At 36.8% G+C, this 253571-nt stretch overlaps 2 protein-coding genes and 1 pseudogene across 3 annotated transcripts; 1 reads left to right on the top strand and 2 right to left on the bottom strand.

The window, feature by feature from the left end:
• The first annotated feature begins 40463 nt into the window (after positions 1–40463).
• On the top strand, positions 40464–208451 carry ABCB7 (ATP binding cassette subfamily B member 7). 2 transcript variants are annotated; one of them, XM_004000654.5, is made up of 16 exons: positions 40464–40665; positions 128710–128787; positions 130948–131034; positions 151422–151541; positions 169775–169907; positions 171031–171299; positions 171940–172028; positions 172121–172208; positions 173064–173238; positions 174213–174370; positions 174937–175100; positions 175256–175385; positions 178442–178613; positions 182184–182287; positions 186061–186168; positions 205850–208451. In XM_004000654.5, the coding sequence occupies exons 1-16, from the start codon at positions 40498–40500 to the stop codon at positions 206063–206065; spliced, it is 2259 nt and encodes a 752-aa protein (XP_004000703.1). In that variant the 5' UTR covers positions 40464–40497; the 3' UTR covers positions 206066–208451. The 2 variants fall into 2 exon arrangements, with proteins under 2 accessions (XP_004000703.1, XP_019679550.1); XM_019823991.3 differs by lacking the exon at positions 186061–186168.
• On the bottom strand, positions 52007–55731 carry LOC111558772 (pinin-like). The gene is given in 3 exon segments (XM_023249444.2): positions 52007–54616; positions 54875–55126; positions 55129–55731. Coding segments are annotated over 3 exon segments (2325 nt in total). The 5' UTR covers positions 55679–55731; the 3' UTR covers positions 52007–53093.
• A 3471-nt stretch (positions 208452–211922) lies between the features above and the next one.
• Positions 211923–213088, bottom strand: LOC101082550 (annotated as a pseudogene).
• Positions 213089–253571: the final 40483 nt, after the last annotated feature.

The raw sequence follows: 253571 nt of genomic DNA, 5'->3' as shown, positions 1-253571 counted from the left end.
ATTTCTTTCGTTTCATCATTTTGGGTAGTCCCTGGGGTGGCACCAAACTGCAGGGCACTTCCCCTGTGCTGTCTGGAGTAACTTGTTTTGGTGGGTGGGGCCGCAGTCAGACCCTATATCTGTCCCCAGCCCACCGCTGGGGCCACAGTCAGACTGGTGTGTACCTTATCTTCCCCTCTCCCAGGGGAAAGACTCACTGTGGACTGGTGTGGCCCCTGTCTGGGCTACTTGCACACTGCCAGGCTTGTGGTGCTGCTTTGATGGGATCTGGCGTATTAGCCAGGGTGGATCTGCAAGGTGCACAGAGGCAGGAGGGGCAGGCTCAGCTCGCTTTGCCATTGGTGGTCTGCTGCAGGAGGGGCCCTGCACCACCAGAGGGAGGCCGACCCATCAGAGGGATGGATCCACAGAAGCACAGTGTTGGGTGTTTGTGTGGTGCAAATCAGTTCGGTGACAGAAACTGGTTCCCTTTGGAATTTTCAGCTGGGTGATGGGAGGAGATGGCACTGGCCAGTGCCTTTGTTCCCCGCCGAGCTGAGCTGTCTTCCAGGGCTCAACACCTCTCCCTCCTGGTGTCCCTTCTCCCTCCTGCTTTCTGAGTGGAGCTGTTGGCTTATAGCATTCCAGATGTTAAGTCCCGCTTGCTGTCAGAACTCACTCAGTCCAGCCCCTCTGCTTTTGCAAGCCAGACTCAGGGATTCCGACTTGCCAGGCAGACTGCCGCTCTACCACCCTGGCTCCCTCCTGCCAGTCCATGTAGCATGCACCACCTCTCTGCCCTTCCTACCCTCTTCCTTGGGCCTCTTGTCTATGCTTGACTCTGGAGAGTCTGTTCTGCTATTCTTCTGGTGGTTTTTTGGGGTTATTTAGGCAGATATAGGTGGAATCTAAATGATCAGCAGGACGAGGGGAGCCCAGGGTCCTCCTATGCCACCATCTTCCTCTAAAATTTCCTATGTGCAGGTTTTTATGTGGACATATGTTTTTAACTCATTTGGGTAAATATCAAGGAGCACAACTGCTGGATCATGTAGTAACAGTATGTTTAGCTTTGTTAAACTGATGAACTGTATTCCAGAGGCTGTACTATTTTGCATTCCCACCAGCAATGAATGAGAGATTATGTTGCTTCACATCCTTGCCAGCATGTGAGTTAGTGCTTGGAAGTTTAGCCTTTCTAAAAGGTGTGTGGTGTTATCTTAATGTTTTTTACTTTGAAATTCCCTAATTAAATATGTGCTGAGCATCTTCTCATATGCTTATTTATCGTCTGTATATCTTTTTTGGTGAAGTATCTGTTCAAATCTTTTGCCCATTTTTTAATTGGGTTTTTTGTTTTGTTATTGCTGAATTTGGGAGTTCTTTATATATTTTGGATAACAGTCCTTCATCAAACCTCTGTTTTGCAAATATTTTCTCCTAGTCTGTGGTTAGTTTTCTCATTCTCTCCACAGGGTCTTTCACAGAGCAGATTTTTTTTATTTTAATGAAGTCCATCATATTATTTCTTTCTTTTATGGATTGTGCCTTGCTTGTTGTTTATAAAAAGTCATTGTCATCCCAAGTTCATTTAGGTTTTCTCTCATGTTGTCTTCTAGGAATTTTATAGATTTGCATTTTACATTTAGGTCTGCGATCTATTTTGAGTTAATTTTGTGAAAGATTTAAAGTCTGTGTCTACACATGAAAAGATGCTCAACGTCACTCCTCTTTGGGGAAGTACAAATCAAAACTATACTGAGATATCACCTCACACCAGTCAGAGTGGCTAAAATGAACAAATCAGGAGACTATAGATGCTGGAGAGGATGTGCAGAAATGGGAACCCTCTTGCACTCTTCATGGGAATGCAAACTGGTGCAGCCACTCTGGAAAACAGTGTGGAGGTTCCTCAAAAAATTAAAAATAGATCTACCCTATGAGCCAGCAATAGCACTGCTAGGAATTTACTCAAGGGATACAGGAGTGCTGATGCATAGGGGCACTTGTACCCCAATGTTTATAGCAGCACTTTCAACAATAGCCAAATTATGGAAAGAACCTAAATGTCCACCAACTTATGAATGGATAAAGAAATTGTGTTTATATACACAATGGAATATGACTTGGCAATGAGAAAGAATGAAATATAGGTTTTTGTAGCAACGTGGATGGAACTGGAGAGTGTTATGCTAAGTGAAATAATTCATAGAGAGAAAGACAGATACCATATGTTTCACTCTTATGTGAATTCTGAGAAACTTAACAGAAGACCATGGGGGAGGGGAAGGGAAAAAAAAGCTACAGAGAGGGAGGGAGGCAACCCATAAGAGACACTTGAAAACTGAGAACAAACTAAGGGTTGATGGCGGGTGGGGGAGAGGGGAAAGTGGGTGATGGGCATTGAGGAGGGCACCTGTTGGGAAGAACACTGGGTGTTGTATGGAAAAAAAATTTGACAATACATTATATTTAATGTAAAAAATTAGAAAAAGTCTGTATCTACAAAGAACTGGAAAAGCATTTCATGCTCATGGATTGGAAGAAAAATGTTGTTAAAAAGTCAGTACTACCCAAAGCAACCTACACATTCAATGCAATCCCTATCAAAATAACACCAGCATTCTTCAATAATTGTAATTATTTTTCAAATAATTGAAAATAATTATTATTCATTATAATTCTTCATTATTCTTCAAATAATCCTAAAATTTGAATGGAACCAGAAAAGACTCCGAAGAGCCAAAGAAATGTTGGAAAAGAAAATGAAAGATGGAGGCATCACAATTCCGGACTTTAAGCTGTATTACAAAGCTGTAATCAAGACAGTATGGTGCTGTCACAAAAACAGGCACATAGATCAGTGGAACAGAATAGAGAACCCAGAAATAGACCCACAAATGTATGCCCAACTAATCTTAAGCCAAGCAGAAAAGAGTATCCAATGGAAAAAATACCATTTCTTCAGCAAATGGAGCTGGGACAACTAGACAGCAATATGCAGAAGAATGAACCTGGACCACTTTCTTACAGCATACACAAAAATAAGTTCAAAATGGATGAAAGACCTAAATGTGAGACAGGAAACCATCCAAATCCTACAGGACAAAACAGGCAGCAACCTCTTTGACCTAGGCTGCAGCAACTTCTTACTAGACATTTCTCTGGAGGCAAGGGAAATAAAAGCAAAAATGAACTATTGGGACCTCATCAAGATAAAAAAAACTATACAGCAAAGGAAAAAAATCAACAAAACTAAAAGGCAACTGATGGAATTGGAGAATATATTTGCAAATGACATATTGAATAAAGGGTTAATATTCAAAATCTATAAAGAATTTATCAAACTCAACCCCCCCAAAAAACAAATAATCAAGTTAAGAAATGGGCAAAAGACATGAATAAACATTTTCCAAAGAAGACATCCAGATGTTGAACACACACATGAAAAGATGTCAACATCACTCATCATCAGGGAAATACAAATCACAACCACAATGAGATATCACCTCACACCTGTCAGAATGGTTAAAATTAACAACTCAGGCAACAGCAGATATTGGTGAGGATGTGAAGTAAGGTGAACACTTTTGTACTGTTGGTAGGAATGGAAACTGGTGCAGCCACTCTGGAAAACAGTATGGAGGTTCCTCAAAATATTAAAAATAGAACTACCCTACCTAGCAATTGCAATGGTAGGTATTTGTCTAAATGATACAAAAATACTGATTTGAAGGGACACATGCATCCCAGTATTTATAGCAGTGCTATGAACATTAGCCAATGTATGTAAAGAGCCCAAATGTTCATCAACTGATGAATGGATAAAGAAGATGTGGCATACATATATATATATGTATATACACATACATATATACATATATATATATGTATATACACATACATATATATATATACATACATACATACAATGGAATACTGTTTGGCAATCAAAAAGAATGAAATCTTGCCATTTGCAACAACATGGCTGGAACTAGAGTATTATGCTAAGAGAAATCAGTCAGTCAGAGAAAGACAAATATCATATGATTTCACTCATATGTGGAATTTAAGAAACACAACAAATGAACATAGGGGAAGGGAAGGAAAAATAAGGTAAAAACAGAGAGGGAAGCAAACCATAAGAAACTCTCAAGTACAGAGAATAACTTGTGGGTTGCTAGAGCAGAGGTGGGTGGGGGGATGAGCTAAATGGATGATGGACGTTAAGGAGGGCACTTGTTGGGATGAGCACTGGGTGTTATATGTAAGTGATGAATCACTGGGCTCTACTCCTGAAACCAATGCTACACTGTATGTTAACTAACTTGAATTTAAATAAATAAGTTAAAAAAAATAAAGTCTGTGTCTAGATTCTTTTTTTTCTTTTATTTATTTTTTTTGACATGTTGATGTCCAGTTACTCCAGCACCATTTGTAGAATAAGACTATCTTTATTCCATTGCTCCTTTGTCAAAAATCAGTTGACTATATTTATGTGGGTTTATTTCTGGGTTTTCTTTATGTTCCATTGATCTATTTGTTCTTTTGACATACCATACTGTCTTAAATACAGTAGGTTTATAGTAGGCCTTGAAGTTGAGTAGTGTCAGTCCTCCAAATTTGTTCTTCTTTAATAGTGTATTGGCTATTCTGGATCTTGCCTCTTCATATACATTTTGGAACCAGTTTGCTGATACTCACAAAATTACTTGGTGAAATTTTGATTTGAATTGCACTGAATCTATAGACCACATTGGGAAGAACTAACATCCTTTTTATATTTATTATTGAAGCATAGTTGACATACAATGTTATATTAGTTTCAGGTGTACAACACAGTGATTCAATAAATGTAGTCATCATACAACATTATTATAATATTATTGACTATATTCCCTATGCTGTACTTTTCATCTCCATGACATTTTTTTAACTGGGAGTTTGTACCTCTTAATCCCCTTCACCTATTTTACTCATCTCCTCACCTCCCTCCCTTCTGGCAACAATCAGTTTGTTTTCTGTATTTATGAGTCTGTTTCCGTTTTTGTTTGTTTGTTGTTGTTTTTAGTTTTTATTTAAATTCCAATTAGTTAACATACAGTGTAGTATTAGTTTCAGGTGTACAATACAGTAGTAATTCAATGCTTCCATACAACACCCAGTGCTCATCAGGACAAGTGCACTCCTTAATCCCCAACATCTATTCAACCAACCCCCCACCTACCTCCCTTCTGGTAATCATCAGTTTGTTATCCTTAGTTAAGAGTCTGGTTTTTTTTGGGGGGGGGCGCCTGGGTGACTCAGTCGGTTAAGCAGCCGACTTTGGCTCAGGTCATGATCTCACGGTCCGTGAGTTCAAGCCCCGCGTTGGGCTCTGTGCTGACAGCTCAGAGCCTGGAGCCTGTTTCAGATTCTGTCTCCCTCTCTCTGACCCTTCCCTGTTCATGCTCTGTCTCTCCCTGTCTCAAAAATAAATAAAATGTTAAAAAAATTTTTTTTAAAAAAAGAGTCTGTTTTTTTTTAATTTACTTTTAATCTATATGTGTCTTTATACTTAAAGTTGGTTTTCTGTACACAATATATAGTTGTGTATAATTTTTTGGTTCATTCTTTCAACTTCTTTTAATTGGTGTATTTACACCATTAATGTTTCAAGTGACTATTGATGTGATAGGGTCAATATTTTCCACATATTACTGTTTTCTATTTGTTCCCCTTGTTCTTTGTTCCTGTTTTTGTCTTCCAATTTTGTTCTGAAATTTTTTGGTTTAATTGAACATTTTATATGATCTATATTCTGTCCTTTTTTAGCAAATCAGTTTTATTAATCCTTTTTACATTTTTTCATATTTGCCCTACAGTTTGCAATATACATTTACAACTAACCCAACTTCACTTTCAAATTAACAACACACTACGTTATGGGTAGTGTAAGTCCCTTCTAATAACAAAATAATCCTAATTACTCCCTCACATCCTATATTTGATTGCTGTTATTCATTTCACTTATACATAAATGTATGGTATATAATTCATCATACATAGGGAATACTATTTTTGCTATTGTTATTTTAAGCAAATTGTTATCTGTTAAATCAATTAAGAATAGGAAAAATAAAAGTTTCTATTTTACCTTCACTTATTCCTTCACGGTGCTCTCCATTCCTTTATATACATCTGAGTTTGTGACCTATATTCTTTTCCTTATTTCTGAAGAATTTCTTTTTAACATTTCTTGCATGGCAAATCTAATGCAAACAAGGCCCCTCAATTTTGATTGTTTAAGAAAGTCTTTATTTCCTCTTCACTTTTGAAGGATAATTTCACCAAGCACAGAATTATAGAATAGTGGGTTTTTTTTCTCTCAACATTTTAAATATTTTACTCCACTCTTTATTGTTTGCAGGTTCTAAGGAGACATTGAATACAGTTCTTATCTTCACTCTTATATAATTAAGGTGCTTTAAAAAATTTTTGTTTAATGTTTTTATTTATTTTTGAGATAGAGAGAGACAGAGCATGAGCAGGGGAGGAGCAGAGAGAGAGAGGGAGACACAGAATCTGAAGCAGGCTCCAGGCTCTGAGTGGTCAGCATAGAGCCCCACGAGGGGCTTGAACTCACCGCGAGATCCTGACCTGAGATGAAGTCGGGCGCTCAACTGACTGAGCCACCCAGGCGCCCCAGGTGCTTTTTTACTCTGGTATCTTTCAAGATCTTTTTCCTTTATCTTTGGTTTTCTGCAATTTTAATAAGACATGCCTGGAAGTAATTCTTTTGTCATTTATCCTGCTTAGAGTGCTCTCATCTTCCTGTATCTGTGGTTTGATGTCTGATATTAATTTGGGGAAATTCTCAGTTATGGTTTCAAACATTTCTTCCATTCCTTTCTCTCTTTCTTTTTCTTCTGGTATTCCCATTATGTGATGTTACACCTTTCTTGGTTTTCCCACAATTCTTGGGTATTCTGTTAAACTTTTTTGTTTTGTTTGTTTGTTTGTTTGTTTTGTTGCTTTTTAGTTTTGACAGTCTCTAATGACATATCCTCAAACTCAGAAATTCTTTACTTAGCCACATTCAGTCTAGTGATGTAGCCATCAAAGGCATTCTTCTTTCTATTACAATGTTTGGTTTTTTTTTTTTTTTTTTTTTTTTACTTCTAGCGTTTCTTTTTGGTTCTTTCATACAACATCCAACTTTTTGCTTACATTGCCACGTTCTTGCATACTGTCTACTTCATCCATTAAAGCTCTTTGAATACCAATCAGTTCTTTTAAATTTCTGGTGTGGTAATTCCAACATCCCTACCATATCTGATTCTGGTTTTGAAAATTTGCTCTGTCCCTTCAAATTTTGTTTTCTGCCTTTTAGTATGCCTTGTAATTTTTTTCTTGATAGCCAGACATGATATAGTGAGTAAAAGGAACTGCAATACATAAAAATTTAGTAGCGTGGTGTGAGGTGTGGGGAAAAGAGAAGCATTTATACTCCTATAATTATGTTTCAGTCTTTTAGCAAGCCTGCACCTCTGGACTGTGAACTTCACAAAATTTTCTCACTCCACTTTCTTTTGGTGGAACATGGCAGCTAAGTGGGCTGGAATTGTGCATTTCCCTTCCCCCACCTGCAAGGCCAGAGAGGATTAAGTCTGGATATTTCCTCTTCTTCAGGTCAGATAGTCTCTGAAAAAGACTTAATAGTTTAGGATCTGGTATTGGTTTTCATTTCCCTGATGATTAGTCATGTTGAACATCTAAGATGTGTCTGTTGGCCATCTGTATGTTTTCTTTGGGGAAATGTCTATTCAAGTCCTCTGCCCATTTTTTTCTATTTTAATTTTTTTTATAATTTACATCCAAATTAGTTAGCATATAGTGCAACAATGATTTCAGGAGATTCCTTAGTGCTCCTTACCCATTTAGCCCATCCCCCCTCACACAACCCCTCCAGTAACCCTCAGTTTGTTCTTCATGTTTATGAGTCTCTTCTGTTTTGTCCCCCTCCCTATTTTTATATTATTTTCGTTTCCCTTTCCCTTATGTTCATCTCTTTTGTCTCTTAAAGTCCTCATATGAGTGAAGTAATATGATATTTGTCTTTCTCTGACTAATTTCACTTAGCATAATACCCTCCAATTCCATCCACATACTTGCAAATGGCAAGATTTCATTCTTTTTGATTGCTGAGTAATACTCCATTGTATATATATATATACCACATCTTCTTTATCCATTCATCCATAGATGGACATTTGGGCTCTTTCCATACTTTGACTATTGTTGATAGTGCTGCTATAAACATTGGGTGCATGTGTCTCTTCAAAACAGCATACCTGTATCCCTTGGATAAATACCTAGTAGTGCAATTGCTGGGTTGTAGGGTAATTCTATGTTTAGTTTTTTGAGGAACCTCCATACTGTTTTCCAGAATGGCTGCACCAACTTGCATTCCCACCAACAATGCAAAAGAGATCCTGTGGAAATTGGATTATTTGTTTCTTTTGGTTTTTGAGTTGTATATGTTTTTATGTATTTTAAATAATAACCTCTTATCTTTCTTTTGGTTTTTGAGTTGTATATGTTTTTATGTATTTTAAATATTAACCTCTTATCAGATATATCATTTGCAAATACAATCTCCCATTCAGTATATTACCTTGTTATTTGTTGATGGTTTTATTTGCTGTGCAAAAGCTTTTTATTTTGGTGTAGTCCCGATAGTTTATTTTTGCTTTTGTTTCCCTTGCCTGAGGAGACACAGCTTGAAAAATGTTTCTATGGCTGATGTCAAAGAAACTACTACTTGTTTTCTTCTAGAAATTTTAAGATTTCAGATCTCACATTTAGGTATTTAATCCATTTTGTATTTATTTTTGTGTGTGGTGAAGTAAATTGGTCCAATTTCATTATTTTGCATGTAGCTGTCAAGTTTTCCCAGTACTATTTGTTGAATAGACTGTCTTTTACCCTATTGTATCTTATTGCCTTCTTTGTCAAAGATTGACCATATAAGTATGGAGTTTGTATCTGGACTGTCTATTCTGTTCCATTGATATATGTGTCTATATTTGTGCCATTACCATACTGTTTGGATTACTACTGCTTTGTAGTATATCTTGATATCTGGGATTGTGATACCTCCAGCTTTATTTTTTGTTTTCAATATTGCCTTGACTCTTAGAGTCTTTTGTGGTTCCATGCAAATTTTAGGATTATTTGTTATAGTTCTGTGAAAAATGTTGTTGGTATTTTGATAGGAATTGCATTAAATCTGTATATTGCTTTGGGTAGTTATGGACAGTTTAACAATATTAATTCTTCCAATCCATGGGCATGGGATATCTTTCCATTTGTCTGTTTTGTCTTCAATTTCTTTCATTAGTGTTTTATGGTTTTCAGAGTACAGGTCTTTCACCTCCATGGATAAGTTTATTCCTAGGTATTTTATTCTTTTTGTTGTAATTGTAAATGGGGTTATTTTCTTAATTCCTCTGTCTGCTTTTTATTAGTGCATTATTAGTGCATAGCAATACATTTCTGTATAATAATGTTGTATTCTATGACTTTGCGGAATCCACTTTTAGTTCTAGAAGTTTTAGGATGGAATCTTTCAGGTTTTCATGTCATCTACAGATAGTGACAGTTTTGCTTCTTCCTTACCAATTTGGATGCCTTTTACTTCCTTTTGTTGTCTGATTGCTTTTGCTTGTACTTCCAGTACTATGTTGAATGAAAATGGTGTGAGTGTACATTCTTGTCTCATTCCTGACCTTAGAGGAAAAGCTCTCAGTTTTGCACCATTGAGTAGAATGTTAGATGTGGGTTTTTCATATATGGCCTTTATCATGTTGTGATATGTTTCCTCTAAACTTACTTTGTTGAGAGTTTTTATCATGACTAGATGTTGTATTTTGTCAAATGCTTTTTATTCATCTATGGGGATAGATATCCACCTTATACATATCATATGGCTAAAATAAAAGAGACAAGAAAATAACAAGTGTTGGTGAGGATGTGGAGAAAAAGGAACACTTATGCATTCCTGATGGGAATGCAAATTGGTGCAGCCACTGTGGAAAACAATATGGAAGTTCCTCCAAAATTTAAATAGCAGAATTACTATATGATCTAGTAATTCCACCACTAGGTATTTACCCAAAGAAAATGAAAACAGTAATTTGAAAAGATATATGCACCCCTATGATTATTGCAGCATTATTTACAATAGCCAAATTATGGAAGCAACCCATGTATCCATCCATAGATGAATGGATAAAGAGGATGTGGTGTATATATGTGTATGTATTTTCTTAATTCCTCTGTCTGCTACTTCATAATTAGTGCATATCAATGCAACACATTTCTGTATTTTGTATTCTGTGACTTCATTAAATTATATATATGACTCAGTCATAAAAAGAATAAAATCTTGCCATTTGCAACACCATGGATGATCTAGAGAAAATAATGCTAAGAGAAATAAGTCAGTCAAAGACAAATACCACATGATGTCACTTATATGTGAAATTCGAGAAACAAAACAAATGAACGAAGAAAAGAGACAAGGCAAATAACAGACTCTTAAATATAAAGAATAAAGAGATGGTAACCAGAGGGGAGGTGGGTGGGAGGATGGGTGAAATGGATGATGGGGTTAAAGTGTACACTTATCATAATGAGCACTGAGTAATGTATAGAATTGTTGAATCACTGTATTGTACACCTGTAATGAATATAACACTGTATGCTAACTCTGCTGGAATTTTAAAATTTTACCCCAAAACTCAAATTTAAACACAAAAGTGATGTTCTTTGTTGGAATATCTTCCCCCTTTTCTCTTTTTATCCAAACCTGCTTCTACCTGAATTTCTTTAGCACCTAGAACATATGCCACAAATCAAGCACTTAACGATTTTTACCCAACGTGTTCAATAAGGATTTGTTGAGCACCTACTATTTTGCTGGGCTTATCATCATTGTCACAGTCTACACAACATCACAGCATAAAAGTACTTTAGGTTGACTGAGTCCAAGTTATTCCTTTTACAGACTTTTCATGTTGGCTCCCCCCAACCCTGTGTGCTATGTCTGGTTGTTTTTCTCATCTTTTATTCTTTTTTAAATCCATGTTTTACTACTGTGGGAGAGGATAACTATAAAGAGCTTTAATTAAGTCATAGTTACAAAAATATTTTCTTCTACTCCACTTTATGCTTTTGTTATTGTTGATCTTTAAAAATTAAATGATCTTGGGAGGGGCACCTGGGTGGCTCAGTTAAACATCTGACATTGGCTGAGGTCATGATCTCACAGTTTATGATTTCAAGCCCTGCGTCAGGCTTGGTGCTGACAGTGCGGATTCTGTGTCTCCCTCTCTCTCTGCCCCTCCCTCACTCATGCTCACTAGCTCTCTTTCTCTCTCTCTCTCGCTCTCTCTCTCAAAAACAAACTTGTAAAAAATTTAAATTAAATGATCTTTGATAATAGATCTATTGCTTTTTTTTTTTTTTTTTAAATTTTTTTTAACGTTTATTTATTTTTGGGACAGAGAGAGACACAGCATGAACGGGGGAGGGGCAGAGAGAGAGGGAGACACAGAATCGGAAACAGGCTCCAGGCTCCGAGCCATCAGCCCAGAGCCCGACGCGGGGCTCGAACTCACGGACCGCGAGATCGTGACCTGGCTGAAGTCGGACGCTTAACCGACTGCGCCACCCAGGCGCCCCTCTATTGCTTTATTAAGACGAAATAGTCCTCCATGGCATTCTTCATTTTTTCCTTTTATGAAATTCTTATCTTTAATTAAAATTGTTACAAACATTTAAAAAAATTATAGATTAGATTACAGATAAAAAAAAGATTTTTTTAGGGGCGCCTGGGTGGCTCAGCCGGTAAGCGTCCGACTTCAGCTCAGGTCACGATCTCGAGGTACGTGAGTTCGAGCCCCACATCAGGCTCTGTGCTGACTGCTCAGAACCTGGAGCCTGTTTCAGATTCTGTGTCTCCCTCTCTCTCTGCCCCTCCCCCGTTCATGCTCTGTCTCTCTCTGTCTCAAAAGTAAATAAACCTTAAAAAAATTTTAAAAAAGATTTTTTTTAAAAAAGATTACATATTAGAGGAACTAAGCTCAGAGGAAGAAAGCAATTTATTGAAAAAATATTTTATAGCAAGCTACAAGCAGAATAATGATTAGAGTCCACATTTCCTGACACTTGAGTCAATGTTAATCCCACAGTTTGTGGTGGTTTTTCTGATTCTTCTTATATAGTCCATAAGTTAACCCAAGAACCTTTGTGAGAAGAGCAAAACAACCTAAAATTAGTCTCCAACAGCAGGCTGGGTGCCCAGGGCAATGTACTGCTGATGGTAAGATTTCGACAGATGGTTTTTTCAATTCCTTTCCAAATTCCAGCTAGATGGTAAATGAATCATGTCTTTCTCACTACTCTGACGGGATTGCTGCTGTTTCCACTGGCCTCCCTGTGCTCAGTCTAGGTTTATTAGTGGAAGGAAAAAGGAACACTTAGCGATTTGGGCCTGGGACTTGGCTTCTTAACTTGTTTCCAGGTCAGAGGAAAACAGAACACATTCTAGTTAAGAAGAGCTCTCTTATATACAGGTTTCTTTATAAACAAATCATATCCTAAGCCTGTAGTTGTGAGAAAAGGCAAGGAAGGAAAAACTCTGGTCAATTCAATTTAATTCAATTTAATTCCGTTCAAAATAGTCTCTTCAATGTTCCAGGCACTGTGATATTTCCTGGGACACAGCAATCAATGAAGACACTGTTTCTGTCTTCAAGAAACTTACAGCTTAGTAAAGTTCACTGCCACGAACACAAATTAGTATGATGCAAAGAAGTTTGAAACAGTGCTATAAAAAAAAAAAACCAAGTAGTGCTTTGTGACAGTAGAAAAGGAAAAACAGTTACTTTCCAGTGAGACACGCAAGATTAGCTTCATAAAAAGAATTATATTTGAGTTAGGCTATGAAGGTTAGGAATTCAATGACTAGAGGACAAGTGCAAAAGCAGGGGACAAAGGCCAGGAGGTATGAAATGTACTGACTTGGCTCCAAGCAAAAATTATAGGATTGGAGGATGAGTAGAGGGATCTTATAGAAGATGACTCAGAAGGCCAGATTGTGGAAAACTTGAAAAGCCATGTTGAGTGTTTAGTCTTAAATATGTAGGCATATTTTTGAGAAAAAGAATGATGTGAATCAAACCATTTCAAAAGAATAATTCTGACAACAGTGTGGAGCTTATAGCAAAAGGTAACAATACTAGAAACAGGGAGATGTTATTGCAATAGCTCAGATAAGAGATGGTGATGGTTTTCACTAGGACAATGGCAAAGGAGATAGAAGAAATAAGCTAGATCAAAAAGATACTCTGGAAGTGGAATAAATGGAATAGGCAAATTAGTGTTACTAATGAGGCAGAAGAAGGAGCAACGGAATTTCATTTATATGACTACAGCGATGATTATTTAAAGTAGGAAATAAGGAAACAATAAATAAATAAATAAAGTAGGAAATAAAGAGGAGAAACAGTTTTGAAAGGTGAGGAGGTGACAGAAATTTTAAATTTGAGGTACCTATGGTATATCCAGGTGGAAATCATTTGGTTAGCTGCTGGATATATAAGTCTGAAGCTCAGAAGTGAAACCTACAATGGAAGTCAAGATTTGAGAATCATTAAAACATGGCAGCTGAAGTCATTTTATGACACCAGCTATAAAAAGAGGATACAGTGAGAAAAGAAGAGAACCAACAGTGAAATCTTCAGTAGTTCCCTAATTGTCTAAAATTAGAATCTGGACTCATCTATTATATGCAGAAATATGTGTAAATTAATGTGAGTAAAGATTTAATTTGGGAATTTTATTTCTTCCTTTCCACAGTTCTTTACTCCCAAAACATTTTGTCACAAGCATTACTTACTCTTAAAAAGAAAAAAAAAAAGAAAGAAAGAAAAAAGAATTATATTGAAGAAATACACCATAAAATTCTTACAAAGAAAAAATATTGTATATCGCCATTAGTATAACAAATCTATTTTTATTTCTCAATGTTTCCTTCCAGTCTCTATTCACATATTTATAAAAACATGCTTACTCGGTGTACCTGGGTGTCTCAGTCAGTTACGTGTCCAACTTTGGCTCACGTCATGATCTTTCGGTTCATGGGTTTGAACGCTGCATCGGGCTCTGGGCTGATGGCTCGGAGCCTCAAGCCTGTTTCGATTTCTGTGTCTTCCTCTCTCTGCCCCTGCCCCGCTCGCACTCTGCCTGTTCCTCTCTCTCTCTCTCTCTCTCTCTCTCTCTCTCTCTCTCGGCTCGAACTCACAGACCAGGAGATCATGATCTGAGCCGAAGTCGGACGCTCAACTGACTGAGCCACCCAGGAGCCCCTGTTCTTTATTTAAATGTAGTTTTCCATTTTATTTATTTAAAGTTTTTATTTTAATTCTAGTTAGTTAACATACAGTGTTATATGAATTTCAGGTGTACAATACAGTGATTCAACATTTCCATACATCACGCTGTGCTCATCACTACAAGTGCACTCTTTAATCCTCATCACCTATTTAACCATTCCCCTCACCCACCTCCCCTCTGGTAGCCATCAGTTTGTTCTCTGTAGTTAACAGTCTCTCTCTCTTTTTTTTTTTTTTTTTTTTGCTTTGTCTCTTTTTTTTTCTCTTTGTTCATTTGTTTTGTTTCTTAAATTTCACATATGGATGAAATCATATGGCATTTGTCTTTATCTGATTTTGCTTAGCATCATACTGTCTACCTTCATCTATGTCATTGCAAATGGCAAGATTTCATTATTTTTATGGCTGAATAATATTCCATTGTGTGTGTGTGTGTGTGTGTGTGTGTGTGTATACCATCTCTTTTTTATCCATTCATCAGTGGATGGACACATGGGCTGCTTCCATAATTTGGCTATTGTAGATAATGCTGCTATAAACATAGGGGTGCATGTACCCCTTTGAATTAGTGTTTTTGTATTATTTGGGTAAATACCCAATAATGCAATTCCTGGATCATAGAGTAGTTCTGTTTTTAACTGCTTAAGGAAACTCCATCCTGTTTTCCATAGTGGCTGTACCAGTTTGCATTCCCACCAGCAGTGCAAGAGGGTTCCTTTTTCTCCACAACTTTGCCAACACCTGTTGTTTCTTTCGTTGTTCATTTTAGCTATTCTGACAGGTGTGACATGGTATCTTATTGTAGTTTTGATTTGCATTAACCTGATGATAAGTGACAGTGACAATGAGTATCTTTTCATTTGTGTGTTGGCCACTTGTATATCTTCTCCGGAGAAATGTTTGTTCATGTCTTCTGCCCATTTTTTAATTGGATTATTTGGCTTTGGGGTGCTGAATTTTATAATTTCCTTATATAATTTGGATACTAATCCTTTATCAGATACATCATTTGCAAATATCTTCTCTCTCCCTTCCATACGTTTGTCTTTTTCACCTTGACCTTATTAATAATCTGTCTCCAGAATCACACTATGGAATGATTTATTTCAGGAATTTTCCATAATATTTTAATATTTTCTTATTTTTATATGTACTATATTTATTAGCAAAAAATAGAAAACAATATTTGAGAAATATTACACTTTTAATAATAAACTATTTAAAAAATTGACCAATCAGCTGTTTCTAATTTTTCAATTTTTCTCCACATAAATATATTGTATCTACTATTTTTTTGATTTAGCCTGTCCCTTTAGTAATATACTGCAAGCATTTCAACATATCATTGACATGTCTGTGAACCTTTTCCTTTGTGATTTCATCTGTTACTTCAAACCCTAGAGAATTGTAATCTCTGTTGATTCTTTTTAGTTTCAATCAAATAAAATGTCTCTTCCAGTTTCTGATCTCTTATCTACTCCTTGACCCTTGCTTTAAACATTGCTTGTTGTAGATAAACCTCAAGGCAGATCTTACTTTTAAACCTGTAGCCCATGTTTATCTCCTACATATAAAAGGATTAGTGAGGGGAAATAACATTTAATTTATGAGGATTTATAAGTGAAGATTATAGAAATTGAAACTAAATTAGCTTTTTGGGTGAGAAGTTTGAGGAATTTAAAATAAAAGATTTCAGACAGATGAAAGGAAACATAGGATTGAGCAATTGTTTTCCATTTCTTTTGAGAGTGAAAAGAAATGTATATACTGAGACAAGGAGGAATTAGGTTTGGAAATATAGATTCATATCCAGCTATCAGAATAAATGTATAGAGTGCTATTATGAAGAGAGACTGAAAAAATTAAGTTGATCTTGACTTAATTGCAAAATTACAGACTACATTAATAACGGTTTAAAATGTGGATAGCAGTTTGCAGTTTACAAACCAATTCCCCATAATTATTTCATTTGATCCTCACAGAAGCCTTGTGAAGTGGCATTACATGCACTTAAAGATGAGGAAATTGATTTGGGGCACCTAGGTGGCTCAGTCGGTTGGGAGTCTGACTTGGGCTCAGGTCACGATCTTGCAGTCTGTGAGTTCAAGCTCCATGTCGGGCTCTGTGCTGACAGCTCAGATCCTGGACCCTGCTTCAGATGCTGTCTCCCTCTCTCTCTGCCCCTCCCCCACTTGCACTCTGTCTCTCTCTCTCTCAAAAATAAAATAAAAACATAAAAAAATTTTTAAAGAAAGATGATGAAATTGAGTTTGAGTTCCTGAATTTCAGAGAAGTTACCAAATACTACAACTCAATCTTTTAACAGCTCTATTGAGATATAATTCACATACTATACAATTAACATATTAAAGGTATAAAATTCAATGGTTTTTAGTTTATCTATAGAGTTGTGCAACCACAATCAATTTTAGAACATTTTATCACCCCAGTAAGAAAACCCTATTCCCATGAACATCCACTACACCATTTGCCTCTAAACTTCAGTTTTATGCAAAAACTAATCTACATTCTGTCTCTATGAATGTGCTTATTTTGAGTTTTTGATATAAGCAGAACAATATAACATATGTTCCTTTGAATTTTTTTCACTTAGCATAATGTTTTCATTATGGTTCATCCATATAATGGCATGGTCATTAAGGTCCATCCATATTATGGCATGTATCAATACTTCATCCCTTTTTATGGCCAAATAATATTCCATTGTATGGATATACAGCTTTTGTTTATCTAGTCATCAGTTCATGGACATTTGAGTGGTTTCACTTTCTTGACTATTAAGAATAATGCTACTATGTACATTCATGTACATGTTTTTGTGTAGACATGTTTTCATTCACAACTTGGTCTTGAACCCATTTTTGATCATAGGCAAAATTCTAAGATAGCCCCCAAGATTCCTGTCCCCTACTTTACAGGCCTTACATAATCCCTTACCCTTGAATGTGGACAGAATTTGTGAATATAATGGGATATCACTCTCTTGATTTAGACATATTATATGGCAAAGGTGAAGGAAATTACAAATGTATTAAGGTATTTAATCATTCATTTTTTGTAAATTTTCTTAACATTTATTCATTTTTGAGAGACAGAGAGAGACAGAGAGCAAGCAAGGGTGGGGAAGAGAGAGAGGGATACACAGAATCTGAAGCAGGCTCCAGGCTCTGAGCTGTCATCACAGAACCTGATGCAGGAATTGAACCCATGAACCATCAGATCATGACCTGAGCCAAAGTCTGAGGCTTAACCAACTGAGCCACCTAAGTGCCCCTTCAATCAGTTTAAGTTAATCAAAAGGGGAATTATTCAGAGCAGGCCACACATAATTAGGAAAGCCCTATATAAGAGGACCCAGGCTTTTCCCAAAAGAAAGATTCAAAGTAAAAGAATAAGCAAGGGTAAAAGCCCTGCAATAAATATTAAAGAGGACTTTTTGATTGGAAAGGAAAGACCAAAAGTGACAAAGACAAAGGAACAGATAAAATCTCCAGAAACAACAAAACAAGTAATAAAATAGCACTAAATACATATGTATCAATAATCACTCTGAATGTAAAGGACTAAATGCTCCAATCAAAAGACATAGGATGTCAGAATGCATAAGAAAACAGCACCCATCTATATGGTGCCAACAAGAGACTTGTTTTATTCTTTTTATTTATTTTTATTTTTTAATGATTATTTTTCAGAGAAGGAGAGAGACAGAGCATGAGTGGGGGAGGAGCAGAGAGAGGGAGACACAGAATCCAAAACAGCCCCAGGCTCTGAACTATCAGCACAGAGCCCGATGTGGGGCTTGAACCCACAAAACATGAGATTACAACCTGAGCCAAAGTCGGACACTCAACAAACTGAGCTACCAAGCCGCCCCACGAGAGACTCATTTTAGGCCTAAGGCACCTGCAGATTGAAAGTGAGGGGTGGAAAAATACTTACCATGCAATTATATAGCAAAAGAAAGCTGGAGTAGCAATACTTATATCAGACAAACCAGATTTTAAACCAAAGACTATAACAAGAGATGAAGAAAGGCACAGTATCATAATAAAGGGGTCTATCCAACAAGAACATCTAACAATTGTAAATATTTATGGCCCAACATGGAAACATACAAATACATAAAATATTTAGTAACAAAGATAAAGTAGCTCCTGGATAATAATACAGTAATGGTAGGGGCCTTTAACACCCCACTTACATCAATGAATAGGTCATCTAAGCAGAAAATCAATAAGGATACAATGGCTTTGAATGACACATTGGACCAGATGGGCTTAACAGATATATTCAGAATATTTCATCTAAAAGGAGCAGAATACACATTTTTTTTTCAAGTGCACATAGGAAATTCTCTGGAAGAGACCACATACAAGGTCAGAAATCAGGCAACAAGTACAAAAAGACTGAGATCATACCATGCATCTTTTCCAACCACAACACTATGAAACTTGAAGTCAACCACAAGAAAAAATTTGGAAAAACCACAAATACATGGAGGTTAAACAACATGCTACTAAGGAATGAATGGGTCAACCAGGATATCAAAGAGGAAATTAAAAATTACATGGAAACAAATGAAAATGATAACATGATAGTCTAAAATCTTTGGGATGCCTGAAAAGCAGTCATAAGAGGGAAGTATTTAGCAATACATGCCTACCTCAAGAAACAAGGAAAATCTCAAATAAAAAACCTAACCTTACACCTAAAGGAGTTAGCAAAAGAACAATAAATGAAGCCTAAAGCCAGCAGAAGAGGGGAAATAATAAAATTTAGAGCAGAAACAAATGATATGGAAAGTAAAAACAAAACAAAACAAAACAATAGAACAGATGAATAAAGCCATGGGGGTGGTTATTTGAAAACATTAATAAAATTGATAAACCCGTAGCCAGGTTGATCAAAAAGAAAAGTGAAAGGACCCAAATAAATAAAATGACAAGTGAGAGAGGAGGAAGAACTACCAACAACACAGGAATCCAAATAATTATAAGAGAATATTATGAAAAATTACATGCCAACAAACTGGATGACCTGGAAAAAAATGAATAAATTCATAGAAACATATAAACTACAAAAACTAAAACAGCAAGAAGTAGAAAACTTGAAGAGACCACTAACCAGCAAAGAAATTGAATAAGTAATCAAAGAAATCTCCCAACAAACAAAAGTCCAGGGAAGATGGCTTCACAGGGGAATTTTACCAAACCTTTAAAGAAGAGTTAATACCTATTCTTCTTAAACTGTCCTAAAAAATAGAAAATAAAGCAAAACTTCCAAACTCATTCTATGAGGCCAGCATTACCCTGATTCCAAAATCAAAGACTCCACTAAAAAAAGAGAACTATAGGCAGGTATCTCTAATGAACATGGGTGCAAAAATTCTCAATAAAATACTAGCAAATCAAATACAATCATACATTAATAGAATCATTAAACATGATCAGGTGGGATTTATTTCTGGGGTGTAAGGGTGGTTATGTATTCATAAACAAGTCAGCATGATACACTAATAGTAGAAAGTATAAGAACCATATTATCCTCTCCATAGATGCAAAAATAAGCATTTGATAAAGTACAACATCCATTCATGATAAAACCTTCAATAAAGTAGGGTTAGAGGGAACATACCTCGACATCATGATAGCCATATAGCAAAAACACACAGGTAATATCATCTTCAATGGGGGAAAGGTGAGAGCTTTTCCTCTATGGTGAGGAACAAAGCAGGGATGACCACTCTTACCACTGCCATTTACCATAGTACTGGAAGTCCCAGCCTCAGCAATCAGACAATAAAAAGAAATAAAAGGCATCCAAATCAGCAAGGAAGAGGTCAATCTCTCACGATTTGCAAGTGATTTGGTACTCTATATAGGAAATCCAAAGGACTCCACCAAACAATTGCTAGAACTGATACATGAATTCAGTATTGTCACAGGGTACAAAATCAATGTACAGAAATCTGTTGCATTTCTATACGTCAATAATGAAGCAGCAGAAAGAGAAATCAAGCAATAAATCCCATTTACAACTGCACCAAAACCATAAGGTACCTAAGAATAAACCTAACCAAAGAGGTAAAAGATCTGTACTCTGAAAAGTATGGAACACTTTTGAAAGTTATTGAAGAAGACACAAAGAAATGGAAAAACATTCTATGCTTATGGCTTTGAGAACAAATATTGTTAAAATGTCTATATCACCCAAATCAATCTACACATTTAATGTAATCCCTATCAAAATACCAGGAGCATTTTTCACAGAGCTAGAACAAACAATCCTAAAATTTGTATAGAACCAGAAAAGACCCCGAATAGCCAAAGCAATCTTGAAGAAGAAAAACCAAGGTGGAGGCATCATAATTCCGGACTGCAAACTATATTACAAAGCTGTAGTGATCAAGACAGTTGGTCTATCACATAAACAGACACATGGATCAGTAGAACAGAATAGAAAACCAAGAAAGGAACCCACAACTAATCTTTTTCAACTAATCTTTGACAAAGCAGGAAAAATATCCAACAGATAAAAGACAGTCTCTTCACCTAATGGTGTTGGAAAAAGTGGACAGTAACATGCAGAAGAATGAAGCTGTACCACTTTCTTATACCATACACAAAAAATAAATTCAAAATGAATGGAAGACCTAAATGTGAGACAGAAAACCATCAAAATCTGAGAGGAGGACACAGTTAGTAACCTCTTTGACATCAGCAGTAGCAAGTTCTTACTAGATAAGTCTCATGAGGCAAGGGAAATAAAAGCAAAAATGAACTATTGGGACTTCATCAAAAAAAAAAAAAAAAGGCTTGTCTGCAGAGCGAAGAGAACCATCAACAAAAGTAAAAGGCAACCTATAGAATGGTACAAGATATTTGCAAATGACATATCTGATAAAGGGCCAGTGCCCAAAATATACAAAGAACTCATAAAACTCAACACCCCAAAAAACAAATAATCCAGTTACAAAATGGGCAGAAGATATGAATAGACATTTTTCCAAAGAAAACATATAGATGGCTAACAGACACATGAAAAAATGTTCAACATTACTCATCATCAGGGAACTACAATGAGATATCACCTCACACCAGTCAGAATGTTTAAAATTAACAACACAGGAAACAACAGGTATTGGCGAGGATGTGAAGAAAGGGGGACACAGTTGGTGGGAATGCAAACTGGTGCAGCAGGTCTGGAAAACAGTATGGAGCTTCCGCAAAAATTTAAAAATAGAACTACCCTATGATCTAGCAATTGCACTGCTAGGTATTTACCTAAATATCACAAAAATACTGACTCGAAGGGATTTACACCCTGTGATGTTTATTACAGCGTTATCAACAATAGCCAAATTATAGAAAGAGCCCAAATGTCCATCAACTGGTGATTGGATGAAAAGTAATGACATATATATATGATATATATCATATATATATAACATATATATATCATGTATCATAACAATAGATCATATATATAACAACATACATATATATAATATACATATATAATGAAACATTATACATATATAATGGAATATTACTCAACCATTAAATGAAATCATGCCATTTACAATGATGTGGATGGAGCTAGAGAGTATTATATTATGCAAAATCCATCAGTCAGAGTAAGACAAATACTATATGACTTCACTCATATGTGGAAATTAAAAAATAAAAGAAATGAACATAGGGGGAAAAATAGAGGCAAACCAGGAAAAATACTTTTTTTTTGAGAGGTGACATCTTTTATTTTTTTTAATTTATTTATTTTTTAATTTACACACAAGTTTGTTAGCATGTAATGCAACAATAATTTCAGGAGGAAATTCCTTAATGCCCCTTACCCATTTAGCCCATACCCCCTCACACAACCCCTCCAGTAACCCTCACTTTGTTCTCCATATTTATGAGTCTCTTCTATTTTGTCCCTCTCCCTGTTTTTATATTATTTTTGCTTCCCTTCCATTATGTTCATCTGTTTTGTATCTTAAAGCCCTCATATGTATGAGTGAAGTCATATATTTGTCTTTCTCTGACTAATTTCACTTAGCATAATACCCTTCAATTCCATCCACGTACTTGCAAATGGCAAGATTTCATTCTTTTTGATTGCCAAGAATTAGTCCATTGTATATATACCACATCTTCTTTATCCATTCATCCATTGATGGACACTTGGGCTCTCTCCATACTTTGGCTATTGTCAATAGCGCTGCTATAAACATTGGGGTTCACATGTCCCTTGAAAACAGAACACCTGTATCCCTTGGGTAAATACCAAGTAGTGCAATTGCTGGGTCATAGGGTAGTTCTATTTTTAGTTTTTTGAGGAACCTCCATACTGTTTTCCAGAGTGGCTGCACCAGCTTGCATTCCCACCAACAATGCAAAAGAGATCCTCTTTCTCCGCATCCTCGCCAACATCTGTTGTTGCCTGAGTTGTTAATGTTAGCCATTCTGACAGGTGTAAGGTGGTATCTCTTTGTGGTTTTGATTTGTATTTTCCTGATAATGAGTGAAGTTGAGCAGTTTTTCATGTGTCGGTTGGCCATCTGGGTGTCTTTGGAGACGTGTCTATTCATGTCTTTTGCCCATTTCTTCACTGGATTATTAGTTTTTTGGGTGTTGAGGTTGATAAGTTCTTTATAGATTTTGGATACTAACCCTTTATCTGATATGTCATTTGCAAATATCTTCTCCCATTCTGTCGGTTGCCTTTTAGTTTTGCTGATTGTTTCCTTCACTGTGCAGAAGCTTGTTATTTTGATGAGGTCCCAATAGTTCATTTTTGCTTTTGTTTCCCTTGCCTCCACAGACGTGTTGAGTAAGAAGTTGCTGCGGCCAAGATCAAAGAGGTTTTTGCCTGCTTTCTCCTCGAGGATTTTGATGGCTTCCTGTCTTACATTAAGGTCTTTCATCCATTTTAAGTTTATTTTTGTGTATGGTGTAAGAAAAGTGGTCCAGGTTCATTTTTCTGCATGTCGCTGTCCAGCATTCCCAGCACCATTTGCTGAAGAGACTGTCTTTATTCCATTGGATATTCTTCCCTGCTTTGTCAAAGATTAGTAGGCAATACATTTGTGGGTCCATTTCTGGGTTCTCTATTCTGTTCCATTGATCTATGTGTCTGGTTTTGGCCCAGTACCATACTGTCTTGATGATTACAGCTTTGTAATATGTCTTGAAGTCTGGGATTGTGATGCCCCCTGCTTTGGTTTCCTTTTTCAAGATTACTTTGGCTGTTCAGGATCTTTTCTGGTTCCACACAAATTTTAGGATTGTTTATCCTAGCTCTGTGAAGAATGCTGGTGTTATTTTGATAGGGATTGCATTGAATGTGTAGATTGCTTTGGGTAGTATCGACATTTTAACAATATTTGTTTTTCCTATCCAGGAGCATGGAATATTTTTCCATTTTTCTGTGTCTTCTTCAATTTCTTTCATAAGCTTTCTATAGTTTTCAGTGTATAGGTTTTTCACCTCTTTGGTTAGATTTATTTCTAGGTATTTTATGGTTTTTGGTGCAGTTGTAAATGGGATCGATTCCTTGATTTCTCTTTCTGTTGCTTCCTCTATTGGTGTATAGGAATGCAACCAATTTCTGTGCATTGATTTTATATCCTGTGAAATTGCTGAATACATGGATCAGTTTTAGCAGGTTTTGGTGGAATCTTTTGGGTTTTCCATATAGAGTATCATAATATCTGAAAAGAGTGAAAGTTTGACTTCCTCCTGGCCTATTTGGATGCCTTTTATTCCTTTGTGTTGTCTGATTGCTGAGACTAAGACTCAGGAAATATACTCTTAACCATAGAAAACAAACTGATGCTTACTGGAGTGAGGTAGGTGTGGAGATGGGTTCAATAAGTGATGCGGATTAAAGAGGGCACTTTTGATGAGCACCAGGTGTTGTATGTAAGTGATGATGAATCACTAAATTCTACACTGAAACGAATATAGCACTATGTTGCAGGGAGTATGGCCAAAGTCACAAAAGATGAGTCCGGAAACAAAGTGCAGTTAAGTGATGGTCCTCATACTCCAGTTGGAATGAGGCCCTGACTCCAGAATGAAGCTTCTTTTTATTAGGATAATTGCTAAAGACTATGTGCATAAAGTCAGCTAAGCAAGTGTGTTAATCAATCTAATGGTTTAGCTTTTCAAGGTTGAATTTTGAATTAATTGGTTTCTATATCACTAAGAAGGGTCAGGTGTGAAGGAGGATTCAGTCCTGGACAATGTTAATGGCTCTAGGCATTCCTTAGGAGCTGCAGCAGTGTTCAGCTGTGTAAACATGTCCTAAGGCCTCGCACCTTCTCCAGCCCTTCCCTTTTGAAGTCTTTTCCTTTGATGCTTCTCTCCTGCATCTCCCCACAGCACTATGTTAGCTAACTGGAATTAAATTAAAAACTTGAAGAAAAAACATAACTGAAAATTTACATGAAGTAAGAAAAATTTTAAAAAGTGTTTACTTATTTTGAGAGAGTGCACATACAAGTGGGGGAGGGGCAGAGAGAGAAGGAGAGAATCTTAAGTAGATTCTGTGCTATCAGCAAAGAGCCCAGTGAAGGGCTTCATCTCATGAACTGTGAGATCATGACCTGAGCTGAAATGAAGACTAGGACGCATAACTGACTGAGCCACCCAGGTGTCCCAAGAAAAATTTTAAATAAGCAACTATAATTTAAACACTGTACAGTATAGTAATAAGGAGCATGGGCTCATGAGTCAGACACTTTGGATTTGGGTATCATCTCTACCACTTACAAACTATGTGTCCTTGGGAAATGCCTAGGGAAAAACTTCCTTTTTTTCATTTGAAAAGTGAGGGTTATATTAGAACCTACTCTACATGGGCTTTTCAGAGTATAAAATTAGATGATACGAGTTAAAGTACCCAGTTCAATGCTTAGAAAAAAAATAAATGTTCAACAAATATTCCCCCAAAAGGGGAAAATGTTGATAAACATAACTTTATAATGTCAACTATTTATTTTATACTGTGTTCTTTTGAAATCCTAATAGTAATAAATGTGGATATGTGTGTATATATACATACATACACTTACATACACATATATCTATGATATGTATATACATATGTGATATATATGTGTGTTCTGCTTTACTGAACATTATTTCATATATATTCTTCCACATACCAACACAAATCCATATACTTTTCATGTAATTGTTGTTGAAGTTTTTCACTGAAATGCTTTTTTGAAGATTTGGGATTGTTTTTCAAAAGTTGCTAATAACACTGATATACATATCTTTAGGCAATTTACCTTACATACTCCAAACACGTACACAAGTTGTTTTTAGTTTTAAAAACTAGTTTTGAAATTAGTTTAAATTAGTCCCCACCCAGTTTTAAAAATTACATAAGTGAGTTTGGAAGCAAACAAAGAAACTCTGTAGGGGTCATAAATAAAGAGGAAACTCAAAGCCAGAACAGTAAATAGTGCTGAAGCCTCACAACCCATAAAGGAATCAGATATGGATGTAAGACAAAATCTGGGGTATTTTTTCCTTTCTTTTAAAAATTAAGATATAAAATAAAATCATCCTTTTGGTGTAGAGTTCTTCAACTTTTAGTACATGTATATAATATTGTAATAACCATGACAATTAACATAAGAAACAATACTATCATCCCCCAAATTCTTTCATGTTCCTCTGTAGTCAAACCCTTCCTCCACCTCCATATGGCTGGAGTTTTAACACCCTGCTGAAATGGGTGGGAAGCTGCAGACCCAGTTTGTGTTGTAAACTGGAATTAGGCTTCTTGAAATAAGTAGTACTACAAAAACCCTGACTATTGGCCTACAAATGTGGGCTTGTAAACAGAAAATCCGTTCTCAGCTACGGGTTCTCCATGAAAAAACTTCACTGGAAAAGAAAACCGATAAAGTCTAAGGGACTCTGCAGAAGCAAACACAAAACTGTGCCACAGTGACACCATTACAACCTAGTGTATATGCACAACTCATGGGTAGGACAACTCTCTCTAAAGAAGGTACCATAACAAAAAATTACAAAGCAAACCGGAACTCTTACCACCAAAACCAAAATAAATAAAAACAAAACAACCCAGAATATGTAATAACAGGAAAATTTTGGTGTAAAGGAAATCTAACTGAATAATCTATCTACTTAGAACTTGAAGTATTATACAAAAATTACAGTGAAATAAAAATATTTTCAGATATCCCAAGTCTCAAATTTACTATTTACCAAACTTCAGTTAATGGATTACTAAAGGATGCATTCCAGCAAGACTGAAATTGAAACCAGGTAAGGAGTGTGATGTAATTAAGCAATGTTGAGTAAAGAAATCAGTAAATATTGTTGAAAATTTCAAGTAAATATTGACTGTAAAAGTATCATAATAATTAATTGAGAAAGTTTATAAAATGAAAATCTAAACTACTATAACATGGAATATAGAAAGAGAAAGTTGAGAGTTCTAAGATTCTTGTCACTTTGGGAAGAAGGCTAGAAGTATTAACTTTAGACTGCTGGAAAAATGTACAGTAATATGTATCTTTAAAATTGTTAAGTGTGATCACTGAAAGAATGTAAATAACACCCATAACTTTCAAACCAGTAGGGGGAAAAGCTCAATCAATTTATCTGAAGGCAGAAAAGAAGGGAAAAATAAGTAAACAAAAATTTTGGCAAACATGAAATATAAAAGAATATAATAGAAATAAGCCCAAATACATTTATAATTAATATATAAATGTAAATCAATCATAGGTGTATATTAAAAGAGGCTTTCAGATTGAATATAAAAACAAAATACACATGTATGTTGCTTACAGAAGACACACCTAAAAGAGAATGACAAAAGGATAGCAATAAGGGGGTAGAAAAAGATACACTAGGCAAAGATATGGCAATATTAGTATCATACAAAAGAGAATTCCTGGTGAAAATTATTAATATAAATAACAAGGAAATGATTTAATCTTTTATAAGCCACCAAGAAAGTATAACAATCATGAACCTATATGTACTCATAATATCAGCTTAATACATAAAACAATAGTTGGGCAAATTACAAGAAGAGATAGACAAATCCACATGCATAATGGGACATTTTAACACTCTTAGAACAAATCACACAAGTAGTAAAAGTGCAGAAAATCTTGACATGTTAAAAAAATGTATATCCTCTACAAGGTACTAATAGTTTGAGTTGACCTTATACGTAACAACCTTATATAACTCTCTTATTGTTTTAGTTTATATATAGATCTTTTTTTAATCTGGAAAATGTTATAATCTACAAATTTCTACTATTTTCTCTCTTTCAATCCTTACACTTTTTGTTTTTATTTCTTATCTCCTTGCATTGTCCATTACTTCCATCCAATATGATGTCAAATAGTAGTTGGGTAAGTGGGCATCCTTGACATATTCCCATATTTAAGGAGGAAACTACTAAATTGTCATCATTAAGTAAAGCATTTGATGGAGTTTTTTTGTGTGATGAGAGATACGCTTTACCAGTTTAGAGAAGATTTTTTCTATTCCTAGTTAACTAGGAGTTTCAATAGCCAAATAGTAGAAGCAGCCCAAATGTCCATTGACTGATGAATGGATAAAAAAGTGGTATATATATTCAATGGAATATTACTCAGCCATAAACAGAATGAAATCTTGCCATTTGCACAACATGGATGGAGCTTGAATGTGTAATGCTAAGCAAAGGAAGTCAGAGAAAGACAAATAGCATATGATGTCACTCATATGTGGAATTTAAGAAACAAAACAAATAAGCAAAGGAAAAAAATGAGAGATAAATACAAACCAAGAAACAGACTCTTAACTATAGAGAACAAACTGGTATTTACCAGAGGGGAGGTGGGTGGGAGTATGGTGAAATAGGGGATGGGGATTAAGGAGTGCACTTGTGATGAGCATTAGGTTTTATATGTAAGTGTTGAAGCACTATATTGTACACCTGAACAAATATAACACTGTATATTAATAATACTGGAACTAAAATAAAATCTTCTAAAAAATAGGGCCTCTAATACTTTGGACACAATGAAAACCTTATATAAATATGTAACCTTAAAGCATTTAATTAAAATTGCCCTAGAATTAACTAGGCACAGGGTTGTAAGAAGAGTTTAATGAAATGGAAACACATGAGTGATGATCAAGAAAGTGAGAAGGCAAAACTGTGACTCCATAACTAGTGGCCTGCAGTGGATCTGGAGGGGGAAAAAGGTTATCAGACACTGCAGGATATCTAAGACCAGTTTTTGCCATTTCTCCTTAAATTCTAAAAGTCATTGAAATATGTGATGTTTTGTGGGGGGCAGAGTGAACACAAGAAACATACTAAGAGGCTTTAATTCAAATTGAATTTGAAGCTAATAAATATGAAAGTCATAAAGAAAACCGAGTGGGTTGGGAACTCTTTAAAAGTAGACTATTTAGCATTTAGCAATAATCCCAATTGTCCTGTTGTGAAAGAGGCACAATGGTGGGGCACATATGCTGAACTTTGAGAAATGTTTCTGTGGTGCAACCATTCATAGTCTATGGAGAATCTGAAGAAAAACATCTGGGATTGAAGGTCATGGTCCCTCTTGAGATTGGGGTATGGCTGTTTGAAATATCCAAAGGAGAAAATCTGACAGAATCATGAAATAAACAAGGAAATTGTTTGGCCTTAGTGAAAAATGTCAACAGACCCTCTGTGATTATTGTTAGATAAAGCAGATTAAATTTATTAAGGATTCAAAAATTTTAACAATACAGTGAACAAACTTGACCAGATAAACCTATATTGAACCTAAGCTTTACATATGAAACAACTGAAACAAACTAATCTCAAAGAACGTTTCAACAAATATGAAATATTTTATTTTTTAATGTGTTGCCAATATATACTCTGACAACTAATTATTTATTTTTTTAAATTTTTTAACGTTTATTTATTTTGAGAGACAGACACAAAGTGTGAGAGGGGGTGGGGCAGAAAGAGAGAAGGACACAGAATCTGAAGCAGGCTCCAGGCTCCGAGCTGTCAGCACAGAGCCTGACCCAGGGCTGGAACTCATGAACCTCGAGATCATGACCTGAGCGGAAGTCAGCCGCTTAACCGACTGAGCCACCCAGGTGTCCCAACTAGTTAGTTTTTTTTTTTTTAACGTTTATTTATTTTTGTGAGAGAGAGACAGAGAGAGAGCATTAGAGGGGGAGGGACAGAGAGAGAGAGAGAGAGAGAGAGAGAGAGAGAGAGACAGAGAATCCCAATCAAGCTCCATACCATCAGCACAGAGCCCTATGCAGGGCTTGAACTCATGATTTGTGAGATCATGACCTGAGCCAAAACCGAGAGTCGGATGATTTAACCAACTGAAATACCCAGGAGCCCCAATGGACTCAATGTTCTAATCAAAATATATAGGGCTACTGTCTGGATAAAAAAAAAATACCCCTCTAAATGTTGCCTACAAAAGGCTCAGTTCAGATTTAAAAATACACATAGACTGAAAGTGAAGAGATGCAGAGAGATATTTCAAGTAAACAAGTAAAAAGAAAAAAAAAAAGCCAGAGTAGCAATACTTGTATCAGGGAAAATAGACATAAAACAAAGGCTGTAATAAGAGAAACAGAAGAGCATTCCATAATGATAAGGAGAGCAATCTAACAAGAAGATGCAATGTTTATAAATATTTGTGCACACAATATAGGAACACCTAAATTCATAAAGCAAATATTAACAGACCTAATGGGAGAAATTGACAGTAATACCATAATAGTAAGGGCCTTATTTTATTTTATTATTTAAAAAATTTTTTTTTCTTTAATGTTTATTTATTTTTGAGAGAGAGAGTGTGAGCGGGTGAGGGTTAGAGAGAGAGACACACACAGAATCCGAAGCAGGCTCCAGGCTCCAAGCTGTCAGCACCGGAGCCCAATGCGGGACTCCAACTCACAAACTGTGAGATCATGACCTGAGCAAAGTTGGACGCCCAACTAACTGAGCCACCCAGGCGCCCCTATTTTATTTTTTTAAAGTGTTGCCAATATGTACTCTGACAACTAGTTATTTATTTATTTATTTGTTTGTTTGTTTATTTTACATTTATTTATTTTTGATAGAGACAGAGCATAAGTGGGGGAGGGGCAGAGAGGGAAGGAGACACAGAATCCAAAGCAGGCTCCAGGCTCCCAGCTGTCAACACAGAGCCTGATGCGGGGCTCGAACTCACAAACCGTGAGATCATTACCTGAGCCGAAATCGCATGCTTAACCGACTGAGCCACCCAGGCACCCCACTAGTTATTTTATTAAAAAATTTTAAGTGTTTATTTATTTTTGAGAGAGAGAGCGCGCGTGCGCGCGCGCATGAGTGGGGGAGGGGCAGAGAGAGAAGGAGACACAGAAACCAGAGCAGGCCCCAGGCTCTGAGCTGTCATCAGAGTCTTAAGCGGGGGCCTGACCTCATGAACCAAGAGATCATGACCCAAGCTGAGGTCTGATGCTTAGCCGGCTGAGTCACCCAGGCGCCCTGCAAATACAAAATACTTCAACCAAAGGGATTAACTCTGTTGCCCCTTAAGTAATAATACTTTTGACACAGTACATTAAATAATTTTAAATATTAAACAGTGGGCAATACTTTTAACAAATAATTAGAATTTTTTGGACTAAGGGGAAATGAGATAGCTGCAAATTTGCATACTAGAGTAGAAGATGCCTGACATCTTCTGTGTGCTAGATGTCAAACTCTGGAATTTAAACAACAAAGATTTGAGCAATTCAGGTAATATATAATAATAATGTATAATATTTGTAATAAATTTTAGAACTGATATTACGTATAACAAAAAATGAATAAAATTAATAATAAAATAGGGTTAGTGCAATGTTGAGAAAAATGTGAAAAGATACTTAAACAATATTAAGAATAAACAGTATAAACTAAACTGAAATTTGAATGAGTGTTGAATTTTATTGAATACATTTTCTGAATTATGTGCTTCTTCTATATATATTGTTTAAAATTTGCCTATCATACAGACAATTAACAACTTTGATATAAGGGATATATAGGTAAATTACTCCCAAAAGCTAAAGAATACATGTTAGTATATGTATATATATTCAGCCATCTTTGCATTTCTGGGATAAAGCCTACTTGGTTTTGATGCATTTTTTTATACATCAGTGCTGGATTGAGTTCACTATTTTATTTTTCTAGTTTTTCATTTATGCTCATAAGTAAGATTGACTTGTAATTTTCTATTTTTTATAATTTTTTTAATTAAATTTTTTTTATAATTTACACCCAAATTAGCATATAGTGCTACAATAATTTTTTTCTTAAATTATCTTTTAATGTTTTTGTTTATTTTTGAGATAGGGGCAGAGCATGAGCAGGGGAGGGGCAAAGAGAGAGGAAGACACAGAATCTGAAGCAGGCTCCAGGCTCTGAGCTGTCAGCACAGAGCCTGCGTGGGGCTCGAACTCATGGAGTGCGAGATCATGACCTGAGCTGAAGTCCGACACTCAACCCACTGAATCACCCAGGCGCCCCTAGTGCTACAATGATTTCAGGAATAGATTCCTTAGTGCTCCTTACCCATTTAGCCCATCCCCCCTCACACAACCCCTACAGTAACCCTCACTTTGTTCTCCATATTTATGAGTCTCTTCTATTTTGTCCCCCTCGCTGTTTTTATATTATTTTTGTTACCCTTCCCTTACATTCATCTCTTTTGTCTCTTAAAGTCCTCATATGAATGAAGTCATATGATATTTGTCTTTCTCTAATTTCACTTAGCATAATACCCTTCAATTCCATCCACGTACTTGCAAATGGCAAGATTTCATTCTTTTTGATTGCCAAGTAATACTCCATTGTATATATATACCACTTCTTCTTCTTTTTTTTTTTTATGAAATTTATTGACAAATTGGTTTCCATACAACACCCAGTGCTCATCCCAAAAGGTGCCCTCCTCAATACCCATCACCCATCCTCTCCTCCCTCCCACCCCCCATCAACCCTCAGTTTGTTCTCAGTTTTTAAGAGTCTCTTATGCTTTGGCTCTCTCCCACTCTAACCTGTTTTTTTTCTTTCCTTCCCCTCCCCCATGGGTTCCTGTTAAGTTTCTCAGGGTCCACATAAGAGTGAAACCATATGGTATCTGTCTTTCTCTGTATGGCTTATTTCACTTAGTATCACACTCTCCAGTTCCATCCACGTTGCTACAAAAGGCCATATTTCATTTTTTCTCATTGCCACGTAATATTCCATTGTGTATATAAACCACAATTTCTTTATCCATTCATCAGTTGATGGACATTTAGGCTCTTTCCATAATTTGGCTATTGTTGAGAGTGCTGCTATGAACATTGGGGTACAAGTGGCCCTATGCATCAGTACTCCTGTATCCCTTGGATAAATTCCTAGCAGTGCTATTGCTGGGTCATAGGGTAGGTCTATTTTTAATTTTCTGAGGAACCTCCACACTGCTTTCCAGAGCGGCTGCACCAGTTTGCATTCCCACCAACAGTGCAAGAGGGTTCCCGTTTCTCCACATCCTCTCCAGCATCTATAGTCTCCTGATTTGTTCATTTTGGCCACTCTGACTGGCGTGAGGTGATACCTGAGTGTGGTTTTGATTTGTATTTCCCTGATGAGGAGCGACGCTGAACATCTTTTCATGTGCCTGTTGGCCATCCGGATGTCTTCTTTAGAGAAGTGTCTATTCATGTTTTCTGCCCATTTCTTCACTGGGTTATTTGTTTTTCCGGTGTGGAGTTTGGTGAGCTCTTTATAGATTTTGGATACTAGCCCTTTGTCCGATATGTCATTTGCAAATATCTTTTCCCATTCCTTTGGTTGCCTTTTAGTTTTGTTGGTTGTTTCCTTTGCTGTGCAGAAGCTTTTTATCTTCATAAGGTCCCAGTAATTCACTTTTGCTTTTAATTCCCTTGCCTTTGGGGCTGTGTCGAGTAAGAGATTGCTACGGCTGAGGTCAGAGAGGTCTTTTCCTGCTTTCTCCTCTAAGGTTTTGATGGTTTCCTGTCTCACATTTAGGTCCTTTATCCATTTTGAGTTTATTTTTGTGAACGGTGTGAGAAAGTGGTCTAGTTTCAACCTTCTGCATGTTGCTGTCCAGTTCTCCCAGCACCATTTGTTAAAGAGGCTGTCTTTTTTCCATTGGATGTTCTTTCCTGCTTTGTCAAAGATGAGTTGGCCATACGTTTGTGGGTCTAGTTCTGGGGTTTCTATTCTATTCCATTGGTCTATGTGTCTGTTTTTGTGCCAATACCATGCTGTCTTGATGATGACAGCTTTGTAGTAGAGGCTAAAGTCTGGGATTGTGATGCCTCGTGCTTTGGTCTTCTTCTTCAAAATTCCTTTGGCTACCACTTCTCATTTATCCATTCATCCATTGAGGGACATTTGGACTCTTTCCATACTTTGGCTATTGTTGATAGTGCTGCTATAAACATTGGGTGCATTTGTCCCTTCAAAACAGCACAACTGTATCCCATGGGTAAATACCTAGTAGTGCAATTGCTGGGTCATAGGGTAGTTCTATTTTTAGTTTTTTGAGGAACCTCCATACTGTTTTCCAGAGTGGCTGCACCAGCTTGCATTCCCACCAACAATGCAAAAGAGATCCTCTTTCTCCGCATCCTCGCCAACATCTGTTGTTGCCTGAGTTGTTAATGTTAGCCATTCTGACAGGTGTAAGGTGGTATCTCTTTGTGGTTTTGATTTGTATTTTCCTGATGATGAGTGAAGCTGAGCAGTTTTTCATGTGTCGGTTGGCCATCTGGATGTCTTCTCTGGAGAAGGGTCTATTCATGTCTTTTGCCCATTTCTTCACTGGATTATTAGTTTTTTGGGTGTTGAGGTTGATAAGTTCTTTATAGATTTTGGATACTAACCCTTTATATGTCGTTTGCAAATATCTTCTCCCAATCTGTAGGTTGCCTTTTGGTTTTGCTGATTGTTTCCTTCGCTGTGCAGAAGCTTTTTATTTTGATGAGGTCCCAATAGTTCATTTTTGCTTTTGTTTCCCTTGCCTCCAGTGACGTGTTGAATAAGAAGTTGCTGCGGCTAAGATCAAAGAGGTTTTTGCCTTTCTCCTCAAGGATTTTGATGGCTTCCTGTCTTACATTAAGGTCTTTCATCCATTTTGAGTTTATTTTTATGTATGGTGTAAGAAAGTGGTCCAGGTTCATTCTTCGGCATGTCGCTGTCCAGTTTTCCCAGCACCACTTGTTGAAGAGACTTTCTTTATTCCATGGGCTATTCTTTTCTGCTTTGTCAAAGATTAGTTGGCTATACATTTGTGGGTCCATTTCTGAGTTCTCTATTCTGTTCCACTGATCTGAGTGTCTGTTCTTGTGCCAGTACCATACTGTCTGGATGATTACAGCCTTGTAGTATAGCTTGAAGTCCGGGATTGTGATGCCTCCTACTTTGGTTTTCTTTTTCAAGATTGCTTTGGCTATTCAGGGTCTTTTCTGGTTCCATAAAATTTTAGGAATATTTGTTCTAGCTCTGTGAAGAATGCTGGTGTTACTTTGATAGGGATTACATTGAATGTGTAGATTGCTTTGGGTAGTAGTGACATTTTAAGAATATTTGTTCTTCCTATCCAGGAGCATGGAATCTTTCCATTTTTTTGTGTCTTCTTCAATTTCTTTCATAAGTTTTCTATAGTTTTCAGTGTATAGATTTTTCACCTCTTTGGTTAGATTTATTCCTAGGTATTTTATGGGTCTTGGTGCCATCGTAAATGGGATCGATTCCTTGATTTCTCTTTATGTTGACATGTAATTTTCTTATATAATCCTTGTCCATGTTTGGTGTTTATACTAGCCTCATAAAATATGTAGGACATACAGATTATTGCAGTGGATTAAGTTTAATTATCCCCTCTTCTTTCTAAATTCCATCAAAATAACATAAAGAATAAAACAGGAATACACCTACATGGACAAAGAATCTAAGATTAGAGAGGAGCAACACAGGAGTCTTTGCTAAATTATTATTTTTAAGATCTAAAGCAAATATAATAAAATGTTATGATATGACTAAGCTGGGTTGCAGGTATATGGGTGTCCATTGTCTTTTCTTTCTTAATTTTTAGTAATGATGAAATATTTCTTAATGTTAAAAATAGACAAATAAGTTAGTTTCAGAGAGTTATATGTGCTTTAAAAGTGCTTCTCAAATTTTAATGTGCATATGACTAGCTTAGGGAACTCTTATTAAAATGCAGATACTGAATCATTAGGTCTGGAGTGGGGCTTGAGATTCTCCATTTCTTTTTTTGAATTTTTTTTAACCTTTATTTATTATTGAGAGACAGAGCAAGAGCATGGGAGGGGAAGAGAGAGGGGGGAGACACAGAACCTGAAGGAGGCTCCAGGCTCCGAGCTGCCAGCACAGAGCCCCATGCAGGGCTCAAACTCACTAACCACAAGATCATGACCTAAGCCGCAGTCGGACACCTAACCAACTGAGCCACCCAGACGCCCCAAGATTCTTTATTTCTTAGAAGCCCCCAAGTGATGTCAATGCTAGTGGTCCATGGACCACCATTCGAGTAGCAAGATTTTAAGGGAAATGAAATAAGGCAATGTGACAGAGAGAGGCAGGGACAGGAAGTAGCTTCTTTAGATAAGGTGTCTTGAAAAACTTCTCTAAATAGTGATATTTGAATCATTAAAATTCTTCAGGAATGATGTTCTAAGTAGAGAAAAAAGCAAGTGCAAAGGCACTCAGGTAGGAATAGGTTCTGGCATTTTATAGAAATAGAAAAGGCCACTGTGGCCTTAAAGTATTTAAGTGTTTCTTCCACATTCCAGGTGTAATTAAGTGCAAAGATCACTGTATTTGGAGTCATAAAACCTAGGTTTGGTCTTCATCCCATTAGCTCTGTGACCCCTGTCAAGCCACAACCTGTTTCCTCATAAATATATGAATATTAATGAATAATATCTATTCTCCAATGTTGATGTGAGGATAAAATAAGGTATTAAAAAGCACTTTGTAAATTGCAAAATACTATACACATATAATTATTGCATAAGTAAAGTGCTATCATCTGATCTGAGTTTGAAATAGCCAAATACAGTGGCTTTTACTGTGTGCTATCTCTAATTATTTCAGACACTTATGTGTCAAGTTGCTGCAGGCCAAGTTGGTTTGTCTGTTGCTGTAGTTCTCCAGCAGTGCACAACTCTCACAATGCTTCATGTTCTATTTTTGGGAGCACTGGAAATTTTCTTTGACTCTTTTGGCTCATGTTTGATCCACTTTAGCTCATCATAGAGTAACTACTTGTGTATTCCAATGTGATTCACATTTCTTTTTCTTTTTCTTTTTCTTTTTCTTTTTCTTTTTCTTTTAAAGAAGGGTTGCCCAGGATGTGACATCCCCATGAGGAACGTTCCCTTTTTTTTCTTTTAAATTTATTTATTTTTGATAGAGACAGAGTGTGAGCAGGAGAGGGGCAGAAAGAGACAGAGAGACACAGAATCTGAAGCAGGCTCCAGGCTCTAAGCTGCCAGCAAATTGTCCAACGCGGGGCTCGAACCCACAAACCGTGAGATTATGACCTGAGCCAAAGTCGGACGCTTAAGCGATTGAGCCACCCAGGCACTCTGTTTTGTGATTCACATTTCTTAATAAGAAGAGTTGACTTACAATGAACAAACAGTACTTCAGCAAAAATAAGTTGACTCCATTCAAAGACTGCACAACTATTGTTCCATGCCAATAATGCCTTTAGACATTAATGAAACTTATCAAGAATCCTGAGAAATCATCTGTAGGGTCAGGTGTTTTAGAATTCTGTGGTCTTTCCTAATTTAAAATCTTTTGATTGTATACATACTTTAGAGACTTTTAATTAAATCTTGTCTTTGAATATAGGCAACATCTTTAGTGTACAGAGCAATGGAATAGCAGCCAGACTACCCCTGGTCTAGTTCTAACTCTAACTCTAAAACCAGAAGGCCCTGGTCTTCTTTATCTATTAGGAACAAGGAATACCCTCCAAAATCTATTTTTAAGATCCAGCAAAATAATGTGTGTTTCTGGAAGTATAAAAATTCAAAATATTCTTTTGTCACATTACATTGTAGCAGGATTCTCACACAGAGAGTCATGAGACTGAAACTTTTCTTTCCAGGAAGCAACTTTATTCCTGCCAGCACCACTCAGCTGGGTTCATACCCAAAGAACTGAGCCCCGAATGCCATGTGGTGTAGTTTTTACATTTTTTTAATTTCTTTGTCTCTCAAAAAGGTAACATACAAACCTATAGTCTGATTAAGTGGTCTCATGTTATAAGGTAGTGAAGGATGTTGTCAAGTAAGCAAATAGGAAGGTTGCCTTGAGGTCTTTTTTTTTTTTTTTCTTTGCTTAGGGAGGGAACCCTACCACAATATCTAATTTCTCACAAAATATATGGTATATAGATTCCCATTAAAATTTTTTTTAATGTTTATTTATTTTTGAGACAGAGAGAGACAGAGCATGAACGAGGGAGGGTCAGAGAGAGAGGGAGACACAGAATCCGAAGCAGGCTCCAGGCTCTGAGCTGCTGTGGGACCCAAGGAATTTTGCAAAAATCCCCTACCCCTGGACAAGCAGAGCAAGACTAACTCCATTTTGTGCTACACCCACCATCTCATGTATAACCCCCACATGACCCACTTATTGCTTAAGACACTCCCCTACCCTAGTCAAGCCGCTGAGCACACCCTTACTGGAAACAGGCTCAAATAGGAATGCGGAACCCCTAACTGCCCAAGAATGCAAACCCCACCTTTTGCCTGCCAAACTTGCGCGCCAATTCTGACCAGAGTGATAGGCTAGTTCAAACAGTTACTATAGGGTAAATTGTAATTCAATTGGCCACCTGCGTGTGGACTGACATGAATGTGCAACTTTCTGTGTGTGTTACAATCTCACTGGCCCCTGGTCCCTATAAAACTGCTACGCCTCTTAACCTAGGGGTTCAAGTCCCTGCTCTGCTGTGTCAGGTATACTTGGGCCCAAGCTCGAGCTTGCAAATAAACCCTCGTGTGTTTGCATTGGTATCGGTTCCTTGGTGGTCTCTTGGATTCGAAATCGGGGGCATTACACTTTCAGCACAGAGCCTGATGCGGGGCTCGAACTCATGGACTGTGAGATCATGACCTGAGCCGAAGTCGGACGCTTAACTGACTGAGCCACCCAGGCGCCCTGATTCCTATATATATATATATATATATATATATATATATATATATTTTTTTTTTTTTTTTTTTTTTTTTTTTAAATAGAGCATTATTGGACAATGCTTTACCTGGGTAGAAAGATTCAGTGGCAATATTCAGCCCTAAAAGAAATTGCTGGAAGAGTCTAGGGTTTCTCTATTGTAGAGTGTTGCTCTCTAACCCAGAATCTATGCTGAATAAATATTTACTGATGATGACATAGGCATGAATAAAAGAGACCATTACTAATCTGTTAACAAGATAATAATAAGCCAGAAACATACAATTAGTAAGTCCTGTCAATGCTATCTCATAATATCTCTAGAACTGATCTATTTCCACTGCTACTGCCATGTTCAGGCCTTTATTTTATAACTGAACTATTGCACTAACTTCATGACTCCAATCTGAACTCCCTTCAGTCCGACCTTTCCACTTAATCCAGAATGGTATAATGTAAATACAAATCTGATCATGTTACTCTCCTGATTAAAACTCTCCACTGGCTATAGTATCAAGCACTAACTTCTAAGAATGAAATATGAGGTCCTTCCCCATCAGGCCTCTGCTTATCCGAGCTTCTCTCCTGCTACTCTATCATATGCTCCCTAGAATCTCGAACATGGAAATGTTTTCTTATACCTTCTTGTTTTTAAACATGACATTTCTTTTACATGGAACTCCGTTCAGCCTCTTCAGTTGGAAATTTTATTCTTTAAATAACTCTGCTCAAGCATCCTCTTCTCTGGAAACCTGAGTGTAGGATGAATCTTGAAACAAAGTAACTACATGGGCCATGCATTTCTTTTGTCTTCATCAGACTTAACAGTCCATCATGCCTCTATATAAGGAGTTCATAATTATTTACCTGTCTCGTGTAAAAACTTTGAGAACGCAGTAATGTATATAAAATTGCAACTGCTTCACTGTCTACAGGGTTTTAGGCAACGCTGACATTTGGAAATGCAGTTTTCTGGAAAACTGTAACATTTATTTCGGTATCATTTTGCTTGATGATAGTGGTAAAAAAAAGAATATAAACCTGTTTTTAAAAATGGACTTTTCCTCCATACATTTTCACTTTACCATCCATTAGCCAATCTAGCTGTTTTGCAGTAATTAGGGATGCTGCAGAAACCAAATGGAAAAGCTAGAAAGAGATGCAAATTAGCAGAGTAAATATGTGTGTGTGTGTGTCCCAAGAGCAACAGACCAAAGGAAAACTGCCCCAAGGATTGCGCGAAAGCGAATAAGCCCGAAACCCAGTGAATCTCAAGGTTCCTGAAGTCTCCACCCTGGGGAAATTAGTATCTGTAAATTTAATCTAAGCGTTAGTGCACAAGAGAGTGAAGAGAAAAATATGCAGAGGGAAAACGGAGTGAAGCGTTGCACTGAGTTGAAGGCTGTAAGAGAAAAGTGGAATGACTGGACAAGATAGGGGTTGGCGGATTTAGCAAATGCGGTATTTGAGACATACTAAAAAATGACTCGTTTATCCCAAGTTAAAATTTAATTGTGCATCCTGTATTTTATGTGGCAAATCTAAAAAAAGAGAGAAAGACGTTATTCTACAATTCCCGGTTGTGTAAAGCACTCAAAGGCCCTAGAAAATATAGCTGTTAAGCCCAAGTACCTGACTCCTTGCAGAGAAGCTATTTCCGGTCTCGGGCCCTGAGAAAATGAGGGGGAGGGGAGAGAAGATTAAGGTAGCTGAGTGGAGTCCGCCAGCGTCCCACAATTCTCTGCTCTAGATTCCTCTTTCCTCGCTCAAGATGGCGCTGCTCGTGATACATTCTTCACGCTGGGCAGCCGCAGCGACTGCCTTTGAAAAGCGTCGGCACGTGGCAATTCTGATTCGGTCTCTAGTCTCTGTCCGTGGTGCAGGTCCTCAGCGGAGATCACGTCAGCTCGGCGCCTCGGGAGCTGCTCGAATTTCCCAGGTGAGATGACATTCACGTGGAAGAGTAGGGTGAAGGACAAAGGGACCTATGGAAAAGTTTGCTCTCATGTCCTCGGGTCAGAGAGAAAGCCAAGAAGAAAGGTTGTCAGGGCTAACTCGGAACATCAGTAAGTGAAGGAAATTAGGGGTGGTAATTTGAGGAAAGGGGGAAGAAAACCTTTGTGGTACGGCAAGGGAATGGAACGGAAGGTTCCGGGCAGAGGGCACCTGGAGCACTAGTTAGTCTCAAAGGATTTACGTGTTTGTTTCCCTCCCCCCGCCCTTCGTAGTTTAAAAGATGGGCTAGACGGGATCCCCAGATTGCTTACCTTTCTAAATGCAAGGAAAACTGGCAACTTTTCCAAAGTTAGTAATGGAATTTGGGACTAATATGGCCATGGTTCAGATTTTACTCTCTTGAAAGTAGTATTTGGGGAGCATTGTAACATGACAGCACAACTACCTGTAAACAAGAGGCTGAGTTGGCACAGTTAACTCTCTGCTGACAGTGCTTCCTGATAGGCCAAAAACCATACCTATCTTTCTCTCCAAAACATAGACCGCCCTAAATTCGTATGTAAACACGATTGTCTTTTGATCTGAAAATAGTGTTCTTCTGTGTACACAGGTCGCTTTGGAAGCCATAAGGCTGCTTATCTTTAATTAATGAATGTAGTTTTTGTTATAGTGTCTCTTAATTTGTGTCCATAATTCTCTCGTAGCAGTTACAAAAAATATTCATATTTGTACTTTGGTATATCTTTTTATTTCCTATAGATTGGCAAAACGTTTAATTGCCACCACTTGTTCATCAGTATCGCTGAAGCATTGTCAGTTTTGTTTGGGAAGCACCCTCATAAATTTTGATTCCACGTGAACAGATGTTTAATGTCTACATTGTACATAGCACTATGCTAGATAATGAGGGTACCAAGAGAAACATACATTAATGCCTTCAAGATTGATCAGTTTAGTTAAGGAGTTTGTATTTATGTATTACAAGAATAACTAAACAATGTAAGTAGGTTAAATATCAAATGAATAGTATAAACAATAAGGGCAGTAAGCATCTAGAGGAAATAGGGATAATTAAGGACCAGATTACAGAGAGGATCTCATGCTGGTGATAGAACTGAGGAGAACATTTTAAGCAGGGAGAATAGGGAATGACACTAGGCATGTGGAATGCCGGAGAAATTATATGCATTCGTTCATCCAGTGATTATTGAACACCTTTACAGCAGTAGAGGTTACAGCAGAATAAAATACAGGCCCTGTCCTTGAAGAGTCTAAAATCTAGTAAGGGAAAAAGGTAAGTAAACAGGCAATTATAATACAGTAGTGCAATGATGGGAAGGGTACAGAGTACTAAAAGAGTGTACTTGAAGGGCATCTAATCTAATTTTGAGGTGGGAAAATGTCTTGAATAACTGATATCTACTAAGCCAAGGCCTTAAAAAATTAAGAGAAATTAGCTAAAGAGGGAATAGTGTGTGCAAAGGCCCACAGGTAAGAGAGAGCATGGACCTTTTGTAGAACTGCATGTAGTTTAGGCTACTGAAGAGTTCAGGATAGAAGCAGCAGATCAGGCTAGATCTAGAAACAGATCCAGATCATTTTATTAAAGGTTTTAAAACACTAATATGGCTAATATGACTAATGTATTTTGTTCAACTAATATAGTTGAAAGTTTGTAACACATGACCTCTTGGGAACCATTCTTATTCTGTACTCCTCTAATAAGCCTCATGAAGTTAAAATAATATTTGTAGGACTTTGTCAGGCTGGGGGGATGGGGGGAAGGAGAAGTTACTGGGAGTTTCAGAGGAAGTGATGGAAATAAATTTCTCTCTTTTCATGAACACTGTCCCCACAACTTTCTTCTTCCACTGTCTTCTGTACATCCTACCATTCCCTGTGGTTACCATTTCCAAAGTGTGAAAAAAGAAAGATGTTACTTTTGTTTTCTGCTTCTTAAAGGCATGCAACTCTTGCCATAATTTGAAAAAATGTAGATTTAACTGGGAGATGAAGGAATGGTTATAAGGCTTTCATACTTTTAGGACAATCATTAGTATATAGCATAATATTTTAGAGCTGAAAGGAACCTTAGTGCAGTGTTATGAAACATGTTAATAAGTTGGATCAGTCTTTTTTTATATGAAATTCAGTAGAATAAGAAAGAAAATGTCAGTGCTTTATATATATTAAGGGAAGTATTGTTTTATGTACTGTTTTATGTGTATATGTACTTTGCCACATGTATGCGATTACTGGGATGCATTGTAAAATGTGTTTTTCACACAGGATTATTTACTGGATTATTTACTGTGCAATATGGTAGTCACCAGCTTCATGTGGCTGTTTAAATTAAATTAACATTTTAATTCCTTGGTTGCATTAGCCACATTCCAAGGGCTAAAAAGGTACATAGATATGGAACATTTCCATCATTGCAGAAAGTTCTGTCCAACAGTGCTGCTTTAGAGAAGATCATGTCCAGCCTTCTAATTTTGCAGATGAGGTAACTAAATCCTAGTATAGATAAATGGCAGCCTTTAAGGCCATTCATTCATTTATTGCCTTCTCTGTCAGGTATTCATATAAAGGTAAATAAGACTCTTGCAGGCATTAAACATACAATAAATGTTGAATTGTAAAGATTCTTACACTAGAGCACTGTTAATAGAGGGAAACACCTTAAACATAAAAGTTTTTTTATTAAAATTGTAAGTGTTGTAAGATTTAAATTGTAATGATTTAAAGTATGATGATTTAAATTGTAATGATTTATTATACAGTTGCCTCTCTACTACATTAGTTAATATTAAAAAGACGTGAGTTTTGGGGCGCCTGATGAGTACCTGAGTTGGTTGAGCATTTGACTCATTTTGGCCTAGGTCATGATCTCAGGATTGTGGGATTGAGCCCAGCATCGGGCTCTGTGCTGAACTCCCTCTGCCCCTCTCCCCCACTTGTGCTCATTCTCTCTCTCCCTAAAATAAAAAGACATGAATTATGAGTGATAGAACTTTTTTCAACAGTACTTATATGGTATGTGGTTAGACCACAATGCTTTTTATCTAAGTTTAAAGAGTTAATTCTTGATCCTGATCCTGATCATATACTTTTCTTCATTTGTTTAAAAAAAAATCTTTTTTGAGATTTATTCACATACCATATAATTCACCTATTTAAAGTGTGCAATTCAGTGGTTTTTATTTATTTTTTTATTTTTGTAAAATCAATCAGCACACTTGTAATTAACAATGATTAACTTAATTTTTTTAATTTTAGAGCACGAGTAGGGGAGAGGGGTAAAGGGAGAGAGAGAGAATCTTAAGCAGGCTCCAAGCTCAGCATGGATCAAGAGTAGGATGCTCAAACAACTGAGCCACACAGATGCCCTGAAATTCAATGGATTTTAGTATATGTAATGATACGTATCACTGTCACCATAGCCAATTTTACATCTTTATTACCTTAAAAACAAACTTGCTACCCTTTGCCTATCACCCTCCCCCCCCCCCCGCCCACATTTTCCTCCCTCACCAGCCCTAAGAAACCACTAATCTATGTTCAGTTTCTATAGTTTGTCCATTTTGGACATTTCACATAAATGGAATCATATAATAATATGTGGTCTTTTAAGACTGGCTTCTTTCACTTAGTAGTATTGTGTTTTTAAGGTGCATCTGTGTTATGGCATATATTAAGTACCTCATTTTTTTTTTAATATTTATTCTGAGAGAGAGAGAGAGAGAAAGAGAAAGAGAGAGAGAGCATGAGCAGGGAAGGGGCAGAGAGAGGAGACACAGAATCTGAAGCAGGCTCCAGGCTCTGAGCTGTCAGCACAGAGCTGGATGTGGGCCTCGATTTCATGAACCGTGAGATCATGACCTGAGCCAAAGTCAGACGCTTAACTGACTGAGCTACCTAGGCGCCTCAGTACTTCATTTGTTTTTATAGCCAAATAATATTCAGTGTGGTTATGCAATATTGCCTTTATGCATTCATTGGTTGGTGGGCATAGGTTTTTTTCCCCTATCTTTTGGCTGTTATGAATAATGCTGCTATAAGCATCCATGTACAAGTTTTCATTTCTCTTGAGTGGATACCTAGGAGTAGAATTGCTGGATCATATGATAACTCTATGTTTAATTCTTTTAGGAACTGTTAGACTGGTTTTCAAGGGACTACACCATTTTACACCACCCTCAGAAGTACAGGAGGGTTCCAGTCTCTCCACATCCTCGACAATGCCAATAGTTCTTGTTATCCTACTTTTTTAGTCTAGCTATCCTAGTAGGTGTGAAGTGTTATCTCATTGTGGTTTTGATTTGTATTTCCCTAATGACAAAAGACGCTGAGCATCTATCCATGTGCTTATTAGCCATTTGCATATCTTTTTTTGAGGAATGTGTATTCAGGTCTTTTGCCCATTTTTTAATTGGGTTATTGGTCTTTTTATTATTGAGATATGAGAATTCTTTATATATTCTACATTCAGGTCCTTTATCAGATATATGATTTGCAAATATTTTCTCCCATTCTGTGGGTTATCTTTTTACTTTCTTGATAATGTCCTTTGAAGCACAAAAGCTTTTCATTTACATAAAGTAAAATTTATCTATTTTTTTCTTTTGTCATACTTTTTGTGTTATACCTAAGAATCCATTGCCAAATTTGAGTTCATGAAGAATTACCATGTTTTCTTCTAAGAATTTTAAAATGTAATTCTAGTGATATATAGAAACAACTCTTGTATAGTTATAGTTTCCTTTCCCCACTTTGTTGTTTTATTTTAATATATATCTGTAAATGTTGCAATCCTAACAATATATTGTCATAATTATTGTTTTATATAATTTATGACTTTTAAAGAAGCTGAGAGAAGACAGGAAGGCAAGTAAATATTTATTTTGTTAGACTAGCCTTTGTTTTTTGTTTTTTTTTTTTAACATTTATTTATTTTTGAGAGAGAGAGAGAAAGAGAGAAAGAGTGTATGAGCACGAGCAGGGGAGGGTCAGAGAGACTGAGACACAGAATCCGAAGCAAGGTCTAGGCTCTGAGCTATTAGCACAGAACCTGACACGGGGCTCAAACTCATGGACTGCGAGATTATGACCTGAGCCCAAGTTGTACGCTTAACCGACTGACCCACCCAGGCGCCCCTGTTATACTAGCCTTTGTATTTATCATTTATGTTTCTCTTCATATCTTCTCTTGTGTTTGATTTAGCATCTGGAATCATTTCCTTATGCCAGTATAGCTGTGCTCCCATCCATCTCCTTCGTGGTGTTATTGGCAAATATATTGCATCGCTACAGGTCATAAGCTCAACAATTAATTTTTATCCATATTATTTTATACAGTTGCTTTTAATTTTTTATTTATTTAAAAGTATTTATTTTTGAGAGAGAGCGCACAAGTTTTTTATATAGTTTCTTTTTAAAATCAGTTCAAAGAAGAAGGTTAAAAAGTGTGCATTTATACATTCTGGTGCTGTGTGTGTGTGTGTGTGTGTGTTTCAATTGCAGTCTGAGGTCATTTGTTTTCAGCCTAAAGAACTTCCTTTAGTATTTCTTGTAGGGTAGTTCTGTTAGTAACAAATTTTCCTAGTTTTTATTTATCTGGGAATGTCTTTATTTTGCCTTCATTTTTGAAAAGTAAGTTTTCAGTATATAGTATTCTTGCTTGACAGGTTTTTTTTCTTTGAGTGCTTTGAATGTTATCCTACTGCCTTCCAGCCAATGCATTGTTTTTGCTAAGAAATCAGTTGTTAATCTTATTGGGTCCCCTTGTTAGTGAGGAGTTTTTTTTTTTTTTCTCTTGCTACTTTCAAGAAGTTCCCTTTGTTTTGGCTTTTAATGTTTTTACTATAAAGTATGTGTGGCTCTCTTTGCATATTTCCTCCTTGGAGTTTGTTGTATTTCCTGGGTGATAAATTATATTTTAATAAGTTCTTTTTAATAAGCTTTGGAAGGTTACAGCCATTATTTCATCAAATAGTTTTTCTTCCCCTTTATCATTCTTCTTTCTTTCTTTCTTTCTTTCTGGTACACTCATTATGCATATGTTGGTGTGATTATTAATGTTCTACATTTCTCCGAGGCTCTGTTCATTTTTCTTCACTCTCTTTTATCTCTGTTCTTCATATTGCATAGTCTCTATTCTGTCTTCAAGTTCACTAATTCTGCTGCCAATTTACATCTGCTGTCAATCCCCTTTAGTAAAGTTTTCATTTTAGTTATTGTATTTTTTTAACTCTAGAATTTCCATTTAGTTCTTTTTAAATAATTCCTGTTTGTTGATATTCTTCATGTAACGTTATATCATCATCACATCTTCCTTTATTTCCTTTTTAAACATTTTTTTAATGTTTATTTATTTTTGAGAGAGACAGAGACAGAATGTGAGTGGGTTAGGGGCAGAGAGAAAGGGAGACACAGAATCTGAAGCAGGCTCCAGGCTCTGAGCTGTCAGCACAGAGCTCAACGTGGGGCTTGAATTCATGAGCTGTGAGATCATGATCTGAGCTGAAGTCGGATGCTCAACCTACTGAGCCACCCAGGCGCCCCACACCTTCCTTTATTTCTTTAACGTGGTTTCTTTTAGTCTTTGGACATATTTATAATGACTACTTTGAAGCCTTTACTTTTCAATGTGACATTTGGTCAAAACCACAGGCAGTTTCTCTTGCCTGCTTTTTTCTCAGTGTATAGGTTATACTTTCCTGTTTCTTTGTATGTCTTGCAATTTTTTGGAAACTGGACATTTAAAGTTTTTTTTTTACGTTTATTTATTATTGAGAGAGAGAGCGAAACAGAGCATGAGCATGGGAGGGGCAGAGAGAGAAGGAGACACAGAATTTGAATGAGGCTTCAGTCTCTGAGCTGTCAGAACAGAGCCCAACACGGGGCTCGAACCCACCAACTGCGAGATCATGACCTGAGCCGAAGTCGGATGCCCAACCGACTGAGCCACCCAGGCACCCCAGGAAACTGGACATTTTAGATAATGTAACTCTGGGTACTAGTCCCCTCCTTCTCAGGGCTTCTTGTTATTTACTTGCTTGTTTATTTGGTTAAATACTGGATGGATTATTTTAGTGCTGTTTCTCTCCACCCACCTCCCTGCTTCCCACTTCACAGTATTTAATGCTTCTTATGTTGCTCCTTAAAGGGCATGTCCACAGTTACCCTGGAATGACAGTGGTTTTGGTGAGGCTTTCTTTGCCTCTTTCCCAGTTATGTTCCATTAGTTGCTGGCAGATTGCACTGTTGAAATCAATCAATTTCTTGAGGCAGAAATTGTTGCACAGACTGAAGCAGTCAAATTGGGGTTCCTTTGAAGTGAAAGCTCTGAGGTCGACTTTGGAGATTTGTTCTGACCACAGGCAGGCTCCTCCCATCTGTCTCCCTTCTTGGTTTTCTGGTTCTCTGGGACATACCAGCTGACCTATGGTTTAGCTTCTGTGTCCAATGATTCCATTAGTGTTCTACTACTTAGCTTTCACCAGAACCTCCACTGTTTTTGAGAGCAACCTGAGGCTTGAACTTCCTCACATCAAGTTGTAAGTGAAGACAATTCCTCTGGGAAGAGATGAGGAGCTATTTGTTTTAGTGCCTTCTTCTTTTTCCAGACAAAAATCTATCAGCCGCAGCTCTGAAGCTGGGGCTGGGGACAATGGTCATTTGTCTCTTAGTTAAACCTCCCCTTTAGGAGTTGAGTGCTAGGTAGAGTAAGCGGAGTTTTTTTTTTGACTGCCTCTCCTGGTATGGAACCAGCCTCTTAGGAATCATGGTCAGGGTGATTGGGCCTTTAGCAATCAAGTATTCTCAGTGGCACCATACCCAAGGTAGAGCCTTTGTCCCTCCCATGGAGCTGTGTGGAACAATGGAGCCCCTCCTTCTTGACCACGTTATCCCAGCATGTAGTTTCAGCAATAGGTTTCTGGGGGAAAGACGAAAAATGCTGATATCCTGCCTTTCCCAGGATAGTCTTCTGATTAGGAACTTATGAAGGAGAGAGGGGGGTAATGTACTGTGCTTTTGGCTGCACCAGTCTCAAGGGGAGTTTCCATATTGCCAAACTGGGAGTGGGGAGGCAGGGAGTATGTCCTGGTTCAGACGCTACAGACTTGCTATTCTTACTGAACTATAGTTGCTTTTCTTGAGTAAATGTTACTTCATTTGCTATATGCCCCCAGTCCCATTTCTAGGGACTTTAAATGGTTGTCCTTTTATAACTTTTACCAGTTTTTCTGGGGAGTGGGTCTAAGGAGATCCTTATGTTGTCATGCCAGAAGTGGAACTCTCTTCATTTGTTTTTGACTGTCTCATGTCATTTGGCTTACTGCATGCAGCAAGGTGGTCTGTCCTTTTTCTTTGGTTTGTAGAAGATAATTTCCATTTAGATCTGGCACACCTTTTGTTTTAGTGTACTTACCTTGTATGCTCTATTTAGTAGTTCTTTTGGATAGGTACTGTTTTGTTTTCATTTGCTGGTTCATATTTCATTTGTTTACATCATGGGCAAGGAATGAGAACTTTAATATCTCCCTGTAGAAAATTCCCTCTTCCTGTACTCCCACTGCTGACTGGCTGCTACTAAGAGACTTTACTTCTGGACATCCTATTAACTGAAGTGGAATATAATAACACTAATGAAATTATTCTGCTTTGTTTTTTAGAGATCCTAGTTTTAAGATATAAGTTTTACATTATAAGATGCATATCAAGAGATGGCAGTGATTACTGAGAAGATATTAAATGTAATAAGAAAATTATAAACAACAGGAAAAAATTAAGGGTGTTTTTAAGTAAATTTTGCATGGAACTTAAGAGGGTGAGAGGTGATTCAGTGAAATTTAAAGTACCTGAAAGACAATTTTTTTAAATTAATTAATTAGTTAAATAATTTAAAAAAATTTTTTTAACATTTATTTATTTTTGAGAGAGAGAGACACAGCATGAGCAGGGGAGGGGCAGAGAGTGAGGGGGAGACACAGAATCTGAAGCAGGCTCCGTGCTCCAAGCTGTCAGCACAGAGCCCGATGTGGGGCTTGAACTCACCCACTGTGAGATCATGACCTGAGCTGAAGTCGGACGCTCAACCGACTGAGCCACCCAGGCGCCCCAAGGACAATTTTTTTAAATTAAAAGCTATCATTCTAATAATTCAGTGATACCTGAACTTACCTGGAACATTAGTTCATTAGGAACATAGACTTCAGTTGCAGGAAGAGGGATTTAATATACATATAAAAATAATTTCTTAAATTAATATTCTTTTTATTGGGAGAGCAATAATGACTTTTTAAATGACCTAAGTGGCAGAACAAATAACCATTGATTATAATTTAAATAGATATCTTAATGATAGAACTGGTTTATATTATTCAGCATCACAACTCACTTTAAAAGGGGTGATTTGGCAGAAAGAACATTGGTAAACGGTCAGAAGAGTTGGATTCTAGTCTTGGCTTTGGTGTTAGGAGACAAGTGAACAATCATTAAATAGTAATTTGCAATCATTAGACAAATATAAGTTATGAAGAAGCAGTGGCTTGGTTTTGAAAAGAGCAGGACCAAACCAATTCAGTTCTTCATATGAGAGAGAGTGACAGGGTACTTACTTAGAAGTGTAGTCTATGTTGATTTCAGTAAAGCTTTCAATCTTGTCCCCTGTATCATTCTCACCCAACAAGCCAGGAAGAAATGGTATTGCAAACTGTTCAGGGGTCTTGAGGTAGTAGTGTAGTAGTAAGAAAATCTTACCAGAGAAAATACAGATAATTTGAAAGAGTTTGATTTATAAATATTAAAGGGGATAAACAACTGGTGTACAAAGGACATAGCATGGTGTAATGGAATGAATATTGTCACTAGGACATCTGAATACTTGAGCTCTGTTTCTACTCTTAATTATCTTGGACAGATCGTTTAGTCCTTTGGACTTCAGTTTCTGTAAGGGTTCAACTACTTGATCTCTAAAGTTTCTTCCAATTCTGTAGTTTCCTGACTCTGATCTGCAGGGACTTTGTATAAATAGAATCTCTACTTTGTGATCCTAGTTTATTACTGGTAGTAAGTAGGTTTCTAGTAGCAACATAGGCTACATTTAAATTCACGTAAGTTTTTAATGGGGGCAAATTTATATTGTTCTGCCTCTTATAGTACTTGTTGATCTAAGAAGAGGAATAGAAAAAACGAGATTGATGATGAGTTTAGTATTTGCTTAGTGTTGGGGAGATGAAATGAGAGTGGGGAAAGAGAAAGCTAGCTTCTAAAATAATCTATGAAGGTAGAAATAGGTTCCAAATAGATGGTGGAGAGTAGCAGCAGTGCTTGTAAAAGTTGTAAATAAAGATGAAGCTTACCTGGCCTATAAATGATAAAGAAAAGAAATATAAAGGTCTTAGTCTGAAAGTGGCTTTGGGGATTGAGAAGAGGAATTCAGAAGACCCCTTATTGGAAATAGTCAAATAAATAACATTATTTAAGCCATTGATATAGTTTATTGGTTATTAAAATTAACATGAGGGGGAAGAAAAGTTCATAATATTATTTCTAAGTTTTCTTTTAGAGTACTAGGCCCTTCAAGAATCTGATAAAAGCCATGAACCTTCTCCCTGGAAAAACGGGCATACATGCTTCATTTTTCACACCATTTTTTGGCGGGGGGGGGGGGAGATCAGAGATCCCTGATAAATATAATAATGAAGACTGGGGGGCATTTCTAATGGAGTTCCTGAGTAGCCAGTGGCAGAATAAAGGGCACTTATCACTGGGCAGTGGGGGATAGAAGTGGAATGGAAACTTATTTTGCTTGTATCAAAACTTTGATTAAATGAAAAATACAGTAATGTTGATTCTCAGTGTTGACCTGAAAGTTAGGCTTCTCAAAAAGGAGTATGTTCCTTCCATGTTGTAAGATAGAATTTAAAATAGAGGTGAAATTGCCTGTTCTGTATATGATCCTTATTGTCTTCTCTTTTTATTTATTTATATATTTTCCCTTTTTAATTGTACAAAACTGCATGTAATAAAAATGTGAGAAAAGTAACCCACAGTCTTACCTCTTAAGTAATTTTCCATTTTCCCCTTGAATTCTAGTTGTTATATGTACATAAATTTTACAATTCTAAGATAACTTTAAATTGTTTCTTTTTACTTATAAGCATTATTTTTCTTGGTGCTCAGTCTTTACCAAAATTAGGTCTTTTAATTAATTAATATTTTAGTAATTTTAATAGATGTATATTTAACTGTCTACAAAAGGTGACATTTTCTTTGTTTTGGTTTTTTTTTTTTTTTTTTTTTTTTTTTAGCAGTCACACAAGTCTAAGCCACATTTATTTGCACATGTATAGTAATGGCAACAGATACTCCAAATTCATACAAATTGATAAAACAACAAAGTTAATCACTTGGTACACTTGTGTGTTATCTTGCTTACAGATTCAAGTGTAGATGAACTTCCTTCATTCTGTAAACTTTCATACAATACTTAAACAAAAACTCTTGAAAACACATATTGGCATGTTTCAGTTAGAGCCAACACAAAAGTTAAGACAAGACCATAAACTCAAAAACCAAGTTTAGAGTATACTTTTCTACCTCCCTCCCCTACAAAGTGATTATTTTCTTCAATAGATGTATATGCTATATCACACAAGTAGCCATGGAGACAAAAGAATGATGCTCCCATAATCATGAAGAAAATGCCAACCAAATTATACTGTTTTAAGTTATCTACCAAATATATGATTTATATATGAGAAACAGGGGGAAATACTTAGATTAAAATAACAAGGGAGTTTAGAAAAAGATAGTAAATGACTTTGAGAACTATGTTCCCCCTGAAAACTGCAAAGATCTGACTTTGACAACTCAAAATAATCATCTAAGGCAAGTAAAAGTGAAGAAACCTTCAAAGACATTCTAATCACGTTCAGTATCTAGTGATAAAAGCTGAAAATGATATCAAGAGGGTATTTATTATACAAGTGTCAACGAGGACATCCCAAAACTAATGAAAGAAATGCACATTTATTTCTACAAAAGCAAAGTATGGTACAGAATTAGAAGGGAACAGACTTAAAGATTTACCTATTGAAATATACAGATTCTTACTGAAGAGTATAGGATTATTTAAAAAAGATGACAAGGGATGTTAATCTTTTTTTATTATTATTATTTTTACATATTTTGGAACCTCACATAATTTTGATAAATAACTCTTACAAAATTATGCAAAAAGTACAAGAATGTCTGGTAAACAAACAGTCTGTATTTTCCAAAAAGATTTTTACAACATGCAATTCTTAAGGCAGCATCCTTCTTACAAGGAAAGGTAATCCTTTTACTCATCAAGAAATCTGCTGCTGCAAAGAATAGGCTAAGAAAGCCTGGCTTCTTCCATTAACGCCTTTTGTCTTTCCTGTCTGATTTTCGGTCTCTTTCACTTCTTGAAGATCTTTTGCCTGATCGACTACTCTCTGATATAGACCTCTTTCTGTCGGACCGAGAATTCTTATCCTTTGATCCTTTTGTATCTCTACTACTACCACCTTTCGAAGATTTGTGATTTCTTTCTAGTCCTGATGTATCCCTTCGCTTCCGATCCACGCTCCTTCTGTGCTTTCTATCTCTATTATGTCCCCGGCCCCTACTCCGACTTCTACTCTCACTACTACTAGTAGTGCTGCTGCTACTGTCTCTGCTGCTGCTGCCGCTGGTGTTGGAGCTGCTACTGGAACTACTTCGACTGCTACTGCTGCCACTGCTGGAACTGCTTCCACTGCTGCTACTGGTTGAGCTGCTACTGGAACTACTACTGCTACTGCTGCGACTTCTACTCTTGCTGGTTTTATTTCTAGCTCGACCTCTACTTCTGCTCCTAGTTTTGGTTTTGCTCTTGCTCTCTGGATGTACTGTTAAGACTGACTCTACCGTCACCTCAGTGAGTTTTACAGATTCCACAGGAAACTCCTTCCTTTCAGGTAGTAAATGCCCTTGCTCCTGAATAACCTGAATTGGTGGCTGTAAAACAGCTAATGGCAAAGTCTCAGGATGAGAAAGAGGCTGAGGTTGGAGTACTGCTTGGGGCTGGGGCTGGGGCTGGGGCTGGGGCTGGGACTGGGACTGGGACTGGGGCTGGGGCTGGGGCTGGGACTGGGGCTGGGGCTGGGGCTGGGGCTGGGACTGGGGCTGGGACTGGGGTTGGGGCTGAGGCTGGGGCTGGGGTTGGGGCTGGGGCTGGGGCTCAGGCTGAAGCTGAGGCTCAGGCTGGGGCTGGGGCTGAGGCTGAGGCAGGGGCTGGAGGTGAGCTACAGGCTCAGGCTGAGGCTCAGATTCTTTCTCTTCTTTTTCCTCAGGCTCATTTTCCATTTCTAGAGCACAGGCATTCTCTTTCATGGGAGAAAGAGATTTACATTCTTTATCTGGCTCAACTTCAAATTCCATTTCTGGCTCCAGTTCTTTGCTAGTTTCATTTTCTGAAGGTTCTACACTTTCAACTTGATTGATTTCCATTACCTCCTGCTCAGTAATTACATTTTTGACACTCTCAACCATCTCTAGCACATCCATAACTTCGTCAGGTTGACTATCCTGCTGCTTCTCACTTTCCCTTATCTCAGTTTCCTCCTCCATCTTGACCTCCATTTCCTGTTTTTGTTCCTCCTCCTCCTGTTCTTTCTCTGCATTACTATGTACTATACCTATTTCCTTTTCCTCTTCCTCTCCTGCTTCCTCTATTTCTACATCATTGTGCTGATTACCTGTCTCCTCCAACTCTTCCTCTCGCTGAGCCACCTTACCCTCTTCTTGTTCCGCCTTCTGTTCTTCATTACGCACCACCTGATGCTCTTTTTCCTTCATTGATTGTCTTCTAGGCCTAGCCTCCATTTTATTTATTTGTTCTGCAAATTCGATGCGTCTACCTTCTTTTTTTTTTTTTTTTTTTTTTTTTTAAAATTTTTTTTTTTCAACGTTTATTTATTTTTGGGACAGAGAGAGACACAGCATGAATGGGGGAGGGTCAGAGAGAGGGAGACACAGAATCGGAAACAGGCTCCAGGCTCTGAGCCATCAGCCCAGAGCCTGACGCGGGGCTCGAACTCACGGACCGCGAGATCGTGACCTGGCTGAAATCGGACGCTTAACCGACTGCGCCACCCAGGCGCCCCCGATGCGTCTACCTTCAAATAAAGCATTCATTTTTCTCTGTGACTCTTCTATTAATTTTTGGGTAGCTGGACACATTCTTCCAGGAATATAGAACAAATGGGGCTTTGTCTTAGTTCTTATATATTTAATTATCTTGGCATTATGCTCATTCCATTCCTCTTGCAGCTGCGCAAGCTCAACCTTCTGTTCTAAAAGCCGCAGTTCTGTCTGTTTAGCACGCCTCTCTTCAAACAGTTCTCTCCTCTCATTTTCAACTTGTTTCTTTCTTCTTCTGCCTGCACTTCAAGTTTTTGTTCAATTTCCTGGCGCCTCTTTTGCCTTTCAGTAGCAACAGTGGATTCTTGTTTAAATTTCTGAAGAGTGCCCATCAACAAGCCAAATATTCGTCGGTTCCTTTGCTTTCCCTTTTCATCCATATTTTGATCCTGGATAAGGTCTCTACGTGTGCGTTCTTTGGAGGTAGCTACAACTGAAGACTGCAAAGCTGGCTTTTTAACATCATCATCCTCTGGGTCGCTTTCTTGGCGTGATTCTCTTCTTGTCCGACGCTCCCCGCCCAGCCTAGTGACTGCCCCTTCAAGGTCTCTCTGTTTGGCTGGGGGTCCTCCTCCACTATCTGAGAATCCACGCCTCAGCAATAAACTACCATGTCCTCTACCTCCACCAGGACCAGAAAGGGCCAGCAATCTGGCTTGGATAGGCCTCACGTCATTCGGATCCCGTCCAGTGAGCTTGCGAATATTCTCATCCACGTTCTTTAGGCTCTCTTTGGCCTTTTCTAGCTGCTCCTGCAAAGTTCTCACCGCGACCGCCATCTTCTCTCTGCAGCAGGCTTCCAGACTGCTCTGTTTTGTTTTTTTACCTCCTTTTCTAAAATTTGTCTTCCTAAAGTTTTGCTAGAGACACGGTTCAGTCCATAACTGTGTGTGTGTGCAAATACGTAGAAACCTGGAAGTATATACTTAAACGTAGCTCTGAAGAGGGGATGGTTTGTGAAACTAAAGGACAGTAAGGGACCTTTAACTTGTTATTAAAGATACTTTATCATTTTATAAGAAAAATTTCATGTCTAAGCCTTTCAGTTGGTGGTCTGACCTTTTTAATAGGTTGTATTAACTTGTTCATTTGTTCAACTCTAGTTTTGTGTACATCCTTGTATATGACTCAGTGGTTATTTTGTGTAATGTAAAAAGATCTTTAACATTTATTTATTTCTAGTTTTTTTATGTTTATTTATTTTTGAGAGAGAGAGGCAGAGACAGAGTGCAAGGAGAGGGAGGGGCGGAGGGAGAGGGAGACACAGAATCCGAAGCTGTCAGCACAGAGCCTGATGTGGGGGCTTGAACTCACAAACCTTGAGATCATGACCTGAGCCCTCATTGGAGGCTTAACCAACTGAGCCACCCAGGCGCCCCAAAGATCTTTAAAATTTTAAAGAAACTTCCCTGAAAGTATTCTATAATTTTTCAATTTAGCTAATTTTTGATTATCAGTTTGCTAGGGAATTGGGGAATACTTTTAAGATTGAGTCTCAGCATTTCCTCTTCATCTCACTGGTTTCTTCAATTAGTATGTAACATAGGTATTTTGCATGTTTGGTGCTGCCTAATAGGGAACTGTACTCATGTTTTTTTTTATCAAAATTAAGCTCTTGTATTTTAAAAAATTACCAAAACAGTACTGAAAGATTAGGAAATATAGGGAAAACAAAGAAGAAAGAGTAAGAAAAAAGAAAAAAGCAGCTATTCTCTAACACTTTGGTATAAACCTATACTTAGAATTTTAGTGTTCATAGTTTACAAAATGCTTTAACATTTCATTTTTTCCTGTTCCTATTTAATTCATTGGTTTTCACCAGGATCCAAAAAATAAAGACTTCTTGTTGCTTAGAGCTGTACTGCCCAGTACAGTAGACATTACCCACATGTGGCTATTTCAAATTCCATTAAAATTAATTAAAATTAAAGAAGATAAAAAACTAGCAGCTTAGTCATACTAGACACATTTCAAGTGCTCAATAGCCACATGTGACTAAGTGGCTATTGTATTTGACCACACAGATATAGAACATTTCTGTTATCACTGAAAGTTCTGCTGGATATGGCTGGCCTAGTAGATAATTTTAAATAGGGAATGATATTATCAGATATGTTTTTGGAATATTATTCTGGCTGCAGTTTGAAAGATAGGTTGAAAATAGGGATTGGAGATAGGATTTAGGATATTGAAGTAATATAGGAGAGAAGTGATAAAAAAAACCTGCACTGCCTGTCCTGACAAAGCATTGTCAGGGATTTGCCACCAAGCATTCTTGTATCATGACATGATTTTGAAATGCTTTGAAAGATCTTGAAAGGTTTTGAAACAGGAGAGTATCACTTTGTCTTAGCTACTTAACTTAGTAGTCTCAGTGTTTTTATAAAATGGGCATTTGACAAAGACTTAACCTTATTTATTTCCCACAGTTCTGGGGAGGATCAAGTGCAACAATAGATTGTGAAAGCAGTTTGTGAGTTGTAAAGTGGTTTGAATTTTGCCATTACAGTTTTAGCTTATGGTTCTGTAATAAAACATAATCTTTTGTAATCGATTTTGTGGGGACTGCCTATAGAACTCATGTTGGTAGGCTACCCTCACTTATGTTTTTTAAGGTTTTTTTTTTTGTTATTTATTTTTGAGAGAGAGAGAGCGAACAGGGGAGAGGTAGAGAGAGAAGGGGACACAGAATCTAAAGCAGGCTCCAGGCTCTGAGCTATCAGCACATAGGCCAATGCAGGGCTCCAACTCACTATCCGAGAGATCATAACCTGGGCCGAAGTCCGACACTTAAACAACTGCGCCACCCAGGTTCCTCCTCACATCTGTTTTTGAATGCTTATCCAGCAGTCCAGTTACACTCTAGCTAATTAGTGACAGAACTGACATGACAACCCAAGGCTTTTCATTCATCTCTTTCTCCTTCATCTCACTAGCTCTGCTTTTCACAACTTGAACAGATGAATTTTACTTATTTAGGACTTTTTGTGCAACTATACTCTATTGCATTGATGAATAGCTAGAGTAAATCTATTTAAATAAAACTGTTAGACTTTTAAATAATTTAAATTTAAATAAATTTAAAAATTAAAAAAAATTTAATTAAAACTATTAGAAAACTGTCTTTTAAATGAATTCTTATATATTATGTATTACATATTACATATTACAGTATTGTAATACATACAGAAGTAGTAAAATCATACTACACTAATGTCTTTAGAGTTTACCACCACCTAACACAACTCTACATTTACAAAAAGAATATGCCACTATCATCCTCAGCAGTCTTTTAGCAAATGTTTATTGGGTACCTGCCATTTGGCAGACATTGTATAGGGCACTGAGGCTACAACCATGAGCAAGGCATAGTCTTTGCCCTCCAGGAAATTGCAATTTAAAGGAAAAAACAGGTAACCAACTATTCACATAAGGTGTGATGAATGCTCTCATAGGGGTATATGCAGAATTATATGGAAGCCCAGAGGTGAAGAACCACCCTCAATCTAGTGAGGTTAGGGAACACTTTCCAAAGAATTTATAGATGAATATTGAAGGATTTGTAGGTAGAAGTTGGCTTGGTGGGTGAGTGAAAGGTTATTTTAGGACAAAAGATATTAAATGCCTTGTCTTCTTTAGAAAAGCTGTAGTTTGGAGGTGGATTGGGAGTGGACAAGATTGGAAGTAGGGAGACATTTGGTTTGGATGGAACATTAGAGGGTTTAATGGTAATATTGGAGACAAGGGATGATAACCTCAACTAAGGCTATGACAGTGATTATAGAGCTATTTAAGAGGTAAAGTTGACAGGAGTTATGAGTGGTTTGATGCACAGGATAAGAAGAAATAAAGAGGAAAGAAAGTTCCCAGGTATCTGGTTTAGGCATCTGAGTAGTGATACTATTAACTAAGATGGGAGGAGTGAGTTTGAGGGGTTGGAGAAGATAGAGAAAATGCTGAGTTCACCATGGGATATGTGGGGTTTAAGCTATCTGTGAGACATGATGAAAATGTCTAATGAGGGGCGCCTGGGTGGCTCAGTCGGTTAAGCGGCCGACTTCGGCTCAGGTCACGATCTCGTGGTACGTGAGTTCGAGCCCCGCGTCGGGCTCTGTGCTGACAGCTCAGAGCCTGGAGCCTGCTTCAGATTCTGTGTCTCTCTCTCTCTGACCCTCCCCTGTTCATGCTCTGTCTCTCCCTGTCTCAAAAATAAATAAAAACGTTAAAAAAATTAAAAAAAAAGAAAATGTCTAATGAACACTTGTATATATGGGGTAGATACTTGTCAAAGAGATCTGGGCTTGAGAAAAAGTTTGAGAGTAATTGTGGAGGTAATTTTTTTATAGTGGCTATGGATACCTTTGGGAGACTGTATAAAATGAGAACAAAATAGAGGGCTAAAGAAGAAACTCTTGAGTTTTCCAGTATTTAAATCAAACAATAGTTGAAGAAGATTTCACAGTGGCCAGGGAGGTTAAAGGAATGGGGGTAGACTGATTCTAGAAGTCAAGAGAGGAGACAGTTCCAGAAAGAAAGGAATGGTCAGTAGTGTTATGCAACAGAGAGGGTATGTAAAATGAATATGCAAAATGTTATTGAATTTAGCAATTAGTATTTCTGATAAAAAAACAGTTTCAGTAGTGATTGGGGGTAGAAGCCATATTACAGTGTTTTAAGCAGTGAGACATTAGTGGTGTGTCCTTCTCAGTGCATCATTTTGGGGGTACATGGTGTTGTTAACATCTTATTTCTGGTGAAGTTAACCTTCATTGCTTGGTTAAGGTGGTGTCTACCAGGTTTCTCCAATGAAAAATACTATTTTCTCTTTTGTAATTAAAAAATACCTTGAGGGAAATTCTTTGAGAGTATGCAAACAATCATGTTTCTCTTAAAACTTTCGCTAGCTAGTAACATGCATCAGTGGATCTTGTCTACAGTTACTACTGTGATGTTTGCCTAATTATGTTTTTCTGTTTCCCTCATTCCTTCTACATTTGTTAATTGGAATTCTTCTGTAAGGAAGAGCTGTCACTTCTCCCTAATTTAATTTATTTATTTATATCAGGATGAACTCATAGATGTTAATAAACTATATTCTATGAATTATAACCCAGTACTCTCAAGTTTTATTTTGTTGCTCTAGTTGTCCCAGCTCTAAGCCACTGGAAGCTCCAGTCTCCAGCTCCTCTGTCCTTTGGACATGTGCCTATCTGTTTTCAAGCACTTCCTTACTTTTAGGCAACACACGATTTTCCAGGTTCATCTTATATTTTCCCTGCCCTGGCCCTGAGATCAGCTCTTTCTACAAAGAACCCTGTACCTTCCATTGGAAAATGGCATTTGTTTGTTTGTTTATTTACTTATTTTTCTTTTCAAATTTTTATTTAAATTTTAGTTAACATGTAGTACAATATTGGTTTCAGGAGTAGGATTCAGTGATTTACTACTTACATATAACACCCGGTACTCATCATAACAAGTGCCCTCCTTAATACCCAGCACCCATCTAGCCCATCCCCTATCCATGCTTTAGCCCTCTATTTGTTCTCTATCTTTAAGAATCTCTCATGGTATGCTTCCCTGTCTCTTTTTTTTATTTCCCCCTCTCATAATGTTCATCTGTTGTGTTTTCTAAATTCCACATACGAGTGAAATCATCTGGTATTTGTCTTTCTCTGACAGACTTATTTGGCTTAGCATAATACACCCTAGCTCCATCCGTGTCATCACAAATGGCAAGATACCATTCTTTTTGATGGCTGAGTAATATTGCATTGTGTATCTATACCACCCACATCTTTTTTTAAAAATTTTTTTAACATTTATTTATTTTTGAGACAGAGACAGAGCATGAACAGGGGAGGGTCAGAGAAAGGGAGACACCGAATCTGAAACAGGCTCCAGGCTCTGAGCTGTCAGCACAGAACCCAACGCACGGCTCGAACTCACAGACTGCGAGATCATGACCTGAGCCTAAGTTGGCCACTTAACCAACTGAGCCACCCAGGCGCCCCTATACCACATCTTCTTTATCCATTCATGGACATTTGGGCTCTCTCTATAGTTTGGCTATTGTTGAAAATGCTGCTTATCAACATTGGGGTGCATGTGTCCCTTTGAATCTGTATTTTTGTATCATTTCGGTAAATGCCTAGGTGCAATTCCTGGATCGTAGGGTAGTTCTATTTTTAACTTTTTGAGGGAGCTGTATACTGTTTTCCAGAGGTTTTGCACCAGTTTGCATTCCCACCAACAGTGCAAGAGTGTTTCCCTTTCTCCACATCCTCACCAACATCTGTTGTTGCCTGAGTTGTTTATTTTAGCCATTGTGACAGATGTAAGGTAGTATCTCATCGTGGTTATGATTTGTATTTCCCTGATGATGAGTGATGTTGAGCATCTTTTCATGTGTCTGTTTGCCATCTGGATGTCTTCTTTGTAAAGTGTCTATTCATGTTTTTTGCCCATTTCTTAACTGGATTGTTTTTTGAGGGTGTTGAGTTTTATAAGTTCTTTATAGATTTTGGATACTAACCCTTTATCAGATATCATTTGCAAGTATCTTGTCCCATTCCATAAGCTGCCTTTTAGTTTTGTTGATTGTTTCCTTACCTGTTCAGAAGCTTTTTATCTTGATGAGTTCCCAATAGTTGATGTTTGCTTTTATTTCCCTTGCCTCAGGCGACATGTCTAGTAAGAAGTTGATGCAGTCAAGGTCAAGGAGGTTGCTGCCTGTTTTGTCCTGTAGGATTTTGATGGTTTTCTGTCTCACATTTAGGTATTTCATCCATTTTGAATTTATTTTTGTGTATGGTGTCAGAAAGTGGTCCTGTTTCCTTCTTCTGCATGTTGCTGTCCAGTTTTCCCAAAAGCATTTGTTGAAGAGACTGTCTTTTTTCCATTGGATGTTCTTTCCTGCTTTGTCAAAGATAATTTGACCATATAGTTGTGGCTCCATTTCTGGGTTTTCTGTTGTGTTCTGTTGTCTGTTTTTATGCCAGTGCCATACCGTCTTGATGACTACAGCTTATAATATAGCTTGAAATTCGGAATCGTGATGCTTCCAGTTCTGTTTTTCTTTTTTAACGTTACTCTGGCTATTCCGGGCCTTTTCTGGTTCCATTCAAATTTTAGGATTATTTGTTCTAGCTCAGTGAAAAATGCTGGTGGTATTTTGATAGGGATTATATTAAATGTGTAGATTTCTTTGGGTAGTATAGACATTTTAACAGTGTTTGTTCTTCCAATCCATTAGAATGGAATTATGGAGAATGGCATTTAAAAATGAAGATCTGAATACTAGATGATGATACATTTTTAAAGCATAATAAGTTCTTAAGTTCTCGAGATTGCCCAATATCCATAAATTTATTTACTGGCCTCACTAATAAAATAAATAAGCTTTCTACTAGGAATGTTAACTAATTTCACATAAGACTTGTGAGAACATTTATGGGGCACCTGGGTGGCTCAGTCGGTTGAGCGGCCGACTTCGGCTCAGGTCACGATCTTGCGGTCTGTGAGTTCGAGCCCCGCGTCGGGCTCTGTGCTGACTGCTCAGAACCTGGAGCCTGTTTCAGATTCTGTGTCTCCCTCTCTCTCTGACCCTCCCCCGTTCATGCTCTGTCTCTCTCTGTCTCAAAAATAAATAAACGTTAAAAAAATTAAAAAAAAAAAAGACTTGTGAGAACATTTAATCAATGAGAGCATTACCTTTTTGGTAAATAGTCTTGGGAACAATGTGATTATTATTTTAATTGATAAACTTTGTGTGTTCAGAGAAGTGTGTTTAACTTTTCATTTGTTACTTTTGAGTAAATCCTCTTGATAGATAGGATACTGTCATAGATTACTCTTTAAAAAATTGCTAGGTGAAAATTACATAATATGGAATTAATCATTTTAAAGTGAATAATGTAGTGCATATACAATGTAGTACAACCACCAACTCTGTCTAATTCCACAACATTTCCATTACTCCAAAGTAAAAGTCCTTACCCATTAAGCAGTTTCTTCCCATTTTTTCCCTTACCCTAGCAACCATTAATCTGGGTTTATCTATTCTAGATATTCCATATAAATGGCATCATACAATATGTAATGTTTTGTGTCTTGCTTCTTTCACTTAGCATAATATTTCAGGGCTTTCTCCACATTGTAGCATGTATTGGTACTTCATCCCTTTTTTATGGTTGGATATAAAATTTCTTTTTTTTTTAATAATTTTAAAAAATATTTATTTTTGAGAGAGAGCGAGAGAGAGAGAGAGAGAGAGAGAGAGAATATGAGTGGGGGAGGGTCAGAGAGAGGAAGCAGGCTTCAGGCTCTGAGCTGTCAGCACAGAGCCTGATGCAGGGCCTGAACCCACAAGCCATGAGATTATGACCTGAGCTGAAGTTAGATGCTTAACCAACTGAGCCACCAGGCACCCCCAGATAATATTTCTTCATATATGTGTATATACCACAGTTTTTAAATCCATTCATCTGTGGAGGACACTTGGGCTGTTTATACCTATTGGCTGTTGTGAACAGCGCTATTATAAATACACATGTGCATGTACTTGTTTGAGTACCTGTTTTCACTTCTCTTGTTTTCTCTTTATTCTGGTTTCATTGAGATATAATTTACATATAATATTGTATAAGTTTAAGGTGTTGTACAGTATAATTATTTGATGCATGTATATATTGTGAAATGATTACCACAGTAAGTTTAGTGAACATCCATCATCTCTCATAGTTTTTTTTTCTTGTGATGAGAACTTTCAAGATCTACTCAGTAACTTTCAAATATACAATACAGAATTATTAACTATAGTCACCATGCTGTATTTCGTATTTCTTATTGATCAGGTTTAGTAGGTTGTATGTTTCTAGGAACTTATCTATTATTCTAGGTTGTCCAATTTGTTGGCATATAGTTGTCCATAGTAGTCTCTTATGATCTTCCGTATTTTTGTGGTATCAGTTGTAATGTCTCTTCTTTAATTTATTTTATTTATTTGGTCCTCTTTTTTTCTTGGTTAGTTCACCTAAAGGTTTGTTAATTTTATCTTTTCAATAGACCAGTTCTTAGTTTGTTAATCTTTTCTGTTGTTTTCCTGTTCTCTGTTTCATTTATTTCTGCTCTACTCTGTATTAATTCCTTCTTTCTGCTAATTTTGGGCTAAGTTTGTTCTTTTTCTTCTTACCTGAGATGTAAAATTAGGTTGTGTATTTCAGATTTTTCTTTTTTTTTTTTTTGATGTACGTGCATATTGCTGTAAATGAAGAACTACTCTTAGAAGTACTTTTGCTGTGGCTCATAAATTTTAGTATATTGCATTTTCACTTTTGTTTGTCTCCAGATATTTTTAAATTTCCCTTTTGATTTTTCTTTTTGCTCCATTTGTTGTTCAGGAATGTGTTGTTTAATTTCCATGTATTTGTTATTTTTCCACCTTTTCTCCTATTATTGATTAGTACTTTTACAACATTGTAGTCAGAAAAGATATTTGGTGGGGTGCCTGGGTGGCTCAGTTGGTTAAGTGTCCGACTTCAGCTCAGGTCATGATCTCACCGTTCCTGAGTTTGAGCCCTGTATTCAGCTTTGTGCTGACAGTTCAGAGCCTTGAGCCTGTTTCAGATTCTGTGTCTCCCTCTCTCTCTCTGCCCCTCCCCTGCTCGTGCTCTGTCTCTTTTTCAAAAAGAAATAAACATTTTAAAAAGTTTAAAAAACAAAGAAAAGATATTTGGTATGATTTCAGTCTTTTTAAATCTGCTAAGGCTAGTTTTGTGGTCCAACATATGAGCTATCCTAGAAGATGTTTTGCATCCATTTGTGAAGAATGTGTGTTCTGCTGCCTTTGGATGGAATGGTCTGTTAGGTCCATTGGTCTATAAGTGTTGTTCATATCTGCTGTTTCCTTGTTAATTCTCTGTCTGGATGATCTGTTTTTGAGAGTGATGTATTAATGTCCCCAGCTATTATTATATTGCTGTTTATTTCTCCTTTTAGTTCTGTTTTGTATTTGCTCTATCTATTTAGGTGCCCTTGTTTTCAGTTCTTTAGATTACATAACTTGGAGTGGAATTATGGGGTCATTTGGTAATTCTGTGTTTAATTGCAAAACTGTTTTCCACAGCATCTGAACCATTTTGTATTCCTACACACCTACACACCAGTAATGTGTGTAGGTTCCAATTTCTTCATATCCCTTCCAAAATGTCTTATTTTCTGGTCTTGTTTGTTTGTTTGTTTGTTTTTTGTAATTTTAGTATAGCCATCCTAGTGAATGTGAAGAGGTACTTTATGGTGGTTTTGATATGCATTTCCCTTAATGACTAATGATGTTGAGAATATCTTCATGTGTTTGTTGGCCATTTGTATATCCATTGCTAAATTTGAGGTAATGAGAATTTCCTCCCTATGTTTTCTTTTAAGAGTTTTATGGTTATAACTCTTCTGTTTAGGTCATTGGTCCAATTTGGGGTTAACTTTCTGTATGTGATTTGAGGTGGGGGTCCAACTTTATTCTTTTGCATGTGCATATCCAGTTGTCCCAGTACCATTTGTTGAGGAAACTATTCTTTTCCCATTGGATGGACTTGGCACCCTTGTAAAAAAAAAAATCAATTGCCATAGTTTTATAGGTTTATTTCTGAACTCTAAATACTATTCTACTAGTCTATATGTCTATCCTTAAGTCATCACCACACTTTCAATTATTGTATCTTTGTAGTAGGCTTTGAAATCAGGAAGTGTGTGTCCTCCAACTCCCTAATCCTTCTTTTTCTTGCCTAATTGCTCTGGCTAGAACTTTCAGTACAATATTGAGTAGCAGTAGTGGAAAACTGTTGTCCATGTCTTGTTCTGAGCTTACGGGGAGCACTGAGTTTTTCACCAGTGAGTATGATGTTGGCTATGGTTTTTACATGTTTTATCATGTTGAAGAAATTTCTTTCTATTCCCAGTTCTGAGTGTTTTTTTTTTTTTAATTTTTTTTTCAACGTTTATTTATTTTTGGGACAGAGAGAGACAGAGCATGAACGGGGAAGAGGCAGAGAGAGAGGGAGACACAGAACCAGAAACAGGCTCCAGACTCTGAGCCATCAGCCCAGAGCCCGACGTGGGGCTCGAACTCACGGACCGTGAGATCGTGACCTGGCCGAAGTCGGACGCTTAACCGACTGCGCCACCCAGGCGCCCCATGAGTGTTTTTATCACAAAAGGATGTTGAGTTTGTCAAGTGCTTTTTCTTCACCGATTGAGATGATAGTATGATTTTTATTTAAAAAAATTTTTTTTAACTTTTAACATGGTTGATTGGGATTTGAAATTTTTTAATTACAGTATAGTTAACATACACTGTGATATTAGTTTCACGTGTACAATAGAGTGATTCAACAATTCTGTATGTCACCTAGTCTTCTAGAAGAATGTGTTTTAAGTAATCACTTTCATTAAGTGGCTAAAGAAACATCTTTTCTTTTCAAAAAATAAAGCAGTTAATTGGAAACTGGTCTCTTCTCCCTCATTACTCCCTGCTTAAAAAGTAACAAACAACTTCACAGTGTTCAAAGTCCAAGTCAAAGCTACTGACATGGCTCTAAGAGCCTTGCATCAGATGCCCCTCTCCAGCTTCCTCCTTAGCCTCTCCCATGTGTTAGCCCTGAGGACTTGCCAACCTGTATCCTGCCTTGGATTATTAATCAAAGCTCTCTTGCTGCCTGAACCTCAATATATTCTCCATCATAGCATCTTATTCATGACCTTTTTTTCACTTTCCACAGTCTTCAGTAACATTTATGAGTATCAATTTATTTACTTGTATATTGTCTGTTTTCCTTTGCCAGACTAAAATTCCATGAGGGCAGGGCTATTTCTTTTTCATTCACCACTATGTGCCTCACATCTGTATACTGCTTAGCAGGTAGTTGGTATGGTGTTTATTCATGCAAATGCACAGTGAATAAAAGAATGAATCAGTAAATCAAAGAGTATTGGGGAATACTCAGATATTGCATCTGATGATTCTTTATGCAACACATATACCAGGGGTTCCAAAACTACACATTAGAATCATCTGGGTAGCTTTAAAAAAATCTCAATATACATTTCAATCTTATTATATCATGATAGTTGAAGTTGAGAGAGCCAAACATTAGCCCTTTTAAGTTTTGAATTTTGTACACTTTAAGTTTTTATTTTAATTTCAGTTAAATTACAGTGTTATGTTAATTTCAGGTGTACAATATAGTAGTTACACACTTCCATATAATACTTGGTGCTCATCAAAACAAGTGCAGTCTTTAATCTCTATCACCTATTTAACCCATCCCCCAACCTCCTCCCCTCTAGTAACCATCAGACTGTTCTTTGTAATTAAGAGTCTGTTTCTTGCTTTGTCTTCCTCTCTCTTTTATTCCCTTGGCTTGTTTTGTTTCTTAAATGTCACACATGAGTGAAATCATATGGTATTTGTCTTTGTCTGAGTTATTTTGCTTTTCATTATACTCCCTAGTTCCATTCATGTCTTTGCAAATGGCAGGATTTCATTTTTTATGGTTGTGTGTGTGTGTGTGTATAATACCGTATACATATCGATACATACCATATTGTCTTTATCCATTCATCAGTTGATGGACTCGTGGGCTGCTTCCATATCTTGGCTATTGTAAATAATGCTACTATAAACACCGGGGTGCATGTATCCCTTTTAACTACTGTTCTTGTATTCTTTGGGTACATGCTCAGTAATGCTATCATAGGATCATAAGGTCGGACCATTTTTAACTTTTTGAGGAATCTCCATACTGTTTTGCACAGTGGCCACACCAGTTTGCCTTCTCACCGCTAGTACGAGAGCATTCCCCTTTGTCCACATCCTCACCAACACCTGTTGTTTCTTGTATTGTTGATTTTAGCCATTCTAACAGGTGTGAGGTGATATCTTATTGTAGTTTTGATAGGAAATTTCCTGATGATGACTGCTGATGAGCATTTTTTCATGTGTCTGTTGGCTATCTAAATGTCTTCTTTGGAGAAATGCCTGTACATGTCTTCTGCCCGGTTTTTAATTGGATTATTTGGCTTTTGGGTGTTGAGTTTTATAAATTCTTTATATAATGTGGGTACTGGCTGTTTATCAGATATGTCATTTGCAGATATCTTCTCCCATTTTGTAGGTTGCCTTTTAGTTTAATTGATTGTTTCCTTTGTTACACAGAAACTTTTTTTTTTTATGTAGTCCCAGTAGTTTATTTTTGTTTCCCTTGCTTCAGGAGACAATCTAGAAAGAAGTTACTGAGGCCAGTGTCAAAGAAGTTACTGCCTGTGTTATCTTCTAGGATTTTTATGATTTCAGGAGTCCATTTTGAATTTATTATTGTGTATGGTGTATGTGTATTGTGTATAGTGTAAGAAAGTAGTCCAGTTTCATTGTTTTGTATGTTGCTGTCCACTTTTTTGCCAACATCATTTGTTGAAGAGACTGTGTTTTTACCATTGGGCATTCTTTCCTGCTTTGTCGAAGACTAACTGACCGTATACTTGTGGTTTTATTTCTGGATTTTGTATTCTATTTCAATGATCTGTGTGTCTATTTTTGTTACAGTACCATACTGTTTTGATCACTGCTGCTTTGTAATATAACTTGAAGTGTGGAATTGTGATGCCTCCAGCTTTGCTTTTCTTCTTCCAAGTTGCTTTGGCTATTCTTGGTCTTTCAGGGTTCCCTTTTAGGGATTTTTTTTAGGATTGTTTGTTCTAATTCTGTGAAAAAGGCTGTTGGTATTTTGATAGATATTGCATTAAGTATGTGGATAGCTTTGGGCAGAATAGACATTTTAAAAATATTTGTTCTTCTAATCCATGAGCATGGAGTATCTTTCCATTCCTTTGTGTCATCTTGAGTTTCTTTCATAAATGTTTTATAGTTTTCAGAGTACAGGTCTGTCACCACTTTGGTTAGATTTATTCCTAGGTATCTTATTATTTTGGGTGCAGTTGTAAGTGGGATTGATTTCATAATGTCTGTATTTGCTGCTTCATACTGATATGTAAGAATGCAACAGATTTCTGTACATTTGATTTTGTATGCTGCAATTTACTGAATTCATTTATCAGTTCTAGCAGCTTTTTAGTGGAGTCTTCTGGGTTTTCTATATATGGAATTATGTCATCTGCAAATAGTGAAAGTTTTACTTCTTCCTTACCAATTTGGCTCCTTTTATTTCTTTTTGTTGTCTTATCTCTGTGGCTAGGACTTCCAAGTACTATGTTGAAGAAAAGTGGTCAGAGTGGACATCCTTGTCTTGTTTGCCTAAGCGAAAAGTTCTCAATTTTTCCCCATTGAGGATGATGTTGGTTGTTGGTGTTTTGTATATGACCTTTATGATGTTTGAGGTATGTTCCCTCTAATCCTACTTTGTTGAGGGTTTTTTTTTTAAATCATGAATGGATGTTGTGCTTTGTCAAATGCTTTTTCTGCATCTGTTGAATGGTCATATGGTCCTTATCCTTTCTCTTATTGAAGTGGTATATCACATTGATTTGCGAATGTTGAACTACCCATGCAACCCAGGAATAAATCCCACTTGACTGTTGTGAATGATGTTTTTAATGTATTGTTGAATTGGCTTTGCTAGTATTTTGTTGAGAATTTTTGCATCTGTGTTCATCAGAGACACTGGCCTAAAGTTCTCTTTTTCAGTGGAGTCTTTATCTGGTTTTGGTATTAGGGTAATGCTATCCTCATAAAATGAATTTGAAGTTTTTCTTCCATTTCTATTTTTGAAATGGTTTGAGAAAAATACGTATTAACTCTTCTTTAAATGTTTGGTAGAATTTGCCTGTGAAGCCAGTCTGGTCCTGGAGTTTTATTTGTTGGCAAGTTTTTGATTATTAACTCAGTTTCTTTGCTGGTTATTGGTTTGTTCAAATTTTCTATTTCGTTCTGTTTGACTTTTGGTAGTTCTTATGTTTCTAGGAATTTATCAATTTCTTTTAGTTTGTCCAGTTTGTTGGCATGTAGTTTTTTATAATATTTTCTTATGATTGAATTTCTGTGGTGGTGGTTGTTATCCTCTCTCATTTGTGATTTTATTTTTTTTAAGTTTATTATTTTAAGAGAGAGAGCACGAGCACATGCACAGGGGAGGGGCAGAGAGAGAGAGAGAATTCCAAGCAGGCTCTGTGCTCTGAGCCTGCAGGGCTTGAGCCCAGAAACCGTGAGATCATGACTGAACCGAAATCAAGAGTTGGCCACTTAACTGAGCCACCTAGGTGTCCCTTTACTTTCACTTTTGGTCTCTCCTTTCCACTCAAAGACTCCCTTTTAGTATTTCTTGCAGATGTAATTTAGTGGTCACAAGCTACTTCAGTGTTTGGGAAACTCTTTATCTCCCCTTCTATTCAGAATGATAGATTTACTGGATAGAGTATTCTTGGCTGCAGATTTTTCCCATTCAGCAGTTTAAATATATTGTGATACTCTTTTCTGACTTGCAGTGGTTCTGTTCAAAAATACCCTGCTAGCCTTATGGGTTTTCCCTTGTAAGTTACTGACATTTTTTTGTCTTGTTGCTTTGAAGATTTTTTCTTTATCACTCTGTTTGCCAATTCAGTTACAGTATGTCTTGGTGTGGGTCTGCTTTTGTTGATTTTGTTGAGGTTTCTCTGCCTCCTGGATCTGGATATCTATTTCCTTCCCATATTAGGTAGGAGGTTTTCAACTATTATTTCTTCAAACACATTTTCTTCCGCATTTTTTTTCTCTTTTCTTCTTCAGGGTCTCTTATAAAATGAATATTAGTATGTTTTATAGAGTCGCTGAGTCCCAAATTCTATTCTCATTTTGTCTAATTCTTTCTTTCTCTTTTGTTCTGTTTGATTACTTTCCATTAGTCTGTCTTCTAGGTCACTAATTTGTTCCTATGATTCTTTCATCCTGCTCTGCATTACATCAAGCGCATTTCTCATTTCATTTATTGTGCCCTTTATCTCTGCTATATTATTCCTGATCTCTGTAAAGGGTCTCACGCATGTCTTCCACTGTTTTCTCAAGTCTGGTGAGCATCCTTACGATCATTGCTTTAAATTCTCTGTTAGGCATGTTACTTATATCTGTTTTGCTTGGTTCTTTGATGGTCCGTTGTCCTGTTGTTTCATTTTGGGTAAATTTCTCTGTCTCCTCACTTTGTCTGCTTCTCTGTGTCTTTTTCTGTGTGTTAAGAAAGTCAGTTGTCTTTTGCTCTTGAAAGTAATGATTTTATGAAGAAGAGGTCTTGGCATCCCCTGCAGTGCCATGTCCCTTGTTCACCAGAACCTGGTACTTCTGGAGAATATCCTATGTGTCTTACTTATGCCCTACGTTGTGTCTGTGTCACTTGTACATTCATTGCTGTTATGTGTACTGACTCTGCCTTTTGTGTCTGTGCTTGCTTTCTGAGGTATTGGTGGGATCCAGACAGGCCTGCTCTGAGGGTGTATGCCTGCTGGGTAACTTGGGAGTGGGGCAGTGATGTTAGCAAATTTGCTCTGGACACTAGTCCTTTCCCAGATGCCCCAACGTGCCGAGGCATATTGGGCCTGTGGTTTGGGGCAGCTGGGGGCATGAAGCTGGGCATGGGGCATGATGGTAGCTGGGGACACACACTTGGGCATGGTGGGGAGGATGGGCGCTTAACAAGTGCTGTGCACCTGGTCCCTAGGCTTTAACAAAATTTGCTCTGAGCCCAGAGTGGAGGTTAGCAGGCTTGGAGTGGGCAAGTAGTCAGAACTTGTGGGAAGGGCTCACTGCCAGCAGGTTAGGTAGCAAGTGTCTCTGGAGCCTTGAGCGCCCATAGGTGTCTATGTGTTTATGCTGGGGGGTGGAGGAGGAAAATGGCACCTGCCAACTCCCTCATTTTAAGAGAAGTCACCCAACACACTCTGAAATCAGTATGCACAGATCTGTCTCCTGTTTGCCCACTGCATTGTCTAAACTGCCCTTTTTATTTTGCTTCTCCTCCCAGACTGCTGTCTCTTTTAGGGTGATGATCCAGCTATCACTTGCCTTCTTGGTTTGTCCAGTGCTGAATCAGCTGACCTAAAGCTCCAGGTTTTAAGACCCATAGTTCTACAAACTCAGGGAATTCAGCCCCTCTGGTTTTTAAAGCCAAACACAATGGGGATTAGTCTTTCCTAGTGTGAGTTCCCTGATGCAGGGGTCTATTTCTGTGTATTCTCTGTGTGCACAGCTCCCTCTTCTGCCTTTCTAACTTTGCTAACATTTCAGATGCAGCTTCTTCTCTATATTTAGTTGTGGAGTTTGTTCTGCCCATGTTCGGATCACTCTGGTTTATTGACTTGGATGTGAATGAGATCTAGTTGAAACTGTGAGAGAGAGTAAGCTCAGAGTCCTCCTATGCTGTCATCTTCTCAAGCCCCTCCCCAGCTGATAGTATGAGTTTTTTATATTGATTTATTTTCTTATGTTGAACCACCCTATCTTTCCTGTGATTAATCCCACCTGGTCATGATGTATAATCCTTTTAACATACTTCTTTTTTTAATGTTTATTTTTGAGAGAGACAGAGCAAGAGAGAGGAGGGAAGGGGCAGAGAGAGAGGGAGACAGAGAATCCCAAGTGGGACTTGAACTCACGAGTTGTGAATCATGACCTGAATTGAAACCAGGAGTTGGGCATTTAAGTGACTAAGCTACCCAGGCACCCCCGCTTAACATACTTCTTAATTCAGTTTGATAGTAGTTTGTTAAGGCCTCTACATCTATAATCAGGGATATTGGTGTATAGCTTTTTTCTAATGTCTTTATCTGGCTTTGTTATCCAGGTAAATGCTAGCTTCATGGAATGAGATAGAAAGTATTCACTCCCTTTCAGTTTTTTATAGAAGAGTTTGAGAAACAATTTATTTTTTTTCCTTAAATGCTTGTAGAAATCAACAGTGAAGCTATATGATATCTGGGATTTCTTTATTGGGAATTTTTCATTACTGATTGATTGTCTTTATTTGTTATGGGTCTGTTCAGATTTTCTACTTCCTCTTGAAATAACTTGTGTTCGGTAATTTTTATTATAGGAATTTGTTGTTATCATCTAAGTTATCTTATTTGTTTTTATACAGTTGTTATTTCTGTAAGGTCAGTAGTAATGTTCCTTTCATTTCTGATTTTAATTGTGTCGTTTGTTCTTTCTTTCATTGACATTTTAACTAAAAGTTTGTCAATTTTGTTGTTTTCAAAGAATGAACTTTTGCTTTCATGGATTCTTTTGTCTTTTTTCCTTTGTTTCATTTATCTCCACTCATATTTGTATTATTTCCTTTCTTCTGATAGCTTTGACTTTACTCTTCTTTTTCTGGTAACTTAATATGTAAAGTTAGATTTATTATACATATATTGTAGATTTATTGAAGATATGTCTTTGTGTTTAATGTAGGCAGTTAGTGCTATAACTTTCCCTCTGAGCACTGCTTTCCTTACATCCCATATGTTTTGATATGTTGGTTTGTTTTCAAAATTTGGGTGTAATTTTATTATGCTTAAATATATATACCATAACATTTTGCACTTCCATTACTTTGAAGTGTACAGCTCTGTGGCATTAAGTATATTCACTTTGTTGTGCAACAATCAGTACTGTCCATCTCCATATTTTCATCTTCCCCAATTGATACTTTGTACCTATTAAATACTAATTAACTCTCTATTCCTTCCTTTTTCCTGCATGTGGAAACCACCATTCTACTTTCTGTCCCTATAAATTTGATTATTCTAGGTATTTCATGTAAGTGGAATCATAAAATATTTGTATTGTCTTTTTGTGACTGGTATTTTTTCACTTAGTGTAATGTCATCAAGGTTTATCCATGTTGTAGCTTGTGTCAGAGTTTCCTTCCTTTTTAAGGTTGAATAGTATTCTATTTTATGCATGTACTGTTGTTTGTTTATCCATTCATCCAATAGTGGATACTTGAGTTGCTTCCACCTTTTGGCTATAATGCTATGAATGTGGGTGTACAAACGTCTGAGTACCTGCTTTGAATTATTTTGGTTATATACCCAAAAGTGGAACAGCTAGATCATATGGTAATCCCTATTTTTAATTTTCTGAGGACCTGCCATTGTGTTTTCCACAGTGACTACACTATTCACATTCTCACCAGCAAAACACAAGGGTTCCAGTTCTTTTTTTCTTTTTTTAAAAAAAGTTTAAGTTCAAGTTAGTTAACATACAGTGCAGTATTGGTTTTAAGAGTAGAACCCAGTGATTCACCACTTCCATAAAACACCCACTGGTCATCCCAACAAGCACCCTCCTTAATGCCCATCACCCATTTAGCGCATGCCCCCACCTTTCCTCCCCTCTAGCAACCCTGTTTGTTCTGTCTTTGTGTCTCTTATGGTTTGCCTCCCTCTCTGTTTCTGTCTTATTTTTCCTTCCCTTCCCATATGTTCATCTGTTGTGTTTCTTAAATTCAACATATGAGTGAAACCATATGATATTTGTCTTTCTCTGACTTATTTCACTTAGCATAATACACTTTAGTTCCATCCATGTTGTTGCAAATGGCAATTTCATTCTTTTTGATTGCCCAATGGTATTTCATTATGTGTATGTATGTGTGTGTGTGTATATATATATGTGTATATACATATTCACACACACCAAATCTTTTTTTTATTAAAAATTTTTTTAAAATGTTTATTCATTTTTGAGAGACAGAGATAGAGTGCAAGCAGGGGAGGGGCAGAGAGAGAGGGAGACACAGAATCTGAAGCAGGCTCCAGGCTCTGAGCTGTCAGCACAGATCCCGATGTGGGGCTCGAACCCATGGACTGTGAGATCATGACCCAAGCTGAAGTCAGATGCTCAACCAACTGAGCCACCAAGGTGCCCCCCAAATCTTCTTTATCCATTCATCAGTTGATGGACATTTGGGCTCTTTCCATAATCTGGCTATCATTGATAGTGCTGCTATAAACATTGGGGTTCATGTGTCCCTTTGAAACAGCACACCTGTATCCTGTGGATAAATACCTAGTAGTGCAATTGCTGGGTTGTAGGGTAGTTCTATTTTTAATTTTTTGAGGAACCTCCATACTGTTTTCCAGAATGGCTACACCAGCTTGCATTCCTACCAACAGTGCAAAAGAGATTCTCTTTCTCCGCATCCTTGCCAACATCTGTTGTTGCCTGAGTTGTTAATGTTAGCCATTCTGACCGGTATGAGGTGGTAACTCATTGTGGTTTTGATTTGTATTTCCCTGATGATGAGTGATGTTGAGCATTTTTTCATGTGTTGGTTGACCATCTGGATGTCTTCTTTGGAGAAGCATCTATTCATGTCTTTTGCCCATTTCTTCACTGGATTATTTGCTTTGTGGGTGTTAAGCTTGATAAGCTCTTTATAGATTTTGGATACTAATCCTTTATCTGATATATCATTTGCACATTTCTTCTCCCATTCTGTCAGTTGCGTTTTAGTTTTGTTGATTATTTCCTTTGCTTTGCAGAAGCTTTTTATCTTGAAGTCCCAATAGTTCATTTTTGCTTTTATTTCCCTTTCCTCTGAAGGCGTGTCTAGGAAGAAGTTATTGTGGCTGAGGTCCAAGGGGTTGCTGCCTGTTTTCTCTTGTAGGATTTTGATAGTTTCCAGTCTCACATTTAGGTGTTTCATCCATTTTGAATTTACTTTTCTGTATTGTGTAAGAAAGTGGTCCAGTTTCAATCTTCCATGTTGCTGTCCGGTTTTTCCAGCACCATTTGCTGAAGAAATCATCTTTTTTCCGTTGGATGCTCTTCCCTGCTGTGTCGAAGATTAGTTGGTCATAGGTTTGTGGGTCCATTTCTGGGTTCTCTCTTCTGTTGCATTGATCTATGTGTCTGTTTTTGTGACAGTTTCATGGTGTCTTGATGATTACAGCTTTGTAATACAGTTTGAGGTCCGGAATTGTGATGCCTCCAGCTTTGGTTTTCTTTTTCAACGTTTCTTTAACTATTTGGGGTCTTTTCTGGTTCCATTCAAATTTCAGGATTGTTTGTTCTAGCTGTGTGAAGAATACTAGTGTTATTTTAATAGGCATTGCATTGGATATGTAGATTGCTTTGGGGAGTATAGACATTTTAACAATATTTGTTCTTCCAGTCCATCAGCATGGAATGTTTTTTCATTTCTTTGTGTCTTCTTCAATTTCTTTCACAAGCATTCTATGGTTTTCAGCATACAGGTATTTTACCTCTTTAGTTAGGTTTATTCCTAAGTATCTTATGGTTTTTGGTGCAATTGTAAATGGTATAAATTCCTTGATTTATCTTTTTAATGCATCATTAAAAATTTTTTTCGATGCTTTTATTTATTTTTGAGGCAGAGAGAGACAGAGACAGAGACAGAGAGACAGAGCACAAGTGGAGGAGGGGCAGAGAGAGAGAGACAGACAGACAGGCACAGACAGACAGAATCCGAAGCAGGCTCCAGGCTCTGAGCTGTCAGTACAGAGCCTGACGCGGGGCTCAAACTCATGAACTGTGAGATCATAACCTGAGCTGAAGTTGGATGCTTAACTGACTAAGCCACCCAGGAGCCCCTTTCATGCATCATTATTGGTGTATAGAAATACAGTGTTGTACATTGATTTTATATTCTGCAACTTTGCTGAATTTATGTGTCAGTTCTAGCAGTTTTTTGGTTGAGTCTTTTGGGTTTTCCGTGTAGACTTTCATGTCATCTGCAAGGAGTGAAAGTTTGACTACTTCTTTGCCAATTTGAATGCCTTTTATTTCTTATTGTTGTCTAATTGCTGAGGCTAGGACTTCTAGTACTATGTTGAACAGCGTCAGAGTGGACATGCCTGTCGTGTTCCTGACCTGGGGGGGGAAAGCTCTCAGTTTCTCAGCTTATTTTGTATATGGCTGTTATGATGTTGAGGTATGTTCCTTCTATCCCTACTTTATTGAGATTTTTATTTTTATTTTTAAAAAATTTTTTTCAACGTTTTTTATTTATTTTTGGGACAGAGAGAGACAGAGCATGAACAGGGGAGGGGCAGAGAGAGAGGGAGACACAGAATCAGAAACAGGCTCCAGGCTCCGAGCCATCAGCCCAGAGCCCGACGCGGGGCTCGAACTCACAGACCGCGAGATCGTGACCTGGCTGAAGTCGGACGCTCAACCGACTGCGCCACCCAGGCACCCCGAGATTTTTATTTTTGAGAGAGAGAGAGAGAGAGAGGGCACAAGTGAGTGAAGGGCAGAGAGAGAGAGGGACAGAGAGACAGAGAGAGAGAATTGGGGCTCACTCAAAGCAGGGCTCATGTTTTTACCATAGCGGGGTGCATGTTTTTGCCAGAGTAGGGCTTGAGCTCTCCCAAAGTGGAGCTGGAGATCACCTGAAGCGGGGCTCAGGCTCACAAAGTGTGGTACTCGAACTCATGAACTGTGAGATCATGACCTGAGCCGAAATCAGATGCTTAACCAACTGAGCCACTCAGGTGCCCTCTTGAAGGTTTTTATCAAGAAAGGATGCTGCTGTATTTTGTTAAATGCTTTTTCTGTATCTATTGACAGGATCATATCATTTTTATTCTTTCTTTTATTAATGTGGTGTATCAACACTGATTGTTTTGTGAATATTGAACCAGCCCTGTAGCCCAGGAATTAATCCCACTTGAATAATTCTTTTAATGTACTGTTGAATTTGATTTGCTAGTATTAAATTTTTTTGATTTGATATCAAATCAGAATTTTTCATCCAAGTTTCATCAGAGATAGTGACCTGTAATTCTCCTTTTAATTGGGGTCTTTAGCTGGTTTTGGAATCAAGGTAATGCTGGCTTCATAGAATAAGTTTGGAAGCTTTCCTCCATTTCCATTTTTTGGAACAGCTTGTGAAGAATAGGTATTAACCTTCTTTAAATGTCTGGTAGAATTCCTCTGGGAAGCCATCTGGCCCAGGACTCTTACTTGTTGGGAAATTTTTGATAACTGATTCAATTTCTTTGCTGGTTTTGGACCTGTTCTAATTTTTATTTCTTCTTGTTTGAGTTTTGGTAGTATGTGTGTTTCTAGGAATTTGTCCATTTCTTCCAGACTGCACAGTTTGTTGGCATATAATTTTTACGTAGTTTGCTCTTACAATTTTTAGTATTTCTGTAGTGTTGGTTGTGATCTCTCCTGTTTCATTCATGATTTTATCTACTTGGGCCCTCTTTTGTTTTTGAAAAGTCTGACTGGGGGTTTATCAATTTTGTTTATTCTTTCAGAAAACCAACTTTTAGTTCCATTGATGTGTTCAGCTGTTTTTTTTTTCTCTCGTTTCTATATTGTTTCTGCTTGGATCTTTATTATTTCCCTTCTTCTGATTTTGGGCTTCATTTGCTCTTTCTTTTCTAGCTCCTTTAGTTGTAAGGTTACATTGTACACTTGGGACCTTTCTTGCTTCTTGAGATAGGACTAAATTGCAGTGTACTTTCCTCTTAGAACTGCATTTGCTCCATCCCAGAGGGTTTGGACTGTTGTGTTTTTATTTTCATTTGCTTCCGTGTTTTTTTTTTTTTTTTATTTCTACTTTAATTTCTTGGTTAGCCTGTTCATTTTTTAGTAGGATGTTCTTTAACTTCCATGTATTTTCAGGCTTTCCAAATTTTTTCTTGTGGTTGATTTCAAGTTTAATAGTGTTGTGATCTGAAAATATGCATGACATGGTCTCAGTCTTTTTGTACCTTTTGAGGCCTGATTTGTGACTCAGTATGTGATGCCTTTTGGAAAATGTTCCATGTGCAATAGAGAAGAATGTGTATTCTGCTTTAGGATGAAATGTTCTGAATATATATATTAAGTTCATCTGGTCCGGTGTGTTATTCAAAGCCATTGTTTCCTTGTTGACTTTCTGCTTAGATGGTTTGTCTGTTGCTGTAAGTGGAATGTTGAAGTCCCCTACCATTATTGTATTATTATCAATGACTTTATTTATGTTTGTTATTAATTGATGTATTCATTTGGATGCTTTCACATTGGGGCCATAAATATTTACAATTGTTACATCTTCTTGATCCCTTAATTATGATACAGTGCGCTTCTTTATCGCTAGTTGCAGTCTTTGTATTAAAATCTAGTTTGTATTGTTTAAGTATGGCTACCTGGCTTTCCGTTAAAGTCCATTAGCATGATAGATGGCCCTCCATCCCCTCACTTTCAGTCTGCAGGGCCTTTAGGTCTAAAATGAGTCTCCTATAGGCAGCATATAAATGTATCTTGTTTTCTTATTGTTTTCTTATTCACTGATACCCTATGTCTTTTGAATGGAGCATTTAGCCCTTCCATTTTCACAGTGATTATTGAAAAATATAAATTTCATGCCATTGTGTTACATGTAGAGTTGGTGTTTCTGTTGATGTTCTTTGGTCCTTTGTGGTCCTTGTTGCTTTGGTCTTCTTTTTTTTTTTTCCTCCACTCAGAATCACCCTTAAAATTTCTTACAGGACTGGTTTAGTGGTCACAAACTCCTTTAGTTTTTGTTTGTCTGGGAAATCTTTATCTTGTATTCTGAATGAAAGCCTTGCTGGATAAAGGTTCTTGGCTGCATATTTTTCCTGTTTATCACATTGAATATTTCCTGCCTCTCCTTGCCTGCCCAGATTTAGTGGACAGGTCTTCTGCTAATCCTTGTAGTTTAAGGACTTTTTGTCCTCAGCTGCTTTTAGAATTCTCTCTTTATCTTTGTATTTTGCAAGTTTGACGACGGTATGTTGTGGTGTTGACCTGTTTTTGTTGAATTTGAAGGGAGTTCTTTGTGTCTTTTGGACTTGGATGCCTGTTTCCTTCCACATATTAAGGAAGTTCTCAGCTATAATTTGTTCAAATAAACCAACTGCCCTTTATTTCCTGTTCTTCTTCTAGGACTCCTATGATATGGATATTGTTTCATTTCATGGAATCACTTAATTCTCTAAGTTACTCCTCATGATCTAGCAATTTCCTTTTCTTTTTTTTTCCAGCTTCATTATTTTACATAATTTTATCTTCTGTTTCATTTATTCTCCCCTTTGCTTCTTCAGTCCTCACTGTCACTGTATCCAGTTTATTTTGCATCTCAATTACAGAATTTTTTAATTCATCCTGACTAATTCTTAGGTCTTTGAACTCTGCACCAATGGCTTCTCTGGTGTCTTCTGTGCTTTTTTCAAGTCCATCTGGTAGCCTTATGACTGTTGTTCTAAATTCTTTTTGAGATCTATTGCTTGTATCTGTTTTGAGCAAGTCCCTGGTTGTAATTTGACCTTTCTTTTGGGGAAAATTCCTCCATCTGGTCATTTTGGCTAAGTTTCTGTCTTTTGTGTGTTTTAAAGCTTCTTACGTTTCCTGTACCTGAGAGAACTACTATTTTAAAAAATGGGTCATACACTGTCCAGGGCCTGGCACTTCCAGAAGTGTTTCTGGTGTATGCTGTGTGCACTCTGCTGTTGCATTTTGCCTGCTCTTTCCCACTGGTCAGTCTCCACAGAGCTCCTCCTTGCTTGCAGTGGTAGAGTGTTTGGACCTTTAACTAGGTGGGCCTTGAATTGTTTGTTGAAGTAACCTTGGGAAAAAAAGAGGGGGATGCCTCATCCTAAAAAATGAGGAAAGGAAATGGAACAAAAAATACCAGAGAATCAAGAAACTATACAGCTGATTGTAAGGGGAAAGAAAGGGAACAAAAAGGAAAAAAAAAAACAGAAGAAAAAGAAAAAGGAAGAAGCAAAGAATAAAAAAGGCTGATCCAAAAACAAAAAAGGAAATGAAGAAAACAAACAAGAAACTTTGAGCCTGATTCCAAAAGAAAAAAAGGAGGGAAAAAAAGGAAAAAAAAGAGTCATCTGTTGGTATATGGGGGTTGCTGGCTCTTCTGGTCTGGAGGAGAGCCCAGCTGCATTGACTCAGTTAGTCTTGCCCCAGTAAATAAGCTGTTGCCAGGCACAGAGGGGCAGGGTTTTGTGTAAGTGGTTCCTGCCTCTTCTGGGGTCTGCTTGTTGCTCTCTGAGATCCCACTGTGTTGGTGTTGTGGCGAAAACATGCCAACCCAATCTCTCGTTCCTGTACCAGGAATCTCAACCCTCACTGTTTACACAGCCCCCAAAGAATAGCAATAGCAGTCAGCTAGTCCTGCGCCACAACTCTCCTGCAATTGTTCTTTGGCATGCGGCTGGATTTCAAATCCAAGTCTTTTTTTTTAATGTTTATTTTATTTTTGAGAGAGAGACAGAGCACGAGATGGGGGAAGGGGCAGAGAAAGAGAGACACAGAATCCGTAACAGGCTTCAGGCTTCGAGCTGTCAGCACAGAGCTTGATGTGGGGCTCAAACTCACGGACCATGAGGTCATGACCTGAGTCGAAGTCAGACGCTTAACCGACTGAACCACCCAGGTGCCCCAACCCAAGTCTTAAAGGAGCAGCATGGCGTGGATCTGCTCTCCTCCTCAGCAGTAGAGCCTCTCTATCCTGCTGATGAAAGGTCTTTGGCTGGGACCTGCAGGGTCTTTTGTCTTCGGGAGGTAATAATCCCTCTTCCAACAGTGCTCCAGGATGGGTACTGTCCTCTCCCAGTTCACCCTGTAGATCTTTACACCACAGCTCCCTCCACCCCAGGAGTATGCACCACAACTCTACTCTGGAGAAAGTCATACACTTCCAAATCCTCAGAGTTTGAGCTCCAAAAGCTGTTTGGAAAAAAGAACTAGGACAGTCAGTACTTTTCGCTGCCCCATCCGTGGTCCAGAGAGGTTTTCCTCTTGTGCTAACTTGATGCCGCACTTTCTCAACCCCCCATCTCTTTCTCTCCCTTTTGTTTCTCCAAGGAAAGTGGCACCACCTTTCTCTCTCTCCCCCCAATTCACATCCACACACCTCGCACCTGCCAAGCTGTCTCTCTCTCACTGTGGAGATCCTTCTGCTAGTCCTCAGATTGTTTTCCTGGGTGTTCGAAGTAATCAGACCTTAACACAGCTGTGTTTGAGGGACTAGGGAAGTCCAGGGTCTGCCTACGTCTACACCATCTTATCTCTTTCCAGGGATTCTAGTTTTCGTATCCTTGCCGACACTTTATTTTCTGTTTGTGGCTTTGTTTTATTTTTTGTTTTTGATAATTGCCATCCTAAGAATTGTGAAATGTTATCTCATTGTGATCTTGATAAACATTCCTCTAACGATCTGTGGTAATGAGCATCTATTCATATGATTTTTGTTCACTTTTATGTCTTTGAGGAAATGTCTACTGAAATCTTTCACTCAATTTCTGAGGTTTTCTTTGTTGTTGCCAAGTTGTTGTTCTTTATATATTCTGCATGATAATCCTTATCAGATATGTAATCTGCAAGTATTTACTCCCATTCCATGGATTTCCTTTGATTCTGTTGATAATAGCCTTTTATATACAAGTTTTTAATGTTGATAAAATCTAGTTTGTCTTTTTTTTGTTGCCTATGCGTTTCATGTCACATTCAAGAAATCATTGCTAAATCCAATGCAATAAAACTTTTACTATAATTTCTCCTAAAAGTTTTATAATTTTAGCTCTTATATTTATGTCTTTGGTCCATTTGAGTTAATTTTTGTATTTGGTATTATGTAGTGCCCACCTTCACTTCTTATATGTAGACATTTACTTTTGTAAGCATGATTTGTTGAAAAGACTGTCCTTTTCCCCATTCAATGGTCTTGACACTATTGTTGAAGATCATTTGACTATATATATGTAGCCTCCTCCTACATATATATATGTAGGAGTTCCATGTATATATTTTAGATATCAAGCCCTTATGAGTTAATATGGTTTGCAGATGTATTCTCCCATTCCATAGGGTGCATTTTCACTGTGTTGATTGTTTCATTTGATGTGCAGAAGTTTGAGAGTTTGATATACTCTCATTTGTGTATTTTCACTTTTCTTGCTTGTGCTTTTGATGTTGTATCCAAGAAAACATTGCCAAATTCAACGTCATGTTGTTTTCCTCTTGAAGTTTTATAGATTTTAGATGTTAGATATCTCATATTTAGATATTTAATCTATTTTGAGTTTATTTTTTATGTATGGTATTAGGTGAGAGTCCAGCTTTAGTTTTTTTGTATGTGAATATCCAGTTTACCCTTATCATTTGTTTAAGAGACTGTCCTCTCCCATTGTGTGGTTCTGACACTCTTATTGAAGACCATTATAACATATAGACAGGATTATATTTCTGGGCTTTGTATTCTGTTCTTTTGATCTGTATGATTATTGTTACATCAGTCCCATACTGTTTTTTTTTAAATGTTTATTTATTTTTGAGAGAGGCACAGACAGAATGAGAGTGGGTTAGGGGCAGAGAGAGAGGGAGACACAGAATCCGAATCAGGCTCCAGGCTCTGAGCTGTCAGCACAGAGCCCGAAGCAGGGCTTGAACTCACGAGCTGTGAGATCATGACCTGAGCCAAAATCGGATGCTCAACCAACCAAGCCACCCCAGTGCCCCCTGTCCCATACTGTTTTGATTATGGTTGCATTGTGATATATTTTGAAATCAGGAAGTGTGAGGCCTCCAACTTTTTTTTTTTTTCCAAGATTGTTGTGGCTTTTCAGGAACCCTTGTGTTTCCATATGAATTTTTGGACTTGTTTCCCAATTTCTCCAAAAATTTCCATTGAGATTTTGATTGGGATTGCATTGTGTAAATTGCTATGGGTAGTATGAGTGTTTTGACATTAAGTCTTGGCAATTCATGAATACAGTATGTCTTACCTTTATTTGTGTCTAATTTCTTTTGGCAATATTTTATAGTTTTTTTTAGAGTAGATGTCTTTTGCCTCATTGGTTAAGTTTATTCCTAAGTACTTAACTATTTTTGATACTGTTGTAAATGGGATTGTTTTTGTAATGTTCATTTGTAGTTTATTTTTTTTATTTTTTATTTTTTAAATATATGAAATTTATTGTCAAATTGGTTTCCATATAACACCCAGTGCTCATCCCAAAAGGTGCCCTCTTCAATACCCATCACCCACCCTCCCCTCCCTCCCACCCCCCATCAGCCCTCAGTTTGTTCTCAGTTTTTAAGAGTCTCTTATGCTTTGGCTCTCTCCCACTCTAACCTCTTTTTTTTTTTCCTTCCCCTCCCCCATGGGTTTCTGTTAAGTTTCTCAGGATCCACATAAGAGTGAAACCATATGGTATCTGTCTTTCTCTGTATGGCTTATTTCACTTAGCATCACACTCTCCAGTTCCATCCACGTTGCTACAAAAGGCCATATTTCATTTTTTCTCATTGCCACGTAGTATTCCATTGTGTATATAAACCACAATTTCTTTATCCATTCATCAGTTGATGGACATTTAGGCTCTTTCCATAATTTGGCTATTGTTGAGAGTGCTGCTATGAACATTGGGGTACAAGTGGCCCTATGCATCAGTACTCCTGTATCCCTTGGATAAATTCCTAGCAGTGCTATTGCTGGGTCATAGGGTAGGTCTATTTTTAATTTTCTGAGGAACCTCCACACTGCTTTCCATAGCGGCTGCACCAGTTTGCATTCCCACCAACAGTGCAAGAGGGTTCCCGTTTCTCCACATCCTCTCCAGCATCTATAGTCTCCTGATTTGTTCATTTTGGCCACTCTGACTGGCGTGAGGTGATACCTGAGTATGGTTTTGATTTGTATTTCCCTGATAAGGAGCGACGCTGAACATCTTTTCATGTGCCTGTTGGCCATCCGGATGTCTTCTTTAGAGAAGTGTCTATTCATGTTTTCTGCCCATTTCTTCACTGGGTTATTTGTTTTTCGGGTGTGGAGTTTGGTGAGCTCTTTATAGATTTTGGATACTAGCCCTTTGTCCGATATGTCATTTGCAAATATCTTTTCCCATTCCTTTGGTTGCCTTTTAGTTTTGTTGGTTGTTTCCTTTGCTGTGCAGAAGCTTTTTATCTTCATAAGGTCCCAGTAATTCACTTTTGCTTTTAATTCCCTTGCCTTTGGGGATGTGTCGAGTAAGAGATTGCTACGGCTGAGGTCAGAGAGGTCTTTTCCTGCTTTCTCCTCTAAGGTTTTGATGGTTTCCTGTCTCACATTTAGGTCCTTTATCCATTTTGAATTTATTTTTGTGAATGGTGTGAGAAAGTGGTCTAGTTTCAACCTTCTGCATGTTGCTGTCCAGTTCTCCCAGCACCATTTGTTAAAGAGACTGTCTTTTTTCCATTGGATGTTCTTTCCTGCTTTGTCAAAGATGAGTTGGCCATACGTTTGTGAGTCTAGTTCTGGGGTTTCTATTCTATTCCATTGGTCTATGTGTCTGTTTTTGTGCCATGTTCATTTGTAGTTTATAGAAACATCTGTTTTTGTGTTGATTTTGCATTCTGAAACTTTGCTTAATTCTTTTATTAGTGTTAACAGTTTAGTTCAGGAATCTTTAGGGATTTCTTATTTACAATTATGTCTTATGTGAATAGAGATAATTTTACTTCTTTATGTCTATTCTGGATGCCTTTCCTTCCTTTCTTTCTCTCCCCCTCTTTTTTTTTTTTTTTTTTTTTTTGGGTCTAATTACCTTGGCTAGGATGTCCAGTACCATGTTCAGTAGAAATGGTGAAAGTGAATGCTTTTTCTTGTTCTTGATCTTAGCAAAATTCTTTCAGGCTTTCCTTGTTATGTATGATGTTAGCTGTGTGTTTTTATGTATGAATTTTATTATGTTGAGGTGGTTTCGCTTTTTCCTAGAATTTTCAATGTTTTCATCATGAAAGATTGTTGAATATTATCAAGTGCTTTTTCTGTATCAAATGATATGGTAATGTGGTTTTTATCTTTCATTCCTTTTATGCCTATGTTATATTGTTTGATTATTTTAAGTTTATTTTGAGAGAGAGAGGGTGTGTGAATGATGGAGGGGCAGAGAGAGGGAGACAGAATCTCAAGTAGGTGCCATGCTGTCAGTGCAGAGCCTGACACAGGGCTCGAACTCGTGAACTGTGAGAATCTGAGCCGAAACCAAGAGTCAGATGTTTAAATGACTAAGCCACCCAGGTACCCCACATTGTTTGATTTTTATGTGTTGGAATATCCTTGTATGTCAAGAATGAGTACTTACTTGCTATATACTCATGTTAATGTGTTGTTGAATTAGGTTTCCTAATATGTTGTTGAACATATTTGTATTAATAATCATTTGGGATATTAATCTATAATTCCCTCCTTTTTTAGTGTCTTTGTCTGATTTTGTTTTTAGGGTAGAAGTTTCAAAGTGGTTTCTCCTCTTCAGCAGTTTGGAAGAGGTTGAGGATGATTGGTATTAATTTTCAAAATATTTAGTAGAGATGGCACCTGGGTGGCTCAGTCAGTTAAGTGCCTGACTCTTGATTTTGGCTCAGGTCATAATCTCAAGGTTCATGTGATCCTTGCTTGGGATTTTCTCCCTCTCTGCCCACCCCCTCCCCCACGTAAATGCTCACTCTCTCTCTCTCTCTGTCTCTCTCAAAATAAATAAATAAACAATAAAATATTTGGTAGAATGCTCCCATGAAGCCATCTCATTGTGGGCTTTTCTCTCTTGGGAGATTTTTGACTACTTTTTCAATTAACTTATGAAGTTATAGGTCTGTTCATATTTTTTCTTTTTTATAATTCAGTCTTAGTAGATTTGTGTGTTTGTAAGAATTTATCCATTTCCTGTAGGTTATCCAATTTGTTGGCATATTATTTTCCATAATGTTCTCTTGTAATACTTTTTATTTCTGTGACATTAGTTGTAATGTCCCCATGTTCATTCCTGATTGTATTTAGAGTCTTCTTCCTTAGTCTTGCTGGGTTTTTTTTAGTTGTGTTAATGTTTTTATGAATCCAACTCAATTTCATTTACGTATTTTTTTCTATTCTTTTTCTCAGTTAAAATTTGTTTTAATGTTTATTTTTGAGAGTGAGAGAGAAAGCAAGAGGGGAGGGGCAAAGAGAGAGGGAGACAGAATCTGAAGCATGCTCCAGGCTCTGAGCTGTTAGCACAGAGCCTGACATGGGGCTTGAACCCACAAACTACAAGATGATGACCTGAGCCAAAGTCAGATGCTTAATGGACTGAACCACCTAGGCATCTTCTCTTCTCATTTTTTTTTAAATCTCTCCTCTAATATTTATTATTCCCATCTTCATTAACCTTGGTTGCAGTTCTCTTTCTGTCTAGTTCATTGAGATATAAAATTAGTTGGTTGATTTGAGTCCTTTCTTAAAATGTTTATTTTTGAGAGCAGAAGCAAGGGAGGGGCAGAGAGAGGGGGACAGAGGATCTGAAATGGGCTCTGTGCTAACAGCAGCGAGTCCAGTGCAGGACTTGAACTCACGAACTAGAAGTTCATGACCTGAACTGAAGTCAGACACTCAACTGACTGAGCCACTCAGGTGCCCCTGTTTGTGTTTATTTTTCCAGTAGCCAAATATAAATATTTTAATTTTTATTTATTTTTTAATTTCTTTCAACATTTCAAGTTTTCATTTAAACTCTAGTTAGTTAACATATAGTGTAATATAAGTTCCAGGAGTAAAATTTAGTGATTCATCACTTACATGTAACAAGCAGTACTCATCACAATGACTGCTGTCCTTAATACACATTACCTGTTTAGCCATTCCTGCTACCTCCCCTCCAGCAACCTCCAGTTTGTTCTCTATACTTAAGAGTCTCTTATGGTTTTCTCCCTTTTTTTATTTTAAAAAAATTTGTTTTTAACATTTATTTATTTTTGAGAGACAGAGAGACAGAACATGAGCAGGGGAGGGGCAGAGAGAGAGGGAGACACAGAATCCAAAGCAGGCTCCAGACTCTGAGCTGTTAGCACCGAGCCCGATGTGGGGCTTGAACTCAGGAACCGTGGGATCATGACCTGAGCTGAAGTTGGATACTCAACCGACTGAGCCACCCAGGCGCCCCTCCCCTTTTTTAAAAAAATTTTGCCCACGTTTGTCTGTTTTGTTTCTTAAATTCCACAGATGAGTGAAATCATATAGGGTATTTGTCTGTCTCTGACTTATTTCACTTAGATTACATTCTAGCTTCATCCATGTTGTTGTAAATGGCAAGATTTCATTATTTTTGAGGGCTGAGTAGTATTCCATTGTACATATATACCATAGCTTCTTTATCCATTCATCAATCACTGGACATTTGGGCTCTTTCCATAATTTAGCTATTGTTGATAATGCCTCCGTAAACATCAGGGTGTGTATGCCCCTTTGAATCAGTATTTTTATATCCTTTGGGTAAATACTTAGGGTATGGATCTTAGGGTAGTTCTATTTTTAACTTTTTGAGGAACATCAATACTGTTTTCCAGAGTGTCTACACCAGTTTGAATTCTCATCTACAGTGTACGATGGTTCCCCTTCTCTGCATCCTCATCAACACTTGCTGTTTCTTGTGTTGTTAATTTTAGTCATTCTGGCAGGTGTGAGGTTGTATCTCAATGTAGTTTTCATTTGTATTCCCCTGATGATGAGTGATGTTGAGCATCTTTTCATGTGTCAGTTAGCCATCTATGTCTTCTTTGGAAGAATGTCTATTCATGTCTTCTGCCCAGTAACTGGGTTATTTGTTTTTTGGGCATTGAGTTTTATAAGTTTTGTATATGTTTTAGAAACTAACCAATTATCAGATATGTCATTTGCAAATATCTTCTCCCATTCTGAAGGTTGTCTTAGTTTGTTGATTGTTACCTTTGCTGTGTAGAAACATTTTATTTTGATAAAGTCCCAATAGTTCATTTTTGCTTTTGTTTCCCTTGCCTCAGGCGATATGTCTACTAAGGAGTTGCTGAGGCTGAGGTCATGGAGTTGCAGAGGCTGAGGTTAAAGAGGTTGCTTCCTGTATTCTCTTCTAGAATTTTGGATGGCTTCCTGTCTCACATTTAGGTCTTGTGTCCATTTTGAATTTATTTTTGTGAATGGTGTCAGAAAGTGGTCCAGTTTCATTCTTCTGCATGTTGCTATCCAGTTTTCCCAGCACCATTTGTTGAAGAGATTGTCTTTTGTCCATTGGATATTCCTTCCTGCTTTTTCGAGATTAGTTAACCATATAGTTGTGTGTCCATTTCTGGGTTTTCTTTTGAGTTCCATTGATCTATGTGTCTGGGTTTGGGCCAGTACCATACTGTCTTGGTGACTACAGCTTTGTAATATAGCTTGACATCTGGGATTTTGATGCCTCCAGATTTGCTTTTCTTTTTCAAGATTACTTTATCTATTCATGGTCTTTTGTGATTGTATACCAATTTTAGGATTGTTTATTTTAACCCTGTGAAAACTGCTGGTGGTATTTTGATAGGGATTGCACTGAATTTGTAAATCGCTTTGGGTGGTATAGACATTTTAACAATATTTGTTCTTCTAATCCACGAGCATGGAGTATTTTTCCATTTCTTTGTGTCATCATCAATTACTCTCAAATGTTCTATACTTTTCAGACTACAGATCTTTTACCTCTTTGCTTAGGTTTATTCTTAGGTGAATGGGATTTATTCCTTGATTACTTGTTCTGCTCCTTCATTATTGCTGTATAGAAACGTAAAAGGTTTATATACATTGGTTTTGTATACTGTGAGTTTACTCTTGGGTTTTCTACATGGAGTATCACATCATCTGCAAAAATAGTGAAAGTTTGACTTCTTCCTTCTCAATTTGAATGTCTTTTATTTGTTTCTCTTGTCTGATTGCTGAGGCTAGGACTTCCAGTACTGTTCCTGAGCATGGAGGACAAGCTCTCAGTTTTTTCCCATTGGGGATGATATTAGCTTTGATTCTTCCCTATATGGTCTTACTGTTTTTAAATATTTATTTGTTTTTGAGAGAGAGTGAGAGCGAGCACAAGTAGGGGAGGGGCAGAGAGAGGGAGACACAGAATCCAGAGCAGCTCCGGGCTCTAAGCTGTCAGCACAGAGCCCAACGCAGGGCTTGAAATCACGAACTGTGAGATCATGACCTGAGCCAGAGTTGGCACTCAACTGACTGAGTTACCCAGGCGTCCCATTCCCTCTATGGTCTTATGACATTGAAGTATGTTCTCTCTGTTCCTACTTTGTTGAGGATTTTTATTAAGAATGGATGCTGTTCTTTATCAAATGGTTTTTCTGCATCTACTGAATCATATGGTGGTTGTCCTTTCTTTTATTAATGTGGTGTATCACCTTGTTTGATTTGTGATTGAACCACCTCTGCATCCCAGGAATAAATTCCACTTGATCATAGTGCAGGATTTTTTAATGTACTGTTGGATTTGATTTGTTAATATCTTGTTGATAAGTTTGCATCATTGTTCATCAGGGATATTGGCCTATAATTACTTTTTGTGGTGTCTTTGGCTGGTTTTGGAATCAGGATAATGCTGGCCTCATAGAATGGGTTTGGAAGTTTTCCTTCCATTTTTATTTTTGGAATAGTTTGAGAAGAGTAAGTATTCACTTATATTTAAATGTTTGATAGGGGGGCGCCTGGGTGGCGCAGTCGGTTAAGCGTCCGACTTCAGCCAGGTCACGATCTCGCGGTCCATGAGTTCGAGCCCCGCGTCGGGCTCTGGGCTGATGGCTCGGAGCCTGGAGCCTGTTTCCGATTCTGTGTCTCCCTCTCTCTCTGCCCCTCCCCCGTTCATGCTCTGTCTCTCTCTGTCCCAAAAATAAATAAAAACATTGAAAAAAAATTAAAAAAAAAAATAAATGTTTGATAGAATTTGTGCAGCTTTCTTGCCCTGGACTTCTGTTTGTTGGGTAATTCCTAATCACTGATTCACTGTTTTTGCTGGTTATCAGTCTGTTCAAGTATTCTTTTTTTAAAATTTTTTTAGTGTTTATTTTTGAGAGAGAGAGAGACAGACAGACAGAGCACAAGTTGAGGAGGGGCAGAGAGAGAGGGGGAGCCACAGAATCTGAAGTAGGCTCCAGGCTCTGAGCTGTCAGCACAGAGCCAGATGTGGGGCTCGAACTCAAACCACTCGAACTCAAAAACTGCCTGAGTCCAAGTCAGACGCTTAACTGACTGAGCCACCCAGGCGCTCCCCTTTTTTAAATTTTTTTTAATGTTCATTTATTTTTGAGAGAGACAGAGTACGAGTAGAGGAGGAGCAGAAGAGAGAGTCATGTGTTCTATTTCTTCCTGTATCAGTTTTGGTGGCATATGTTTCTAGGAATTTATCCATTTCTCCCACGTTGCACAAGTTGTTGGCATACAATTTTTCATAATATTTTCTTATAATTGCTTGTATTTCTGTGGTATTGTTTGTGATCTCTCTTCTCTCATTGGTAATTTTATTCATTTGAATCCTTTCTCTTTTCCTTTTGATAAGTTCGGGTAGGGGTTATCAATTTTATTAATGTTTTCAAAGAACCAGCTCCTAGTTTCATTGATCTGTTCTACTTTTTTTCTTGTTTGTATATCATTTATTTCTGCTCTAATATTTGTTATTTCCCTTCTGCTGGCTTTAGCCTTCATTAGCTGTTTCTTTTCTAGCTCCTTTAGGTGTAAGGTTAGGTTGTGTATTTGAGATGTGCTTCCTCCTTGAAGTGCTTTTCCTTTATTTCATAGGTTTTGAACTTACATGTTTTCATTTTCATTTGTTTCCATCTATTCTTTTATTTCATCCTTTATTTCCTGTTTGACTCATTCATTGTTTAGTAGCATGTTGTTTAGCCTCTATATATTTCTGGTCTTGCCAAATTTTTTCTTGTGTTTGACTTCAAGTTTCATGGTGTTATAGGCAGATAGCATTCCTGGAATTATTTGAATCTTTTTGTACTTGTTGAGGCATGATTTGTGACCTAGTATTTGACCTATCCTGGAAAATGTTCTATGTGTACTTAAAAAGAATGTGCATTCTGCTGCTTTAGGATGAAATGTTCTGAATATATCTGTGAAGTCCATTTGATAACAGTGTGTCATTCAAAGACATTTTTTCCCTGTTGATTTTCTGCTTAGATGATCTGACCATTGATGTGAATAGGGTGTTAATGTCCCCTACTAGTATTATATTATTATTAACATGTTGCTTTATGGTTTTTTGGTAAATAAATTCTCTATTTTGGTGCTTCCAAGTTGGGGCATAAATATTTAAAATTGTTAGAACTTGTTGGGTTGTCGACTTCATTATGATATAGTGGCCTTCTTCATCTCTTGTTGCAGTCTTTGGTTTAAAATCTATATTTTCTGTTATAATTATTTCTACTCCAGCTTCGTTTTGACATCTGTTAGGATGATAAATCTTTCTTCATCCCCTCATTTTTAATCTCCAGGTGTCTTTAGGTCTAAAATGAGTCTCTTGTAGGCAACTTTAGAAGGGTCTTGTTTTTTTATCCATTCTGACACCCTATATGTTTTGGTTGGATCCTTTATTCCATTTATATTTAGAGTAATCTTAAATAGATAATAATTTAGTATCATTTTATTACTTGTTTTGTCATTGTTTCTGGAGACTTCCTGTTACTTTCTATTCTTTGTATCTTTTGGTCTCTCTTTCCCACTGAAAGAGTCCTCTTTTATAAAAAAAAATTTTAAGTTTTTATTCATTTGTTTTGAAAGACAGAGTGAGTGAGCACAATGGGGGAGAGACAGAAAGAAGGAGAAAGAGAATCTCAGGCAGGCTCTGTGCCATCAGCGCAGAGCATGATGTGGGGCTCAAACCCAAGAGATCATGACCTGAGCCAAGATCATGAGTCAGAGGCTTAACTGTTGAATATATCATGCTACTCCTTTCTGACCTGCCATGTTTCTCATATTTCTGTGGATAGACCTGCTGCTAACCTTGTTTCTCTTCCATTGTAAAGTTAGGGATTGCTTTTTCCTTGCTGTGTTTAGGATTTTTTCCCCTTATCTCTGTATTTTGCAAAATTTACTGTGACATGCCTTGGTGTTGGCCTGCTTTTGTTGATTTTGTTGGGAGTTCTCTGTATCTCCTGGATTTCGTTGTCTTCCCCCAGATTTGGTGGTCTTCCCAAGATTAGGAAAGTTTTCAGCTTAATTTGCTCAAATGTACTTCGGGCCCTTATTTAGGGTCTTCTAGGACTCCTGTGATTCGAGTGCTTTTATGACTTATGGAGTTGCTGACTTTCTAAGTCTGCATTCATTATCCAGTATTTTTCTTTCCCCTCTTCAGCTTCCTTATTTTCTATAATTTTGTCTTCTATATCATTTATCCATTCCTCTGCTTCTTCCATCCTTGTCATTACATTCGGTGGCAAGTTTCACATCTTGTTTATAGCATTTTTTTTATTTTTGACCTACTTACTTTTTAGATCTTTTATCTCTCTGCAGTAGGGGACTCCCTGTTGCCTTCGTGCTTTTCTCAAGCCCAAGGATCATTATGATTGTTGTTTTAAATTCTGGATCAGGCATATTACTCCTATCTTTTTCAATTAGATCCATGGCCGTGACCTTTTCTTGTTTTTTTTTGTTTTTTTACTTTTGGATGAATTCTTCCATCTTGGTATTTTGTCTGGGTCTCTCTCCTCTTCTCTGTGTTAGGAAAGCCTGCTATGTGTCCCGCTCCTGATAGTAATGCCTTTATGAAGAAAGCTCATATACTGTCCAGGACCTGGCACTTCAAAAAGTGTTTCTGGTGTATGTAGTATGCATGCTTCTGCTGTGTTTTGGCTACTCTTTCTGTCAGGTCAGTCCTGTGTAGAGCTTCTCTTTTCCTGTCATTGGGAGTGTGTGGACCTTATCCAGAGTGTGGCAAATTTTAACTATGTGTGCTCTGGTCTGCTGGTTAATATAGGCCAGATCCTATTTCCACTAGAGATAGAACTTTGCAAGACTGTATGGTCATTAAACCTGGTACTTGTGGGGTATTTGTGCTGGTCTTTTGGGAGAGGGGCCCACTGTTCTGATTCTCGGGTGCACTTGCCCTTGTACAGAAGCACCTGCAGAGCACAGGATGGGTGGGGCTTGATGTAAGCAGCTAAGGCCTCCACTCTGGTGCTGTTATGCTCACTGAAGTCAGTCTGTGCTGATGCGTGGGCGAGAAAAATGGCACCAGCCCTCTCCCTCATACTCAGAGGGGTAGTCTGTACCTGCCGCTGCCTGGGAAGCTTTCAAGGAAGAATGAGCAACCTCTCCTTGTGTGTCCCAGGCGTCCCTCACATCCCTGTCTTCACCCTGTCTGTCTGTACCATCTGCCTACCTGACAGCACAGTGCACCTGTATTTTATCTTAATCATGCTGACTGAGTTTCACAACTCTAGACTTTAGGGACCCAGTGCAGTGCAGACCTGTGCTCATCCTCTCAGTGAAGAGTCTTGCTGTGCTGGGGCAGGTGTGCATTTTTCCCAGACCGGCAGTTGCACCAACACACAGGACCTTGGACTTTAGAGTAAAGTGCAGTAAAAAGCCAGTGCCCAGGTTCGCTGCCATCAACAGGTGTCTCTGCCTCTATGCTGAAGAACAGGGCAGCAGGGCAGCTCAGTGTCACCTGCTTTCTCTTTTGTCCCCTGAGAGTTAATGCCACCTTTCCAAGATGCACTCCAAGGAGGGGAAACTGTCTTGTGTCCCAGGGAATCCTCAGATTGGATTGCGCTGTCCACTCCCAGGCCTCTGCCCTCCTTCTCCACAGGAGCACAACTTTGCTTGCCAGGCTCCACAGCAACTGTGATGTGGAATTCTAATACTCCTTTTTTTGAGCTCTGCTGGTTGTAAAAACTCATGATAATTTCCCCCTCTCTTTTTCCCAGTGTGTGATTTTGGGGAAATGTTTTTCTTGTGCAGTCCCCTGTATGCTCTGCTCTCTCTTCTTCCCTCCATTTCTCCACTCTCCTCCATCCTCTCTCCTCCATCCTCTCCACGATCAGGACTATCTTCCCTCTGCAGGAACCGTGATCCTTTCCTCCCCCAAATCACCTCTCTGCACTTCCTACCTTCCACGACATGGCCTCTTCTCTCCCTCTGGTTGTGCAGTTTGTTCTCTCAGTCCTCAGATCAATTTTTGGATGTTCAAAATGATTTGATATTTCTAGCTGTGTTCAAAGGATGAGGCACACAGAGTCTTCCTACTACTCTACCATCTTCTGATGTGCTATCATTCTATTTAATTTCATTATGTTTACCACTTTTATCCCTCATATCTTGCCTTTTTCAGGTTTAGTTGATTAATTTGGTGTTCCATGGTTATTCACTTCTCATTTCATTTTGTGGATATTTTCTTTCTTTTTTTAAATTTTTTAACGTTTATTTTTGAGAGACAGAGAGAGACAGAGTACAAGCCGGGGAGGGACAGAGACAGAGGGAGACACAGAATCTGAAGCAGGCTCCAGGCTCTGTGCTAACAGCTCAGAGCCTGACGTGGAACTCAAGCCCACAAACTGTGAGATCATGACCTGAGCTGAAGTCAGATGCTTAACTGACTGAGCCACCCAGGAGCCCCCATTTTGTGGATATTTTCTTAGAAATTACTGTTTACTATAGGGATTAGAATAATATTCTACATTTATAACAATCTAGTTTGAATTAATACCAATTTAATGATAACATAAAGAAAATGCTGCTGCTATATAGGTGGATTCTCCCCCCCACCCTGTACATTGTTATCATATATTACATCTTTATACATTGTTACCCTTACCATGGATTTATAAATATTTTTACATGTTTATCTTCTGTGTTATGTGGGAAGTAAAACTTGGAGTTATAGTCCAAAAATACAAAAATGTTAACTTTAATATTTACCTGTGTAGTTACCTTTAACTTTTAACCTTTATTTCTTCATATATCTTTGAGATAGTGTCTCATGTTCTTTTCCTTGCATTTCCTTTAGTATTTCTTATATTTCTTTATATGTCTTTGAGATAGTGTCTCGTGTTCTTTTCCTTGTATTTCTTTTAGTATTTCTTGTAAGACAGGTTGACTACCTACAAATAGTCTCTGATAAAGTTGGTTCTGGCAGTTTCTGATTGTTTTCACTGTTTCTATTGAGGAATGGGTATTTCAAGCTCTCTACTCTGCCATTTTGCAATCATTTCATTAGCTAAGACACTATAACCTAAGTTAATTATTCTGTTTACTTTTCTGTGAGTTTATTTAGCTTGTGATATTTAAAGTCACCTGTATCTTAGGGGTGCGAGGATGGGCAAAATGGGTGAAGGGGAGTGGGAGATAAAGGCTTTCAGTTATGGAAAGAACGAGTCATGGGTAGAAGAGGGCCATCTACAGGACCATGCTGGATCCTTGATATAGAACTTCTGGCCTTTCTGGGAAGATAGCACAGTAGGAGTACCCTGAGATCACTTTATCTCATAGTGACACTGAGATAACAGCCACAACAGTGCAACTTACTCTGAAAATGATCTGAAGCCTGGCAGACATCTGGTTTGACTGCTGACATCCCCAGTTACAAGCCCATGGCAGCCCCAGACTGGACCCATAATAGCAAAGGGACCAAATCCTTCCCTGTGCATTTACAGCAGGCAAAGTGAGCATTGCAGCCAACTCTACTGAAGGCATACATGGTGGCTCAGCCACTATAGAGCACATGCAACCCACATAGGAGACACCCCTAAAGTGTTTGATTCTGATGAATAGCGGCATTGTGCTGCAAGATACCACAGGACCTGTTCTTCATAAGACTACTTCATAAGACTTCTTATGAAGTCTTCATAAGATTACTTTAAAGATCAGCAAACATACCTGACTTACCTAATACATAGGAACAAACAGACAAATTGAGAAGACAGAGGAATATGCATAAATGAAAGAGCAGCAAAAACTAAGCAAGAGAGCTAAACGAAACAGATCATCAATATGCTTTATAAAGAATCAAAGTAGTAGTCGTAAAGGTATTAATGGACTTGAGAAAAGAATGGAGGATCTCAGTGAGACCTCCAACAAAGAGATAGAAAATATAAAAAAGATTCAATCAGAGATGAAGAACTCAATAACTAACATTAAAAATATACTGATAATCAGGAAAATATAAAAACTACAATGAGATATCATCTCACATCTGTCAAAATGGCTAAAATCAAAGGTACAAGAAACAACAGGTGTCGATGTGGAGGAATGGGAACCCTCTTACACTGTTGATGAGAATGCAAACTGGTGCAGCCACTGTAGAGACAGTATGGAGATTCCTCAAAATGTTAAAAATAGAACTACCTTATGATCCAGCAGCTGCACTACTAGGTGTTTACCCAAAGGATACAAAAATACTGATTCGAAGGGATGCACACACCCCGATGTTTATACTAGCATTATATATAAGAGCCAAATTATGGAAACAGCCCAAGTGTCCATCAACTGGTGAATGGATAAAGTGAGGATACCTCTCTCTATATCTTTATATATATCTATGAAATATTACCCAGCTATAAAAAAGAATGAAGTCTTGGCATTTGCGATGATATGAATAGACCTAGAGAATACATTGCTAAGCAAAATAACTCTGAGAAAGACAAGTACCATATGATTTCACTCAGGTGGAATTTAAGAAACAAAACAAACAAGCACAGGGAAAAAACTAAAAAAATAGACTGTTAGCTCTAGAGAACAAATTGATAGTTACCAGAGGGTTGGGGGGATGGGTTAAATAGCTATGGGGATTAAGAAGTGCACTTGTTGTAGTGAGCACTGAGTATTGTCTGATAGTATGGAATCACTAAATTATACACCTGAAACTAATGTTACATTATATGTTAACTAACTGAAAGTTAGTTCACCAGAGGGAATCTACTAAGTAGTAGAGTATAGGATGCAGAACTCATACAGATGCCCAACAGACAACATGAGATGATGCTCAACATCCACTAATTATCAGGAAAATTCAAATCAAAAGCACCATGAAATATCACCATAAACCCATCAGAATGGCTAAAATAAAAAAAGACAAGAAATAGTAAGTGTTGCCAAGGGTATGGAGAAAAAGGAAGCCTGTGCGCTGTTGGTAGGAATGCATATTGGTGCATCCAATGTGGAAAACAGTATGGAGATTCCTCAAAAGGTTAAACAGAATTACCAAAATTGTTCAGTAATTCCACTACTGGATATTTACCCATGGAAAACAAAACAAAACTAGTTCGAAAAGATATATGCATCTCTATGCTTATTGCAATATAGCCAATATATGTAAAGAACCCAAGTGTCCATTGGTAGATTAATGGATAAAGAAGTGGTGTGTATATATAATAGAATATTACTTTGCCAGAAGCAGATGAAATCTTGCTATTTGCAACAACATGGATGGACCTAGAGGATGTAATGCTAAGACAAGTAAGTCATTCAAAGACAAATACCATATGATTTTACTTATGTGTGGAATTTAAGAAACAAAACAGATGAATATATGGGAGGGGGAAAAGAGGGAAACAAACCATAAGAGACTCTTAACAATAGAGAATAAATTGAGGATTGATAGAGGGAAGTGGGTGGGGGATGGGTTACATGGGGGATGGGTATTGAGGGCACTTGGTATGATGAGCATTGGGTATTGTATGTAAGTGATGAACCATTGAATTCTACTTTTGAAACCAATATTGCACTGTATGTTAACTAACTAGAATATAAATATAAAAATTTGAAGAAAAAATATCTTCAGGAACACTGAGTAATAATAGAATTATTTAATTATTAGAGCATACACCTGAAAGTAACATTATACTGTATATTAATTAGACTTCAATTAAGCATTTATATCTTAAAAAACTAAGTCATGGGGATAAAAGGTAGAACATAGGGAATGTAATGAATGGTATTGTAATAGCATTGTATGGTGAGTGATGGTAGCTACACTTGTGGTGAGCATAGCATAATGTATAGACTTGTGGAATCACTGTTGTACACCTGAAACTAATGTAACAATGTGTGTTCACTATACTTCAATAAAAATCAAAGAAAATTGAGTTCCCTATATCTGAGCCCTCACCATATCAATGTTTATTAATCTTTTCACATTAACATTCATAATTTAATAATTTAGGTTGGCACATATGATAGAAGAACTCTGAAAAGCAAGTGAGAATATTGTTTTAGAGCTAGTGTGATTTTAAAGTGTTTAGTCATAGAACACACTGTCTTTATATATTTAATTTTATTACATTGGCTGAGAACATGTATAATTATGTAACATAGCTTTTAGTGAGTTTACTTTGAATTTTGGTTTATTAACATGTGAAACTGCATAAGAACTTTATTTAAGAATTATACTTTATAAAATAAAATTGTAGTGAATAATGGACAGATTTCAGTGATAGCCCTGTGGGAAGGCCAAATATTGTATTCTATCCAAATTTCATTTAAGTAAGCTTTATTTACTTTTGGATGACATTTGAATTTGCAGTTAACTAATGCTTTAATTGCCAGCAAAGACAGTTGCTTTTTTAAGTACACAAAGCAATTACACATGAGTCATAGATTCATTGGATATGAGCATTTAAATAAACTCTGGGAGTAATCTACTCTATTTTGCTAATCTTACAAGTGAGAAACTGAATAATGATATGCCCAGTAGCAAAGAGATACTGAATGAATCACAATTAGAGTCAAGATCTCCTAACTTCTAGTAGAATGTTTGTCTGTCTACATCATTTTGGACTTTTTTTATTCAGTTCATTTCAAATTACTTTTATTTTGTATAGTTAATCCTTGCTCAACTCTTCCTGGGATTCTAATATAAGCACTATTGACAGAGAAAAATTGAGAAAGAAATCTGGGTTATCAATGAAGCTGTCATTCTCTATTTTTTGGGCTTCTGTATCATCAGGATATTCAAAACCAACTGAAAAATTGAGCGAATTTTGAATAAGAGTTGCTAGTAATAAAAATATTGAATTACATCATATTCATGATTTGTTTTTTTAATTTTATTTGGCAATTACTCTTAGACTCTACTGAGTGCCAGTAAGTATGGTAGGTTGTGGGTCACAACAGGAAACAGACTTGGACCTTATATTCATCGACCAAATGGAAGGGGTGATGGGAATGCAAACATTAAATAATGACAGAAAATTAAAATGGAAAATTGGAAATGTAACAACTGTTGTATTCAGAGATGCATGCTGCCATGATATTCTTTTTTTAAAGTTTGTTTTTAATGTTTATTTTTGAGAGAGAAGCATGGGCAAGTGGGGGAGGGGCAAAGAGAGGGAGACAAAGAATCTGAAGCAGGCTCCAAGCTCTGAGCTGTCACCACAGAGCCTGATGTGGGGCTTGAACTCACAAACCCTGAGATAATGACCTGAGCTGAAGTCGGAAGCTTATCCTACTGAGCTACCAAGGTGCCCCATTACCATGATATTCTTTATTATGTAGATTTGACCTAATCAGAGAAGTTAAGGAAGGCTTTCCTGAGATAGTTATGCCGAAGCTGGATTCTGAAGAATGAGTAGAATGTAAGTAAGGCAAAGAAGAAAAGGAAGAGTTCCAGGGTGAGGGACACACATGTCTAAAAGCTCTGTGGTGATATGAAGAATAGGAGCACATGATAAGCTTCAAGATGCAACTAGAGGGATAGGTGGCAACCTAAAAATGCAGGGCCTTCTGGGTCATATTTGGAAGCCAGTAATGTTAATAATAGTAACAACTTAGGTACTTATGAAGTAGGTGTTTCAAGAAACTGTGTTGGCTTGTGTAGGAGTGGGGGGATAGTATACTTTTTAAAAACTCAAATGATTCTGATAGATAATATAAGATCAAGGCAAATTTCTGCATATAAGCTTTTAATCTATACATGTATGATTGTACATATTAGTAAAACAATTCTAAAGTCTTTCATGCATTGTGAAGATGCCCTAGTTTATAGGACATACAATGTATGTGGGGGATTCTCATATCAACAGTACACATACACACATTTGAAATAAATTGATGTAGACTATTTAAGACCCTTATGACGAAAGCTAGCAATCATTACTGAAGATCATAAAAAAAAATTTGGATAAATAAAGATACAAGAGTATTCAATATTACACTGATGTTGATTCTCCCCAAATCAATTAATAGCTCTAATTGTATTCCAGTCAAAATTCCTACAGGATATTTTGAGGAGATCTCCACAAAATTATCTCAGTAGCTTCTCTGGAAAAATAAACTGGTGAGAAAAGCCACAAAGATTTTGGTGGATAAAAGTACTGCATGTATTTTTAGAGGGAGGAAATTATTCTACCAGGTATTAGACTGTATAAATTAAATAGTAGTAGTGACATATGAATAGACAGGGAGATTAATGAGATCAAATATCAAATTTAAAACAGACCTAAATATAAATTTAGTGTTTGACAGGTTCTTTAAATTTCAGATTAGTAGGGAAAAAAAGACTTAGGTTTTTATCTAATACCATATACAAAATAAACTGTGAATATATTAATGATTAAATATTATAAAATTAAACCTTAAATCAATGAAAAAATATTTTTAAAGACAAAAATGTCAATTCAAAGATAGGTAAGAGGTGAAAAAGCCATTCATAGAAAAAGAAATACTAGATGAAAATTCAATAAGTATATGAAAAGATTCTCCAATTCAGTATAAAAAAAAAATCCTAAGAAACAAAAACAAAAAAATCCAAAGAAATAATGAGTTCTAAACAACAGCTGATTCTTAACATTCTGCTGTTGACAATAGTAAAAACATAGGTGTGCATGTGCGTGTACACATACACACACACACACCCAGTGTTCCAGTAGTGAAATGATTGTTATGCAGTGCTACTGGAAATGTAAGTTGGCATAATATTTCTGGAGGGCAGTTTGCCAAATGAATCAAAAACCTTAGAAAGTTTATGCTTGGGGAGATGTCTGCAAAATTGTAGAGTAGGTGATACTAGTTTTCTGACCCCCACTAAAAAGAACAATTAGCTACCTATGAAAAAAATTAGCTACCTATGAAAAAAATAGCCCTGGAGGAAGGGGCTCCAGAATGTAATGAAAAACTATAGGAACACAGTGTAGCGAAAAATAAATGGAGAGCAACCATGCAGAAAGGGTTGCTGGGGACATGGGCATAGCTGAGACATCTGGAGAGGCTAGGAACAAAGAAGAGCAGGAGACATCATTATCAGCCATATGGCAGATAACACATAGTCCCCAGTGGCCTGCTCTCCTGAAGACCTCAACAGCCTCTGCAACAGCCTCAGCCTCCCTTGCAGGTTTCACAGCTGATGTTCTCATAATGTTTTTCTGTGTAGACCCTAGTGGCCTTCTCTACTGAAGACACTGGCAGCTTTTGCCACTGAGGTAATCAACAGCCATCACCACCATGGACCAACCCCCCCCCCCCCCCAGAGAGAGAGAGAGAGAGAGAGACACTGCTGTCCTCCCACCAAGAAGGACCTGCTGTTACACTGCCAGCCTCCTGACCATATACTCATGCCCTGTACCTTAAAACTGTGACCATCTTGCACATGCTTGTGCTCTAGACCCTGGCTCTTTGGCCAAAAATTAAAGAAATTGATACACCACATCAACAGAATGAAGGATAAAATCATATGATCATGTCCATAGATGCAGAGAGAACATTCGTCAAAGTCCAATGTCCTTTTATGATAAAATAAATTTCAAAAATTAGGTATAGAAGGAAAAACCTCAACATAAGGCCATATATGACAGGTGCACAGTTAACATCATATTCAATAGTGAAAAGCTAAAAGCTTTTCCTCTAAGGTCAGGAACAAGACAAGGTTCCCACTCTCACTGCTTTTGTTCAGCATGGTACTAGAAGTCCTTGCCAGAGACATTTGTTAGGATAATGAAATAAAAGGCATTCAAATTAGGAAGGAAGAATTAAAATTATTTGTGTGCAGATGACATGATCTTATATATAGAAAACCCTAAAGACTCCACCAAAAAACTGTTAAAACTAATATATGAATTTAGCAGAGTTGAAAGATATAAAATCAACATAGAAAAGTCAGTTGTGTTTTTATACACTAACAATGAACTGAGAAAGTAATTAAGAAAATAGTACCTTGCACAGTAGCATCAAAATGAATAAAATACTTATGTAACTAAGGTAAATAATCTATATATTGAAAACAACTAAATATTGATGAAAGAAATTGAAGAAGGCACAAATAAATGGAAAGATATCACATGTTCATGAATTGGAAAAATTAATATTGTTAAAATGCCCATATTCCCCAACGTGATCAACAAATTCATTGTAATCCCTACCAAAATTCCAATGGTATTTTTTTTTACAGAAATAGAAAAAACAATCTAAAGTTAATATGGAACCACAAGAGACTGTGAATAGCGGAAGCAATCTTGAAGAAGAACTAACCTGGAGGCATCACACTTCTTGGTTTCAAATTATATTATAAAGCTATAGTAATCAAACAGTGTTGTACTGACATAAAAACAGACATACAGACTAGTGGAACAGAATCAAAAGCCCAGATATAAATCCAGGCAAATGTGGTCAACTGCTCTTCAGCCAAGAAACTAAAAATATACAATGGGGAAGTGATAATCTCTTCAATAAATGGTGTTGGGAAAACTGGATGTTCACATGCAAAAGAATGATATTGTGCCCCTACACCATACACAAAAGTCTACTTAAAATGCATTGAAGACTTATAAGACCTGGCAGCATGAAATTCCTAGCTGAAAACAGCCGAAAGCTCCTTGACATTGGTTTTGGCAAAGATGTTTTTAAAAACTTTTTTTAAAAACGTTTGTTTATTTTTGAGAGAGAGAGAGAGAGAAAGCTTGAGCAGGGGAGGGGCAGAGAGAGAGGGAGACACAGAATGTGAAGTAGGCTCCAGGCTCTGAGCTGTCAGCACAGAGCCCGATGTGGGGCTCGAACTCTCAAACTGTGAGATCATGACCTGAACTGGAGTCAGGACGCTCAACCGACTGAGCCACCCAGGTGCCCTGGGAAAAATTTTTTGATGTGAAACCAGAAGCACAGGCAACAAAAGCAAGAATACAATATTTTTCCTATATATGTTTTCTTCTAAGGGTTTTATAGTTCATATTTTCATTATTTGGCAATCAGTCCATTTGAGGATTTGTGCATGCGTTTGTGTGTTTGTGTGTGTACAGCTAAGGAAGAGGTCCAGTTCATTCTTTTGCATGTGGATATCCAGTTGCTCCAAGACCATTTGTTGTAATGAGTATTGTTTCTCACATTTTTTTCTTGACACCCTTGTCAAAAATCAGTTGACAGTAAATGTATTAGTTCATTTCTGGACTTTCAGTCTTGTTCCATTGATCTGTATTTCTGTGTCTATGCCAGTATCACCTTGTCTTAATGGCTGTAGTCTCATAGTAAGTTTTGAGATCAAGAAACACACTTTAATTTTCTTTTTCAGGAACATCTATTATTCATGCGCTGGATCATCTTTTATCTCCAGTTATGTCACTTTATCTTGAATCATTATTTGTCTTACACATTTTTATTAACATATTCTTCTCCTTCTGGTTTTGTTGATATTATTTGTTGAGTTTATTTGCCCTTTTGTATTTGCTCTTGCATTCCTTCTATGGACTTTATTTCTAAAATGTGCTTTTTCTCTTTTCTAATTATTTTTTGAATTCTCTCCTCTTATTTCTGAGTTTACCCAATTTTGCTTTATGTTCTTCTATATATTGTATCTTTCTCTTAAAATTTTTTGGCTTATTTTGCGATATTTTATAGTTCTGATCTGTCTTATAAGCATGTGTTTCTATTATGCTTTCCATGTCTGTGAAGATGTCATTCAGTTTATTTCTCAATACCAAGTTTGAATCTTGATCGTTTTCTGTTGCTCATTTTTATGTGAAATGATTTTGCCTGAGCTTTTATTATTTTTTTTAATATATGAAATTTATTGTCAAATTGGTTTCCATACAACACCCACTGCTCATCCCAAAAGGTGCCCTCCTCAATACCCATCACCCACCCTCCCCGCCCTCCCACCCCCCATCAACCCTCCGTTTGTTCTCAGTTTTTAACAGTCTCTTATGCTTTGGCTGTCTCCCACTCTAACCTCTTTTTTTTTTTTTTTTCCCTTCCCCTCCCCCATGGGTTTCTGTTAAGTTTCTCAGGATCCACATAAGAGTGAAACCATATGGTATCTGTCTTTCTCTGTATGGCTTATTTCACTTAGCATCACACTCTCCAGTTCCATCCACGTTGCTACAAAAGGCCATATTTCATTTTTTCTCATTGCCACGTAGTATTCCATTGTGTATATAAACCACAATTTCTTTATCCATTCATTGCCTGAGCTTTTAGAAAGAGGCTTAGTTCCATTTGCTTTTCTAACTTCACAGAGCTCCCTTTTGTGTTTTTTCAGCTTATTTTCTGAACTCTTTCCCTTTCTTAACTTTTGTGTGGGCCTTCTTTTCCTTTGTTTTTATTGTCTTTATCCTGACCAATTTTAATGCTACTTCCAACAGTTTGTCCTCATTGTGTCTTGAAAGGGAGGCTTTGTTGGTCAGTTTTGAGAGCTCTTGGGTTTACACTGCTCCATCTGTTTCAGAACTTAGTATCCTAGACTCCTTGTATTCGTCCACTACTGGAATGGACAAAAGGCCTTCCAGTTTCATCTGCTGTTCCCAGTGGGATTAATATGTTTTCCAGTGAATGCTATATAGATATTCACTTGGTTTCAGATCTGCATGTGACCTCTTATTACCACAGAATTGCTGATACCTTGCAGATCATGTGGCTGTTGTTGGTTTCTCTCGTGTGCTTGTATATTGAGGTTCAAGGGAATGCCTTATATCCTAATTTTGTTGTAAATGTTGTTTATAAGTTCTGTTTTTGGTTTTGTGTAGTTATTTGTCTGTAATGTGAGACTTCAAGAATATGAAAATACTATGTTTCCACCACCCTGCCATCTTCCCTGTTATGTTTAAGTCTTTTTTTCTTTATTGTGGTGAAAAAAAACATAGCATGATATCAATCTTTTAAAGAATCTTGAATGTGCAGTACAGTATTGTTAACTGTAAGGACAGTGTTGTACAGGATATCTATAGAACTTTTTGATCTTATATAACTGAACCTTTTTATTTATTGAACAACTTCCTATTTCTTCCTCCTGGCATGCGCCATTCTACTTTCTGCTTCTATGAGTTTGACTGCTTTACATACCTCAGTGGAATTGTGTTGTATTTGTTCCTCTGTGAGTGGCTTATTTAATTTAGCATGGTTAATCCAAGTTGCTACATATGACAGGACTTCTTTTTTAAGGGTGAAGAATATTCCATTGTATGTATATATTACATTTTCTTTATCTTCTCATCAACTGATGGACATACAGGTTGCCTTCATATCTTCACTATTGTGAATAATGCTTCAGTCAATATAAGAGCACAAATATCTCTTCATGATTTTTGATTTCAGTTGGTTTTGGATAAATATCCCAGTCTGGGATTGGTAGCTTATATGGTAGTTCTGTATCTAACTTGTTGAGGAGCCTCCATACTGTTTCCATAGCAGCTGCATGATTCTACCAACAGTGCCCAAGATTCCAATTTTCCACACCTTCACCAGCATTTGTTTTTTGCTTATAATGACCATCCTAACAGTTATAAAGTGATATCTCATTGAGGTTTTAATTTTTCTTCTACATTTTATTTCTAGTTTCATTCTGTTTTGTCAGAAAAGATACCTTTCTTCCCCTCTTCTTTGCAGCTTCATTATTTGCCATAATTTTATCTTCAGTATCACTGATTAGTTCCACTGCTTTGTCCATCCTTGTTGTCATGACATCCATTTAGGTTTGCATCTCAGTAATAGTGTTTTTATTTTTGGCCTGAGTAAATTTTAGTTCTTTTATCTCTACAGTAAGGGATTCTTTAACATCTTCTATGCTTTTTTGAAAACCCTTCTAGTATCCTATAGGTCTTGTTTTAAATTCTAGGTCAGACATACTACTTATATTCTGTATTGATTAATTTCTTGGCTGTTACATCTTCCTGCTCTTTCTTTTGTGGTGAATTCTTCCGTCTTTTCATATCATCAAGGTCACTGTATTTTGTGTGATTGTTAGGAAAGCCCATGATATTCCTGTTCTTGGGAGTAATTGCTATCTTAAGAAGAGGTCCACCAAAAAAAAAAAAAAAAACCCAAACAAACAACAACAAAAAAAATGAAGTTAGTTTCCATTTCCCGTAGAGCTGAAGCTTTGCAGCACCCTCTGATCAGTAGACTTGGTGCGTGAGAGGGGTTTGTCCTGGTGTTCTGGGGGTGGCCTGCTGTACTGATTCTCAGGTGTGCTTACCCCAGTGGAGGTGCACCTACAGTGCATAGGGGGGTGGGCCTTCTTGTAATGGGCTCCAGACTCCACTTGGTGGCCCTGTGTTGCTTACTGAAGTCTATCAGTGCTCGTGGGCAGTGGAGAGGGGTGGATTTCATAGCCCCGCTCTCTTGTCACTGGAGTGGGGAGCTTGTGCCCACCTCTCTTCAGGAAGCCCTCACAGAAGAGCAAATAGCCACCTCCTTTGTGTCCCCAGCTTCTCTCAGATCCCTACCTTCACCCTGCCAGCATCTGAGCTGTCCACCTGCCAGGCAGCACATCACTCCTGTGTTTTATCTCAGGCATGTGGCTGGATTTCAGAACTATAAATTTTAGTGATCTGACATTGTAGACCCGTGCTGATCCTCTAGGGGAGGGTTCTTGCTGCCCTATAGCTGGTGCCAGCTTGTCTCAGAAATTGGTTGTACAACCATGCAGCAGTTCGGAGTTTATGGTAAATCCCAGCAGAAAGGCAGCACCAAGGCTCTTGGCACTTAGCTGGCATCTCCATTCCTATGTTAATGATTGGGGCAAGTCAGTGGCACTGCTGGATTTTTTCCCCCAGAGAGGCCTTACAGCCTCTTCAAAATGCACTCCAGGTAGGGGAACTGCTTCTCCCTGTATGACCCAGGGGATCTTCAGATCATGCTGCCCACTCCTGGGTCTCCACCCTCCTTTCCCACCAGAGCACCACTAACCCAGCCAGGCATGCCCTGGCAATGGTGTGGACCTCCGTAAGTTCAGACTCTACCCTCTGCTGTTTATAAAAACTTGAGGTGTTTAAAGCCTCTCCCTTTCCCAGTCCTTGGTTTTGGAGAAGAGTTTTTTTTTTTTTTTTTTGCAACTCTCTGCACATTCTTTTACTCTTTTTCTTTCTCTCGCTCTTCTCTCCATTATCAGAGCTCCCTCCCCATTGTAGTACCCACAGCTCTTCTCTCCCCCAAATCCACTCTACACAGCTCCTACCTTCCATGATTTGGCAGTTTTGGTTTTTTTTTTTTTTTAACCTCTAGTTGTGCATTTTTGCTCTCAGTCTTCAGATTAATTTCTTGGGTGTTCACAATAATTTCATATTTGCATAGTTGTGTTTGAGGGACGAGGCAAACCTAGGGTCTCCATAGCCCTCTGCTATCTTTACTTCTCCATGCTCCATTTTGGGTTTATTGAATCTGGTTATCCATTTCTCTCTCCAGATTTGGGAGGTTTTCAGCCATTACCTATTTAGATAATCTTTAGGTACCTTTCTCTCTCTTTTTTCTTCTGAGACTCCAGTAAAATGAAGAGTTATTGTATGGTGTTTTGTAAGTCCCTAAGGCTTTCTTCCCTCCTTCTCATTCTTTTTTTCTTTTTACTCTTCTAAGTGGATAATTTGTAATGACCTTTCTTCATGTTGGCTAATTATTTCTTCTACTTGGTCAAATCTGCTCTTATCCCAGGTATTGAATTTTTCAGTTCAGGCTTTATACTGTTTAGGTCAAAAATTTTCTTTTTTATATGTTCTCTCTTTTTCTTGATATTCTCATTTTGTTCATGCACCATTTTACTAAGCTCATCGAACATCTTTTTGAGAATTGTTTTGAGCTTTTTGCAAGGTCTTTCATATGTATACCTTCATTTCTTTAGTGTCAGTTTCTGCAGCTTTATTTTGTCCCTTTGATGAGACCTTATTTCTCTCTTTTTTCATGTTCCTTTTAGCTTTGTGTTGGTATCTGCATGTATAAAGAAATACACATATTTCCTAGTCTTTGTTTACTGGCTCTGGCAGAGAAGACCTTTACCAGTCATCCCAGCTAGACATGAGGAGGGCCTGTGGATATATATTCTCTGGACTTGTGTATGTAGATTTTTTTATTAGAGGGATTTGTTAGTTTCTTTATTTTTCAATCTTGTAATTTCTTGCTCTCTTGGGTATCTGTCTGCTATACTGCTGGTTTTCTGAAACAGTAACACATCACTAAGGTATTTTTTTGTTCTCAGCTTCCCCATGCATGTATGATGTGTCAGGTCTCACTAGCACTCTAAGTCAGGCAAGACAGAAACCAGCCCCTTGGACAGCCTGATGAAAAGCCAGGATGTTGGATGCATGCTGCACTCCTTTTCCTCCTTCCCAAAGTAGAAGCCTTGAGTTGTGCATCTTCTTATCATGTTGAGTATACTGCTCACTGCTCTCTATCGTTCTCAGCAGCCCCCCAGCATTCAGATTATGTTGGTTCTGTCAGAACTTGGAGCGAGGTAAGACAAATACCATCCCCTTGGGCAGCACTCTGAAAGGCTAGGATGTTGGATGTATGTTCCATTTATCTCCCTTACTTTCAGGAAGGAAGCTTCAAGTTGTGTGCCTCCTCCCAATTGTGCAAAGCTGTGCCAACTGTAGTAATGCACCAGCCACTTTCCTTTGTCCTTAGCTGCCCCAAGACTTCCAAACTATTCTGGTTCCATCAGTACTCCAGGTGAGCTGAGATAGAAACCAGTACCTTGGGCAGCGCTGTATAATTTAGGGATGTTGAACACATGTTCCACTCTCTCTCGCCCTGAGGGAAGAGTTGCAAGCTGGTATCATCTTGTCTTGGCACTGAGCTGACTTAGGGAAGGGGCTCATTGTGGTTAAAGTGAATTTGCTATTCTTACCTGCTTCATTGCAGCTATTCTCAACTTTGTCCTTGTCTCAGGTACTGCAACTTGGAATGTAGGATTCTTATAAAGTCATTTTGGTCCATGTATAGTTGTTAAATCAGTGTTTCTGTGGCAGAATGCTAGGATTTTCTATTCTGACATCTTGTGATGTAACTCCTTTAAATGTAATATATGAGCAGAAAGATGCAAACATCTTGTGTTTACAGCTTGATGACTTTTTACAAACTGAACAGATCCACATAAATCTGTACCCAGAATGCTTTCATATCTGAAGGGCAATTTAGTTGTAGGTAAAACTCTTGGTTTGACATTTTTTTTCAATGCTCTGAAAATCCTCCCCTTTTTTGCATTCAGTGTAGCTTGCTGAGAAGTCTGATGCAAGTCTGATCATTTTTTAGCTTCTATTATTTTTTCTTTCTAGATTCTTTTGGAATATATTATTTTATTTTGACATTCCTCAATATTATTGTAAATATGTTTAGATGATAAGTTTTTTTGTTATTTCTCCTCTTGGTACTCTATGTGCTCTTCCAATATGAAATCTTTCATTTTTAATTTTGGCTAATTTAGTCTGTCAGTATTTTTTTACATTTTATTTTGTTTTTTAACTAAATTGTAATTAACATACCATGTTATCTTAGTTTCAGGTGTACCATATGATGATTCAACAATTTTATACATTACTCAGTGCTCATCATGATAAGTATACTCTTAATTTTGTTAACCTGTTTTACCCATCCTCCCAACCACCTTTCCTGTGGCAACCAGTTTGTTCTCTGTATTTAAGAGTATGGGGGGTTTTTTTTGTCTCTTTTTTCATTGTTTTGTTTCTTAAATTCCAGATTTGAGTGAAATAATATGGTATTTGTCTTCCTCTGACTTATTTTACTTAGCATTATATCCTTTAGGTCCATCCATGTTGTTTCAAATGGCAAGATACCATTCTTTTTTATGGCTGAGTATAATATTCCATTTGTGTGTATATGTGTGTGTGTGCACATGTGTGTGTGCATGTTATACACACATTTATCACATCCTTATCCAGTCATCTGTTGATGGGCATGTGGGTTGCTTCCATAACTTGGCTATTGTAAATAATTCTGCAGTAAACATAAGAGTGCATATATCTTTTTTAATTAATGTTTTCATTACCTTTGGGTAAATATGAAGTAATTGAATGACTGGATCATATGGTAATTCTGTTTTAAGTTTCTGAGGAATATCCAGTTTCTTTACATTTTAATTTTTCTTGGTATCACATTAAATAGTTGTTAATACTTATACACTTTGTGTTTATTTAACTCTTCTAACTTTTAAAATCTAATATTGCTATTCTCTTTTCAAAGCACTTATTCTCCCATGTATCTCCTTCCCTACTCTTTCTCCTTGGGCTTTTTATTCTGTCTCCTGCTTGCCCCTGTTAGTCCTTGCCCCAGGCATCTGCAGCTATTATATGCCTTTATATACTTCTAACAAACAGCAACACTGAAGGGTGCTCCAATCTGAAGAGAGTTTTGATGGGTACAAAATAAGTTAAGCCCCTGAGCCGGAAGAAGCTGCCAGACAAGTCAAAACAAACAAGCACAATTCTTTGAGGACAAGGCCCATATTTCCCCTTCTGGTACTAGAAAGCCATACCAGAAATGAGAGATGCCATCCATCCCCATGGCTGCTTCTGATTTGGGGAATTGGGGATGGTGGGCGAGTATGCACAAATGTCAACATTTTCTACTGAAATTTAGTGACTCATTTCTTCATTATTCTAACTCTCTGGTTGTTATAAGTTTTTAAATTAGACTCCAGAGTTCTGAAAAAGTTGTTTCTATCAGCTCTTGACAGCCTAATAATTGCTTCAGTGGAGGTATGCATTTTTGAATTTCCATACTCTGGCACTTTTGGTGATGCCACTCTTTATTTTTATTATCACAATTGCATTGATGCTCTTACCCAAAACATCACATGTGTCCTATTAATAATAGAAAAATTAACCTAGACAGTTCAAGGTTTTCAATCAGGAAGATGATGGTAAACTTACTAGGTCCAGTGACATCATTGATATTCTTAGTATCGATAATGTTAGGGATGTTCATCTCTAGTCCACCACTTACTGGTGTGTTAATTTTTAAATTTTTTTTTTCAACGGTTAGTCATTTTTGGGACAGAGAGAGACAGAGCATGAACAGGGGAGGGGCAGAGAGAGAGGGAGACACAGAATCAGAAACAGGCTCGAGGCTCTGAGCCATCAGCCCAGAGCCTGGCGCGGGGCTCGAACTCACGGACCGCGAGATTGTGACCTGGCTGAAATCGGGCGCTTAACCGACTGCGCCACCCAGGCGCCCCCTGGTGTGTTAATTTGGGCAGAGCAGCTTTGCTGAGTCTCAGTGTCTAGTCTGTAAAGTGGGAATAAGAACAATAGATACCTTGTAGGGTTGTGGTAAGAATGAAATGAGATAGTGTAGCATTGGGCAGAAGACCAGCCAAATAGTGACTGCTTAGTAAATGGTAGCTACTGTGGCTCTTACTAAAAGTTATTATAGCTGTTTCTAATCCATATTGTTTGTAATGCAAAAATACTTTGGCAAACCTAGAGCAATATGAAAATATGAAAAGTAGATAGAATACTAACCACACTAGCCTTCAGTGAATCTATTCTGTTGTGGGCTGAGCATCTCTAAAGATGAATTAAAATTGAAGGGTTTTTGGCTGGATGATACTGGTAAGGTAATCAAGACATATCTTACCATTGCATCTGTATTTCTGTGATATTTATGCCAACATCTGTTAGTTTTAGATTATAAACTCCCAAAACATAAGGATCATGCATTTAAATTTTCTGTTGCACACAGTAAGTAATAACCTTTTGGTATTAGAACAGTGAATACAATTTAAGAAAGTTGATAATGGCAATTTAGAACAAAGGTTGTTTACTCTTGAAACATTCTAGAGTAGCTTTAAGGCTTTGGTGCTTCTCTTTAAGGCATTTAGAAGAAATTACCACTCTTAGAACACTTCTAAGAGAGCTACTAGTTTTCTTCCTGGCGTTATGTGAAAACAGGTGTTCTAGTCATTGTATAAACTGTGGTCACCTTATGGAATTTTCAAAGTGCAGTCGAAAAGAAGAGTGGATATTTTTAGAAAAAACCCTTGACAGGGTTCCAAGGCTGAAATAGATAAACAAGATAAGTGAGAGAAAGCAAAATTAAGAAATTTTTGTGTATGTATATTTGAGAGGGAGTACAGTATCTTTTGAAAAGGTCATTTTTTTTTTTCTCATTTGAGAAGCTAATTCAATTGTTTGGGGCAATAATTGTGTTACAGAAATACATAGTTGTGTTTTATATCATGTCTCTGTTTAATTAGACCATGAGGAGGTAATGGAATAGAGGTTAGCAACCTTCTCAGCTTTGAGTGCCATTAACAATACTAAACTAACAATTAAAAATATGTGGACAGAGAGAACGAGAAATCTACCAACACATAAAAAGAAACAAAAAAGAAGTAGCAAGGAGATAAAAAGACACCTGTGTTAAAGGCGGTGACAGATTGCTATCAGCCCCAAAGGCCCATGTTTACCTACCTCTGAAGTAGAAATTTACTTTGAGCATGCTAGAAAGAGACTTGATATGGATAAGCCAAAAGGAATTTAAAAATCACAAAACCAAATACTTTAAAATACCTTTTCCATCTAGTGTTTAACAGGAACATGTTAAGTAGCATTTGTAAGCCCTAAAGTTGTGTTTGTGTTTACATCAATGTTCTCTTAACTCTGCGCCTGTGTTATTAAGCAAAGCTTATGCCACACACTTCCTACCAAAGGATTGCCTGCTACTAGACTTGGTTAGAATGCTTATAAAGAAAACCAAGGTTTTTTTGGATATGATTTGCATGAGTCTTGCAGAGTAACCAAGTCAATGAGTATCCTATCTTGTTTGAATTTAGTGTAATTTTCCAGGTAACTGACACATCCAACAGCAATCTGACACATCCATAAAAAGCAAACATAAGTGAACATATATAGAAAAATATAAATAGAGTGGCAGGTCTGCTATTGATTCAGGTTGTCCAGCTATGGAACTTTAAGAAATGTGCTTGAGAGTTCTCTCCCAAGTCCATATTAGTAAACATAAAGACTGAAAGTTAATACTGTAAAGTAGCAGATCATAGGTCCAATTCTGCTGTCTCAACTTCTCTCATGTTATCTCATCATTCCAGATATAGTGTGGAATGTGTGGTAATGTTTCCATTCTGTGCACAAGTAGAGTAGGGCTAGGAATAAAAGACTAGAGAGATTCATACTAATTTCCTAAAGTTCTTGGGTTCTAATCCAACTCAATGAAATAATTGATTATTAAATGTGTCTAAAATGTATCTTTAGTGAATTACTCTTACTAACAATAAAGTTATCTTCAGGTGTCCCCTAATTTCATTATTTAAAAGGAATTAGTTCTAAAGATTTTTCTTACTTTAGTATTCCATCATTGATTTTCATTGCCTTTAATTTGGCATATTCATTGTTCTTTGTTGCTCTATTAAGAAACAGCATGAAATCTCACACCACTTAGCTGAAATATAGGAAGCATTGACCGAGTTTCACGATGACAAAAATGTAAAATAAATTTGTTATATGAATGGGAACAACATCTAAACTCTACAGAAGTTGCCTAAAACACTTAAAAACTCTATGAAGAGTATATTTAGCTAGTTTCTAGGCAGTTTCTAGAAGTTTAAATTACATGTATATCAGACTTTTGTGCTTTTAAAATAGATTAAATGTAATTCTCAACTACAACACTTTCTCTTAAAAAGTTTATTGAGAGCTTAGTTTCAAATATTTTAAGTTTTGTAATGATCAGATGATAACAATATCCACACATGATTGTTTGATACTGTTCAGCTTTACATGCGCCATGGATAGATATTTGTACACTTAGTTTTGTTTCCAACGCTTCAAGATTGCAGAATATACAATTGGCTCCAAAATCCGTGATGGGTCGACAATTTATAAATTGTTCTCTAATCTCTTATTTTTATTAGATAATTCATCAAGTGTCATAAACCCTGAGTATAACTTCAATTATGAAGGTTAACTATTATAAAAAAGGATACATTTATATGTAGTAATTACTAAAGTTCTTGGGATTATTTTTAGTAAATATTGAAGGAAGAATGTAGTTGTAATGGAATATGTTTCAGTTTTATTAGCCTCCTTGCTTAGTTCTTGGTCTTTTACATGGAGGTAGTTTTGTCTCCCAAATTGATGATTTTAGTGTTGATATTTATTTTATAAATATTTATTGAATGTCTACATAGAGCAAGATATTGTGCCTATGCAACTGTCTACCAAGGGTTTAATTTTGGGTATAGTTGATACACAATGTTACATTAGTTTCAGGTGTACAACATAGTAATTTAGCTTCTGTATTCATTATGCTATGTTCACAAGTGTAGCTACCATCTGTCACCATATAACACTATTACAGTATCATTGACATATTCCGTGTGCTGTGCCTTTTATTCCTGTGACATATAGAAGCCTGCATCCCCCACAAGGATTAATATTTTTGATGATTAGTGGGTGAATAGTGCTGATATAAATGAGAGTATACATTATTAAGTTTGGAAGGCACAGAATCCTTAAGTTTTAGGTTCTTCCAGAATTTCTTTTTTTTTAGGTAAAATAAACATAACTCTACAGTATAAACTTTTTAACTTACCTCTTCAAATGGATTGGCAGATTGTCATTTTCAGTATACTTTGTTTATTTTGTATCTGTGCACATTAGTCATGTCTATTAACTTTAGTAACATATAGTTTGTTGCTTGTGTGTGTTTCAAGGGATGGTGTTTTAAATAAATTCAGATGCTAGATTTATTGAACAAATAAATTGTAATCTGCTCAATTAAGATTTTAAAAATCATGTTAACAATAGTATCCTTTTCATAAAAATCATAGAATTTCAGACTTGGAAGGGACTTTAGAGGACATCTAATCCAACCTTCTTAATTTTCAAATCAAGTTTCACAGTATTAATCATCTTGTTTTCTCTTGATGCCCAAGACCCTTTTATTTATTGAATTATAATTGACAGAATATTATATTTGTTTCAGGTATATAACATAGTGATTCAGTATTTGTATACATTGCAAAATGGTAACCACTATAAGTCTAGTTACCGTCTGTCACTTAACACAATATTATTGGCAATATGCCCCATGCTGCACATTACTTTCCCATGACTATTTTATAACTAGAAGTTTGTGTTTCTTTTTTTATGTTTTTATTTGAGAGAGAGAAACAGACAGAATGTGAGCAGGGGAAGGGCAAAGAGAGGGGGAGACACAGAATCTGAAGCAGGGTCCAGGCTCTGAGCTGTCAGCACAGAACCCGACGAAGGACTCAAACCCACCAACCACGAAATCATGATCTGAGCTGAAGTCAGACACTTAACCAACTGAGACACCCAGGTGTCCCCAAGTTTGTGCTTAACTTGTGCTTCTTAATTTCCTTCACCCATTTTGAGATCCCACATCCCCTCCCCTCTGGCAAGCACCAATGACACTATATTGCTATTATAAACAATGATGCATTGAACATAGGGATACATATATCTTTTCAAATTAGTGTTTTTGTTTCCTTTAGATAGATACCTAGTAGTGGAATTGCTGGATCACATGGTATTTCTATTTCTAATTTTTTGAGGAACCTCCTTATTGTTTTCTATAGTGGCTGCACCAGTTTACATTCCTGCCAACAGTGCATGAGGATTTCCTTTTCTCCACATCCTTGTCAATACTTGCTATTTCTTGTCTTTTTGACTGTAGCTATTCTAGCAGGTGTAAGGCACTATCTCACAGTGGTTTTTATGTGCATTTTCCTCTGATTAGCGACGTTGAATATCTTTTTATGTGCTCGTTGGCCATGTGTATGGCTTTTTTGGAAAAATGTCTATTCAGATCCTGTCATTTTTAAATTGGATCGTTTGTTTTTTTGTATTGGGTTTTATGAGTTCTTTATATATTTTGAATATTAATCCCTTATTGGATATATGATTTGCAGTATCTTGTCCTATTCAGTAGGTTGCCTTTCTGTTTTGTTGATGGTTCCTTTGCTGTGCAGAAGCTTTTTAATTTGATGTAGACCTGTTTATTTTTGCTTTTGTTTCCCTTGTCCTTGAGGTCAAATTCAAAAATTCACCACTAAGACCAATGTCAAGGAACTTATTACCATATGTTTTTTTTTTTCTAGGAGTTTTATGGTTTTAGGTCTTACATTCAAGTCTTTAATCCATTTTGAATTAATTTTTATATGGGATGTAAGATAGTAGTCCAGTTCTATTCTTTTGCATGCAGCTGTCCAGTGTTCTTAAAACTATTTATTGAAGAGACTATTGTATATTTTTGACAACTTCATTGTAAATTAGTTGACCATATGTGCATGGGTTTATTTCTAGGCTCTCTGTTGTATTCTATGTTGTATATATCTGTTTCTATATGCCAATGCCATACTGTTTTTATTGCTACAGCTTTGTAGTATACTTTGAAATCAGGGAGTGTGATATATCTGGCTTTACTCTTCTATCTTAACGTTGTTGTGGGTATTCAGTCTTTTGTGGTTTCATACAAATTTTATTTTTACTAGTTCTGTGAAAGAGTTTTCATAAGGATTGCATAGAATCTGTAGATTGCTTTGGATATTATGTACTTTTTAAGAATAGTATTTCTTTCAAAACATGAGCAAGGAGGATCTTTCCATTTATTTGTGTCTCCCTTTTCTTGCATCAGTGTCTTATAGTTTTTATTGCAAAGGTCTTTCACCTCTTTGGTTAAACTTATTCCTAGGTATATTATTCTTTTTTGATGTGATTGCAAATGGATTTTTTTATTTCTTTTTCTGATATCTTGTTATTAGTTTATAGAAACAACATATTTTTGTATGTAAATTTTGTAAACTGTAGTTTTACTGAATTCATTTATTACTTCTAATAGTTTTTTGGTGGTCTTTAAGATTTTCTATGTAGAGTATCATGTCATCTGCAAATAGTGAAAATTTTACTTCTTCCTTTCTGATTTAGATGTCTTTTATTTCTTTTTTGTTGCCTATTGCTGTGGTTAGGACTTCCAATGCTGTGTTGAATAAAAGGGGATAGTAGGCATCCTTGTCTTGTTCCTGATCTTAGAGCAAAAGCTTTCAACTTTTCACTGATGAATATGATATGAGCTGTGGGTTTTTCATATTATGGCCTTTATTATGTTGAGGTACATTCCCTTTGTGTCCACACTGTTGAGTTTTTAAACATAAATGAAATTTCAATTTTGTGAAATGCTTTTCTGCATCTATTGAAATGATAATATGATTTTTATCTTCATTTTGATAACGTTATGTGTCATGTTGATTGATTTGCCTGTGTTGAACTATTCTTACATAACTGAAACAAATCCCACTTGATCATGGTGTATGTTCTGTTTAACATATTGTTGAATTTAGTTTGCTGGTATCTTGTTGAGGACTTTTGCATCTGTGTTCTTAAGGGATATTGCCCATAGTTTTTATGGTTGTTGATTGTTTTTTGTTTGCTTTGTTATTTGTTTTTGTTGAATCCTTATCTGGTTTTGGTAGCAGGGTAGCACCAGCCCTGGAAAGTGAGTTTGGAAGCTTTCCGTCCTCTTCAATTTTTTGGAAATGTTTTGGAAGGATAGGTATTAAATCTTCTTTGAATATTTGGTAGAATTCACTAGTGAAACCATATGGTACAGGGCTTTCTTTTTTGGGTGTTTTTGATTAATGATTCAATCTTCTTACTAGAAATTAGTCTATTCAGATTTTCTATTTCTTTATGATTCAGTCTTGGAAGACAGTGTTTCTAGGAATTTATCCATTTGTTCTAAGTTTTTCAATTTGTTGTTCATAGTAGTTTGCTGTGATCCTTTGTATTTCTGTGGTATCAGTGTAACTTCTCTTCCTTTTATTTGATTTATTTGACCCCTCTTTTTTCCTTTGTTAATCTAACTAAAGGTTTGTCAGTTTTGTTTCTCTTTTCAAAGAACCAACTCTTAGTTTCATTGATTTTTTTTTCTATTCTTGGACTCTATTTCATTATCTCTCCTTTTGATTTTTATTATTTCCTTCTTTCTACTAACTTTGGTCTTTGTGTGTATGTGGTTTTCTTTTTTTTAGTTCCTTTAGTTATAAAGTTAGATTGTTTATTTGAGATTTCTCTTTTTTGAGGTAGGCTTGTACTACCATGAAATTCCATCATAGAATTGCTTTTCCTGCATAGGTTTGACATGTTATATTTCTATTTTCATTTGTCTCTAAGTATTTTTTGAGTTTTCCTTTGATTTCTTCTATCACCCTGTGTTTGGCAGTGTTGTTTAGTAATATGTTGTTTAATCTCCACATATTTGTAGTTTTTCCACTTTTCTTGTATTTGATTTCTAGTTTTGTACCATTGTGGTCGAAAAGATGCTTGGTATGATTTCAGTCTTCTTAAATTTATTTAAACTTACTGACTCTTGGTTTATGTCCTAATGTGATCTATCCTGGAGAATTTTCCATGTGTTCTTGAGAAGGATGTGTATTCTGCTGCTTTAGCCTGGAATGTTCTCTCTACATAATTTGTAGCCCATCTGGTCTAATGTGTCACATGAGGCTGATGTTTCCATATTGCTTTTCTGTCTGGATGATCTATCCATTGATGCAAGTGGGGCATTAAAATCCCCTACTATGATTGTATTGTTTTTAGTTTTTCCCTTTAAGTCTGTTAATATTTGCTTTATATATTTTGATGCTCCTATGTTGAGTGCCCATATATTTACGAATGTTATATTTTCTTGCTGAATTACTCCTTTGTTTATTTTGTATACTCCTCATTGTCTTTTATTGAAGTCTTTGTTTTAAAGTCTATTTTGTCTGATATAAGTGTAACTACACCAACTTTCTTTTCATTTCCATTTTATGAAACATCTTTTTCTATCCCTTCACTTTCAGTTTGTATGTGTCCTTACTTCTGAAATGAGCCTCTTGTAGGCAGTATATATATGTTTTATTTTTTTAATTCATGCAGCAACTCTGTGTTTTTTGATTGGAGAATTTATTCCACTTACATTCAAAGTCATTGGTATGATTAAAGTTATTGATACTTATGTACTTATTGCTGTTGTTTTCATTGTTTTCTGGTTATTTTATAGTTTCTCTCTGTTTTTTCTTCTCTTTCCCTCTTCCCTTGTGGTTTGATGGGTTTCCTTAGTGTCCCTTTTTCATTTTCTGTTTTCAATTTTTTGAGGAACCTCCATAGTGTTTGCTACTGTCTCCTTACTTTGTATAGCTCTTGGTTTATTTCTATTTGTTAGCAAAGTCTGCTGTGTCTCCTGATCTATAAAGTAGTGGCCTTACTAAAAAGAAGCCTATGGTTTCCTGTAATGCAGTGACCCTTCTTCATAAGAACCAGATGCTGCTATGTCCTATGTGGGCTGCATGGTCCCTACTGTACTGGCTGTCATATTTGCTCTCAGTCTAGTCAGTACAGTTGCTCACTTTACCTGTTTGGGGCTTACTGGGTAAGATCTGTATCTTTGTTGTTAATGGACTTGTCTGAGGACGTTGCAGGCTTGTAGTTGGTTGGTATCATTGGTCAGAACAGAATGCTTCCTCTAACTCCATCTGCCAGGGCAATAGTTGCACTAACTGGCAGGATGGTCTCCCTTTGCTGCCTCCTGAGAGACTTTCATTGGCAGATGTAGCCAGTACTCAGACCAGATTCCTGCCCCCAGAATTTTTTGGGGGGGTTGCAGTCACAGAGAACTGCAGTACTGTCTCCCTGCGACACCTCCTGGGAGCTTTTTGTTGATGGGCAGGACAGAAGTCAGATCACATGCCTACCTACAGTCCATCTGCCAGGGCTGCAGTCACGTCAAACTGCAGGGGGCACTCCTTTTTAGCTCTCAGCAGTAAGATTCAGCTGCTCAGGTGTGGGTGCACAGTTGTATGTAGTCCTCTTCCCCATGGCAGGAGTCACTTTGTAGTGACGCCAGCTACTGTCAGGGTTGATTGTGGGGGGGGGGGGGCGGGAGTGTCTTCAGAGGGATGCCTGCCAAGTGGGCTGGGTTGGATGTGGCAGATAGGAAAACTTGGGTGTGAGGCATGTTCTAGCAAGATAGGAGGAGATTGTTCTGGCTCATTCCCCCAAGTGTCTGGCTATCTAGCCTGGGGGTTGGGGGGGTGTGTGTGGGGGAATTTTGCTAGCACTTGTTCTTGGCAAAATGTCCCAAATATCCCTGTCCCCACCAGCAAACATGCTATGCTTAATGAATAAATGTCCTTCGGATACATCCCAGGTACATTTTAAACTGCTGGTTCTATGCTGTGCCTTTGCTGGGTTATTTTTATGCTGGCTCTTTAAGGGTAGGCACTCAGTTTCCTATGGCCCTCTGGCTCTCCTGGAGCTAAGCCCATTTTATAAAGTACCGAGTTTATCCCCACTGATTGTAAAAAGCTCCACTTGCTTTCAAAGCAAAATGTTATGGGGATTTGTCTTCCCAGTGAGGGTGACCTGTGCCTGTGGTACCCATTGTATGTTCTGATCCTCTCATTTCTCTGGGCTACTGGTGTCCATCGTTTTTGTGGTTGGTCTCACCAAAGGTTTGGTTCTCAACTGCATCTCTGTCCCTCCTACCCTTTTTGATATGGCCTTCTCTCTAAGATTTAAGATTAACTGCAGAAAGTCTGTTCTGCCAGTCTTTGGGTCATTTTCAGAGTTCATGTCACAGGTGTAGCTCTTTTTGTGTGTCCGTGGGATGAGGTGAGCCCAGGATCTTCCTGCTTTGCCATTTTCCCAATAGTTGAAACCATATCATTTTTCATCTTTTCAAATTAGTGTTGTTGGCTTCTTTGGGTAAATACCCAGTAGTGGCATTACTGGATGATATGGTATTTCTATTTTTAATTGTTTTAGGACTCTCCACTAGTTTCCACAGTGGTTGTGCCAATTTATATCAAAAAAGTTGTTGGTCTCCTCTCTTGTTCTGAGATTCCTGTAATGCAGATGTTATTATGCTTGATGATGTTGCACTGTTCCCTTAGCTTTTTCTCATTTTTATTATTGTTTACTTTTTTTTGCACTTCCACTTCGTTACTTTCCATTATCCTGTCTAGTAGATTGATGATTCACTCTTCATCCTCAAATATGTTCTTGATTCCCTGTAGTGTATTTTTTGCTTCAGTTATTGAATTCTTTAGCTCTGAGTAGTTCTTTTTACATTTTCATTCTTTTTGTTGAAGTTCTCAATGTGTTTATCCACTCTTTTTCTTTTATTTTTAATGTTTATTTATTTATTTATTAGAGACAGAGACAGAGTGTGAGCAGGGGGAGGGGCAGAGAGAGAGTGGGAGACACAGATTCCGAAGCAAACTCCAGGCTCTGAGCTGTCAGCACAGAGCCCCATGTGGGGCTTGAAGTCACAAATAGTGAGATCATGACCTTAGCTGAAGTCGGATGCTTAACCGACCGAGCCACCCAGGCGCCTCTGTGTTTATCCACTCTTTTCTCAAGTCCAATGAGTATCTTTATGGCCATTACTTTGAATTATTTATCAGGCATATTGCTTATCTCCATTTCATTTAACCTTTATGCTGTGATTTTGCCTTGTTCTTTAATTTGGGAAATATTCCTGTTTTCTCTGGGGTGGGGCATGCAATGCTAGCAAGGTAAATGAAGATTGTTAGTGCTAGCTTTTGGAAACATTCAGCTTTCTAGGTTGGGAGAGGGGAAGAGAAATGGCACATGCCAGCACTTTTGTTCCTAGAGAAATCTGCAGATCATTTCCTCTCTAGCACACATTCTAAGATTAATCAGTAAATCTTCACTTATACCTCAGATGCTTTTTTTTTTTTTCAACGTTTTTTTTTTTTTTTTAATTTTTATTTTTGGGACAGAGAGAGACAGAGCATGAACGGGGGAGGGGCAGAGAGAGAGAGGGAGACACAGAATCGGAAACAGGCTCCAGGCTCCGAGCCATCAGCCCAGAGCCTGATGCGGGGCTCGAACGCACGGACCGCGAGATCGTGACCTGGCTGAAGTCGGACGCTTAACCGACTGCGCCACCCAGGCGCCCCTACCTCAGATGCTTTTTTAAACTGCTGCTTCTGTGTTGTGCCTCAGGCCACAGTTATTTAGTATGCTGGCTCTTTAAGGGTAGGGACTGGGTTTCCTATCACCCTCAGTCCTCCTAGAGTTATGCCCTGTTGATATTCAAAGCCAGACTTTATGGGGATTTGGGTTCCCAGTGAGGGGGATGCCCTAGTGATCTGATCCTCTCCTTCTCCGTGCTTGTGATGTCCCTCCCAGTTGTGGTTAGTTGTGTAGGGGGTTTAGTTCCCAACCATGTCTCCACACGTTTTACCTTTTTCTATGTGGCCTTCACAATTAGCCATGGAAGGTCTGTTCTGTCAGTCTTCAGATCATTTTCACAGCACATAGATGTAACTATGTCTGTGGGACAAGTTGAGCTCAGGATCCTCCTACTCTGTCATTTTCCCTGAGTGTAATTGAAACGGTATTTTAGGTGGAGGGACTAGCTCTCAAAAGAAGTTAACCCATTATGTGACCATTATTTTTACTTTTGTAGTGGAAGATATTTAAAATTTTTTTAACATTTATTTATTATCAACAGACAGAGAGAGACAGAGCATGAGCATGGGAGGGGCAGAGAGAGGGGGGGACACAGAATCCGAAGCAGGCTTCAGGCTCTGAGCTGTCAGCACAGAGCCCGACACAGGGCTCGAACTCACAAACCGCGAGATCATGGCCTGAGCCAAAGTTGGACGCTTAACTGACTGAGCTACCCAGGCGCCCCTGTAGTGGAAGATATTTTAAATAATCAATGCTGATTCTGAGAAACAGGAAAGAGATAACATAGAGGAGCATGTTAGAGCTTTCTTTTTATCTGTTATTTCTTAGGCTGGATACTGACTATACCTGTGTTCATTTTCTTGTTTCTTAACTTTTTATATACTTGAAACAGTTTGTAATTTTAACAATGCTATCTTAGTACTGGAAGTTCAATTTGAGCACAAACATGTTAAAATTATTCACCTTGAATCCTGATGCTTATGTGACAAAATTGATTTTAAAAGTTTAGGGGTGCCTGGGAAGCTCAGTTGGTTAAGCATTTGACTCTTGATTTTGGCCTCAGGTCGTAATCTCTCAGTTCATGAGGTTGACTCCTATGTCAGGCACCACACTGGGCATGGAGCCTGATTAAGATTCTTTCTCCCTCTGCCCCTCCCGCACTTACACTCCCTCTCTCTAAAATAATAATAATAATAATAATTATTATTATTATTATTTAATTAAAAATTTAAAAGAAGTTTAAAGTGATAACTGGTAATTCTGAAGAGGTTTATAGATACTTTGAAGGGCTTATATTTTATGGTAGGTTGTTTTAAGCTTGACCAACATCACTTCAGAATGTATATTTTGCTGTTAAGTGTATTACCCACATTCATCTGTTAGCTATTGGTCATATATAAGCCATCATTTTGGGAGAGGAAAGAAGGTGGATAGTCATTTACTTGAGATAACTGGGTAGATTTTGAAAGTCAAAGAAGATTAAATTGCATATGAATGTGCAAACATGTGCAAGATCTTCCTTGATGTCTAGTTACTTGAGCTGGGAGCTTATGTAAAATAGGAAGTTTAGAAGTAAAGATTGTGTGAGATATGAGTATGGAAAAAGTCAGTGAGGGAAACAATTGAGTTAAGCCCTAGAAAGGCACCATGACAGTGGATGCCTTATGTAGTTTGAGGATACATGGAGTCATGTAGTAGCTCGGGTTTGACAAGTCAGTGTGCAAACGGTCATCACTATTGTTGAAATTTTTATAATTCAGGAATATCCATAAGCAGGAATGTAATACTGTTCAATACATTTTGGAAAACAACTGAGTTAATTTTCTCAATAATTTGGCTAGCTCTTTTGTATATGAAAGTTAGTTTTTGGTTGATCTTTTTTTTTCTGTTTCACAGTGTACAACATTAGCATTCATATTAAGATATGAATTCATTTGTTCAATGTATTTATAGCTTAGGGAAATACTAAGTATTACCTGCCATTTGGGAGAGATTTGACCTAAAAAGCACATTTTTTCCTCACCAAATTGATGGTGCACTTCAGAAGGATGTGTGTTCGTTTTATAGATGTCTCTGGTATTAACATGGAGAGGTTCTTTATTCTGCCTGCTTTCAGCTCGACTTTTCGAACATTATCAAAACAAAATTGTTGGCCCAAGGAATCTTGCGTTGGAGTCCATTGGCTTGTTACATAGAGGTGTTTCGCAAAACTGATCTTGGGACCACTGTCTAAATTTAGCATTGTGATTAAGGCTAAAGAGGGAACATATGCAAGGTAGAACATAATAAAAATAAAATACAGTAAAGGGGGTTAGTAAATGGAGGAGTGTTTGAAGAGTGCATAAAAGCCATTTAAGAAAGAATTGGGGTTGAAGACTTTGAAGGCTTTAGGAAAAAAAAAAGAAAGATTAAAAAGAGGGAAAAAAATACAATTTGACACTTTCAATAAGTAATATAATTTACTTTCACACATTTTATATTTTATCTTTTTAGGCATGTATAAAAGCATAATCATCTCTGTAACATTGGCTATGGTTTGGTATTTATGTATATTTGTGAGCAATAAAAGAAATCTGTTTTTTATTTTTTAATTTTTTTTTTCAACGTTTATTTATTTTTGGGACAGAGAGAGACAGAGCATGAACGGGGGAGGGGCAGAGAGAGAGGGAGACACAGAATCGGAAACAGGCTCCAGGCTCCGAGCCTTCAGCCCAGAGCCTGACGCGGGCCTCGAACTCCTCGACCGCGAGATCGTGACCTGGCTGAAGTCGGACGCTTAACCGACTGCGCCACCCAGGCGCCCCAAGAAATCTGTTTTTAAGGTTATTCCTAGTTATCTTATTCTCATGGTGCAGTTGTAAATGTTTTCTTAATTTCTATTTCTGTTACTTCATTATTAGAAGTAGAAGTTCATAGAAATGCAACAGATTTCTGTTTATTAATTTTATATTCTGTGACTTTACTGAATTTATCAGTTCTAGTTATTTTTGATGCTTTGGAGTTTTTAATATATCCTGTCATCTGCAGATAGTGAAATTTTTTTCCTTCCTTACCAATATGGATGCTTTATTTATATTCTTTTTGTTGTCTGATTGCTGTGGCTAGGACTTCTAAAACTACGTTGAATAAAAGTGATGAGAGTAGATACCCTTGTCTTGTTCCTCATTTTAGAGGAAAAGCTCTCAGTGTTTTACCAATGAGTATGATATTAACTTTGGGTTTTTCATATATGTCATTTATCATGTTGAGGTATGTTTTCTTTAAACTTTCTTTGTTGAGAGTTTTTATCATGAATGGATGTGATCCTTTGTCAAATGCTTTTTCTGCATTTATTAAGATGATCATAGGGTTTTTTTTTTATCCTTTTTCTTGTTGATGTGATGTATCTTGTTGATTGATGTATGAATATTGAACCACCCTTGAATCCCTGGAATAAATCCCACTTGATCGTGGTGAACAATACTTTTAATGTATTATTGGATTTGCTTTCCTTAGAGGATTTTTACATCTATGTTCATCAGGGATATTGGTCTATAGTTTTCTTTTTTATGTTTGTCTTTATCTCATTTTGGCATCAGGGTAATGCTGGTCTCATAGAATGAATTTGAAAGCTTTCCTTTCTTTTCTATTTGTATGAATAGTTTGAGAATAGGTATTAATTTTTATGAATAGTTTGAGAATAGGTATTAACTCTGCTTTAAATGTTTGGTAGAATTTGCCTGTGAATTCTGGTCCTGGGCTTTTACTTTTGGGAGTTTTTGGATTACTGATACAATTTCCTTGCTGGTAATTAGTCTTCAAATTTTTTATTTCTTATTGATGCAGTTTTAGAAGGATATATGTTTCTAGGAACTTAACTATTTTTTCTACTTTGCCAAGTTATTGGCATGTAATTTTTCATACTATTCTCTTGTTATCATTTGTATTTCTGTGCTGTCGGTTGTTATTTATCCTCCTTCAGTTCTGATTTTATTTATTTGAGTCATCTCTTTTTTTTTATGAGTCTGGGTCAAGGTTTATCAATTTTATTTATTTTCTCAAACATCCAACTCCTGGTTTGTGTTCTGTTGTTTTAGTCTCTATTTCCTTTATTTCTTGTGTAATTTTTTATCATGTACTGCCTCTACTTTTTTGGGGCTTTTCATGTTCTTTTTGTAGCTCCTTGAGGTGTAAGGTTATGTGGTTTATTTGAGATATTTCTTGTTTCTTGAAGTAGGCCTCTCTTGCTAGAAACTTCCCCCTTACAGCCTTCCTGCATCCCAAAGATTTTTTACTGTTGTGTTTTCCTTTATCTCCATGCATTTTTTGATTTCCTCTTTGATTTCTTGATTGAGTCATTCATTGTTTAGTACCATGTTATTTAGCCTTCATGTATTTGTGTTGTTTCCAGATTATCCTTCCTACTGATTTCTAGGTTCATACTGTTGTGGTCAGAAAACATGCATGATATGACTTTCTTTTCAAATTTATTGAGACTTGTTTTGTGGCCTAATATGTGATTTGTCCTGGAAAATGTTCCATGTGTACTTTAAGAGAATGTGTATTATGCTCTTTTTGGATGGAATTTTTTTGAATATATATTATATATATCATGTGGGAAACCACATAAGGCTTTCAGCTGATTTTTCAGCAGAAGTGTTGCAGTCTGGAAGGAAGTGGCATATATTTAAAGTGCTGAAAGGAAAAAAAGTCTGCAACCAAGAATACCCAGCAAGGTTATCATTCAGAATAGGAGAGATAAAGTGTTTCCCCGATAAACAAAAGTTAAAGGAGTTCATAACCCTTACAGCAGCCTTCAAGAAAAATTAAAGGGAATTCTTTGAATAGAAAGAAAAGGCCATACTTAGGAGTAAGAAAATTATGAAAGGAAAAAATTCATAGGTAAATGCAAACATAAAATAGAAATAGTAGATTAATAACTTATAAAACCAGTATGGAGGTTAAAGTACAAAAACATTAAAATCAATTATATATTCAAAAATCAGTCAAGAGGTTCACAAAATATAAGAATATAAAGTATAGTATCATATACATAAAACATGGGGGTGGTAAAAAAAATTGAGTGCTTTTAGAATGGGTTCCATCTTCAGTGACCACCAACTGAATATAGACTGCTACACACTTTAGATGGTATATATGAACCTAATGGTAACCACAAACCCCAAACCTATAGTAAATACACAAAAAATAAAGAGAAAGGAATCCAAGCATAACACTAAAGAAAGCCATCCAACCACAATTTAAGACAGCAAGAGAAGAAAGGAAGAGAGAACTGCAAAAACAACTGTAAAACAAGTGACATAATGGCAGTAGGTACATACCTGTTAATAATTGATTTAAATGTAAATGGACTGCTTCAATTAAAAGACAAAAGGTGACTGAAATGACAAAATTGTAAGACTGTATGCTTCCTATAAGAGACTCCATTCAGACCTAAATATATACAGATTGATAGTGAAGGTATGGAAAAAGTTTATCATGCAAATGGAAGTGAAAAGAAAGCTGGGGTAGCAGTACTTACAAAATGCACTTTAAAATAAAGAGGGTAACAGAATACAAAGTAGGACATAATAATAAAAGGAATAATGCAGAATGAGAATACAACAATTATAAATACCTATGCAACCAACATGGGAGCACCTAAATATATAAAGCAACTGGTCTAAGACATAAAGGAAGAAATTGATAGTAATATAATAATAGTAGGGAGCATTAACACCCGACTTACATCAATGGATAGATCATCCAGTCAGAAAATCAACAAGAAAATAGTAAATTTCAATGACATTTTAGACCAGATGGATGTAACAGCTGTATACAGGAGAATAGAGGAAATCTCTTAATATTAATTATTTACTCTGAAAGTTCTTCCTTTTTTTTTCTCTTCTGTAGATCCCAGAGTCATTAAGACATACTACATGGCAGAGACTGGGAAAAGGCAACTTAAGACAGATACTACATGTTACCAGGGTAAGATTAAGCAGATACTTCTATATATAACTCAGAAAAGTGTGCATTTCTTTGAGCATTTTCAAATTTATACTATATATTTTGTATTTCTCAATTCCTCTTCATTTTTTTCTAAATAGAAAGATGAATAAGAAATTATGTTTTTGCTCATAGAAATAGGGATAGATATCTTGATTATTTTTTCACTCCTGGAAAGATCTGTCAGAATCTCTTGAGATCAGTGCCAGCTACAGTAACATTTTCAGAATGCTTTTTATAAATGTAATATCAGCTTGTTGACCTTAAAATTATCCTGGTAATTTGTATCTGATGTATGGAATGCTATAAGATTTTCAAATGAGTGAAAGCCCTTTACCTTAGAAGATGTTCAGGGACTCTTTGCTTATTAGAGCCTGATGCTTAGTTTACTTGTTGATAAAAGTTATTTTTCATTGTTAATATAAGTGAAAGACAACTTCAAAATTTCTCAGTGTTCTGAAATTATACAGGCAATTCTCCAAGATGAGAAAGGTTGGAAAATTAGAAGACAGTCTAAACCCTGAGTACTACGTTTATTATTTCTAACAGTTATTTGCCTTTAAAGTACAAGGCATTGTTCTAATTTATGCAGAGGCTGTAAAAGTGAATAACATTTCAATCTTTTGCTTTGTCGAAGACCTTATTATCTTCTGTGGTATTCATCAGAGTGCTTGATATAATTTGTTACTCAGTCTTTTAGATGGAAAAAAATGTCACAGAGACATTATCACACTAAAATTTGTATTTTGATGTTTTCCCTTTAAAAATGCTTTAAGATTGTTGATCCAAGAATCAGTAACCCATTTATGGCAATTATTTTTTGTTCTCAACTGGTGCAAATAGGAAGACACTTTTGGTTTTTGTGATTCCATTTTCATAGCTTGACCCAAAGCTCATACTATTATGATTTAGCACTGATACACATTTGTATTTATAAAGTACTGTGTCCTTCATCAATTCATTAATTATTGATTATTATGGCTACTGAAGAAGCATTATTATATGTATTTATTTCATTAAGTATGTTTTAACTGAGGAAAACTTTAAATATTGGCAAGCTTAAATTTTGAGCCTAATCTTTACTGTCTTAGTAACTTTATATTTCTCAAATAATTTAACTTATATATTTCTCTAACCTAAGAATCAGTCTTAAGACCTATTTTAGAAATTTGTAGTAGGCAAGATGTTGCATATTTTCAAGGCTAGTTGAGAGATTTATAGATAGCTCTGTTTTATTAGCTCTGCTAATCCATTAAGCATTGAAATCTACCCTGCCCACATACAAGACACTGTGGTATAAGCCATGGGAGATACAAGGATAAAAGAGACTGGCTTAATTTCAGGAAACTTACCATGTAATAGGAAAGACACAACATGCATGCATATTACTATAGCATAAGATAGACAGTAAGCATTAAAAATACATATATAGGGGCACCTGGGTGGCTCAGTTGGTTAAGTGTCCAACTTCAGCTCAGGTCATGGTCTCACAGTCCGTGAGTACAAGCCCCATGTCAGGCTCTGTGCTGTCAGTTCAAAGCCTTGAGCCTGCTTCAGATTCCGTGCCTCCCTCTCTCTCTACACCTCCCCCACTCATGTTCTGTCTCTATCAAAAAATGAATAAACGTTAAAAAAATTTTTTTTTAAATACTCATATATATATGTGTATATATATACACACGTGTATATATGAGAAAGAATAAGGAAAAGAATCAGTTATATAAAATGAACTATATTATAAAGCAAAAATGTATACATGTGGAAAACAAGTGGGATATAATTAGTTAACCCTAGGATATTCTTTGCCAATGATAGAGTAACAGATTACATAGTACTATGGTAGCAAATGATAATAAGAAAGCTGGTATAAATCAAATAGAAGTGTAATATAAGTCAAAGTTCTTAAACATTAATTTCAAAAGCTCTTTAGAGAAAGTAATTCTGAATGAATATTATATTTCAGTATCTTTGTGTAAGTGTATTGTAAGCTAATCGTGAAGGTGTTTTGCTTTGTTATGCTAGATTAAAAGCTATGCCTATGAATTTGTATGTGATACATTCATTAGATTAGGCTAAGTCAGAGTTTTAAAGATCTGAAATTCTGTAATAGCTAATGGATGACTTGGTATCATCTTCAACTAGGCTCTCCAGGCATGGCCACTGATAGAAAAGAGGACATGTTGGCATGGTCATGCAGGAGGAGGACTCCACACAGACCCAAAAGAAGGGGTAAGAGTGAATAACAGTAACTACAAATTCTTATACATACCATATTTGCGCAGAATGTGCCTGCGTGCGCGCACGCACACACACACACATTCAAGATTATTATCTTCCAGAGTATTTTGATTGACTCTTACTACCACAGGTTTTCTAATGCAAAACCTTATGAATTGACCATGGTTATATGGCTGAGACTTTCTTGGGCTTAAAACAAACAAAAAATATCATGATTGACTAAAAAAACAAAAAAGTTATCAACCTACATATTTTATTTATTCACTTAAAATAGCATTGGTTGATGTTATTTGTTATATAATCCAGCCTTATAAATAAATAGGTAAATTAGATTTAGCACTTAGAAGCAATTTGTGTGTGTGTGTGTGTGTGTGTGTGTGTGTGTGTGTGTGTGTGTGTTGTGGTTAACATTTCCCCTTCTGTACACTTAGTTTAGAAAGATCCTAGAATGTCCCCTAGCTTCCTGATAAATCTTCCACCTACCTGATCCATTCATTTAATTATCCATATTCTTTTTTTCATATTTTTTTTAAAGTTCTTATTTTAATTCCAGTTAGTTAATATACAGTGTTATATTATTTTCAGGTATATAATATAGTAATTCAACATTTCCATATATCACTCAGTGCTCATCACAACAAACAAGTGTACTCCTTAATCCCTCCCCATCACCTATTTAACCCATTCCCCACCCCCTTCCATCTGGTAACCATCAGATTGTTCTCTGTAATTAAGAGTCTGTTTCCTCTTTTGTCTCTCTCTGTTGTTTTCCCCTTTGCTTGTTTGTTTTGGTTCTTAAATTCTACATATGAATGAAATCATATGGGTATTTGTCGTTCTCTGATTGACTCATTTTGCTAAGCATTATACTCTCAGGTTCCATCCATGTTGTTACAAATGGCAAGACTTCATTCTTTTTGATGGCTGAATAATATTCCAGTGTGTGTGTGTGTGTGTGTGTGTGTGTGTGTGTGTGTGTGTGTGTATTCATCAATCAGTGGACACTTGGGTTGCTTCCATATCTTGGCTATTGTAAATAATGCTGCTATGAACATAGGGGTGCATGTATCCCTTTGAATTAGATTCTTGTATTCTTTGTGTAAATACCCAGTTGTGTGATTGCTGGATCTTAAGGTAGTTCTATTTTTAACTTTTTGAGGAACCTCCATACTGTTTTCCACAGTGGGCTGTACCACTTGGATGTTCTTAACACTACTAACAAAAATAATAATGCTGCTCAGGAGGTATTTAAATAATCTGTTTATCCAATCTCTGTAGTAAAGGGGATTATGGAAAAACAGTGGTGGTTTCACTATTTGGAAGCTCTTGTTTTTAAAATGGATAAATTAGAGGGTTGATGGGGGTTGGAGGGAGGGCAAAGTGGGTGATGGGCATTGAGAAGGGTACCTGTTGGGATGAGCACTGGGTGTCGTATGGAAACCAATTTGACAATAAATTTCATATTAAAAAATAGATAAATTAACAAATTATTTGTTTTATAATAGAATCTTCAGATTTTTGAAGAATTTGGGTGCTATACTCCTGCATTTAAACTTTTTTTTAATGTGCTTCTTATGAAGAATGAGTTAGTTTACTAATTAGTTAATTCTGTGCTGATAATAACATGAGTAATGAAGAACTTAAAATAAGGACTACTTTCCAGACTTTGCTTGACATACTCTTTTTTTATGTTTGAAGCAGATCCTCATTGGATATAGTCAGAAGCTAGTAGTATTACAAGAGAGATTAACATGTCTAGAGCAATCAGAGAGCTTTGGTATAAAACTTGATATAATCAGGAGTGGAACAACAGCTTGGAGTATTAAAAAATTGGAGTCCTGGGGAGATAATGGAATAACAAATCTCCAGGCTTGTTCAACTGAATGGACACTTAGACCAATGGACAAGAATACTTGGATGACATGGAGAGGCTGTTTTCTAGCTCTGATTTTATACATCATCAAGTAGCCTTATGATCTTCATCTCATTTTTCCAATTGACTTCCCTTGGGATAGGGAATTAACTGGCCAATGTGAATATCAGTCAGCTTGTTATTTTTTTATTATACATTATTAAGTTGACTGTTGAGTATAAATATATTTCATATGTACCATAAGCCATTTTAGGACCTTTTCACTCTAGTATCAGACTAATAGAGTATAGAAAACAAACCTTAAGGTACAGAGAAATTAATAATAATAGAGCTTTTCCTGATAATAGATCTTTCATCTCCCATCTATAAACTTACTGTATACTTATATTCCCAGTAATATTGGAGAAATTCTTCAGTTACCCTCTCAATTTTTCCATTAGACATCTGCTCAACTTGCTTGTCTTTTTGTTGCATCCACATGACTCCTGAAACAGAATGCTACAGGCACCAGTGACAGTCACAACAAAGTTTATTGCAATGAGAGGCAGGAATATTGGAGAAGTTCTTCAGTTACCCTCTCAATTTTTCCACTAGACATCTGCTCAACTTGCTTGTCTTTTTGTTGCGTCCACATGACTCCTGAAACAGAATGCTGCGGCACCAGTGACAGTCACAACAAAGTTTATTGCAATGAGAGGCAAGGCCGACCAATCGGGACCGATACTCTTGACCAGAGTGTGGCCTCGAACAGCCGGCGTACAGAGTTTTTATAGCCGACCACATCATCTCATCATCACCTGGAAACAGAACAAAGAAATCGTTCCCAGATGGGGGTGGAAACAGTTCAGACCTTCTGCCATTAAGCCGCAACCAGTTGACCTCCTTGACCCTGCCTCTGGCCCACTTTTTCAAAGTTCTCAACATGTCCTTGCCCCAATCCAGTCAAACACCAATCCAGTTGATTTCCCTTGAACTTTTGTTCCCTTGATTGATAGGACAAGGCTGTTATCTCTTAACCTACAGTGTGGAAACAAAGCTGTTATTTCCCAAGGCTACAGGTTAGCCCTACACTGCAATTTAACCCTTACATTTTGACCTAGCTTTTATCAAGCCACTGTTATTTCTAACAGTATTGAAGTAGTGATTGAATTTATTCCTTTAATTGCAGTTACTTACCTTTAGCATGGATTGAAGAGACAGTTCTCTTCTCTGGACAGTTTGCTTATCCATGAAATTGTGGGCATTTCCACATTATTTGCTGCTTAATTGGTTCTTTAGGGAAAAAGCATTCAGTCTGTAGCACACATTTATACAAAACAAATTGCATCCAAAATTTTTAGTATATATTTTATTCTTCCTCACCACAAACTTTGCCCCTAAGTAGTTTCTTTATAAACTAGTCCCTTGATCTAGGATTAGAACATTTCTTGCTATTAGAATTCAGGAATATGATTTTTTTCTTGAAGTAATCTCTACACCCAAAGTGGAGCTCGAACTCACAACCCCAAGATCAAGAGTCACATGCTCTACTGACTGAGCCAGCCAGGAACCCCTGAATTTAGCAATGTCTTTAAAACTAGAATTCTTAGATAAATCCCATATCAGTTAAAGAAAAGGTGACTCTGTTACCTTTATCAAAAGCTCATTTTCTTTTTTCTTACTCTTTTATTTTCTTATAAAAGTCCATTAGGCTACACACCCTTGGAAGCAATGGACTCTTGGTGGAAAAAATTGTTCTTGAATCAGTGCTTGATAACCTTTTCTAGTAAAAGATACGAAGTTACTGACCTGAGAAGCAAAGCATACATGTAGCTTATTAATATGCAGTTTTCTTTAATATCTTCAAATTCTACCCAGTGAGTTGCTTCAGATGTGTTTTAAATTATTTTCCTTTTTGTGCCCTGCTCACATAGTTATTAGCTATAGGTATTCATTTACAGCGCTTATGGCTGTGAGTGACTACATGTCTCCCTCAGGTCACACTATTGAATTTAGCACTGATCCATATAAACATAATATGACTGAATAAACTATTGAGTCATATGCACCTAATTTTATTTATGCATCTGTTTTTGGCTCACCATGCTGTGATTTTGCTGTTTCAGGTCCCTGTGCACAAGTAGGTATTCCTTTCATTATTTCTTTTTGTCTGCCTAGCCTCATAAGGCTTACGAAGCTCTGTATTAGTATCAAATAAGTAAATATTTAAAAATATTTAAAGATCTGGGGGCACCTGGGTGGCTCAGTTGGTTAAGCGTCCAACTTTGGCTCAGGTCATGATCTCACGGTTCGTGGGTTCAAGCCCCGCATCGGGCTCTGTGCTGACAGCTCAGAGCCTGGAGCCTGCTTCTGATTCTGTCTCCCTCTCTCTCTGCCCCTCCCCTGCTCACACTGTCTCTCTCTGTCTCTCAAAAATACATAAATATTTAAAAATTTAAATATTTAAAGATCTGTCACTTAGATTATTAAAATGATTTAATAAATCAAGTAATAGCTATGCCTTCTGAATATTAATGACAATGTGTCCTCATGTGTTTAAGAATAGATAAGTTATTAATTGAATAAATATTTATTGAGTGTTGTTTCTGGCATCATCTCTTTTTGTAGCACCTATTTTTTTTATGTTGGCCCACCTTATTTTCAGTTACTTTCATCTCCTCTTTAACAGCTCTCTGATGTTCCTAAGTATTTTCTTCCAAACTCATTTTGTTATCATACAGAGATCTTAGCCCATTTACATTCCTTCTTACATTACTTTTGTGTTTTTTTTTTTCTGAATCCAATTGATTTCCTTTAGTATGGCAAGCTAATTCCAGTACATAGTTGAGGCCTCTGTAAAAACTTTTATTCCTCATACTATAACATAGTACTAGTTTTAATGGGGCTTAAAATGTCAGTTCCATATTTTAAATTTGAGGCTATTTATATTTAGCTTTAGCAAGAAGGCAGCATTGTATATATTGTTATTTAGCAAAGAGGAAAGTAGATTCACTCCTACTTTTGTAGGCCTTTTAATGATATTTCTAAAGCATTCAAATTTAGAGAGCTTTTGTTATCATAATATGTCATCACAGTTATGTTTTTATTTTGACCATTTATTTATTATTTTTGAGAGAGAGAAAGAGATAGAGCTCAAGCAGGGAAGGGGCAGAAAGAGATGGAGACACAGAATCAGAAGCAGGCTCCAGACTCTGAGCAGTCAGCACACAGCCCAACGCGGGGCTCCAACCCAAGAACTATGAGATCATGATCTGAGCTGAAGTCGGTCACTTTAGCCACCCAGGTGTCCCACAGTTATGTTTTTAAAATAACTTTTAAATTCTATTTATTTTGAAAATGATAAACAGAAAAGTGAAAGAAATTTATGTGTTCTGTTTATGTGTAAGTGAGGTTTATATAAAAATTATGATTTCAACCACTGGCTACTTCAGGAATTTTTACCCCTGCAAAAGAACTTCCTTTCCTTAAATCATTGTTTGTTTGTTTTCCTATACTGTGATTACTCCTTACACAGTATGTTTTCAAATAAGCCAATTTCTTGTTATCCTCATTAACCATTTCCTATATTTTCTACCCTTTCTTTAAGAATGTGATCTTAAAAGGGTATGTATACTATTTGTGTTTCTTAGTCTGAAATTAAAAAGGTAAGTTGGTATGAAGGTGATTTTGAATTCAGTCTCAAGCTTGTGGCTTTAGATAACCCTTTTGTCTTTTAGGATTACCATTGTGTATCCAATGTATGAATTATGGCTGTTCACAGTATGGTGATTGTGGTGATTTTGAAATGTGATATATGATCTTTCAGGATCTGTATTGAGACCTCCCCATGTTATTTTATTTTACTCTTGTACAGCCGGAATGAGTTGGTTTAAAATTCTTTAAAACTGTGCCTCAGCCTCTGAAATTCCTTTTTGATTTAGCCTCCACTTATGAAAAAGACGTTTTTCAAACTTTATAGTGTATCTAATGTATAACTTAAGTCATGTACTTTATAGCTGAATGGACTCATAATGCATGATTACACAACTTCAGAACCCATTTTGTTAAATGAAATGGTGACATTTTATGCACTATTAAGCCAACTAGAATAATTTTCTTGCTCTTAGCCATAACTTCTCTGTGTCGTAATTGAAAAATTTTGGGATCTGTTGTAGATGGTTTTGACAGGAGAGAGTGTTTCTAAAGATATGCAGAAGCAGGGCCTTTTTGTCATTATTCCATGAAGAAAAATAAGATAAAACCTGTGAAATGAGAAAGTGGTTGAAATGCCTCAATTTGAGTTATAATGCATTAAATTATATTTATTTAGTAATAGTTCAATTGAAAAAGTGACTTTTAAAATTATAGCCTATTCCCATTTAAAAATACCTTACTGGTTATGAGAACATATGTGAGTATATGTGTGTATAAAATAAAACATTAAGAACTGTATTTTCAGCATTTCATATTTTTGCCAACTTATATATATATATATATATATATTTAAAGTTTATTTGACGGAGAGTGAGTGGGAGAGGGAGAGACAGAAGTGGAGGGAGAGAGAGAGAGAAAGAGAGAGAGAATTCTAAGCACCACCTTTTATCTTTAAAGCAGCCAGGAAGGTAGTCCTGTTTTTAGTACAATATGAACAGTTTTATTTCTGTTGCTCTTTACTCAGTAAACAGACTGAGAAATCACTGAGAAAGAGACTAGAAAAATAGTTTGCTGAGTTTGGGGGGCAATAACCGTAATATAAAACTACCCTGAATAATATAATGTGTTGTCCTGGGTTTCTTATATGTTGGCAGTTTCCCCCCATTCCTTGCTGTGTGTGTACATTTACTTGAAATTGGGTAACTTTCCTCCCACAAAATGAACTAATTTTTTTCTTATTCTATATGAACTACGAAAATACAAGCAAGCATAAAGAATATAAAAAATCATCGGTGATTCCATCTACTCACAGCTACTTATTTTAACACTTTGGGGGAATTGCTTTCAGACCCATTTGTATGCATGTGTAAACTCATACACACGTCACTTTTTTAACATGAAAAATAAGTTTTGTGCTCTGCTTTTTTCACTTCACATTTTTCTGTGTCACTACATATATTTCTCAATGGCTACAGTTTGTTTTATACATTCACTATAATTTGTTTACACAGTTCTCCATTATTGGTCATTTAGGCTGCTTCCAACATTTTTCCTATTAAAACTGCATGAAAATAAATATCCTTAATAGCTAAGTTTTTCATTCTTTTATTCAATAGATACGTGTTGAGTACCTACTGTATGTCAGGCACTATATTTGGTATTGAGTTACAACAGTGAGCACCAAACACAAAGTTGCTACTTATATGGAATTTAAATTCTAACAGGAGAGCAGATATTAATCAAATCACTTCTGTATATGTAGTTTATAACTAAAATGGATGCCCGGGAAGAGAGGAATACTCCAGTGTGAAAGAATATAGCCAAGGATCCTGAGTGGGTTTAGGGAAGGCCTCATGAAGAAGTGCTGCTTGAGTTGGCAGTTAACTAATTAGAAGAGATTGGGGAGTGGGTTGGTGTTGTACAGAGGGAGATTATTTCAGACAGAATGAGTGATATCGTGCAAATGCCATGTGGCAGGAGGAATTATAGCATATTTGAGGAACTAAAAGAAAAGAAAGCTAGTATGGCATGAACACTGAAAGCAGTCAGGAGCCAAGCCAAGCAGACCCTCACAAGCCACGTTATGGACTTTGATCTTTAAGAGCAATAGGATGCAGTTGAAGGGTTTTAAACTGGGAGTAATATCTGATTGCAGGGTGAACTAATTGAATAGGGAGCAGAATAGATGCAGAGAAATCAGTTAGGAGATGGTTACAGTGGTTTAGGTGAGAGAATTTGATAGCTTGGATTAGGTTGGTAGTGAAAATAGATTCAAGAAATTTTTATAAAGTAAAGTTGATTCAACTTAGAGAATATTCTTAAGTATTTTTTAAAGCATAAGTTTCCAGAAATGGAATTCATGACACAAAGGGCAAATTATTTTAAAAGCTGATGGTGGATATCAACTGCTTTCTGAAAAGATTGTTTCAGTGTACTCCCCCAGTAACAGTGTGTTAGAGTACCCATTTCAATACAACTTCACCAGCAATGAGCATCAACTTTTTAAAAAATATTTATTCCAGATATGGAGTAGATACTTCAGTTTTTAAAATGGAGATTATTTTGCCAACGATAATAACATAGTAGCTTTGGAACATATATGTATTGATCTTATTTTGGCTTTACAGAGTGTGGTTTTGATTTTATTTTTTTTTTTTTAATTTTTTTTTTTTTTTACATTTATTTCATTTTGTGAGCCAGTACAAGTGAGGGAGGGGCAGAGAGAATGAGACACAGAATCCCAGGCAGGCTCCAGGCTCCGAGCCCTCAGCACAGAGCCCGACGGGGGGTTGAAACCACAAACCATGAGTTATTACCTGAGCCGAAGTTGGACACTTAACCGACTGAGCCACCAAGGCACCCCTGGTTTTGATTCTTAATATTCTGCCTCCAAAAGCTGAAACTACATATTTCATGGGAATGTTGCCTCAGGAACTTGAGAGAAAGAAAAATGTGAGATGATTTAGTAATGAGATTAAGCATGATTAGAACATTGTGTTTTTGTTGAAATTTTCAATAACCCAACCTTTGTTCTATATAGTTAATACCAAGACTCCTACTTTCCTAAACTTTGCTTTATAACTCGACTTTATCATGAGTTTTCACTGAGGGCTGCAAACTGTATTAAATAAACATATTGATAAAGAGCCCAAAATATAGAGGTTTTAACCACAAAGATGGAACTATTGAAATATTTCTTAAATTTTGTATAATGCATTGATAGCTTAATAGATGAGAAATAAATGTATAGTACAAGTCCCTTTGCCTCCACTGAATACCTTTTTTGGCAATATGAGGATGGCTGTAGGTGGAAGTAAAAACTTAAGGATATAAGTAGCTTTTTATTTTGTTATTTTTTTTTTATTTTTCAATATATGAAATTTATTGTCAAATTCGTTTCCATACAACACCCAGTGCTCATCCCAAAAGGTGCCCTCCTCAATACCCATCACCCACCCTCCCCTCCCTCCCACCCCCCATCAACCCTCAGTTTGTTCTCAGTTTTTAAGAGTCTCTTATGCTTTGGCTCTCTCCCACTCTAACCTCTTTTTTTTTTTTTTTTCCCTTCCCCTTCCCCCATGGGTTTCTGTTAAGTTTCTCAGGATCCACATAAGAGTGAAAACATATGGTATCTGTCTTTCTCTGTATGGCTTATTTCACTTAGCATCACACTCTCCAGTTCCATCCACGTTGCTACAAAGGGCCATATTTCATTCTTTCTCATTGCCACGTAGTACTCCATTGTGTATATAAACCACAATTTCTTTATCCATTCATCAGTTGATGGACATTTAGGCTCTTTCCATAATTTGGCTATTGTTGAGAGTACTGCTATGAACATTGAGGTACAAGTGCCCCTATGCATCAGTACTCCTGTATCCCTTGGGTAAATTCCTAGCAGTGCTACTGCTGGGTCATAGGGTAGGTCTATTTTTAATTTTTTGAGGAACCTCCACACTGTTTCCCAGAGTGGCTACACCAATTTGCATTCCCACCAACAGTGCAAGAGGGTTCCCGTTTCTCCACATCCTCTCCAGCATCTATAGTCTCCTGATTTGTTCATTTTGGCCACTCTGACTGGCGTGAGGTGATATCTGAGTGTGGTTTTGATTTGTATTTCCCTGATAAGGAGCAATGTGGAGCATCTTTTCATGTGCCTGTTGGCCATCCGGATGTCTTCTTTAGAGAGGTGTCTATTCATGTTTTCTGACCATTTCTTACTGGGTTATTTGTTTTTCGTGTGTGGAGTTTGGTGAGCTCTTTATAGATTTTGGATACTAACCCTTTGTCTGATATGTCATTTGCAAATATCTTTTCCAGTTCCGTTGGATGCCTTTTAGTTTTGTTGGTTGTTTCCTTTGCTGTGCAGAAGCTTTTTATCTTCATAAGGTCCCAATAATTCACTTTTGCTTTTAATTGCCTTGCCTTTGGAGATGTGTCGAGTAAGAGATTGCTACGGCTGAGGTCAGAGAGGTCTTTTCCTGCTTTCTCCTCTAAGGTTTTGATGGTTTCCTGTCTCACCTTCAGGTCCTTTATCCATTTTGAGTTTATTTTTGTGAATGGTGTGAGAAAGTGGTCTAGTTTCAACCTTCTGCATGTTGCTGTCCAGTTCTCCCAGCACCATTTGTTAGAGGGACTGTCTTTTTTCCATTGGATGTTCTTTCCTGCTTTGTCAAAGATTACTTGCCATAGGTTTGTGGATCTAGTTCTGGGGTTTCTATTCTACTCCATTGGTCTCTGTGTTTGTTTTTGTGCCAATACCATGCTGTCTTGATGATGACAGCTTTGTAGTAGAGGCTGAAGTCTGGGATTGTGATGCCTCCCGCTTTGGTCTTCTTCTTCAAAATTACTTTGGCTATTCGGGGCCTTTTGTGGTTCCATATGAATTTTAGGATTACTTGTTCTGGCTTCAAGAAGAATGCTGGTGCAATTTTGATTGGGATTGCATTGAATGTGTAGATAGCTTTGGGTAGTATTGACATTTTAACAATATTTATTCTTCCAATCCATGAGCAGGGAATGTCTTTCCATTTCTTTATGTCTTCTTCAATTACCTTCATAAGCTTTCTATAGTTTTCAGCATACAGATTTTTCCATCTTTGGTTAGATTGATTCCTAGGTATTTCATGCTTCTTGGTGCAATTGTGAATGGGATCAGTTTCTTTATTTGTCTTTCTGTTGCTTCATTGTTAGTGTATAAGAATGCAACTGATTTCTGTACATTGATTTTGTATCCTGCAACTTTGCTGAATTCATGTATCAGTTCTAGCAGACTTCTGGTGGAGTCTGTCAGATTTTCCATGTATAATATCATGTCATCTGCAAAAAGTGAAAGCTTGACTTCATCTTTGCCAATTTTGATGCCTTTGATTTCCTTTTGTTGTCTGATTGCTGATGCTAGAACTTCCAACACTATGTGAAACAACAGCAGTGAGAGTGGGCATCCTTGTCGTGTTCCTGATCTCAGGGAGAAAGCTCTCAGTTTTCCCCATTGATGATGATGTTAGCTTGGGCTTTTCATAAAAGGCTTTGATGATGTTTAAGTATGTTCCTTCTATCCCGACTTTCTCAAGGGTTTTTATTAAGAAAGGGTGCTGGATTTTGTCAAAGGCCTTTTCTGCATCGATTGACAGGATCATATGGTTCTTATCTTTTCTTTTATTAATGTGATGTCTCACGTTGATTGATTTGCGAATGTTGAACCAGCCCTGCATCCCACGAATGAATCCCACTTGATCATGGTGAATCATTCTTTTTAAATGCTGTTGAATTCGATTTGCTAGTATCTTATTGAGAATTTTTGCATCCATATTCATCAGGGATATTGGCCTGTAGTTCTCTTTTTTTACTGGGTCTCTGTCTGCTTTAGGAATCAAAGTAATACTGGCTTCATAGAATGAGTCTGGAAGTTTTCCTTCCCTTTCTATTTCTTGGAATAGCTTGAGAAGGACAGGTATTATCTCTGCTTTAAACGTCTGGTAGAACTCCCCTGGGAAGCCATCTTGTCCTGGACTCTTATTTGTTGGGAGATTTTTGATGACTGATTCAATTTCTTCGCTGGTTATGGGTCTGTTCAAGCTTTCTATTTCCTCCTGATTGAGTTTTGGAAGCGTGTGGGTGTTTAGGAATTTGTCCATTTCTTCCAGGTTTTCCAATTTGTTGGCATATAATTTTTCATAGTATTCCCTGATAATTGTTTGTATCTCTGAGAGATTGGTTGTAATAATTCCATTTTCATTCATGATTTTATCTATTTGGGTCCTCTCCGTTTTCTTTTTGAGAAGCCTGGCTAGAGGTTTGTCAATTTTGTTTATTTTTTCAAAAAACCAACTCTTGGTTTCGTTGATCTGCTCTACAGTTTTTTTAGATTCTATATTTATTTCTGCTCTGATCTTTATTATTTCTCTTCTTCTCCTGGTTTTAGGCTGCCTTTACTGTTCTGCTTCTAGTTCCTTTAGGTGTGCTGTTCGATTTTGTATATGGGATTTTTCTTGTTTCTTGAGATAGGCCTGGATTGCAATGTATTTTCCTCTCAGGACTGCCTTCACTGCATCCCAAAGCGTTTGGATAGTTGTATTTTCATTTTCGTTTGTTTCCATATATTTTTTAATTTCTTCCCTAATTGCCTGGTTGACCCACTCATTCTTTAGTTGGGTGTTGTTTAACTTGCATGCTTTTGGAGGTCTTCCAGACTTTTTTCTGTGGTTGATTTCAAGCTTCATAGCATTGTGTTCTGAAAGTATGCATGGTATAATTTCAATTCTTGTATATTTATGAAGAGCTGTTTTGTGACCCAGTATATGATCTATCTTGGAGAATGTTCCGTGTGCACTCGAGAAGAAAGTATATTCTGTTGCTTTGCTATGCAGAGTTCTAAATATATCTGTCAAGTCCATCTGATCCAATGTCTCATTCAGGGCCTTGTTTCTTTATTGACCGTGTGTCTAGATGATCTATCGATTTCTGTAAGTGGAGCATTAAAGTCCCCTGCAATTACCACATTCTTATCAATAAGGTTGCTTATGTTTATGAGTAATTGTTTTATATATTTGGGGGCTCTGGTATTCGGCGCATAGACATTTATAATTGTTAGGTCTTCCTGATGGATAGACCCTGTAATTATTATATAATGCCCTTCTTCATCTCTTGTTACAGCCTTTAATTTAAAGTCTAGTTTGTCTGATATAAGTATGGCTACTCCAGCTTTCTTTTGACTTCCAGTAGCATCATAAATAGTTCTCCATCCCCTCACTCTCAGTCTGAAGGTGTCCTCAGGTCTAAAATGAGTCTCTTGTAGACAGAAAATAGATGGGTCTTGTTTTTTTATCTATTCTGATACCCTATGTCTTTTGGTTGGCGCATTTAGTCCATTTACATTCAGTGTTATTATAGAAAGATATGGGTTTAGAGTCATTGTGATGTCTGTATGTTTTATGCTTGTAGTAATGTCTCTGGGACTTTGTCTCACAGGATCCCCCTTAGGATCTCTTGTAGGGCTGGTTTAGTGGTGACAAATTCCTTCAGTTTTTGTTTGTTTGGGAAGACCTTTATCTCTCCGTCTATTCTAAATGACTTGCTGGATAAAGGATTCTCGGCTGCATATTTTTTCTGTTCAACACATGGAAGATCTCGTGCCAATCCTTTCTGGCCTGCCAAGTCTCAAAAGAGATATCACTCACGAGTCTTATAGGTCTCTCTTTATATGTTACAGCACGTTTATCCCTTGCTGCTTTCAGAATTTTGTCTTCATCCTTGTATTTTGCCAGTTCCACTATGATATGTCGTGCAGAAGATCGATTCAAGTTCCGTCTGAAGAGAGTTCTCTGTGCCTCTTGGATTTCAGTGCCTTTTTCCTTCCCAGTTCAGGGAAGTTCTTAGCTATTATTTCTTCAAGTACACCTTCAGCACCTTTCCCTCTGTCTTCTTCCTCTGGGATACCAATTATGCATATATTATTTCTTTTTAGTGCATCACTTAGTTCTGTAATTTTCCCCTCATACTCCTGGATTTTTTTTTATCTCTCTTTTTCTCAGCTTCCTCTTTCCATAATTTTATCTTCTAGTTCACCTATTCTCTCCTGCCTCTTCAATCTGAGCCGTGGTCATTTCCATTTTATTTTGCATCTCGTTTATAGCGTTTTTCAGCTCCTCCTGACTATTCCTTAGTCCCTTGATTTCTGTAGCAATAGATTCTCTGCTGTCCTCTATACTGTTTTCAAGCCCTGGGATTAATTTTATGACTATTATTCTAAATTCACTTTCTGTTATATTATTTAAATCCTTTTTGATCAATTCCTTAGCTGTTGTTATTTCCTGGAGATTCTTTTGAGGGGAATTCTTCTCTTTGGTCATTTTGGATAGTCCCTGGAGTGGTGCGGACCTGCAGGGCACTTCCCCTGTGCTGTGGTGTATAACTGGAGTTGGTGGGCGGGTCCACAGTCAGACCTAATGTCTGCCCCCAGCCCACCACTGGGGCCAAAGTCAGACTGGTGTGTGCCTTCTCTTCCCTTCTCCTAGGGGCGGGATTCACTGTGGGGTGGCGTGGCCCATCTGGGCTACTTGAACACTGCCAGGCTTGTGGTGCTGGGGATCTGGCGTATTAGCTGTGGTGGGTAAGCAAGGTGCATGGGGGGCAGGAGGGGCCGGCTTAGCTTGATTCTTCTTCCATGATCCACTTCTGGAGGGGCCCAGTGGCAGCGGGAAGGAGTCAGACCCGCCTGAGGGATGGATATGCAGAAGTACAGTGTTGGGTGTTTGAGCCGTGCAAGCAAGTTCCCTGGTAGGAACTGGTTCCCTTTGGGATTTTGGCTGGGGGATGGGCAAGGGAGATGGCACTGGCGAGCGCCTTTGTTCCCAGCTAAACTGAGCTCTGTTGTCCCGGGGCTCAGCAACTCTCCCTCCTGCTTTTCGAACAGAGCTGTTAACTTATCACCTCCCAGATGCTAAGTCCCGCTTGCTGTCAGAACACACTCCGTCTGGCTCCTCCGCTTTTGCAAGCCAGACCCGGGGGTTCTGCTTTACCGGCGGGCTGCCCCTGTGCCCCGGCTCCCTCCCGCCAATCCATGCAGCACGCACTGCCTCTCCGCCTTTCCTACTCTGTTCCATGGGCCTCTTGTCTGCACTTGGCTCCGGAAACTCCGTTCTGCTAGTCTTCTGGTGGTTTCCTGGGTTCTTTAGGCAGGCGTAGGTGGAATCTAAGTGATCAGCAGAACGCGCGGTGAGCCCAGTGTCCTCCTAAGCCATCTTCCCTAGAGTCTCTCCATAAGTAGCTTTTTACATGCAATTGAAATAGTTTTTTTTTCCAGGATATTTGAGGTTGAAAGATATTGACCTCAGATTCAGAATGAAAGTTATGTATGCAAATATCTTCTCCCATTCAGTACATTACCGTTTTATGTTATGTTATGTTATTTTATTTTATTTTATTTTATTTTGCATCCAAATTAGTTAGCATATAGTGCAACAATGATTTCAGGAGTAGATTCCTTAATGCCCCTTGCCCATTTAGCCCATCTCCCCTCCCACAACCCCTCCAGTGGCCCTCTGTTTGTTCTCGATATTTCAGAGTCTGTTACATTTTTGTCTCCTTCCCTGTTTTTATATTATTTTTGTTTCCCTTCCCTTATGTCCATCTCTTTTGTCTCTTAAAGTCCTCATATGAGTGAAATCATGTGATATTTGTCTTTCTCTGACTAATTTTGCTTAGCATAATACCCTGAAGTTCCATCCACGTAGTTACAAAAAACAAGATTTCATTGTTTTTGATTGCCAAGTAATACTCCATTGTGTGTGTTTACGCGCATACACCACATCTTCTTTATGCATTCATCCATCAATGTACATTTGGGTTCTTTCCATACTTTGGCTATTGTTGATAGTGTTGCTATAAACTTTGGGTGCGTGTGCCCCTTTGAGACAGCATACCTGTTCCCTTGGATAAATACCTAGTAGTGCAGTTGCTGGGTCGTAGGGTAGTTCTATTTTTAGTTTTTTGAGGAACCTCCGTATGGTTTTCCAGAGTGGCTGCACCAGTTTGCATTCCCACCAACAATGCAAAAGAGATCCTCTTTCTCTGCATCCTTGCCAACGTCTGTTTTTGCCTGAGTTGTTCATGTTAGCCATTCTGACAGGTGTGAGGTGGTATCTCATTGTGGTTTTGATTTGTATTTCCCTGATGATGAGTGATGTTGAGCATTTTTTCATTTGTCAGTTGGCCATCTAGATGGCTTCTTTGGAGAAGTGTCTATTCATGTCTTTTGCCCATTTCTTCACTGGATTATTTGGTTTTGGGTGTTGAGTTTGTTAAGTTCTTTATAGATTTTGGATACCAACCCTTTATCTGATATGTCATTTGAAAATACCTTCTCCCATTTTGTAGTTTGCCTTTTAGTTTTGCTGCTTGTTTCCTTCGCTGTGCAGAAACGTTTTATTTTGATGAGGTCCCAAGTAGTTCGTTTTTGCTTGTTTTCCTTGCCTCCAGAGTCATGTCGAGTAAGAAGTTGCTGTGGCCAAGGTCAAAGAAGTTTTTGCCTGCTTTCTCCTCGAGTATTTTGGTGGTTTCCTGTCTTACACTGAGGTCTTTCATCCATTTTGAGTTTATTTTTGTGTATGGTGTAAGAAAGTGGTCCAGGTTCATTTTTCTGCCTGTCGCTGTCCACTTTTCCCAGCACCATTTGCTGAAGAGACTGTCTTTATTCCATTGAATATTCTTTTTCACTTAACTTGTCAAAGATTAGTTGGCCATATGTTTGTGGGTCCATTTCTGGGTTCTCTATTCTGTTCCATTGATCTGAGTGTCTGTTCTTGTGCCAGTACCATACTATCTTGATGATTACAGCTTTGTAATACAGCTTGAAGTCCAGGATTGTGATGCTTCCTGCTTTGGTTTACGTTTTCAAGATTGCTTTGGCTATTCGGAGTCTTTTCTGGATCCATAGAAATTTTAGGATTGTTTTTTCTAGCTCTGTGAAGAATGCTGGTGTTCTTTTGATAGACATTGCAATGAATGTGTAGATTGCTTTGGGTAGTATCAACATTTTCATGATATTTGTTGTTCCTATCCAGGATCATGGAATATTTTTCCATTTTTTTGTGTTTCTTCAGTTTCTTTCGTAAGCTTTCAATAGTTTTCAGTGTGTAGATTTTTCACCTCTTTTGTTAGATTTATTCCTAGGTATTTTATGGTTTTTTGTGAAACTGTAAATGGGATCGATTCCTTGACTTCTCTTTCTGTGGCTTTATTGTTGTTGTGTAGGAATGCAAGTGATTCCTGTGCATTGATTTTATATCCTGCAACTTTGCTGAATTCATAGTTCAGTTCTAGTAGTTTTTTGGTGGAATCTTTTGGGTTTTCCATATAGAGTATCGTGTCATCTGCGAAGAATGAAAGTTTGACCTCCTCCTGGCCAATTTGGATGCCTTTTATTTCTTTGTGTTGTCTGATTTCTGAGGGTAAGAGTTCCAATACTATGTTGAATAACAGTGGCGAGAGTGGACATCTTTGTCTTGTTCCTGACCTTAGGGGGAGAGCTCTCAGTTGTTTCCCATTGAGGATGATATTATCGTCGGGTCTTTCATGTATGGCTTTTATAATCTCGAGGTATGATCCTTCTATCCCTACTTTCTTAAGGGTTTTTATCAAGAAAGGATGCTGAATTTTGTCAAATGTTTTCTCTGCATCTATAGAGAGGATCATGTGGTTCTTGTCCTTTATTTTTTTGATGTGATTAATCACATTGATTATTTTGCATATATTGAACCAGCCCTGCATCCCAGGTATAAATCCCACTTGGTCGTGGTGAGTATTTTTTTTAATGCATTGTTGGATACAGTTGGCTAATACATTGTCGAGGAATTTTGCATCTATGTTCATCAGGGAAATTGGTATATATTTCTCTTTTTTAGGGGAGTCTTTGTCTGGTTTTGGAATTAAGGTATTGCTGGCTTCATAAAGTTTGGAAGTTTCCTTCCCTTTCTATTTTTTGGAACAGCTTCAAGAGAATAGTTTGTTAACTCTTCTTTTAATGTTTGGTAGAATTCCCCCTGGAAATCCATCTGGCCCTGGATTCTTGTTTTTTGAGAGATATTTGATTACTAATTTGATCTTTACTGGTTATGTGTCTGTTCAAATTTTCTATTTCTTCCTGTTTCAGCTGTGGTACTTTATATGTTTCTAGGAATTTGTCCATTTCTTCCAGATTGCCCATTTTATTGGTGTACAATTGCTCATAATATTCTCTTATTATTGGTTTTATTTCTGATGTGTTGGTTGTGATGTCTCTTCTTTCATTCTTTATTTTATTTATATGGGTCCTTTCCTTTTTCTTTTTGATCAAACTGGCTAGTGGTTTATCAATTTTGTTGATTCTTTCAAAGAACCAGCTTCTGGTTTCATTGATCTGTTCTACTCTTTTTTTTTGGTTTTGATAGCATTAATTTCTGCTCCAATCTTTATTATTTCCTGTCTTCTGCTGGTTTGGGGTTTTATTTGCTTTTTTTTTTTTTCCTAGCTCTTTAAGGTGTAAGGTACGATTGTCTATCTGAGACCTTTCTTCCGTCTTTCGGAAGGTCTGGATTGGTATATACTTTCCTCTTATGACAGCCTTTGCTATGTCCCAGAGGTTTTGGGTTATGGTGTTATCATTTCCATTGGCTTCAATGTACTTTTTAAAAAAATTTTTAACGTTTTTTTTTTTTTTTACTTATTTTTGACAGAGAGACAGAGCGTGAGCAGGGGAGGGGCAGAGAGAGAGACAGAAACACAAGCTCCAGACTCTGAGCTGTCAGCACAGAGCCCGATGTGGGGCCTGAACTCATGAACCAGGAGATCATGACCTGAGCTGAAGTCAGACACTCAACCGACTGAGCCACCCAGGCGCCCCTTCCATGTTCTTTTTAATTTCCTCTTTAACTTCTTCGTTTGACCATTCATTCTTTAGTAGGATGTTCTTTAGTGTCCAAGTATTTGTTATCTTTCCAAATTTTTTCTTGTGGTTGATTTCGAGTTTCATAGCGTCGTGGTCTGATAATATGCACGGTGTGATCTCAATGTTTTTGTAATTGTTGAGAGCTGATTTGTGTCTCAGCAATCTAGAGATTGTTCCATGTATACTGGAGAAGAATGTATATTCCTCTACTTTAGTTTGAAATGTTCTGAATATATCTGTTTTGTCCATCTGGTTCAGTGTGTCATTCAAAGCCATTGTTTCCTTATTGATTTTCTGTTTAGGTGATCTGTCCATTGTTGTAAGTGGGGTGTTGAAGTCCCAGTAGGTTGCCTTTTTTAAAATGGTTTCTGTGCAAAAGGTTTCTATTTTGGTATAGTCCCAATAGTTTAATTTTGCTTTTGTTTCCCTTGCCAGAAGAAAAATAAGTAGGAAAACATTTCTACAGCTGATGTCAAAGAGATTCCTGTCAATATTTTCTTCTAGGAATTTTACGGTTTCAGGTCTCACATTTAGGCCTTTAATCCATTTTCAGTTTATTTTTTTGTATGCTATAAGAAAGTGGTTCAGATTCATTCTTTTGCCTGTAGCTATTCAGTTTTCTCAGCACCATTTGTTGAAGAGACAGTCTTTTTCCTATTGGATATTCTTGCCTCCTTTGTTATAGAGTCATTCACCATAAAAGTGCAGGTTTATTTCTGGACTCTCTATTCTATTCCTTTGACCTGCGTGTCTGTTTCTGTGCCAGTACCATACTGTTTTAATTACTGCCGCTTTGTAGTATATCTTGAAATCCAGGATTGTGATACCTCCAGTTTCATTTTTTTAAGTTTTTGTTTTAATTCCAGTTAACATACAGTGTACTATTTGTTCTAGGTGTATAATATGGTAATTCAGCAATTCCATGCATCGCCCAGTACTCATCATGTCAGGTGCCCTCCCCAATCCCCATCACCTATTTTATCCATCCTCCCACTCCCCTCTATTCTGCTAACTATCAGTTTTCTATAAATAAGAATCTGTTGGGGCACCTGTGTGGCTCAGTTGGTTAAGTGCCTGACTTCTGCTCAGGTCATGATCTCGGAGTTCGTGGGTTTGAGCCCCATGTTGGGCTCTGTGATGACTACTTGGAGCCTGGAGCCTGCTTCAGATTCTGTGTCTCCCTCTCTCTCTTTGCCCCTCCCCCACTCGTGCTCTCTCTGTCTCTCTCTCTCTCTCTCTCTCTCTCTCTCAAAAGTACACAAAACAAAACAAAAAGAAACTCTTTCTTCTTTTGTCTCTCTCTCCCTCTTTGCTTTTTCCCCGTTACTTGTTTGTTCACTTTCTTAAGTTCCACATGAGTGAAATTCTATGGTATTTGTCTTTCTGTGACTGACTTATATCGCCTAGCATTACACTCTCTAGCTCCATCCATGTCATTACAATGGCGAGATTTCATTCTTTTTATGACTAATATTCCAGTGTGTGTGTGTGCGCGTGCGCACGTATACCACTTCTTTATCCATTCCATTAATCATTGGACACTTGGGCTGCTTCCATATCTTGGCTATTGTAAATAATGCTTCTATAAACATAGGGGTGCATATATCTCTGTGAATTAGTGTTTTTGTATTCTTTGTGTAAATACCCAGTAGTGTGATTGCTGGATTGTAGGGTTGTTCTTCTTTTTCAAGATTGTTTTGGCTATTCAGGGTCTTTTGTAATTCCATACAAATTGTAGTATTATTTCTTCTCGTTCTATGAAAAATGTTGTTCGTGTTTTGATAGGGATTGCATTAACACTGTATGATAGTTGTACTTGAATTAAAGAAGTTATGTTTGTAATGTTTTCAAATTTTTCTTAAATATTTACATAATTCTACATTATTGAAATATAGTTATATTTGAAATAACATGTTAATTATTGCTTTGTTTTCTCTCTTTCAACAGTTAAAAGATGTTGATACTCGGAAAATCATAAAAGCAATGCTTTCGTATGTGTGGCCCAAAGACCGGCCAGATCTACGAGCTAGGGTTGCCATTTCTCTGGGATTTTTGGGGGGCGCAAAGGTAAGAATAGGAGAAATTATACATTGTTCATTGCTATAACTAAAAAATAGTATGACATTTTCTAATAATGAAAAGGGCTGATATAAGCTACTTTGGGGGGAGCATTGTTAACTTTTAGGACCCTCATTTACATAACTATTTTATACCGTTAGAAATTACATGGTAGTGCCCAATTTATCTGTGGATCAGACTTCTGATGGCCTCAACTTAATGGAATTTAGTCCTGAAACCAGATCATTGTGTAACAAAGCATAAGGAAATTTATAAAAGAAACTCCTTAGAGACCTGTTTGTTCTTACTTAATACATATTTCTGGTAAGCTTGGTTCTCAGTTCCTAGTAATTTGAAAAGATGATGAAGGCACATTTAGGCACATTGAATGCCATAAGTGGTAAACAATAGTGTGAAGGGGGAAAAAAACAGGAAAAGTTAAAAGAAAAAAAAAAACACCCACAAAAACTAGGCATTTTGGTACCATTCAGTATAGGGGCCCTTTATATCTTAGCAGCCTCTTCAGTTTATTTCTGTACTATATATAGCATGTTTTAGTAAGGCAGTTATAATGACTCTGAGCTTTTAAGAAAAAAAAAACCCTTATTTTCAACTCATTCAGATTTTAAATTCAGTAAAGTATATATATATTTAGGTACAAAATATAGTCATGGTACATATATAGTCTTTGGAATCAATCAGAATTCCTGGGCTCTGGCACTTACTAACCTTGTAACATTGGGCAAATTGCTTAGTCTTCATGCCTCAGTTTCCCAATTTGTAAAATAAGGTTAAATACAGTTGTTGTAAGGATTAATTAAATCAGCATACAAAAGGCTAAAAAGAATGCTTGGCACATAGTAAAGTATATGTGTTAAAAATAATTTAGATTTCATCAAAAATATGGTAAAAAAAAACCAGTTTGTTGAAAAATATAAATGAGGTTTTGCTATGTGTTAGGGTTAATATATTGTTTTAGAACCTAGTCTTATTACTTTTTTCTCTATGTCATGTATGTTCCTTTTTATTTACTCATTCTTTTCCCTACCCTAAAAATAAGTATTGAGAACTTATACAGAGGACTGTTCTTGGCTCTGCAGGGTATTCAAACATAAATAAAAGCACATTTCTTATCTCAAATCATCCAAGATAAGACAAGTTATACTTTATTGCTATGATGCAAAGTAAGTCATAAATGATTTGAAAGAAGTACATTCACGTGTTGGGATTTCAAAGGAAAGAACCACCAAGATGGGGAGTCAGGAAAGGTTTTGGAGAGGAAGTGATGTCTAAGATAGTCTTGGATTGATTAGTAGGATTGTTAAAGATAGAGGAGTAAAATGAACAGATTGAGAGAGGACGTAAGCATGTGTGGAGTAGTGAGTAGTCCAGCTTTGCTCCAGTGAGGGGATAGTGTTTCAGAGAAATTATAGGTAACCTTAAAAGATAGAGCTCCATGTGAAATACCTTAACTGTGAAACAAAAATTTAATTATGTTGGAAGTAGCAACATGTATTTTGAGTAGCAGAGTAATAAGGTTAGAGCTGTGCTTTAGGAAATTAATCTGACCCTTTTGCATAAGATGGATTAGGGTGGTGAGACAACTAAAATAGGGATACCATTGATTTTCATTTCATGTATTCATTCAGGCAATATTTACCGACCTTGTTATGAGGCTAATGTAATAGTCTAGATGAAAAGTAATGGCACTTTGTACTGGAGTAGTGGTAGAAATGGTAATATGCAGGGAAAAGATGCCAGAGATTTTGTGAGGTGAAGGAGGTAGAGTCAACAAGACTTAGCAACGGATCAGACATTAGAAGTAAAAGAGAAATAGGATTTCAAAGTTGATGCCAAGGATAAAAGAAATACAATACTTTTAACAGAAGTAGGTAGGAAATTAGGAGGTCTTGTTTGGGAAGATGAAATTTTGGTTTGAGGCATGTTCAGTTTGAGATGCTAATGGAATGTTGAGACAGATATGTAGCTGATAATACAAAATGCTAGACAATCTTAGGAAGGAGCCCCAGGCTAGAGAGATCAGGGGTAATAGTTGGGGGGAAAAAGAAGTAATAGCAGAAACAATGCAAATTAGTTCACCAAAGGAAAGAGCAGAAATAGAAGGTGACTACAGACAGAACCTGTGATAAATGTGTTCCTGTAGGGAAGCAAACAGTAATGGAAACAGGGATGGAGTGATTGGAGAATAAAACTAGAATAATTCAGTCTAGCTGTTCATTGTCTTTTCTCCTTTCTCATCTGTGGGTTCTGTTGAGTACTCCCAATGAACTGGACCTCTTGCCTGGGAGAGGACTAAATCAAGATACTGAACAATAGACTAAGATCCATACTTTATTCTGTTTGTTTAAGCTGAACAGAGAGGATAATACAAATCTAAGTTTGGTAGCTAACATTGAAATTCTTTTAACTCTTTTTTTATATGTTTTTTAATATGAAATTTATTGTCAAATTGGTTTCCATACAATACCCAGTGCTCATCCCAACAGGTACCCTCCTCAATACCCATCGCCCACCCTCCCACCCCCCCATCAACCCTCAGTTTGTTCTCAGTTAAAATTCTTTTAACTCTTAAATTTTTAGTTCAGTACTGATTGCTGAATTGTCTTTTACCTACAAATTGCTTAAAGATAAAGATTATTTTGAGCTCTTGTGCAAGGCAGAATTAGCAAATTGGCCTTTATTCTTTATTAGCTGAATTAAAGTACTTTGCTGACAAGTTGAAGGCAGATTGTTTTCTGGACTTTCTTTTGAATTGAAGAGAAGTTTAGAACATGGCTAATTAGGTTAGCCAAAAGGAGCAGTGTTAATACGTGATTTTATTTTTAGAATGAATTTCAACCCTTCAAAATACAAATTTCTGTTCCTTGGTGACAGGTCAATGTCGGTATAAAACCTAGATCAAGGTAACTTCCATAAAGACTGAAATATTTTTAGAAGGCTAATATTTGATTCTTCTATCAATAAATATTGAGCACCCATAGAATAGATATGCTGTACTAACCTCATATAAACTAATTACAAGTAAACAGCAATGAATATAGAAAATTAGTCCTCAGAAAGTATGTTTGATTACTTTTGAGTTAGGAAAAGGAATAAATTGCCTGATGTTATGATGAGTGCATGCTTGTACTTTCAGAGCATATAGAAAAGCAGTTTTTTGGTTTTTTTTAACTAAGCAGGAACTAGACCATAGAATAGCTTTAGGAATATATAGTGGTAACTTTTGACCATTCCTAACATCATTTTTCTAGTTTCTATACTGTCTTTACTTTAAAGTGGTTACTCTCTCAATCTTTAAAACCTGGTCATTGTTTAATTTTGTTAGTATTGCTGGTGTGATTTATACTGGGTGTGCAAAGATGGATTGTTATCCCTTTCATTTCTTGGCTTCCTATTTTTTCTCAACATGCCTTGGCGTATAAGCACTTTGGACCAATCTATTCTCCTTTATACTCTGGTCTTCCCTACCTCCTCCACATACTTCTGGGAATTTTAAGGCAGGGTTCAGGGATCTTCTCAGCTATAAATGAATGCCACCCAGCCATATGAGCAGCATGAGGTAGTTTCATAGCAAGACCAGAGGCATCCATGAGGGAGAAGGGAGGCAGAAAGACAGAAATATCAAGTGAGAAGAAACAGAAGGGAGGAGGATTTCATGTTTAACATATGGGGTCACAGCATGCCATCTGCTTACTTATTTGCCTATTAATTCTCTTTTCATTCTGAAGGTCTTAAGGCTATCATTGTCTACAGCAAAGATTTGTAAGATAAACTGTATTATGTAAAGATGTCTTGCAGCCCAGACAAGGCCAAGAAGAATGGGTTGGTGTTTCTTCTGAATTGCAGCAATTCTATTTTTAATATGTTGGGTCCTCTATGAGATATATTTTAGGGTTTCTGCCACCAAGAGACAGAGATAGAGAGAACACAATCTGCCTTCCTTCCTTAAATCCCTACAAATCATATGCATTGCCTTTTCTTACCATCCACACATCTGTCCTAGGAGTATCACATTATCATTAATCTGGGGATTTTGAGATCTAAGGATTTTTTAAAAAATGTAATCTTTCTGGGCGTGCCTGGGTGGCTCATTCAGTTAAGCATCTGACTTTGACACAGGTCATAATCTCACGGTTCATGGGTTCATGCCCTGCATTGGGCTCTGTGCTAATAGCTCAGAGCCTGGAGCCTGCTTCAGATTCTGTGTGTGTGTGTGTGTGTGTGTGTGTGTGTGTGTGTGTGTGTGTCTGCACCTCCCCTGTTCACACTCTGTATTCTCAAAAATAAACATTAAAAAATATTTTTAAAAATTTAGTCTTTCTGTTAGTATATCACATAACAGACGTGCCAGGATTTAAGGAAAATATAAAACATACTTACTAAAATCATCTGTTTTCATAAAATAAGTGTGTTTTTTAATGTTATAAAAAAGTTTACTTATACTCTGCAATCAACACCATCTTTGGAACCACTTAGTTGACAGAGAACTTGAGAGTACAGGACATTAAAGTAAAAAATATCTTCTATTTTTAATTAAGAATTAATTATCTGTTGATAATTAAGAATTATTAAGAATCTGTTGCAAACGAAAATAAGCTATATTTAACATTATAAAATAATTTCAAGGGAGAGTGTATTTTGTAAAAATATAATCAATATCCCTTTTCTTCAAGAATGCATCTGTTATATAAAGTAAGGGATCATATATGTGTCTTAGTCCATTTACACTGCAGTAAAAAGCACCATAAACTAGGTCGTTCATAAATGGCTTTTTGTTATGACCTACATGATATAAGAGGCAAGAAGGATCTTGGGGACTTGTTTATAAGGGCACTAATCCCATAAGGGCCTAATTACCTCCTAAAGACCCCACTTCCAGTGTCATTACCCTGGTGGGAATTCAACATGTGAGTTTGGCAGGGGTACACAAATATTCAGATCATAGCATTATGTATTGAGCATCATTTGTCGAGTGACTTTTAGATACAAGATACTGTGCTAGGCAGCTGGGAATAAAAAAATGAATAAAATGTGTGCCTTGCCTTCCCTCCTGCAGTTGCAGTGTACTGAAGGAGAAAAATACACAAATAATGATAAAATATATATAATGTAATACCCAGATATCCAAAGGGAGTCACAAATGAAGATATATGGGAGTTCCAGCAATTAGGCATTTAGGGAAGCCTTCATGGAACAGCTGGAGTTTTCCAGGAACTACTATCTTGACATGGGTAACTTCAGAAGATTCATGCACTTTCACTTTGATTCTTTAAAAATTTTCTGAAAAACACTTTTTAAAATGAAACAATGGTATCTGACCTTTAATTGAGAAGTATGATTTATATCCTGGAGTATTTTTTAATTAAAACACTATAGTTTAGAGATGTTTTAGGCTTACAGAAAAATTAAGCAGTAAGTACAGAGAATTCTTCTATATCCCCCCTCAAAAAACTCCATTCAATTTCTTCTGGTACTAACATCTTGCATTAATGTAGTACAATTGTTACAAATGATGAATGAACCAATTACTTAAAAATACATTATTCTTATTAGCTAAGTTCATAGTTTACATTAGGATTCACTCTTTGTGTTGTGTACTTACGTATGGGTTTGGGGGAAATGCATAATGGCATTTATCCACCTTTAAAGTATCATACAGAATAGTTTCACTGCCCTAAAACTGCAGTGTGTCCCACTTATTCATCTCTCCATCCTCCCAAATCCCTGACAACCACTGATCATTTTATTGTCTCTGTAGTTTTGCCTTTTTCCATAATATCTTATAGCTGGAATCATATAGTATGTAGCTCTTACAAACTGTCTTCTTTCACTTAACAATATGCATTTCAGAGTCATTTATGTTTTTTTTATGACTTGATAGTTCATTGCTTTTTATTGCTGAAAAATACTGCATTGTATGGATGTACCATATAGTGTGTGTATCCATTCACCTTTTGAAAGACATTTTGGTTGCTTCCAGATTTTGGCCAAAAGTAATGCTGTAATAAACATTTGTGTGCAAGATTTGTGTGACATAAGTTTTCAACTCATTTGGGTAATTACTAAGAAGTGCAGTTGCTAGATTATATGTTAAGACTATGTTTAGTTTGTGAGAATCTGCCAAACTGTCTTCCAGAGTGGCTGTACCATTCTGCATTCCCACCAACAGTGAATGAGAGAGTTCTGTTGCTCCACATCCTTGTCAGCGTTTGGTGTTGTCAGTGTTCAGGATTTTAGTCTTTCTAATAGATGTGTAATGCTATCTCAATTTTGTCCTAATTTGATATTGCCTAATGACGTATGATATTGTGCATGTTTTCATATACTTATTGGTCATCTGTATCTCTTCCTTGGTGAGATATCTGTCAGGCCTTTTGCCCATTTTTAAATTGGGTTGTTCATTTTCTTATTGTTGAATTTTAAGTGTTTGTATATTTTGGATACCAGTCCTTTATCAGATTTTTTGCAAATATTTTCACTCAGTCTGTAGCTTGTATTTTCCTTCTTTTAACAGTGTCTTTCACAGAACAGCAGTTTTAAATTTTAATGTAGTCCAACTTAACAGTATTTCGTGGATTGTGCTTTTAGTGTTGTATCTAATGTCATTGTGAAACAAAGGTCACCTAGATTTTATTTTATGTTATCTTCTAGAAGTTTTATAGCTTTGTTCTTTACATTTAGGACTATGATCCATTTGGAGTTAATTTTTGTGAAAGGTGTAAGGTCAGTGTCTAGATTTCGTTTTGTACGTTCAGTTTTTCTAGCACCATTTTTTGAAAGTATATTCACCACTATACTACCAATGCACATCTAGCACCATTTTTTGAAAAGACTGTTTTACCCACTGGGCTGCCTTTTCTCCTTTGTCAAACATCAGTATAATATATTTTTGTATATTTGTCTATTTCTGTACTCTCTGTTCTGTTGATCTACTTATCTATTCTTTTGCCAATACCATGCTGCCTTGATTATTGTAGCTTTACGGTAATTCTTGAAATCAAATAGTGTCAACCCTCTGGCTTTTTTTTTTTCCTTCCAATATTGTGTTGGATATTCTGGGTCTTTTGTTTTTCTATGTAAAGTTTAGAATCAGTTTGTCCATATCTGCCAAAGTACTTGCTGGGATTTTGATTGGGGCTGCATTGAATATATAGATCAAGTTCAGGAAAAACTGACATCTTGACAATATTGAATCATTCTATCCATGAACATGAAATCCATTCCTTTAGCTTTTTTTTAAATTTCTTTTATCAGAGTATTGAAGTTTTCTTCATATAAATATTGAACATGTTTTGTTAGAATTATACCTAGTTATATCATTTTGGGTACTAATTTAAATGGTATTATTTTTTATTTCAAATTATGTATTTGTTCACTGGAGATATATGGGAAAACAATTGACTTTTGAGCCTTATGAGCCTTATGTCCTGCAACCTTGCTAGAGTTGCTTATTAGTTTCAGGAGGTTTATTTCTATTGTCAGTTCTTTTGGATTTTCTACATAGATAATCATATTATCTGCAAATACGGTTTTATTTCTTCTTTCCTAATATGTGTGCCTTCTATTTTCCTTTCTTACTGCTTTAGCTAGGACTTCTAGTACCATATTGAACAACAGTGATAAGTGAGGGTGTCTTTGCTTTGTTCCTAAATTTTGGGGGTAAAGCTTCTAGTTTCTCATCATTAAGTATGTTGTTACCTATAGGGGTTTTTGTAGGTGTCCTTAATCAACTTGAAGAAGTTTCATTCTATTCCTAGTTTGCTGAGAGTTTTTATCTTGAATAGGTGTCGGATTTTGTCCAGTACTTCTTTTGCATCTATTGATATATTTTTTCTTTAGCCTATTGATGTGATTACATTGATTTTCCAATGTTGAACCAGCTGTGTATACCTGGAATGAACTCCACTTGGTCATGTTGTGTAATTATTTTTATATATTATTTAATTTGTTTTGCTAATATTTTGGTGAGAATTTTTTATCTGTGATCATAAGAGATAATGGTCCAGAATTTTCCTTTCCTGTAATGTCTGCCTGGTTGTGGTATTAGGGTAGTGCTGGCCTCCTAGAACGAGTTTAGAAATTTTCCCTCCGTCTCTGTTTTTCGGAAAATATGGTATTTACAAATTGAGTACTTTGTCCATTTTTCTTTTCTCTTTGTTTTGCCTTGCTAATTTTATCTCCCTTTAGTACTCTCGTTCTTTCTTTTCTTTTTCTCCTTCTGATCCTTTTGAGACTAGAGAGGTAAACAAACAAAATTCTCTTTTACCTATTCACATATATTGGGCCCTTCTTGGTGACACTAGTTACAGAGTCCTTAATTATCAGAGGCTGGTGTGAAAGAGATTAGTTTTTAAGGAATTAAAGTATTAAAAATGTTTGTAAGAATTAGGTTCCTCAGAGACAGTACAGAGACAATACTTTCATTATTAAGAAGGGAAAAGTCATTTAAAAATTTTTTTTTCAACGTTTATTTATTTTTGGGACAGAGAGAGACAGAGCATGAACGGGGGAGGGGCAGAGAGAGAGGGAGACACAGAATCGGAAACAGGCTCCAGGCTCTGAGCCATCAGCCCAGAGCCCGACGCAGGGCTCGAACTCACAGACCGCGAGATCGTGACCTGGCTGAAGTCGGACGCTTAACCGACTGCGCCACCCAGGCGCCCCGTAAAATCTAGAATTGGAGACCCTCAGTAAACTGATCATATTGACCAGTACATTTGGCATTATATAGATAACAACATACTTTTGGCTGTCCTTTATGGTGATTGTACTTTTTCTTTAAGTCCATTCTTTAATTTGTGTCCCAAATTGTGCATTTCCATGTTAAAATTAAACAAATTCATTTCATAATTATATACCAGTCTCTGAAAATTCAAGAATTTAGAGGATTGTTTATTTATGTGATTTAAACTTTTGATCTAGGAAAGAAAAAAATTTTGTGAGAATAAGTCTTGAGAGAGTAATTTTCTCTTTATTTCTCTTGTACTTAATGGACACATTGCAGTTACAGATGAAACATAACTTGTCCCATGATTATAATCTAGTAAAAACAGTTTCTCAATTTTTAGAAAACACCTGGGGGATTAAGTTTCATATTGAGTCAATTTTTATTGAAATTTATTAATATCTAGCCTTAGTTTTAGACCTCTCAAGCCTCTAGGGAGTGAGGTCTGATATGCCCTGAGACACTGGCTTTATTTTAAAAATTTTACTTTTAATAAACTTGCAACAAAATGCACTCTTTTGTGATTTTTAACACACGCATATATTCATATAATTATTGTCACAGTCAGGATACAGAAAAGTGTTACCACACTAAAAATCTCCTTTGTGTAACCCCTTTGTAGGTATATCCTCTTCAGACCCCTAATAGCTGGATAGTACTGATTTGTCCTCTATCCCTATAGTTTTATCATTTTGAGAATACCATAGCCTTTTGAGCTTGCTCCTCTCACACAACATGATGCTTTCTTCATTCATCCAAGTCATTGAGGATATCAGTTCATTTTTCTTTTTATTACTGAGGTGTATTCCATGGTATGGATGTACTACACTTTGTTCATTCACTGGTGGACATTTGGTTTCTTTCCACCTTTTGGCAGTTATAACTAGAGTGGCTGTAAACACTTAGGTATAGTTTTTTGTGTGAACCTTAGTTTTCATTTCTCCAGGGTAAATATATCTTGAGAGTAGAATTTCTAGGTCATGGTTAGTATATTTTTAACTCTATAAGGAACTGCCAAACTGGTTTCCAGAATGGCTGTTTTCATCTTACCACCAGCAGTGTATGAGAGTTCCAGTTGTTTCACTTCTTTGCTAACACATGATATTGTCAGGCATTTAGTGGTATCTTATGGTTTCAATATCCATTTTCCTAATGGCTAATGATGTTGAATATCTGCATGTGCTTGGCTGCAGGTATATATCCACTTTGGTGAAGCGTCTGTTCAAGTGTTTTGTCCATTTTTAGTTGGGCCATTTTTTTTTACTGTTGAGTTTAGTGAGCTATTTATATATTCTGGATATGAGACTTTTGTCAGATACATAATTTGCAATTATTTTCTCCCATCTGTAGCTTTTTATTATTTTAGAGAGAGACAGAGAGAGGGAGAGGGAGAGCACGAACAGGGGAAAGAGGGGCAGAGGGAGGGAGGGAAGGAGGGCTTGAGAGAGAGAGAAAGACAGAATGAATCTTAAGCAGGCTCCATCCTGAGCATGGGCTCAATTTCATGACCGCAAGAGCATGACCTGAACTAAACTCCAGAGTTGGACACTTAATCAGCTGAGCCACCCAGGTGTCCTGAATCCATCTGTAGCTTTTAAAAAAATATCCCTTAATAGTATTTTACATAGAACAAGAGTTTTTAATTTTGATAGGCTTCAGTTTATCATTTTTTCCCTTCATGGATTATGTTTTAGTTGTTAACATGTAAGAACTGTTTACCTAACTCAAGATCATTACAATTTTCTCCTGTGTTTTTTTCTAAAAGTTATATTTTTACTTTTTATGTTTATATCTATATTCCATTTTTGAGTTAATTATTGTATCTAGTTTAGTTGAAGTTTTATCGTTTGGTCCAATTGTTCCTACATGAAGGCTTTTCTCTCCCAATTGAATTTTCTTTGGATCCTATTGCAGCTGTAAAAACTTTTCACACTTGATAGCTTAAAACAACACAAATTTATTATTTTATAAAGGTCAAAAGTCCAAAATTAGGTTTCCTGGGTCAAAATAAAAACATTTGTCAGGGCTGTATTCCCTCCAGAGGCTCTTTGGGAAGGATCCATTTCCTTGCCCTTTCTACCTTCTAGAGGTCACCTGCATTCCTTGGCTCTTGGTGCCTTCCTCCATCTAAAAGCCAGCAGCATCTTCAGTCTTTCTGACTCTGACTCTTGGCCTCCGTATTCCTATCTTTTCTCTTGACTTTGACCCCCCCCACCTCCTTCTCATAAGGACCCTCTTGATTACACTTGGCCCACCCAGATAATTCAGGATACTCTCCCCAGCTCATATTCTCATTTAATCACATTTGCAAAGTTTGTTTTGCCATGTAAGGTATCCTCTTCACAGGTTCTGGAGATTAGTACATTAGTAGATGAAGATTTTAGGGAGCCATTATTCTCTCTCTCTCTATGTAATCATCTTTTTCTGTATTCTGTTCTTGTCCATTGATCAATGTGTATGTGTTTCTCCATTCATCAACACCACATTGACTTCACTGTTGTAGCTTTCTCTTAAGGCATAAAGATAGATTCTTCCAACGTTTTTCTTTTTAAAATTGTTTTGGCTATTCTAATTTCTTTATCTGTATATATAATTTTAGAGTAATCTTGTCTGTAGCTACAAAGAAGCCATATAGGACTTTTAAATGGATTATTAAATCTCTAGACCAATTTGGGGAAAATTGACATCCCTACTATATTGAGTCTTCTAGTCAGTGAACATAGAATCTCTCTCCATTTACTTGAATTTCCTTTGTTTTATTTCATCTGCATTTATAGCTTTCAGCATACAGACACTGAACATGTTTGATTAGACCATTGGTTTCCAGCCAGAGGTGATTTTGCTCTTGAGGGATATTTGGCACTATCTGGAGACATTAGTGATGGTCACAGTTGAGGATGAGTGTGTCACTAGCATGTAGTAGGTAGAAGTTAGGGATACTACTAAACATCCTAAAGTGCACAGAATATTTCTTCCCATAAAAAAGAATTATTTAACCCAGAATGTCCATAGTGCTGAAGATTGAGAAACCCTAGGTTAGGTTTATACTTAGGGATTTCTTTTTGGGGGGAGGGGGATTGTAATTTTTTTTTTAATGTTGGTTTCCAGTTGTTCATTGCTAGCATATTGATACATTAATAATTATGTATTTACATTGGTCATTATATGTTGATAATTATATTGGTAAGTATTGATATATTTGGAGTTTGGTCTATCATTTTATTTTATTTTTGCCAGTTTCCTCTTTCTTACTCTATTTCACCTTTCCTGCTATCTTTTGTGTTACTTAAATACATTTTACTATCCCGTTTTAATTTATCTATTGTATCTTTTAGCCTCTTTGTGTAATTTTTTTTTGAAGTTACTCTACAAATTACAATAGTGGTACTTAACTTTTCACAGCTTACTTAGAATCAATATTTTACCATGTCAAGTAGAATGTAAAAACCTTACTATGCCCTATAAGTCACTTTACCTTCCCCCCTTATGTTTACAGGTTATCTTATGTATTATATCTGTATACATTGAAAACCCCATGGTCAATGATTTAACTTTTGCTTTTGTCCACCAAACGTATTTTAAAGAACTTAAGAGAATAGGCTACTATATTTGCACAGATATTTACTATTTCTGTTGGTTTTTCTTCATTCCTGATGTTCCAGATTTCCTTCTGCTTCTATTTCCCATATGTATGAAGACTTTTCTTTAGCAGTTCTTTTTTTTTTTAAGTTTATTTATTTCTTTTAAGAGAGGTGGGGGGGAATGAGCAGGGAAGGGGCAGAGAGAGAGGGAGAGAAAGATTCCCAAGTAGGCTCCGTGCTGTCAGCACAGAGCCCAACATGGGACTCGATCTCACAAACCATGAGCCAAGATGAAGAGTCATCCGCTTAACCATCTAAGGCACCCGGGTGCTCCCCTGTAGCAGTTCTTTTAGAGGAGGTCTGCTGGTGACTAATTTTTAGTGTTCCTTAACCTGAGAACATTGTGATATTCCTTTCATTCTTGAAAGCTCGTTTTGCTAGTTATAGGCTTCTAACTTGACAGTTCTTTTCTTTTACCACTTGAAAAATGTTTTGACACTTCCTGCTGGCCTCCCTGGAAATCTGATTTCTTCAAATTGTTTCCCCCCCCCATATATAATGTATTGTTTTTGTGTAGCTTCTTTTAAGATTTATAAATTTGTTTTCAGCTTTCAGAATTTTAGTTATAATGTATCTTGAGGGGCACCTGGGTGACTCAGTTGGTTAAGCATTTGACTCTTGATTTCAGCTTGAGTCGTGACCTCAGGTCATGGGATCGAGCCCACATCGGGCTCTGTGCTGAGCATGAAGCCTGCTTAAGATTCTCTCTCTCTCTTCCTCTGCCCCTCTCTCCAGCTCACACTCTCTCATGTTCTAAAATTTAATTTCTTTGGATTTTCCCTATTTGGAGGGGAGGTTGCTCAGCTTCTTCAATCTGTAAGTTTATGTCTTCTGCCAAATTTGGGGAATTTTTAGCCATTATTTCTTTGAATACTTTTTCCAGCTTCACACTTTCCTATTCTTCTGGGACTCTAAAAAGGAGTGATCTTTTTTTTTTTTTTTATGGTCCCATAGATCCCTCAGTGTCCCATAGAACCCTCCTGCCCCTTTTTAGTGTTTTCTCTCTGTTGTTCATATTCAGTAAATTTTATTGTTCTGTCTTCATGTTGACTGATTCTCTCCTTTGTCCTCTCCATTCTGCCACGGAGCCCATCCATTCAGATTTTTTTTAATTCTGTCATTTACTTTCCACGTCCAGATTTTTCATTTGGTTCTTCTTTATGTCCTCTGTTTATCTCCTGAGACATTATATATTTTGATGTTCGAAGCATGTTCATAAATGCTCCTTGAAGCACTTTTATATTTTTTAATGTTTATTTATTTTTGAGAGCGAGAGAGGCGCACGCGTGCATGAGTGGGGGAGGGGCAGAGAGAGGGAGACACAGAATCTGAAGCAGCTCCAGGCTGTGTGCTGTCAGCACAGAGCCCGATGCAGGGCTCAAACTCATGGATGGTGAGATCATGACCTGAGCTGAAGTCAGACACTTAACTGACTGAGCCACCCAGGTGCCCCATTGAAACACTTTTATGATGGCTATTTTGAAATCCTCATCAGATAGTTCTAATATTTATGTCTGTTGATTGTATTTTCTTATTTCAACTTGATATCTTAGTAGTCCTTGGTATAAGGAGTGATTTTTTTTTTTATTGAAATCCAGATATTTTGGGTATTATGCTATAAGATTCTGGATCTTTTAAAAATCTTTTGTTTCTTAGGAGGCCTCCTGTGACACTGTTCCAGTGAGGATGGAGTGTTGCCTCATTACTGCAGGTGGGGTTGAAAGTACAGGTTCTTACCTTCACCTCCACTGACTCCTAAAGGAAGGAACCCCTCCTGACTGCTAGGTGGGGTAGTTCAGACTTCTCAGTAGGATGAAAGACAAACTACACACTAGCAGAAAATTTTTACAAATCACATATCCAGGAAAGGCCTCTATATCTAGAATATATATAAAGAACTTTAAAATTCAATAACAAAAACAAAAAAACAACCCAGTTCTAAAATTTGCAAAAGACGCAAACAGATATTTTACAGAAGAGGATATATGGGTGGAAAATCAAAATATGAAAAGATGTTCAACATCATTGCTGTCATGGAAACAAATTAAAACCACAAGATATCACTATACACTTATTAAAATAGTTTCAAAATAAAAAAATAGTGATGATATCAAATGTTGGTGAGGATGTGGAGGAATTGGATCACTCATACTTTACTGGTGGGAATGTAAAATGGTACAGCCACATAGAAAGGGCATGACAGTTGCCTAAAAAGTTCAGTGCAGACTTAGCAGTTGTACTCTTGGGCATTTATCCTAGAGAAGTGAAAACTTATGATCACCTGTATGAAAATTTCCAAAGCATCTTTTTATTTGTAGTCCAAAACTAGAAACAACCAAAATGTCCTTCAGGGATGAATGGTTGAATAAATTCGGTACATCCATGGAATAGTACTTAGCTGTAAAAGATGAGATATTGATGCATGCATCATCCTTGATCAACTTCAGGGGCATTATGCTGAGAAAAAAAAACAGGTTGATCTCAAAAGATTACAAATTATATTATTCCATGTATATAATATTCTTAAAATTACTAAACTATAAAGATCAAGAACAGATTAGTGCTTGCCAGGGGACAGGGACTGAGATGTCAGGGGAGGTGGGGTGGGAGTGAATATAAAGAACTGTAGCACAAGAGATTTCTTTTGTTGTGATGGGGTAGTTCTGTATCTTGACTGTGGTGATTGTTACATGCATCTGAACATGGGATAAAATGGCATAGGACCATTTGGTAATACATACAAACCACACACATACATGAATACACATTTAAATATGGTAGAAACTGAATACATATTTAAATATGGTAAAAGCTGAGCGAGTTCTGTACTCTAGTTAACAGTAATGAGCCGATGCACATTTTTGGTCTTGATATTGAACTGTAGCTGTATCAGATGCCATCATTAGGAGATGCTGAGTGAAGGGTCGAGTCTCTTTGTACTACTTTTGCAAATTTCTGTGAGTCTACAATTGTTTCAAAAGAAAATGTTTTTAGAAAATTCACATTTCTCTGAAATGGTTTAAGTGTAGTTCTAGTGAAAGCAGAGTATTAGGGAAAACCCGTATTTGTCACCCTCCCCATGCTCAAAATATCACAAGGCCAGTGCAGCCAATACACATGTACTAATAAAAATATCTACACATAATATAATCCTTTCCATTTCTTTTGTGTTTTTTATTTCTTTCCTTTCTAAAATTACGTTTTTGGGAGAACTGGAAGTAATTAACAATTATTATTAGAGAAAGTACTATGTTCTTAGCATTATGCTAACTGCCTTTTTTCTGCCAATAAAAATACAGGACAGGTGACATTCATATTACAAAGATGCTCCTGGGGCGCCTGGGTGACTCAGTCGGTTAAGCATCTGACTTTGGCTCAGGTCATGATCTTGTAGTCCGTGGGTTCAAGCCCTGCATGGGGCTCTGTGCTGACAGCTGAGAGCCTGGAGCCTGCTTCGGATTCTGTGTCTCCCTCTTTCTCTGTCCCTTCCCCGCTCACACTCTGTCTCTCTCTGTCTCTTAAAAAATGAATCAATGTTAAAAAAAAAATTGAAGATGCTCACATATTTGACCAACCCAAACACATTTTCAAGAAAGTAAAATTACACAACTTTCTTGGTGATACATTAATTAGTTTTGGTCACTATGCACTCTGGCTGTGGCAAAAATATGATAGGCTGTAAGTTATGAGAATTGCGTGCTAGCTGTAACTATCACTTTTTCTCCCACTCAAGAAACTGTATTGGAATGCAAGTGAGGGGATGTGGTCTTATTATATGGAAACCCTGGAATCAGCTATGATTTATTTAAATTATTTGTGTCATACTTTATAGCTGGTTTCAACAGCATATATGAGAGCATCCACTTTAGGGTGCAAATGTAGTAAAATAATATGGTCTCTTGCTTTATGAGCTGCTAATATGGCTATGCTATACTAGAAGAAAATTCTGAATTTCAAGTCAGTCTTGGATTTTAATCCCAGCTCTGCTGCTTCCCAGACAAGTTATTAAACCTCATGGAACCTGAGTTTCCTCAGTTACACGGATATCTATTTAATGGAATTATTTCATTCAGCTTTTACCTTTGTGAAGGTACATAGCACCATACCTGATTCCTGTAGGTATTGTTCACAAAATGTTTGTTTGCCACAAAAGGTTTGTGAACTGAGGTTGAGAAGCCAGTATATCCATGCACATTGCTCCTAGAATGTGAATGATAAATATGTAATAAAAATGATAGATACTGATGTATAAACTATCAAAAAGAGGAGTTGGAAAATCGGAAGAATGTCACATGGGCTGCAAGTTTCAGAGAAGGGAATGGTATTCAGAGTGGGTTTTGAAGAATGGAGAGGTAGGTAAATCTGGCAGGTAGGCCATTTCAAGCAGAAGCAAGAGCTTGAGATTATATGATTATATACAATTCAGAATCGACACTTTTGTCATACTTGAAACTTGCTATTGTATTAGATTATATTTTAGAAGTCAGAAAAAAACTTTAAGCAATTTATCCCATACTGTTTCATTCTTAAAAGTGTTCCAACATCTGCTGTGTATTTTAATGATATTATTGAATGCGAGTACCTGCTTGGTTGCTAGGACACTTGTATACTTTACTTCAAAATCTTGGTTGGTAAGATTTACATAGCTCCTGTCAGTTGTCAGCTAAACTTAGACTTGTTGACAATACTTTAAATGGAATGTTTACAAGGGGTGGGATTTCATTGTTTTTGGTAAGCCTAACAAAATTGCTTTCACGTGTTATTGTATATGAATTTAATTTCTTTAAAGCTTTGGCATTCTAATCAGTTTTCTATTCTTAAATGATAGTTGGTGTATTTGATACTGTAACCTTGCAGAAAATGTGAAATGTGAGTGATTGAATATTTGCCTTGAACATATGAAAGCATTATACCCATAGTTTTCATATTTTTTGGTATATTCTCATGGAGAAATAGGTTGGTTTTTAAAAGTTTAGTTTGGTATTTAGTGGGTTTTCTTTAGTATTGGAGCAAAGGAATCTTTTTAAATTTTTATTATTGAATTATAGTTGACATACAATGTCATATTAGTTTCAGGTATACGATACAGTGATTCAGTAATTGTATACATTACTCAGTGCTCACCACAATAAATGTAGTCACCATACAACATTATTACAATATTATTGATTATGTTTCTTATGCTGTACTTTTCATCTCTGTGACTTACTTATTTTGTAACTAGAAGTTTGTATCTCTTAATTCCCTTCATCTGTTTCACTAATTCCCCCACCTATTCTCTGAACAAAGAAATCCTTTTGTGGGGCAAATAGATCTATCAGTGTTATGTGTGTATGTTTTTTTTTTCCCCCAATGGTGAATCAGCCACAGAGATACTTGTAATTTATTGCTTTTGAGATACTTTTTTGCTATATAATTTTAGTTTTACTATTATTTTGATGAACAAATAATTTTACATATTTGATTGAATATTTATGTATGATTGAAGATATATGTGTATGTATAAAGAACTATCATATAAGGCAGTTTGCCTTAAGTGCCAGAAGCTCTGTAGGATTTCAGATAATGGAGAGAGCATTTTGAGTAAATGATCAGGGATTATTTCATGGAGGCCCAAGCATTTGACTAATGCACGTAAGTTATAAATTAATATTAACATGAGTCAGTGTGAGGTAGGAGTCCTGAAATGACAGCTCTCCAATGCCAAAGATTTTATCTTTATAAACTAGGAAAATCATTTCAATACTAGTAAATGCTTAATATCTAAACATTCCCATAAACACTAATTTAAGGTAAATACTTGTACTTTTAGAAAATATTTTGTATATGATGGGTAATTGCTTTTATATTTTTAGGCCATGAATATTGTGGTTCCCTTCATGTTTAAATATGCTGTAGACAGCCTCAACCAGATGTCGGGAAACATGCTGAACCTGAGTGATGCACCAAATACAGTTGCAACCATGGCAACGGCAGTTCTGATTGGCTGTATGTTTGATTCTTTAATCTATCTACAGGTGTTGACTTTCTTCACGAGGGTTTCATCATATTTGAGCAAATGACCTTTTTACCACAAACACAAGTTAGCATTTTGGATGTTTATTGTTTTACATATGATTTTTGATAGGTAGTTTAAAAAAATTCTTTATGTTTTCTAAAATTCTGTAAAAACAGTCTCATTTTTTAAGTTCTAGAAAAATATAACATGAAATAAGATATTAAATTCATAATTACCACTTCTAATAGTAGTTAGTTAATAATAAATTCATAATTACCACTTCTAATAATTGTTAATAAGATTCCTGAAAATAAGGCTAGTTATTTTCTTGTTATTGTTGTTAACTGCTTAATGCGAAATAGCTAAATAATGCTATATGTATATTAATGCTTCATTAAGTTACATTCAATAGCCTTGACACATTTACCATTTTTAAAGAACACAATATGTTGCTTTGTTTACTCCTGCATTAGAAAGGACACTTTATGGGACTCAGGAGGTTTGAATGGGGCATGCTTTAGTCAAGGCACTTGATTTTTCAGGATCTCGATTTTATCATTTGTTATTTGGGGGAATTGGATTAGATCAAAAAAAACCTGTACAAATATTGTACATTTATCTACAATAAGGCCATGTGGGGTGCTACTTATTAAAAGTATTTAGTTGGTGGGGTACCTGGGTGGCTCAGTCAGTTAAGCATCTGACTTAGCTCAGGTCATGATCTCACAGTCCATGAGTCCAAGCCCCACGTCAGGCTCTGTGCTGACAGCGCTCTCCCTCTCTCTCTGCCCCTCCCCCACTAGCACACTCTGTCTCTCAAAAATAAATAAAAACATTAAATTTTTAAAAATTAAAAACAAGTATTTAGTTGGAAAAAATCTTTCATCATCTGGAGTTTATAGAGGAAAATAACACTGAAAGAGATTCAGGGTGGTGGAAGGATTGTACTCACTAGGCTAGATGCTTTCTTTCTAGGTTTCTTTAATGGAAGTATTCTGTGATGTATTCATTTATTGTGTAAACACTTTCTTACTTGCCATATGTTTATCATTTTTACACTCCTATGATTCGAATGTTTTCACATCCCATTTTATCTTTTGAATGTCTTGTCAGATGGTGTATCAAGAGCTGGAGCTGCCTTTTTTAATGAAGTTCGAAATGCAGTATTTGGCAAGGTAGCCCAAAATTCAATCCGAAGAATAGCCAGAAATGTCTTTCTCCATCTTCACAACCTGGATCTGGCTTTCCATCTAAGTAGACAGACAGGAGCTTTATCAAAAGCTATTGACAGAGGGACAAGGGGTATCAGTTTTGTCCTGAGTGCTTTAGTATTTAATCTTCTTCCCATCATGTTCGAGGTGACTCTTGTCAGTGGTATTTTGGTAAGTAAAAAATTTTTCATAACAAGCTTTTATCTTACATTCTCATTGGAAGCTATTTAGTACTGGAAGCTGTAGTGCTATTGAATGCTCATGGTTTGAAAGCAAAATTCCACGGTACCAGAAGGATTATGCAGTTCATTTAATTATTTTGCTACAAGCTTCAAGGGACCATCCAAAATCTTTATCATGTTGTTATTGTAAAGAGCTGGTCACTTCTACACATAGATCAGTCATTTAACTAGTGCTTGTAATTTTTTTGTTAATAGAGTTTTTTGTATATGACTTTGGACTGGTATACTCAGATTATCTAGATTTTTATTCACCATTTATAACATTTAAGCAATTTCATATTTTGTAATTAAGACTGTATATATACGTTTTATTCCTCTTAAGGCTTATTGCATTATTTTTATCCTAGCATATGATGGTAGTATCAATGTGGCAAGTGTAGTTTGGCTTTCTTCCCTTGTTACCTAAAATAGCTTTTCTAAGGTATTTGATTTCTCACAAAATTATTTATTTATACAATTCTCATCAACATATTTCTATTAAAATCTTTTGATTGATATTTGCTGTTACATATTATAAGCTATTTGCAAGAACAGTAACTGTTTATCATTTCTTATTTTGCCTTCTCCAGTATTATAGATGTGGTGCCCAGTTTGCATTAGTAACCCTCGGGACACTTGGTGCATACACAGCATTCACAGTTGCTGTTACACGGTGGAGGTAAAGTATTTCCTAGAGGCCAGTCGAGGTTCAGAAATTAGTTACATTTACATAGCAAAAATTTCATGCCTATGTGAATCTTTGTCTTACAGAACTAGATTTAGAATAGAGATGAACAAAGCAGATAATGATGCAGGTAATGCTGCCATAGACTCACTGCTGAATTATGAAACTGTGAAGGTAATATGTTTAATTATACTTCCTCTCCCTTTCACACTGCACAGAGATTTGTTCTGCCATTTAGCTGAATAGGTGCTGTAAGTTAGAGCTTCAGATTAGGATAGGATCTCTAAGTGTGATGAGTGTTATTTTTCTTTATTTGGAAATTCTCCTCTCTTTCCACCTCAGTTTTTGTGTGGCAACATCAGAATTTTACCTTCTGAATTAATTTGTAAGTGATGAGTATATTTAGCATCTTGATTCAGAATTAACACTAAGCTAATCAAACTGACATGTAAGGTCTTGACTGTCCCTCAAAGGACCTAGCATATAGTGATTTTCATTAATTCTCATTTATGTGTCCATTTTTCCATTTAACAAATATTCCTGAATGGTTCTTGTGTCCAAAGCACTACACTAAGTCCTGTGATGGGGAAGTGTGGTAAAAATGATTGATAAAAGGCTTGCCCTCCCAGAATTAAGTCCCATAAATTGGGAGAATTATAGTTAAGTATGCAGTTGACTATAAAAGAAAGCATAAAGTGGTGGGGGCAATGAGAACTGTCAGTTCAGTCTCAGAGGATCAGGGGAAGAAACCTTTGTAAAGGAAGTGCCATTAACACTTTTTTTTAGATCTGGGTTTAAATTAACAAGGCCTTCAGTAAATACGCGATGAATTTTATGGACTTTTCAAATATAGTTCATTGTGGAAAACTGCAGGAGTACCATGGCTCAATGTATTGAAAGTTTTTAAAGTGGAGTATGGCAATACAAAATTGAATCCATACATAAAGTCTGATGAAAAGGATACTAATCGCTTAAGAGAAAAATTATAATTGTACTTGCATGTAATAACTATTTTTGTATATTTTGTAGTATTTTAATAATGAGAACTATGAAGCACAAAGATATGATAGATTTCTGAAGACATATGAGACTGCTTCATTGAAAAGTACCTCTACTCTGGCTATGCTGAACTTTGGTCAAAGTGCTATTTTCAGTGTTGGTTTAACGGCTATTATGGTGCTCGCCAGTCAGGGAATTGTGGCAGGTAATGGATCTGCAGTTTTCACATTTATAGATGTTTTTCTTAACCTTTATAAATAAGGATTGATGAAAGGAATGTATATATTAGTCTTAGTTATAAAGCATATTCAATAAAGTGCTTTAACATCCTTGGATTACTTTTTATATCAGAATGTGTTTTCTTAATTGTATAATAATGTTTTTTTAAACTTCCTTTTGTTTGACACTACAAGTTTAGCGCTAGCTCCCTCATTAATTAGAACTACTGTTTATCCATTTTGTGAGGCTACATATTGATTCTTTCAGGAGTAAATTCTTTTTTTAGCATCTGATATTTCTAATTTCGATTGTAGACCTGGAAAGCAATGTAATTAATTTAGTGTTTAGTCCAAAGGACTAAAATGCACCACACATTCTTTTTACAAGTTACATTTTAATCTTTCTATTAATTTTACATTTGCAAAACATTTCAAAAGTAAATAATGTCTCTGCCTCTTTTCTGTAATCTGCCCACTCAGTTAAGATTTATTCATTCACTGTGACCTTAATGGTTTATCATTTCCAATCATGATACCCATTTGTTCCAATTTTTAATATATACTTAAATTTTTTTTTTCTATTTCACATTGCAAAGAAACTTGCTAGTGTCTTAGGAAGAAAGGAGAGAGATATTTAGCCATCCATTTCTATCTTCACTTAAACCATTCTTTTTTTTGTGTGCGTATATTATGTATAGTGTATGGGTAGGTGGTTCCCATTCCACTTATATCAAGTTCTCTATATTGCTAAATCATGAATTAAAATGCTTTTAAATTTTCATAGACCTTAAGAGTTACTGGTTATGTACATTTTATGCTATGAAAATTATAGCATAAATTTTTAAAATTTATTTTAGTTATAGAATATTATATTCCAGACTAATAAACTTCTCTATCTTAAGCTGGAAAAGTTTATAACATCTAAAATACCTTTTTTTTCTTCTCTCAACTACATATTAAGGTACCCTTACTGTTGGAGATCTAGTAATGGTGAATGGACTGCTTTTTCAACTTTCATTGCCCCTTAACTTTCTGGGGACTGTATATAGAGAAACTAGACAAGCACTGATAGATATGAACACCTTGTTTACTCTACTCAAAGTAGACACTCGAATTAAAGTAAGTAATCTATTTAGTACCTTTTAAACAGCATGTGAGCATCATCCCATTAATAGGATTATTCTAAGGGAATATTCTTACATCACCATGTTAGCAAACCAGTTTCTTTTTTGCAGGAATTGGGGCTATGATGTGTATTAAGAGGTTGTTCTAGCTTTTACTTCCATGTTTAGAAACCTTACAATGTTAGCAAAGAATACTATACCTAGAAGCTAAATTTTGTTAACTTGAATTATTTGTACTTGCACCTGATTTACTTTTGCTAATAATGGTATAAAATGTGTGATTGCCTCTCCTCATGTCCTAAACTTCCTTACTCCCCTGCCCACCATCCCTCTACCTGCCCCCCAAAATTGCTCAAAAATCAAAACATTTAGGAGTTCTTGACCTTAGTGAGGAGTAAAAAAAAAAAAAAAAAACTTTAAAAGCATGCTTGGAAGTGGTCTAACACTACTTATAAACCTCCTCTTTCCCCATTTTTTCCCTTTTTCTGTGAATTAGAAAATTGTCTACATAGCTATAGTCTACATGGTATATAAAGTGGCTTTTTTTCTCTTCCCTACTAGGACAAGGCAATGGCATCTCCCATTCAGATCACACCACAGACATCTACGGTGGTCTTTGATAATGTGCATTTTGAATATGTTGAGGGGCAGAAAGTCCTTGATGGAGTATCTTTTGAAGTCCCTGCAGGAAAGAAAGTGGCCATTGTAGGAGGTAGTGGGTCAGGGTGGGTAATTTAGTTATTTATAAAATTCTACATCATTGATTGATGATTCCCAATGTAATATTTTTTCTTTATCATAAAATGATTACAGTGGTTTAAAACAGGGATTCCCTAATGCCAGTAAGAGCTAATTAACCTTTCCTTGTCTTCATTTTCAGAAAAAGCACAATAGTAAGGCTGTTGTTTCGCTTCTATGAGCCTCAAAAGGGTAACATTTACCTTGCTGGTCAAAATATACAAGATGTGAGCCTGGAAAGCCTTCGGCGGGCAGTGGGAGTAGTACCTCAGGTATTTAAAAAAGGAAGAAAACCTATTTGGGGAAAAACTTACTGGGATGGTAGATTTTTGTTAGAATAATTTGAATCCAAAGAGTATATTGCTAACTAAGTAGGAAGCATTAGACCCTACAGGTAAATTCGGTTACCAAAAAGCCTTAAAAAAATGTGAATGAAAAATCTGAATGATGGAAAAATTTTTTTTACATCTTAGAAAGATAGCATAATATAATGGAAAGAGCCCAGACTAGAATCAGACAGATATGGATTCTAACCTTAGCTCTAACCCTTGTAAGTTCTGTGGTCTTGGTCCTCAGTTTGTCTTTAAAGTAAGGATAATAACCATCTGTCTTATGGGATAGAATTTTTATGGATTAGAGACAATATCTATAAAGCACTAAGCACAGCATCCATCACGTAATGCTCAGTAATTTAAAGCTATTACTATAATTTTGAACAGTTTTTGACATAGTGAATTTATTTATTTATAAAATTTTCTTTAATACCTAATTTTGAGAGAGAGAGAGAGCACGAGAGGGGGAGCGGCAGAGAGAGAGGGAGACCCAGATCCAAAGCAGGCTCCAGGCTCTGAGCTGTCAGCACGGAGCCCAGTTGGGGGGCTCAAACTCAAAAACCGTGAGATCATGACCTGAGCCAATGTCGGACGCTTAACCGCCTGAACCACCCAGGTACCCCAACGTAGTGAATTTATAAAACTTAGAAAAGCAGTTTGGTTATCTGCTCCCATGTTTATGCCTTGTTTACCACTGACTTCTTAGAACCACCTACAGTGCCTGACCCATAGCAAGCATTTAACAAATATTTGTTGAATGACTTTAGGGGAAAAATAAATTCTGAGCAAAATCTGAGAAGACAAGGATGCCTTATAGGATGTAAATTTTTCTTATGCTAAAAGCCAACAGAGAGACCCGGAAACTAGTTTCAGACTAGAATCTGAATTAAACTCCTAGGAGAACTGTAAGAAAGGGATCAGACAGGGATATGTAGCTTATAAAAGGTCTGTAAGTGATCTGACACATGCCACTCTGCCCCGTCCTCCCTCTTTTTCACTGAGAATCCCAAATGTTAGTGTGCATGAATCGCCTAGGGAGATTATTGAAATTCCAGCTCTTTCACACACCTTAATTCTAGTTTAGGAAGGCTGTGTGGGGCCCAGAACCCTGCATTTTTGAATATGCTTCCTACATGATTCTGATATAGACAATTCATAATAGACTTTATGTTGAGAAACACTAACCTAAACTGTATATCAAGTGAAAATATATATGGTTAATAAAAAGATGCTGATCCTCACTGAAGGCCTTACCAATGTAAATTAAATCAACAATGGGATACCATTTTTCACCTGTCAGCAATGATTTTAGAATTCATAATGTGCAGTTTGCACAAGGCTGTGTAAAATGGCTAGTCTGGTGTTTGGTGTAAGTATACAGCTTTCCTGACAAGCAGCAAGAGCCAGAAGAATATTCAAATCCTTTATTCCAAAAATTCTGCCTCTAGGATGTTTTAGTAAGGAAATAAACAGATGTGAACAGATTTTTATATGCAAAGATGTTCGTTACAGTATTATTTTTAATATCAGAAGTTAAAAACATATTTATAATAACAGAAGTTGAAAACAGTGTAAATATCCAGCACAATAAGTAGATGGTTAAATTATCACCATAGAATCAAGTGACAAAAAGCCATTTATAAATGAGCTGTTTGTAAAGAATATTGAGTGTCATGGAAAAATACTCAGATAAAAGTTTGTTGAAAAAGAGGATACCAAGCAAAATGTAAAATCTCAATTTTATAATATTAAAGGAATACATGTTAAGTAGAGGAGAAAGGAGAAAACACACCAAATGTTAATAGCAGGTATCACTACATGATAGGATTATGGATTATTTAATTAATTTTTATTTTACCATATTTTTTGAATTTTCAAATTTTCTAGATAGCATTTATTAACTCTTCTGAATATAAAATATTTAAAAATAAGTATTTTCTTTTTATAGAACTTCAAGCTTATTGGGGTTAAGTACCATCTCAATATAAGAACTTTTTTATATTAGTAGTTGGCTTAAAATGTTTAAAATATTATTTGAAGTAATACCTGAAACACAATGGCTGATTGTGATATTAAAGAAGATACTAATTATCTTGGTTAAGGTAAAGTAATGGAGCCATTTTATTTCATTTTACTAACTGTTGCCTTTCAGCCATTTAGAGACTAAGAATAAGATGAAATATCAAATGAATGCTTACAGTGAACTTTCTCCAAAAAATATCTATAGTGTATAAATCCTTTGTTTTCTGTGTCCAGTTTAAAAGCTTCTGAGGAACATATAACATATTCAGCCTCATTAGTAATTAGGGAAGTGCTAATTTAAACGAAAAGCAAATTTTTACCCACAAAAGTAGCAACAACTGAAACTTATTAATATGCAGGCCTGTTGAGAAAACAGGGACCTGACAAACTCATAAAATATGGGTTGAAGTGTGTATACTGTTGGAGCATTTTGGAAGACAGGCAGTACTCTCAAAGGATGAATGTATGCTTCCCTTTTAGCTCATCAATCTACTCCTAGGAATCCTTCTTACAGAAATACACAAGTGCACAAAGTCCTATATGTAATGCTATTTTATTCCAACATTGTAGTAGCAAAAATTTGGAACCTACATTAATGTCTATCAATAGAGAAATAAATAAATACATTGTTAGTATCTTACAACTATTAAAAACAGTGAGGTGGGATTACTGATGTGAACAATTTCCAGGGTATGTTAAGTGAAAAATGCAATATATAAAATTATATATTTATATAGATACAGTATGACTCCCCTATGTGAAAAAAGAAGTGTATGGCATATAGATGTATCAAAAATCTGGATTGATACTCAACACATTGTTCATGGTGATTAGTACTAGGGAGGGAAATGGGATTGCAAGGATGAGGGGGATGATAAAGTGGTTATATTTTACTCTTTATGTCTTTACTAAATTGTTTGAATTTTTTATAATGAATATACATGTATATGTATGTATACATAAATCTGCTCCAGGATGCTGTCCTCTTCCACAATACTATTTACTACAACCTCTTATATGGAAACATCCATGCTTCACCTGAGGAAGTGTATGCAGTGGCAAAATTAGCTGGACTCCATGATTCAATTCTTCGAATGCCACATGGATATGATACACAAGTAGGGGAACGAGGACTCAAACTTTCCGGTAATTAGAGATTTTAGATCTGTCCCATTGTGTAGAGCCATTTTCTAGAAAATGTAATGACACAGTACATACCGAGTGCTCATCCAGTCACTTTCAACAAGGTCTCAGCCATCACTGCAAATAATTCAGCATGTTGGAAATAACTTCTCAAGTCATGCAGATGTTTTTTTTTGTTTGTTTTCACTTGCAGCTGCAAACGGTAAGTACTTAATAGTAGATTACTGATATGTGCTCAGATCGGTGTTAACTTATTATCCATAATTTTAATATTAAAGGAAAGCCAAGATCATTATTCACCTGAGAAAGTACTAAGAGTAGGGAAAAGTAATTTTATAGTAAATAGTGTATCTCATCATAATTTCCTAGTTTGTTACGGGATGTTTTCAATGCTTTAGACTTCCTTACACTTGATATACTTAACTGCTGTAGTTTCTTTACAGTTAACTTCATTTTCATGTCCTTGTTGGTTCAGTGATCAAGTAAATTTTGGGGCTTGTAGGTTTCTATTTAAGTGTTTAATAATGAGATTTCTAGGTTTAATAATCATTATCTTATAAAAACTGAATTTTTGGGGCGCCTGGGTGGCTCAGTCAGTTAAGCATCTGACTTCAGCTCAGGTCACGATCTCACGGTCGGTGAATTCAAGCCCCGCGTCGGGCTCTGGGCTGGTGGCTCGGAGCCTGGAGCCTGCTTCCAATTCTGTGTCTCCCTCTCTCTCTGCCCCTCCCCCATTCATGCTCTGTCTCTCTCTGTCTCAAAAATAAATAAACGTTAACAAAAAAACTGAATTTTCTTGGAGGATCCATAAAAATATTTTTTCACCAAAAATTATTTGAATTCCAGAAGTGTAATGCTATTTAATGCCTAAAAGTATTACTGTAACTCATATAAACACACTATACCCTTTACATTTATTCTCCACTCTAATTTAGGGAGGAAATGCATAGATTAAGGATGGAGGTGAGGCGAAAAGAAAATGAAGAATACTCCATGAATTTTAATGAGTCCCCATTCGTTTTCATTACAAACTGGCTTCATTTATTCACAACATTGATTAGGTACATACTATGTACAAGCTAATATGCTAAATGATTTAAGAGTTAAAAAGATGAAGCAAAAACGGACTTGCTCTCAAGGAATTTGCAGTCCATTAGAAAGTTTTGATCTAGGTTTAGGAAATGTTAAGCAAAGATTGTTTTCAAGTTAGGTTGGTTTATAGTGTTTTTAATTTGTTTTACGTTTATTTTTGAGAGGCAGAGAGTATGAGTGGGGGAGTGGCAGAGAGGGAGAGAGACACCAAATCCGAAGCAGGCTCCAGCACAGCGCCCAATGCAGGGCTGTCAGCACAGAGCCCAATGCAGGGCTCAAACTCACAAACCACAAGATCATGACCTGAACTGAAGTCGGACGCTTAACCGACTGAGCCACGCAGGTGCCCCTTTAGTGGTTTTTTTTGATTATCACCTGATAGTATAAGATACTTACATCATTACAGTCCCTCTTTATACTTTACCATTGCTCTTAACGGTAGTAGTGTCCAGCTAACCAGGCCACCTCCAGATGATTTGTCCAGTTGCCTAATTCTAAAGACATACAAGTTTTCACATAGTATAAACTAGGCCTCTCAATATATGACTGCTTCAGATAGTTATGCCACATGCCATTTTGCAATCAATTTTTTCCTATCTGCATGCCTTTGGGAGTAAGAATGGCTAAAGAAATTGTATTCTTACCTAATACCCATCACCTTACAGCTAGACCTCTCTGAATGAGCATTTGTATTATTTAGTGTCTATGCTAATATTTATGGTAGGGAACAAACAAATGTTTCTTCTTCAATTTCCAAAATTCTATTGAATAGAATTGAAACTGAGTTGGTTTCCGCTTGAAATTTGGGAGGCATGTCTAAACTAGTCCTTCCTCTGAGTATCTACTTCTTTTAGGCGCTTTCTGCCACTGAGTTGCCAGGTGGGTAAGCAGATAGTTCTGGCATGATGCCTGCTTTGGTAGGAGAATTTTGATCTTATTGAATGGGGAAGAATGTGGATAGTATAAATATAAACTTATGTACTAGTATTAGACATAAAGAGCTCCCTTTACTGGTTGGAAATAATAATTGCAGAAGAAATATAAAGTGTACCAATAAATAGGTAGAGCTTGCTTCTTGAAGAAGTTACTGAAGCTGAAAAATACAAGTTTGTTCAGACATTGATAAATTACTGGATAACAGAAAAGAAGCCAAGAGGGGCATATTCAGCAAAACATCATCTTCTATATTTCCAACTATAGTTTTGTGTAAGATTGATGACTTTAGACCTACTTCCCTTCCCAGTAAGGGAAGAAAAGATTGCTTTGTTTTCACTAGAGTATATTAGGAATAAATATGATAGGAAAAGCATTGGCATGGGAGTCAGGTCTAGCCCAGATTCCACTGGAATTTGCTCTGTGACCTTGACTAAACCCAGTAAACCTTTCTGGGTCTCTGTTCCTTTCTGTTTTAAAATTCTGCTTTTCTAGAGACCATAGCAAGTAACTAAGGTGAAATACGAGGTATCGAGTATATACCTTTAACTTTGAAGGATGCAATAAAAGTAATTTCTTCCAGAAAAAAATCCTTGAGAAGAATACTGGCTGAATGGTACTTTTTTGTTAAGAAATAAATTTATTTATTTGTTTTAAGTTTTATTTTAAATATTTATTTATTTATTTTTGAGAGAGAGAGAGAGAGAGAGAGAGAGAGAGAGAGTGTGAGTAGAGGAGGGGCAGAGAGAGGGGGAGACAGAATCCCAAGCAGGCTCCGTGCTGCCAGCACAGAGCCCAATGTAGGGCTTGAATTCGTGAACCATGAGATCATGACCCAAGCTGAAACCAAGAGTCATATGTTTAACCAACTGAGTCACCCAGGTGCCCCTTTGTTTGTTTGTTTGTTTGTTTGTTTGTTTAGAGAGAGAGAGAGAAGGTACAAGGGAGAGGCAGAGAGAGAGAGAGAGAGAGAGAGAGAAGGGCAAGCAGTTTCTGCACTCTCGGCGCAGAGCCTGATGTGGGACTCAAATTCACGAACCATGAGATCATGACCTGAGCCAAAATCAAGACTCAGACACTTTAAGCAACTGAGCCACCCAGGCACCCCAAGAAATACATTTAGATATTCAGTTTCGTGTTTTCCAAGATTCCAGGTTTCAGATATTGAATTTAGTTTTGTCTTTGTTAGTTCTCTAATATTGAAATTGTTCTGAGATGCTGTCAATTGGGAAGTAATATAAAGTAACATATGTAATGAGCATATTTACAGTGAGAGGAATAATTGTGGAATCAAAGCTGTTACTTCTTTTTCTCTTTACCTGCCACAAAGTCAGAATCCAGAATTATATTTATGTTCCAGAGCAGAGTGTATAGTTTATCAAAGGATATCATATATGAACTTAGACTCTTAAAACTGAGTAAAATGAACAGTGATCAGAGTAGAGGTAAATGTTAAAGGCATTACTTGGTGGTTATGACCAGTGGAAATACTAGAAACATAAAATGTCGTTATGTTATATATCCTTAAACTAAATTTTTCTTTACCAGGAGGAGAAAAGCAAAGAGTAGCAATTGCAAGAGCCATTTTGAAGGACCCCCCAGTCATTCTCTATGATGAAGCCACTTCATCATTAGATTCAATTACTGAAGAGGTAAATGATGATGAAAATGCCATGCTCTTCAATTCTCAATGCTTAACTTTTCTCCTTGGAAGTTTCAGTAAAATGGCTACATTCTTTTGTATTCTGAATGAACTTCAGTGGGAGGTAGTATAGAGCAAAATACCTGGCCCTTTTCCCCTATATAGCAAGTATTGATAACTATCAAGAATGCTAAGTTGCATTGAACTATCACATTGCTAAGTCCATTTGCAAAAGTGTCTCCTTTTAGAACCGTGTGACTGTTGTATCATCCTTGCCTCTTGAAAAGCTTGTAAGACTTGCCTACTCTGCTGCAAAGGAAAAACATTTTAGTCATTCTGCCATTGCCACTTAACACTCATGAAAACAGGTCGTGTAAATTATTGTGACAGTATACACCAGAAAGCCTTTCACTTATTGTGGAGCAACTCACTGATAGTACAAGTCAGGCACACACAGCCTGTGGTGGTAGTATAAATTTATATTCATTTCACAAAAAAGGTTTTGCAGCACCAAGATGTTTTGCAGTCACAAGATGTTGTGACACTTGATGTCATGGTACTACCCAGCAACTACATTATACTTCATAACAACATCTTTGCATTAAATATAAAAGTCTTAATAATAATGGCAATTTCATGAATGGATCCCCTTACTCTAGAACTGAAAATAGGCATATGTTATCTGTTACCTCCATTCACCTACATTTTACTCAAATATGTAGTAAAAACCTAGTGTTGAAGCATATGCCTAATTTCAGCTTTACAGCATGTATAGCATAATATTTGCATGTGTAGTTAAGTTTCAGGGCATATTACTTGATCTGCCATATGTTTAAAATAGTTTAATATCTAAGTGGCTTGTTTAGCATGAGGATTTGTTATATTTAAAGGGAACCTTAAGCAGGACCACACCCATTCATAGGCAAAATAGGAATCTGCTTACAAGAACTGTATACCTAAAAGTGTATCATTCACATTTACCACAAATTATAATTCCTAACAGTCATGTAGCTTTATTATCTTCCAGAGTATAACCCAATAAGAGCTAGTAGACAATTCCCCACCAAGGGAATGAGTTACTAGAAGATTTGGTAAATTTTAATGGGCCTTTTTTAAAAGGTCCAGAGCACTTAGTAGAATGTCAGACCTTAAGTTCTTGAGAATAAGGACAATGAGTCCCCACAGACATCACAATTTTTCTTAGAGTTGGCCCTGCACGTAATTTTTAGTCTGCCCTAGTAAAATATAAGGTCTTCCCTCCTGGGTAACCATCTACTCTTGGTCATTTTATTCCTTTAATAAATACAATGTTTAGAAATATCTTTAGGGAGCCATTGGATATATGCCCAGCCCCACACTGCTATTTCCATCCTGCTAGGTATACTTAGAACCAGATTTCCAAGTATAACTGAATATATACACAACTCCCTTATACTTTAAAGGCAGTAAGCAAAAATGTTTTGCAAATGGATTCTTAAATACAGAGAACAAATTGGTGCTTGCCAGAGGGGAGGTTGGTGGGAGGATGGGTGAAATAGATAAAGAGGATTAACTCATCATGATGAGCACTGAGTAGTGCATAAAATTATTGAATCAGGGTTGCCTGGGTGGCTCAGTTGGTTGAGCATCCAACCCTTGATTTCAGCTCAGGTCATTATCAGGGCTGTGGGATTGAGCCCTGCATCGGGCTCTGTGCTGAACATGGAGCCTGCTTAAGACTCACACTCTCTGTCTTTCTCTCTCTCCTTCTGCCTGTCTCCCCTGTTTGTGCTCTCTCTCTCTCTCTCTCTCTCTCAAAAAAAAAAAAACCTATTGAATCATTATATCATATACCTGAAATTAATAAAACACTGTTAATTATACTGTAATAAAAAATGTTTTCCAGAATTCATTAAGAAGTCAGAATACCTTTTTTCCCTATTTCCTTCCTTTTGCTCTTTATTCAGTTAGGCTCTCCCTGTTGACTATTCAGGGCCAGTGTCTCAGAGTCATTCCCTCTCTGTTTATAACTGGGCAGTTTGGCCCATTTCTTCTGAATCTTGGATATTTTGGGGAAAATGGATTCTAAAAACTTGCTTTTCAGAATTCTTTTGACAAAGGTAGCCCCTCGCCATTTCAACGTGCCTTCTATAGAATGCTTGTGATCAAAAAAGGCCAGAGGTGTTGGGAAGAAGCTGTCCTTGCTTCTGTGGCAAGGGGAAATGGAGCTAGACATTTCATTCTCAGCTTTATTTAATTGTTTTCTGAAGTGACAACTTTGCTGTGTAACCATTTCCATCCTCTTGCCACTTTTTTTTTTCAGTTCATCATGACATAAGGGTTTTTGTTCTTTTTAAATTTTTAGTTTCAGTATAGTTAACATAGAGTGTTATATTAGTTTCAGGTGTACAATTTAGTGATTCAACAATTTGATACATCATTCAATACTTATCACAACAATTGCACTCCTTAATTTCCATTACCAATTTCATCCATCCTCCCAACCACCTCCCCTCTGATAAGCATCAGTTTCTTTTCTATAGTTAAGAGTCTGCTTCTTGATTTGTCTCTGTCTCATTCTGTCTTTTTTCCTTTGCTTGTTTTGTTTCTTAAATTCCTCTTATGAGTAAAATCATATGGTATTTGTCTTTTTTCTGACTGGCATATTTTCACTTAGCATTATACTTTGTAGCTCCATGCATGTCATTGCAAATGTCAGGATTTCATTTTTTTTATGGCTGAATTATTTTCCATTGTATATTTAAATAATTTTTTTTAATTTATAAAAATGGGCAGAAGACATAAACAGACATTTCTCCAAAGAATACATCCAGATACCAGACAGACACATGAAAAGATGCTCAACATCACTCATCATCAAGAATTGCAAATCAGAACTACAATGAGATATCACCTCACACCAGTCAGAATGGATAAAATCAAAACCACAAGAAATAACAAGTGTTGGTGAGGATGTGGAAAAAAAGGAACAAAGGTGCCCTGTTGATCAGAATGCAAACTGATGCAGCCACTCTGGAAAACAGTATGGAGGTTCCTCAAAGTTAAAAATAGAATTACTCTATGATCCAGTAATTGTGCTACTGGTCCAGTAATTGTGCTACTGGGTAATTACCCCCAAATTACAAAAACACTAATTGAAGTGATACATGCACCCCTGTGCTTATAACAGCATTATCTACAATAGCCAAGATGTGGAAGCAGCCCAAGTGTCCATCAATCAATGGTACATAAAGAAGTCAGAATACTTTTGAAAGGGAAGTTTGCTCAAGTTAAACATACACAGTTGTCTTTGTTGCCCTTTCCGTCCTCTAAGTTTGAAATAATGAAAAGCAAATGCTTCTGTACCCTTTGAGTCTCCTATCTTTCTATTGATTGTTTTGTAATTTTCTGTATCCTGTTACTTGATTCCTACCTCATTTTATTTTTGTTCTCATAGGCTAGATAAATATAACCAACATGTTCCTGATATCACTGTATTCATCATTATTACGTTTGTTTTTATGTATAGAAATATCCACCTTCTTCCAGTCTTTGTAATTTTAAGAAATGTTGCCTATCTCAAAGATAATTTTTCCACAATAATGTGGTTATATTTGCCTTTTTGTGTTGCTCAATTTCTCCTCTTCTTAGTAATTATTTACATTAGAGAAAATATTTGGTAGTGGTATAAAGTTTATATAATACAGAATTGGCATTGTATATGTTCCTTTAAGAAATGTATGATTATTTTAATTTACATTTACCTAATAGATTTTTTTCTTACTCTTGTTGTCAAACTTGCAGACTATTCTTGGTGCCATGAGGGATGCAGTCAAACACAGAACTTCTATTTTCATTGCACACAGATTGTCAACAGTGGTTGATGCAGATGAAATCATTGTCTTGGACCAGGTAAAAGATTTAACTTTAAAGTTTAGTATGTGGGAGACTTTTGAGAAGTTGGCAGAGTAGGAGGGTCCTGAGCTTACCTGGTCCCACAGACACACATAGATAGCCACATGAGTGCAACTAACACAGAAAATACCTAGAAGACTGGCAGAACAGACTTTGCACAGGGAAGGCATGTTGAAAATGGTAGGAGGGGCAGATGCAGTCTGGAACCAAAATCCTACTGGGACTAACCATGAACAGAAGGAACACCACAAGCAGGGAAAAGGGGAGGAGCAGACCCCACACCAAGCACCCCAGGCAAGGGAGAACTACACTGGAAAGACAGGTCCCCATAACATTAGGCTTTGAAAACCATGGGGCTTAACATTGTGAGTTTTGACAATCATTGGGACTTAATGCCAGGTTCTTTAAAACTCAGCTGGCTTAGCTGTGGGAGGCCCTCAGGGCAATAAGAAATGAAATCCTTGGCCTTAAAGAGCCAGCATAACAAAAAAAACCCGCCAAGATATAGCATAGAAGCACCACTTCAAAAAGTGCCTGGGATATACATGAAGTACATTTATTTACTAATCTCAGAATGTGTGCAGGAGAGGCAGGGATCTTTAGGAGATTTCTCTAAGAACAGAAGAGCTGTTGGTTACCATTTCTCCCTACCCCAGCCCCCAGTCTAGATAGCCCATTCAGTTGCAGGAACCAGCAGGAACACTGTCTACCTATCTTGCCAACACAACGTACACTATATCCTGCATTCTGGATATCCACCCCACTTAGCAAGCATCCTTTCAAAGCAGCTCCTGCCAAGAGACACCCTGTAAGTAGCCCTCACGGAGACCTGAACCACTCCAAAGTGACTACTGTCCTGGGGAGAGGAGAAGATAACCACACATAGCAGTGCAACTGCAGCAATGTCAAACAGACTGGGCAGGCATCTGGTCTGACTGTTGGCCCTGCCCACCAATAAAAACTCTCAGGAAAAGGCAGGAAGAGTACCCTGAAGATCAATGCTACTGCAGCCCTAATAGAAGGATGGGGCAGGCATATGGTTTGATTATAGGCCCCACCTACCACTGAAAGCCTCTCAGAGGACAACAGAGCGAGAGCACCCTGCAATTTGGTATGATGGCAGCCCAGGCAGAGAGGCTGAATTACAGCCCTGTAGTGGCCCCAGACTCTTTCCTTAACAGCACAGGGACCAAATCCTGCCTGGTATGCCCATGACTGCAGGCAAACACAGCCACAACACTAGGGTGCACACAACCCATTAGGAGACACCCCTGAAGCTCCTGGTTCTGGTGAACAGTGGACATGATGCTACAGGACCCCACAGGACCTCTTCTTCATAAGGCCACCCCTTTTCAAGATCAAAGACTTAGCTTACTTTTCTAATACATAGAAACAAGCACAAAAAGATGGACAAAATGAGGAAACAGAGGAATATGTCCCAGATGAGAGAATGGGACAAAACTAAGGCAAAAGAACTAAATGAAACAGAGATGAGCAATATGCTTGATAAAGAATTCAAAGTAATGGTCATAAAGATACTCATTGGACTAGACAAAAGAGTGAAGAATCTCAATGAACATATAACAAAGAGATAGAAAATATAAAAAAGAACCAATCAGAGATGAATAACTTCATAACTAAAATTAAAAATACACTAGAGGGAACCATAGCAAATGAGAGGAGACAGAAGAATGTATCTGTGAGCTAAAAGACAGAGTAATGGAAAGAAACCAAGCTGAATAGCAAAAAAAAAAAAAAAAAAAAAAAGAATTGAGAATAGATTAAGGGAACCTAGTGACATCACCAAGCATTCCAACATTCACATTACAGCAATCCCAGAAGGAGGAGAGAGAAGAGCACAGAAAATTTATTTGAAGAAATAATAGCTGAAAACTTCACTAATCTGGGGAAGGAAACAGACATCCAGATTCTGGAGGCACACAGAACCCACAACAAGATCAACCCACAGAGGTCCACACTAAGACACAAAATAATTAAAACGGCAAAATTTAGTGATAGAGAATGTTGAAAACAGCAAGAGAAAACAGTTATATTCAAAGGAAACCCCACAAGGCTTTCACCTCATTTTTCAGCAGAAATTTTGCAGACCAAAATGGCATGGTATACTCAAAGTACTGACAGAAAAATAACCTGTAAACAAGAATACTCCACTCAGCAAGGCTATCTTAAGAACACAAGTAGAGATAAAGTGTTTCCCAGGCAAAAAAAAAAAGTTAAAGGAGTTTATCACCATTAAACCAGCCTTCAAGAAAAAAGGAATTCTAAAAAAAAATTTTTTTAGCATTTATTCATTTTTGAGAGACAGAGAGAGACAGAGCATGAGTGGGGAAGGGGCAGAGAGAAAAGGAGACACAGAATCTGAAGCAGGCTCCAGGCTCCGAGCTGTCAGCACAGAGCCTGCTCGAACTCACGAACTGTGAGATCATGACCTGAGCCGACGTCGGATGCTCAACCAACTGAGTGACCAAGGCATCCCAAGGAATTCTTTGACTGGAAAGAAAAGGCCATAATTAGGAGTAAGAAAATTATGAAAGGAAAAAAGTTCACAGGTAAATGCAAACATATAATAAAAGTAGTATATTAATCACTTATAAAACCAGTATGGAGATTAAAGTACAAAAACAGTAAAATCAATGTATCTATAAAAATTAAGTGAAGAGATTCACAAAAGAATGTAAAGTATGACATATATATAAAACGTGGGGCAAGTAAAATTTTAGTACTTTTAAAATGACTTCAAAGTTAACTGATCATCAACATAATATAGACTCTATATGCATAAAATATATATGAACCTAAGGGTAACCACAAATCAAAAACCTGTGTAGATACACAAAAAGTAAAGAGAAAGTAATTAAAGCATGATACTGAAGAAAGCCATCAAATCATAAGGGAAGAAAGAAAGTAAACATGGAAAAACAAGAGAAAAACTATAAAAACAAACCATAAAACAAATTACAAAATGCAATAATTACATACCTATTATTAATTACTTAGAATGTAAATGGACTAAATGCTCCAATCAAAAGACATAAGATTACTGAATGGATAAAAAATACATGCCCCATCTAAATGCTACCTACAGGAGACTCAGGTCAGACCTAAAGACACATGGAGATTGAAAGTTTGGGAAAACATTCACTTTGTAAATGGAAGTGAAATGAAAGCCAGGAGAGCAATACTTGTATTGGACAACACAGGCATTAAAACAAAGATTGTAATAGGAGAGAAGAAGGACACTACATAATGATAAAAGGTAAAAATCCAACAAGAAGATATAACAGTTGTAAATATTTGTGCACCCAAAATGGGAGCACCCAAAAACATAAAGCATGTGTTAACAGGCATAAAGGAAGAAATTAATACAATAATAATAATTGAATTTAACACCCCACTTAACATTAATGGATATTTCATCCAGACAGAAAATTAAGGAAACAGTGACTTTGGATGACATATTGGACAAGATGAAACTAACATCATATATATTCATAACATTCCATCAAAAAATAGAATATTTTCAAGTGCATCTAGGACATTCTCCAGAATAGATCACTTGTTAGGGCACAAAACAAGTATCTATGAATTTAAGAAGATAAAACCACATCAAGCATCTTTTCCAAAAAAAAAAAGATATGAAACCACAAAAATCAATTGCAAGAAAAATACGGAAAAAAACACAAAGCTAAGCAACATGCTACTAACCAACCAATAGTTCAACAGAAGAAGAAAAAATAAAAAAATACATGGAGACAAATGAAAATAAAAACATAATAGCTCATACTCTTTGGGATGCAGCAAAACCATTCTGAGGTAAGATTATAACACTATAGGCCTGTCTCAAGAAAGAATAAAAATCTCGAATTAATAACCTAACCTTACACTTAATGGAGCTAGAAATAAAGGAACAAAGGCCAAAGCCAGTAGATGGAACAAAATAGTAAAGATTAGAGCAAAAGTAAATGAAATAGAGGTTTAAAGAAATAAAAGAGGGGCGCCTGGGTGGCTCAGTTGGTTAAGTGACTGACTTCGGCTCAGGTCATGATCTCACAGTCCGTGGGTTTGAGCCCCACATCGGGCTCTGTGCTGACAATTCAGAACCTGGAACTTGGTTTGGATTCTGCGTCTCCCTCTTCCTCTGCCCTCTCCCACTCATGCTCTGTCTCTGTCTCTCTCTCTCAAAAATAAATAAACATTAAAAAAAATTTTTAAAGAAAGAAATAATAGATCAGAAAAACCAGGAGCTGGTTATTTGAAAAAAAAATCAACAAAATTGATAAACCTTTAGCCAGACTTATCAGAAAAGAGAGAGAGGGAGAAAAGACTCAAGATCAGAAATGAAGGAGAAGAAATAACAACTGACACCACTGAAATACAAAAGATTATACGAGAATACTATGAAAAACTGTGTGCCAACAATTTGGACAACTAGAAGACAGGGATAAATTATATAAATATAAAACTTTTCAAAACTGAACCAGGACATAATAGAGAATTTGAACAGACCAATTACTAGCAATGATACTGAAACCATAATTTAAAAATTCGCAACAAAGAAAAGTTGAGGACCACATGGCTTCACAGGTGAATTTTTTTAAGCCATTTTATTTTATTTTATTTTATTTTATTTTATTTTATTTTATTTTATTTTATTTTATTTTATTTTATTTTATTTATTATATAAAATTTATTGTCAAATTGGTTTCCATACAACACCCAGTGTTCATCCCAACAGGTGCCCTCCTCAATGCCCATCACCCACTTTCCCCTCCCTCCCACCCCCCATTAACCTTCAGTTCTCAGTATTTAACAGTCTCTTATGGTTTGCCTCCTTCCCTCTCTGTAACTCCCCCCCCCCCCCCCGCCTTCCCCTCTCCCCTGGTCTTCTGTTGAGTTTCTCAGGACCCACGTTTGAGTGAAAACATGGTATCTGTCTTTCTCTGCCTGACTTATCTCACTTAGCATAACACTCTCCATTTCCATCCACGTTGCTACAAAGGACCATATTTCATTCTTTCTCATTGCCGAGTACTATTCTATTGTATATATAAACCACATCTTCTTTATCCATTCGTCAGTTGATGGACATTTAAGCTCTTTCCATAATTTGTCTATTGTTGAAAGTGCTGCTACAAACATTGGGGTACAAGTGCCCCTATGCATCAGCACTCCTGTATCCCTTGGGCAAATTCCTAGCAGTGCTATTGCTGGCTCATAGGGTAGTTCTGTTTTTAAATTTTTGAAGATCCTCCACACTGTTTTCCAGAGCAGCTACACCAGTTTGCATTCCCACCAACAGTGCAAGAGGTTTCCCGTTTTCCACATCCTCACCAGCATATATAGTCTCCTGATTTGTTCGTTTTAGCCACTCTGACAGGTGTGAGGTGGTATCTCAGTGTGGTTTTGATTTGTATCTCCCTGATGAGGAGTGACATTGAGCATCTTTTCATGTGCCTGTTGGCCATCCGGATGCCTTTAGAGAAGTGTCTCTTCATGTTTTCTGCCCATTTCTTCACTGGATTATTTGTTTTTCGGGTGTGGAGTTTGGTGAGTTCTTTATGGATTTTGGATACTAGCCCTTTGTCTGATATGTCATTTGCAAATGTCTTTTCCCATTCCGTTGGTTGCCTTTTAGTTTTGTTGATTGTTTCCTTTGTAGTACAGAAGCTTTTCATCTTGATGAGGTCCCAATAGTTCATTTTTGCTTTTAATTCCCTTGCTTTTAGAGATGTGTTGAGTAAGAAATTGCTGCAGCTGAGGTCAAAGAGGGTTGTTTCCTGCTTTCTCCTCTAGGGTTTTGATGGTTTCCTGTCTCACATTCAGGTCCTTCATCCATTTTGATTTTATTTTTTGAATGGTGTAAGAAAGTAGTATCGTTTCATTGTTCTGCATGTTGCTGTCCAGTTCTCCCAGCACCATTTGTTAAAGACACTGTCTTTTTTCCATTGGATACTCTTTCCTGCTTTGTCAAAGATTAGTTGGTCTTACATTTGTGGGTCCAATTCTGGGGTCTATGTTCTATTTCATTGGTCTATGTGTCTGTTTTTGTGCCAGTACCATACTGTCTTCAGACTGCAACTTTTTAGTAGAGGCCAAAGTCTCTGATTGTGATGCCTCCAGCATTGGCTTTCTTCTTCAATATTACTTTGGCTATTCGGGGTCTTTTGTGGTTCCATACTAATTTTAGTATTGTTTGTTCTGGCTTTGAGAAGAATGCTGGTGCAATTTTGATTGGGATTGCATTGAATGTGTAAAGATCAGAGCAGAAATAATATAAAATAAAAAAAAAAAACCAGTAGAACAGATCAATGAAACCAAGAATTGGTTTTATGAAAAAATAAACAAAATTGATAAACCTCTAGCTGGGCTTCTCAAAAAGAAGAGAAAGGACCCAAATAGATAAAATCACGAACGAAAATTGAATTATTACAACCAATCCCTCAGAAATACAAGCAATTATCAGGGAATACTATGAAACATTATATGCCAACAAAATGGACAACCTGGAAGAAATGGACAAATTCCTAAACACCCACACACTTTCAAAACTCAAATGGGAAGAAATAGAAAATTTGAACAGATCCATAAGTAGTGAAGAAATTGAATCAGTTATCAAAATCTCCCAAAAATAAGAGTCCTGGACCAGATGACTTCCCTGGGGAATTCTACCAGACATTTAAAACAGACATAATACCTGTCCTTCTCAAGCTGTTCCAACAAATAGAAAGGGAAGGAAAACTTCCAGACTCATTCTGTGAAGCCAGCAGTACTTTGATTCCCAAACCAGACAGAGACCCAGCAAAAGAAGAGAACTACAGGCCAATAGCCCTGATGAATATGGATTCAAAAATTCTCAATAAGATACTAGCAAATCGAATTCAACTGCATATAATAAGAATTATTCACCATGATCAAGTAGGATTCATTCCTGGGCTGCAGGGCTGGTTCAATATTTGCAAATCAGTCAGTGTGATACATCACATTAATAAAAGATAAGAACCATATGATCCTGTCAATCGATGCAGAAAAAGCTTTTGACGAAATACAGCTCCTTTCTTAATAAAAACCCTTGAGAAAGTCAGGATAGAAGGAACATACTTAAACATCAGTAAAGCCATTTATAAAAAGCCCACAGCTAATATCATCCTCAGTGGGGAAAAACTGAGAGCTTTCCCCCTGAGATCAGGAAGACTACAGGAATATCAACTCTCACCACTGTTGTTTAATATAGTGTTTGAAGTGCTAGCATCAGCAATCAGATAACAAGGAAATCAAAGGCATTAAAATTGGCAAAGATGACATCAAACTTTCACTTTTCGCAGATGACATGATACTACTCTGCATGGAAAACCTGCCAGACTCCACCAAAAGTCTGCTAGAACTGATACATGAATTCAGCAAAGTTGCAGGGTACAAAATCAATGTACGAAAATCAGTTGCATTTTTATACACCAATAATGAAGCAACAGAAAGAGAGAGAAATAAAGAATCTGATACCATTCACAATTGCACCAAGAGTCATAAAATACCAAGGAATGGTATCAAGATACCAAGAAACGGAAAAACATTTCAGGGTCATGGATTGGAAGAATAAATACTGTTAAAATGTCAATACTACCCAAAGCAGTCTACAAAACAGACTTAAATACAGAGAACAAACTGGTGGTTGTCATAAGGGTGGTGTGGGAAGGGATGGGTGAAATAGATAAAGGGGAATAAGAGTACACTTAACTTGATTAGCACTAAGAAATGTATAGATTGTTGAATCATTATATTTTAAACCTTAAACTAATATAACATTGTATCTTAATTGTAGTTCAGTAAAAAATAGTATGTGAAGAACATTGGAAATGATCACAAACACAAATAAGTTAAATATTGTTTCTAAAGAAATATAGATATTTTTCAGAATAAAATTGAATTTAAATGAAATTGAATCCCGATAGGACTCCCATTTTTACTGCCTTTTGATAGGGAAACAAACTCATTTTTTTTCTATGAAGAAATAAACCATTAATCACTCTTCATTGAAGTATTAAAAGTAAAATTATATCAGGAAAGCATTAAAGCCTCATATGATAAAATAAGGTTTTATTTTTTTTTTCAACGTTTTTTATTTATTTTTGGGACAGAGAGAGACAGAGCATGAACGAGGGAGGGGCAGAGAGAGAGGGAGACACAGAATCGGAAACAGGCTCCAGGCTCCGAGCCATCAGCCCAGAGCCTGACGCGGGGCTCGAACTCACGGACCGTGAGATCGTGACCTGGCTGAAGTCGGACGCCCAACCGACTGTGCCACCCAGGCGCCCCTAGAATAAGGTTTTAAAGAGTGTATATATAAAATAATTTTTCTGCATTCATTTTTGCTCCGTACAGAATCAATAATTGCCCATTATCGTCTTTGTATTTTTTATTTTTCTAATATCTGCACATACCCTTGATGTCTAAAATAAAATTACCATAAAATAGAGTCATTTGCAAACATGATTGTTTTTATTTTTTTTTTCCTCATGGGGAAAAGTAAGAAAAAGGACAGACTGCTTTATCTCTTCTGAGGGAATTACTGTAAGAATGTACTATCTAAATGTTCTGATCAAATCAGAATACCACTATAATGATTGGTAGGTTTCAAAAATTGTGCTAGTTTTCCTTTTTCTCCTCTTTGTAAGGATATTTTTTCTGAAATACTTGGTTATTTCTAACATTGTTCAGTTTTTCACCTCCCATTCAGCCTTTTCTATGATTGTTTCCCATATAATAAGTAAACCTTCAGTTCATTATCATTTTGAATGCCTGAATACTGGATGTTGAGAGAGAAAGAGCATTCTCATGTACTTTCTATATTGAGTTATTGAGAGAGAATTTTTCACACCATAAAATTTCTTATAGGTTATACATTTCTGTGGTGTGTGTGTATATATATCACATATATTTGTGTGTATATGTATACACACACACACACACACACATATATATGTATATTTTTATGTTACCTGTGTACTTGAGCATCCCTAGGTCATAAGTGCTTACATTCATTATAAAATAATTTTTTTCACTATGATGATATACTATAATGCCTTTGGTGTGAAATGTTGTAAATATACTTCAGTATCAATTGATGTTCAAAAGAGGACATTTGTGATGAGCACTAGATGTTGTATGTAAGTGATGAATCACTAAATTCTACACCTGAAATTAACATTATACTGTGTTAACCAACTGGAATTTAAATAAAAACTTAAAAATTTTTTTTTTACATTTTTATTTATTTTTGAGAGACAGAGACAGAGCACACGTGGGGGAGGGGCAGAGAGAGACTGAGACGCAGAATCTGAAACAGGTTCCATGCTCTGAGCTGTCAGCACAGAGCCTGATGCGGGGCTCGAACCCACAAACCATGTGATCATGACCTGAGCGAAGTCAGACACTCAACCGATTGAGCCACCCAGCGCCCCTTAAATAAAAACTTTAAAAATAATTAAAATTAAAAAAAATTGTAATCTGAAATAAAATCTGTTTATGCTTTTTTGCTGAACTTTCCATTATATGTAGACATGCAGATAGTCTTTTTTTTATAAATATAAAATGCTAAAAGTACTTGAGCAGGCTTGTGCTCTCTTGTGTCATGGCATGAGGTTGATGGTATCTGTAGTTATATCACAACATTGCCACTTGAAGTTTGGATTATAATTGGAACTAACTTATTAGTGATTATAGCAAATATATGTAAAATATCTTTATAATTTGATGTTCTATATTTGCTTGATTATGAAGATCAGAGACTTTCATTTTCTAGTGAAACTTACGTGACCTCATGTGTTATGTCAGCAGTATCTTGTAGTATTATTGTTGCCTCTACATAAGAAATAGATTTTCCAAGGCCCTTCCTTATCCCCACAGGCTGGTAATTACCCCTTCCCAGCCTTGGCAAGAGGCTGTAGATTTACTTGTCAGGAAATTGAGTCAGACAGGCTCTAGATACAGAACTGTAAAACACATGAACAAACATGGAGATTAACTGGAAAACAAAACACAGCAAAGAAGACCACAGATCCTCTTCTGTGACTGGCTCCAAGAATCTTCCTAGCCATTTCTTTATTTCTACTATCACCACTCCTTCCTTCATCAGGAGATAACTGGAGAATTCTTCTTTACAGAAACAAAAGTAGCCCCAGAAAAAAAAAAAAAAGATATTTGTATTTAGAGACTGCACCAAAATGACCAGGTATCCATTTGATCACCTTCAGTGAAACTCCACAGTGGAAAAATCCCTTTCCCATGCATTTAGAGTTTCCAGTCAGCTTTCTAATGCTCCATTATTAAATGTCAATGGATAATAAAGAAAAGACCTCTAAAACAAGCAGGAAAAAAGAGCTCACCAAACTCCACACCCAAAAAACAAATAATCCAGTGAAGAAATGGGCAGAAAACATGAAGAGACACTTCTCTAAAGAAGACATCCGGATGGCTAACAGGCACATGAAAAGATGCTCAACGTCGCTCCTCATCAGGGAAATACAAATCAAAACCACACTCAGATATCACCTCACGCCAGTCAGAGTGGCCAAAATGAACAAATCAGGAGACTATAGATGCTGGAGAGGATGTGGAGAGACGGGAACCCTCTTGCACTGTTGGTGGGAATGCAGACTGGTGCAGCCACTCTGGAAAACAGTGTGGAGGTTCCTCAAAAAATTAAAAATAGACCTACCCTATGACCCAGCAGTAGCACTGCTAGGAATTTACCCAAGGGATACAGGAGTGCTGATGCATAGGGGCACTTGTACCCCAATGTTTATAGCAGCACTCTCAACAATAGCCAAATTATGGAAAGAGCCTAAATGTCCATCAACTGATGAATGGATAAAGAAATTGTGGTTTATATACACAATGGAGTACTACGTGGCAATGAGAAAGAATGAAATACGGCCCTTTGTAGCAACGTGGACTGAACTGGAGAGTGTGATGCTAAGTGAAATAAGCCATATAGAGAAAGATAGATACCATATGTTTTCACTCTTATGTGGATCCTGAGAAACTTAACAGGAACCCATGGGGGAGGGGAAGGAAAAAAAAAGGTTAGAGTGGGAGAGAGCCAAAGCTTAAGAGACTCTTAAAAACTGAGAACAAACTGAGGGCTGATGGGGGGTGGGAGGGAGGGAAGGGTGGGTGATGGGTATTGAAGAGGGCACCTTTTGGGATGAACACTGGGTGTTGTATGGAAACCAACTTGACAATAAATTTCACATATTAAAAAAAATAAAAAGAATTCAGTAGAAAATGTAGACAATGCACAGAACATAAGACAACTTAAAAATATTAATATCACAGGTCATGGAAAATAAAGCATTTCTAAAATAGGGGCAAATGCTATTAAGAAAAGTAAAGTGAGCGTTATATGGCATGAGTTCCACATATGTTGTTAAATGAAAGAACAATGGAAAATCTATGCTGCCATTTGCAAGAAGGGTGGGGTAAAAAGGAACAAAGAAACTCAGAGTGTTCTTAACATCTTAATCGACTTCATTTTACCTGTCCTCTTATCCACTTCCCCTTTGGCAACTACCAGTTTGTTCTTTAATTAAGAGGTAGAGACTTCCAGTTATAAAATAAATAAGTCACAGAAATGAAAAGTACAGCATAAGTAATACAGTCAATAATATTATAAAATGCCTTATGGTAACAAATGGTGACCACATTTACCATGGCCAGCATTGAGTAGTGTATACAATTATCAAATTACTATGTCATACACATGAAAGTAATATGACATTGTATGCCAATTATATTATAAAAACTTGCAAAATACAGGGCTCCTAGGTGGCTCATCTGGTTAAGCGTCCAACTCTTGATTTCAGCTGAGGTCATGATTTCAAATTCCTGAGCTTGAGCCCTGCATTAGGCTCCATGCCATGGACCCTGCTTAAGATTCTCTGTTTCCCTCTCCCTCTGCCCCTCTACGACTCATCCTCTCAGATAGATAAATAGATAGATAGATAGATAGATAGATAGATAGATAGATAGATAGATAGATAGATAGATACAGATTGCAAAAAAAAAAAAAGAATATCCTAAATTGCTCTGAGAAAAATTTAATATCTAATGATTCATAATCTTTTGAGTGGCTTAGAGGTATGATCATGGATATTATTATTATAAGAAGGCTATTCAGAAGTGTCTAATAGTCTGATTAATATAAAATATACTAAAGCCTTTATTTTTTGTGTTTCAATGCCAAATAAACTCTTGGCAAAAAAAAAAAAAAAAAAAACCTCTCAGGTAACATAAACTGAAACCAAAGAAATTGACTACTTATAGAGTGGGGAGAGAAAGGGGTAAAAGAGATAGGAAATGGAACATGACTCTCCTGATTATACTTTTTTATATATATTTTTTATAGTTCAAGTTTTGATTTAAATTCCACATAGTTAACATACAGTGTAATAATTAGTTTCAGGAGTAGAATTTAGTAATTCATCATTTACATACAAGGTATGCTCACCACAAGTGATCTCCTTAATACCTATCACCCATTTAACCTAAACCCTCGCCCATATCCCCTCCAACATCTCTGTTCTCTTTAGTTAAGTCTGTTTTATGGTTTGCCTCTCTTTCCCCCTATGTTCATCTGTTTTGTTTCTTAAATTCCACATGTGAGTGAAATCATAAGGTATATGTCTTTCTGACTTATTTTGCTTAGCATAATACTTTCTAAATCCATCTGTATCATAGCAAATGGCAAGGTTTTATTTGTTTTGATGGCTGAGTAATACTGGTGTGTGTTTGTGTATACATATATACCACATCTTTATCCATTCATCAGTCGATGGACATTGGGGTTCTTTCCATAATTTGCCTATTGTTGATAATGCTACTATAAACATCAGGGTGCATGTATCCCTTTGAACCAGTATTTTTGTATATTTTGGATAAAAACCTAGTAGTGCAATTGCTGGGTCATAGGATATTTCTATTTTTAACTTTTTAAGCAACCTCCATACTGTTTTCCATAGCGGCTACACCAATTTGCATTCCCACCAAAAGTGTAAGAGTGTACCCCTTTCTCCACATCCTTGCCAACACCAGTTGTTTTAGCCGTTCTGACAGGTGTGAGGTGATACCTCATTATAGGTTTGATTTGTATTTCCCTGATGGGGTTGAGCATCTTTTCATGTTTCTGTAGGCCATCTATACATCTTTGGAGAAAAGTCTCTTCATGTCTTTTTTGCCCATTTTTTAACTGGATTATTTGTTTTTTGGTTAAGTTTGATAAGTTCTTTATACATTTTGGATACTAACCCCTTCTCAGATATGTCATTTGAAAATATCTTCTCCAATTCCAAAGGTTGCCTTTTATATTGTTTCCTTTACTGTGCAAAAGCCTTTTATCTTGGTTTAGCCCCAAGAGTTTACTTTGGGTTTTTTTTCCCCTTGCCTCAGGAGACATATTCTAGTAAGAAGTTGCTATGGCTGATGTCAAAGAGGTTAACTTTCTGTGTTCTCCTCTGGGATTTTGATGGTTTCCTGTCTCACATTTAGGTCTTTCATCCACTTTGAATTTATTTTTGTGTATGCTGTAACAAAGTGGACCATTTTCATTCTTCATGTTGCTGTCCAATTTTCCCAGCATCTTTGTTGAAGAGACTGTCCTTTTTCCATTGGATATTTCCTGTTTTGTCAAAGGTGGTTGAGCTTACAGTTGCCGGTCCATTTCTGGGTTTTCTATTGTGTTCCATTGATCTATGTGTCTGGTTTTGGGCCATTAACATCCTGTTCTGATCACTGCTGTTTTGTAATATAACTTGACGTTCAGAATTTTGATGCCTCCAACATTGTTTTTCTTTTTCAAGGTTGCTTTGGCTATTTGGGATATTTTATGTTTCCATACAGATTTTAGGTTTCTTGTTTTAGCTCTGTGAAAAATGGTGCTGATATTTTGATAGGGACTAAATTAAATGTGTAGATTGCTTTGTGTAGTATAGACATTTTAACAGTATTTGTCCTTTCAGTCCTTGAGCATGGAATGTCTTTCCATTTGTTGATGTCATCTTCAATTTCTTTCATCAGTGTTTTACAGTTTTCAGGGTATAGATCTTTTGCTTCTTTGGTTAGATTTATTCCTATGTATCCTATGGGTTTTGGTGCCATTGTAAATTGGATTGATATCCTTGATTTCTTTTCTCTGGTACTTCATTATTGGTGTGTAGAAATGCAACAGATTCCTGTACCTTGATTTTTTATTCTATGACTTGACTGAATTAGTGTATCAGTTTTAGCAATTTTTTGGTGGAGTCTTTTGTGTTTTCTGCAAGTATCATGTCATCTGAAAATAGTGAAAGTTTGACTTGTTCCTTGTCATGTTGGATGCACTTTATTTCCTTTTCTTGTCTGTTTGCTGAGACTAGGACTTCCAAGTATTATGTTAATAGTATGTTAGTAGTATTGGTGATTAGCTGTGGGGTTTGTGTGTATGGCCTTTTTGATGTTGAGGTATGTTCCCTCTATCCCTCCTTTGTTGAGGGTTTTTATCAAGAATTAATGCTGTACTTTGTCAAATGTTTTTTCTGTAGCTGTTGAGAGGATCATATGGTTCTTATCATTTATTTTATTAATGTGGTGTATCACGTTGACTGATTTGGGAATACTGAGCCATGCTTGCACCCAGGAATAAATCCCACATGATCATGGTGAATGATTCTTTTAATGTGCCAGTGAATTCAGTTTGCTAGCATTTTGTTGAGGATTTTGGCATCCATGTTCATCAGGGATATTGGCCTATAGTTCTCTTTTTTAGTTGAGACTTTGGTTTTAGAATCAGTGTAATGCTGGCCTCATAGAATGAATTTGGAAGTTTTCCTTCTATTTCTACTTTTTGGAATAGTTTATGAAGAATAAGTATGAACTCTTGTTTAAAAGTTTGGTAGATTTCCCCTGTGAAACCATCTGACCATGGACTTTAGTCTGTTGGGGTATTTTGATTACTGATACAATTTCTTTGCTGGTTATCAGTCTGCAAGTTTTCTATTTGTTCCTGTTTCAGTTTTGATAGTTTATATGTTTCTAGGAACTTACCCATTTCTTCCAGACTGCCCAATTTGATGCCATGAAATTTTTCATAATATTATCTTATAATTGTATTTCTGTGGTGTTGGTTGTGATTTCTCCTCCCTCATTTGTGATTTTATTCACTTGGGTCCTTTCATTTTCCTTTTTCATACATCTGGCTTGGGGGGGTTATCAATTTTATTATTTTTTTCAAAGAACCATCTCCTGGTTTCATTGATCTGATCTGCTGGTTTTTTGTTTCTATATTATTTATTTCTGCTCTAATCACTATTATGTCCCTTCTTCTGCTGGCTTTATGCTTCATTTGTTGTTCTTTTTCTACCTCCTTTAGACACTGTAAGATAAGGTTGTTTATTTAAGATTTTTCTTGTTTCTTCGGGCACCTGGGTGGCTCATTCAGTTGAACATCAGACCCGACTACGGCTCCAGTCATGATCTCATGGTTCATGAGTTTGAGCCCAACATCAGGCTCTGTGCTGACAGCTTGAAGCCTGGAGCCTGCTTCAGAATCTGTGTCTCCCTGTCTCTCTCTGCCCCTCCCCTACTCACACTGTGTCTCTGTCTGTCTCTCCCTCTCTCAAAAATAAACAAACATTAAAAAAGATTTTTCTTGTTTCTTGATGTGGACCTGTATTGCTATATACTCCCTCTTATGACTACTTTTGCTGCATCACAATGATTTTGGACTGCCGTGTTTCCATGTATATTTTTTATTTCTTCTTTTATTTCCTGGTTGACCCATTCATTGTTTAGTAGCATGTTGTTTTGCCTCCATGTATTTGTGGTTTTTGCAAATTTTTTCTTGTGGTTGACTTCAGCTTTTGTAATGTTGTGGTCAGAAAATACCCATAGTATGATGTGAATCCTTTTGTACTTGTTGAGGACTGATTTGTAACCTAGTATCTAATCTGTTCTGGAGAATGTCCCATGTGCATGTGAAATGACTGTGTATTCTGCTGCTTTAGGTTAAAATGTTTTGAATGTATGTTAAGTCCACCTGGTCCAGTGTGTCATTCAAAGCCATTTTTTCCTTGTTGATTTTCTGCTTAGATGATCTGTGCATTGTTGTAAGTGGGGTGTTAAAGTCCCCTACTGTTATTTTATTATTATCCATGAGTTAGTTTGTGTTTGTTATTGTTTCATGTGTTTGGTTGCTTTTAAGTTGGGGGCATAAATATTTACAATTGTTAGATCTTCTTGTTGGATAGACACCTTTACTATGATATAATGCTGTTCTTCATCTCTTCTTACAGCCTTTGGTTAAAAAAATCTAGTTTGTCTGATACAATTATTGCTACTCCGGCTTTCGTTTTTTAAATTTTTTTAATGTTTATTTTTAAGAGAGAGAGAGAGTACGAGCAGGGGAGGGACAGAGAGAGAGCGAGACAAAAAATCCAAATTAGGGTCCATGTTCTGAGCTCTCAGCACAGAGCCCAGTGCAGGGCTTAAACTCACAAACTGTGAGATCATGACCTCAGCTGAAGTCTGACACATTATTAACCAGCTGAGCCACCCAGGAGCCCCTGGCTTTCTGTTGACATCCATTTGCATGATAAATGTTTTTCCATTCCCCTCACTTTCAGTCTGCAGATTTTAGTTCTAAATGATTCTTTTGCAGGCAGCATATAGAGGGGGCTTGGTTTTTTTTTTTATCCCTTCTAATACCCTGTGTCTTTTGATTGGAGCATTTAGTCCATTTTTATTCAAAGTAATTATTGATTTGAATTCATTGATAGATATGAATTATTGATATTAACTTTTTGTTGTTTCTGGAGGGAGATTTTTTCTTTTATAGCCTTTGTCACTTTGGCTCTTTCTTTCCCACTCAAGGAGTCTCCTTTAATATTTCTTCCAGGGCTGGTTTAGTGGTCACACACTCCCTTAGTATTTGTTTGGGAAACTCTATATCTCTCCTTCTATTCTGAATGATAGCATTGCTGGATAGGGTATTCTTGATTGCCTATTTTTCTCATTCAGCATGTTGAATATATCATGCCACTCCCTCTTTGCTTGCAGTTTCTGTGGAGAGATCTGCTGCTAACCTTATTTGTCTTCCCTTGTAAATTAAGGACTTCTTTTTTCTTGCTGCTTTTAGGATTTTTTCCTTATATTTTGGAAGTTTAAGTACAATATGTATTGTGGTTTGCCTGCTTTTGTTGATTTTGATGGAGTTCTCTGTGCCTCCTGGATTTGGAAGTCTGTTCTCCAGACTAGGGAAGTTTTCAGCTATAATTTCCTCAAATAAGTCTTCTGCCTCCTTTTCTCTCTTCTTCTTCTGGGACTCCTATGATGTGAATGTTACTACCTTTCAAGCAGTCACCAAGTTCCATAAGTCTACTTTTATGATCCAAGATTTTTCTTTCCCTCTTTTGATCAGGTTCCTTATTTTCCATAATTCTATCTTCTGTATCATGTATTCATTCCAATGCTTCTTCCATCCTTGTGGTCATTGCATCAAGTCAGTTTCAAATCTCGATTATTATATTTTTCATTTTGGCCTGATTGGTTTTAAGCTCTTTTATCTCTGCCCTAAGGAACTCCCTGGTGTCTTCTATGTTGTCTGCTGGCTCTTTGTCCCTAGAGAGGCAATACCACCTCTCTCAGATGGCTCCAAGAAAAGGGAGTATCTCAGGAGATCTTCAGATCATGCCATTTGCCCCCAGGTTACCTGCCTGCCTTCTCTACAAGAGCACTGCCACATCTTCAGAGCTCTATACCAGCCACATCAAGGACCTCTAAAACTGCAGTCTTTGAGCCCCACTGGTTGAAAAACCTCACCAAAGTCAGCCCCTCTCATTTTCCCAGTCAGTGCCTTTGAGGAAGTATTTTCCTTGTGTGATCCCCTGTGCACTCCTCTCTCGACTCCACTCCACAGCACTTGAAACTCATTTCTCCAACAAACCACATCTCCACACCTCCTACCTTCTACGGTGTGGGCTTCTCTTTCCCTCTGGTTGTACATTTTGTTTTGTCAATCCTCAGATCAATTTCTTAGATATTCAGAATGATTTGATAGTTATTTAGCTATGTTTGAGGGACAAGGCAAGCCTATTGTCCTCCTACTACACTGCCATCTTAACTCCTTTTTTACATTATTTTTACTTTTGAACCATGGTAATGTTTTTATATACTTAAAATATTGAAACTCAACAAGCATTGGGAAATACAGGAAGTAATTACAAGCAGAAAAAAGTGAAACTAACTGCATAACAAATTCATAACATAAATATGCAAACGAAAAACAATCCAAATAACTGTTGGACACATCATTTTGATTATTTAACCTCAGTGGAACATAAGACAAAAATAACTCAAAATTTGAACCTAATAATAAGTGTTATTGGTATTGGTATAGGAGTAGCCATTTTGAAACTATTTTGTGTATATTTTAAGACTGAGCTTGTGAGTAAATATATTGATGTTGTTATAAAACAGTGGTCTTACTTGGGAGAAGAGTACAAATAGGGAATGGGAGAAGAGGAGCATCCTTGTAATGTTATACTGGAGCAGAATTATCAACATGAATTCAAGATGATGATAAAATTCCTAACTGTTCAGTGAAAAGCCCTAGAAAATAGGGGTGCCAGAGTGGTGTAGTTGGTTGAACATATGACTCTTGATTTCAGCTCAGGTCATGATCCCAAGGTCATGGGATTGAACCCCACATCAGGTTCAACTGTATGTAATCCATGGGGTGTTTTGTACCAGTGAAGTGGTCCACATATACCAAGGTTGAGAACTACATTCTTCATAATCCTAGGGAATTAAATAGCTGAACAAAACAGTTCTTTTTTAAACTGCCTAGCTAGCAATAAAAGAGCCTTAAATTAAACACTCAGATGTGGGAACAAATTTTAGTTATTTTGCTTAAGGGTGTATTTGTAAAGGTCCTATAACCAGGAGTACCAGTAAAAGTGACAAAATTCCTTTTGTCTCCCAGCATGTTTAACAGTAGCTGTCAAGAGACTAATTGTAGATAAGAGTTTGGAATCTATACCAAATGTGTGCAATGTTAAGTTTAATATCCATTGTTCACAAAAATAGCTACTGGAAGAAGTAAGCTTTTCTTGGAGAAATCTTTTTTATTTTAAAGTACACATAAGGATTTCAAGATACTGTTTTTAAGTCCCTGAAATAAATAACAGTGCTTTTGATTAAATATTTACCAATTATAATTGCCTTTAAATTTTTTTCACCTTCCTTCCCTTCAAAATGAAAAATGGAACATTAGAATTTTATTTTATTTTATTTTATTTTATTTTATTTTATTTTATTTTATTTTATTTTTTATTATCTGTATTTTTTAATATGAAATTGTCAAATTGGTTTAGAATTTTATTTCTTTTGAGTGAAGTGGTTTACAATATATAGGATTTCATAGCTTTTTGTTTGTTTTCTGGGCTAATAGCTTAACAGTGAAGGAAGCATTCATACCTCATTTTTTCTACTTGTACTATGGATGAGGAATTGGGAGAGGTATTTTAACGAATACTAATCCTTCAAAATCCTTAGTTAGAAAGTACTGTGTATTTTCAGTTATTATGCTAGTTATATGACCTTTTTCTATGTTTCTCTTGCTTTTGGTTTTTAGGGTAAGATAGCTGAACGTGGTACCCACCATGGTTTGCTTGGTAACCCTGGCAGTATCTATTCAGAAATGTGGCACACACAGAGCAGTCGTGTACAGAACCATGATAACCCCAAATGGGATGCAAAGGAAGAAAATATGTCCAAAGAGGAGGAAAGGAAGAAACTACAAGAAGAAATTGTCAACAGTGTAAAAGGCTGTGGAAACTGTTCCTGCTAAGGTGCATGAGACATTTTTTTGACACATTTGCACTGAAGCAGAATTGTTTTGTTAAAAAAAAAATCCTACATTCCCATTTTCTATAATTGTTTGTTTAGATAAGATTTATTTGAAAAGGAATTTGAGTTTTACATCTTTTACAATCTGTTTAATGTGACATCTATATTTATTCCAAGATTATTTCCTTGTTACTGCCTTAGTTGTACCCAAAACATAGTTTTTGTTACTATTTGACTTTACCCCATTTCCATTTTTTGTGGCCTAATAGCCATTTGATACCCATAACCAGATGAATTATATTGGCTTCAAAATTTTTGTAGTTTTTTAAATCTCCTTTATGCTGATAATTTAGATGGAAATTATCCATTTCTTAAACAACAAAAGAGGGTAGTTTCTCTGCCTCCCTCCCCACTGAAATACTACAATTATAGAAAGGGTGTTTTTAAAAGTATTTGCCACTGCGTATCTTTTGGAAGAAAAACCTTCCTTAATTCTCATGTATGTGTGTAGAATGTTCTTCATCATTAACTGGCATTCCTAGTCATGGGAATTTTATTTTTTCATCAAAATGAGGCATTGATTTTGTTTTGAACCAAAATTTATACCATTCTCTTTAAATACTTAAAACCCTGATGTAACTTGAGAGTTGGCATCCTGGGAATATCTAAAAAGCTGAGGAAGTTAATTGCCTTTTTTATTTCCATCTTAACTATAGTGCTTTTGCTGTCTAAAGTTATACAAACAAAAAACTAAATGGAATGTATGCATGCACATATGTGTGTGTGTGTGCACATGCTCACACATGTAGATAAAGCAACAACCACTTAAAAATTATTAATGACCTTTAGGTAAGTAGGAGAAGATTTATGTATATGTACTCTAGGTGATCAGGACTTGAATCTGTGTTGACAGTTCAGAATTTATTACAAGATTTTTCCCTTCCTTTTTCAGTAATGTAATGAGTTCCTTTAAGTGTGACATAACAAGGAAGAACCCAAACAAAATAATCAAGTTTTACCTGCTAGAAGTAATGAATAAAATGTTGGTAAATATTCACTTAGAAGCTCCTCTGTTTTCCAATTTGAATAGCTTCTTTTATTTTTGAAGAAGCTATTATCTGTTCATAGGATTAGAGGTGTCTCTAGACCATTGGATCATGTGGTCATTAACCAGTACTTTCAGCTAATGAAAACTTGAATTACCTGAAAAACACAGTTATTGTAAGGGCCATTAAATAAATCTTAAATATTTTTCTCTTAACTTCATCATATTAAGATGGTTCTATACAGTGAAATAATAGACAAAATGAAAGAAAACCTTCCTAGGATGATTCACTAAGAAACATCAAGAAAAGGGGCATTTATTATAGCATAATAATTTTACATTACTATATTGTATATTCATAATTTTACATTATAATACATATTCACATAAGACATTATAAAGTATAAATTTTTAAATCAGTATTGAAACTATTTTTTAATGGATTGAAATGAATAATCTACAGTTTTAGAATATGGGCTCTGAAAATGGAGGAAGATGATAGGGTTTTATTCCTTATATTTCTTTTTTTTAAAGATTATATATTTTCTTCCTAAGGGAATCCCAGCTTACAACAATTAAGCTGAAACTAGGGAAATTTGGGAATCATAGAAAGGGAATCATAGAAATCATTTGAGCCAAATGCCTTCCTGAAGGTTTTTAACATAGAAATATCTTGGTGAGCAGATAAGCTGATTTGGAAATTATTGAACAGTTCATGTCTAAGGGTCAGCTGTGAGAACCAGAAAGAGGCCTTGGCATTTGGACAAACTGAAAGTATGCATTTACGTTTCCTCTACAGGGATCTGCATCTGTAATACACCTTAAGATAAATATTTTGCCTTTTCCCTTTAGCTGTTGACAATGATTGGTTTGCACAGATGGTTAGTTTAAAAATAAGTTTTGCTTTAAGGGCAAGTTATTTAAAGATTTATGATTACTTGGTTCTGGCTCACTTTGTCCATATTGCCATCTTGCTCTCATTCTTCCTAATTGCTGGATGTGCCCATGAGTGGCAACTTTTGCCAATATATATTCATAATTTATATATACCTTGTAGCTTTATCATAGGATATTCTGTTTTGGATTAGTAGTTGAAAGCTTTGAAATATATTTGCATTGGCAGTTTTCTTAAATTATATAAAGTCCTTTCTCCCCCTGCTTTGAGTATATAGATTTTGAATATAAACTATACTAAATGACAATATTAAGTCAAATAAACAGGTTAAAACTGATTAGTAAGACAAAACTACTCAGAAAGAGAGGCTCTTTATCACAGTTTTATTGTTATAACAATTTGTGCAGATAATTATTACTAAATAAACTATGTCTTTGTGACTAGAAATGGGTGGCCCAATGAAGCAACTCTTTTCTGTGGTGCATAGGGAGAACTGACATTTTGTCATTCACACATTCGAAATAAGTATGGATAATTAATAGACACTCTTGGGGGTATGGCCTTAGAGCCTTATGCAGAAGGTGACAACTTGGACTTGTCTCAGAGAGAAAGTAATTGCAGAATTCATAATATGGGTAAAATGGTAGTAAATTGTAGTGCTTTCACTTAGCATTAAGCTGTCATATTTTTAATGACCAATCAGTGAAAGACAACTTTCCGTTGCCCCAAGTTTTTCAGTTCTAATGGTTAGAAAGGAAACCTTTGGGGTGAAGAAATTTCTTGACTGTAAAGCATGCATTAAGGTAACATTTTGATTAAAGTTGGAAGTGAAGTGCATGTTTTAATTAAAAACAAGCAGGAACAGTTTTGGTTTAAAAAACACAGTGGATTATTTTATTATTTCCTATTCTCACACAGCTACAGAAGAATGTTTTTTTCACTGATTACTTTCTATTCCATTTCTACTTCATAAAATCATAGGATTTTAGAGTTGGAAGGAATGTAGAGGTCTTTAATACAATTTCCTTTTTCTACAAATGAGGAAACTGAATTTCAAGAGAAGTCACTCAGCTTGCTAGAGGCCAAGTTGGAATGAAAATCCTGGCTCTTGACACCTCTCCATTTCTCTTTTTGCTGGACCACATTTCCACTTAGAAGTTAAGTTTAAAAATATATTGAAGGGTGAGATTTCCAGAATGGTGAAGTAAGGAGCTCAGTAGACCCTCTCTCCAGAAAAACAATTTAACTATTTTGAATTATTTAAAAAAAAAACAATCATTTAAAGTTTCCAGAAAATGTCCAAAGGGCATATAGCAATTAGAAAAATACTGATTCAAGAAAACCTATTAAATATCAGTAGGAACAGCAAGAGTGTGTGGCATTTGGAGAATTACCTGCATATCCTCTACCATACCAGGTCTATGTTACAGAAGCTCTACCTTGGGTGCTCTATTCTCAGCAGCTATGGTGAAGATCTTGGGAGGAGGTAGGAATCCTCCCCCCAGCTCCCACTCTGGGGCTGTGGTTTCAACCTGGCATGAGTAGCTGCCTGTATTTCTTATCCCCTCAACCCTGTGTTGCAGAAATTTATTCTACACAGGCACAGCCAAAAGGAGTGGTGATCTCTTCTACCACCAAGCCTCCATTCTTTGAGTGGAAGCACTATTCTGTGTGCAGGCTGAGAATACTGAGGCCCTGTTTTTTTCCACCCTAGCTTACTCAAAGTTTGGGTGTTCTACTCAAGGAGGAAAAAACCCCAGAAAACCAGGGACTTTCACCATGCCCCAGTGCCCACTCATAAAGTGGTGGTTTTACTCTAGGCCCCTTACCCCCAGCTTCAGTTCAGTGGTGCACAGCTTCTTTCTAAGTGGAAGGTATACAGTGAGGACAAAGAATTCCACCACTCTGCCTGAGGGAATTGACTTCATTTGAAACAGCATGGAGAACTCTGTCCCTAAGGACATTGTCAAAAACGAGATTTTGGTGGAGAGCAATTAGGAGGAGCTGGTGCAAGCAAAGCAGCAGAGCACCCAGAATTTTAATAAAGAGAAACCAAGAGGAAACCAAAAAGAGCCCTCCTGGGAGCACAGTCAACTCAAGATTGAAAAGGCTGTATGCATGTGCTGGGCTATACCTACTCAGGACAATTAGAGCAGAACATGGGGCAGACTTAAAAGCATTTCTTAATACATGCAGACCCATCACACAGAGTAAAAGCTTTGCTGGCACAGGGAACTTGACCAGACATTGAACAATAAATTGCTCTGATCTAGAGGTGACTATTAGGAACACAGCCTTAAAAGTAAAATACACATCCTTGGCAATCTGGAAGACTATGTATTTGTGTAAAACTGTGCTCTCCAGAACAGAGCAGGAACCTCCCAGCTACTAGTCCCTGGTTGAATGTGGGTCAAAAGAAAACCCTCTGACATATAGCAGCCTCCAACCACATGCATGTCCAAGAGTAAAAATCTTACCAACAAGTGCATTATGCCCACCCAGACACAACCCTTAGGTAGCTAGACTAAAAGAAATAACATCAGCCTGCACACTGTGGAGCAAATAAACAACCAAGCAAATACCAATCCCCCAGAGGAGGAGGATCATTATCCAGGTTGTTATAAGATACTATTGTAAAATGTCTGCTTTATAACAAAAAACTATAAATGCAAAGAAACAGGAAAGCATCACCCATACACAAGAAAAGCAGGCAATAAATGCTACCTTAAGGGGCACAGATGGTGGATGTTGCACACAAAGGTTTATCAGTAAAGAAATAGACATTATTTTAAAAGAACCAAATAGAAATTCTGGAGTTGAGAAGTAAAGTAACTGAAAAGAAATTTATTACAGGAGCTCAATAGTATGTCTGAGCTGGCTGAGAAAAGAATCTGCAAACTTGGATCAATAAGAGATTATGTAATCTGAAGAACAGAGATTAAAAATAATGAAAAATATTTTCGAGCAATGTAGGACACCATTAAGAATACCAACATATTCATAATGTAAGCAGAGGAGAGGAAAGGAGAAAAAACATTCAAAGAGACGGATGGAAACATCTAAATTTGATGAAAAACATTACATGACAAAAAAGATCAACAAACACCAATTAGGATGTTCAAAGCTAAAGATAAGAAGAAAATTGTAAAAGCAGTAAGAGAAAAATGACTCTACATGCAAGGAAACCACAGTATGATTAACAGGTAAAGTTTCATAAGGAACACTGAAAGCCAGAAGACAGAAGGATTTACATATTCAAATTTCTGAAATTTAAAAACTATCATCCAAAACTATCATTCAAAAGTCAAGTGAAATAAAGATGTTATAAGTATTTATTTATTTATTTACTTATTTATTTATTTATTTATTTTCAATATATGAAGTTTATTGTCAGATTGGTTTCCATACAACACCCAGTGCTCATCCCAAAAGGTGCCCTCCTCAATACCCATCACCCACCCTCCCCTCCCTCCCACCCCCCATCAACCCTCTGTTCTCAGTTTTTAAGAGTCCCTTATGCTTTGGCTCTCTTCCACTCTAACCTCTAAGATGTTATAAAAAAAAAACAAAAACAAAAACATTGCTAGTAAATATGTATTACCCAAAAATACAAAGGAAATTCAGGCAAAAAGCAGGTGACACAGTAATCCAAATACACACACACACACACACACACACACACACACACACAGCACCAATAAATTACTGTCTGTAATCCACAGACAGTAATCCAAATACACACACACACACACACACACACACACACACACACAGCACCAATAAAGTCACTCATTGTAGATATTAATAAAAGACAGTATAATTGCATGTTTTTTCTTTCTTTTAGGAGAATTTACTTTTTTCCCCACTGGAAAATAATGTTTATTGAGATCCTACCAGCTGTACAATCTGCTCCTGACATTAAGCTCCTTCTTCCTTTGCAGTTCAGTCTTTCTTAAGTGGTCCTATAAATGCTTTCTTCTCCACAGTCTGGAATTAGCCATGGCCAAACTTGGTGACGGTAACAATGAACTTAAGATCAGTCTTCTCCAGGGCCCACCATTTGGTCTGCACCAGCAAGGACTTGCAGAGAGTAAGCACTTGCTTCTTGGTTCCCACCACACAGCATGACAAAGTCTCTGGTCACTTCACCTTATAGTGGACAAAGCTACTCAGAGGATTGATGCTCTTGTCAGAGAGATCATAATCAGTGGAAGCATTGTTCTTAATTATTTTGCCATCCTTGATGAGTTAGCCCTGGCCAATCTTGTAGATCTTTTTGTTGATCTCAGTGTGGTGATGATGGTAGCCTTTCTACCTGGCCCGTGCCACAGAGAAGGCCACTCAGGCAAGATGCCATGCCCAATACAGCCAACCTTGTGCAGCCCCTGGTGGGTCTTGCAGGGTAGCTTCTTGATGTGCCAGCAGCTGGTGACCTCTTTGTAACCTTTCCGTCGGTGATACCAATGACATCTATTATATCATTCTATCCAAAAACTTGGTTCACAGGCAGCTGCTGCTCAGCTTCTCAGCTACCGTACCTCCGTTCACCTGGATCTCCATGAGGTGGACCTTTTTCTGGCATAGAGGCTATCTGGCATGTGGTGATGACACAGATAAGCTGGTGGTACTTCTTCATGCTGTTGAAGTCCTGCTCTAGCTGCTTCTTGCCATCATCATCCTGCCACTTCTTGCAGTTTTTAGTGAAGGCCTTAGAATTATGCCAGTTTTTATAGAAGTGCCTTCTGCACACCTAATGGATGTGCTCAGCAAAGATGGTCTTAAAAGTGTGGAGGCATTGAGGGGTTTCCTCATAGACCATGATGCCCACAACCACCATGGGTGGTGTCTCTGCAATGGTCACAGCCTCCATAACTTCTTTGTTCACCTTGGATCATGGCCTGTTGACATCCCGCACAGTGTGAGTCTGGCCAGCCTTGTAGCCCAGTAAGGCTGTGAGGGGGACAGGCTTGGAAAAGCCATCCTTGGGAAAATTCTTCACCTTCCCATAGTGCCAGCTACTGCATTTCTAGGACACAAAACCCAGGGACCCATGCTTTGGGAGTGGAGAATTTCCTGTGAGACATTCTGCCACCTAATGCTTCCGGTAGAGCAAGAGAATTTTAGAACTTCACTTAAGTTGACTTAGAAAACAACCACATGAATCAATGTGTATTCTTTTGTTGGGGGTGGAAACAAAGCTCTCTGGGAGTAATGAAAATAATTCTTTGAAATGAAACCATATGATACCTAGATCCCCAAGAACAAATGAAGAGAGCCAGAAATAGTATATAAGATGATTAACATAACAAACTATGAATATAAACCTGCCCTCCTCTTAGATGTTTTGAAAGATATAAGATCATATAAACTAATAGTTTTATCTATGTATTGTTGAGTTTGACATATATAAAAATGTATATGCATATAAATGTAATATATAAATGTAATAGGTATAACAATAATAGTACAAAAGGTGGGATGGAAAAGAGCTATATAGGAGTAAAGGTTATATATTTCACTGGAACTAATCAGTGTAAATATGAGGTAAATTTTGATAAGCCTTAGAAAAACCACTAAGAAAGTAGCTTTAATATACTCAAAACATTGTAGAAATCAAAATGTTACACTGGAATATATCCACTTAATATAAAAGAAGACAATAAAGTAGGAATAGAAAAAAAGACCTGAGTCATATAGAAAAAATTAAAGTGGAAGATGTAACAATATTAGATATGGATTAAATAATCAAGTCAAAAGGCAGAGATTGTCAGATTGAATAAAAAATCAAGCTCCAACTTGATCCAATGGTTATCCTGTCTATAGGAAAAGAACTTCATATTCAAAGATACAAATCGGATGAAAATAAAGGATGGGAAATATATATATCATGCAAGCACCAACCATAAGAGAGTTGAAGTGTCTATATTAATATCAGACAAAATAACTTTAAAACAAATGCTACTAAAGATAAAAAGGTACATTTCATAAAGATTAGAAAGTCAATCTGTCAGGAAGATATAACAATTTTAAACATATATGCACCTAAGAACCTATCAAAATAGGTGAAACAAAAACTGACAGAATTGAAGGGAGAAATAAGTCAATTCAACAATAATACTGGAAGATTTCAAGGCCCTAGTTTCAATGATAGATAGAATAAGCAGAAGATCAAGGAAATAGAAAACAAACAGAACACATATTCTCCCCAGAACATGGAACATTCTTAAGGATAGACCATATGCTAGGCCAAAAAAAACAAGCTTCAATAAATTTTAAGATTGAAATCATACAAAAGATATTCTCTGGCTACAATAAAAATATTAGAAATCAGTAATAGAGGAGGAAAACTTGGGCAGCTCAGGAAGGAAATTAACACACTTTAAATATGTGCCAAGGAAGAAATCACAAGGGGAAATGAAAATAACTTGGAGATGAATGGAAATAAAAAAAAAAACTGTATGGGATGCAGCTAAAGCTGTCACTCAAGGGAATTTTATAGTTATAAATGCCTGTATTTTATTTTTTTTATTTTTTATTTCTATTTTTATTTTAGAATGAGAGCACGAGAGGGGGAGAGGAGCAGAGAGAGAGAAGATCTTAAGCAGGCTCCACGTTGAGTGTGGAGCCCAACATGGGGCTCAAACCCATAACCCTGAGATCATTATCTGAGCAGAAAACAGGGGTCCATGCTCAACTAACAGCCACCCACGCTCCCCTAAATGCCTATATTTTAAAAGAAGGAATGCCTCAAATCAGTAACCTAAACTTCTACCTTAAGAAACTCGAAAAAGAAGAGCAAACTGAGCCAAAAGCAAGCAAAAAAAAAAAAAAATGTTTAGAGCATAAATTAGTGAAATAGAGAATAGAAAATCGGTAAAGAAAATTAACAGAACCACAAGTTGGTTCTTTGCAGAGATTAACAAAACTAAATTTTTTAAACTAGACCAGTAACAAAACAGTGAAGACTCAAATTAGTAAACAAACAAAAAAGAATGAAAGGATATTACTGCCAATTTTACACAAGTGAAAAAGACTGCAAAAAATATGAAGAGCTATATGCTAACAAATCAGATAACTTAGATGAAAAGGACACATTCTCAAATACAAACTACTGAAACAGGCTTGTGAAGAAATAGCCAAGCAGTACAGATCTATAACAAGCAAAGAGATTAGATTACTAATCCAAAAACTACCCACAAAGAAAATCCCAGTCCTAGATGGCTTCACCAACTGAATGTAATTCAACAATTAATACCAATACTTCACAAAATTTTCCAAAAAATAGAAGATGAGGGATTTTTTTTCCCAACTCATTTCAAGAGATCCTGATACCTATGGATGGATAGATGACTGATGATAGATAGATAGATAGATAGATAGATAGATAGATAGATAGATGATAGTGAAATCCTCAACAAAATACTAGCAAACTGAATCCAACATTTTGAAAGGGTTGTACATTATAGCCAAATGGGATTTATCCTGGAAATGTAAGATTACTGGAATCCAAAATCAATGTAATATACTACAGTAATAGAATAAAGGACAAAAAACATCATTTCAATAGATGAAGAAAACCATTTGACAAAATCCAACATCCTTTCATGATAAAAATACTTAATAAAGTAGGCATATGAGGAAACTTCTTCAATCTGATGAAGGCCATCTACAAAAGCCTCACAGTTAAAATAATACTTATTGGTGAAAAACTGAATGCTGTCCTGCTAACATCAGGAATCAGACAAAACATCCACTTTTGCCACTTCTGTTTGCTGTTGTACTGGAGGCTCTATCCAGGGCAAATAGACAGTAAAAACAGAGGACTCTAACTTCCCAAATGCAAAACTTATCTCAAAACTACAGTAATCAAGATGTGTGTGGAACTGGCATAAGGATGGAAATATAGATCAGTGGAATACAATTGGGAGTCCAGAAATAAGCCATTACATTTATGACCAATTGATTTCTGAGAAAGGGTGCCAAGATGGTTAAATGGGGAAAGAAGATGCTCTTCAGCAAATGGTGCTGAGAGAACTGGATATCCACATGCAAAAAAACAATGTAAACTCCTTCACACCACATATAAAAACTAAAGTAGATCATAAACCTAAATGTAAGAACTAAAACTATGAACTCTAAGGAGAAAACAGTAAATCTTTATGACCTTGAATTTAGTCAGTGGTCAACAGCAAAAGCAACATAAGAGAAAATAAATAAATTGAACATAAGATTAACAACTTTTGTGCTTCAAATGATGCCATCAAGAAAGTAAAAAGAAAATAAGTGTTGGAGAGGATGTGAAGAAAATGAAACTTGCACACACTGTTGATGGGAATGTTGGTTGGTGCAGCCACTATAGAAACACTATGGAGATTCCTCCAAAAATTAAGAATAGATCTACCATATAATCCAGCTATTCTATGTCTGGGTATTTATACAAAGAATACCAAGACAAAAACACTGATTTGTGCCCCTATGCACATATATGCAACCGTATGTTCACTGCAACATTATTTACAATAGCCAAGAAATGGAAACAACCTAAACGATGATCAGTGGATGGATAGAGAAAATGTGGTATGTATACACACAATGGAATATTACCCAGCCATAAAAAAGAACAAAATCTTGTCATTTGCAGCAACATGGATGGACCTTAAAAGTATTATGCTAAGTGAAATAAGTCATATGGAGAAAGACAAATATATGACTTTACTCACATGCAGAATCTAAGAAAAACAAATGAACAAACAAAACAGAAACTCGTCGATATAGAAAATAGATTGGTGGTTACAAAAGGGGAAGAGTGGTTTGAGGTGGGCAAAATGGACTTAAAGGGATCAATTATATCCATCAATTGTGAGGGATTGTAACTAGACTTTTAGTGGTGATCACTTTGTAGTGCATACAGATGTTGGATTATAATGTACACCTGAAACTTAGATACCAATTTTACCTCAATAAAAAATACTTTTTAAAAAAGTGTGGGGTGCCTGGGTGGCTCAGTCAGTTAAGCATCTGACTTGGGCTCAGTTCATGATCTCATGGTTCATGGGTTCAAGCCCCACATTGGGCTCTGTGCTGACAGCTCAGAGTCTGGAGCCTGCTTCAGATTCTGTGTCTCCCTCTCTCTCTGCCTCTCTCTCTCTCTCTCTCTCTCTCTCTCTCTCCTTCTCTCTCTCTGTCTCTCTAAAACATTAAAAAAATTTTAAGTGAAAAGATTCTTAGATTGGAGAAAATATTTTCAAATAATATATCTGATAAGGACTGTATCCAGAATATATAAAGAATATATAAATGCAATTATAGTCAATAATAATAAATCTAATAACCCAATTAAAAATGGGCAGAAGATCTGAATAGAAATTTTCCAAAGAAGATATACAAATATCCAATAAGCACATGAAAAGTTGCTCAACATCATTTGCCGTTAGGAAAATGCAAACCAAAACCACAGGGAGATACCACTTTACATTCACTGGATGGCTATAATAAATAAGAAAAAATAAGAATGTTGGTAAGGATGGGGAGAAATTTGGACTTTCATACCTTGCTGGTAGGAATGTAAAACGGTGCAACTATATTGGAAAACAGTCTGATAGTTCCTCCAAGTTCCACTCCTAGATAGTAACATCATTCAAAATAGCACAAAAGTGTAAACAACACAAATGCCCATCAACTGATAATGAATAAATAAAATACTTTATATCCATATAATGGAATATTACATGGAAATAAAAATAAGTAATGAAGTACTAATCCATGTTACATATAGACCCCATATATTGTATTCTTCCACTCTAAAACATGCAAATCTATAGGAATAGAAGGTAGGTTAGTGGTTGCCTAGGGATAGGGGTGTGTGGCAGAGGAATGGGAAGTTACTGCTAATGGGTATAAAATAAGGATATTGACTACAGCCTATGTTATCATGTGGCTCATGACACAAGATGTCTTTTGTACATATGCTGTGCTGTGTTAACCTTAAAAAATAAAACTGCCCATTATTTTACCAGCAAAATGTAGGTTTATTCAGGAATAGCAGGTAATTGCAATCTAGGAAAAGCAAGCTATGTCAAAATCTTAGGCAAGTCCACCCAACAAAGGAGTGGAATGCTCTTTTATAGAGGAAAGTGAGGAGTTGGGAAAGCTGTTTGTAAACAAAAAGTTCATTGGAGTAACCTGGGAGTTCTAGATATAGTGGCTTTTCATTGGCTGAGATGTTGCTGGTAGAGGAAGAAGTCTTTCTTCCTCCTGCTGGGGTAGTAAAGTAGTATCCATGGTTCAAGGTCCCTTCCTGTTGGGTCTGCAACTGACTGTGAGTGGTAGGGTGTGAGAGCTCCCCATGCCAAACCTCCCAACTCTATTTTAGTGAGATTTCCCTTTATTAATTTTCACATTTCCCCCTTTTGATCACGATCTTTCTTTGAAAGCATTACTGATCAAGAGTCAGGTCCTTTATATTTAGTGGGGTTTTTTCCCACAGTTCCAGGAAGGACCTTTTCTGACTGTCATGTCCTACATCAGAGGGAAAGTGCGTAATAGAAGGAAACCACTTAAGGCCATATGTGAGTAACGAGGAAGATTAGGAGGGAGAATCTCTCAGGCACTTCCCATCTAAAGTCTACATCTTCTCAAGGTCATAAGTATTGGAGATCATCTTGAAGCATCATAATCTTACTGGGTACATCTTTTCTACAGAAAAAAAAAGGTTCAACAGTCAACAGACTACAAAACTTAATTATACAGGACAGAAGTAGCATAGCAATTCCAAGTTATATATGATAGTTCTAAACCAGGACTCTACGTTTGAAAGTAGCCAACTAAAATATCTATTGGCACCTACTACAACTTAGGGGAGTAAGTTTCTCCCTATAAGGGTAAACCTGGAGTCGTGTATGCCTCCTAGAAGTCTCTGCTTAAAGCAGCAATGAAAGCAAAATAGTGAATACTGCAGGAGCACACTGAAAGGATTAACTGAGTGCATTTCGGAAGATACAGTACAGGCATAAACATGAAGAAATAGCTGGTGAACTTTTTATATAACGGCAAAACGTCAAAGACAAAGTATTTTTACCTTGAATATTTAGAACCATATGTGTTTTGATAATACAGTCTACAAGCTTGTAAATTCAGAGACCATGAATTTGGATAAGAATCCGAAGTTAGTTAAAAGTTTAGATGAAAGAAAGACTTTTGTGAACTCTGAACTTCCAAACGTTCAGAAAAGACAAGTGACAAATAAATTTGTCACGAGACATTGATGATGCTGTTTCCAAGAGGCCATAATTATAGGAGAAGTTTCCTCCCTTTATAAGAGTATGGGTAATGCAGACAAGAGCATTTTCTTTCCACAGGAGAGCTATAAGATGTGACAGTGAAAAAAGGTATACAAGCCTAGTCCAGATATCTTGGGAAAGCTGTCTCATCAGATGTCATCTGCCTCAATTCCAGGAAGCCTTTACTTTCAGGTCACTAAATGGTGTGCAGGTTCAGTCAGGGGTTGGTGTTTTTTTAGATGTGTCACATAAATCCTAGAGTCTATTTCCTGGAGTTTGATGGCATACAGGTTGCTTAGCAGTTCCTGATGAGGGGCTTTCCAGCAAGGTTGAAGGGTGTTTATGGAGGTGTCTTTTGCAACAGACAAAATCTCCAGGTTGCAAGGTGTCATGCTTAAGGTCATCTCCCAGGAGTGCACTGTGAAAAGATTAGTCTACCAAAGCATAGTTATTTTTAATATAAACAATTAAGTCTTTACAATATTAAAGCATATCTCCCTTTATCAACTGTGGGTCAAAAGGAGGCAAGGGCCAAATGCAGTGGACATCCTATAACTATCTTAAAGGGTGAGAGTTTATGAGTTCCCAAGGGAGTGGATTTGAGATTTAGAAGGACCAGTAACCAGGCTTTGGACCAAAGATTTTGGAGAGTTACTACAAATTTTGTCAATTAAGTCTTAATAGTGCTGTTCGTGAGTGTGACTAACTCTGAGAATTGAGGGTGGTATGGCACAATGAAAGTGTTATAACACCAGGCAAACAACACATTTGTCAAAGCACCTGACCAGTAAAATATGTTCCTCAATCACTATAAAGTTCAAGAGGGGTTCCCCAGGAATACTCATTTCTAACAGAATTTTAGCCATGGAAGTGGTGTTGGCCTGTCTACAAGAGAATGCTTTGGTCCAGTGAGAAAACATACAAACCATGATTAAAACATGTACACCCATGAAATGGAAAAGCTGTGTGAAATCCATTTGTACTGTTTTTGGATTCCCTGGTTTGTATTTTGGACAGGTGGAACAAGCAAAGTAGGCACCTTTTGCATCCTGATTAACTTTTTCTCACCAATATTGGTTCATGAATGCTATCATTTTGTAAGTAGATCAATGGTTTGATGCATGCACAGTTGTAAATAGTGGGAATTTTAGGATGTCTGGTAGGGCCAGATTGTTATTTGGTCCAAACCAGAGTTCTCTTTTTCTTGAGCCATCAATTATTAGATTTCCAGTGTTGTTTTTCCCTTTTGGGGGCCAATTGTTGGGTATCTCTTGTCAATTTTTTCTAAAACTTATCATTTGGGAGAACATCCCCTTGGAATATGATGGGATTTGGCTTTTGGTATCCTTGAGAGAAACATTTTCATTGGAAATATAAGTGAGGTGGATTAGTTTGGCTTCCAGGATGTGGAGTCTGGAACCTTAATAGCCAGAGCAGCTGACAAGAGTATGGCATCGAATAAATGTTTGGACATAGGCATTTCTAATATTGTTCCTATTGAAGGTAAGGACATCTCATTGTTTTAATACTAATTCCAAAGTCATGAGCTACCCAAAGACACACCAACTAATGGTATAAATCCTTGCAGTTTTGCCTTGGCTAAAGTACAAGAGGCTCAAGTAAGGGTGTATAATTCAGCCTGTTGGGCCCAAGGAGCCAAAATGTAAAAGTGCCATCTCAATGACTTCAAAAGGAGTTATAATAGCATACCCAACAAAATATTTACCATTTCATTCTTTAAATAAGAACTATTAGTTCTCCCAATCCATGAGCACGGAATGTTTTTCCATTTCTTTACATCTTCTTCAATTTCCTTCATAAGCTTTCTATAGTTTTCAGCATACAGATCTTTTACATCTTTGGTTAGATTTATTCCTAGGTATTTTATGCTTCTTGGTGCAATTGTGAATGGGATCAGTTTCTTTATTTGTCTTTCTGTTGCTTCATTATTAGTGTATAAGAATGCAACTGATTTCTGTACATTGATTTTGTATCCTGCAACTTTGCTGAATTCATGTATCAGTTCTAGCAGACTTTTGGTGGAGTCTACCAGATTTTCCATGTATAATATCATGTCATCTGCAACAAGTGAAAGCTTAACTTCATCTTTGCCAATTTTGATCCCTTTGATTTCCTTTTGTTGTCTGATTGCTGATGCTAGAACTTCCAACACTGTTAAACAACAGCGGTGAGAGTGGGCATCCCTGTCGTGTTCCTGATCTCAGGGAGAAAGCTCTCAGATTTTCCCCATTGAGGATGATGTTATCTGTGGGCTTTTCATAAATGGCTTTTATGATCTTTAAGTATGTTCCTTCTATCCCGACTTTTTCAAGGGTTTTTACTAAGAAAGGGTGCTGAATTTTGTCATATGCTTTTTCTGCATCCATTGACAGGATCATATGGTTCTTATCTTTACTTTTATTAATGTGATATATCACATTGATTGATTTGTGAATGTTGAACCAGCCCTGCATCCCAGGAATGAATCCCACTTGATCATGGTGAATAATTCTTTTTACAGCTGTTGAATTCTATTTGCTAGTATCTTATTGTCAAAATGTCAATACTACCCAAAGCTATCTACACATTCAATGCAATCCCAATCAAAATTGCACCAGCATTCTTCTTGAAACTAGAACAAGCAATCCTAAAATTCATATGGAACCACAAAAGGCCCCGAATAGCCAAAGTAATTTTGAAGAAGACCAAAGCAGGAGGCATCACAATCCCAGACTTTAGCCTCTACTACAAAGCTGTCATCATCAAGACAGCATGGTATTGGCACAAAAACAGACACATAGACCAATGGAAAGAATAGAAACCCCAGAACTAGACCCACAAACGTATGACCAACTAATCTTTGACAAAGCAGGAAAGAACATCCAATGGAAAAAAGACAGTCCCTTTAACAAATGGTGCTGGGAGAACTGGACAGCAACATGCAGAAGGTTGAAACTAGACCACTTTATCACACCATTCACAAAAATAAACTCAAAATGGATAAAGGACCTGAATGTGAGACAGGAAACCATCAAAACCCTAGAGGAGAAAGCAGGAAAAGACCTTTCTGACCTCAGCCGTAGCAATTTCTTACTTGACACATCCCCAAAGGCAAGTAAATTAAAAGGAAAAGTGAACTACTGGGACCTTATGAAGATAAAAAGCTTCTGCACAGCAAAGGAAACAACCAACAAAACTAAAAGGCAGCCAACGGAATGGGAAAAGATATTTGCAAATGACATATCATACTAAGGGCTAGTATCCAAAATCTATAAAGAGCTCACCAAACTCCACACCCAAAAAACAAATAACCCAGTGAGGAAATGGGCAGAAAACATGAATAGACACTTCTCTAAAGAAGACATCCGGATGGCCAACAGGCACATGAAAAGATGCTCAACGTCGCTCCTTATCAGGGAAATACAAATCAAAACCACACTCAGATATCACCTCAGGCCAGTCAGAGTGGCCAAAATGGACAAATCAGGAGACTATAGATGCTGGAGAGGATGTGGAGAGACGGGAACCCTCTTGCACTGTTGGTGGGAATGCAGACTGGTGCAGCCACTCTGGAAAACAGTGTGGAGGTTCCTCAAAAAATTAAAAATAGAGCTACCCTATGACCCAGCAGTAGCACTGCTAGGAATTTACCCAAGGGATACAGGAGTACTGATGCATAGGGGCACTTTTACCCCATTGTTTATAGCAGCACTCTCAACAATAGCCAAATTGTGGAAAAAGCCTAAATGTCCATCAACTGATGAGTGGATAAAGAAATTGTGGTTTATATACACAATGGAGTACTATGTGGCAATGAGAAAGAATGAAATATGGTCCTTTGTAGCAACGTGGATGGAACTGGAGAGTGTGATGCTAAGTGAAATAAGCCATACAGAGAAAGACAGATACCATATGGTTTCACTCTTATGTGGATCCTGAGAAACTTAACAGAAACCCATGAGGGAGGGGAAGGAAAAAAAAAAGAGGTTAGAGAGGGAGAGAGCCAAAGCATAAGAGACTTTTAAAAACTGAGAACAAACTGAGGGTTGATGGGGGGTGGGAGGGAGGGGAGGGTGGGTGATGGGTATTGAGGAGGGCATCTTTTGGGATGAGCACTGGGTGTTGTATGGAAACCAATTTGACAGTAAATTTCATATATTAAAAAAAAGAAACAAATGTTTGAAAAAAGAAAAAACAAATAAATAAGAACTATTAGTAAACCATGAAAAATCTGCCTTGGCTGGAGTAGTTACTTGTAAATTATCATGGGGAGTCAAAAGTTAACCTATCAGTATTGACAGGTGTGAAGTGTTTCATCTGGATCCAAATGTAGTCCTTGTTTCAAGATATAATGTGCTTAGTATTTAACCTGAATCCGGGTAAACTGCAATTGTTCTCTGGAGAATTTATGTCCTGTAAGGCCAAAAGTTTAACAGGTGGATGCTATTTTCCTGTGAAGAGATTTGAGAAGGGGAGTAGAGAAGCAAATTATCTGCATATTGTAACAAATTAGAGCCTGCAGAAAATTTTGTTCTCATTTAAATCAGTTTTTAAGGTTTGTGAGAAGTAAAAAGGACTCTCTGTGAAACCCTGGCATTACTGCCCAGGTGCATTTCCATTCTTCCCAAGTGAAAGCAAAAAGGTATTGACTACCCTCATCAACTGGAATACTAAAAATGCACTGCATAAGTCAATTACAGTGAAAAATTTGCTTTCAGTGGTAATGGATATCAGTAGTGTGGGGTAGGGAGTGGTTAGGAACAATCGGGTACCAAGGGATGACAATGTTATTTTTTATTCAGAGCTCCTAGACAAACCTCAGTCCTCAGCCATTGGGTTTTCTCACAGGTAAAATAGCGGTGTTACAAGGACTAATGCAGGGAATAATGAGACCCTGGGCCTTATAATCTATTGTGGGCTTGATGCCCTCAAGGTCTTCTTTACTTATAGGCATTGATTAATTCTGGAGAGAGATTTTGAGCAATCTATTTGAATCTTGGAAGTGCGCTATGGATTCTGGCAATATCAGCTGAGGATTTTGTCCATTTTTGCCCATTAGGATGGTAGTTGATCTAATAGGTATAAATGATCAGTGTCCCCAGATTCAGCTATAGTGCCATCAGAGACAGAACATAGAAAAGATGATGAAGTGTTATTTATTTCCTCTGGTTCGCTATTTTGATTACTACTGTCGAATTATAGAATTGTTTCCCCCTTTTGGGAAAAATTCTGTCTGGAATGATAGTTTTCTATGAGATATGGGGCCAATAAATGAATAGTAGTGGAGGAATTAAGGAGAAGAAGGGTGAGTATCCCACAAAGAGCCTAGGCAGAATGGAATAGGTTAAGAGACCGGAACCTGTGAGGTTTATTAAATACCACCACTACTTGAACTGTTTTAGCACTCTCAGGAAGGGACTGCTTTATAGCAGTGGGGTTAAGCACCATGATTGTAGCTCTGGTGTCAATAAGGACAAGGAGAGAGTTTCATTCCCAATCTGGAGAGCATTTTCTCTAAGCCATTTAAGAAGAAAGATTGGGGGTGCCTGGGTGGCTCAGTCGGTTAAACATTCAACTTCGGCTCAGGTCATGATCTCACTGTTCATGAGTTTGAGCCCCACATCAGGCTCTGTGCTGTCAGCACAGTGCCCACTTCAGATCCTCTGCCTTCCTCTCTCTGCCACTCCCTCGCTCTCTCATGCTCGTTCTCTCTCACTCTCTTTCTGTTTCTCAAAATAAGTAAACATTTTAAAAAATAAGGAAGATTGGAAGAACCCCTATAGTTCCTCAGAGCCCCAATCACTGGGAATTAAGAGGACATTGGAAAAGTTGGTTAGAGGCCTAAAGGTACCTGGAACACTTAAATTTGTAACAATCTCTTTTTTAATGCCCTGGTTCTTTGCAATAATACCATAAACTAGAAGGTTTTTGGTTTCCTTTAGGGGTCTGCATTTGCTGAAGTTAAAAATTGAGAATTTGAATGGTCTTTATTTTAGGTGACTCATCTAGGATACAAATTGGCTGGTTCTTTTAACTAAAAAGGAATGATCCTCAGTCAGCCCATTAATGAACATAGAGTTAAATGCTACCCAGGTGGTTTTAATATCTAAAGGAAGAACAAAATTTTCTTTAAAAGACAATTTGGAGTTGATTGTGATAGTCATGAACAGGTTCATAAGACTTGTGTGCAAGGCTGAATTTTGTTCCAGTCAGCAGGCTTAGAAAAAACTGTGGGGTGGCTCCAAACTCTTGATTCGGCATAGGTCATGATCTCATGATTGATTCATGGGATTGAACCCCATGTCAGGCTCTATGTTGACAGCTCAGAGCCTGCTTAGGATTCTCTCTCTCTCTCTCTCTCTGCCCTACCTCCCCCACTTTCAAAATAAATAAATAAATGAAAACTTAAGAAAAAAGCTACTGTAATTGCTCTGTGGAAATTTCCAATGAGTGATCTAGCATCGTGCCAAATTTAGGGGTTTGTTTCCCTAAATCCTCTTCAGAATGTTCCTTTCTGGCTAGTTTCATTCAATGTTTGACATGGTCCTCACCAACAAATATGTGTACTAATTGATATAAATCTGAGAAACCAGGTTGATAACCTTAAATAGCTACACTAAAATTCTTAGCAAATCTATGGAGGCCCTCAGTCACTTTAAGAAACTCTTTAACCATGGCTTGCAATTCAGCCTTATACCAAGGAACATAAGAAAGTTGAGGTTTATTTTGATCCTCAGGAAATTTAAAGAGACAGGTTTTGGTAGGTTCAGGAGATGAGTGAGTGGGGAAAGATTTAGAAGACAAGGAAAGTTTGGCAGAGAGAATAGAAAAAAATTGTGCCAGAGGCAGGGCCTGAAGACAAGGTAGCCACCACACGTCTACAGACAAAGAAGACTGGAGAGGAAAAAAAGAGGCCTCAGAAGCCATTTTGACTTTTTAAAATTGTTTTCCTCAGTTAATTTAGAAATAGTATTTTGCAGAAGAAATGTAGAATCCTGAAAATATCTGGAAGCCTCAAGGTACCATTTAAAATCAGCATCCCATTCAGGTTTTTTTTTTCCTTTTCTCTTGAGAAGCTGTGAATTTCTAATTTGATTTGAGTGAAACAAGTTTGGTGAGATTGGAAGTTTTCCTTAATGGCCATTGAATTTCTAAATTACTTTTGGTTAAAAGACTCCACCAAAAAATTGCTAGAATTGATATATGAATTCAGTCAAGTTTCAGGATACAAAATCAACATACAGAAACCTGTTGCATTTCTAGGCACCAATAATAAATCAGCAGAAAGAGAAATCAAGGAATCAATTCCCTTTACAATTACACCAAAATCCACAAGGTACCTAGGAGTTAACCTAACCAAAGAGGGGAAAGACTTGTACTCTGAAAACCAGAAAACACTGATGAAAGAAATTGAATATGACACAAAGAAATGGAAAGACATTCCATTCTCATGGATCAGAAGAACAAATATTGTTAAAATGTCTATATTACCCAAAGCAATCTACACATTTAATGCAATCTCTATCAACATACTAACAGCATTTTCCACAGAGCAAGAAAAAGCAATCCTAAAATTTGTATGGAACCACAAAAGACCAAGAATAGCCAAAGCAACCTTGAAAAAGAAACACAAAGCTGGAGGCATCACAATTCCAGACTTCAAGGTATATTACAAATCTGTAGTGATGAAACAGTATGGTACTGGCACAAAAATAGACACATAGGTTAATAAAACATAACAGAAATCCAAAAGAATGAACCTACAGCTATATGGTTAATTAATCTTTGGGAAAGCAGGAAATAATATCCAATGGAAAAAATGCAGTGTCTTCAACAAATGATGTTAGGAAAACTGGACAGCAACATGCAAAAGAATTAAACTGGTCCATTTTGTTACACCATGCACAAAAATGAATTCAAAATGGATGAAAGACCTAAATGTGAGACAGGAAACCATCAAAATCGTGGAGAAGAACATAGGCAATAACCTTTTTTGACATTGGCCATAGTAACTTCTTACTAGTATGTCTCCTGAGGCAAGGGAAACAAAAATGAAAATAAACTACTATGACTTCATCAAGATAAAAAGCTTCTGCACAGTGAAGAAAACAATCAACAAAATTAAAAGGCACACTGAAGAATGGGATAAGATATTTGCAAATGACATATCTGATAAAGGGATAGTATCCAAAATCCACAAAGAACTATCAAACTCAACACCTGAAAAACAAATAATCCAGTTAAGAAATGGGTAGACGACATGAATAGACATTTTTCCAAAGAAGAACTACAGATGGCCAACAACACATGAAAAGATGCTCAACATCATTGATCACCAGGGAAATACAAATCAAAACTACAATGAGATATCACCTCATACCAGTCATAATGGTTAAAATTAACAACACAAGAAACAACAGGTGTTGGTGAGGATGTGGGGAATGGGGAACCCTCTTACATAGTTGGTAGGAATGTAAACTGGTGCAGTCACTATGGAAAACATTATGGAATTTCCTCAGAATGTTAAAAATAGAACTACCCTATGATCTAGCAGTTGCACTACTAGGTATTTACCTGAAGAACACAAAAATACTAACTCAAAGGGATACATGAAATCCTTTATAGTAGCATTATCAACAATAGCCAAATTATGGAAAGAGCCCCAGTGTCCGTTGACTGATTAATGGAAAAGAAGATACACACACACACACACACACACACACACACACACACACACACACAATGGAGTATTAGCCATGAAAACCATGAAATCTTGCTCTTTGCAATGACATGGATGGAGCTAGAGTATTATGCTAAGCAAAATAAGTCAGAGTAAGAAAAATACCATATGACTTCACTCATACGTGGAATTTAAGAAACAAAACAGAAGCAAAGAGGAAAAAAGGAGAGAAAGAGAGAGACAAACCAAGAATCAGACTCTTAACTCTAGAGAGCAAACTGATGGTTACCAGAGGGAGGTGGGTTAAATAGGTGATGGGGATTAAGGAGTGCACTTGTGATGAGCACTGAGTGTGGTATGTAAGTGTTTAATGACTTAATTGTACACCTATAGCTAATATTACTCTGTATGTTAACTGAAATTTAAATAAAATCTTAAAGAGTAAAAACGAAGAAAAAAAGAACTTCTGGCTAAGTTACTCCACTTAATTATAAAAGTATAATAATATAGTATTATAATAATAAGTATAAAAGCATATAATGCCCAGGGACCATAGGTTTTAACCATAAAACTGGCTGGAGTCTCAGAAAGGGGAGGTGGGATCAAAATATTTTGATGACTGGAATCCCATTTCTTGGAGGTTTTCCAGGAACAGCCTGGTCCCAGAATGAATCAGACCAAAGACCAGCACAGTTCCAGTAGGAACAGTCCAATCCTAGATAGGACTTGAATCAAAAGCTAGTGCATTTCCAACAGGTACAGTTCCAACCAAAACAGTCCAATCTTAAGAAGGAGTCAGATCAAAGGCCTACACATTTCCAACTGGCAAAGTTCCAGCAAGAACAATCTGGCTCCTAAAAGGAGTCAGACCAAAGGCTAGCACAGTTCCATCAAGAATAATCCAGTTCTGAAAAGGAGTCACACTGAAGGCCAAATGAATACATTTACAGATAAAAACAAAAACCAAGGCCTGAAAACAAAACTCAAATAAAGCCTAAAGAGCTCAGACACAAGGCATACTGCTCCAAATCCCAGAGAAAACTTACCCTCAAACACTAGAGTCGGTAAGAAAACAGCCCAATCAGAAAGTTTAGGCATTGATGATCTAGGAATCAAATTTTCAACCATTGAATAATTGGAAATTGACTAAGTAAACCCTTGGTTGAATCAACTATTCTCCCAGCTGACTTCCCCTCCTGATAAAACTCTGATGGGAAAACTTTCTCAAGCAGATCGCTCAAAAAAGAATGAAAAGAAGATCTTTCTAGATTTGTTGCTGAATGTCCTTTTCAAAAATTATATTTCAGTTCAGTATTTTGGTTATCCCAAGTTACTGCCATTTCTCATAATTTGTCTGTTTTAGGAAAAAAAGTGAAAAGTATAATTCAGTGGAGCCTTCATATTGATTTCAAATGGTCATGCCTCTATAAGGTTTTAGAGATATTAACATTCCTCTTCATATATTAAGATCACATGAAATTCATCAATGTATAATTTAATCTGTAGCTCAGAATACAATTTGTTTGTATGCTATCTGCATCTATTTCTGTAGCCATTCTAATTCAATGTTTGAAACTACAGTTAATTTTCTATGAAAGTGATGATTAACATGACTAACTCTAACACAGATAAGGTAATAATTTTGAATGAACTTCCTGGTTAACAATAAAAAGTTTTCATGCCAGGGTAACACAGGTTCATGTAAAAGATTTCATAGTAAGTAATATTCATTCAATAAACAGTATGAAGAAAAATGTAAAAATGTGAGGATAAACACAGGGATATGTGATGACAGAGGCAGAGATTGGGGTGATTGCATTCACAAGCCAAGGAATGTCTGGGGCTACCAAAACCTGGAAGATACAAGAAAGAATCCTCCCCCTGAGGTTTGAAAGGACCATGGCCCTGCTAACACCTTAGTTTTAGGTGTCTAACCTTCAGAACTATGATGAAGTGGCAGTACAGATGGGCTGAGCAACAAGCCCAAAGTCAGCCAACTGACACCAAGCACAGATAGGATCTGTTCCACATCTCAGCTAACTAATGGATCTGCAGTTTTGTTGGAGTAAATAAGTAGTTCTCAACTTCTTCAAATCCTCAACGTATCTGAAGAACCCACAGAAAGTGAAGAACCCAAGCCTAATGGGTGAGAGTTTCCAAGGATGTAGTCAGGGTCTGAGCAGAAACTACTGTAGGTTTCTATTTTTAGTCCATTCAGACAGCATCATACTGCAAAGCTAATTAGAGTGCATAATGACTAGGGTGAGAGAACATCAATTAAAATGGGCAATCTAATGTCTTTTTCTGGATCTTATTACATTTAATTTTTCAATCCAACCACTAGTCTATACAGCTAAGCTGTTCTAAGACAATAAAGTTCAAAACAAAACAAAAACCAGGCTTTCCAGCTGTTGGTATAAATCTTTTTTCACAACCTTTCTTAATAAGGTCATGTGGGAAATACTTCTTCATATCTGGCCTCCTAGGAGCTTAATACCAGGTCCAAAAACTACAAACATTCCTTACACTATGTATTTGTGCAAGGGAAGAAAGTTATAATAAGATTTATATTTGTCAATTAGCATAATAAATTCTAATTGGTCTCTTCTATGTTCAGTTTTAATATGGTTCTGCTAAACAAGCCTATGGGGATTTATTTCTAAGAGTCACAGGAGACTTCCAAGCAGTTATTTGCAAATCAGGGACTATGGAAAAAAATTAAATTATGAAAAAATTGAAGCAATAGAAAATACAATATATTTGCTTTCATCAATTTCCTGAGTCAGGAAAGTTTCTTTGCTATGCCTAAGCTTATTCATTTGATGTAGTCTCACTTGTTTCTTTTTGCTTTTGTTGCCTGAGCTTTCGTTGTTGTGTCCAAAAACTTATTGTCAAGACCAGTGTCAACGAAATTTCTCCTTATGTTTTTTTCTAGTTTTATGGTTTTAGGTCTTACATTTAAATATTTAATCCACTTTAAATTGTTTATTTGGGGGGCCCCTGGGTGGCTCAGTCAGTTAAGCATCTGACTCTTGATTTCAGCTCACGTCATGATCTCACAGTTCGTGAGATTGAGCCCCACATAGGTCTCTGTGTTGATGGCACGGAACTTGCTTGGGATTCTCTCTCTCTCTCTCTCTCTCTCTCTCTCTCTCTCTCTGTCTCTCTGATCCTCACTCCCCCTCTCAAAATAAATAAATAAACTTAAGAAAACTGATTATTTTGTATGGTAATCTACAGGTCCAGTATTATTCTTTTACATGTAGATTTTTAGTTTTCCCAGCATCATTTGAAGAGCCTATCCTTTCCCCATTGTATATTCTTAACACCCTTGTTGAAAATTTACTGGCCATATATGCTTGAGTTTATTTCCAGGCTCTGTATTACGTTCTATTTCTCAATGTGTTTTTATATCAGTACCATACTATCTTGATTACTATAGATTATAAATATAATTTGAGATCGGGAAATATGATGCTTCCAACTTTATTCTTCTTTCTCAAGATGCTTTGGATATTCAGTATCTTTTGTACTTCCATACAAATTTTAGGTTTGCTCTATTTCTGTGAAAAATGACATTGGAATTTTGTTATGGATTGTATTGAATCTATAGATCACTTTGGGTAGTATGGACATTTTAACAATACTCTTCCATATGGGATATCTATGTTTATTTGTGCCTTCAATTTCTTTCATCAGTGTTTTGCTCTTTTCTTTCATCAATGTTTTGCTTTTCAGTGTACCTTTGTTAAATTTATTCCTAAGTATTTTATTCTTTTTGATGCTATTGTAAATGGGATTGTGTTCTTGATTTCCTCTTTGAATAGATCACTTATGAAGAAATGTAGATTATTTTTGCACATTGACCTTGTGTCCCCCAACTTTACTGAATTTGCTTATTAAGTCTAAGAATTGTTTTAATGAAGGCTTTAGAGTTTTCCACATATAAGATCATGTCATCTACAGATAATTTTACTTCTTTCTTTCAGAATTGGATGCTTTTATTTCCTTTCGTTGTCTAATTGCTTTTGCTAGTACATCCAGTACTATATTGAATAGAAGTGGTGAAAATGGGTATTATTGCCTTTTACTGACATTAGAGGTAAAATTTTTCTGTTTTTCCCCATTGATTATGTTATTTGTGGAGCTTTCATAAATAGCTTCTACTGTGTTAAGTTCCTACCATACCCATTGTATTGAGAGTTTTTATCATGAATGATTATGAACTTTTCCAAATTTTTCTACATATATTGTGATTATCATATAGTTTTAATCTTTTATTAATGTGGTACATCACATTGATTTACAGATGTTATACCAACCTTGCATCTCATGATTAAATTTCACTTGGTCATGGTATATAATCTTTTTAATGTGTTGTTGAATTTGGCTTGCTGGTATTTTATTGAGGATTTTTGAATCTACTTTCATCAGAGATATTGGCCTGTAGTTTTCTCATATTGTCTTTTTCTGACTTTTGTATCAGGATGACGCTGGCCTCATACAGTGAGTTTGGAAGTATTCCCTTTACTGTTTTTCTAGAAGAGTTTGAGAAGGATAGGTATTAATTATTTTGAAAGTGTGTTAGAATTCAGCTATGAAGCCATCTATTCTGGAGATTTTCTTGGGAGGTTTTTTAAATTACTACTTCAATTTTCTTAATTGTTATTGGTCTGTTCAGGCTTTCTATTTCTTCTTAATTCAGTCTTGGTAAGTTGTATGTTAATTTATCCATTTTTTTTCTCTGTTATCTAATTTGTTGGCATACAATTGTTCATAATAGGCTCTTATGGTCATTTTTATTCCTCAGGCATCAATTGAAATGTCTCCTATTTCATATCTGCTTTTGTTTATTTGAGAACTCTCTGTTTTTATTCCTAGTCTAGCTATGAATTTGTCTATTTTGTTTATTTTCTTAAAATCACAACTCATAGTTTTGTTGATTTTTCTCTACTGTTTTTTTTTCCCATTCTCTGACTTTTCTTCCCTCTTCTAACTTTGGGCTTAATTTGTTCTTCTTTTCTATTTCCTTGAGGTGTAAACTTGGGCTGTTTATATGATATCTTTCTTTTTTAATGTAGGCATTAATCACTATAAAACCCTCCCTTAGTACTGCTTTTGCTGCATCCCATACATTTTAGTATACTGTATTTTGGCTTGTCTCAAGAAATTATTTCAATTCTCTTTTGATTTCCTATTTGATCTAATGATTGTTCAAGTGTATGTCCTTTAGTTTCATGTATTTGAATTTTTCCATTTTCTTGCTGATACTGGTTTCTGGATTCATTTCATTGTGGTTGGAAAGATACTTGGTATGACTTTGATCTTAAATTTATTAAGAGTTGTTTCATGACATAACATATGATCTATCCTAGAGATGTTCCATGTACATTTGAGAAGAATGTGCATTATTCTGCTGTTAGGTGAAAGGTTCTGTATATGTCTGTTCGGTACATTTGGTATTAAGTCAGCTGTTTATTGATTTTCTGTCTAGATGTTATATCCATTATTGAAAGTGGGGCATTGAAATCTGCTACAATTATTGCATTGCTGTCAATTTATCTTCTAAGATCTGTCAATATTTGCTTTATATGCTTAGGTGCCCAGATATTTGATGCGTATGTATTTGCCTTTGTTATATCTTCCTGTTGAATTGATCCATATATCAATGCATATTTAGTTTTGTTTCTAGAGATGGTTTTTGGCTTAAAGTCTACTTAGCCTGAAGTAGGTATTGCCACTCCTGATCTGTTTTGGTTACGTGCAATTTGCATGAAATAATTTTTCCTTCCCTTTACCTTGAGCCTATGTATGTCCTTGAACCTAGAATTAGTTTCTTTTTTTTCTAACCATTTCATTTTTTAAAATTTAAATCCAAGTTAGTTAACATATAATATAATAATGATTTCAAGAATAGAATTTAGTGATTCATTACTTATATATAACACCCAGTGCTCAACAAGTGCCCTCCTTAATGCCCATCACCCATTGGCACATCCCCCACACCCAGCACCCCAATAGCAATGCTCAGTTTGTTCTCTGTATTTAAGAGTCTCTTATGGTTTGCCTCTCTCTGTTTTTATCTTATTTTTGCTTCCCTTCACTTATGTTCATGTGTTTTCACATATGAGTGAAATCATGATATTTATCTTTGACTGACTTATTTCAACTAGCATAATATACTCTAGTTCTATCCACGTTGTTACAAATGGCAAGATTTCATTCTTTTTGATCTTTGAGTAGTATTCCATTGTATATATATGCCACATCTTCTTTATCCATTCATCCATCGATGGACATTTGGGCTCTTTCCATACTTTGGCTATTGTTGATAGCACTGCTATAAACATTGGGGTGCATGTGCCCCTTTGAAACAGCACACTTGTATCCCTTGGATAAATACCTAGTAGTGCAATTGCTAGGTCATAGGGTAGTTCTATTTTTAATTTTTTGAGGAACCTCCATACTGTTTTCCAAAGTGACTGCACCAGTTTGCATTCCCATCAGCAGTACAAAGGGTTCCCCTTTCTCTGCATCGTCACCAACATCTGTTGTTGCCTGAGTTATTAATTTTAGCCATTCTGACAGATATAAGGTGGTATCTCATTGTCGTTTTGATTTATGTTTCCCTGATGATCAGTGATGTGAAGCATCTTTTCATGTGTCTGTTAACCATCTGGATGCCTTCATGGAAAAGTGTCTATTCATGTCTTTTGCCCATTTCTTCACTGATTTATTTGCTTTTTGGCTGTTGAGTTTGGTAAATTCTTTATAGATTTTGATACCAACCTTTTATATGTCATTTGCAAATATTTTCTCCCATTCTGTTGGTTGCCTTTTAATTTCGTTAATTGTTTCCTTCACCGTGCTGAAGGTTTTTATCTTGATGAGGTCCCAATAGTTCATTTTTGCTTGTGTTTCCCTTGCCTCTGGAGACATGTCAAGTAAGAAGTTGCTGCGGCTGAGGTCAAAGAGGTTGTTGCCTGTTCTCTTCTCTAGGATTTTGATGGCTTCCTGTCATATGTTTTAGTCTTTCATACGTATTGAGTTTATTTTTGTGTATGGTATAAGAAAGTGGTCCAAGTTGATTCTTCTGCATGTTGCTGTCCAGTTTTCCCAGCACCATTGACTGAAGAGACTATCTTTTTTTCAATTTGATAGTCTTTCCTGCTTGTCAAAAATTAGTTGACCATGTATTTGTGGGTCCATTTCTGGGTTCTCTATTCTATTCCATTACACTGATCTATGTGTCTGTTTTTGTACCAATACCATACTGTCTTGATGATTACAGCTTTGTAATACAGCTTAAAGTCTAGAATTTTGATGCCTCCAGCTTCGCTTTTCTTTTTCAACATTACTTTGGTAATTTAGGGTCTTTTGTAGTTCCATACAAACTTTGGGTTTGTTTGTTTTGGCTCTGTGAAGAAATCTGGTGTTATTTTGATAGGGATTGCATTGAATGTGTACATTGCTCGGGGTAGTATCAACTATTTAACAATATTTGTTCTTCCAATCCGTGAGCATGGAATGTTTTTCCATTTCTTTGTGTCTTCTTCAATTGCTTTCATAAGCTTTCTGTAGTTTGCACCATAAAGATCTTTAATCTATTTGGGCAGGTTTATCCCTAGGTATCTTAATGGTTTTCGGTAAATAGGATTGATTCCTTTATATCTCCTTCTGCTGCTTCATTATTGGTGTATAGAAATGCAAGCTATTTGTGTACATTGATTTTATATCCTGTGACTTTGCTGAATTCATGTATCAGCTCTAGCAGTCTTTTAGTGGAGTCTTTCAGGTTTTCCATGTAGAGTGTCATGTCATCTTCAAAAAGTGAAAAGTTGACTTCTTCTTTGCTGATTTGGATGCCTTTTGTTTCTTTTTGTTGTCTGATTGCTGAGGCTGTTACCTCCCCTATTATGTTGAAAAACAGTGGTGAGAGGGGACATCCCTGTTGTGTTCCTGATTTTAGGGGGAAACTTCTCAGTTTTACCCCATTGAGGATAATAACTGTAGGCCTCTCATATATGGCTTTTATAATGTTAAGGTATGTTTCTTCTACCCCTACTCTCTTGAGGGTTTTTATTAAGAAAGGATGCTGTATTTTGTCAAATGCTTTTTCTGCATTTGTTGACAGGGTCATTTGGTTCTTATCCTTTCTTTTATAAATGTGGTGTATCATCTTTATTAATTTGTGAATATTGAACCAGCCCTGCAGCTCAGGTATAAATCCCACTTGATCATGATGAATAATTCTTCTGATGTACTGTTAAATTTGATTTACTATTACCTTGTTGAGAATTTTTGCATCCAGGTTCATCGGAGATATTGGCCTGTAATTCTTTTTAGTGCTATCTTTGTCTGGTTTTGGAATCAAGGTAATGCTGGCTTCATAGAATGAGTTTGGAAGCTTTCCTTCCATTTCTAATTTTTTGGAATAGTTTGAGGAAAATAGGTATTAACTTTTCTTTAAACATCTGGTAGAATTCCCCTGGGAAGTGATCTTGCCCAGGACTCTTATTTGTTGGGAGATTTTTGATAACCGATTCAATTTCTTTGCTGGTTATAGGCCTGTTCAAATTTTCTCTTTCTTCCTGTTTGAGTTTTGGTACTGTGTGAGTGTCTAGGAATTTGTCCATTTCTTCCATATTGTCCAGTTTGTTGGCATATAATTTTTCATAGTGTTCTCTTCTAAGTGTTTATATTTCTGTGGCATTGGTTGTGATCTCTCCTCTTTCATTAGTGATTTTATCTATTTGGCTCCTCTCTCTTTTCTCTTTGAGAAGCCGGGCTAGGGGTTTGTCAGTTTTGTTTATTCTTTCAAAAAACCAACTCTTAGTTTCATTGATCTGTTCTACTGTTTTTATGGTTTCTATATTTTTAATTTCTGCTCTAATCTTTATTATTTCCCTTCTTCTGCTAGATTTGGGCTTTATTTGTTGCTTGTTTTCTAGCTCCTTTAGGTGTAAGGTTAGGTTGTATATTTGGAACCTCTCTTGCTTTTTGAGATAGGCCTGACTACAATGTGTTTTCCTCTTAGGAATGCCTTTGCTGCATTCCAAAGGTTTTGGACTGTCATGTTTTCATTTACATATGTTTTATGTATTTTTAAATTTCTTCTTTAATTTCCTGGTTAACCCATTCATCCATTAGTAGGATGCTCTTTAACCTCCATGGATTTGAAGGTTTTCCAAATTTTTTCTTGTGGTTGACTTCAAGTTTCATAGAATTATGATCTGAAAATATGTATAGCATGATCTCAATATTTTATACGTGTTGAGGCTGATTTGTGATTTGATCCAGTGTGTCATTCAGAGACTTGTTTCCTTGTTGATTTTCTGCTTAGATAATCGGTCCATTGTTGTAAGGGCAGTATTAAAGTCTCCTAAAATTATGGTGTTATTATCAATGAGTTTGCTTATGTTTGTGATTAATTTATTTATATATTTGGGTGCTTCCATGTTGGAGGCATAAATATTTACAGTTGTTAGATCTTCTTGATGGATAGAACTGTTAATTATGATATAATGACCTTCTTCATCTCTTGTTACAGTCTTTGTTTTAAAATCTAGTTTGTCTGTTATAAGTATGGCTTCTCTGGCTTTCTTTTGATGTCCATTCTCATGATAGATGGTTGTCCATCCCCTTACTTTCAAATTGTAGGTGTCTTTAGGTCTAAAATGAGTCTCTTGTAGGCAGCTAATAGATGGATCTTGGGTTTTTTATCCATTCTGATACCCTATGTCTTTTTATTGGGTCATTTAGTCCACCTACATTGAGAGTGATTATTGAAAGATATGAATTTAGTGCCATTGTGCTCTCTAGATTTTGTGTTTCTGGTGATGTTAGTTGATGGAGTAGGAGGAACAGGATATTTTCTCATCCTTCAAACGCAGCTGTATTGAGGTCAGATCACTTGGAGCCCCCAGGAAATAGATCTGTGGGGCGGCAGAAGTAACTCCACAGTTGGAGGGAGATAGTTTGGAAGGACCCAGGTGCGTGTATATGAGTTGAGGGAGATAAAATGGTGGAGCTATGGAGGAGAGAGAACCCTTTCTGTGGAGAGACAAAAGGGTGAGAAAGAGAGAGGGGTTGTGAAAGTGTAGCATTGCGTTAGCACAAGAGGAAATCCTCTTGGAATGATGGACTAGGGTGTGAGAAGTACTGAGTGTCCCAGTTCACTTTTGTAAACAGCCTTTGGAGCTGAAACTCTGAGGTTTTGGAAGCGCATAACTTTCTGTGGAGTGGAGCCTTGGCCCATGCTCTTGGAGAGGAGGTTGCTGACCTTGGAGTGCATTCTGTGGTGTAGCAATCCCTGGATCACACTGGGAAGGAACAGTCCCCTTCCTAGTGTACTTTGGGAAGATCCTGCTGTGCCAACCAAAGGCCTTTTATCAGCAGGGTGGAGAGGCTCTACTCCTGAGAAGGGGAGCAGATCTGCATGATGCCACATCCTTTAAGACTTTGGGTCTTGGGGCACCTGGGTGGCTCAGTCGGTTGGGTGTCTGACTTCAGCTCTGGTCATGATCCCACCATTCATGGGTTTGAGCCCCACATTGGACTCTGTGCTGACAGCTCAGAGCCTGGAGCCTGCTTTGGATTCTGTGTCTCCCTCTCTGCCCCTCTCCTGCTCTCTCTCTCTCTCTCTCTCTCTCTCTCAAAAATAAACATTAAAAAATTTAAGAAAAAAAGACTTTGGGTTTTGAATCCCAGCCAAACACCTAGGAGAAGCCTCAGGAGAAATTGTGGAGCAGGGCAAGCTGACTGTCCTTGCTCTTCTGTGAGGGCTGCCTGAACAGCGGGGGTTGAAATCCCCGCTCTGGAGTGGAGAGTGGGTTGATGCCATTTTTTCCCCAACACCAACATGGTGGGACTTCTGTGGCCCCTTAGTGGAAATGGGACACACTCACACCAAACCCCTCCCTTTAGTGGAAGTGGGACACACTTACACCAAACTCCGCAACTCTGTGCCTGGCAACTGCTTATTTGCTGACCCAATGCAGCCAGCCTCTCCTCCAGACCAGCACAGCTGCTGCCCCCAGGCACCAACAGACGACTTTTTTTTTTCTTTTTTCCACTCTCTTCTTTTTTTCTTTTGGAATCAGGCTCATAGTTTCTGATTTATTTTTTTGTCATTTCTTATTATATGTATTTTTATTTTTTATCAACCTTTTTTTCTATTCTTTTTCCTTCTTTTCTCTTTTCTTCTGCCCTTTTCTTCTTTCTTTTCCTTTCTTTTTCCTTGGAATAAGCCAAATAGTTTTTTGATTCTCTGTTTGGCTTTCATTTCTTCCCTTTCCGTTTTCTCTTTTTGTGGGATCAGGCTCCCCCACCCCCCCTTTTTATTCTACAGTTACTTCAACAAACAAATCAAAACACACCTAGTTAAAAGTCCAAACACTCCACCACTGCAAGCAAGGAGGAGCTCTGCAGAGGACTGACGAGTAGGAAAGAGAAACCAGAAAACAACAGCAGAGTGCATGCAGCATACACTAGAAATATTTTCTGGAGTTCCAGGCCCTGAATAATGTATGAGACTTTTTAAATACAGTATATATAATTATTATATATATATTATAAATTTATATATATATATATATATATATATATATATATATATATATATATATATGAAATTGCAGCCAGAGACTTGCTCAAAACAGATATACACAATATATCTGAACAATAATTTAGAACAAAAATTTATAACACTACTAGCTGGGCTTGAAAAAAGCATAAAAGACACCAGAGAAACCCTTGCTTCAGAGATCAAAGACATAAGAAATAGGGCGAATTTTAAAGTGCTATAGATGAGATGCAAAATAAGCTAGGTACAGGGTACCTGGGTGGCTCAGTCAGTTAGGCGTCCGACTTCGGCTCAGGTCATGTTCTCGCGGTTTGAGTACACTTCTCTTGATGAGCAATTAGCAATATATAGTTTTTGTTTTTATTTTTATTCAAAGTTTATATTTATTTTTTAATATGAAATTTATTGTCAAATTTGTTTCCATACAACACCAACTGCTCATCCCAACAGGTGCCCTCCTCAATGCCCATCACCCACTTTCCCCTCCCTCCAACTCCCATCAACTCTAAGTTTATTCTCAGTTTTTATGGTTGGGCTCCCTCCCTAACTTTTTTTTCCTTCCCCTCCCCCATGGTCTTCTGTTAAGTTTCTCAGGATCCACATAAGAGTGAAAACATATGGTATCTGTCTTTCTCTGTATGACTTATTTCACTTAGCATAACACTCTCCAGGGTTTATATTTCTAATTTTTTCCAAGTTTTTATTCAAATTCCAGCTAGTTAACGTACAGTGCAATATTAGTTTGAGGTGTAGAATTTAGTGATTCATCACTTACATACAACACCCGATGCTCATTACAACAAATGCCTTCTTTAACCCCTTCTTTAACTGTTTTAACCCCCTTCCCCCCACCTCCCTTCCAGTCACCATCAGTTTGTTCTCTATAGTTGAGTCTTAGTTTACCTCCTTCTGTTCCCTATGTTCATTTATTTTGCTTCCTTTTTGTTTTGTTTTTTTTAATATAACTTATTGTCAAATTGGTTCCATACAACACCCAGTGCTCATTCCAACAAGTGCCCTCCTCAATGCCCATCACCCACTTTACCCTCTCCCCCACCCCCCATCAACCCTTAATTTGTTCTTTGTATTTAAGAGTCTCTTATGGTTTGCCTCCCTCCCTCTCTGTAACTTTTTTTTTCTTTTTTTCCCCTTCCCCTCCCCATGATCTTCTGTTAAGTTTCTCAAGGTCCACATATGAGTGAAAATATATGGTATCTGTCTTTCTCTGACTGACTTATCTCACTTAGCATAATACCCTCCAGTTCCATCCACATTGCTGCAAAATGGCCAGATTTCATTCTTTCTCATGGCCAAGTAGTATTCCATTGTATATATAAACCACATCTTCTTTATCCATTCATCAGTTGATGGACATTTAGACTCTTTCCATAATTTGGCTATTGTTGAAAGTGCTGCAAATAAACATTGGGGTACATGTACCCCTATGCATCAGCACTCCTATATCCCTCAGGTAAATTCCTAGCAGTGCTATTGCTGGATCATAGGGTAGTTCTATTTTTAATATTTTGAGGAACCTCCACACTGTTTTCCAGAGTTGGCTGCACCAGTTTGCATTCCACCAACAGTGCAAGAGGGTTCCCGTTTCTCCACATCATCTCCAGCATCTATAGTCTCCTGATTTGTTCATTTTAGCCACTCAATTTCACATATAAGTTAAATCATATGGTATTTGTCTTTCTCTGACTTATTCTGCTTAGCATAATACTCTATAGCTCCATCCTTGTCCTTGCAAATGGCAAGATTTCATTCTTTTTTATGGCTGAGTAATACTCCATTGTAAATATATATTACATCTTGTTTATCCATTCATCAGTTGATGGACATTTGGGCTCTTTCCGTAATTTGGCTTTTGTTGATAATGCTGCTCTAAGCATTGGGGTACATGTATCCCTTTGAATTAGTATTTTTGTATCCTTTGGGTAAATACCTAGTAGTGCAGTTACTGGATCATAGAATTGTTGAATCACTATATTTTACACCTAAAGCTAATTTAACACTATATGTTAACTATACTGGAATTAAAATTTTTTAAATGATGGGGCATCTGGGTGGCTCAGTTGGTTAAACGTCCAACTCTTGGTTTCAGCTCAGGTCATAATCTCGTGGTTTTGTGGGTTCAAGCCCCTCATCAGGCTCTGAGCTGGCAGTGTGAAGCCTGCTTGGGATTCTCTCTTCCTCCCTCTCTTTCTGCCCCTTCCCCACTCGTGCTGTCTCTGTCTCTCTCAAAATAAATAAATAAAGTTAAAAAAAGAAAAAATACTGGTATTGTTGAAATATGCAAATTACTGAATAACTTTTTGAATCTCATGGTTTATCCAGGAACAACCATGTCAACACTTGCTCTCATGGTGCAAAAGCAGTTGTAGATAAAACTGCCAGGCTCTTAGCATGAATCAAGATACTGGTTACCAAACTGTAGTAAGTCATTGTATTTTTCATCATCATGTACTTATAATAAATAAATTTGCAGTTTTATTTAAAAATATTCTTGATAAAGCACTGAAAGTAAAATCTTCACCACTGAGCACATTTAAAAAAATATTCTGTAGGATAAAATAGAAAATATACATAAAGCACTTTTACCATACACTGAAACATGTTGGCTATCTTAAGTAAAAGCACTTGTGCATTTGAGTTGAGAGCTGAGCTTTTTTTCATGGAACACCGCTTTCACTTGAAAGAAGGACAAAAGAACATGGCTCTTCAGATTTGAGTGTTTGACAGACATTTTCTCAAATATTAATGAAATGAGAAAGGAGAGTAATGAACAATATTTATTACTAGTGATAAAATTTTAGTTCTTAGGAATATATTCAAATTTTGAAAAATTTGTATCCACCACTCCAAGCCTGACAGCTTCCCAATACTTACTAATCAGTGGTGATATTAACAAATGTGATATTTTGGATATTTTATAATGGAATGAATCAACATATGGAAACTTACATAATTTAGTGAACTAGTATTTCCCATATGAATGATGTGTTTACAAAATCATGCATGGGAAAGAGACTTATTCAAAGTGCAAAATATACATAGTAGATTTCAACATAAAAGTGTCTGAAAAATTAATAAACATGGTTTCAGATTCCCCACTGCAAACTGTAAGAAAATACAACTTGTCAAGTTTTATTGTACAATCAAAACAGAATATTCACAATTATATGAAAAATTTATTAAAATATTCCCCTTTTTCAACTATATATCCATGTAAGGCCAAATTTTCCTCAACCAAAACAACATATCACAAAAGATTGAATACGGAAAGGGATATGAAAATCCAGCCATCTTTGCCTAAGCCAGACATTACAGAGATTTGCAAAACTGTAAAACAGTGCCACCATTCTTACTAATTTGTTGTAAAATATATTTCTTACTGAAATGTTATATCATTTCTGTTATGTAATGGGTTTATCACTTTAAATAAATTTATAAACAGATATTTTAAATTTTTCTCAGGTTTAATTTCTGATACAGTAAATATTGATAGATATAATCAATATGATCAAGAGCTATTTGGGGTCCTCGATAAAATTTATGAATTATAAAGGGGTCCTGAGAACAAAATGTTTGAAAAGTGTTCTACTTATAAGATTTGAATTTATGACTCAAATCTCCAAAAATTGTTAGAAATGTATCCTCTTGTCAAAGAATTGGTTTTGTTTTTTTCTAGTTTTTATTTTTAGAGAGAGAAAAAGAGAGAGCACAGGCATGAGGGAGAGAGGCAGAGGAAGAGAGAGAGAGAGAGAGACAATGCCTTAAGCAGGCTACACACTCAGCACAGAGCCCAATGCAGGACTTGATCCCATTATTCAGAGATTGCAACCCAAGCTGAAATCGAGTTGGACACTCAACTGACTGAACCACCCAGATTCCCCAAGACATTGGTTTCTAAACAGATGAAGTCATTGTCACAGCTATGACTTGGAGTGGGCTATTTGAACTCCATGCAAATTAAGTAAGTTAACCCTTGGCAATGACTATGGGAAAACACTGTACTATGTGATATATTTGGTATGGGATACCTAGCATTATACTATTACATTTTTACAATGTTTTACCATAAGCAAAGTATTTTCATAACCAAAGATAATTTTTTAAAAGTTTTTTTTTTAATTTCAGTAGGTTAACATGCAGTGTAATATTAGTTTCAGGGGTACAATTCACTGATTCAACACTTAAATACAATGCCAGTGCTCTTCACAAGTGTATACCTTAAACCATATCACCTATTTAACCTATATCCCCATTCACCTCCTCTTTTATAATCATCAGTTTGTTCTTTATAAACAGTCTGCATCTTGGTTTTACTCTCTATTTTCCCCCTATGACTCTTTGTTTTGTTTCTTAAATTCCACATATGAGTTAAATTATATGGTATTTGTCTTTCTTTGACTTATTTCACTTAGCATAATACACTCTACTCCATCTACATTATTGCAAATGACAAGATTTCATTCTTTTTTTTTAATATATGAAATTTATTGTCAAATTGATTTCCATACAACACCCAGTGCTCAACCCAAAAGATGCCCTCCTCAATAACCATCACCTATCCTCCCCTCCCTCCCACCCTCCATCAACCCTCAGTTTGTTCTCAGCTTGTAAGAGTCTCTTATGCTTTGGCTCTCTCCCACTCTAACCTCTTTTTTTTTTTCCTTCCCCTCCCTCATGGGTTTCCGTTAAGTTTCTCAGGATCCACATAAGAGTGAAAACATATGGTATCTGTCTTTCTCTGTATGGCTTATATCACTTAGCATCACACTCTCCAGTTCCATCCACGTTGCTACAAAGGGTCATATTTCACTCTTTCTCATTGCCATGTAGTACTCCATTGTGTATATAAACCTCAATTTCTTTATCCATTCATCAGTTGATGGCCATTTAGGCTCTTTCCATAATTTGGCTATTGTTGAGAGTGCTGCTATAAACATTGGGGTACAAGTGCCCCTATGCATCAGTACTCCTGTATCCCTTGGGTAAATACCTAGCAGTGCTACTTCTGGGTCATAGGGTAGGTCTATTTTTAATTTTTTGAGGAACCTCCACACTGTTTTCTAAGGTGGCTGCACCAGTTTGCATTCCCACCAACAGTGCAAGAGGGTTCCCGTCTCTCTATATCCTCTCCAGCATCTATAGTCTCCTGATTTGTCCATTTTGGCCACTCTGACTGGCGTGAGGTGATATCTGAGTGTGGTTTTGATTTGTATTTCCCTGATGAGGAGCAACGTTGAGCATCTTTTCATGTGCCTGTTGGCCATCTGGATGTCTTCTTTAGAGAAGTGTCTATTCATGTTTTCTGCCCATTTCTTCACTGGGTTATTTGTTTTTCGGGTGTGGAGTTTGGTGAGCTCTTTATAGATTTTGGATACTAGCCCTTAGTATGATATGTCATTTGCAAATATCTTTTCCCATTCCGTTGGTTGCCTTTTAGTTTGTTGATTGTTTCCTTTGCTGTGCAGAAGCTTTTTATCTTCATAAGGTCCCAATAGTTCATTTTTGCTTTTAATTTACTTGCCTTTGGGGATGTGTCAAGTAAGAAATTGCTACGGCTGAGGTCAGAGAGGTCTTTTCCTGCTTTCTCCTCTAGGGTTTTGATGGTTTCCTGTCTCACATTCAGGCCCTTTATCCATTTTGAGTTTATTTTTGTGAATGGTGTAAGAAAGTGGTCTAGTTTCATTCCTCTGCATGTTGCTTTCCAGTTCTCCCAGCACCATTTGTTAAAGAGACTTTTTTTCCATTAGATATTCTTTCCTGCTTTGTCAAAGGTTAGTTGGCCATACTTTTGTAGGTGTAGTTCTGGGGTTTCTATTCTATTCCATTGGTCTATGTGTCTGTTTTTGTGCCACTACCATGCTGTCTTGATGATTACAGCTTTGTAGTAGAGGCTAAAGTCTGGGATTGTGATGCTTCCTGCTTTGGTCTTCTTCTTCAAAATTACTTTGGCTATTCGGGGCCTTTTGTGGTTCCATATGAATTTTAGGATTGCTTGTTCTAGTTTCAAGAAGAATGCTGGTGCAATTTTGATTGGGATTGCATTGAATGTGTAGATAGCTTTGGGGAGTATTGACATGTTAACAATATTTATTCTTCCAACCCATGAGCACGGAATGTTTTTCCATTTCTTTATATCTTCTTCAATTTCTTTCATAAGCTTTCTATAGTTTTCAGCATACAGATCTTTTACATCTTTGGTTAGATTTAGTCCTAGGTATTTCATGCTTCTTGGTGCAATTGTGAATGGGATCAGTTTCTTTATTTGTCTTTCTGTTGCTTCATTATTAGTGTATAAGAATGCAACTGATTTCTGTACATTGATTTTGTATCCTGCAACTTTGCTGAATTCATGTATCAGTTCTAGCAGACTTTTGGTGGAGTCTATCGGATTTTCCATGTATAATATCATGTCATCTGCAAAAAGCGAAAGCTTGACTTCATCTTTGCCAATTTTGATGCCTTTGATTTCCTTTTGCTGTGTGATTGCTGATGCTAGCACTTCCTACACTTATTTTTTTTAATATATGAAATTTATTGTCAAATTGGTTTCCATACAACACCCAGTGCTCATCCCAAAAGGTGCCTTCCTCAATACCCATCACCCACCTTCCCCTCCCTCCCACGCCCCATCAACCCTCAGTTTTTCTCAGTTTTTAACAGTCTCTTATGCTTATTCCTACACTATCTTAAACAACAGTGGTGAGAGTGGGCATCCCTGTTGTGTTCCTGATCTCGGGGAAAGCTCTCAGTTTTTCCCCATTGAGGATGATATTAGCTGTGGGCTTTTCATAAATGGCTTTGATGATGTTTAATATGTTCCTTCTATCCCGACTTTCTCGAGGGTTTTTATTAAGAAAGGGTGCTGGATTTTGTCAAAGGCCTTTTCTGCATCGATTGACAGGATCATATGGTTCTTTTCTTTTCTTTTATTAATGTGATGTATCACGTTGATTGATTTGCAAATGTTGAACCAGACCTGCAGCCCAGGAATGAATTCAACTTGATCATGGTGAATAATTCTTTTTATATGCTGTTGAATTCAATTTGCTAGTATCTTATTGAGAATTTTTGCATCCATATTCATCAGGGATATTGGCCTGTAGTTCTTTTTTTTTACTGGGTCTCTCTCTGCTTTAGGAATCAAAGTAATACTGGCTTGAGTCCGGAAGTTTTCCTTCCCTTTCTATTTTTTGGAATAGCTTGAGAAGGAAAGGTATTATCTTTGCTTTAAATGTCTGGTAGAATTCCCCAGGGAAGCCATCTGGTCCTGGACTCTTATTTGTTGGGAGATTTTTGATAACCGATTCAATTTCTTCGCTGGTTATGGGTCTGTTCAACCTTTCTATTTCCTCCTGATTGAGTTTTGGAAGAGTGTGGGTGTTTAGGAATTTGTCCATTTCTTCCAGGTTGTCCAGTTTGTAGGCATATAATTTTTCATAGTATTCCCTGAGAATTGCTTGTATCTCTGAGGGATTGGTTGTAATAATTCCATTTTCATTCATGATTTTATCTATTTGGGCCATCTCCCTTTTCTTTTTGAGAAGCCTGGCTAGAGGTTTGTCAATTTTGTTTATTTTTTCAAAAAACCAACTCTTGGTTTCGTTGATCTGCTCTACAGTTTTTTTAGAATCTATATTGTTTATTTCTGCTCTGATCTGTATTATTTCTCTTCTTCTGCTGGGTTTGGGCTGCCTTTGCTGTTCTGCTTCTTTTTCCTTTCGGTGTGCTGTTAGATTTTGTATTTGGGATTTTTCTTGTTTCTTGAGATAGGCCTGGATTGCAATGTATTTTCCTCTCAGGACTGCCTTCGCTGCGTCCCAAAGCGTTTGGATTGTTGTATTTTCATTTTCGTTTGTTTCCGTATATTTTTTAATTTCTTCTCTAATTGCCTGGTTGACCCACTCATTCTTTAGGAGTGTATTCTTTAACCTCCATGCTTTTGGAGGTTTTCCAGACTCTTTCCTGTGGTTGATTTCAAGCTTCATAGCAATGTAGTCTGAAAGTATGCATGGTATGATCTCAATTCTTGTATACGTATGAAGGGCTGTTTTGTGACCCAGTATGTGATCTATCTTGGAGAATGTTCCATGTGCACTCGAGAAGAAAGTATATTCTGTTGCTTTGGGATGCAGAGTTCTAAATATATCTGTCAAGTCCATCTGATCCAATGTATCTCTCAGGGCCCTTGTTTCTTTATTGACCATGTGTCTAGATGATCTACCCAGTGTTGTAAGTGGGGTATTAAAGTCCCCTGAAATTTCCACATTCTTATCAATAAGGTTGCTTATATTTGTGAGTAACTGTTTTATATATTTGAGGGCTCCCGTATTTGGTGCATAGACATTTATAATTGTGAGTTCTTCTTGATGGATAGACCCTGTAATTATTATATAATGCCCTTCTTCGTCTCTTGTTACAGCCTTTAACTTAAAGTCTAGTTTGTCTGATATAAGTATGGCTACTCCAGCTTTCTTTTGATTTCCAGTAGCATGATAAATAGTTCTCCACCCCCTCACTTTCAATCTGAAGGTGTCCTCAGGTCTAAAATGAGTCTCTTGTAGACAGCAAATAGATGGGTCTTGTTTTTTTATCCATTCTGATACCCTATGTCTTTTGGTTGGCACATTTAGTCCATTTACATTCAGTGTTATTATAGAAAGATATGGGTTTAGATTCATTGTGATGTCTGTAGGTTTCATGCTTGTAGCGATGTCTCTGGTACTTTGTCTCAGGGGATCCCCCTTAGGATCTCTTGTAGGGCTGGTTTAGTGGTGATGAATTCCTTCAGTTTTTGTTTGTTTGGGAAGACCTTTATGTCTCCCTCTATTCTAAATGACAGACTTGCTGGATAAAGGATTCTCGGCTGCATATTTTTCTGTTCATCACATTGAAGATTTCCTGCCATTCCTTTCTGGCCTGCCACGTTTCAGTAAAGAGATCTGTCACTTGTCTTATTGGTCTCCCTTTATATGTTAGAGCACATTTATCCCTAGCTGCTTTCAGAATTTTCTCTTTATCCTTGTATTTTGCCAGTTTCACTCTGATATGTCGTGCAGAAGAGTGATTCAAGTTCCGTCTGAAGGGAGTTCTCTGTACCTCTTGGATTTCAATGCCTTTTTCTTTTCCCAGATCCAGGAAGTTCTCAGCTATTATTTCTTCAAGTACACCTTCAGCACCTTTCCCTCTCTCTTCCTCCTCTGGAATACCAATTATATGTAGATTATTTCTCTTTAGTGCATCACTTAATTCTCTAATTTTTCCCTCATACTCCTGGATTTTTTTTTATCTCTCTTTTTCTCAGCCTCTTCTTTTTCCATAATTTTATCTTCTAGTTCACCTATTCTCTCCTCTGCCTCTTCAATCCGAGTAGTGGTCATCTCCATTTTATTTTGCAGCTCATTAATAGCATTTTTTAGCTCCTCCTGGCTGTTCCTTAGTCTTTTGATCTCTGTAGCAATAGATTCTCTGCTGTCCTTTATACCTTTTTCAAGCCCAGTGATTAATTTTATGACTATTATTCTAAATTCACTTTCTGTTATATTCTTTAAATCGTTTTTGATCAGTTCGTTAGCTGTTGTTATTTCCTGGAGGTTTTTTTGAGGGGAATTCTTCTGTTTCGTTATTTTGGAAAGTCCTTGGAGTGGTGCAGAACTGCAGGGCACTTCCCCTATGCTGTCTGAATAACTTGCGTTGGTGGGCGGGGCCGCAGTCAGACCTGATGTCTGCCCCCAGCCCACCACTGGGGCCACCATCAGACTGGTGTGTACCTTCTCTTCCCCTCTCCAAGGGGCAGGATTCACTGTGGGGTGGCGTGGCTGGTCCGGGCTACCCACCCACTGCCAGGCTTGTGGTGCTGGGGATCTGGGGTATTAGCTGGGGTGGATCGGCAAGGTGCACGCGGGCGAGAGGGGCAGGCTCAGCTCACTTTTCCTTCAGTGATCTGCTTTGGGAGGGGCCCTGCAGCACCGGGAGGGAGTCAGACCTGCCACCCGAGGGATGGATCCACAGAAGCACAGCGTTGGGTGTTTGCGCGTGCAAGCAATTTCCCTGATGGAAACTGGTTCCCTTTGGGATTTTGGCCGGGGGATGGGCGAGGGAGATGGCGCTGTCGAGTGCCTTTGTTCCCCACCAAGTTGAGCTCTGTTGTCCGGGTCTCAACAACTCTCCCTCCCGTTGTCCTCCAGCCCTCCCACTCTCCAAGGAGAGCTGTTAACTTATAACCTTCCAGATGTTAAGTCCCTCTTGCTGTCAGAACACACTCCGTTCATCCCTTCTGCTTTTGGATGCCAGACTTAGGGGCTCTGTTTTGCCTGCAGGCTGCCCCTCCACCCCTGCTCCCTCCCACCAGTCCATGTAGTGCACACCGGGTCTCCACCCTTCCTACCATCTTCCGTGGGCCTCTTGTCTACACTTGGCTCTGGAGAATCCGTTCTGCTAGTCTTCTGGTGGTTTTCTGAGTTATTTAGGCAGGTGTGGGTGGAATCTAAGTGATCCTCAGGACATGGTGAGCCCAGCATCCTCCTAAGCTGCCATCTTCTGCCTCGTCGATTCCATTCTTTTTTATTGCTGAATAATGTTCCATTATATATACATACCACTTCTTCTTTATCCATTTATCAGTCGATGCACATTTGGACTCTTTCTGTAATTTGACTATTGTTGATAATGCTGCTATAAACATCAGTTTGCATGTTTCACTTCAAAGTAGTATTTTTGTATTCTTTGGGTAAATAACTAGTAGTGCAATTGCTGGATCATAGGGTACTTCTATTTTTAACTTTTTGAGGAATCTCCATACTGTTTTCCACAGTGGTTGCACCAGTTTGCATTCCCACCAACAGTGCAAGAGGGTTCCCCTTTCTCTGTATTCTCACCAAAACCTGTTGTTTCTTGTGTTGTTAATTTTAGCCATTCTGACTGGTGTGAGGTGATATCTCATTGTAGTTTTGATTTTTATTTCCATGGTAATGAGTGATTTTGAGAATCTTTTCATATGTGTGTGGGCCATCAGTGTGTCTTCTTTGGAGAAATTTTGTTCACGTCTTTCACACATTTTTAAATTGGATTATTTGTTTTTGGTGTGTTGAATTTTCTACATTCTTTATATATTTTGGATACTAGCCCTTTATCAGATATACCATTTGCAAATATCTTGTCCCATTCTGTAGGTTGCCTTTTAGTTTTGCTGATTGTTTCCTTCACTGTGCAGAAGTTTTTTTTTTATCTTTATGAAGTCCCAATAGTTTATTTTTGCTTTTATTTCCCTTACCCCAGGATACATATCTAGTAAGAAGTTGCTACAACTGATTTCATTTTTTTAATTTTTTTTAATCCATTTTTGAAACAGAGAGAGACAGAACACGAGCAGGGGAGGGGCAGAGAGAAAGGGAGACACAGAATCTGAATCAGGCTCCAGGCTCTGAGCTGTCAGCACATAGCCCGATGTGGGGCTTGAACTCACAGAGTGTGAGATCATGACCTGAGCTGGTCAGACGCTCAACCAACTGAGCCACTCAGGCACCCCGCTACAACTGATTTCAGAGAGGTTACTGCTTGTGTTCTCCTCTACAGTTGTAATGGTTTCCTATCTCACATTTAGGTCTTTCATTCATTTTGAGTTTCTTTTTGTGTATAGTGTAAGGAAGTGGTCCAGTTTCATTCTTTTGCATGATGCTGTCTAGTTTTCCCAACATCCTTTGTTGAAGAAACTCTTTCCATTGGATATTATTTCCTGCTTTCCTGAAGCTTAATTAATGATATAGTTGTGTGTTCATTTCTGGGATTTCTATTCTGTTTTATTAACCTGTGTGTCTATTTTTGTGACAATACTATATTGTTTTTCATCACTACAGCTTTGTAATATAACTTGAAGTCTGGAATTGTGATGCCTCCAGCTTTGCTTTTCTTTTTCAAGGTTGCTTTGGCTATTCTTGTTTTTTTGTGGTTCCATACAAATTTTCAGATTGTTCGTTCTTGCTGTGTGGAAAATGCTGTTGGTATTTCGATAGAGATTGCAATTAAATGTGTAGACTGCTTTGGGTAATATAGACATTTTAACAATATTTTAACAATAGACATCCATGAGCATGGGATATCTTTCCATTTCTTTGTGAATCTTCAATTTCTTTCATCAGTGTTTTGTAGTTTTCAGATATAGGCCTTTCACCTCTTTGGTTAGGTTTATTCCTAATTATCTTAGGGTTTTTGATGCATGTGTAAATGGTATTGATTCCTTGGTTTCTCTTTCTGCTGCTTCATTATTGGTGTACAGAAATGCAACAGATTTCTGTATGTTGATTTTGTATCCTGGCACTTTACTGAATTCATGTATCAGTTCTAGCAATTGTTGATGGAGTTTTTGGGTTTTCTATATAGAGTATCATGTCAATTGCAAATGGTGAAATTTTGACATCTTCCCCGTCATATTGGATGCCTTTTATTTCTTTTTTGTTGTCTGAGTGTTGTAGCTAGGACTTCAGGTATTATGATAAATAACAGTGGTGGGAGTGGACACCTCCGTCTTGTTCCTGAATGTAGAGGAAAGGCTCTCAGTTATTGCCTATGGAGGATGATATTAGCTGTGAGTTTTTCGTGTATGGTCTTTATTATGTTGAGTTATGTTCCCTCTAACCATACTTTGTTAGAGGGTTTTGATCATGAATGAATTTGTACTTTTGTTAAATGTTTTTCTCTGCATTTATTGAAAGGATAATATGGTTCCTATCATTGCCTTATTGATGTGGTGTGTCACATTGATTGATTTATGAATATTCAACCATACTTGCAGCCCAGGAATAAATCCCACTTGATCATGGAGAATGATTCCTTTCATGTACTGTTTGGTTTGTTTTCCTAGTATTCTATTTAGAATTTTTGCATCCATGTCATCAGAGATATTGGCCTGTAGTTCCTTTTTTTTTTTTTTTTTTTTTGTGGAGTCTTTGGTTTTGGTATCAGGGATAATACTGGCCTCATAGAATGAATTTGGAAGTTTTCTTCCTCTTCTGTTTTTTTGAAATAGTTTGAGAAGGATACATATTAACTCTTATTTAAATGTTTGGTATAGGGGTGCCTAGGTGGCTCAGTCAGTTCAGCAGCCGACTTCAGCTCAGGTCATGATCTCACACTTCATGAGTTCAAGCCCCGCATCAGGCTCTGTACTGAGAGTTAAGAGCCTGGAGCCTGCTTCAGATTCTGTGTCTCCCTCTTTGTGCCCTTCCCCTGCTCAGACACACTCTCTCTCTCCAAAAAAAATGAATAAATAAACATTAAATATTTGGTATAATCCACATATGAAGTCATCTGGCCCTTTTATTGGAAGATTTTTTTTATCACTGATTCAACTTCTTTGCTGTTTATCAATCTGTTCAAGTTTTCTATTTCATCTTGTTTCAGTTTTGATAGTTTATACATTTCTAAAAGTTCATCCATTTCTTCTAGGTTGTCCAGTTTGTTGGCATAAAGTATTTTATAAAGTTCTCATAATTGTTTGGATTTCTGTAGTGTTGGTTGTTATTTCTCTATTCTCATTTGTGATTTTATTTATTTGGGTCCTTTCTTTTTTCTTTTTGATATGTCTGGCTAGGTGTTTATCAATTTCATCAATTTTTTTCAAGGAACCATCTCCTGGTTTCATTTGTCTGTTCTATTGTTTTTTAGTTTTTGTATCATTTTATTTCTGCTCTAATCTTTATTATTTCCCTTCTCCTTTCAGACTTCTTTGTTGTTCTTCTAGCTCCTTAGACATAAGTGTGGGATGTGTAATTGGGATTTTTCTTGCTTTTTGGAAATAGGCCTTTATTGCTATATACCTCCCTCTGATGACTGCTTTTGCTGCATCCCCAATATTTTTGACCATTATGTTTTCATTTTCATGTTTCCATGTATTTTTTTTTTAATTTTTTTTTCAACGTTTATTTATTTTTGGGACAGAGAGAGACAGAGCATGAACGGGGGAGGGGCAGAGAGAGAGGGAGACACAGAATCGGAAACAGGCTCCAGGCTCT

This window comes from Felis catus, chromosome X (assembly GCF_018350175.1).
Source record: "Felis catus isolate Fca126 chromosome X, F.catus_Fca126_mat1.0, whole genome shotgun sequence".
Taxonomy (NCBI): domain Eukaryota; kingdom Metazoa; phylum Chordata; class Mammalia; order Carnivora; family Felidae; genus Felis; species Felis catus.
The sequence above is the reverse complement of the archived record's forward strand: the minus strand, read 5'-3'. Positions and strand labels throughout refer to the sequence as shown.

Coding starts and splice junctions, on each gene's coding strand:
- ABCB7 (XM_004000654.5), top strand. CDS start 40,498: ATGGCGCTGCTCGTGATACATTCTTCACGCTGGGCAGCCGCAGCGACT. Junction 175,101..175,255: donor GTAGGAGGTAGTGGGTCAGG/GTGGGTAATTTA, acceptor CTTCATTTTCAG/AAAAAGCACAATAGTAAGGC. Junction 175,386..178,441: donor CAGTGGGAGTAGTACCTCAG/GTATTTAAAAAA, acceptor AATCTGCTCCAG/GATGCTGTCCTCTTCCACAA.